At 32.3% G+C, this 263257-nt stretch overlaps 6 protein-coding genes and 1 long non-coding RNA gene across 22 annotated transcripts; 3 read left to right on the top strand and 4 right to left on the bottom strand.

Annotated features, from left to right (window-relative positions):
• Positions 1-21344: 21344 nt before the first annotated feature.
• LOC145328791 (UDP-galactopyranose mutase-like) lies at positions 21345-49260 on the bottom strand. Its single transcript, XM_080172655.1, has 19 exons — positions 48410-49260; positions 43271-43343; positions 39594-39669; positions 39314-39392; positions 38663-38707; positions 38046-38115; positions 36787-36876; positions 36435-36470; positions 34962-35075; positions 34604-34641; positions 33011-33061; positions 29567-29622; positions 28641-28700; positions 27586-27646; positions 26643-26731; positions 26095-26177; positions 25253-25302; positions 23448-23512; positions 21345-22218 (listed from the first exon to the last, which is right to left on the bottom strand). Exons 1-19 carry the CDS (start codon positions 48514-48516, stop codon positions 22109-22111), a joined length of 1353 nt encoding a protein of 450 aa, XP_080028781.1. The 5' UTR covers positions 48517-49260; the 3' UTR covers positions 21345-22108.
• Positions 49261-62461: 13201 nt separating this feature from the next.
• Positions 62462-110272, top strand: LOC145328790 (uncharacterized). Its single transcript, XM_080172654.1, has 22 exons — positions 62462-62481; positions 63580-63626; positions 74394-74510; positions 75662-75766; positions 80527-80574; positions 82107-82166; positions 86624-86692; positions 87831-87878; positions 89506-89559; positions 90235-90291; positions 90721-90780; positions 92085-92132; positions 97898-97945; positions 98649-98696; positions 99196-99240; positions 100327-100383; positions 102446-102648; positions 104000-104052; positions 104398-104453; positions 106658-106691; positions 107480-107548; positions 109625-110272. Exons 3-22 carry the CDS (start codon positions 74426-74428, stop codon positions 109665-109667), a joined length of 1290 nt encoding a protein of 429 aa, XP_080028780.1. The 5' UTR covers positions 62462-62481; positions 63580-63626; positions 74394-74425; the 3' UTR covers positions 109668-110272.
• Positions 110273-112626: 2354 nt separating this feature from the next.
• LOC145328789 (uncharacterized) lies at positions 112627-113845 on the bottom strand. Its single transcript, XR_013882642.1, has 2 exons — positions 113213-113845; positions 112627-112861 (listed from the first exon to the last, which is right to left on the bottom strand). It is a non-coding gene; the product is annotated as an uncharacterized LOC145328789 (long non-coding RNA).
• Positions 113846-114467: 622 nt separating this feature from the next.
• LOC145328785 (uncharacterized) lies at positions 114468-177446 on the bottom strand. Of its 4 annotated transcripts, none has more exons than XR_013882634.1 (44): positions 177341-177446; positions 176767-176813; positions 176065-176150; positions 175200-175267; positions 174758-174860; positions 174113-174333; positions 170799-170910; positions 170399-170515; positions 169324-169380; positions 168759-168857; positions 168108-168214; positions 167670-167778; positions 166072-166685; positions 165626-165788; positions 165277-165393; positions 164481-164616; positions 164030-164086; positions 163637-163741; positions 163040-163147; positions 162531-162610; positions 161836-161880; positions 161398-161588; positions 160194-161111; positions 158939-159068; positions 157752-157993; positions 157369-157459; positions 156270-156378; positions 155523-155604; positions 153967-154054; positions 152731-152785; positions 152276-152388; positions 149613-149702; positions 148312-148414; positions 147621-147643; positions 134064-134125; positions 132511-132539; positions 130898-130983; positions 129137-129171; positions 127621-127680; positions 117622-117664; positions 116640-116715; positions 115840-115904; positions 114734-114942; positions 114468-114546 (listed from the first exon to the last, which is right to left on the bottom strand). XR_013882634.1 is itself a non-coding variant. In XM_080172641.1 (44 exons), exons 1-44 carry the CDS (start codon positions 177393-177395, stop codon positions 114894-114896), a joined length of 5346 nt encoding a protein of 1781 aa, XP_080028767.1. In that variant the 5' UTR covers positions 177396-177426; the 3' UTR covers positions 114692-114893. The 4 variants fall into 4 exon arrangements, 2 of the variants coding, with proteins under 2 accessions (XP_080028767.1, XP_080028766.1); XR_013882635.1 differs by having other exon boundaries at positions 114474-114569; XM_080172641.1 differs by lacking the exon at positions 114468-114546 and adding an exon at positions 177099-177113 and having other exon boundaries at positions 114692-114942; positions 176767-176815; positions 177358-177426.
• Positions 177434-217692, bottom strand: LOC145328786 (uncharacterized). Of its 10 annotated transcripts, XR_013882637.1 has the most exons (45): positions 217579-217692; positions 216323-216780; positions 215199-215238; positions 214585-214726; positions 214100-214168; positions 213294-213391; positions 211345-211423; positions 209750-209820; positions 209505-209555; positions 209036-209117; positions 208225-208301; positions 203166-203222; positions 201644-201696; positions 200946-201167; positions 200351-200681; positions 200017-200110; positions 199443-199541; positions 198935-199094; positions 198567-198665; positions 198331-198390; positions 197904-197990; positions 197652-197708; positions 196934-196996; positions 196335-196418; positions 195871-195918; positions 194468-194548; positions 193381-193470; positions 191636-191712; positions 190322-190387; positions 189219-189581; positions 188259-188413; positions 187189-187257; positions 186678-186809; positions 186044-186115; positions 185301-185378; positions 184767-184922; positions 182915-183030; positions 182122-182248; positions 181491-181610; positions 180811-180990; positions 180312-180462; positions 179671-179870; positions 178913-179001; positions 178124-178413; positions 177434-177687 (listed from the first exon to the last, which is right to left on the bottom strand). XR_013882637.1 is itself a non-coding variant. In XM_080172642.1 (44 exons), the coding sequence occupies exons 2-44, from the start codon at positions 216682-216684 to the stop codon at positions 178338-178340; spliced, it is 4983 nt and encodes a 1660-aa protein (XP_080028768.1). In that variant the 5' UTR covers positions 216685-216780; positions 217579-217692; the 3' UTR covers positions 177434-178337. The 10 variants fall into 10 exon arrangements, 9 of the variants coding, with proteins under 9 accessions (XP_080028768.1, XP_080028769.1, XP_080028772.1 ...); XM_080172642.1 differs by having other exon boundaries at positions 177434-178413; XM_080172643.1 differs by having other exon boundaries at positions 177434-178413; positions 194468-194545.
• Positions 217693-219166: 1474 nt separating this feature from the next.
• LOC145328787 (transforming growth factor-beta receptor-associated protein 1-like) lies at positions 219167-245783 on the top strand. The gene is made up of 28 exons (XM_080172651.1): positions 219167-219269; positions 219754-219863; positions 220290-220357; positions 220759-220882; positions 221990-222064; positions 222301-222375; positions 223304-223416; positions 224164-224274; positions 224567-224613; positions 228368-228478; positions 228655-228750; positions 229161-229281; positions 229636-229705; positions 230145-230223; positions 231308-231433; positions 231831-231899; positions 232521-232633; positions 233022-233095; positions 238618-238690; positions 238908-238968; positions 239435-239558; positions 241168-241262; positions 241673-241737; positions 242341-242422; positions 242620-242724; positions 243246-243308; positions 243502-243594; positions 245352-245783. The coding sequence occupies exons 1-28, from the start codon at positions 219180-219182 to the stop codon at positions 245466-245468; spliced, it is 2550 nt and encodes an 849-aa protein (XP_080028777.1). The 5' UTR covers positions 219167-219179; the 3' UTR covers positions 245469-245783.
• Positions 245501-259333, top strand: LOC145328788 (transmembrane protein 184B-like). 4 transcript variants are annotated; one of them, XR_013882640.1, is made up of 18 exons: positions 245501-246681; positions 247018-247161; positions 247508-247557; positions 248174-248234; positions 249557-249629; positions 250496-250594; positions 251029-251123; positions 251622-251730; positions 252379-252458; positions 253441-253510; positions 253770-253894; positions 254308-254403; positions 255178-255267; positions 255642-255705; positions 256174-256269; positions 256562-256748; positions 257484-257924; positions 258089-259333. XR_013882640.1 is itself a non-coding variant. In XM_080172653.1 (17 exons), the coding sequence occupies exons 1-17, from the start codon at positions 246567-246569 to the stop codon at positions 257559-257561; spliced, it is 1632 nt and encodes a 543-aa protein (XP_080028779.1). In that variant the 5' UTR covers positions 245501-246566; the 3' UTR covers positions 257562-259333. The 4 variants fall into 4 exon arrangements, 1 of the variants encoding a protein (XP_080028779.1); XR_013882641.1 differs by having other exon boundaries at positions 257484-258170; positions 258719-259333; XR_013882639.1 differs by having other exon boundaries at positions 257484-258565; positions 258761-259333.
• Positions 259334-263257: the final 3924 nt, after the last annotated feature.

The raw sequence follows: 263257 nt of genomic DNA, 5'->3' as shown, positions 1-263257 counted from the left end.
TGCAATATCTTAATAGATATAATATATACTTTATATCTTGGTGTTTTTACTATTTTGCTGTGAGTAGGGTTAACTTTTAGCATTTGCACGTAAATTATTTAATATTTTATCGTCCTTCAAAATAGTTACAAAGCTCCCCTGCATATATAAAAATCTTCACTGTAAAGGAGAACCATATCGGTCCTGTGGTTGGCGAGATCTTCAGCTACATACAGTTAGATATCTTGTTACTTTTATATAAGGATAATATTCCAGTATATGGATTAGAAACCGATTAATATACGGTGGATTAGCACCGGTTCTCAGCCAAACTGAAAAATCATAAATAGCATATAGTTACAGACACTTTTCCACGAATATTAAAATAAAAATCATAAAATTAACAACATTTTTGTTAACTCAGGCCTCTCGGGTCTAACAAAACTGGTTCTAATCTTAAAATTTTTTGATTTCAATATCCGCGTATAAATAACTATTATCACATCTTCCTTCTGTGGCATAATTCATGTCAACTAAATGCTTTAAACATTGACACACACACACACACGCCCACACACACGCGCACACACACTACGTAATTGGAGTGTGTCCCCACTTCCGCTAAATTTATCAAAATTGTCTGTGTGTCTGTTTATTGCGAAGAATATCTCTCACCGACATGGTTCTCCTTTAAAATGAAGCTTCTTATAAGTCCAAGGAAAATTTATAACTAATTTTGGGGGGAGGGTGCCGCTATCATACCAAGATATAAATCGCCCTAGAAAAAAATAACCTCTCAAAATTCTTTTTCAACCTAAATTGAAAGTAGAGACTCAACCCCTCCCCTTTCCTCAAGTGAACCTAGGAGATTCATGTAGCCGCTAGTTATTAACATAGCACAAACTGTGTCTTTCCTTTGCTATACCCCTATAATTTATTTGCTATGTGTCTTTTTGCGAATAAAAAAAACAAATTTCGGAAATGGAAAAACATAACAAAAATAATGATACATGTAAGTATTCTGCAAATTATCCAAACATTCACACACACAAAAAACAGTCGTCTATCTCCTATTGCAGCCGAATAATTCAAATTGCTCTAGAGGACAGAAAGGCGGAATGACAATATAAGTTATAGAGTTGACTGACCATAAAAAAAAAAACTAAGGAAAATTAAAACGCTTTTTTAATTAAAATGTTATTTTGTATTCACATATAAGTATGAGTGTTTAATAAAAGAGAAGAGAGTGTATTTTCTAAATTATTGATAGTAATGTTACGTCAAATACGCTAAATTATTAGTTAGCAAAATCAAATAAAATACTAAATCTGAGCTAAAAAAGTTTCTTACTTTAAAAAAAACGGCTTTTATTTGAGATATTTTGATTATTTTGATAATTTTCCTGACCAATGTTCATATATTCTATAGCTAAGACTAAAGTAAGTGCCCCCTAGAGGCCTCTAGAGGCACTTGCGGGAATGGGGGGGGGGGGGGAAAGTCGACCCTACTTTTAATTTTGGGTAAAAAAGAGAATTAAAGAAAAAGGTTTTGGGGAGGGGTCAGGGACGTTCAAGCTTTTATCTTAAGTGGAGTAAAGTTTCAAAGGTTTTTAAGGGATAATGTATGTTATGTATTTTTTAAAATAAATTTTTAGGGGGTGTAAAATCAGATGTTTTAAGGTTAGATATGGGTAAACACCCCTTTAACTCCCACCCATGGAGTCTATGGAATGGATGAGAATGAGAACCAAATACCGAATACTAAGTTCATTTGTTACACAAAGAGACAGACACATAGACATCCTGTTACTGTTAATTAAAATTAGTATTATTAAAATATAATTTTGCTCTTATGAACTATTTATAAAAATGAATTATGAATATTAAATTAACACCTTTTTATGTCGTGTAAAACATCTGTAGATTATTCCAGGGATCTAAAGGTATAAGACAATAGCTGATAAATTGATGTACATTCCCAATGATAATACACAAAATTACCCCTTATGTAGAATAAAATTTGTGGTTGAAACGTTTGGACACTCAAGTTAGTAAACCAACCAACCAAAATAAAATAAAAGTTCCCAAAGTTATTTAGCCATCGAATAAGAAAACGTTATTATATAACTTTGGGGACTGGTGTAATAAACTGCCCAATGTCCCCCCACCCCTGAGATTATTCAATGTTTATTTACTATCTTTTACAAACAAGGATATTAACATCCTTACAAGCCAAGGAGATATAAATTATCAGGAATCTTAAGGTATAAGACAAATGGCAATAAATTAATGACCATCCTCAATGATAATTAACAAAATAACTCCATCTGTAGATTAAACTTATTGGTTGAAATGTTTGGAGCTAACCAAATTCAAAAAAAGTTTTAGATCCAACGAATAAGATAATTGAATTATAAAACTTTGGGTACCAGTGTTATTTACAGTTCAATGTCCACTTCCCCCCTCCTGGTAAATTATACAAGTCCCCAATATCTTATAAAACTTTCAAATTCGATCCGATGAATGAAAAATTTAGAAGAATTTGATTAAATTAATTAGGGCTAGAAATATCCTTATACTAAAGTAACAGGATGTCTATGTGTCTGTGTGTGTGTCTGTGTGTCTGTACCGAAGGATCTCGCTAACCGCTGAACCGATCGGGTTCTCCTTAACAGGGTAGATTCTCATATGTCCCAGGAAGGTTTATAACTATTTTGGGGGAGGGTACCACCACCCTCCCTAGAGAAATTAATTTTTTTTTTTTAATTTCCCAATTTTAGAAAGAGAGTTCAACGAAAAATAAGCGTCAAACGTAAAATATTTTTTAACTTATTCTTTTAAAATCTAAAATAAGAAATTGAATTATTAAATTCGACTCTCTCCTCCTCAAGTGCCCCTAGAGGCCTCTAGGGGCGTAGCCGCTAGTAACTATTATAACAAAAGTAATCATCCATTAAGATCCTGATATAAGCGGAGCTTAGTAAAAGAAACTGTCGACAAACGAACATGTACAAATGTAGAGTTACATTGCTTTATTATTATGAACATAATTAAACCTATAACTTAATGAATCGTCTTTGAAATCATTATTGTAAAAATAAAGCTAAGTATAACTAAATCATTAATAGCTATAACATCAAAATCGACATTCAAGTTTTGATATTGCTAGTGCAATTTTAACATGCTTAAAGTAGTAACCGACCTTATATTGAGGAAAGCAAATTTTCAAAATCTTACATCTTGAAGTTGAGCTAAGAAAATCATCCACTCAGCCTACTGCCATCTCAAGGGTGAGGGGTAGGGGGTATTCAATATCAAAAAATGAAAAAAAATGCAAGAAATTTATTATGGCTTATTTAAATTATCAAATTGTTGAAAGTAACTTATAAGTTATTTACATTTAAGCATGTTTTAAGAATGTTTTAGTGCTCTTATGTAGACAAATAATGCATTTTTCATCAAGTAATTTTGATATATCAAGTCATTTGTTTATCTCACACATAGGAGAGGAAAAGGAAGCTACTCTTTAATTGGCGTGTCTGTCCTTATCTTCTTCCTATTTAGGATTTTATCATCCATCGAGAAACAAATCAATTATAGCTATATTAATGAAGTTTTAAGATGTGAGGTTAGTTAAAGCTCAAAGTTCCTATCGAGCACTGAACCCCGTCCCACTTTTTAAAATACATTGAAATTAATGATTTTGTGGGGGGGGGGGTTCAGTGCCCAATATAACCAACCCTATGAAAATTAGTAACTATCCCTCCTCTCTTTATCTTTATATTTTAAGGGGGGGGGGGGGATAAGGGACAAGATACTTTCAGAGATATTGTCAAAACATTTACATATATAATTTAACTATACTAGTAGTTGGCTTTGAGTGGAGCCAATTTGAGCAGCTGTCTAAGTTTAAGTTAATATTAAGTAATTGATTCTAATTAAAGATTTACAAACAGAAAGACAGACATACATCTGAATACTTATTATGTAGGATATGTAACTAAAAATCAATATTTTTTTAATATTTTAATAAAATTTAAATAATCTTAAATCAATTAATTTTAGATTGTTGCTATCCTTAGATAAGATTTTAATAATTTATAAAAACATACCTTCTGAGTTTTTAGTACGTCATTTCATTTCATTTTATAAAAATTCTTATTACTAAATTTTCTATTTATTTAGGGTAGCTACGTACGTAAGTCCATATAACAGAATATATATAGAATGTTTTATACAGATTCATGAAACTACAAGGAATAATCCCAACAGCATAGCCAAACTAAAATTATCACCAATAAGTCTATCTATTAAATATGATTTTTTATATGGCGATTCCTGAAATCATTTGGCATAATGTAAATAATTACGACATCAAATGCAAATTCGTCCAGATTTTGCTTACAGCAATTTAGATAATTTCAACATCGAATTATTCTTCAAATGATAAAAACTCTATATTTGATTTTTAAGCTTCGCTTTAATGGATTTAGACGTGCTATTATATAAAAAAAAATGTCTGTTTAAATACACAACCGGAAGTAAAACGCCTATGAACTGAACATGCTTGTTCAAAAATGTGTACACAATTATTTTATTTTTTCACAGATTTTTAAAAAGAAATTAGCGGATTTTTTTGTGAAAAAAAATCATTGATTTTGATAATTGAATACAAAATGGAAATTGAATACAAAATGGAAATTGAATACAAAATGAAATTGAATTCCCAAATACAAGTCTTTAACAGATTTAAAACATAATCTAATAAACATTGCATTGTAGCGAATAATTTTAATGCTTTTCTATTTTTATTTGAAATGAAATTCGTATTAAACCTCTTCCACCATTGTAGCTTAAATGACATTATAATTATTTTTTTGTATTGCATTAGTCATACAAGGAGTCATTGTATACACAGTAAGAGGCGAATAAAGGGGTTGGGAGTTTAATTTACCCCGTCCCCCTTTAAAGTTTTGTATTTAAATTCTTAAAAATAAGCACATTTCTAATTTAAAAGATTGTTTTATAGACCCTATGCCTTACTTTTCTTTTGAAAATATTAATAAATGCATTATTTTTTTATAACTGTAGATAAAAATTTTCACATGTTGTCTGGTGAAAGTTGAATGAAAGACTGAAAAAAAAGTAAGAATCCAATGTAAAAATGTTATGACCACTGGTATAGTTCGCGCACCAAAGGCGTATCATGCAATATTACTGTAGTTTTTTTTGTTTCAGTCAGGGATTTAAAGGGATAAGACAATGGACGATAAATTGATGTACATTTTCAATAATGATAACAAAGTTACTCGTTCTGTTGATTAAAATTATTGGTTGAAAATATTGGATACTGTATGTCTTTCAAACAAATTAGGATTAAGTACCCAAAGTATTTGATCCAACTAATGAAAATAACTGATTATAATTCTTTGGGTACCAGTATAATTTGAAGTCTAATGTCATCATAACCTCCTTGGTTTAATTAGGTTAGGTGATTAGAAAGTTTTCTTTTATTAGATTGGGCACTTTATTTGGCTTTATGGCCGTATTAATAAACTTAATAAGAAAACATGAAAACTTAAATATACTAATTATCTTAAATAGTTTTAAGTTTTGACCTTTTTATTTCTTTTCATGGGCTAAATAATTTTCTATCAAATTTAATATTTACGTAAATTACTTATAGATTGTTTTAACGTTAAATATTAGATAATATTCAGGAATCGTGAGGGACAAAGCCAGGGAAAATAATCTGATATAAATCTCCAATGATGCTCTTTAGGCTCTGCTAGTTTGGAACAAACTAATCAAAATTTGGTAAAAGTACACAATATACACTTCCAATTTTGGTTATAAAAAATATAGGGGATAGTCCCTTTCGTGGCAACGCCTCTTAAGGGGCGATTCGTCGTACTTTCAAAATGGCTTTTCATAGTTTATTTTAGGTTAGGTTAGGTTACATTGGGTAGTAACATTGCCCTGCAGGTTAGGTTAGGCAGTTAGCCCCGCAGGGTTAGAGCCCCCCTGCAGGGGCTAGAAATAGGAGAAAAGCCACTGTGAAAATACGAAGAAACGTCCCTTAAGGGGCGTTGCCACGAAAGGGACTATACCCAAAATATGTGATGTCATTTATTTCTTAGGGTGATTTCTCATTAAAGGGTGGAGGTACCCTCTCCAAAAATAGTTCTAAACCTTCCCTGGATTTAAATGAAGTTTCATTGGAGCTGAATCTCCTTAAATTTTAAGCGGGCATCTAGATCATCATCCGCTTGTAATGGGAGGCGACACTCTTAAGGAGAACCATATTGGTAAGACAAACAAACATCCTGTTACTTTTGTATAAGAATGATGCGTCTTTGCCTTCATGACGGGACGGGACAATAACATTTCATGGTCAAATAATAATACAAACAACACATTCTAGAAAGTAGTAAGTTGTTGGTGTGTGTGTATGTCTGGTAAGATCTCATAGACGGCTAGACCAACTTTAAGAAAGCATTTAAACATGGAATCTATCATTAACTCTACTGCTGTATAAGATAAAAGCTTTAAAATACGCATCTTTTCTATAACTCAAACTGTCCGTCTATCTGTTTATCTAGACTTCATATTTTATACTTATGGGTGTTGTCGTTCTTGTTAGGATCAAATCTTCTATATAAAAAATAGGCTGAATCCGTCCGTACGTTGGTTTCTATGTATGCCTCTATAAGTAAACAAAAATTTTATCTTCTCCAGAGACCTGAGTTTTATCCTTATACTAAAGTAACAGGATGTGTGTCTGTGTGTTTGTTTGTACCGAAGGATCTCGCTAACCGCTGAATTGATCGGGTTCTCCCTAACAGGTTAGCTTCTCATAGGTCCCGGGAAGGTTTATAACTATTTTCTTGGGGGGTGAGACACCCCAAACCTCCAGAAAATGAAAAATATCCCCCCCCCCAAAAAAAAAAAAAAAAAAAATTTCCCACCCCTCAAAATTTTTCTTTTTCTTTTAAAATCTAAAATAAGAAATTGGGTTATCACGACTCCCCCCTCCACAAGTGCCCCTAGAGGCCTCTAGGGGCGTAGCCGCTAGTAGTGTATATTCCACTATCTATTGGGCATGTAGTGTGAGCACTTGATATCATTAGCAGCCAGTCATAGTTTTATTACATACAATGCGTTATACTGTAATAGGGGTGAAGCGTTTCAACCCCTAAATGGCAAAGTCCGGCGACAGAGCCCCTAGCCTAGTGATTCTATCCAAAGAGGTACTTCAAGTGTTTACAGGGTGACAAAGAGCTTAGATAATTGCAATATAAAATGCAACAGATTCAATAAGAAATTATGCAAAATGAAAATTTAGCATGTAAAGAAATATATTTAACCTTTTTTTTGGTCTCTGGTTCATTTTGATTTATTGGCAATTGTGTTAAAATATAAATAATATTCCATGTCAAATTTGACAATTTGTAAGACTTTGCAGGAATTTTTGCTTGAAACAAAATGTAAATTACATAAACTATTTGTGTGTGAAGAGGGGGTGGGGGGGGGCGGGGGGGGGGGGTTAGAATTAAGAATTCTAGTGGCTGAGTAATTCTAAATTCCCATACATAGCGTTCGATATGGACTGACCATGAAAAGTTTGGACACCGCTATGAAAGTACCCAAAGTTTTTACGCCAACTTTAAACATGATAAAAGAAACTATTATTAACGAAGACTCGCCAAAATTACCCCCACCCCTACAAAAAAATGTTGATTCCAGTTAAGTTGCATTCCCCCAGCGTCTAGGCTTTTATTACGAGGGATGGAGAAGTGCAGTAATCAAAACACATCCCAAGCCTTAATTCTGAAAAATACAAAACCATCCAGGGATCTATTCCCTAAATTAGAGAACTCACTTGGTTCAGTGGTTATCGAAAGATGCAAACAAAAAACCTTAATATTTGATATTATAGGAAGTAAAGCAAGCTCAATAGCTTGCATTCTACAAGCGATTATGCCCCTAGAGATCTTTACGGGTACTTGAATCAAGGAGGGAGGGGAAAGTCTAGCCTCCACTTTCCTTTTTTGTTTTCAGAGGCGTTTTCCCTTAGATGTGTGGTGGAATTAAACAACCCCCCTAGTTCTCATATAATTTTGATATTCGACTTTTTGCCAGGAATGCAAGCAATACTTCGGATATTTAACACCAATAATCTATAATACAAAGTAGAACGATGTCTGTCTGTCTGTTTGTTTGTAGCGAAGGATCTCGCTAACCGCTGAACCGAACGGGTTCTCCTTTACAGGGTAGCTTCTCATAGGTCCCGGGAAGGTTTATAACTATTTTCTTGGGGGGGTGGGACACACCTAACCCACCAAAAAATGAAAAATACCCCACCCCCAAAAAAAAAAAATATTTCTTCTTAAAACTAAAATTAAGATAGTAGGGTCGACTACCCCTCCCCCCAAAATTTTTTTTAAAATTTTCTTTAAAATCTAGAACACGAAAAATTAGTTTTATCAAACCTCTTGGGGCAAAGCCGCTAGTAATAATAAAAAGTGAGAAAGACTAACAAACTAACAAATAGCATGACTTCTATTTGCATGACATTATTAAAACAAAGTGAGTTATAGAGCAAATCTTTAGGAATCATGAAGAATAGAGTGAGAAAAAGAAAGAAATAATATGTTTTTTGTAGTGTTAATTATTTTCACAAAAAAATAAGAAGTCCATCTTAATAAAAACCCAAGAAAATCACAATCAAAACTATATATATTACATAACTATAATATTTATATAAGTATAATCAAAAGCAGTCATTTATTGATCAACCTATTTTAGAAGAGAGTTATACCTAAACCTATTTTGGAAAATAATTTAGTTGATTATGACAATTTTTTGTTTATTAAATTTTTTAACTCGATTTCTTAAAACACCTGAAATATTTGAAGTAAAAAGTAAAACAGAAAATAGAAGGAGGGCTAAAATTTCTAGGCGGAGTTACGTCTATGGGATGGTTGACCCCCCCCTCCCCCACCCTCTTCTAAAATTTGTCTAAGAAACCAACCAACCCCCCAATTCTTTTTCTGAAAAGGATCTTAATTGGCCCCTTGGTGTAAACAGACATTAACACATACTAGTTGATTTATATTATGATATTATATCATGATTTGTACTTGCATGATATTTAGAAAATAACTCCAAGGCATTTTAAAATTTGCTTTCCAACGAAGTACTTTATCACTTCTTTAAAATTTTACCAGACATTTTGAACATTTTTACTAATGGCTGCCGCACTAGCCTCTAAGTGATTAATTCAGGCAAGGGTGAGATGATAAATACATTTCTAGTATGGCTTCAAAACCAATTAATATCCGCCTGATTAGAAGAGAGTATCCGCTATACTAAAAAATCATCTATAGCATCGTATTAGAGACAATGTTAAAAAAAACTTTATATTGAAACCAACTTTGTTCTTATATGTTTTCATTTTAATTTCCGCAGAAAGCTGTCTATGATACAATGCGATAAATGACAATTATAATCTTTAACTTAAAAGGGCTTAACTTATTTTTGTACTCCAAAAAAAAATAAAAACACATCAGTATGAAATAATAAGAAAGGAAAATATTTTTATCATTCTAACTGTAAAAAAAACTAATATAAAATGTTTTGTTTATATATAAAACCTAATAAACCACTAAACAAAGAATCAAAATAAACATGGGACTATTAGTATTACTCAATTTACATACAAATATTAACAGAGCTCGGCAGCTGCAGCCGTAGTCTTACACCCGCGCGACTTACAGAAGCCTTAACATAGGTCTCACTCAGCCTAAGTCATCTGCAGCCGCATCCACCCTAGGCCAACATTAACTGCGGCCACTCTAAATCAACTTCAGTCGCGTAAATTATCAGCCATACTTAGCTAGAACCACCTCTAGCATCTGACAAATTCGCACGGCTGAAAACACCGTTCTCGACCTTTTTATATTGCCTATAAAAATGTCTTACTGGCCTACCATAGGTAAATTAAAATGTATACTGGCCTGCCATTGGTAATTTAGTATGTGTATCATAGGTAATTTGTATTTATTCGTCATTTTTTGTAGGCACTATAAAAATGAAAACATCTAATCCGAAACATTGATTCCTTAATGTTCAAACAAGGATGACAAAGTTCATAAGCAGCGAAGCCCAAAAAACTATGAATAAGAATACAGACATGAAGTTTTAAAGAGCAATCAAGAATAGATTTATTGGAGAAAATAATCACGAAACTTTCTTTTTATATCTATATTTTGTATGCAGATCAGTGACAGATTGATGGTTTAACCTTGTCTTGTCATCACATAAAAAAATAAAACACCAAAGGGGAAATATGTGAAAAATATAAAAGTAGCTAAAAACCTGCCTTAAAGCAGTCCGACTGCCATGGATGTTTTATACTTAATTGGGCTCCATATTGATTTTTATGTTAACAAGAACTTTCAGCCGTCTATCTCTTAGATGAGCCGAGAAAATCATGTTTCCTTATAAACGTTTTAGACGGACATTTCGAAGTATAGAGTAGCCTCGCTACCAAAAATAAACAACTTGCATAATTTTGTTAAAAACAGATGAATAAAATTCTAAAGAACACAACCATCTAAAACATAAAACTGCTATATATATATAACTAGCGGCTACGCCCCTAGAGGCCTCTAGTGGCACTTTAAATGTTTTTGTTTGATAAAGTCTCTACTATAATTTTTTACGTACGATACCTCTTCATTTGACGTTGAAGTCTCCTAAACGTTTTTTAAAATTTCGATTTTTTTGTCATTTCTCTTGGGAGGGTGGTGGTACCCTCCCCCAAAATAGTTAAAAACCTTCCCGGGACTACCCTGTTAAGGAGAACCCGATCGGTTCAGCGGTTAGCGAGATCCTTCGGTACACACAGACAGACAGACAGACACACAGACATCCTGTTACTTTAGATAATATACTTCATGACAAACAATAATAGTGGTCAGCTGAATTTGAGTTTCCGATTGTGTACATAGTTTCCTCATCCTATCTCAATATTTACTACTAGCAAAAAAAGCTTCAAACTTCCAAAAAAAAATCAAAATTTGAAAAATTTAAATTTTGAATGTATAATGTATAAATCGTTTATACATTATATCGCTTTTACCTTTGACCGGAGTAGCTGAAAATAGGTTTTGCAATACTTGGGTTATCTGATGTACAAGTTCGGAAATTAGAGAAGAAATAGGCAATCAATTTTTAGTTGATCATAATAGGGAGGGAGAGGACATTGTACTTTAAATTACATTGGTATCCAACAAGGGCTGCAGCCTGCTATTCAGCTTATTAATTACATTTGAAATCGCCGAAAATATTAAATAGTTTGTTGGCGTAGAGTTGTCATAAAACTTGTTATTTTTATTCAACTGAAGGTAAGTGGGTAAAAATTTTCACTCAGTATTGTTTGTCAGAATCACATTCCCTTTTCCCTGGGTATCATATAAAATATTGAGTTCTTTTATTCCATTTTGATGGGTTAGTTCCAAACTGGAAGTGTCCAAACCTTTCAACCATTTATCTTAATATATAGTTAAAAAACACGTTTTTTGATATTGGGAATGTATATCAATTTATCGTCCAATGTCTTACTCTTAGTATCCCTGTCATATGCCGGACTTCACTAAGTGCGCCGTGGAACTAGACTTGACTGAACTCATTGATTTACAAAATTACATATTTGTACATATAAATATAGTTGTTTTTTCATTACAACAACTAACAAATCTATTAGCAAAGATAGATAAAGTGACTAACAATTCCTTAAAAAGTTATAAATATAAATTATATACAACTTTTTCTTTTTTCGTCAGCTTTACAAATTTTGAAACTTTTAATGAACTTTGATTGGATGGTTTATTAAGTTGAATGTCAAAACCTTTCGACAGCTTATTGTAATCAACAGAAAGGGGTAATTTTGTGTATCATCATCAATTTATTGGATTCCAGCTGGAATGATACTCCAGAATTTAAAAAAAACTTGGAATTAAATATTAAAAAGGGGTCGTAAAAATCAAAGACTTTTTAAAAAGAAGTTTTTCATCATAACTTGTAGATAGCAAACCTCTTATGATTATTTGAATTAAATAACATTTTTTTTTCAACACGCTTGTTTATGTAATTTTTTTGTTCCTTTAAGAAAACACCACATAAAGATGTTGTTGTCATTGAATTATTGTTGTTGGAACATGGATTTCTTATTTACTAAGTATATTTGCGATAACTTTTATTTAATAGATTCTTCCAATTTTTAACATTTACAAAACAGCCTGCTTTATTGCTTCAAGATCCATGTCAGATCTATATAGGAAATAAATGTCTATAAATGAGCTAAAGTTTCCAAGGAATAAATGTTCAAAACTCATAGTGCTCCAATAATCCTCATTAAACTCTCATTGACCAAAGCGATAAAACCTTTATTCTATTTGTTTATGGAATGAATAAAGTTTTTTGATCCATGTTGATATTTGAATTACATTGAAGTATTTAATCTTGATTTAATAAACAAAAAATATACGTTCATAATATAGAAAATCAAAGAAAACTCTGTTTTAAAAGAATTCGATTGTGGCGACACTTCCGTAGTGTTCAAATATTAAAACTAAAATCTTAATCATATTAACCCTTTGGTGATGGTAATATAAATAAAAAATATTATTGAAGAAATCTTTTTAAAATCATTTAAAATATTAAATATTTACTTCTTTCTTTTAGATAGTAATGGCGAGGGAGGAAAATTGGAATAGATAAATAGATATTTACTTATAGAAAACTAGCCAATAGTGAAATAGTTATATCGAGCCAACTCTAGTTAAACAATAAGGAAATTAGCGGCTGCGCCCCTAGAGGCCTCTAGGGAAACCAAAGGAATTTAGGGTGGTAGAGAAGACACATCACTTTCAATTCTAGTTTTAAAAAGGAAAATGCAGAACTTTTTTAGGAAGGGGTAATTTTTCTAGGGCGGGTAAAAATACTCTCCCCCAAAATGGGTATAAACCTTACCTGGACCTATATTTCAGACAGACGAACAGACAAATATTAGGCCAAACTTGTCTAAAATGTCCTTGGCTAGTTACCTAGGAACTGGGAAGGGATGGGGAGGTAAATGGAAGGAGATGGAAAAAGAGGGGGAAAGGGTATGAGAAATAAATATAAAAAAGGTTAAGCTATCATCATCGACAGATGGACAGAAGGGCACTTATTGTTATAGAGTAGCTTCGCTAATAAGAAAAATTTTCTGCAGAAATAAATTTATCTACGTACTACTCAATACAATTTTTTAAATATATATTTTTATTAAAATAACAATAAAAGATCAACAATATGCAATAAAAATAACAAAGAATTATATTTAAAAGTTATTTAAAATAACAACTAACAAAATTCGTTTAAATTGTATAATATATAAAACCTAAAATTGGAAGACATTTATAAACAATAGTAAAAAGTTTTCTCGTATTCATTTGAATCCGGTGGATAGGAACCGGTTCTCATCCATACGAAAAAACTATGTCTAGCATTGTATTATATCCAGCTTTCAACGAATATAAAAATGTACAATCATATATGTAATTGTATATTCTATAACCGCGGAAAGCTGTTTATAATACGATGCGAGAAATAACTATTTTAATTTTCTGAATTTATTAGTATGGAATTATTATTTTCAGTATGGCTTCAAAAACCGACTAATATCCACTGGATTAGATCCGGTTCTCAGCCACACTGAAAAATCATACATTGCAGACAATTTTCCACGAATATTAGAATAAAAATCATAAAATCAATACCAGTTTTGTTAGTTTATATTTACTTTTTACTCACACTGTAATATTTTTTTAAAATGTACTTAAGTGATCGAAAAAGCAATAAAGAATAAAAAAGTTGTGTATTGATAAAAATGCTTAAACGTCAAAATTTCCAAATACACACAAAAACAAGTATTTTTTATTATTTCTTTTCAATTCAAAATAAATTTAGTTTGAATAAGAAGCCTTACTTTAAGGAGCAAATATTTTATACATTTAAGTCCTAAAGTCAGTCAGTTTGGCTGAAATGATGGAAATTTTGCTTTTGGATTAAATAATCCTTTTGTTTTAAAACCTTAGAGTTGTAATCTGAAAAGTAATTTAGATAAGTTTAATGTTAATGTTTGACAATGTTACGTGGATGTTGCACTAGATTTTAATGTACTCTAATAAAGTGATACTTGCAGCTTGCTAAAATAAGGATACCCCCCCTCCTCCCATCCTTTCCCTCCTAATGACCCATAAATGAGGTCAATATTATCAACCTAAACTGACGACAAATTTTCACCTGTCAATGTATCCACGTATTCTATATCCATTTCGACAATATAAAAAAACTTAATTTAGTATTAAATATAAAAAAAATATATCACATTGACGTCATAGACGTCCAAGGGGGGGGGGTAATGGGGCGATTACCCCCCCCCCCATTTAAAATTTACCCCTACCCTGGGGGTGCCGTAGGCACCTCCAACCATTTAGGAGGGGGTATTTACCCCCCCCCCCAAACAATTTTGGGGGGGTAAATACCCCCCCAAAAATAAAAAATCTCTAATAAAAAAAAATTTTGCGCGCTTCGCGCGCATTTTTAATACTATATATTGGTTTCAACCCTTCTTGTCCAGTTGGTTTCAACCCTTCTTGTCGTCAAGACGTCATTAATAAGCTCCTGCTTTCAAAGTGTGAGATAGAGTTTGACCGCCAGAAAACCTGTTGTGATCAGCGTGAGTTGAGTGTTTCAACAAACCAACAATATCATCAAGTTTTCTAGATAAGTTTTTTTTTATTATTATAATATATTAAACTATCTAGTTACCCTTTATATTCATTTTTAGCATTTGTCCTTGTCTCTTTTTTCAATAAGTCATGGCACAGAACACCTTTGCTGAAATTGTTAATAATGGAACATTTAGGCCTAGGGCTAATTCAAAAAGGATTAGAGAGGGAAGTGATAGTGATTTTCAACCTCCTAGTGACATTGTTGAGAGGGCTATGATAAATTGGCAAAACGTCACGTCTACCATGGAAAGTTTAGAAAATAAAGCAGATAATATGGGGTCTGACCAAGAAACAGCTAAAAGTTTAGTCAGCAAACTGTCGCCTATTTTGAATGATACAGCAGAACTGCTTATGCTTCTAGCCAGAAAGGTTGGGGGGCTCGAAAAAGCAGCTGACTCTACTAAGGCAACCTTGACCAAAAACGTAGTATGTGGGAATTTAGTAAACTCTGTTGAAACTTCGGTTGCCTATAAAAAGTGCTGTGAAGACTTAAAGGCAACAGCCACTCAATGTAAGATTATTGATTTGGACTTTGGGGCAAGCCTAAAAGAGCACGGGGAAATTGTTAAAAAGGCTAAGGAATCTTTGGAAGAAATTGCTGAATTGAAGGATATTATCGCTAAAGCACAGATCATACCACTTGCTAAACAAACAACTTTGCGCAATGGTAAAAACACCATTCCGTTTATTATTAAGACTAAAAGTAAGGAAGATAGGGCAATGGTAGTTAAAGAAGTAAGCAAAAGTGGTCTAAAAACCCCTTTTCATTGGCCTAAATCAATTGTTGACGATATTACAAAAATACGTGTTCAACTATCTAACTTTAAGAATGAGAAAATTGACCTGACAGACAAACATATTCTTATTAGACCTAATACTGAAACTGGTAGATCTTTATTTATTTCCTATCGTGAAAAAGATTCTAATAAACCATGGATACATCTCCAAAATGTTAAAGTACCAGCAGATTCTAAACTTGTTTCACAATTTAAGCAACAGCCATGCTATTCTGAATACTTCAAGCTTTAAAAATACCGTTATTTCAATTGAATGTTTTTGTTTTTGCTATGGTTTGCATAGTTCTAGTTAGATTGAACAGAAGTTCTAATAAAATAAAGATTCCTGTTTTTCAAACAATTTATAACCTCTTTTTCTCTACCCCTCTACTAATTAATATGTATTCAAACCTCTATTTTGAAACATCTTCTAACAATTATACAAGGTTTAGTCTTATCTACAACATATTAAATTCAGTTAATTTTCATTTAGTTACTTGCTCATCTTTTATTAAGATTTATAAATTTATGTTTAATGAATAGTTTAAGTTTCGTTGAAAAGATTTATATTCAAAATGTTAATTCAACACAAGATGTTTCTTTACTTAAGGATATTAATTTTAGTTCTCTTAATTGCAATTCAATCAACATAAGCACTTACAATGTAGGTAAAGCATCATTAAACAAGTTTAAACTTAAAATTAACGCAATGTTAAAAACTAAACCTGATATACTGTTCATTCAGGATATTAGATTAAATAATAAAGAAAGTATCTTTAGTAAAGAAGCACGTTTTAATATGGCTGGCAGTTATATATCTTATTGCAATAGTTCAAAGGCAGATAGGGGTGTAGCGATTTTAATCAAACAAACACTAAAATATGAAATAATTAAAAGCTTTTGTTCCACTGATGAAAATATTTTGATTCTAGATTTAAAAATTAATGAATGTAGAATTTCATTGATATCGTGCTATGGGCCAATTCAAAATAACAACAAAAATTTCTTTAAACAATTAAGGGAGAAAATAATGAGCATTGGAAATACATTTTACATAATTGCAGGGGATTTAAATGCAATACCTACAACTATACAACCAGAACAAGGTCTCGAACACTTAGACTTGATAAATACAAATTCATTACCAAATTTTGAACATTGTAAAGAACTTTCTTTGTGGATAGAAGAAAATTTTTGTGTGGACTTATTTAGATTGCTTCATCCGACTAAATTAGAATTTAGTTATGTTCCTTTTTCAAATACTAAAACAAACAGAAGTAGAATTGATCAGGTTCTTATTAGTCCACAGCTTTCAACAATTTTTAACTCCTGCAAGTATGAGCCATTTAAAGCGTCTATATTTGACCTCAAGCAAGTTTTTTTCAACACATATCAAAATACTTCTAAACGTGAATGTACTATAAATTCTTCATTATTAGATATTGATGGTCTTACTGAGTGTGTCCGAATCGATGTTTACGAGCTGGTTCTACAACACTGTGATGTTCCTAACAAGCTACATCTACAAGACATCATTTCTCAGATAAGTTTAGCATTCAGATTAAAGAATGACCTAAGTTTGACAGAATTTAAAAATGATAGGCTAATATTGTTCTGGATTGAACAAAAAGATAAGGCTATTAATTATCTCCTTGATTTACTTCCTCCTTTAAATGACTTGTATGATATGCCTTTAAATATTAGTCATGATGCTTTCCTTGAAGTTTTGTTAAATTGTGTTAAAAATTCTATAATAAGCTTTCAATCAAACTTTCTTAAGAGCAGTAGAAAAATACAAAAAGATTTGTCAAAGTCATTAAACGCATTGAAGTGTGGAAATGTCACAGATAAAACTGTACTTAATAAAATCATTGATATTGAAAACAGTCTGAGTAAAATGGAAGATGAAGAAAATTATCGTAGGTTAGAGACTTCTGGGTATTTCCACATTTTAAATGCAGAAAAGGCCTCAAAAACATTTAGTAGTTTGCTAAAAAATTCAAAAAAAGCTGACTCTATCTCACAAATTAAGAATGACTTAGGTGAATCTTTTACATGTGAGAATGAAAGGAATGAGTTTTTAACAAACCACTTTAAAAATAAATTTGGCACAGCCTTTATTTCCAATTCTTCTCTCGTTGATTTTTTGGGCAATAATGTAAATCACCCAAAAATATTAGAACATAAATTAAATAACACAGATAGAGAAAAATTAGAGGCAGACATTTCTATTAATGAATTAAAAGAGTCAATTTGTTCAGCTAATTTAAATTCTAGTGTAGGACCAGATGGTATTCCTTATAGAATGTTGGTTAAGTTTTGGGACATTTTAAGCTTACCTTTACTGAGAGGCTTTAAAGAAATGATTAATAAAAAACAGTTAAGAGGCATGCTAAGATGTGGTAAAATTAGACTTATAGCCAAAAAAAATTCTGACCTTTCAAAAATTAAATCTTGGAGAACAATTTTTTGTTTGTCTACTGTGTACAAAATTTTCTCTGGGGTTATTGACAATAGGTTAAAAAAAGTAATTGATAAAATAAATATCAGATCTCAAAAAGCCTATTCTTCTAAATACACTATTCAGGAAAATTTGATTCAAATTTATGAACTAATTTCTAAAACTTTAGCTTCCAACTCGTCTCTAGCAATTGCTTTAATTGACTTTCACTCAGCCTTTGACTGTATTGGACATGGATATTTAAGAGATGTATTGGAATTTATGAATTTTGGCCCAAATATTATAAATATGATTTTAACATGCATGAATGATAGATTTGCCCACATTCTGACCGATACTGGAATAACACCTAACTTTCCCATGAAAGTTGGTTATATGCAAGGTGATAGGCCAAGTCCTAACATTTTTAAAATTGCCCTAACCCCTTTATTACTTATTATATCAATTAACAATGAAATTGTAATACCAAGAGCTATACCTTTTAAATTGACAGACACAGATACACAGCCAGACCCTGAATCAGCATTTGCCGATGATTGTAATGTTGCATTTACTCCAACTGCCATTGCTTTACAAACTATTTTTCAAATTCTTACCTACTTTGCACAAGTTTCTAATTTAAGAACTAATGTAAACAAAACCAAAATTTGTATTATAGGAAGGAAGCCATCAAATGATTTTTTTCTGGAATTGGATTTAATTGGTATTGAATTGGTTGATGATTTTGATATTTTAGGTTTACATTTTGATTCAAAACTGTCTAATATGCAAAATAATTGGAACAAAATTGTCGCTAAAATGTCAAAAGTTAGAAATTTTTGGGCACTTTTCTACCTTACTACACCTGGAAAAATTGCAATTATAAAGGGATTCATGTTACCTTTACTGAATTATGTAGGGGCAGTTGTCTTTCCATCTGAAGATATAATTTTGCAAATTGAAAATCTCATTATTTCCTTCTTATGTCAAAGTAGACCAATTGCAAAATCTAAAATCTTTTCAAGTGTTGAAAATGGAGGTTTAGGAATACCAAAAGTAATAGATTTTTTACGCTCTTTAGATATTTTAATGTATAAAAAATCCTTATCTATAGTAGATACTTGGGCTTTAGAAATAAAAAATACTAGATGTCAAGCAAATGATCCATTTTATTTCAATGAAAAATTAGATAAGAATATTAATCCTATTTTATCTAGAATTATTGAATCATATATAATATTTTCAAATTCATTTTGGCTAAACCATGATAACATAAAAGATATGAGAATTTTTAAAAATAATTTCTTTTGTAATAGTGAAAAACACATGTTGTAAGCAGGGCAATTTTTACAGAAACAACATGGGTACGCTATGAAAATGATATTAAGTCAATTTGTTTTGGAGACCTGTTAAATATTGATAATATATGTCTAGATTATAGAAACTTTAACATCAAATCAAAGGTCAACTTCAATTACATGGAATTTTTGAGACTTCGAGGATTTGTTCAGCACAATATTGCTTTATATAGGTGTAAACTTTCAAAACCCCAAACTAAAATCAGTTCACTTTTTTTAAAGCCAAAAGTAAAGTCAAAACATTTTCGTTACTTCTTATCAAATGATGATCAGAGGATAGAAAAGTGTAAGTCTTACTTAAATAGGTATAACTGGGCGAAAATAAGAGAATTTGACATAGAGAGAGAGCGTAAATGGCAAAAAGTATGGACTTTTTCCTTCTTACCAATAAATATCCGAGAATTCGCATTTAGGTCCATAAACAATTATAACTATTTTAACGCTAATATCTCAAATTTTAGGCTAGAATCTCCAGAATGTACACTTTGTAAGCTGGACCGGAATCTACCCGCACCGAGAGAAACAACACAACACTTTTTTCTGGACTGTCCCGTCACCACAAACTTTACAACAAACTACTTCACAGAATTTCTACAGAATATGGAATTTAATTTCGACTCAAGCTGGCTGTTAGTAGGAGTTCCAAAAACGCTCACCAGTAATATTATTAATGTAGTTAATATTGAAATTACACTTGTGTTATTTTTTATCTTTCATTCAAGACTGAAAAAAAAGCTTCCATTAAATTCAAATCTACTTGAATTCATTTCCTTTCAAAGAAAATTTTTGTTTAAAAACAAAAATTATAAATTAGGATATGAAAAATTAACAACATTTCAATTTGACCCGGGATAAATGTCATGTTTCGAGTATAGAAAGAAAACTACCTGCAAATGAGGGCATTTTTAAAAAGTGTTTGTTTATTTAAATTCGTATGTAATATATATATACAATACTCTACACTTACAACAAACACACCAAATCTTTAGACACACTTAAGTATTTCACCTCAACTTCATCTCACCTGTAAAATCTACAGGTGGGTATTGATAAATAAAGTGTAGTAAAAAAAGAATGATCCCGAGGATAATTAATTCTTGTGATTCTTAACTTTAACCATATGAATTTAAGCCTGTTTTTCATATGGTGACGTTTAGACCTACAAGAAAAATTACCTCATCCAATAGAGGGTCAGTATACAACCTTAACAATAATCTTGAGGTGGAGCTTTTGGTGATCTGCCCATTAAAGCATTCTGCAGTTTTCATTTAACAGGCCACACTTATTTATCCCTCCTTAACAATTTTAAGTTCAGCTGTGTATCCATTATACACATTTTTTATATTAAGGATTAATACCTATTGACCTAATATTTTTATCATTAACATTATATTTTACTTCTCGATGACGATTATTTTTCTTTCTGGAACTTACTGAAGTTTTATTTTTTTTGTATAAATTGGACATATTTTGAGAAGATATTATGTTGAATTAGTATTGACCTAATTTAAATGTACACTTTTTATGTTAAACGGCAAAATTTCTTTCTTTGTATTGCTTACTTCTGCTTTACAATGAACTTACACTTTTTATAAGAGAATATCTTGGATTAGTCCTTATTTAATATTGTTATAATAACTCTTATAATTCATATGTTAACTTTTTATGTATATAGTTAAGACAAATAAAGAATCAAATAATAATAATAATACTATATATTCAATAAAATTTAAATTACCCCCCCAAAAATTTTACCCCGGGGGTAAATTTGGGGGGGGGTAAACTAAATTTACCCCTGCCAACAGATTTCAGGGGGGGTAATTACCCCCCCCCCCCCCCAAGCAAATTTTACCCCCGGGGTAAAAATTTTTGGGGGGGGGAAGAAAAATTTGCGGCGCGCTTCGCGCGCCATTTTACCCCCCCCCCCCCAAAATAAAAAGCTTGGACGCCCCTGATTGACGTCATGTATTAAAATTAATAAATAATAATAATTCCAACTGGAACTAATAAAGCATGATATGTGACCATCACTGGCATATTTAGACAGCAAGGGAGGGGACATTCAGATGTTTAATACACTAGTCCCAAAGTTTTAAGATAATATTTTATAATTATTATTACTTAACAACTTTGGGGACTTATTTTATAATTTGTATTAGTTGTTTCATTAAGTTAAATGTTCAAACGTTTCAACCCCTGATTATAATCTACAAAAGGGGTAATTTTGTGTATCATTATTTGGGATGTAAGTCAATTCATCGGCTATTGTCTTATCCCTTTAGGTCTCTGATTTTTAGATCATGGTGAGGATTCAATTCCGTAAATTATCGTAATATCAAAATTACACTAATTGCATATATGTAAACGGGGGTTGTTTTGAATTTCTAAATTATTTATTTAGGTTAAGTTATATTGAGTACTGGTTAAGAAATAAAATGGTAGTTTTTACTGTTGTAATAATATGAGGTTCTGCTGATTTGAATATACAAATGCGGAAGTTAATGCACACTTTAATAAATATGTAAATTAACAGGGATCAAAGGGGATAAAACAAAGGATGGTATATTGATATACAATCCCAATTATGATCACCATCATTACCCTTTCTGTAGAATAAAATAGCAAATCCAAATTTTTGAGCAAGCAAGATTATAAAACATTTGGTACCAGTATAATTTACAGTCCAACGTCCTCTCCCTCTCTTGTAAAATTATCATTCTGACTTCTTTTCAATTTTTCCTTCTTGTACAAGTTTATCAAATAATTCCAGAGCATTTAGAATAGCTTGGTCCATGTTGAAGTATTTATAGCTGGCTAGGCGACCTATAATTAATAACAATAAATATAGAAAATCTAGATGGACACTCATCAAATTGGACTAAAATTAACATGGTCCGAACACTTTATTGGTTTATAAGTGTACACATTTGGGTACAAAGATCAGATTATTATTAAATTTATCCAAGTATTTATAGCTGGCCAGGTGACATATAAAATAACAATAAATATAGAAAGTCCGACCACTTTATTGGTTTGAAAGTGTACACATTTTGGGAGCAAAAGGTCAGATTTTTAATAAATTTATAGCTGGCTAGTCGACCAACAGTGAATAACATAAATACAGAAAGTGTAGATGAACAATTTCTGAATTGAACCATTAGAGACATGGTTCGATCACTTCATTGATTTTAAAGTGTACAAAAGGGCAGTTTTTATTTATTTTTTCCATAAAATAATTCAGCTATAAACAATTGAAATTTTATAGATAAATATTAAACTAAAAGAATAGAGGGAGCATGAGCATATGTGTTACTCTGTCCACCTGGCGGGGACCCTATCCCGATTTTGTATTGAGTCTTTGAAATCTGCTAATGGTGTCGGAATTATAAACCTAGCATAGACCCTACGAAAGAGCAGAAGTTAATTTGCTAGTAGACGAAAATGGCCCACACCTCTTGGGCCAGGTAGTTCTCTCGTATTTTGAGTAGGGTTGGGCCGGATACTTTTTTGGCCGGATACCGGATACCGGATATCCGGCTGATTTCAAACGCCGGATATCCGGTAACCGGCCGGATATCCGGCTAACGCCGGATACCCAGCAAATATCCGGTTATCCGGCCAAATTACCGGATATTCGGCCGGATAACCGGCCAAATTACCAGATACTAAAGTAGCAAAAAAAAATTTCTTCAGAAATCTTATATAAATTTACATAAAGTTTAACTTGTTCAGAAAATATGTTCTTCTAGCTACAATAATAAGAAAATTATAGCCATTTAAAATTTTAAAAAGCAGAGATTTTTGGTGTAAAGTATAAAAAATTATAGAGCCGGATATCCGGCCGGATAGTTTCAATATTCGGTATCCGGCCGGATATTGAAAATAGCCGGATATCCGGCCGGATATCCGGCCACACCGGATATCCGGCCCAACCCTAATTTTGAGATTGAATAATATGTGACTAAATAAAAAAAAAAGGTTCTTTTCTAAGTTTGACGGATTTTCGTGCCTTGTTGGGCACCTAGGGTAATAAATGTACATATTATCATTACCTACAAAAGTGACGCCAGGTTCTTCTGCTGCAAATCTCTGATATTTCGCGTACAATTCTCTATTCCTAAATATTTTAGAACAAATTTCATTCTGATGTTTTACATATTCCATTTTATGTAAGGCTTTTTATTCAGTTGAGATCTTTCTAACCACTGAACCTAATGAGTTTTTCAAGGTAGGTAAGCATCACAAAGGTCCCAGGAAAGTTTTAGGCTATTCCATTTTTAAACTTTTAAACTATTTTTAACGTCTTGTCATGTTTTAGGCTATTTTACTGCCATTTCGCTAAAACATGCAAGTCGATAATAAAAAAGAAGTATGTTTTTTGATTGTTTGTCTGTTAAGATCTAGGTAACCACTACTTCAGATTGAGTTCTCAAATTCAGGAATGCTTCACATAAAGGAAAATGGAAAGTTTAAGGCTATTTTACTACCCTCCCTCCCCAAGCTGCAAGGGGTTAACATTTTAGAATCTCAAGACCATTCTATCATTCAAATCTATTAAACTAAAAATGTTTTAAAAATAAAAATATTTTTAAGATTTTCTTTTTTGATGTAAATTTTCTTTTAATGTAATGCATTTTAAAATAATCTTCCCTTTTACAGCGAAGCGTTTCTATATTTATGGTGTGTTTAATTATATCCTATATATTATTTGAGAATATTTGATTTTTTTATTTGTTAAATTCTTAGAATTTTCAACTTTTGATTTTTATTATTTTCAAATATTTTATTGATGGTGATTACTACTAAATTTAAAAAAATAAAGCCAATAAATTGAGTTTTTAAAAAAAGTACAAACACATGAATAATCTTGCACTCAAGCAATTTTGTGACAGATTTGAATCAAATTGTGTTTCAAATTGTAATTAATCCGTTTGTATTGGAGATAGGAAAGGGGGGGGGGGTTAGGAAAGCCATTTATATTAGATCTTTCATTAAAAAGTACAACCAATTTGAACCAGCATTTTAGGATAAGTTTTTAGGATAATTTATTAATATTGTCATAGGCTCGTGCAATGTAATTTGACAGGGGTAAGGGGGGATTGGGGTAAGTGTTAACAAATAACACGCCATCTTAATTCGCATTTATGGATGTTAACATCCTTGTTTCTTATATAATTTCTAGAATGGAAAAATCATTAATTTCACATATAATATTTTCTTGAGAGATTTTTACATATTTTATAGATTGCCTAAATCATAATATATTTTTAGCAAAATATTTGAATTAAGAGAAAACTAGTTTTTAGCAGATTAAAATACAAACCTACGACCTATTTAGGAGTAAAAAATAAACCATGGACCTTGAGGGATAAGACAATGGACGATAAAATGATATACATCCACAAAGATGATATACAACATTGCCCTTCTGTAGAACAAAATAGAAAATATTTAGTGTTGGTTCCTATCCACCGGATTCAAATGAATACGAGAAATATTATTATTTATTCTTGGTAAGACCAAACCAATCAACATATGATATGAGTCCCCAAAGTTTTAAGCCAAAAATCAAGAACAGAACTATTAGGTCAGAAAATTTACGGGACGGAAAAAGCTAAAATTCATTTGGAAACAATTTATATAGTATTATAGAGAAGTTTCCATGGATAGTAAAATAAAATCATATCCATTTAGTTGGCCCGGGACTGCGGCCAATCGGGGTCAACAAAATTATTGTAATCTTTTGTATACATTTCTTAAATTTCAATAAAGTTTAGAATTAAATCTGTAACAACTCGCAGATGTGACATCTATCATCTAAAGGTGTTGCCAGTAATCAGTAAATATTAGCGCTTACCTGGGATTTGGAACAGGATAATAAGGCTCACCATCATCTGTAGAATATTCCTGACAATTAAATATTAACAATTACAATTTAGTCACATTTATATGTTTTCTTTTGTTTGTAAAAATATCTATAAAAACAAGGATGATAACATTCATAAATAGCAAAATACAACAAAATATCGATTAAAATAAGGACAAAGTGAATTAAAGATGTAAAGTGGTCATAAACCAACAATAAATTAATAAAACGTTGAGTACTAGTGTAATTAACAGTCCCATGTCCTATTACTACCTGTCCCCCCCCCCCCCAAAGAAAATTTTGTAAGAAGCTCAAATCAGGGGTTAAGGTGATGGCCATGGAGGCCTCCTCCCACTAACATAAATTGTGAACTTTAACTTTATATTCCATTTAAAACTAATACTCGTGTTTCTAGGCCAATCAATATTTAGATAATTGGCTAAAAGAATTTAAGATCCTTAATTATGTACGTACTATTTTATCGATCTTTATTATAGAAATTTCCCAAAGAGGTTCACATTCTCAAACAACTAATCATATCATAATTATTTAATCTAAATTACTTAATTCAATTTTAAAGAAGCAACGTCAAAATAATTATTAAGTCTTAAATCAAATAAGATTTATAGTCAGATCATTTATTTCTTTTGGTTGTTCTTTTATTTGCTTTTTTGTGCTCTTGCACAAATTGCTGGAAACACCTCACAAAGAGGTATTGTATTATTGCTGGAAATACCTCATTAAGAGTTATTGTATTATTGCTGGAAACACCTCACTAAGAGGTATTGTATTATTGCTGGAAATACCTCATTAAGAGTTATTGTATTGATTACCTTATAAATAACAGTACCAGGGAGATCATGGGCACCTTCAGGTTGATTTGGACTGTGCTTGTATTCAGATATACGAGTAAATGCTAGAAATAATAATTAGTAATTACACTATTAATATCAACTTTAATTTAAATTTGAATTAGATGCTACTCCCCTATGGTAAACCATCTTCTACTTTGAATTTAAAATTTAAAAAGAAAAAGTAAAAAAAATGAGGGGATCATTCTTTTCTAGGGGTGATTTCTCTTGGGAGGGTGGTGGTACAATCCCTCAATATAGATATAAATCTTTCAAGGATCTAATAAAAGCTGCATTGTAAATTAGAATCATATCGGTTCAAAGGTTAACGAGATCCTTTGGTACACACATACATCCTGTTACATTTAGCTACTTTATAATAGGATGTTCCGTTTCTCAGTCCGCTATTTAAAGGGAACTTGTTAAAATATTTTTAATTCCAAGTGAATGTACTTTTTTAAATAGGGTTTTGAAATGTTTTTCTAAAGTCTAAATATGTTTTTATTTGAATTGAATTATTAAAAACCTACCAACATGTGAACCCGGATGATTTACAACAAATCTAGGTTGATAATATCCACTCTCAGGCTCGTGATACTCCTTCTCAAATACAATGGATCTAAAAATATTGGATTTACAACAAATCTAGGTTGATAATATCCGCCCTCAGGCTCGTGATACTCCTTCTCAAATACAATGGATCTAAAAATATTGGATTTACAACAAATCTAGGTTGATAATATTCACTCTCAGGCTCGTGATACTCCTTCTCAAATACAATGGATCTAAAAATATTGGATTTAAAACAAATCTAGGTTGAAATATCCACTCTCAGGCTCGTGGTACTCCTTCTCAAATACAATGGATCTAAAAATATTGGATTTACAACAAATCTAGGTTGATAATATCCACTCTCAGGCTCGTGGTACTCCTTCTCAAATACAATGGATCTAAAAATATTGAATTTACAACAAATCTAGGTTGATAATATCCACTCTCAGGCTCGTGGTACTCCTTCTCAAATACAATGGATCTAAAAATATTGAATTTACAACAAATCTAGGTTGATAATATCCACTCTCAGGCTCGTGATACTCCTTCTCAAATACAATGGATCTAAAAATGGAATCTATTCACAGGAAGAAAAAATATTTAAAGAGTTTCTCCATCAATTTTAGGATACCCAGTTAAGTCTATACATAAACAACATTTGGAGTTTTCCTTTGTGGAACAAAGTCCCCGCCCCCCCCCCTCTATCTTCATTTTGAAAAAAAAAATATCGTGAAGGGGACAATCCTGCGAGGACTTTTTTGTGTTGTACTATAAAAGCATAAGCGTATGGAAGGATGGTATCAACACCCCCTTCCCTTAAAATTGAAATTGTGAAAGGCAGCATTTCTCTTTTTTCCACCCCCTTGAGAAATACACCCCCCTGACAAAACCCTGTGCACGCCACTATTTGTAAAGTTTTACCTGTATTCCAGCTTTGGTAGTCCCTGGCTGGCATAAAAAGCATCAATTGGTCCAGTGAACACTAAAATAGTTATTTATTGCATCAGTCAGCTTTCCGCGAATATCAAAATGAAAATTTATAAGTTTAAAATCAGTTTTCTTAGCCTTGTATCAATCCTCTATATCGTTAAATCATTTTTAAGAGGTTTAAGAGATTTTTAAGAGGTTTATTTAAAATATATCTTAATATATTGATTTTTTATTGACATTGAAACGAACATGTTTTTGTTTTCAGTGTTGTTTTCAGGGTGTAAAAGAATAGCTATTTATTTTTATTAATATCATAAGATTAAAACCAGTTTTGTTAGCCAGAGGGGCTAATTTTTTTTATTTATTTTAGTATTCGTGGAAAATTGTCTGTAATTCGGTGCTATACATGATTTTTCTGTATGGATGAGAACCGGTTTAGATGCCATGAATCGGTTTCGAAGCCTTACATGAAAGATTAGATATTTATCGGGAATACATGAAAAGGAGAATGAATATATATATCTTCATACAATTGTTATGTTTAGTATGTTATATATAAATCAAATGAAGATTTTTTTACTTATTGTCCTTTTATCTCATATTTAAATAAAATATTCAAAAAATCGTATTACTATTTTGAGAAAAAAGTTGAAATTTTAAATAGATAATGCTTAAAAGGCTTCATATTACCAATTACGTAATGAAAATAACAATGAAAAACGACAAATGCAACATATTTGATTTTTTAAAAACTAAAATATGTATAACAAAAATATGGATTTTTAAAATGTATTTTTTAGAAATAAGCTTCATTTATGTTTACAAAAATTAGGCACGATATATAGTCATTTATTTTACAGTTTTTTAAACAGTGTTCCGCGGATATTAAATTAAAAATTAACAAGATCCATTCCAGCTGTGTCATCACCTAGCAAACGAATTTTTTATATTTTATCTAATTTTGCGTGGATTTGGAACCGGTTTTAATCCAGCAGATAGGAATCGGATTTGGAACCATACTATAAAAGCTGTTGAAATAATTTTACCTAGTAATTTATGCTTTGGAAGATTATCTTTGATTTGGAAGTAGTCAACGTTCAATCTCACTAAAATATAACAGATATTTATCAGGGCTCGGCAGCCGCACGTAAGCCGCCGAATGTACGCCTCAGTTAAATCGTCATATTATAACTTTCAAAATGAGCTGGATCTTTAAATCATTTTAGTAGTGAGCCAGATCGGGGTGAGCCAACTTTACACCAATGAGAGCACAGCATTTACTGAAATGCCGCGCTGTGATTGGCTGAAATTCTGCGCGACCCGATCTGGCTCTGGATGTCTAAACCTGTTCCTATCAGATAATCCATCTTTTAGGAATTTTTGGGGAGGCTCTAAATTTGAGGCTCATGCGCGGATGAGGCGCAGCTGCCGAGCCTGGTATTATTTTTTTAAAATCATAAATAAAATTTTTTTTAAAATTATCAGGGAGCTCTTGGCAGTTGCCAGTTGCTCCTATTGTAAAAGATTGAAGTATTCAATCAATCTCAGGGAAGGATGGAACGTTGGGCTGTATATTACACTAGTCCCAAAAGTTTTATAATAACATTTTCATGTTCGCTGACTTAAGAACTTTGGTGACAATGAATTTTGATTTGTTGGTTCATTAACTTTTGTATCCAAACGTTTCAACGACTAATTCTAATCTACAGAAGGGGAAATTTGATGTTGCATCATTAGGGATGTACATCAATTTATGGGCCATGTCTTATCCCTTTAGATCCCTGATCAATCTTAGAACAATTTCAATTAAAAGTAACAATAAAGTAGCTGCATTTATGTCTTTATGTCTAGTAAGATCTTTATCATTCCACAATTTTCAGAAATGCTTAATATTGGTCTGGGTAAGGTTTAAGGCTATTACGGTAAAGGGTTATACCCCCCGCCCCCCCCCCCTAAAAAGAAAAATAATTACCTGTAATGTCGGGATTATTGAGCAGCATCCTCTCAAACATGGCCGTATATCCATCTACAGTTTAAAAACTCTTCAATTATTAAATACTAGCGGCTACGCCCCTAGAGGCTTCTCGGGGCACTTAAGGAGGGGGGAGTTGAATTCGATAACATATTTTTTTATTTTAGATCTAAAAAGAAAAAAAAATGGGGGGGGGAGGTTTTTTTATAAGGACGATTTTTCTTGGGAGGGTGGTGGTACCATCTTTTAGAATAGTTATAAACCTTCCTAGGACCTATTAGATTCTAACCTGTAAAGGAGAACCACATCTAGGGGCTCTCTATTCTAAGTGGTAGGAAAAAGTAGAAAAGAGGTTAAAACCATTCATATGATCTTAAAATAAATTAGCCCAAAACCCAATAAGACCTTTGTGAAGCTTCCCTGAATTAGAGAATCATAATCTGAAGCCAGAGGCAAAAAACTTTACTTCATTTTGAAAAGCATATTGCAAAAACAAGGAAGATAATATCCATACTACAAAAGTTACAAATAATTTTCCTTTGGGGGGAATGTATCAATTATAGCACAAATTTCATAAAACTTAAAGAATTTTCTCGTATTCATTCGAATCCGGTGGATAGGATCCGGTTCTCATCCATACGAAAAAACTATGTCTAGCATCGTATTATATCCAGCTTTCTACGAATATAAAACTGTACAATCATAAGATTAAAACCAGTTTTTTTAGCCCGTGCCTTCGGCATCTCGGGGCTAAAAAAACTAGTTTTAATCTTATAATTGTACATTTTATATCCGCGGAAAGCCGTTTATAATACGATGCGAGAAATAACTATTAAATTTATGAGGTCAGTTGGGTTATTATCAAAATTTGTAGAACTCAAGGATCTAAGGGGGTTAAGACGATGGTACACTCAAATGTATGAGAATAAAAATTACCCCTTCTGTAGATTAAAATAATTTGTGGAAAATAACTTTTAATAAAAGTTTTAATGAATGAGAAAATGTAACTATAAATCTTTGAGACAATCAAATATAATTTACAGTCCAACGTTCCCAAAATCCTTTAAATAACTGCTGATATTGAAAATTGAAAGTACTAAGTTTTTTAATGAATAAATCTTTAAGATAGGAAACAATAGATTATTATTGAATTTAAAGACAATAAATAAATCTAAACTTAAAAGTTTTATAAATTTTGTATTATAAGTTTTGTTTGTGTAAGATAGTTTTTTAGTCTGACAGTCCAACGTCAATTAGAAGCTCAACTCAAAGACATGATGGTAGTAACCCAGTTGTCCAAGAATGTATGCAAGTTAAAAAAAGTATAAGGAAAAAAGTGGTATTAATTTTATATTTTTTTATTTTAATATTTAGGAAAAATTGTATGTAATACGTTGTTATACATGATTTTTCACTTTGGCCGATAACCAGTTCTAAACCAGCGGATATTAATTGGTTTCGAAGCCATGCTGTAAAAAAAACTTTATTTTATAATATTCACTGTGAAAAATCGGACTTTGAATTAACTTGTTTTTCAGGGAAGATGAGAAATATCTATGTTTGTATATCCTATTGGCCTACCTCTACGTATTGCCGAATTTTAGGATTCGTTGTTGTTTTCTGATTTTCTGTGTAAAATGGTGAATGATATGGCTAGCAATCATGACCACAAAATATTTCGTTTTTACATAAAAACAAAGAATCAGTAAGAATAATCTATCGATATGTTTAAGTTTTTAGCCACCTCGCTTTGAGTAAGCTGCATCCGCAGCCACATTTACATGAGCGGCTATGGCAAAGGTGCACCTGCGGTCGCAGCTATTCGGCCGGTTTGAGGTAAAAAAAACTAGCAGATCATGGAAAGAATAAGCCATTTTAGCCGCAAAATTTAAATTCAGCTACCCTCAGCTAGCCATCCGAAGACCTGTAATTTGGTTTGTAATATTACTTCAAATAAGCTAATATTTCAAAATATATCACTAAGCAATCCTGTTAATCCTACAATATATTGACAACCCCTTACAATTTTTATTTATTAATTGTTTATTTATCATGATTTATAAAAAGCTTAAATTAAAAGTAGAGCCAGTTAGCAGTTCAGACATACAACTTGTAACTATTCTATAGGGGCTCTTTAGTAGTAGGGTCATGGAGGGGGCATACGCTAAAGCCAACCCAAGACTTTAATTTTTTTGGCAAAAAAATAACCGTAACCCTAGGACCTATAAATATTAAGCTTCAAACTGATTTATACAGTGTGTTTTTTTTATTTGAACTTTTTTGAATTTTACCTCACTTAAAGTTATCGAATTTAATTATTAATGGCTTATTTTCTTCATTTTTTAATATCATTAAAAGAACACACAAAAAAATATTAAAGTTTGGATTAAAAAAGTGAAGCAAAATCAAAAATTCCAAACTTAGTTGTCAACATCTTTTTTCTTATGTTAAAATCTTCTACCCTTTAAGAATGACTCCAAAACGCTTCAAAGTTGAGACATAGAGCTAAAATTTGATTCAGATACTATTTGGGACATTTTCTAGAACATTCTACAGTTTGAAGGCATTATCCCAACCAGGAAGGGAGAAGTGGGGTAAAATTACTTTCAAAAAAGTTCTCATAAAACAAACACACTGTATAATAGGATAAAGTTGATAAACTGCGTACTTGATAACCCACCAAAATTGATACATATATAGTTTATACATATAATATCTGTAATGAATTCCAGCCACTGCTGAACCTGATGAGTCATCATTCTAGAAATCTAGATAGTCACAATTATTGACTACCTAGCTTTTAAGAGGAAACAAGGATGATAACATCCATAAAATCAAGGCTCTTGGAGAAACAAAAAATACAAAAATCTTTTCCAGTATATCTTCGAAACCGATAAATATCCGCTGGATTAGAACCGAATCTTATCCATTCTGAAAAAAAATGTTTAGCTACATATTACTTACAATAAATAAATAATTGCATATATGAATAACCCAGACAACATATATTATTGGCTGATATTTAAAGATCCTATTGATAGTCGGCACAGGGTTTCTAACCCATGGGTAGAGTTGCATATAGCTCGTGTCCCCTTTTCTCTTTTACTTTTACATAATAAGTGATAATAAATAATAAATGCTATAATAGAGAAACCCCAAAACAAAACAAAAATGTAAGATAATTCAATAATTTAACCACCACAAAGATAAAACAAATAGAACATATGAATTAAACTTACCAACACTATGCTAAGAATTTTAAAATTAGACCTAATTGTTCTTTTCAATGCTTCAAATAAGTTGTACTTGTTAAACTTATAAATCCTGTTAAATGTAGAGGATTTTGTTTATGTCAACTTAATAATAATATGTTATTCTTCGTTCTGTCTGTTTCTGAGACCTTGAGCTTAAATTATTTTAGTTTAAATTAAAGAGTTTTTTCCTTTTGGTAGAGCCTGGAATTTATCATTGAAATATCTGTCATCAAAACTAGACCTAAATACAAATATTTGTTTATTAAATAAAAATTATAAATTAAATAAAATTATTTAATCAAAATTATTAGTAGCGAAGCTACTCTATAATTCACGTTGTCCGTCAGTCAGTCAGTCCGTCAGTCAGTCAGTCCGTAACGCTATGGGGGAAATAGGATTTACTCAGCTCCTATAAAAGATATAATGCTGAAATTTTTTACCAACATTCCTATTATTAAGGAGCACAATTAACTATATAACATCAATGGCGGTCGGACCGCTTTTTAGCAGGTATTAGGCTATTTTTGTATTTTTGACATTTTTCTCCATGTCTTTGGTGTTTATGGTCCGATTTCCAAAAATTTTTCAGTTATAAATTAAATTTTTTCATTTTAAGAGGCTATGCTATTATTCAACAATATTGTTCTTGTTCATCTATATTTGCGGTTAAAAAGGTTTATCTATCAAGTTGTAAGAAACCATAGAATCAAAGATTTTTCATTTGGAAAATTTTTGGCATTTCCACATCAATCGAAAGAAGACAACAGTCATACAAATTTCATTCTTTAAAAAAAGTTTTTTCTCCTCATATTTTTAGAGCGAAGCTAAACTTCAATTCGAAATATCCGTCGGCTGTCCGTCTGTAAGGTGAAATAGTGATATTTCTCAGCTTCTATTCAAGATAGACGGCTAAATTTTCTTTGAATAGTTCCTATTTGAGCATTGAGCATCCCATATATAGTTTACTTAGTCCTTCAGTATGTCGGTAATGCCCAGATGGTTATTTGATTTTAATTTAAAGACTAGAAAAAAGAAAACTAAAGGGAGGGGTTGTTGTTCAACTCTTTGGTTTGTGGAATCATACAAAATTGTCTCTAAGGAACTTTTATCTATTTTTGGAAAATAATTTTATTTTTCTTAGGTTTATTGTCTTTTCTTTCAAAGATTTATTTATTATTGGCATTCGAAGGGAGAAATTTGATAAGAACTGAAAAACTAACAAATAATTAATCAATTACTTTATTCTTGCATATTTTAAACCTTAAGAAAGAAGTGACAGAAAATAGCCAAAAAACATTAAAATATGATTTGCAGGTGTTCCCCTCGAAGCTCCTAGCGATCAAAAACACCACATTCTCCCTTTTTTTTAAATAACTAGAAAATTATGGGGTGGGGGAGCATTCATGTCTAACACTTAACTTTTCAAAGAAATAACGTCATTTAAGAATGTTCTAAAAAGGTCTATTAAAATGATTTTGTTTAAGAGCTTCTCTACTTAAGTTAACGTTGTCATCCTTGTTTAATAAAAAAATAATAATTTATCGCATCTTATTATAAACAGCTTTAAGTCGATATTAAAAAACTGCTTTTATTTTATGATTGTACTTTTTTATATTCGTAGAAAACTGTCTGTAATACAATGATATATACATGATTTTTCAGTATGGTTGAGAACCAGTTCTAAACCAGGGGATATTTATCGGTTTTAAATACAAACTGAAAAAATCTTATCATTTTCCTAATTCCAATCCTTGTTACTGCAAAAATTATGAAGGTTTGATACCTGACAGGTAATCTGGCCAGAACACTTGCGTCTAGGTCCTGCAACAAATAATAATAGGATTATAGTATCATGGAAAGAAGGAGAAGTAGCGGGTTTTCGTCGTATTTTCACAGTAGCTTTTAATTTTGGTTATTTTAGGTTAGGTAAATGTTGATGATTTCCCCGCAGGGCTAGGAAATAGGCCCCTCACTTCTCTCCCTCCCCCAAAATAGTTATGAAACATCTCTGGACTTATAAGAAGCTTTACTGTAAAGTTTACTGTAAGTTCTTAGTCCTTTGCAACACACTGAAAGACGGAAATCCTCTTTTTTATATAAGATTAATCTATCTTTTTATGTATCTATCTATCTAAACAAACCTTAGGCCATTTATCCCATTGCTTCTTTGTATATGGTTTGAATATTCTTTCATAAAGATCTTTTCCCACTCGTGAAATAGACATCTCCTCACCATCTAGCGGCTCTCTATCCAACTAAATTTAAAATTACATACTAAATTTATTATTAAATGGATCCTACACCAGATTATCACGTACTCTAATAAAGTGGGCATGTAGCTAGCTAAAATAACAATCCTTCATCCACCCCCTTCCATTTCTACTGGATAAAGAACTGACCAATAAGTCATGGCAATGTTGGCAAATAAAATGAACGATAATTTTTCCCCTGTTATGATATCCAAGTATATTCTTTTTACATTAATTACATTAAACATGATTCACAACATCCATAGAAGCTTAATAATTACAAACAATTATTTTAAATTGTAAAGAGTTAGAGCACTTTCAGTAATAAAAAAAATTCAATAAAATTGGACAATGGACGATAAATTAATGTACCCCCAGTTATAATGAACAAAATTACTCCGTATATAGATTAAATTGATATAAGAAAAGTTTGAACTTTTTTTTGTTTTCCATACAACAAGTTTAAACAATCCCATTTAGACACCAAAGTTTTTAAACAAACCAATGAAAGAACGTGTTAATGAATTTCTGGGGTAAGTATCGCCATTTTATTTATTGGGACGTTATTTTTGCCCGCGCTGCGAGTTTCACTTTAATAGAGAATATGAAAATCTGGTGTAACATCCAAGTAATAATATGTCCATTATAGTGAGAAATAACTAACATGCCCTAATGTAGAAATCTTTAATAACATGAAAATAATTAGAAAGGGAGGGACATTCGGCATTACATTACACTAGTTCCCAAAATTTTATAAGACCATTTTTTGGGGTCACTTTTAAAATTTTGATTGTTTGATTCATTATGTTGAGTGTCGAAACGTTTTAGCCACTTATTGTAATCAACAAAAAGGGTAATTATGTGTATCAACATTGGGCATGTACACCAATTTATCGGCCATTGTTTTATCCCTTCAGGTCCCTGAAAATAATCCTTCTTTAATTTCTATTTGATGCAATGAATGTTATTTAATCTTTCATTTAGTTATAAACCTTATTTCATGATAATCATTGATTTAAATAGATTTATTATACGATTAGCAGATTTATTTAGATTACCAGTGACATCTCAAGGAATAAGACAATGGACGAGAAATTGATATTCATCCCCAATGATGATAAATAAAATTTCTCTTTTGTTGAAAAGTTCAGACACTGAAGGTTTGAAATAAAATGAGCGATTGTATTTATAAAACTTCAAGCCTAATGTCCCCTCCCTCCCTGTAGATAAATTTTCAGAAGTTGGAATCAAAACACAAAGCAAAGATTGAAATGGATAGGACAATTCTAACATGCATTAATTATTCGTTACGGCCTGACGGACCGATCCTAATTATAGAAAAGCTTCGCTTTTAAAAATATTAACCTTTGGTCTTCTCTCATCCAACCATGCTACCATCTCCTAACAAGTATCTTATAGTTATTTATAGCATTGTTTATAAACATTTTAGATATTCTTTCAAACATTTTATAAGAATGAAAAAGCTTTTTAGTTTTTTTTAATGATTGAACTTAGATATGTGCATCAAGTTGCCTTCTATCTACCAATTCTATTGACTTTTTAACAAGGACATCAAATGGATGGGGGGCGTAGAATTACCCCCTAAACCCATTAAAAAATGAAATTTTAAAACCATAATAATGTGAGGTGGGGTCGGGGATTAAAAAGATAATAGCTTGGACGTGATCTGCCTTTTTATATATTTCTAAAAACTTACCTCAGCATTTTTAATGTTGGTTCCAAAAAGAGTATTTACAGAATCTATATTTGGTGGAATTGGAACTATTTTGATTGTCTCATTTATATCCTAAAATATTATATTGTAAATTTACAGGGTGGTACCAAAAAGAGTATTTACAGAATCTATATTTGGTGGAATTGGAACTATTTTGATTGTCTCATTTATATCCTGAAATATTAGATTTTATATGTACAGAGTGGTACTAAAAAGATTATTTACAGAATCTATTTTAGGTAGAATTGGTACTATATAGTCTCATTTATATCCTAAAATATTAGATTTTAATTTACAGGGTGGTACCAAAAAGAATATTTACAGAATCTATTTTTGGTGCAAATACTAATATTTTGATTGTCTCATTTATATCCTAAAATATTAGATTGTAAATTTACAGGGTGGTACCAAAAAGAGTATTTACAGAATCTATATTTGGGGGTATTGGAACTATTTTGATTGTCTCATTTAGATCCTGAAATATCATATGATATTTTTACACAGTGACACTAAAAAGAGTATTTACAGAATCTATATTTGGTGGAATTGGTACTTTTTTGATTGTCTCATGTATATCATAAAACTTTAGATTATATATGTTCAAAGTGGTACTAAGATATTAAATTATATATAAAAAATTATTAATTTATCAAAATCAATCTTTAAAGGAGGAGAAAAGTGCTAAAAAATCTTTTTTCATTGATTTGTTTTGGATTTGCATATCTTTTTGGTTCACTAGTATTTCCCCCAAATCCTGTTTTTGAGATCTTGTGCTGCTTAATAAAAAATTAACAGTTGAATTTTGTAACCAAAGGAGGCATCTACATTTCATATTTATTGTAAAATCATCCTAAATATTTAGAAAATTCAGTTTTGCCTACTATTTTGGTTCAGGGTTTATATACTAAAATACTAGATTATAAATTCACAGTGGTACTAAAAAGATTATTTACAGAATCTATTTTTGGTGGAATTGGTACTATTTAGTCTCATTTATATACTAATATAATGTATTATATTTTTACAATATGGTACTTAAAAGACTAATATAGCCTAAAACCTGCTCAAGACAGCTTTGTTAGTATATTTTAGAGGAAAAGGATGTCATGTGTTACATCTTTCTAATACATCTAAACAGGAAGGATGAGAGGAGAAGTGGGAAAGGAAACCCTAAAACAAAGATAGATTTAGAAGTATTTTATGATGTCACACATGAACTTTCCCTATCTCCAAAAGCTTACCCTAACTTCTCCGACACATCTATGCTCATAGGGTATCCATGTTGCAAATTGTTTCACATAATTTTCTACCCTACAAAAAAATATATTTACAGGATGTCTCGAAAAAATGTTTGATTTGTAGAAATAAATTCATTTAATCAATAAAGGTGTACCAATCTAAGAAATCTCACTGTAAGTAGTTAATGATCTGAATATTTTTTTTAATCCACAGGTTGTTTCATTACAATAATTTAATTTTCTAACAAATGAAAAATAAAGAAAATATTATTTGAATACTAAGTTTTGTTTGATTTTGGGGCTCAATTTCAATTTAATTTATTTTGAATTTAATTTTCAGTTTAAATTATAAAACAAATCACATCCTGAATCGTTTAAATCACATCAAATATTTTGATAAATTTGCAAATAAACATTATTAGAATAAATATATTAAAGTTTATTTTAAATTTTATTCAAATTAGAAATTATCTAAGTAGAATTTACCAAACTTTGATATGTTACATATGGTTATAGATTTTAATATTAGTTCTATTGAAAATGACAAATTCAAAGTCAATTACATTTTTTAATTTATAAAGAGAAAAAATGTAAAATTTTGTAAGAACATAATATTTAACCTTGGGTATATTGTGTGAAATAAATGAACTCCATAAACAGAAACCCTAAAAATACAAATTGGTTGAATAGTATGTATGAATGTATTTATACTTTATTTGGATCATGGAAAGAAAATGAAGTTGCCGGTTTCCTTGTTTTTTCACAGTAATCTTTCTCCTATTTCTAGCCCCTGTGGGGCATATTTTCTGACCCTGCGGGGCAATCATTAACATTTACTTAACCTAACCTAACCTAAAATAACCCTTCAAAAGCTACTGTAAAAATACGATGAAACCGGCAACTTCGTTTTCTTTCTATGATCCCTTTATTTTATATTGGTATATTTTCTGACATTTCCTTTTACAAATGTCTGTTGGTTGGTCAATGAGTTATTATTGCTTAATTGACCTTCAACCCTATTCTTATACAAATCTGTTCTTTATTTATATATTTATCCATTTGTTTACTCCTTTTGATTGCACATTCTTAAAAAATAATAAAGCCCTCAAATACACAGACACATTTTGCAAAAGTAAATCTAATTTCCAATGAGCTATTAGTAATTTTGTTTATTCCTAATTGTTCCTATTTTATACCCATTTAATGGTTGTGTATTGGATTTAGTTGGCCTTACTTTTAGTTTGCACAGCTACTTTTCAACTAGAATTTACCTAATGCCATGTTCATCAACTTCATCATAACAATTTCCTCCTATATGATCTCTCTTGTCTATTACAAGAGAACTTAAACCTAAATTATAAATATTTTAATTATCATTTAGATTCTAGAATTTGATTTTTTGATACACGTAACACAAATTAACATTTGCTGTTTTTGTTTCCTGATTTTTTTTTCTTCTAAAAAAATTAACAACTGCATGGCTGATGTTGGCTGTGGCTTTGTCTTTTTTTTGGGCTGCAGAGCCTCGCAAGAGTTTTGTTTAAAGTTTACCTAATTGAGAAGAAGCTTGTTCAGCTATGACTGCCCCAGATAACCCAGCTCCAACAACTATTAAATCATATTCTTCCTAAAATGCAAAACAATCATGAAACTGATGTAGTTGTTTCTAGGTCACCCTGTAAAGATTATTTAATAAATCTCTATATAGGAGCATATCAATAATAATGAGAAAAACATATTTCTACTAACTTTTAAAATCTAACAACTTAAAAACTAATGCGGAAAAAATTAAGAAAATACTTATTTTTTTTATTTTAGAGATATTTAAATTATTAGGCTAACAATAATTAACCTCCCCTACCTCATTGAGGTCTTTCTAAAACCCCCAATATTCAAGGGTTTACAACTTTAGTAAGTGTTACTTATTATTATATTATTGTGCTTAGTAAAATAAACAAATAGTAGATTTTCTTACAGTTATAAGTATGAAAATCCTCTACAAATATCTTTTCTTTTCCATTTATTGTGACACATAAAAAAAATTATTATTTGTACAACAAGGATGACAACATTTAGAGAATCTTGGCAAATCAGTTAAACTGTTTTTGAAGCATTATCGAAAAGGGTATCAGAAATACAGTATACGTTACGAAAAATGACCGGTCTTTAAAATGGTCTAGCCCCCCGTAAAATGAAGTTGTAACCCTATTTTTTTGTATGTGTGATCTTAATATACATGTATAATGGTGTTTGTATCAGTCAATTAGATCAAACAACATTTTTCGACATTCAGCCGGCTATAAAAGAAAATATTCAAAATGAAAAAATTCAGACCCTTTTGTATTTTAAGTGAATTTTGGTTAAGCCGAAAAATCATAGATTTTGAGGTCTTGATACATACTTTTTGGGCTCAAATGACTTGTATGGTGTCTATGGAAGCATACCACAACCCCTATGCTTAATTTTACTATGTGATTTTTCGGCTTAAGTAAAATTTATATTAAAAAATAAGGGTCTGAATTTTTTCATTTTTCATTTCTTCTTTTATAGCCTGCTGAATGTCGGAAAATGTTCTTTGATCTAATTGACCGCAACAAACACCATAATACATGTGTATTAAGATCACTCATACAAAAAATAGGGTTACAACTTCATTATGGCTAGACCATTTTAAAGACTGGTCATTTTTCGTAACGTATACTGTATACTCTGACACCTGAGGTGGATTCTTAAAAATAATTTGCCCCACTAATCGCTTAGTGGGGCAAAATTGTTTTCATGAAAAATCCACCAAAATCACATTAAAAATCTACAAACATTAAACAAAATCATAGAAGGGTTATTACCTAAGCGATTAGTGGGGCAAATTTTTTTAAAGAATCCACCTCTGTAGTATCATACTGTTAAAAATAAGAATAAAAATCCACATTAACATTAACATTTAGCCAAGTGGACCCATTAATAAAAGAAATAAAAAATTTAAAATCCTAATAAAAATTGATGTTGTTTTTTTGTCTCTGTAATATGATTCTACAGGTGCCAGAGTATATTTCTGATACCCCTTACAAAAATGCTTCAATTACAGTTAAAAATCTTCTATATATTAAACAATGCTGATTCTGAATAGCAGAAATCTAAAAATAATATGATGCTTATATTTAATTAAAAGTTTTAATTGCAGTATACTAAATATCTTGGACACTTTAAACGTTTTTATAAAGATGTTATACTTTGCTCCCAACCGTATATCAGGTTATACATGATTGCTACACATTACATAAATCAATATAGTTTGAAATTGCTAAGACGATTCTGCATTTTAAGGGACACACACTAAATGTAGAAGAGCTATGCTCTTAAAAAAATATACAGTGATCTGGAGGGATAAGACAATGAATGATAAATTGATACACATCCCCAAAGATGATAATAGTTATTTCTTTCATCGTATTATAAACCGCTTTCCGCGGATATAGAATGTACAATTATGAGATTAAAACTAGATTTTTTAGCCCCAAGGTGCCGAAGGCACGGGCTAAAAAAACTGGTTTTAACCTTATGATTGTACATTTTTATATTCGTAGAAAGCTGGATATAATACGATGCTAGACATAGTTTTTTCGTATGGATGAGAACCGGTTCCTATCTATTGGATTCGAATGAATACGAGAATAGTTATTTCTCGTATCGTATTATAAACGGCTTTCCTCGGGGCTAAAAAAACTAGTTTTAATCTTATGATTGTACATTTCTATATTCGTAGAAAACTGGATATAATACGATGCTAGACATAGTTTTTTCGTATGGATGAGAACCGGTTCCTATCCACCGGATTCGAATGAATACGAGAAACTAAATTACTCCTTTTGCAGACTAATTTTTTGGTTTAAAAGTTTGAATACTACTAGTTTGGAATTAACCAATTTATTAAAAGTCTCCAAAGTTTTTTGATAGCGTGGTCATAAAACTTTGGGTACCAGTGAAATCTACTGTCTAATGTTCCATCCCTTCCTGAAAATATTGGATTTACACTGAAGACAATTTTGATTAATTTTTCTGAAGAAATATATATCAGTGTGGGACATTTCTCAGAATAACATTGGTTTTACATTTCTTTGATTATTATCATAATCTTCATACATATATTTTTGTCAGAAATATGTCCATTCACACACCCCTCCTTAACCGAACTTTAGATTAAAAAAATTTCCCAAACATTCGGACAATTGGGCGTTCAATTAGGACCTAGTGGTAGTTAGAATCAGTTGAGAACAAAATCCTAGCCGTTCCTTCTTGCCGGATATCGCCATTTTAAGATTTTATGTAAAATTACACTAAATATCCAAATAAAAACTTAAGTCTTCTTTTAATTTTTTAGTATAATTTTAGTGAGACAGCCCCAAAACAGAGTATCTTTGCTCCTGTGGCCAAACTGACTGCCTGGAGTCCCTAACAGAGAGTGCCTTTATGTGTTAACACAAGTAAGGATTCGAACCCATTCCCAAAACTAACCAATGTGGAATAGCTGTGTATTACAGCATGAGGTCAGTATTTTCACCACTGACAGATAGAAGGCAAGGCCAATCCTAACCAGAAACCCGATCATTTACCCACAGGCCACAGTGGAGCACCTTGGAGGTCTTCACCACATGTTTTTTGGGGTGTTGTTCACCTGCACCCATGGATTGGGCAGGTTGAGACCCATTGTTGTCCTCAGGCTCCTATTAACCCTACCATTTGGGCCAAGCTCAGAGTAATGGCAAAGCTACTCTGAAATTTGAAATGTCCGCCTGTCAGTAAGACACATTACGGGGGAAACGTGATTTTCTTAGCTTCTATAAAAGATAGACGACTGAAACAACTTATTTTTTTTCATATATTTCCTCCTATCTTTATTTGCTCAGCTTTAAGTATAAAACATTTATGGCGATCGGACAACAGATTTTTTTCTATTTTTCTATTATTTACATATTTCCCCATACCTTTGGTGTTTTTGGTACGGTTTGCAAGTTTTTGTGAATAATAATATCAAAATTAAATTTCCCGTTGTTTTGACCGTCAGTCTGTCAGTCACATATAAATATTAAGAAATTAAAAATAAATGTTGAAAGGGATTCGAGATTTTTTCCTAATATTCTTGTTTTTGACAATTAATCTTTAAATTCTTATACATATTTTTTGTGCTTTGCTTCTTATGGATGTTGTCATCCTTGTTATTAAACATTTACCTCTAAACCATGCATGCCTCTATACAGTTCTGGAGATTTAGAATTTGCAAGCTCGTGCAGTTTTCCAGATTTACTAAAATAAGAACATAGATTAATACATTCATACAAAAATACATATAGAGTGAGGGAAACGTAGCCTTTTAAAAATTTTCTACGTGCTATTTATAAAAACCCAATGGCATTAATTATATATTCTGTAGTGGCTGTGTATTCAAAATGAAAGTAAGGGGTAATGAATAGCATCAAACCATCCCAATACTTTTAAAGGAGACATGTAAATCTTCCTTAAAATGTACACTTTATCGATTCAATGGTTATTGGGCGAGACCTAAACGAGTATTTAATTCGCTAGTATATAAAAATGAATTTTTCTCAAATCGAGAAAACTGAGATCTAAAAATTTGAGTACAATTTGAGAAACGACATTTTCTTACCGTCACTCAATCAGTTTTATGAAAAGAGGAACGAACAAAGACAGGGTATATGGTTGATGCTTATTGGTCAGGGGATTCTTTACATTGAATTTGAGAAGTCGATATAATATAACAAAGGAGTAAATCAATTTTACTTCATTGAAAATTGCAAACAGTATTATAGACTGAGGATTAATTAACAGGGAATACAGGGTAGCTTCAAATGGCTAGTAGAATCTTTAAAAGAAATTTCAGAAGTCTATCTATAATAGCAGCAAAGTTTAAATATTTTTACTCCATTAAAATCAAATTAAGTTTATTTAGGGGAATCCTCAAAATAAATATCAGAAATCTATCTAATAAACCAGTTGAGTAAACTCAAATGGTCCATAGCCGTACGGATAAAACAAATTAGAGAGGATGATCAATTTAAAATGAAACTCAAGTTAAAGTTATCAAATGTTTTCTATTTCTTTACATGATATGAGAAAATAACAAAATGCAGGGATCTAAAGGGATAAGACAATGGCTAATAAAATGTACATTCCCGATGATAATAAACAAAATTCCCTCTTCTGTAGATTAGAATTAGTAGTTGAAACGTTTGGACACTCAACCTAATAAGACAACTAATCAAAATTCATAAAAAAAAGTCCCCAAAGTTTTAAACCAACGAATAAGAAAACGTTATTAAATACATTTTTGGACTAGTATAATAAACTGCCCATTGTCCCCTTTCTTTCTGAACACAATGACAATTAATTTTAATTTTCCATCTTGTCTCACATAACAACTATATGCAACCCTGTCTGTTAGCTACTTAAGATCTCAATCTCGTTCTCGTTATGGAAAGTTTGTATTTGTTATGAAAAGTTCCCACTTCCCACTTAAAAAAATAATATTCTTTTTAAAAAAGGATTCCAACATCCATAAGTAACGAAGAACTAAAAATTCAGGGAAGGACAAACAGACAAAATCATAAGTCATAAGGGGGAATGGGGATATCGTTATATTAACCAACTGGGAGAAATATTTTATCAGAATAAGCAACAATCTCTCCAAATATTCTATATCCATTTAAAGTAATTGTGTTGGTCTAGTCATCATCATATTATTCAGCAATTTTAAAAATAATTTTAAAAGATTTATATAAAATAAGATGCCTTACTATATATTTTTTAAAAGGAAAACTACCACAAAATACCTATCAAGCATTGACCCCCCCCCCCCTCCCCTCTCCCCCTTATTTTTGAAAAAAAATGTAACTTAAGGGAGAGAGCAGTTTTTTTCAAATGCCAAATCCATTGCGGGGTCCTAATCCTGCAGTGACTTTACACTACGGGACTGCCATTTAGTACCAAATGAAACCTAACCCAACATGGTCTAAAGTAATAAATAAAGACATTATGAGAGAAACCGCCTAACTTTCGTAAGGGTCAGACCGTACGTCCGTAACTCTTGGCTATAAAGACAATAATCAAATCTCCTTTTGATTTGATATTTGAAAAAGTGATTCATACGCCTATAAAGTACAATGTTTGTATAAGGTGATCTTATCTAAGGGTTAAGTACAATTCTTCTATTTTTTAATAAAGAAATTTAATTAATTCTGCTTAAGACTTACATATCTTATTTACAATCATATTTCACAAGTATGAAATCTATACGTAAAATTTATCACAATTTAAAAATAATAAATATTACAATTTTTGGATCAATTCAAAAATATCATGAAAGTCCTTTTTATAAGCTACTAACGACCAAACAGCTGAACGAGCGTATTTCTATGAATCTATATAGCCTAAAAATGAACAAAAAAAATTACGTGTGCGCGTTTAGAGAAAACGCACATAAAATCTAGCTTCTCAGCACTTTTGGGTTTGTATTTTGTATGACAATTGACCAAAAATTACATACCCAATTAATATCTACAAAATTACCTCTACTGTAGAATAAAATTATAGTTGGAAAGTTTTTAACACTGCTAACTTGAGTACCTACTGAATAAAGACCTCAAAGTTTTAAAGTCAACCAATAAGAGAATATATTAATATTTAAAGACAACTGTAATTTACAGTCCCCTCCTTCCTAAACTTTGTAAACCAGACTTGATCCAAAAATTATAAAATTTGCAAATATACTTTTTCTGCAGAAGAAAATAAATTGAATCTTAGAGTCAATTTTTAAAAGCGAAGCTTTTCTATAATTAGGGTCAGCCCGTCCGTCTGTCACACACGGATAGCTTTTTTCCGTTAATTTGGGCATGTTAGAATAGTCCTATCGATTTCAAACTTTGTATGGTGATTACTTTAGTAGTTAGGTACAATTTAGAAAGCGTAGCAACTCTATAATAATTTCAAGAATTTCCGTGCGTCCATTTAAAACATGTTGATTTTTTTTACTTTTTTAATAACAAATTTTTATGTGATCTAATCATCCGATTGATCTGATTTTTGGTATATTGATTCCAGGGACAACTAAGTAAAATGTTATAATCGAAGCAACTCTATAATCAAGTCCTAAAAATGTAAGTATGTCCATAAACATTATCCTGTATCAAGCAGTTTTTCAACAAATTTACTTACAATTTTGCTTCGACTCTTACACATTTATATTCTGATTATTCAGTTCTGACACTATACAAGTATTAATGTCCGTTTGTCCTACCATTTCAGTGCTATGCTTTGTCATCTTTGTTTAATGGCGTTTAAATGGAGGTTTTAGGGAATCTTAAAGGATATAAAAATGGACGAGAAATTGTTGTACTTTCTCAATTATGTTTAACGTAATTACGCCATCCTCAGGTTAAAATTATTGGTGGAAAAGTTTGGACACTGTTTATTTGTGATTGAAGTACCCAAAGTTTTTCAAGCCATCGAATCCGATAAAGTAGAAGATATTGTATCAGATTTTTTACAATCTTATTTCCCCTCCCTCCTAGGTAGTGGGGGTTATCCACGCCCTTTCTTTGGACAAAGCCTCTAGAGCCAAGGGTTTAAGCTACTAAAATAGTATATTGATAGAATTCATCACAAAACATATCCCCTTATAGGATAGGTGTTTTGAAAATGGATATATTATTACTTGAATGTTGCACCAGATTTATATGTACTCTGATATAGTGATGCTCGCAGCTGGCTAAAAAAAGAAAAACCCACATCCACCTCAATTCCCCATCTCCTCCCCTTCTATTGTATGAACGAACTGACCACTAAATGAGGTCCATAATAGCAAGCTTAATTAACGACAATTTTTTCCCTGTCAATATATCCACGAATACATACATCCATTGCTTTAAAAGTATTGATAATAGTTATTTCTCGTATCGTATTATAAACAGCTTTCCGCGGATATAGAATGTACAATTATAAGATTAAAACTAGTTTTTTTTAGCCCCGTGGTGCCGAAGGCACCGGCTAAAAAAACTAGTTTTTTTAGCCCGTGCCTACGGCACCTAGGGGCTAAAAAACTGGTTTTAATCTTATAATTGTACATTCTATATCCGCATAAAGCCGTTTATAATAGGATGCGAGAAATAACTATTCCAAAATTTGTTTGAAATTTAATATTTTATTATCAATTTTGAAAATATATATGATTAATTCTGAGATTGTAAAAATATTTAAACCATTAAACAAACATAGTAAATATTTTAAATTATCATGATGACAATCATCCTACATCATTAATTGTTATCAAACTAACGTAATATTAAAGTCATTGTTTAATTAATATAAAACAAGGATGACAACATCCATAAAAGTGAAGCCCTGAAACGGTAGGACAAACGGACATTAACACTTGTATAGTATCAGACATGAATAATCAGAATATAAATGTATAAGAGTCATAGCAAAATTGTAATTAAATTTGTTGAAAAACTTCTTGATACAGAATAATGTTTATGGACATACTTACATTTTTTACTACTTGGTTATAGAGTTGCTTCGCATACATATTGTACTTTGATATCCCAGGAAGCAGTATAATAAAAATTAGATCAATCGGATAAATATATCACATAGAAATTTGTTGTAAAACAGTAAAAAATCAACATGTTTAAAATGGACGTACGGACATTCTGGTAATGATTATAGAGTTGCTACGCTTTATAAATTGTACCTCACTGCTACAGAATTCACCATGCAAAGTTTGAAATCGATAGGACAATTCTAACATGCCTAAATTAACGAAAAAAACTATCCGTTCAGGACGGACGGGCGGACCGACCCTAATAATAGAAAAGCTTCGCTTTTAATATAAATAAATAGATGAATTACTCATAAAAGCGTGTAAAGTAGTAAGGATTTTTTAATCTATCCGTTATATAACATCCACTAATAACTTAAACAATTGAGTTATTTCTCCATTTTAGGGAAATTTCACATGAGCGATGGTTTAAGTATGCTTTTTGGTCTTGGTTTTAGACTGTTTAGTCCTTTTTCAACCCCTCAAAATACAGAGGGCCTAATTATTTCGGGCGTCCCCGCTAAATCCTATTATATAAAGTATTAAGCTTTTTTGAAGGATATCTCTAACCTCTGAACCGATAAGGTTCTCTTTTATAGTGAAAATTCTTATAGGTCTTATAGGTCTTATAGATGGTTTTAGGCTATTCTTTTAAATGAGTAATGGTATGGTTTTAAGCTCTTTTTCTGCACTTCCATATCCCCTGGAAACCTAGATGCTAGGGGCACAGCCGGTAGTAAAAATATAATTTGCTTACCTAACAAAATAATTGACAGCAACGGCCAAAAGGCAGCCAAATAACAAACTAGGAACATTTAATAAACTGGAACTCTGACTGACTGTTTTATCATTTTTTTCTTTCATTTTTTTCTAATTTTCAAACAATTAAAGATTACGGCAGTTTACCCATATTGTAGTTGGACCACAAAATGACTTTTATTATAGATGGAAAAAGTCTATTTGATGATTCTTTTAGGTTAGGTTAGGTTGAAGAATCCCAAATGGATAGTACCCCGTAGGGAAAAAGCCCTGCGGGATTCGCGCAAGAAAAACAAATAAAGATATTTGTGATCTAAACAATTTTGAGTAAAATCATCAAGATTTGTATTCTTTAGAAGCGCAACTTCTATATATTTAGAACATAAATCTGTACGTCCGTCCAACTACCCCAAAGCTATATACATATTCACTAAAAAAGAAAAATTTTAAAAATTAAGGGGTCATTTTTTCTGGGGGCATTATCTCTCTTGAGGGTGGTGCCCTCTCCCAAATTAGTTATAAAGCTTTCTAGGAAGCTACATTGTAAAGAAGAACCATATCGGTTCAGCGGTTAACGAGATCCTTCGCTACACAGAGACAGACTGACATCCTGTTACTTTTATATAAGGATAAAATATACATGTGTACAAAATTGTAAATTAAACATTACATTAACTGAATGAATATATATCATTTTACTGTGCTATAGTTTACTGTTTTTTTTATTTTATCCGCGTTACTTATATAAATATTTGTCCTTTTCCATATATTAAATCACTTTTATCACGATAATTTATAAAATAATCAAAATATTCTGTTATCATAATGTGTACACACTCATATGCCTTAGATCAGACTTAACACATCTTCAAACAAAAAACAAAATTTCATAAGGATAATATTCGTAACAGTAAAAAATATTTTCTTCTAAAATTCCTAAATTTAAATAAAATTTAGATAAGTTCCTCTAATATTTTTATATTTTTATTTCTTATATTTATATTTTACTATATATAACCCTGATTCAGGCAGTATAAGGCATGGTTTTACTTTTTTAACCTGTTGAATCAGGGAGAAAGGATTGGGTAACGGAGGTAAGATTATAATAAATTCATATTTGTCAATAACATTACAGCTATCAAAGACAGAATTTTGCACTAAAATATTGTTGCAATATATTTATTATCAGCCAATGTCATATCCCTGTGTTCCGTGGTAAAACGTAGAACAGAGAGAAAATACCGGGGGAAGGGGGAAAGTAAAGTCGGGGGGGGGGGGGGAAGAAACCATGCACACACACGCACACACACATGCGCGCACACACACACACACGCACGCTCAGGCAGTGCGGTGAAAGCAGGTGGTTTTGTTATAAAGGGGGAGTGGGGGAAATGAAAAGTGGAATTAAGGATAAAAAGAGAGAATAGAATTCTTTATAAAAGAGAGAGTATAATGAGGAATTAAGGATATGTGTTACTGGAACTGGTTAGCCATCTCTTCCACAAAATGATTCAATTTATTAAATCATCATAATTACAGATTGTTACTACAGCACAAATTTCCACCGACAAATTACCTTCACTAAAATCATTGTTCTATGATCTTTTATAACCAATCTTTTAGCGAATAATAAGCACTTTTATATATAAACACTAAGCGAATGTGATGACACACCATTGGAATTTAAGGCAGAAAATTCATATGGTCAAAACAAAATAATAAATATGTACATGCTTTATAAGGGAAAATAATTATTTGAGAATTATTTTGAAACAAGGATAACAACATCCATAAGTAGCATCTAGCACCCCAATTAATAGACAAATCTTCATGAAACTTGACGAAAATATGTATAATATAGGCATATCTAATCCCTAATAACTTCAGCCGTCAATCCTGAATAGGAATCGAGAAAATTAAGAAAACCTAAAAATCTAGGAATCGATCTAGCAACCCAATTAATAGACAAATCTTATCAGATCAAAACTTTGTGAAAATAAGTGGAATCTAAAATTGATTAATCCCTGACAATTACAGCCCTTACCTTGAAAGGGAGTTGAGAAAATCACGAAAACTTGAAAATATAGTATCGATCGAGCACCCCCCAAATAACAGACAGATGGACAAAACAGTGTATAGATTAGATTGGCATATGTCATAGGAATCTTCACTAAAAATTTTAGCAGTCTATCTTGTAGAGGAGCCGAGAAAATCACGTTTCCCCTATAGCGTTACTGACTAACTGACGGACTACTAAAAAGGAAAAGGATGACAACATCCATTTCATATAGTAGCCAAGAAATTAACGTTTTTTCGAACTCGTCTAAGAAGGACAGACGGACAGATGTACATTTGATAGTTGCCCCGCTAATTATTATCTTTTTAATTAAAAAAGCAACATTTTAAAGTTTTCTTTAAGTAGGTTTATCCGTAATACATCAAGGACAGATCTTTTTGACAAAACTAGCAGTTTGATTAGGTTTAATGTGGATTTGCATATCAATTAGAATTTAAAATTAAAATATCTATTACAAGTGATTATGTTAAAGTACTTAGGCTCATATTTGAAGATGAAAAAAATAGAAATTAAACATCTTTAACCATTCTAAGATCTATGTGAAGCTTCTATAAAAAGGAGAACTCAATCAGCTCCGCAGTTGTTGAAATCTTAATCTTTATGCTATAGAATTTAAAATATTTTTGCTCTATAGCCGGAAAACTTTTTGTCCGGGGTCAACAAAGTCTTACTTAGCGATCGTCATCCATAGCCGCTCGGCTTTAAGACAGCCAAAGTAGCTGTTGCAGCTAAGCCAACAAAGGTTTAATAATCTTCTTGATGATAGTTTTTGCCCCTAGAGGCATTCAGTGACATTTCAAAAAGGGAAGGCCATGGACGTGGTCGATCAACCATCATAGGATTTAGGATGGGAAAGTTTTTTGGTGGGAGGGGGGGGGGAATGTTTTTTAGAGCGGATTTATCTATGATAGAACGAGGTACCCTCCCCAAAAATAGATTAAAACCTGCTCTGGGTCTAAAGGAAGCTTCACTGTAAAGGAGAGCCTAAAATTAACGTTTTCGGTACTAATCAACATCCAACCACTTATACATAAGCATGTAATCTAAAAAATGTAGTATGGTCCCTTTCGTGGCAACGCTCCTTAAGGGGCGAAACTTCGTTTTTATTTTTTTTCACTGTAGCTTTTCTCATATTTCTAGGCTTTAACCTTTCGGGGCCAATTGCCTAACCCTGTTGGGCAATCACCTAACCCAATATAACCTAACCTGACCTAAAATAACCTATCAAAAGCAATTTTAAAAATACGACAAATCGCCCCTTAAGGAGCGTTGCAACGAAATGGACTATTCCCAAATGTTTACTTAATAACAAAAAGCATTATTAATTAGCATCCCTCCTACTATAAGGTGCAGCTTTGTAGCTAATGTGGCGGCTGAAATGCCCTGCTATTTACCCTATCATTTCAATCATGAATGACCGAATTCCAGAACATTATTCTAAATGAACCACGTAATGAATTCCTAAACTGATGACATCATGCATATAGCTAGAAAAAAATCCTCGAAAAAAAAATATCGAAATCCACCAACGGAGGCACGGCGCGCTGATGACGGTTCCTCGGAGCAAAAAAATGTCCGGAAATTTGCAAGCAACGGAGAAATTATTTTGTGGATGGTATAAATGGGATAATAACCTCGCTGAGTATATCATTTCTCCACAGACGCGAGGCAGACAACAATATACTGTTATTTTAGATCTTTTTTCTTGTTTGTTAAAATAGTTATTCTTTTTTTGAGTGACTTAAATGCAAGAAATTATGTTAAAACATTATTGAATATTAAATATAAAGGGGTTTCACTCATGAAAGCGTCCGTTGACTATTGAAAGTAAAAGGAACATTTTTGAATTGGTATATTAAGTTAGGCCAGGACTACGCCACAAGTTTAGAACTACGCTTGATTTTTTTTAAAAAACGTAGTTTTAAAAGCAAAAGTTTTCTATTATTAGGATAGGTCATCACGTTCGTCTGTTTATAAGTTACTGATAGCTCTTATTTAAATTTTGGCATGTTAAAATTGTCATATCTTCGTTAGTTGTTTTTTTTACTTATTAGATTTAAAGAAATATTTCTAATTTTCGCCCTTAGTCTCTAGAAGAGGGATAAGAAAGTCGTAGAAATATCCCAAAGCCACCCAATGATATTTATAAAGCATAACTGAAAAGTACAAACAAAATCAACATAAAAACAAATACCAACTTTATGAAATACTAGCGGCTACGGCCCTAAATGCCTCTAAGGAAACTTGTGGAAACTTTATCTATAACTCTGCCAATTTTTAATTTTAGTTTTAAAAATAAAAAGTAAAGAAAATTTTCAACGGTTAGCTAGATCTTTTGGCAGAGACAGGCAGAAAGACAGACACAGAACCACACATAGACATCCGAGTACTTTTATATAAGGATGATATAAAGCCCAATCAAAAACTATTTTGTATCCTTTTCTTGATGATTTGCCTTTATTTTTATAGTTTAAATATTATATCAACCTATTTTATATTTTGTAAAGAGGCAGGATAGGGTAAACATTTTTAACTTTTTTGTTTAGGTTAGTTTATATCGGGTACAGAATTATATAAAAGCATATACCTTATAATATGCTTTTTAATATTGATGTAAAAATTTGCAAATTGTACTTCGTGTTGGAATTCACATTATAATCCCACAGGAAAATAAGTAAGACCATTGTCATGGACATTTAATAAAGAATCATATAAGATAAAAATGCATTTAAGTGGAGAAGCCACTCTACAACTCTTTATGCATTACTTTATATTATTTTCTCGTATTCACTCGAATCTGGTGGATTTGAACCGGTTATCATCCTTCGGCACCTCGGGGCTTAAAAAACTAGTTTTAATCTTATAATTGTACATTCTATATCCGCGGAAAGCGGTTTATAATACGATGAAAGAAATAACTATTATTAGCTGCACCCATAGAGGCACCTCAAGAATGGGAGGGGAAAATCGACCCTTCCACGTTCAATGTTAATTTTGAAAAGTAAAAAGAAATTTTTTGTAGGCACTAGTCGCCGGAAGGGAAAAGCAGTTTTTTGAAAGGGGCTATCTGAGATTATTACAGATTCTGATATATACATATATAGACTAATAAAAAATGCAAAAAACGAAATCAAAAGCGTTCCTTCTTGGGAGAAAATCCGGGAAAAAGATTTTTAGCTATTTTTAACCTAAAATTCACATTGGCAAGCCTGCAAAAAATATAAAGACATTTTAAACATGTCCTTGCTCAGCACCTAAAAGTGGTAGAAAAATGCTACGCATACCATTGGAAAGCTCATAACTTCTAGTTTTCAGAAAGGTATATAACTTTTTTGTACTATTATTAGTTTTTGAGCTATCCTCTAAAGTATACACAAGTTTTAAAAATGCAGTTTTTTCTTGAATTTTAAGTTTGATACTAGTTAAAACTTTATTGCTTAGCACCTAGGAGTTATATAATTATTTTATATATAGTCCACATAGAATGAATAAAAGTTTATTTGGTATATAGGTATATTTGTATTTGTATATTTTAGGTACTTTCAATTTAAGCTTTGAAATTTATATAGTTTTTAGTAAGAACCAAGGAGGGAGGGGGGAGTTTATACACTAGTAAATGAAATGCAGTATAAAATTTTGCCTTGAGCTGGATCTTTAAATCGTTTAGTGGTGTGCTGAATTGGGGTGATCCAGTTCACCCCGGTTTGGCGCGGAAATGACACTCGTTGAGTGCCATTGCCGCACCAGTACCGCGCCACTGGGCGCGCTGATTCGCCCATTCCATTTTGATTTAAAGATTGAAATATGATAATATCTAGGTGCGCCGAACTGGATCGCCCCGATTCAGCGCACCACTAAACAATTTAAAGATCCAGCTCTGGTTGTTTTTGTTATAGTTATTGATTGGATTCTTTTGTAAAATCTTTTATATGATTAAATTCACCAGTAAAACTCTGAAAATTGAATTTTGGCACTTTCCTTCTAGGGGCTAGTGGGGTAAAACAGCCCCCAAAACACTAAAATTATAAGATGTTAGATTATTTTTAAAGACATTAAATTAATTTTTAATGTAAATTTTTTTGACATATTTTAGCAAAGTAGTCACTAAAGATTTCATTTTGGCACTTTCATTCTTGGGGCTAGTGGGGTATTTCACCCTCCAAAACACTAAAATTTAAAGTTATGAGCCTATTTTTAAAGATATGAAGATAATTTTATAACTTAAAATTTATTCTCATAATCTAGATATGTAGCCATATGTAGCACTTTCCTTCTTGGGACTTCCTAAAACATATTAGAATTATAAGTCAGTATCAGATTTTGCCCTGGCTGTTTTGGACTTGTTGTTATAGTTATTTTTTTAAAGTTGGTTCTACGATGTGATTTGTTATAAGATACGAGATTATTTTTATAGACATTAAGCTAATTTTTTTAATGTAAACATTTTTTACATAATTGAACTAATGCGTTATTACAGATTTCATTTTAGCACTTTCCTTCTAGAGTCTATTGGGGTAAAACACCCTTAAAATACAAAAATTATGAGTTCTGAGCTTATTTTCAAAGATTTCATGATGAACTTTAATGAAAACTTATTTCACATCATAAAAAAAAAGTAATTTAGTCCTTGAAAGAGGTGCCTAATTGAAATCTAAAGTGATTATTTAGTTAAGTTATTTTAAAAAATTTTTTCATTAACAAAATCAGCCCAATATCTTTAAAAATAAGCCCAGTTTTAGTAGTTTTGGGGGAAGTTTTACCCCACTAGCCACTAGAAGGAAAGTGTCAAACTTTCAAAAATAACTATCCTAAACATCCAGAGCAAAATTTTATACTAAATTTCATTTCCTATAAGTGTATAAACTCCCTCCTTCCTTGTATTTTATAACTTAACAAAAGGGGGTTGTTTCACCCCACTAGCCCTCAGAAAGAAAATGTTAAAATGAAATCTTTAGTTGCTACATAGCTTAATTTTGTGATAAAGTTTACATTAAAAAATCAGCTTAATATCTCTAAAAAAGTCTTAAATTTTAGTGTTTTGGAGGGTGAAATACCCCACTAGCCCCAAGAAGGAAAGTGCCAAAATGAAATCTTTAGTTGCTCCCTAGCAGAAGCGTCCAAGCTTTTTATTTTGGGGGGGGTAAAATGGCGCGCGAAGCGCGCCGCAAATTTTTTGTACCCCCCCCAAAATTTTTACCCCGGGGGTAAAATTTGCTTGGGGGGGGGGGGGGTAATTACCCCCCCTGAAATCTGTTGTTTTTTTTACTTATTAGATTTAAAGAAATATTTCTAATTTTCGCCCTTAGTCTCTAGAAGAGGGATAAGAAAGTCGTAGAAATATCCCAAAGCCACCCAATGATATTTATAAAGCATAACTGAAAAGTACAAACAAAATCAACATAAAAACAAATACCAACTTTATGAAATACTAGCGGCTACGGCCCTAAATGCCTCTAAGGAAACTTGTGGAAACTTTATCTATAACTCTGCCAATTTTTAATTTTAGTTTTAAAAATAAAAAGTAAAGAAAATTTTCAACGGTTAGCTAGATCTTTTGGCAGAGACAGGCAGAAAGACAGACACAGAACCACACATAGACATCCGAGTACTTTTATATAAGGATGATATAAAGCCCAATCAAAAACTATTTTGTATCCTTTTCTTGATGATTTGCCTTTATTTTTATAGTTTAAATATTATATCAACCTATTTTATATTTTGTAAAGAGGCAGGATAGGGTAAACATTTTTAACTTTTTTGTTTAGGTTAGTTTATATCGGGTACAGAATTATATAAAAGCATATACCTTATAATATGCTTTTTAATATTGATGTAAAAATTTGCAAATTGTACTTCGTGTTGGAATTCACATTATAATCCCACAGGAAAATAAGTAAGACCATTGTCATGGACATTTAATAAAGAATCATATAAGATAAAAATGCATTTAAGTGGAGAAGCCACTCTACAACTCTTTATGCATTACTTTATATTATTTTCTCGTATTCACTCGAATCTGGTGGATTTGAACCGGTTATCATCCTTCGGCACCTCGGGGCTTAAAAAACTAGTTTTAATCTTATAATTGTACATTCTATATCCGCGGAAAGCGGTTTATAATACGATGAAAGAAATAACTATTATTAGCTGCACCCATAGAGGCACCTCAAGAATGGGAGGGGAAAATCGACCCTTCCACGTTCAATGTTAATTTTGAAAAGTAAAAAGAAATTTTTTGTAGGCACTAGTCGCCGGAAGGGAAAAGCAGTTTTTTGAAAGGGGCTATCTGAGATTATTACAGATTCTGATATATACATATATAGACTAATAAAAAATGCAAAAAACGAAATCAAAAGCGTTCCTTCTTGGGAGAAAATCCGGGAAAAAGATTTTTAGCTATTTTTAACCTAAAATTCACATTGGCAAGCCTGCAAAAAATATAAAGACATTTTAAACATGTCATTGCTCAGCACCTAAAAGTGGTAGAAAAATGCTACGCATACCATTGGAAAGCTCATAACTTCTAGTTTTCAGAAAGGTATATAACTTTTTTGTACTATTATTAGTTTTTGAGCTATCCTCTAAAGTATACACAAGTTTTAAAAATGCAGTTTTTTCTTGAATTTTAAGTTTGATACTAGTTAAAACTTTATTGCTTAGCACCTAGGAGTTATATAATTATTTTATATATAGTCCACATAGAATGAATAAAAGTTTATTTGGTATATAGGTATATTTGTATTTGTATATTTTAGGTACTTTCAATTTAAGCTTTGAAATTTATATAGTTTTTAGTAAGAACCAAGGAGGGAGGGGGGAGTTTATACACTAGTAAATGAAATGCAGTATAAAATTTTGCCTTGAGCTGGATCTTTAAATCGTTTAGTGGTGTGCTGAATTGGGGTGATCCAGTTCACCCCGGTTTGGCGCGGAAATGACACTCGTTGAGTGCCATTGCCGCACCAGTACCGCGCCACTGGGCGCGCTGATTCGCCCATTCCATTTTGATTTAAAGATTGAAATATGATAATATCTAGGTGCGCCGAACTGGATCGCCCCGATTCAGCGCACCACTAAACAATTTAAAGATCCAGCTCTGGTTGTTTTTGTTATAGTTATTGATTGGATTCTTTTGTAAAATCTTTTATATGATTAAATTCACCAGTAAAACTCTGAAAATTGAATTTTGGCACTTTCCTTCTAGGGGCTAGTGGGGTAAAACAGCCCCCAAAACACTAAAATTATAAGATGTTAGATTATTTTTAAAGACATTAAATTAATTTTTAATGTAAATTTTTTTGACATATTTTAGCAAAGTAGTCACTAAAGATTTCATTTTGGCACTTTCATTCTTGGGGCTAGTGGGGTATTTCACCCTCCAAAACACTAAAATTTAAAGTTATGAGCCTATTTTTAAAGATATGAAGATAATTTTATAACTTAAAATTTATTCTCATAATCTAGATATGTAGCCATATGTAGCACTTTCCTTCTTGGGACTTCCTAAAACATATTAGAATTATAAGTCAGTATCAGATTTTGCCCTGGCTGTTTTGGACTTGTTGTTATAGTTATTTTTTTAAAGTTGGTTCTACGATGTGATTTGTTATAAGATACGAGATTATTTTTATAGACATTAAGCTAATTTTTTTAATGTAAACATTTTTTACATAATTGAACTAATGCGTTATTACAGATTTCATTTTAGCACTTTCCTTCTAGAGTCTATTGGGGTAAAACACCCTTAAAATACAAAAATTATGAGTTCTGAGCTTATTTTCAAAGATTTCATGATGAACTTTAATGAAAACTTATTTCACATCATAAAAAAAAAGTAATTTAGTCCTTGAAAGAGGTGCCTAATTGAAATCTAAAGTGATTATTTAGTTAAGTTATTTTAAAAAATTTTTTCATTAACAAAATCAGCCCAATATCTTTAAAAATAAGCCCAGTTTTAGTAGTTTTGGGGGAAGTTTTACCCCACTAGCCACTAGAAGGAAAGTGTCAAACTTTCAAAAATAACTATCCTAAACATCCAGAGCAAAATTTTATACTAAATTTCATTTCCTATAAGTGTATAAACTCCCTCCTTCCTTGTATTTTATAACTTAACAAAAGGGGGTTGTTTCACCCCACTAGCCCTCAGAAAGAAAATGTTAAAATGAAATCTTTAGTTGCTACATAGCTTAATTTTGTGATAAAGTTTACATTAAAAAATCAGCTTAATATCTCTAAAAAAGTCTTAAATTTTAGTGTTTTGGAGGGTGAAATACCCCACTAGCCCCAAGAAGGAAAGTGCCAAAATGAAATCTTTAGTTGCTCCCTAGCAGAAGCGTCCAAGCTTTTTATTTTGGGGGGGGTAAAATGGCGCGCGAAGCGCGCCGCAAATTTTTTGTACCCCCCCCAAAATTTTTACCCCGGGGGTAAAATTTGCTTGGGGGGGGGGGGGGTAATTACCCCCCCTGAAATCTGTTGGCAGGGGTAAAATTTGTTTCCCCCCCCCAAAATTTTTACCCCGGGGGTAAAATTTGCTTGGGGGGGGGGGGGGTAATTACCCCCCCTGAAATCTGTTGGCAGGGGTAAAATTTGTTTCCCCCCCCCAAAATTTACCCCCGGGGTAAAATTTTTGGGGGGGGTAATTTAAATTTTATAAAAAATTTAGTATTAAAAATGCGCACGAAGCGCGCAAAAATTTTTTTTGTTAGAGATTTTTTATTTTGGGGGGGGGTATTTACCCCCCCAAAATTGCTTGGGGGGGTAAATACCCCCTCCTAATTGGTTGGGGGTGCCTACGGCACCCCCAGGGTAGGGGTAATTTTTAAATGGGGGGGGGTAAAATTCGTTTGGGGGGGGGTAATCGCCCCATTACCCCCCCCCCTTGGACGCCTACGCTAAAATTGAAATTACCCAAAATATACAAATGTACCTATATAAAATAATTATATAACTCCTAAGTGCTAAGAAATATAATTTTAAAAAGGTTTGTGTAACTAGTATCAAACTTAAAATTAATGGAAATCTGCATTTTTAAAACTTGAGTATACTTTAGAGGATAGCTCAAAAACTAATAATAGTACAAAAACGTTATATACCTTTATGAAAACTAGAGGTTATGAGCTTTCCAATGGTATGCGTAGCATTTTTCTACCACTTTTAGGTGCTGAGCAATGACATGTTTAAAATGTCTTCATATTTTTTGCAGGCTTGCCAATGTGAATTTTAGGTTAAAAATAGCTAAAAATCTTTTTCCCGGATTTTCTCCCAAGAAGGAACGCTTTTGATTTCGTTTTTTGCATTTTTCATTAGTCTATATATGTATAAATCAGAATCTGTAATAATCTCAGATAGCCCCTTTCAAAAAACTGCTTTTCCCTTCCGGCGACTAGTGTAGGGTTCATTTTTTCTAGATTTGTCTTGGAAGAATGGAGCTAAATAGGTATATAAACTTTTGATGGACCTATAAAAACCAATTTAAGGAGAACCCTATCGGTTCATGGGTTAGCGAAATTCTAAGCAGACATACCAAAGATATCCTGTTTCTTTCATATTAGAACTAGATGATTCGGCCTTTGGGGCCTTTAGGTGCACTTTAAAAGATAGCTGGTTTTTCCTAAATTGATTTTTCCTGGGATGTTAGAGGTGCCCTTCCTTCAAATAGATAAAAACATTCCCAAAGCCTATAAGAAGCTTCACCGTAAAGTCATTTCGTCTAATGGTTAGTGAGATCTTTTTACAGAGACATAGATGCAGACAGACATAAAAACATACAAAAATAGATTTCAAAATAAATACAAAAATAAGGGGAGAGTAGTAATTTCTAGTGAGGCTCTAACCCTGTGGGGCTACCAAATATAACCTAACCTAAGGTAAAACACAAACACACAAAAACTCCCCCATTCCCTAATTATTTTCAATTTATTTTATCATGAAGGAATGGGGGGGGGGTCTGTGACTGCTAGGAAATTTTAAGGAAATCTCTGATGGATTTTGTAATAGCTGTTGAGTGTTGTTAAGTGTTGGCTGTGCCCTTTTTAAAAGCGAAGTTTTTCTATAATTAGGATCGGTCCGTCCGTTCGTACGTACGTCCGTCCGTACGTACGTCCGTCCGTCCGTCTGTAACGGATAGCTTTTTTTCGTTAATTTAGGCATGTTAGAATTGTCCTATCGATTTCAAACTTTGTATCGTGATTTCTTTAGTAGTTAGGTACGATTTAGAAAACGTAGCAACTCTATAATCACTACCAGAATGTCCGTACGTCCATTTTAAACATGTTGATTTTTTTACTTTTTTAACAACAAATTTGTATCTGATCTAATTATCCGATTGATCTGGTTTTTTGAATACTAATTCATGGGACAACAAAGTATTATATTATAAGAAAAGCAACTCTATAATCAAGTCATAAAAATGTAAGTATGTCCATACATTATCCTGTATTAAGCAGTTTTTTTAACATATAAACTTGCAATTTTGCTTCGACTCTTATACATTTTTATATTATGATTATTCAGTTCTGACACTATACAAGTGTTTATGTCCGTTTGTCCTATAGTTTCAGAGCTTCGCTTTTATGGATGTTGTCATCCTTGTTTTATTACATTTGAAGTTTGTTTAATGGTAATCAATAGTTTTAATTGTCAACATTAATGTTCATTAATTTTTACTGTTAAATTACGTTTTTTTAGTTTTTAGTTCAAATAATATGTAAAATACAAATATCCCAAATTTTGATCATAGAAATTTTTGGGGCAATAGACGATAAATTTATGTACATCCCCAATTATGATACACAATATTACCCCTTCTGAAGTTTACAAATAGTGGTTGAAACGTTTAGACACTCAACTTTTAAACCAACCAAACAAATTTCAATAAAAGTCCTCATAGTTGTTAAGCCAACAAATAAGAAAACTTTATTATAAAACTTTGGGGACTATGTAATAAGCCCAATGTCCCCTCCCTCCCTGACTGAATACTATCAATGCTGACAAACATCTTCAGGAATAAGACAATGGTAAAAAAATTTACATACATCCCCAGTTATGATAAGCAAAATTACCACACCTCCTTAGAATTGAAATTATTGTAGGAAAAGTTGAATCAATGCTAGCTTATCTTTCCAATCAAGATTTAAAAAGATGCCACCTTTACCAGGTCAATTACAAACTAAACAAAAAAATATCTTACTTTTAGAAAAGTTTAAAAGTATTTTTTGTTTTTATTGAATATTGTTGTCAAAAATAACTGTTCAGTGATGATTTGTAATGTCTACTATTTACTCTCGTTACTTGTGTCCGCCCTAGCAGTACTTTCAGATATACACCCCAGGTAACACTTGTGTCCACCCTAGCAGTAATTTCAGATATACACCCCAGGTAACACTTGTGTCCACCCTAGCAGTACTTTCAGATATACACCCCAGGTAACAATTGTGTCCACCCTAGCAGTACTTTCAGATATATACCCCAGGTAACACTTGTGTCCACCCTAGCAGTACTTTCAGATATACACCCCAGGTAACACTTGTGTCCACCATAGCAGTACTTTCAGATATACACCCCAGGTAACACTTGTGTCCACCATAGCAGTACTTTCAGATATACACCCCAGGTAACACTTGTGTCCACCCTAGCAGTACTTTCAGATATACACCCCAGGTAACACTTGTGTCCAACCAAGCAGTACTTTCAGATATACACCCCAGGTAACACTTGTGTCCACCCTAGCAGTACTTTCAGATATACACCCCAGTTAACACTTGTGTCCACCCTAGCAGTACTTTCAGATATACACCCCAGGTAACACTTGTGTCCACCCTAGCAGTACTTTCAGATATACACCCCAGGTAACACTTGTGTCCACCCTAGCAGTACTTTCAGATATACACCCCAGGTAACACTTGTGTCCGCCCTAGCAGTACTTTCAGATATAATTATACACCCTAGGTAACATGTGTGTCCACCCTTGCAGTACTTTCAGATATACACCCCAGGTAACACTTGTGTCCACCCTAGCAGTACTTTCGGATATACACCCCAGTTAACACTTGTGTCCACCCTAGCAGTACTTTCGGATATACACCCCAGGTAACACTTGTGTCCACCCCAGGTAATTTTTATTTCAATTTTTATTTTGTCCTGAATATTCGAAAAATATATATTAGAAGTATATGAATTACTATTCATACTTTTTAAAATAGTATTATGAATTATATCCTTATACTAAAGTAACAGGATGTCTGTGTGTGTATCTGTGTGTCTGTGTGTCTGTACCGAAGGATCTCGCTAACCGCTGAACCGATCGGGTTCTCCTTAACAGGGTAGCTTCTCATAAGTCCCGGGAAGGTTTATAACTATTTTGGGGGAGGGTACCACCACCCTCCCAAGAGAAATGACAAAAAAATCGAAATTTTTAAAAAAAATTTGGAGACTTCAACGTCAAATAAGGTGGTATTGTACATAAAAAATTAACTTTAACAAACAAAAACATTTAAAGTGCCACTAGAGGCCTCTAGGGGCGTAGCCGCTAGTAGAATATATCCTATTAAGAATTCATAATCAAACTTTCTGAATGGATCTCACATAGTAGACAAATAAACCATATAAAGATTTATTTTCCTTTAGTACAGTTGGACCGTGGCTCAACACGTAGCGCATCCGCTCGTCGTCAGGAAGGTAATAGGTTCGAATCTCTGTCCGACACCGCGTCATAACTAAAGACGTTAAATATGGTTCCCACTGCTACTAAGTCAGATGCGAGACGTAAATAATTAGAGTGGGACAATGCCTTGGCCCAAAAGAGGCGCATTTTGCTACCCTGCACAGTTGGGACTTCTCAGACAAAGGTCGTGCATCTCAGAGAGTTGGTTGTCTGATGGGTGAATGGACGCTTTACACCGCAATCATAAGTATTGTATGTATGTTCCACGGTGCGTGGAGAGAGGTCTAGTACCCGAAGCGACACCTTGCCCCCTAAAATCTTAACTCTTAAGTCTTAACAGTTGGAAAAAATAGTGATTTATTTGTTAAAACTCTAAATATATTTCAATTCGTCTTTATGTTCAAACTACCATTAATGTCTTTAATTTTAGGTCATTACAGTTTGATGTAGAATACCCATACATAAACACATATGGAGGTAGGTGAAAGAAGATGAGTAAAGTCCCTCCACAAATTATGACGTCATACGATAGAATAGCAAATGAGAGGCCAGTATACACTGTAATTGACCAATGGTAAAATTTATGCTGGCCTCTCATTGTTCAAATAATCAATCAATCAAATTATTAACCTTAGATCTAACAAAATCCTGATCTTGGACAATTATCCTCCATCAGGACATAAATAATAATAGTATTTCTAAATAATATAGCACAATTAGATAATGTTATATGAAATAGTTATCAAGATTCTATTGTATGACGTCATAATCTGTGGAGGGACTCTAATCATCTTAAAAATGAAATTATTCAAAAAGCTTTGATAATATGTGGCATAATTGTCCTTGGATAAAAGAAGTAGTGCTAGATACAAGCCCAGTAATTTAGTCAACAGGAAAAACTAGTGTTAATTATAGAATGTAAAATTTTCTTTTCCCATACAATGTAAAGAATATGACAAAACAAATATAAAAGTCAGCTCTACTAAATAGATGAATCACATAAGATAATACTTATTTTTGAGAAGTTATATTATTAAAAATTTTGCTGCCAACTAATAATAAACAAACGGGCTAGCCTACCAGGAAGTTGGACAAATTTTTATGTCCGATTCTCCTTGTCTCTTGCACAATTATCTGGTTTATATTAAGAATTGATTTGGAAGGAAAATTAATTGTTTTTTATTAATATTATTTATAGATTCATTTCAGCCAAATAAATTAAAGTTTAAGATAAATTGAATTCTATTTTTATAAAAATAAACAGCATTTAATTAAGATTTTTGTTTACTTTCTTAAGTTAAACAATAAAATGTAGTTTAGTTAAAATGCATTATAATAAATTAATAATTTTAAAAACGTACTGTAATTTAAAATTTAGATATCTATAATACAAAGTAGAACGATGTCTGTCTGTTTGTGTGTTTGTCTGTTTGTTTGTAGCGAAGGATCTCGCTAACTGCTGAACCGATCGGGTTCTCCTTTACAGGGTAGCTTCTCATAGGTCCCGGGAAGGTTTATAACTATTTTCTTTTTTCTTTTAAATCTAAAATACGAAAAATTGGTTTGATCAAACCTCTTGGGGCAAAGCCCCTAGAGGCTAGGGGCGAAGCCGCTAGTGTAGCAATAAAGCATAATAATAATATAAAATTTCAATAGTTTATTAATAAGAAATTATTTTAAGTGACAAATTATCAAACCCTGTCAGCCTATTCTGAAATTATTATATCGAAATGTTTGTCATTGTCGATAAAATGTCATCTATAACCACTGTTTTGTATTGTCCTATAGTAGAAATTTAGAAGCTAGTAAAAGTGGCGGCACAGATTATGACGTCAAAAAATAACCAATAAGAGGCCAGTATACACTGTAATTTACCAATGATAAAATTTTTAGTGGCCTCTCATTGGTTATTTTTTTCATAATCTATGCCGCCACTTTTACTAGTTTCAGAAATTCACATTGACTAAAGTTAATCACTACAAGTTAAAATTCTAATAGTATTCTAAACGACATTCTAATAATGCATTTTAGTTTTATGTTGATACAATAAAAGAACAGATCTATGGTATAGATGTATATACAGACAACAACCTCCCTTCCTTTTTCAAAGACCTCTTTCAGCTGGTTCTGAATTATTTTCTGCTAGTTAGCTGTGTTAATATAAGCGACACCATTGGTTGATTTTAATGACCCAATAGAAAGGTAGCACAAGGTGGTTGCGATGGGGGGATACATTTATTTAACCCTTTCTCACTCTTGTGTTTTACTCTAATAATAACAGCACCAAAGTTTAGCATAGAGTGTATTAGCTACTTACTATGCAACCAAGACATCCTTGTTTTTGTCCAGCTGTAAAGTTTTCGGCTGTGTTTTCAGAATAGTTGAGATTTTTAGTAGCGAAGCTACTATATAATTCACCTAATCTGTCCGTCCGTCAGTTACTATGAGGAAAATTTAATTTTCTTAGTTAATTTTTTTTAAAGATTATCTGTTCCAATGAGTATACAGTATAAAAGTTTCTTGGTTCGTCGGTCTGTCATTCATCCTATAAAAAGATCTTTAAATACCTTTTAAATGAATGAGGTTTCTTGGTTTTCATAATATATATTTTTAATTGCCACTACAATCTGTTATATAACACAATCTGTCCGTTTGTGCAACCATTATATTTTTGTGCTTTGCCTCTTCTGAATTTTGTCATCCTTGTATTCTTTTTATAGGATAGGGGAAGGGGACAATCAACTGAAAATTATACCTGCCAAAAAAAGATGAAAATTGTGTTCTGTTATTAATTAGCTTAAAAACTTCAAGTAGTGGGAGGGGGTTATTATTGAATCTTTAATGAAATCTACAAATTATGAACAAAAAAGTAATGTACATCCTCTAATTAAAAACAAAATTACCCCTTCGTTAATTTGAAATTATTGGTTGAAAAGTTTTGACACTGCTGGTTTATACAACCTTATCAAGATTTACTAAAATTCTCCAAAGTTTTTAAGGAGACCAGTATAATCTAAAGAGCAATGTCCCCTTCTCAGATTATTTAGAATTTGGCAGTTCATGATCTCTTTAATGTCTGATATATTTATGATTATTATCGGCACCCCCCCCCCCATTCCTTAATCTTTAAAATCCTGTATACGCCTATGTTAGTAATGTTGCAAAACAAATAAACATTGTAGAATTGCATATTATTGCATTTATAATGTTGTATGAAAGTAATGCATACTTAATAACCAGGAATCTAGTGGGATAAGACAATGGCTGATAAATTGATAATACACAAAGTTATCCCTTCTGTAGATTACAATTAGTAGTTGAAAGTTTGGACATTAAACTTAATAAACCAACCATTAAAAAGTCCCCAAAGTTGTTCAGCCAGCGAATAATGCAACGTTATTATAAAACATTGGGGATTAGTGTAAAAATTATTATAAACGAAATGAAAATTTTAAGCACTTGTTAAACAAGGATGACAACATCCATAAGTAAGCTGAAAAATTATAAATGGATATCAGAAAAAAATTTCTAATAGAGCAGTGTCATTCAATAATCATTAAACTTTAAACTTTAAAATCACGCAATCTTTGAATCACGGAAACTTAAAAATCTAGGAATCGATCTAGCACCGCAATTAATAGACAAATCTTAATGAAACTTGATAGAAATATGTAGAAGCATATTCAATCTCTGAAAAATTCAGCCCTAAATCCAGAATATGAATAGAGAAAATCACGAAAACCTAAAAATCTAGGAATCGATCTAGCACCCCAATTGATAAACAGATCTTAATAAAACTTGGTGAAAATATTTTGAATGTAAAATAAATTAATCTCTGAAAGTTTCAGCCTTCCATCTTATATAGGAATTGAGAAAATCACAAAAACTTGAAAATCTAAGAATCGATCTAGCACCCCATTTAACAGACAGATAGACAAAACAATGTATAGATTAGATGGGCATATGTCAAAGGAATCTTCACTAAAAATTTTAGCTGTTTATCTTGAATAGGAGCCGAGTAGATCACGTTTCTCCAAAAATGTTTCAGACATACATACAGACGGACATTTCAAATTATAGAGTAGCTTCGCTACCAAAATATAAAGATTTAAGATGAAAACCAGTTATCTTAGCCCCAAAAGACACGGGCTAACAAAATAAGTATTTTTTATTTTATTATTCGTGGCAAATTGTCTGTAATACAATGGTATACTTGATTTATCCGTATGGCTGAGAACCGGTTTTAATCCAGCGGATATTAATCGGTTTGGAAGACATACTGGAAATCAAAATATTAAACCTTAATGTTAGAGCCTATGAATATTTAGAATTATTTTCATTAATATACGTGTGTAAAAAATAGAAAAAGTTTGATATTCTAATTAAAGCTGTTATCAATTTTTAAAACTTTGTGTTCTTTTAATGGTAAAAGAAAATAGATATAGACATTTCTCTAGAATTTTACAATGAATATATTATTACTTGGATCTTACACCAGATTTTCATGTTCTATGATAAAGTGAAAAACACGCAGCGGGCTAAAATAACGCTTCCCCCCTTCCACCGCCTTTATCCAATCCCCTCCCCTCCGACTGGATGAACAAACTGACCAAAAAATTATTTCCAGGTTAGCAAGCTAAATTGACGACACTTTTTTCCCTGTCATAACATCCACATTTATTCTACATCCATTAATTTAACACTGAAATTAATTTCATGTTTTATTTTTAACACGTACAGCGTGTTCTACAAAGATTAGAAACATAAATACAGCTAAGTCCTTACAAAAGAAACAAGGATGACAACATCCATAAAAGCGAAGCTCTGAAACGGTAGGACAAACGGACATCAACACTTGTATAATGTCAGAACTGAATAATCAGAATGCGAATGTATAAGAGTCAAAGCAAAATTGTAAGTAAATTTGTTAAAAAACTGCTTGATACAGGATAATGATTATGGACATACTTACATTTTAAGACTTGATTTAAGAGTTGCTTCGCTTATAATATTGTACTTTTTTGTCCCAGGAATCAGTATACCAAAAATCAGACCAATCGGATAATTAGGTCACATACAAATTTGTTGTTAAAAATGTTAAAAAAAATCAACATGTTTAAAATGGACGTACGGACATTCTGGTAATGATTATAGAGTTGCTACGCTTTCTAACTCGTACCTAACTATTACAGAAATCACCATGCAAAATTTGAAATCGATAGGACAATTCTAACATGCCTAAATTAACGAAAATAACTATTTAAAAAAGTAAAAAAATCAGCATGTTTAAAATAGACGTGCGGACATTTTAGTCATGATTATAGAGTTGCTACTCTTTCTAAATCGTACCTAACTACTAAAGGAATCACCATGCAAAATTTGAAATCGATAGGACAATTCTAACTTGCTAAATTAACGAAAAAAGCTATCCGTGACGGACGGACGGACGGACGGACGTACGGACGGACCGACCCTAATTATAGAAAAGCTTCGCTTTTAAAAAGGTAATTAGAATCTATATTAGGTAATTAGACATCTATAGCTGTATATTTATTATCACGGCCCCTATTTTATAGCCTAATCTTAGCATTCTATAGAATTTTATAATTCTATGGCTACTTTATAACTAGGATTGGTCCGTCCGTCCGTCCGAGTAACTTACCAAAAGGTATATTTTCTCAAAGTATATGAAAGAAAGAGGTTTAATTATTCTAGTGTAAATTTTCCTACCTAAAGTGAATGTTTAACCATTTAAAGGAAGCCTGCAAGAAATACAACGCTTTAGCTGCTAAAAGACTGCCACAATTAGACTTTGATCGACTTGTGGCAGGCTTTTAGCAGTTAAATCGGTGTATTTCTTGCAGGGTTCCTTAAATAACGTAAAAAGCACTACGGCGGCCCCTTGACTGTTATTTATCCGCTTTTACTTTTTGCATTTTTTGCTCTAAATTTCCAATTATTGGATATTTTCATCCTTGTTATTATCCAATATATTGTTTCTGTAATTTTAAATTGACTAAAAGTAAAATTAGATTTTGATATTTGATACCAAAACTCACTTTAATTCTTTCATCAAATTATATTTTGTTATGAATGGTATAGCTGAAGCAAAGATGCTCTATAATTAGAGTATGTTAGTATGTCCATCCATCCATCATGTCCTACTAATTTTTTTGCTCCATCGCATCGGTTGCGCCCTTGCAATCTAAAGTAGAACAAGGATGACAACATCCATAAAAGCGAAGCACTTAAACGGTAGGACAAACGGACATTAACACTTTTATAGTGTCAGAACTGAATAATCAGAATATAAATGTATAAGAGTAAAATTGTAAGTAAATTTGTTGAAAAACTGCTACAGGATAATGTTATGGACAAACTTACATTTTTAGGACTTGATTATAGAGTTGCTTCGCTTATAACATTATACTTTGTTGTCCCAGGAATCAACATACTAAAAATCAGATCAATCGGATGATTAGATCACATAGAAATTTGTTGTTAAAAAAGTAAAAAAATAAACATGTTTAAAATGGACGTACGGACATTCTTGTAATGATTATAGAGTTGCTACGCTTTCTAAATCGTACCTAACTACTAAAGGAATCACTATGCAAAGTTTGAAATCGATATGACAATTATAACATGCCTAAATTAACGAAAAAAGCTATCTCTCTGAGACGGACGGACGTACGGACGGACGGACCGGCCCTAATTATAGAAAAGCTTCGCTTTTAAATATATCCCAAATAATCCTAATACTTAAATTTTAATAGTAATAAGTCTAATACCATACTTAAACCTATGTGACGCTTTCATCAAAAGGATAACTCAATAGATTAAGTATTTAGCTACAGATAAAAAAACTCACTACTTAAACAATAGAATTACACAAACAAGATGTTCTAAATTTCTTTGAGATTTTCTTATTTACCAAATTTTGTCCTTTCTCCATGAAATGTACTAATGGAAATAATTGTGCTTGTTTAAACAATAAAAAAAAATCTTCATTTTATTAAACTTTGTATGATGTTACTTTAGATCAACCTAATAAGAGAGCTAGTAATTCTAAATATAAAATTTAATTAATCAACAAAAATTTATACTAAAACAAACTAATAAGAAAATCATTTAGTTTTTATTGAGATTTCTAGCAATAATAGATAAGGAGATAAAATTTCTTTTTTTTGTTGAAGTGACAATTCCTTGTTTTTGCTGAATCACAACATAAATCGTTTTGCAGTATGGCTTCGAAACCTATCAATATCCGCATGATTAGATCCAGTTCTTACTGAAAAATCATGTATATCATCGTACTACAGAAAATTTTAAAATCCGCGGAAAGATGTCTATAATACAACTTTATTTGGACTTACCCTAAAAAAATATGGTACTTCTTTGATTAAAAACAAAATAAATTTTACAATGTAAAAACTTCATTCCTGCATCTCAAGATTTTATCACACATTTTCATAAATAAGGACTGTTTCATCTGACTGGATCAAAATACAAATTAAAATTGATTTTTTTACAGTGAAAATGGATTTAATTATCTTAAGTAGGTGAATAATAAAACTGTGTTAAAACTGCAAGTGACATTAATCATTATATCTACATATAGTAGAGGGTTCGAAAAAGAATGCTGTTTTGAAAAACTGCAAATTGCAGCTAGCATATCAAAAGGGGTATTTCATAATATACTTTTTTAATCAAATGCTTTGCTGATATCTAATAATAAATGATTTCAGAAAACTTCTGAACAAAAGCTAAATTGGTCTAAGCTAATAAAGGATTATTTTCTTCCAATCCATTTAAATAATTTAAAATTTCAACATCTCCATCCAAGACACATTATCAAAAAGTTTTGACATCTTTTACGTCTGATTTTTTTTCATGATATTCAAATTCAAATATTTATTGGGACAAAACAACATATACATTTAATATTCAACATTCATAAATGGTAATTACATTGCATTAAGAATTTATTAATAAACTATTTTTATAAACAATGAATACTATAGGTTTAACACAATATAATACAAGTATCCAAGGACTGAAAAACGCCTGAGGGCGGTGTTGACAGCCTTTTAATTTTAGACTTCGATTTAAATGTTTTTTTTTTAAGCGGTATTCTTATATAAGTAATATATGTACACTATATACAGCAATATGCAAGGAAGGATGTTTCGGAAAAGTAGGGGGGGGGGGGGGGATAGGAAAGTGGAGAAAAAATAGGGTCTCTGTGCGATTATAAAAGAATGTATATATTTTAGGCAATCAAAAGGTAAACTACAGGTTGACTTGTACAATCATAGATTAATGTTAAGGTCACAGGAGGGACACAATAGCCTGTCACAGGCAACTACAATACTGTCTAAAAGCTTTCTTTTCAATTTTTTATAAAATTTAAATCTAGAAGTTGCCTGTTCCACTATAAAGCTATTGTTAATGAAAAACGCATTCCAGGTGGCTGGAAGAGTACAAAGTGGAAGATTGTTAACCAAGTTTAATCTGGCAAATGGGATGCTATAATCTTCTTGGTTTCTAAGTCTAATATTACCCTGGGACATATGTCCTCGTGTTTTCCACATGTTAAAAAATGAGCAAGGGGCTATGTTAAGTTTAAATTCATACATGAATTTAATTCTAAAGTATTGCACTAACAATTCAAATGGTAGAATTTTCATTGTTTTAAATAGTGGACCAGTATGGGCTATATAATGAGAGTCTGTAATTGCTCTGATTGCCATCTTTTGCTTGATTTCAATAGATTTTAAGTTACTTTCATACGAGCTTGAATAAATCAAAATTCCATAGATTAAATGACAATGAAATATAGAATAGTATAAGGTTTTAAGTGCGCTCCTAGTTAGAATTTTTTTACATTGTCTCAATATAAAGAGAGCTCTTGATAGCTTTTCATTTAATTTCTGTATATGATACTTAAAATTAAGGTTAGGGTCAAAGTAAACACCTAGAAATTTTATGGCTGGAATTTCAGATGCATTGTTGACATAAGCAATGGGTTTGATAAGGTCAGGATTAGGATTCCTTGCACTAGAATTATTCTCATTGATATATAAATGAATATCATCCCATTGTATTGATCCTAAGTTAGAATAGAACACTGTAAATTTAGTTTTATCAGGATGTAGAGAGAGCTGATTTGATCTAAACCATGTAGAAATTTTTTGCAATTCATCATTTACAAAATTAGCAAGTTGATTCAAATTAGACCCTGAAGCTAGTAATGTGGTGTCATCACAAAACAGCAGACTTTTAAGTAAAGTACAGTTTGGAAGATCATTAAAAAATATCAAAAATAAAATCGGGCCAAGTACTGATCCCTGGGGGACGCCCCAGGTTATATCCAATTTAGAGGATTCAGCATTTCCTACCTTAACAAACTGTTTGTGCTCTGATAGATAAGATTCGAACCATTGCAACAAATTTCCATGAATACCTATCTTTTTCAGTTTCATTAGGAGAATATGTTTAGGAACACAATCAAATGCCTTTTTAATGTCCAAAAATATACCAATAGTGTATTCATTTCTGTTTATTGCCTTGGCCACATGATCAAGTAAATGAATCATAGGGTGAAAAGTTGAGTTAAGGTTTTGAAAGCCAAATTGAAGACTATCAATGATATTGTTTGAAGCTAAATATTGTTTCAGAGCTGTGGCTATAATCTTTTCAAGAATTTTGGAGAAGATACATAGCAATGAAATGGGTCTGTAGTCATTCACACAATGCATGTCACCCCCTGTCTTGAAGACTGGCGTTATTTTGGCTATTTTCAGTTGTATTGGCACTTTCCCTGTTTTTATGGAAAGATTAAATATATGACAGAGAGGATTTTTTACAGAATCAATAATCTTTTTAAGTAAAAAGGGGGACAGACCATTAAAATCAGAGCTTCTTTTATTTTGCCATTCTAAGACCACCTCAACTATTTGAGCAGGGGTAATTTCAGGTATTGAAAAGATGTGTTCTGATTCTTCAAGGTAAGAATCAGGTGGTCTATCAGATGGTTCGATCCTTTCATTTATTTTGCTTGCTATTGAGGTAAAATGTTGATTAAAGGTATTACAGATATCTATTCCACCTGTGACCTCATTATCATTAATAAGTAATTTATCTGTGACAGACTTATCCTTAGTATTAGAAAGCCCAGCAGCCTCTTTAGTAATTTCCCAACATTTTTTAGTATCACCATGATTTGATGTTAAAAGTTCAGAATAATATTCTTTTTTTCTATTTCTAATAAGTCTATTGTAATGATTTTTAAAAGCATTAAAACGCTGCCTGTTATATGCTGTTGGATTCCTAGACAACACTTCATAGAGTTCCATTTTTTTATTTCTTGCCACTAAAATTTCAGGAGTCATCCATTTTTGGATACTATGCTTACTCCTGTCAAATCTAACCTCTACTTCACTAAAGTAACGGTTAAAATAGCTATAAAATATTGAATTAAAATAATCAAAGCTTTCCTGTACATTTTCCATTTCATACATTCTACTAAAATCAACATTTTCTAAATCATTTCTAAAAGAGTTTATATTATTTTCTGAGAAATTTCTAATTTTAATATACTTAGAACTTACTGGTGGTTTTTTGTCATTTATTATGTAAAAAGTGGAGAAATGATCACTGAAGTAAGTAGTTATAATCCCACTTGTGAAAGATTCTTTAATTTCATTTACCCAAATATGATCTATTAATGAATATGTAAAATATCTTTTCAATAAGGGAGAGCATGTGAACAAGGTCGTCATAAAAAGTAATTTATTACATTAGTGTGTCAATGGTAAATTATTTTCTTTGGTGAACCTAAATCTGTCCTTATTATAACTTTTAAACCCTCTACTTACATATATACATAGTTTCCTCATAGTAACCCTATCTGTTTGAGCAAACATGTCTAACATAAAATGTGTACTTTTCTTTCCTTTTTTCAATTTTACACAGCTAGCTGTTTACACAAAATGTGTTTGTTAAAACTTAAATTCCCTCACTCTGTCTGTTTATTATTTTTATGGTGGGCAAAAAAATCAGCTGAGTACATGTTGCCAGATGATCTATCTATGTTTGTATTTTGTCATTTCTATCTATTTTAGATGTTGGGCGGCACATAAGATCAGCTGAGTATATGTTGCCAGATAAAGACATGATCTATCTACCTATTTTGTATCTATTCATCTCTATATTCATCCGTGTCATTTCTCTCCATTATAGATGTTGGGCGACATAAAAGATCAGTTGAGTACATGTTGCCAGATGACCCGCTGAGCCAGGATACAATCCAGATTCCAGATGAAGACCAAAATCTGGAGGAAGAAGATTCAAATGAAGGTAGATAATTATGGAAAGCCAATTTGGCATGCAAATCATTTGTTGTTCTTCTTACAGGAAAGAATCTATCCACCGATTCCGACCATGCTTAATTTTTCAGGCGTTTTTTTAAATATATAATATATTTTTATTGTGAACTTAACCATAATTCTTTGATTCTATTACACCACGACTTGGTAATTCTTGAAAGTATTCTATTTTAAACTTTATTGTAAATTTTATTTAACATTCAAATATTGATGATATTAGATGTTTTACGTTAGGGAATATATTTTTCACTGTGTACAATTCTATTACACCCTATGGATGTAATTCTCAAAAACAATAAAGTTCAACAAAATTTATACGATTTTAAATGAAAATCTTTTAACAAATAACCTATTATGTTGAAATTTTATGTTTCAAATAATTCTCAAAATTTAATTTACTATCAACTATTTGACCGATTTGATTATGTAATGAGTTAATATTTTATCAATTTCAGCAAATGTAAAACTTACTGTTGATTAATGTAGAGTTGATATGTTTTGAAGATTATGCCCTCTTGTCACAGGAATCCGTGAAGAATAGTTGAAATGTGAAGAAAATTTTAACAATGTTGCTCCAATTAAATATAACAATTACTTTTGAAAATCAAATTTTTATTATGATAGATCATTAATTACAGAAAAAGGCTGAAAAACACTTTTAATGACGGACCCACGTTTGAAAAGCTTAGCTAATAATCCAGAAAGAGAGGGGACAATCGGCTGTTTATTACACTAGTCCTATAATAACGTTTTCTTATTCGTAAGTTTAACAACTTTGGAAACTTTAGTAAATTTTGATTGTTTAGTTAATTAAGTTGGCGAAGCCCAAAATACATAACTTGTGGACCACGTAGTCTTCCTGTGACGTCATAAAATGAGGGAGATGAGAGGAGAAGTGGGAAAGAAAATCCCTAAAAAAGATATGGAGAATATGACGTCACAGAAAGACGACGTGGTGCAAAAGTTATGTATTTTGGGCTTCGTCAATTAAGTTGAGAGTTCAAACGTTTCAACTAATAATTTTAATCTACAGAAGGGGTAAGTTTGTATATCATCATCGGAGATGTACATCATTGTCGTATCTCCTTGGAAGCCTGCTAATAATTCCTTGTTTATTTTTAGACACCCTTCTGGATCTTGATTCTGACGCGGGAATACACAAATCTAAAAGATCTTTAGTGGATACCACTCCCATCAGAGATAGGAGATACAGCATTTCTAATTCAGGTACAGAGATAGATTGATAGATGGATAGATAGATAGATAGATAGATAGATAGATAGATAGAAAGATAGATAGATAGATAGATAGATAGATAGATAGATAGATAGATAGATAGATAGATAGATAGATAGATAGATAGATAGATAGATAGATACAACTCCCATCAGAGATAGGAGATACAGCATTTCTAATTCAGGTACAGAGATAGATAGATAGATTGATTGATTAAATGATAGATACAAATCTTCCATAGATGTTCATGCTTATGAGTTACACCAGAGGTGGATTCTTAAAAAAAAATTGGGTCGCTGCCTCACCAAGAATGTTTTTGTCAAAAATCCTCCAAAAGCCCATAAATAATCTACAAAAATTAAATAAAATCTTAAGTTACCCATCTATGATTTTATTACATTTTTGTAGATTTTTAAAGTGATTTGGAGGATTTTTCAAAAAAAACAATTTTAGTGAGGCAGCCAACCTGTCTTATTGTTAAGAATCCACCTTTGGTTTTAAAGTTAAAATTTGTCCTACTTTTTATATCAAATTTAAAAATACATAACATAAAAAATTACATAATTATAGTGTAATAAATTTATAAAAGGTTAACTTAATATGTTTTATTGGCATTAACCCATTAATTTTCATCTGATTGTAAAAAACCCTCTGAAAAAAAGTAAGTTAGGACTGTATCAAAGTATTATGTTAACTAGCTAATTGTTAAGAAAATAATACAAAATTTATTAAATTGGAGACAAAATAGAATATCTCAATGTAAATTACTATTCTTTCTAGTCAAAATCTAATTTTTAATGGGAGGGCGGGGGGGATTGATATTTATTTAACAATACAAGGATATTGCTATTTTATTTTTGTATTTGACGTGTGATAGGGTTGTGTAAATAGAATTAGCAACACTTTTACAGCCACATTTATTTACATTTTATGGCAATACACAGGGCGACAATATTGCCTAATATTTTATGGCAATACACAGGGCGACAATATTGCCTAATATTGCTCATTGCCTCATCATAAACAAGAATAGTCATACTCATTGAAGGTAAAGACAAACTAATTGACTAAAATCTCACATTCATAGCGTATGCAATCCAAAAATTATTAAGGCATTTTCTCATAAATACCTTGTTGGGCATTAATACCCCCTTCCCTTCCTATTTTTAAATCAATTGAAAATTTGGAGGGGGAAGTAGTTTTATGTTTCTTACTGTAAACTAGGATAGGTTAAGTTTGGTACTACATAGTCCCGCAAGGTTAGGGCCCTCCGATGGGGTTATGCATGCATATTAAATTTTGATTGGTTAGTTTATGAATTGAGTGTCCAAACATTTCAACCAAAGATTGTAATCTAAAGAGGGGTAATTTTGAATATCATAATTGGGGATGTAAATCAATTTATCGGCCTTTGTCTTATCCCTTTAGATCCCTGAGTTATTACATACCAGTATTTAAATCAAGCAATCTATGATTCTATAATATTCTACTAGCTTATAACCAAAATAGGTTATAGACTAGCTTTAATCCAATAAACAAATAGCAATTTATTTAAATAGTCTTTTATTTGGTTTATCCAATAAACATTCAAAATTAACACAGCTAAATTGAAAAGAATGATATTTTTGTGTATGTTTAAATCTCAAAAAACAAAATATTATATTTACAAAAATAAAAGAAGCAAAAAATATGAGTTGATGTTTATTAGTGATTCTATCGTTTCTAACTAAGTGAAATATAGATTAAATTATAGATTAGTTTTGCTGCTATACTATAGATGTAAAGAATCCAAACCATTATGACTTTCTTTTCACATTGTACATAATAAGGTTATTGTTCATTTGAACCAATTAGATTTTCTATAGATTTTATGCATAATTATACAATTAAATGTAAGTATTTTTCTCGCATTCATTCGAATCCGGTGGATAGGAACCGGTTATCATCCATACGAAAAAACTATGTCTAGCATCGTATTGTATCCAGCTTTCTACGCATATAAAATGTACAATCATAAGATTAAAACCAGTTCGGCACCTCGGGGCTAAAAAACTGGTTTTAATCTTATAATTGTACATTCTATATCCGCGGAAAGCTGTTTATATATAATACGATGAAAGAAATAACTATTCTGAAGGACCTAAAGAGGCCTCAGTAAAAAATGTCACAAAGGAGTCTTTTCTATAGATTTATGTTGATAGATAGGTTGAGTTATGGAATAGTTTTGCTATTAAATGTAATGCAAAATTAATAAGTAAAAGTACTTTTCAATAGATTCTTTTAAACAAAAGGCCAAATGTAATGAAACTATACAAAAAGAATTGATAATCATTAATTTAAAAGTTTCATAAAAGTTCAATATATTCTTACTATTTTATTATGGTTATGGTTTGAAAATAGATGTTCTAGATTAGTCTAGGGAATCGTCATAAGAAATAACAGAGTCCTATCTCATAAACAATTAAACTATTTTTCCTTCTTAATTAATAAATGAACAGAAAGTCGGACGGACTACCTGTAAGTTACCTCATACGGGTTAAGGCTGCTGGCAACAACCAAGAATTATTAAGGGGAGCAATTACACTCTTCTGTCCAAACACCTAGGGTATTAAGACCACGCAGTAAACCAACTTTTGATTGTTCGACCCTTGTCTGGAAGTCTTAACTGTGCATGGCATTGATTTGCGCCTCTATTAGAGTATGACTATAACTATTAATGTCAAACATCAATTAGGGACGTCAAAGCTTTTTTTCAAGGTTCAAAGCAATCTAATGTATTTTTTCAAATTTTGAGTGGGATACAGAGAGAGGTTTTAAAGTTAAAGGGGGGTAAACACCCTTAACTCCCACCCTTGTATTAATATATTCACATTTTAACGTGTTTCTGAATGAAGGGAGTTATAGAGAATATTCACTGCAAAAAAAGATAGATAGGTCCGTCTTTGTGAAATTAATTCAGAGGCAACGAGGTCCCGTGGGGATAGAAAATACTTTCAATAAGATTACCATAGGAATATTAAATATCTTCAGCTAAAGTAGTTTATATTTGTATATGTGTAAAAATACATTTAACTTTTTAAACATTTTTTATGAATTATTATACAATATTTAATTTAGAAAAAAGGGTATAGTCCCTTTCGTGAAAATGCCTCTTAAGGGGAGTTTCGTCGTGTTTTCACAGAAGATTTTCTCCTTTTCTTAGCCCCTGCAGGGGCTCTAACACTGTGAGGCCAATTGCCTAACCCTGCGGGGCAATCACCTAAATTAAAATATCCTATCAGAAGCTACTGTGAAAATAAGATAAAACGCCCCTTAAAAGGCGTTGTCACGAAAGGGACTATACCCGAAAAAATTATACAAACTTATACACCTAATGTAGATTCAGTTTATAAAGTTTTATTATTTTCTTAATATCTCTTCAGTATGGCCTCGAAACCGATCCTCGAGGCTAACAAAACTGGTTTTAATCTCAACTGCTATCATTTTAAAATCCGTGGAAATCTAAATACTATGCGATAAATTATTATTCTCTATAAATTTGACTTACTTAATTCTACTAACATTGACGCTAAAAAATCGCCAAACACTTCAGAGATTTATTACATATTATTTTTTAGGAGATTTTTTTATACAATTTAATGGGATTTATGTGCAAATTTTTTCTGGATAAATTTCAGACGGATTTTTAACTTGGAATTTTAATGATTTTTTGTTTGAATTTTGTATAGTATTTTTAATGAAGCATCATTGAATGTTTTTACATGCAAAACTCTAAAGTTACATGTATGAAATTTTTTTTAAAGATTCCAATGACAATTAAGAATCTACTCAATAACTTACTTGTCCATCCGTCAATAAATTATGTCGTTCTTTTTGTGAAAATTAGTTACTAATAGTTACTATAGTTTACCTCAACTGCCATTTAAGATAGAACTCTGAAAAATCACATGAAGATTCTCTTTAGCAATGAGCAGTCACACTACAACTTACATTGTCGGTTTGTTGGTTTATTACGCCAAGGTGGCAAAAAAATAAAATATGCTTTTAATGCTTCAATTTTATTACCCTTAAGCATCTATTTTTTATATCTATAATACAAAGTAGAACGATGTCTGTCTGTCTGTCTGTCTGTTTGTTTGTCTGTTTGTTTGTAGCGAAGGATCTCGCTAACCGCTGAACCGATCGGATTCTCCTTAACAGGGTAGCTTCTCATAGTTCCCGGGAAGGTTTATAACTATTTTCTTGGGGAGTGGGACACCCCCAACCCCCCCAAAAATGAAAAATACCCCCCCCCCAAAAAAAAAAAAAAAAAAATTTCTTTTTAAAACTAAAATTAAAATAGTGGGGTCGACTACCCCCCCCCCCCAAACAAAAAAAAATTACCCCCCCCCCAAAAAAAAGAAATTTAAAAAATTTGCTTTTATATCTAAAATACGAAAAATTGGTTTGGGTTAAGCCACTAGTACTTTATAAGTCAATATTTTTGGCTTTACTTTTAAATTTATCAATCAGTTTAACTTGTAATGAATATTGTGTCCTTATTTTAATTTTGATGCAGAAATAAGGTATAGCCAACAAGCGAAATAAATCTAAAATGATATTTGGAGGGCAGATGAAAAGGTCAACACTTTTACTATGTGTTGCCCCCCCCCCCCCCAAGGAGAGCTGAAAATCACGTTTAGGTTTTGTGATTTTTAAAAAAATTAATTTCAATGTTGGCATAAGCTGATTTTGATTTATTTTTTTCTTAGGTATGGTTATGGGACTTGGTAAGAGACGGCAGAGCATCGCTGATTATGGTAAGTTATTCAAAATTTTATATTATACATTTAAATAGATAGAATACGCGAATATATTGAAAAGGGGAAAATTTGTCGTCAATCTTGGTTGTTGATATGAACCTCATTTATTGGTCATTTCATTCATCCAGTAGGAGGGAAGGGGATGTGTTATAGGAGATTGATGGAAAGTATCATTATTTTATCATGCTGTGTTTACTGTTTTTCACTTTATTAGAGAACATGAAAATCTGATGTAAGATCCAAGTAATAATCTATTGAATTAAAGTAGTTTTGACTTAAACAAAGCTGTATTTCGCTATTGTATATCTAGAAGATGGTTGTTTAGACTATGTCAAAAAATTATTATGTCAACATAAGTACGTAGTTTTAATGACTTAATGACGATACTACAGACAGACAAAAGTAAATGTATATTTATTGAGTAGCTTCGCTTGTAAAAAAGCTTATTAATCTTAATAACAATAATAATATGATAATGTTATTTTGATTATATTATAATGAATGACACATAAAGTAACTTATCATTACATATAGAAAATAAGTTAATACAATCAGAATTTTCTGATTTGTCCCATAATCGATATGTTATTGCATGAATGTTGCACCAGATTTTTATGTACTCTAATAAAATGATGCTCGCAGCTGTCTAAAATAACGATACCCCCCATTTACGTTGTTAATCGTTGTAATAGGAATCAGTATTCCAAAAATCAGATGAATAAATCACATAAAAAAATCGAAATTAAAATGTTTTAAATGGACGCACGGACATTCTGGTAACGATTATAGAATTGCTACGTTTCCTAAATCGTACCAACCTGTTAGAGGAATCCATACAAAGTTTTAAATAGGACGATTTTAACATTTCTAAAAAGAAAAAAGCTAACCGTTCCGGACAGACGGACCTACCCTAATTATAGAAAGCTTCGCTGTAAAAAAAATCAAAATAAAAAATAATCTAGTAAAGTATGACAATATTCACATTATTATGCCTATAAAAATTAATTAATTAGCTTATAATGATTATTAATTATAACTTATAGTATACTTGTAGTGAAAAACAAAAAATATTGTAGATTAGTGGTAAAGCTACTCTATAATTTTAAATATATGTCCGCCGTCTGTCCGTCAGATAAATGGAATGATTTTCTTGGATATTTCCAATTTACTTTAATTTTGTTAATGTAGATCGCTTGATCAAAAAGCATCTTGTCTATAACTAGCTTTGTCTGTCCACACGAAAAGAACAACAACTATATTTGTGAATTTAGCTGTTAAGAATCTAAGCAAATAGGAAAAGAGATTTAATATATTTGACCAATCAGAGATCAAGTAGTATAGAATAGAATCAATAAGAAAAGAGGATTTGTGTAACTATAGCAAGAGAAAGTTTTATCCAATGGTAAAGTTTACCTTCAACCAATTAGAACAATAATTTTAATGTTTCAACTAATGAGAAACTTCTATTCTATACTATAGACTAAATAATTATTTGTGTTATAAAAAGTTACTACAAATCCATATTTTAGGTATAATGCTGGGTATGGGAAAGAGAGGAAGGCCAAAATACTCAAGCATATCTAATGCAGGTAGGTTTTAGTCCATTTTATGTGGATAGTTTATCTAAGCTTAGTTTCAAGAAAACTTACTGTCATAAGTTATAAGGTTACTTATAAGGTCCATAAGTAACTAAACAACATTTTTTTTTTTAAAAAGAGATAACTAGGTATATACATAAATATGATAATAAAATTTAAGTAAAGTTTTTGGGAATAGAAAAGAAAAGTTGGAATCAATGTCTAAAAGACAAAAGACTTATTAATTCTTTCCTAAAAGGAAAACTATCGCTTTCCCTCAGAGTGCCTTGTTGAGCACAGAACTCAACCAACCATATCCATAGATGTAAAAACCATAACAATATTTTCGTCTACTAGCAAATTCCTTTCTGCTCTTTTGTAGTTAATCAAAGACCCAATAGAAGTCGGCACTATTTAATAAATAAGGGCTTGAACTATTCTGTCTAGCCGTTACAGAAATCTTATTTATCAGACAAGAAAGCTTACTGCTTAACATTATAAAGAAAATAAGTAATAAAACTAATGCTTAAACTTTTAAAATTCTTACGAATTCTAATTATCTTTTTCCTTCATAGATTTTATTCAGAAATTTTTTATTTTATTTATTGGGATTTTTTCAGGAATTTGTTAATTAAATCTTTTATTTTGATTATTTAAAAAATATGTTCTTAAATTAAATAATTTTTCTTTCATCTGTATATCTAGAACTAAAGAGTGTTTATCATTAGCTTTTAATTCTTTAAGTGAACATTTATCAAGAAAATGTAGATTAAAACTTTTTTATGGGTTTCTTTATCTGTTATGTGCTTGAAAAGTAGAACAAAATAGAAATAATAGGGCAATAATCATAAGGCCTATATTTTTCAATCGAGATTTTGGTGCTGTCACTCAACCATAGACGTCCAAGGGGGGGGGGGGGGGGGGGTAATGGGGCGATTCCCCCCCCCCCCCCATTTTAATTACCCCCCCCCCCCCCCAAACAATACCCCCTCCAAAATAAAAATCTCTAACAAAAATATTTTTAATAGAAATATTTAATAAAATTCATTCAGCCATTTTACCCCCCCCCCCAATAGCCAATTACCCCCCCCTTCAAAAAATTTTAACCCCCCCCCCAAAAAAAAGCTTGGACGTCTATGCACTCAACCCTTATTTTAGACCACCAAGAATATACAATTTTGCTATTTCTGAACAGTTATTTTTTTGCCATCATTATCAGGAGGAAGAGAACATTGAACTGAAAAAATTTACTAATCATAAACACGGTTTCTCATATTTTTATGTAAAAAAACTTTGGGGACATTTATCAATTCCTGAATGGGTTGTAAAAACAAACAGTATCCAAACTTACCCACCTATGACTCTTATCTTTAGAAGAAATGATGTTAATCATTATAATTGGGGGTGAACATCAATTTATCCTCCAAGATCTTATCCCTTAAGATCCCTGACAAAAAAAAACATAAGGAAAGATTTATTGACTGGTTGGTACATACAGTGTACACATAATATTTCATCCATATCAGGGGTTCACAGATTGGCCAATGAAGAAATTAGAATTTCTTTTATCTTTAGTGCATTAGAGTAAAACATTAGAGGGGAAAGAGGTTAAATAACTGTATCTCCCCATCACAGTGTCCCTGTGCCGACTCTCAATTTGATCATTGAAAATCAACCAGTGGTGTCGGTTATATTAATACAGCCAAGTAGCATAAAACAATTTGGTAGAAGTCGAAAAAGGTCATTGAAAAGGGAGGGAAGTAGTTATCTGTATATACACTATACTATAGATCTGTTTTTAGTGCAGATATAATAACAACTTAATAACATAGTCACTTGGTCATTATCCCCATTATGGCAGATATAGATCTTTAGTATCAATACTTGCTGTTGGACATAAGGTCTATGTAAATAGCTTTTCTTACAGTTTCTAGAAATAAGGTAAAATTTTTAAAAATCTTCATATAATATACCTAATACACTTTCATATATTGTTATTTCAGTCTTTTATTTGTTGATGAGAAAAAAAAGATCTATAGGAACCTAATATCATTAAAACTACTCCTTATTGAACAGAACGGTTGATTCAGCCTCCATTGAGCTATCCCTATATCCCTGATACCTAGAACTAGTAGAAGAGTTTTATCATTAATCTAGAACTACTACAATATCTTAAAGCTACACAGTTTTTATTTACAATATTACCTCGTCAGGGCGGGATTCTCCTAAGATTTTGAAGTGATCATCTAGAGAATCCAGAGTATTAATCATCCGCGTATTTATCTGAGAAGTCCTAACTGTTCATTGTAATAAGTTGCACCTACTATAACTATTTATATCGCGCACATGACATAGCAGCAGTAGGAACCATTTTTAACATCTTTAGTTATGACGTAGTGTCGGATGCGCTACGTGTTGAGCCACGGTTGTGGGTTTTGTTTTAAAACTTGCAAACAAGAACAATTATTATATTATGTTAATAAACTATGATGACAACATCCAAAAGCAGCGATGCACAGAAGATGATTTGAAGAGCATATTATAATCAAGAATCATGAAACTTTTCATCAAGAAACCTTTCTCATATAATTTCATGTTAATATTTTGTGTCATGGTTGACAGAACGACGGACAAAGTAAATTACCTACTGGATGATCATTCAAATTGGGAATTCTTAAAAAAACAGCCGTCTATCTTAAATAACAGCTGAGAAAATCACATTTTCCCATAGCGTTACAGATTGACTCATTAACTGACGGACATACAACGTTTGTATAATAGAGTAGCCTGCTACTCAAAAATTAGTTTCTTTTAATGTAAACTTTTATAAAAACAAAGACAAACGAATTCAACTACATTTACAATTAACATAATTTTTAGTGAATTCATTTATTTAAAAACAAGGATGATAAAATTTATTTCTTTAGCTGTAGTGACTGTACCTTTTGACTTTATATGAAGAAAAGGATGAAAACATCAATGAAAGCCAAATTCTGATATCATACCATAGAACAATCGAACATGATCACTTGAAGAGTGTCAAAACTTAATAAGCCGAATATTGATTTAAAAGTATAATAAAAATTGTATATAAACCTGTTTGATAATTCTATTAATAAGGACACATATACATTTGGTTATTGGTCTTCACTTAGAATATAATACTTTTTTGTCCTAGGAATAATTGCTCCAAAAATCAGGTGAATAGAAAAAAGTTAAAATCAGTATTTTTTAATGTACGTACAGACTTTCTGGTAAAGATTATAGAGATGCTACGCTTTCTAAATTCTGCTTATTGTTTTAGGAATAATCAACTAAAGTTTGAAATCGATAGTTAAATTCTACAATGCCCAAATTGACAGAAGGACAGACTAACAGACCTTAATTACATGGAAGCCTTTAAAAGGTTTAATTGAAATATGAAATATGTAAAGATTAACTTTAAAAAAACAATTACATATATTAAAGTGTGTATTTATTGAATTTTTTTAAAAACAAAGATGACAGAATTCATAATTATACTTACAGTTTGTTGCCTTGTTTTTTAAAGATTTAATGTTTACAGAATAGATATATAATTATGAAGCCCAGATGAATAATCCATTTATTGGGCTAATAGGAACAATCCGACTACTTAATTTGATAGAAAGTGTACATATTATGATATTTTTAACATTGTTAAAGTTGTACGGACTGGGTAAACATGGAAAGAGACCCTCGAGTGTAATAACTCTTTTGTTTCCAGGAATGTTGTACGGACTTGGTAAACGTCGGAAGAGACACTCTAGTGTAATAACTCTATTGTTTGCAGGAATGTTGTACGGGCTGGGTAAACATAAGAAGAGACCCTCTAGTGTAATAACTCTTTTGTTTCCAGGAATGTTGTACGGACTTGGTAAACGTCGGAAGAGACCCTCTAGTGTAATAACTCTATTGTTTGCAGGAATGTTGTACAGACTAGGTAAACGTGGGAAGTGACCACCTAGAGTAATAACTCTATTTTTCTAGGAAAGTTGTACGGGCTAGGTAAACGTGAGAAGAGACCCTCTAGTGTAATAACTCTATTGTTTGCAGGAATTTTGTACAGACTGGGTAAACGTGAGAAGATACCCTCTAGTGTAATAACTCTATTGTTTGCAGGAATGTTGTACAGACTGGGCAAACGTGGGAAGAGACCACCTAGAGTAATAACTCTATTATTTGCAGGAATGTTGTACGGACTGGGTAAACGGCTAAGAGACCATCTAGAGTAATAACTCTATTATTTTCAGGAATGTTGTATGGACTAGGTAAACATGGAAAGAGACCCTCTAGTGTAATAACTCTATTGTTTGCAGAAATGTTGTATGGACTAGATAAACATGGGAAGATACTCTTTAGTGTAATAACTCTATTGTTTGCAGGAATGTTGTACGGACTGGGTAAACGTGGGAAGAGACACTCTAGTGTAATAACTCTATTGTTTGCAGGAATGTTGTACGGACTGGGTAAACGCGGGAAGAGAAGTTCCGGGAGCCGATATAAAATTTCCGATGAAGGTTTGAAAACGCATCGTATTTTAAACAGCTTTCCGCGGGTATTAGAATTAAAAACTTTAAGATTCAAACCTGTTTTGTTTTCCCCGAACTGCCAAAGGCCCGGCATAACAAAACTAATATTACGTTTATGATATTTCTTTTAATATTTGTGGAAAATTGTCTGTAATACGATGCTAAGCATGATTTTTCAGCATGGATGAGTAATGATTGTAATCCAGCGGATATTAAATCGGTTTAGAAGCCATACTGGAATAATAATAGTACCTTGATTTGCTAGCGTAACTACTTTATGATTATGTATATCTGTATTGCCGTATAATTCTACGTTCGGCCTTACAAATCAATAGAATCTTTTTGTTTTTTCTGTTTTTCTAAGTTGCCTACTCTTTGCCAAAAATATGACGAAATAATATATTTTTATATCAATACACAAATTATATAGAATAGAGGATATTCTAATGTAAATTATTTAAAGCTTTAATCTTATTACAACTTCTAATGATTTAGACTTGAAACTTAATGTAAGTTTGAACTCAACAAAACATGCGTTAGCTAAATGCAACGTGTTTTTTTAAAAATGTCATGACTCATAAATTTAACTGGTATTTTTCAATAGAAATTAAGTTTTTAAACAGTTTTTTTTTAATTTTCCGCGGATAGTAAATTATTTGATGTATTCCGATGTTATTGGCCCCCACAAACCAGGGATTAATCTTACAAATTTTATTTTATTTTACGTGGAAAATTCTCTTTAATAAGAAACAATACATAATTCTTCAGTAGGGCTCAGAACAAGTTTTAATCATTCAAGGATCACTTAAAATACAGATTCTGTGCAGTTTAAGTAGATTTTCTCTTTTATGTTTGGCGCTTGACACTAGTAAGCAGGAACGTCTTGGCCCATAAAAAGGCGCAACTAATTTCTAATGACTGTTAAGACTTTCAGACAAAGGTCATGCAAGTAAAGGATTGGTTATCTGTTTGATGTTACTTTACCTATAATTATTCTTTATTTAGAGTCTACAATCTGCTAATTATGCATACAATTATCCTTGTAAAGTTAATAATCTACTCCATACCACGTCAATGAATTAATTATGTTATCAGTAATTTCAATAATTTTATGATTTTTTTAAAGGTATGATCTCAGGATTTGGTAAGCGGGGATATGGTATTTCTAATCAAGGTAATTACAATAAATGTATTAAGTATAGATGTATAACCCAGACAACTATCTGGATCAAGTGTTGGGGATCTTTTTCGTCGGCTAGCAAATTGCTTTCTGCTTTTTTGTAGCGACTTGGATGTGTTAATGTTTACGACGTTATTGGCTAAGACCTAATTGAAAGTCGGCACAGGGTCGACGGGGTGGAGACATACTTAACCCCTTTCCCACTCTATTATTTTACTTTAATTTAATTACAACAGGGATAAAGGGATAAAATCCTGGAAGATATATTGTGCTTTACCTCAAATTGCTTATTGAGCACACGGAAACCCATTCTTTAGTTTGGAACAAAAACAGAATAAAGGGGGGGATATTTTTTCCATGCCTTACACTTGCGGAGATACCCAGTGTCCTATATATTACCTAACCTAAGTAATAAACAAACAACTGTAAAAACTACAATGAATGCAATAGATAAAATGAACAGGGAAAATAAGGGGATGAAGGGTTATTGTTTTTCCTTACGGGGCTTCCCAGTACCCGGCATATCCTAACTCAACTTAACCTAAAAATATATAAAAAAAAAACGTAAAAAATAAAATTATTGCGATACATTACATGAAAATATAATGTAAACATTCAAAATAAAAAAATGTTCGGGAATAGTCCCTTTCGTGGCAACGCCCCTTAAGGGGCGATTCGTCGTATTTTTAAAATGCCTTTTGATAGGTTATTTTAGGTTAGGTTAGGTTATATTGGGTTAGGTGATTGCCCCACAGGGTTAGGCAATTGGCCCTGCAGGGTTAGAGCCCCCTAGAGGTGCTAGAAATAGGAGAAAAGCTACTGTGAATAAAAAAACGAAGAATAGCCTCTTAAGGAGCGTTGCTACGAAAGGGACTATACCCTAATGTTCCAATGAAAAAATGCTCTTAATTAGCTACATGATATTTTATGTTTTTCAATTAAAGCAATTTAAAAATCAATATTATATGGTAATCATTTCTTTAAAGATTAAAAAATTAATTTTTTCAACTTTTATCTGGATATTAAAGTCTAATAATGAATAAATTCAACAAAAATGGTTAATTGAGGAGAATTTTTTTCTTCAAGAAGATACTAATATTAAAATATCATATATTTTTTTACTTCCTCCATTTTATTAATTGATTTTTTAAAATTGGGTTTGGGGGAGGGGGGTTAAAATACCACATACATAAATGCTTTATATTTCTCTTTTTCACTCGAATCATTTCAATAGATAAAGTTTTTATATATGGCCTTTAAACAGCAGGCGCCCTTGCGGTGTCCTTACTTTGCAGGGCTATCCTGTAGTCAATATTACCTAACCTGAGGTGAATTCTTAAAAAACTTTTTTGGCTCACTGTCTCACTAAAATCAGTGAGGATCGCAGTGAGGTAAAATTATCCCCACCAAATTTATGGCGCGCCTCACTGAGGCAGTGAGCCAAAAAGAATCCACCTCTGTATTAGTACACTAAAACTTATTACCCTATCCCCCTTTTATTTCAAGTTTTTCAAAATAAGAGGGGTAGAGGATTTATTAACGGACAAAACGACAAACACACAGAGATCCTACACCATTTTCTGTAGAAATATTGCTTAACTAATTAAATTTTAATTCCTAGGTATGATTTCTGGTTATGGTAAGCGGGCAGGATACTATGGAATTTCAGATCAAGGTACAAAGTTTCAAGAAAATTAGCAATTTCTTCAATTATGAATGATAGTTGTAGAAGTTCTAATTATGAATGATAGTTGTAGAAGTTCTAATTATGAATGGCGTCGCACAAAGTATAACATCCTTTAAATTTTAGTTGAAAGGTCGACGACTAATATAAGAAAAAAGCTTTAAACCATAGTATGACCACAAATATCAAAGCCAAAATAAATTTAGCAGTTAACGAGATTTTAGGCTTTATCATCAGACAAACGGACGGACTGAAATATTTTTACTCAATATTATTAATTTATTAAATTATAGTTATTTTTCTTTTTTGGTATAATCCAACAAAAATCTTGAATTAATCTTTAGCAAAGTTTAAACTATATTTTTGTGACATAGTTTTGAGTTTCAAATTTGCCGCTATATAAAAATGTCAAAATACCAACAACAAATTATTAGATAAGTTTGCCAAGGTTGCACGAAGCGCACCCGAAAAATTTGACACCCCAAAAACCAAAATTGATGCACAAAAATTACACTTTCTGAACATCATATGATATACTTTCAGACAGACTTACAGTTGTGGGGGAAATAACTTGATAAATGTCAAAATTAGGGTTAAAATTGCGCAACTTCTTTCATATACCACCCTTCTGCATGCCTCTCCTTGAAATGATAAATTTTTCATTAGGAATGATCTCTGGATATGGTAAACGAGGTGGTTATGGAAAGGGGATATCAGATCAAGGTCAGTTTTAAATATTGGCATGATGATTCTTGCAACAGTTAGGTACAATTAAGACAGTGTAGAAACTCTATAATCATTACCATAAAGTCAGTATATCCATATGAAGTATATTGATTTTTTGCTTTTTTATCAACTATTTCTTTGACTTTTCAAGAGGAAGGTACGTGGAGTGATTGCTTTCTGCGCTGGGGGAGGGGGTTGGGCTGTACCACTACCAGAAAATAGCTTAAACAAAGGGCACTGCAGCCGCGCGTCAGACACCTAAATGTCTAAACTGCTTCCTAATATAGCAATCCTTCTTTACAGTAATTTTTAAAGAATCCAAAGTGGTGAAAAATAAGTCTAATGTGCGGCTTCCGAATTCTGAAAAAGTAGGACTAAAACAGCTTTTTGAGACATATTTTTTCATGTTGATATTTTTTTTGTCAGGTATGATTTCTGGGTATGGTAAACGTGGTGGCGGTTATGGACGAGGCATTTCAGAACAAGGTTTGTTTTACCATTTTAAATTTAGAGCGCAGCAACTCTTTATATCTTCTTATACCAGTCCGTCTGTCATTTTTAAAAAGCATTTTAGGTTCATTCTTATTTATTGAAAATATTTTGAAAAGGGTTTATTTATAAAAAAGGTTTCTATTTTTACTATTACTTTTGATAATTTGTTTTTTTTCTGCGATTTCTATAATACAAAGTAGCTTGATGTCTGTCCGTCTGCCCGTCCCTTAAGATCTTGGTAACCACTTAACCGATTGGATTCTACTCTTCAGGGAATATACCTACTGATCCTGTGGTGGTTTTAAGCTATTTTCTTGGGGTTTGGGACACCCACACCCCCCCCCCCCCCAAAAAAAAAAAAAATATTCCTCCATCTTTTTGTTTATGGGTAAGTTAGTAAAAACATAAAACTACTGGCAGCACCAGTATTACTTAATTTTATTATTTTTTTTAATTACCCCTTTTGGCAAAGCCCCTAGAGGCTACGGGCGAAGCCGCTAGTACAAAATTAAATGGCCATAATTGTCCTGGTTCTAAATTTCAAACCAATTTCAATGAACAAAATTTGTTCAAATTTCTAAAAAACTCAAAACGATGATTTTTCACATGATTAATATTAACAGTTAAAGCAAATATGTTTGTCAATTCAGTTTTTATCAGAAATTTCTACTAGAATTAAAATTCATTATGTACTTGAATATGACTAATAAAGGATATTTTAATACATAGAATAAAGTAAAAGTTTTTGTGTTTGTGTGTTACTAAACAAGTGCTACTTTAGATCTACTAAACACCTAAAGATTAATCATTCAAAGGGCGAAGTTTTCTGCTTATTTTTATTTCTGAAATGATTAATATTAACAGTTATAAAAAATATGTACTTAAATATGACGGTGTACCAATATGACTAATTCTTATCCTTTAATATAAAGTAACAAGGATCTCGCTAACTACTGAACCAATATGGTTCTTCTTTACAGTAAAGACTCTTATAGGCTCTGAGATGATTTTAGGCTATTTATTTTATTCAAAATAAGTCTTGGTATGGTTTTAGGCTTTTTTTCTGCCCTTCGAATATAGAGCCCCTAGATTCTAGGGGCGCAGCCGCTAGTAATAAAGTAACAGCATGTCTGTCTTTCTGTACCGAAAGATCTCGCTAGCCGCTGAACCGATATGGTTCTCCTTTACAGGGTTGCTTCTAATAGGTCCTGGGAAGGTTTATTACTTTTTTTTGGTCCATGGCAGGTTTGAGGCTATTACCTATTGACTTAAATTGATTTAAATTAATTTTGTTTTAGGTATGATATCTGGATATGGAAAAAGGGGCTATGGCATCTCTGATCAAGGTGAAAAAAATAGAATTACAACTTTTTTGCGCGTTTTCTTGAGCACTACGCATTTTCGAATCTTGGCTTTTTTAGATTAATTTTAGTACAGACCGGTCCTAATGATGCGTGAAGGCTATGCGAACAGCCGTTTTGACGAAAGCAACCGAAAAAAATTCTTGTTGTACTTCAGACCTTAACTAAAGTTTATTAACTTCAATGAATAGTGAAGTATTAAATAATCATCAGTCTCTAGACAAGAATCACATCCTTCAAATTTACAGATGACATAAGAAAATGTTTTATGAAGGAGATCAACATCATTCTTTTCTATTCAAGTGTAAAATAACACACTTTCAAAATAAATTTTAATGCAACCATAATTCAAAATTAATGGTTTCAAATGTACAGTAAAAATTACTAAATGTGCTTTTGAATAATGAATGAGATTATCTCATCATTTATTAAGAATTTTCATATTTGCTGAAAAAAGATTTTCTTATTGAAAATTTCATTGATAATCATATGATCTATGAAAAGATAATAGTTTTAATTTTGGATCAGGCCATTGTCCTGAAATACCTACCTTGGCAATCAAAATGATTTTATGGATGTTTTTATTTTTCAAATTTCTTATTAAGGTAGGTATAAATCAAATGTTCTACAAGCATCCACTTTTTTTATATCTATGATTCACCATATGTAAAAATTATAAAACTGCAGTAAATATGTGTAAAGTTAAAGTACTTTTAATTATTTCATAATATTATTGTAAAATCACAATTGCATAAAATATGTAAAAATTTTGAAACTGCAGTATAAATGTATTATGATGTTGTAATTTCATGTTATCTTTTAATAATTATGTAATTTTATATCTTGTAATAATTGGTAATATAATTTTTTTAGAGTGAATCATAGATACATATATATATATTTTAAAAGCAAAAATATTTTTTTTTAATAATAAACTTATAAAGTTTAAAGCCCAGAAACATCAAAAAATAACAGAAAATATATAAATACATTTAGATATGACAAAGCTGTACTTTTTTGAGAGTCAGAGAAATATTGAGGTATTTCTTTGGTTTTCAAATTAGACCTATTTAGTAAAGAAAATTTTAGTATTATATTTGTTTAAAATTTTACTTTTTTGACTTTTTGAGAGTCAGAGAAATATTAAGGTATTTCTTTGGTTTTCAAATCAGTCCTAGTTAGTAAGGTATATATTAGTATTTAAAGTAGTATAAAAATGTTTAGTGAAAAGAAAGAACACAAAGAAAGACAATTTCATTCAAAGCAGACTTAGGCATTGGCTTTTACTCACAGGTATGATTGAATTGAAAGGACATAATTATCTAAGCATTTTACCTAACAGAGATATATGCAAGAAGTTCAACCCAACTGACAAACTGGTTCCAAACGCAAGACCTACCCCACCCAAAGCAGAAACTGAAGGAGACGTACAAAAACGGTCATACCTGACCCTTCTTGTGGATTTAAATCTGTATAACAGCTACCACAATTTTCTTAACTGGATTCTTCTTATACAAGAACAGGTTAAAGAGTACTGCAAGTGATCTGATTGCAGAAACTGAAGAAAACATACATCTCTGGTCACACATGGCTCTTCTTCTGGATTTAAATCTGTAAAATATCTACCTGATTTCAGTTATCTGGATTCTTATTGTACAAGAACAGGTAGAGGAGCACTGCAAGTGGACTTATTTTGCCCACTGATTGCAGATACTTAAGAAAAGTACATCTCTGGTCATACCTGGCTTTTTTCTGGATTTAAATCTGTTTAACAACTACCTGGATTCCTTGAACCAGATTCTAATTGTACAGAACAGGTGGAAGTGGTCTGATAATATTCATGTAAGGTTGGAGTTTTCTGTTTTAGATGCAAAGCTTCTTATCTTCCTTGGGTTCCTGTTTATCCTGACACTATTTGTCAAACTTGCTTAGGTTTTTTAGTCCTGATTTTTAATCTTTACCTTCTAATTAAAGCTGAATTGCCTTCATTTTAAATAAAAAAACATCTGCTACACAAAGTAAACTCCTACATAAATAAACAATTACATGTGAAAAAGAAGAATTCTTATACTTAAATTGTATTAATGTTTCTAAAAATTATTTTTGCGGTATAATTTAGTCCTTATCTTAAATAAAAAATAACACTAATGTAGAATCAATAAAAGATTTGTTTGTAAAAGATCACATTTCTTTTTATACTTAGTAAAACAGTGCAAATTCAAAAGATTTGGTAGTAAAGTTTTGCAAAATTCTCTTACAATTTTAAAAAAAAAAAAAAAAATTTTATCATATATCCTAATATGATAAAAGGTATTGTGTATCAAATGTATCAATAGATATATAATGTATAAAAAATTGAAGAAAAAATAAACAAACAAAAAAAAAAGGTGATGGGTTTATATTTAATCAACAAATAATAACAATTTTTCACCAATGTGTACAGAATTCCTCCCAGGAATTGTCTATTACATTTTTGGGGGAAATTTTATGTTACACATTATTTTCTATTATGCAAAAAAGTTTTTTTTTACCAATGTGTACAGAATTCCTCCCAGGAATTGTCTATTACATTTTTGGGGGAAATTTTATGTTACACATTATTTTCTATGTAGTGTGCAAAAAAGTTTTAACATGTTATTTTGTATAACCACCTCTTACCTTGCTAAAATATCATGCTGTATGTGAGGGGTAAATATGATAAATATTTTCATGCTAATATATTCTAGATAAAGTAAATCTTTAAATATTTAGTAGTAATAGAATAATTCTATGCAAAAATATTTTTTATATATTTTTGCAAAGTTTATCCTTTATTATGCAGTCTGGCTAAACTTGTGTGCAAGACAAAAGAGAGAGTGGGGGGGGGGTAAGTAGAGTGGGTTGGAGAGAGAACCAGGATCTTGCCATGAAAAGAATGCCACTACACAGTCTAGGCCTGACTTTTAAAAAGATCAGACATGCCTAGCTCTAGGCCTAACTTTCATAAAGATCAGACATGCCTAGCACTGTCTACATACTGCATAATTTAGACTAAACTTTTAAGTTTAAATATGTTGCTGTATGTAATTGTTATATTCTTATATCAATACTTTTAAATAAATGTTGAAATTATCATACATTGAAGCTTAATCTTCCACAGAATTGAAAATAATAAATAAGGTCTTAGTCTTTCCATTGTGGATAGGATAACAAATAGTTGACTTTATTAAATATTGTCATTGCCCTCTATTCAACAAAAGAGTTGATTAGATATTTAGTTATTACTGTCATTGCCATCTATTCAACAATAGAGTTGATTAGATATCCACCTGTTATTATTGTCATTGCCATCTATTCAACAAAATAGTTGATTAGATATCCACCTGTTATTATTGTCATTGCCATCTATTCAACAAAATAGTTGATTAGATATCCACCTGTTATTATTGTCATTGCCATCTATTCAACAAAAGAGTTGATTAGATATCCACCTGTTATTATTTTCATTGCCATCTATTCAACAAAATAGTTGATTAGATATCCACCTGTTATTATTGTCATTGCCATCTATTCAACAAAAGAGTTGATTAGATATTTACCTGTTATTATTGTCTTTGCCATCTATTCAGCATAAGAGTTGATTAGATAATTATTGCTATATTTAGACATATCATTGCCCCCTAAGATTTTATTTAGTATTAGCTATAATTCTAAGCAACTCATTGCACATAGAGTTGCCCCCATGACTTCTGGTTGTGTTGACCTGTACAGAGTACAGGGAGGGCTGTATAGAAGAAATTAGCCCTTATAGCAATTAGAATTATAGCTAATACTAAATAAAATCTTAGGGGGCAATGATATGTCTAAATATAAATTTTTGCATAGAATTATTCTATTACTACTAAATATTTAAAGATTTACTTTATCTAGAATATATTAGCATGAAAATATTTATCATATTTACCCCTCACATACAGCATGATATTTTAGCAAGGTAAGAGGTGGTTATACAAAATAACATTTAATACTAAATAAAATCTTAGGGGGCAATGATATGTCTAATATAAATTTTTGCATAGAATTATTCTATTACTACTAAATATTTAAAGATTTACTTTATCTAGAATATATTAGCATGAAAATATTTATCATATTTACCCCTCACATACAGCATGATATTTTAGCAAGGTAAGAGGTGGTTATACAAAATAACATGTTAAAACTTTTTTGCACACTACATAGAAAATAATGTGTAACATATCTCTTCTGTAGATCAAATTATTGGTTGAAAAGTACGGAAACAACTAGTTTGGAAGCAACTAATCAAAATTAAGTATAAGTACCCAAAGTTTTTGATAATATGAATAAGTTTTCATGGTTTTAAGACTTTGGGTACCAGAGAAATTAACATCCCAACGTCCCCTTCCTCCCTGGTATTCAATACCTGTTTAATAAAAGAATTGTTTTATTTATACGTAAAATCAGAAAGAAAGGTATAGTCCAATGGTGTATTTTACTTTCAATTAACAAAGGATAACAAAGCTTTTTGATGTAAAAATTGAAAATAGAGCATAAGTTTAATGTTAGTGATTTTCCTTTCATCTCATTAATAATATTAAAACCAATAACTTCCAATACAATCAAATGAAAATATGATAAGAAGATTAATTAATCCTCTAATTCCCTATCCCTATCTCCTTGACACAAAATTGTAAGTTGTAAAGACAAGGAATTAGGGGAAATCCTTAGAATCCTTCTGAATCCCACCTTTCCAAATAAATTCTATTTATATTTACAACAGATCTATAGTATAGATGTATATACAGACAACTACCTCGCTTCATTTTTCAAAGCCCCTTTTCTTCTGCTTCTAAATTATTTTTTGCTACATGGCTGTGTTAATATAAGCGATACCATTAGTTGATTTTCAATGACCCAATAGTATGGTTGCACAAAACGGTTGCAATGGGGAGATTCAATTATTAACCCTCTCTCCCTCTAGTGTTTTACTCTCATATATTTACTATACTATTTCTATTTGTTGGTAGGGCAGCTGTTCTATAAGTATTCGTGTCTGTCTGTCTGTCTGTAATAATATGTGCTCTAATATTATATCCTCTTCCTTTTTCTTTTTTTTCCTTTACTGTTTCATATGTCTTGATTAACTTTTTGTTTTCTCTATTTAACCCTTTTCCATAGTTGGCCGAACAGATCTTTGGTATTGATGTATTTACAGATAACTACCTTCCTCTCTTTTTCAATGACATTTTTCGTCTGCTACCAAATTGTTTTCTGCTACTTAGCTGTGTTAATATAATGGACACCATTGGTTGATTTTCCTTGACCCAGTTGAGAGTCGGCACAAGGATGGGAAGATACAGATTTAACACCTTCCCCCTCTAGTCTTTTACTCTAATGTTCGCCGTATATTATGCTCATGTTTACAAACAACTCTGCTACTATAGAATGTAATCATCCTTGTTTCTTAAAGTTTATTAAATTTTTATTACATTAGGGAGGATGTCATTATACCTGTAACCGCAACCGACTTTGCCATAGCTTTAAGCTATTTTCAGCGCCTCCTCCCCCCCCCCCCCCCTCCATTCAAGAAATAAGGAGGGGGATCTTCCCACCAATCCTACAGGCTAGGAGCGAAGTCACTTGTGCACATAAAAATAATTTCAGTTTAATAAATAACCTAACCCCCCGCCCCCCCCCCCCCCTCCCCCTCTCTTTTTGATCCAATTATAATTATGATAAATAATGTTCAGGTATGATTTCTGGTTATGGTAAAAGAGGATACAGAATTTCAGACCAAGGTAAATAAATCTTTTTTTACAAGAATGTTAGTTTCTTTTCGCTAGATATCCTCATAATATAGTATAAGTATCTCTATCTGTATGTCTGTACCGAAGGATCTCGCTAACCGCTGAGCCGATATGGTTCTCCTTTACAATTTAGCATCTCTAAGGTCCCGGAAAACCATTGCCAAAACCCATCCAAAGACTTTAATCTAGAAATAAATTGTCTGTAACCACCCTGAGATCAAAGTGAAGCTTCTTTAAAATGGAGATCGCAATCTGAACAGTAGTTATTAAAATCCTTAGCAAAAGAAAAAATTACTTATCTATCGCATCAAATTATAGACAGCTTTCTGCGGATAATAAAATAAAAAAAGTATATGATTAAAACCAGTTTTAGTAGACCATAGGGGCTAAAGGCCGGACTAACAAAACTAGTAAAACCAAAACTACTTACTGTACTGAGCTGGATCTTTAGATAATTTTAGTGGTGAGCCTGATCGGACTGAGCCGAATTTAAGCCAATCACAGCGCCGCATTTCATAAAATGTTGTGCTCTCATTGGTGGAAAGTTGGCTCACCCCGATCTGGCTCACCACTACTAAAATGATTTAAAGATCTAGCTCTGGAAAAACCTTACCTTGTTATTGCTGCGCAAGTATATTGTGTTTTTATTTGGAAGCAATTTTTATCTGTTGAATTAAACTAATATTTGTTGCAGGAATGATATCTGGGTTTGGAAAAAGAAGCTTTGGAATTTCAGACAGAGGTATTTATTATTATTTTCAAAGAAGTTGGGGGGGGGGGGGGGGGGTAACGGGTAACAGATTAAACTACCAATCCACTCAATATAATATGCTTGGTGGCTAGGACAAAACTTTCCTAAAAAGCTTATTTATATATGTCAAGTAATTATAAAACTTGTTATCATTATTTATAGTTTTATGCAATAATGTATATTGGATAAACGTGGATATATTCACAGGGGAAAATTTGTCGTCAATTTATCTTCATAATACGAGCCTCATTTATTGATCAGTTCGTTTATCCTTCTTGGGGTAAAGGAAGTGAATTAAGGTATCGTTATTTTAGCCAGCTTCGAGTATCATTTATCAGAGTAAATGGAAATCTGGTGCAACGTCCCAAGTAATAATATATATCGATTTATGCAATCCTGTAAAAAAAAAACAATTTGAATTTTTTTCGCTTTAAAAGTTAAAAATCAACGTAAAGACGCAAGCGATATTTTGAATTATGTTATAATTTAGGAATGATATCAGGATTCGGAAAGAGATACGGTATTTCTGATATAGGTGAGATTTTTTTTACAAGTATACAATATACAATACAGGTATATTACTTATTTAGTACAAAACGCAAGAAGGGAGGGAACATTGGGCTGTTTATTATACTAGTCTCCATAATTTTACATTAACTTATTCTTATCGTTGGCCTAACAACTTTGGGGACGTTGGATAAATTTTGATTGGTTGGTTCTTTAAAAGTTTGGGCGAAATACGTAAAAGAACCAAGGAAATCCCTTACAAAAAAAATGAATGGGGGATTTTTTGTTTTTGGGGGGGATTTCCTTGGTCTTTTTACGTATTTCGCCCAAACAGACGGACAGACAGACAGACATCGTTCTACTTTGTATTATAGATATGTTTATTTCTAAAATAATGACATCAATAACTTAATTAAAGGCTCCACAGCAACTCAATATTATAAACAGAGATATGCAGATTTTAAGTTAAAATCATTTGCGGATTTTATATTACAGTTATCAACAAATTTTTATTTATAATTATTAATAGCTGTAGAGCTTTTTTTTAAATGGCAGTTGTAGTTGCTGCTGTGTATGAAATCCAGTCGATATTTTGCATTTGACGCGGCAAATTATCCAAAAATGAGCTGCATATTTTTTTCTGTTTTTGCGGCGAAATTAGGTTGCAGCTGCTGAAACCTACTTATTATTTTCTCTTATTATAAGCTTATTAATTATATGCTAAAATAGAAATATGTACATACATTGTCACTCGCACCTTTTATTTAAATGGCATTTTTTCATTGCTTTTGTTGATGGTTGAAAAAATATTCCATTTTCAAGTATGCCTTTCAAACCGATTAATATCCGCTGGATTAGAACCGATTCTCTGCCATACTGAAAATTCATGTATAACATCGTAATACAGATATTTTTCCACGAATATTAAAATAAAAATGAAAGAATCAATATCACTTTTCTCAGCCCGGGGTTTAGGAGCTAACAAAACTTATAATTTTTCATTTCATTATCCGCGGAAACCTGTCTATAATACGATGCGATGACTAACTGTTAGACCATTTAAATGTACAATCTAAAATGTAAAATCATTATAAAAATTTGATTTATTTTCTAGGCATGATTTCCGGTTATGGTAAACGATCCGGAAAAAATTCCGATATCTCAAATAAAGGTTGGTAAAAGGGTTTTCATTGGTAAAATTGGACACTTTTCTCGCTTGTAAATGTATCAAAATACAAAGTTGATTTGTCTGGTCTTGATCTTGGTTATATACGTTACATACATACAGGTCCTTTGTTGGTTTTAAGCTATTTTCTTCCTTACTGTGACATACAGAAAAGAATTGTAGGGGGGTTGGGGGGGGGGGGGGGGGGGAGGACGCCCCATTAAAACAAGGAATTTGGAAGAACTGCCTTTTCAACTTTATACCCAAAAATCTATAAAAAAAAATTTTGTTGTCCAAATTGAATGTGAGAAAATAACCAAATAATTCCCGAAAAAAAGTAAAAGTAAAATAATATAATACACTAGCGGCTGCGCCCTCAGTATCTAGGAGCTCTAAAATACGAAGGGATATGGAAGGGCAGAAAAATAGCTTAAAACCATACAAAAACTTAGTTATAAAAATTAAAAAATAGCCTAAAACCATCTCAGGGCCTATACGAAACTTCCCAATAAAGGAAAACCATACCGGTTCAGTGGTTAGCGAGATCCTTCGCAACAGACAAAAAAAAGCTTAGTACTTTAAATATATAACTAGCGGCTACGCCCCTAGAGGCCTCTAGGGGCACTTCAGGCGGAGAGAGTCGAATTTAATAACCCAATTTTTTATTTTAGATTTTGAAAGAAAAAGTTAAAAAAAATTTTTTGGGGGAAATTTTTTTTTGGGGGGGGGGGGATTTTTCATTTTTTGGGGGGGTGTGGGGTGTCCCACCCCCCAAGAAAATAGTTATAAACCTTCCCGGGACCTATGAGAAGCTACCCTGTTAAGGAGAACCCGATCGGTTCAGCGGTTAGCGAAATCCTTCGGTACAAACAAACACACAGACAGACACACAAACATCCTGTTACTTTAGTATAAGGATAGGATAATATGATCTCATTCAAGGAAGTGAGGGAACATTGGACTGAAAATAAGTTTTATAATCTCATTCATCACTGGCTGAAAACTTTGAATACTTTTTTGAAGCTTGAATGGTTGTTGTTCAACTAACAGTGTCCAAACTTTTCAATAATCTTCATCTACAACAGAAGAAGGAGTAATTTTGTTCGGCATCATTGGGGATGTCCATCAATTTAGCGTTGATTGTCTTATCCCTGGAGATCCCTGTATCCTAGCTTACTTGTCAACACTTGAAGTTGTTATATAGGCTAGAGATAAGATTTGTCAATGTCAGCAAATATTTCCTGTTAAATCAGACACATATCTATAATACAAAGTAGAACGATGTTTGTTTGTCTGTCTGTTTGTTTGCTAAGGATCTCGCTAACCGCTGAACCGATCGGATTCTCCTTTACAGGGTAGCTTTTCATAGGTCCCGGGAAGGTTTATAATGAAAAATCCCCCCCCCCCAAAAAAAAAGTTTTTTTTCTTTTTAAAACTAAAATTAAAATAGTGGGGTCGACTACCCCCCCTCCCCACAAAAAATTCCTCCCCCCCAAAGAAAATTTTTTTTTATATTTTTCTTATAAATCTAAAATACGAAAAATTGGTTTGATGAAACCTATTGGGGCAAAGCCCCTAGAGGCTAGGGGCGAAGCCGTTAGTAAGAAATAAAGGATATTTCCATTATATTATTACAATTAAGCCTTTTGTATTTTTAACGCAATTGTTATTAGATCAATAAGATAAATCGACCCTTTAATTTTTGTACTTTTCTTTTCAAAACTAAAATTTTATGTGTAAGATTGACCCCCCCACCCCCCCACTTCATTTCCTTTCAAGAGACCTCTAGGGACGTATATGATATTAAGTTAGACAATGTCTGTCCGTCTGTTAGTTTTAAGCTTTTTTCTTCTCTGGCTTTACAAGCTACAAATGTCGACAAAAATTTTAGCTGATGCTCTTTCTAGTGCCTAAAAAATTGACATCATACAATACAAATGACCAATGCACAAGACTAAATTACCAATGGCTGGCCAGTATACATTTTAATTGACCAATGGTAGTCCAATATGGTGTCATTTTTATAGGCACTATAAAAAGCTTCATTTTAAACCCCATATTTTTACAGGAATGATTATGGGAATGGGAAAACGTGGACAATTGTTACTATCCGAGTTCAAACATTTGACACCAACTACATCCGACAATGGCAGAGATATACTTGACGAAGAAGAGAAAACTGATAGCGAGATAGAGGAAGAGTTTGAGAGCCTGGTTAATGAGATTGATGAGCTGAATTCGGACAAATTTTCTGATCCTCAAGAACATAAGGTCAGTGGCAATTCTTGCAATGATGGAGCTATTTATAGTGCCTATAAAAAAGGGGGATAAATAAAAAAAACTTTAGGCCAAATTATCCCGAATGACGTCATATTAGAATATTCCATAATTCTAATATATCTATAATACAAAGTAGCTTGATGTCTGTCTGTCCGTCCGGCTGTCCCATAAGATCTCGGTAACCACTAAACCGATCGGATTTTATTCTTCAGTGAATATATCTACTGGTCCTGTGGTGGTTTTAAGCTATTTTCTTGTGGGGACACCCCAACCCCCCCCCCCAAAAAAAAAAAAAAAAAATAAAAAATTACCCCTAATTTTTTTTGATGATTCAGATAATAAAGATGAAGATGCACCACATTTACTAAAGAGCTACTGTATTGATTGTCGTTTGATAAAAGTTGTTATTGTTGACATACTAACGAATATTTAATATAGTTATGCCGACATAATGAACAATAGAAATAAAGACTACTAAAAAGTAAACCTGTGTAAACTACCATAAAATTTAAAGGCTAGCCAGGAGTTAGGGTTACCTTAGCCATCTATAGAAATAAAGCCTTAGATAACCCTAATTTTTTGGGCAGATTAAATGACTTCAAAAGATTCAAACACTCTTTAATTTCCAATTAATAACAGAAAATAACAAATAAAAAAAATAACATCAAATAACTACAAGATGATTTTACCATTTTAACTGGCTACAAACTACAGGCAACCAACCCTTTAATTGAATGACCTTTCCTAGAAAATCTTGCCATAACATTTTTCTTCACACTGTTATTATCTAAGTCATGCGCTTTACACAACAGCAATCGTTTTCTGTTATTGCTAGGTTGGTTGTATAATCACTTGATTAATTTATTATGTGGAAAAAAATTTACTGTGCAATTAATCAAAGGATTTGCCAAAGTCAAACTGCTAATTAATTAGTTCATTTAAAATATCTTATTAGGTTATTTAATTGTATGCTCTAATAATGAATAAATGTGCATCCATTCTGTAACATTATTTTAACAAAACAATAAAAAATTTTATAAAGCAATTTTTCTCTCGAATTTTTCGCATAAATTTTGGAATTTTTACTGTATAACATTGGGAGAAGCCTAAAATTTATCGCAGGCTAGATACCCTGAAAAGCAGTGACTTTCCTACGGAGCATGGAAACCGCCATAAGGAATATAAGAGTCTTCTCTAAATAGCATAACTCATTACGACCAGCCATTCTTGAGATATTTTTAGTAAAACCAAACCTTACTTATTATTTGAAGTTAAAAATACTGCCTATTAATAATCTATCGAACATATATGTATAGAATTTTTTTAAAATAATTTTCTTCAGATAATCAATACAGTACCCTCAATGGAGATTCATAGACCTTTTTTAATGTACAGGTAAAATATCATTTAAGAATAGCGTAGCTATCTATTAACTATTTATTTTGTCCACTTTGACGTCCGGTTACTATTATTTAATTATATGAATATGATTAAAATATATTCTAATATAATAGTAAATTGTTTTTCATGGGAGCATTAAAAAATTAAACCATTTTGCAGATTCTCTCAAAGTGCTTTATCGAGCACCAAACCCCCGGCACCCCTTTTTAATTAAATAGCAGGGGTTAGGCACAAATAAAACCTAAAACACTTTTACTTTCAATTTAGTTTTAAAATAAGACGAGTGTGATTTTTTTGCCCGATATGCAGTTTGAGGTAAAGTCCCCTTATATTGTTTAGGAAACCATATTTTCACCAGTCAAGTTCCAGACCTGAGCGAGTTGTCAGAAATGCAGGTATAGTCATTTTAAGTAAGATTCACGGATCTAAAGGGATAGGACAATGGCCGATAAATTGATGTACATTCTCAATGATGATACACAATGATTACCCCTTCAGTGGTTGAAACGTTTGGACGCTCAACAAAATGAATCAACTTATTAAAATTCAATAAAAGTCCCCAAGGTTGTTAAGTTAACGAATTAGAAAACGTTGGTTACTAGTGTAATAAACAGCCAATTGTCCCCTCCCTCCATGTTAAGAAGACAGACAAACAAACATTAAATTAACTAGTTTTCATAAAACAAGTGCATTTTTGTAATTGTAAGATTAATTCCCCTTTTTGTGTAAAGACATACAATTCTTAATCATATAGAAATTGTATTCTGAAACTTAGAGGCTAACAATGTTTTAAATTACCCCAAAACTAACCGTTACCATGTTTGATATTGTCTCTGACGACCGGAAGGACCATTCTTTTAGTCAGTCTATAGCCCAACGTTAATTTTTTTTAACGGACGGACATATTAACATACAGGAGGCGGACGTACGTAAAGTGACAGCTGATAAGGCTTGCGCTTAGGCAATTAAGAAACTGTAAGAACTATGCTCATATTATTCCAATAAATTTTATTATCATGAATATAACATTGAAATTTAAGCAAACAAAATGTTAACTTTAAGTAATTAGTATTTTCAATGTTTGTAATATTCAATATTCATAAAAACAAGGATAACAACAGTCATAAACAATGCACTTAATACTCAAATTTATTATATCGTCAAACGAAATTTTTGTTTAATACTATCACAAATTTACTTAAATAAAAATATGATTACATTTAAGAATTGATTAGATAAATGCTTCGCTTATAACATTAATCTAGGAATTAATATTCCAAAAATTATGTGAATAGAACAATTCTATTATGAGTTTTTTCTTCACTTAGCTTACTGAAGGACCTACTATAAATGTAGAAAAGTTTCAGCTTTAACAAGAACAAAGGAGTTCATAATTAATAAACCTTTAATAAATAAAACTAATATGACTAATATAAGAACCTAGTAAAAGTGTCTGACTCTGATTATGACGTAAAAAATTAATCAATGAGAGGCCAGTATACACTGTAATGGACCAATGGTAAAATTTATAGTGGCCTCTCATTGGCTAATTTTTTTATGTCATTATCAGAGCAAGGCACGTTTACTAGGTTCCTAATATAATATTTATTTATAAGATGGCTCAATGCATATTCTATAAATTATTAGAGGTTAACTCACAAACAAAATATTAATTTTACATATTCATTCAAACATTAAATATTGCTTCGAGCATGCCTGCTTCAATAAACTATCAATAATTTATTAAAGAAATATTCAAATACTTATGGAGATGCACCACAATATTTTTCCATTGTTTGTATATATAGAATGAAACTCAATACTCATATCCTCCCATAAGTCAAACATAAGGTTTGTAATTCATGTTGTTTAATTAGGTTTATTAAAAGCAGGGCTCTGCAACTTTTTATAAAAAATAACGTCATACTGGCCAACCATTGGTAAATTGAAATATATACTGTAATTTGGTCTTTGTTTAAGCCTATCATTGGTCATTTGTATTGTATGCCGTCATATAAAGAGCTTCTAGGGTTCTGCAACTGCAGCCATACCTTAACTTTTTGACTGGTGACATGCAAATCCAGGGCCCCTATTGTACAGTACATATGATTTTCTTGAGTTTCTCTAAAATATACATAACAGAGTTATTTAAAATTCCAAACATTGAAATAATTTTTAGAAGCAATATGTAGTGGATATTTGCCAATGTTTTTTTTTAAAAACATAATCTTTTTTTTGCTCTACTTTCAATTGGAGGAGAACTGCCATAGTTATAAAATAAAAGTCGGTTTCCATTAAAGTGTCTAGTTAAGCACAGAATCTCCCTGCCCCCTTTTTTTGAAATAAGTTGAAAATATGGGTAATTTTTACCTTAGGTTATGTTTGGTACAGGGATAACCTCAGGGGAAAGGCAGAAATAAAAAAATTACCTCATCCTCTTCTTTAAAAAAATATCTTAAAATAAAGGAGGGTTGATTGGGGGGGGGGGGGGTGTTCTGGCTCACAAAGCACAATGAAGGAAAGCTTCAAATGAGTAATTAAATATTACTTTATTGCCCCCCAAAACTTTTTCACCAAATAATTGTTATAAATATTTTAGAAGTAAGAGAAGAGGATAAACAAGTGAAGGACTGGTAAGATTTTATCATTAAACATTCAGTATTTCTAAGGAAATTAAGGGTTAAGACAATTTGAAAAAATTAATAAACATACCCAATTAAAAAAAATTTGGGTATATTCCCTTTCGCGACAACGACACTTAAGAGGCGATTCGTCGTATTTTTAAAATGGCTTTTGATAAGTTATTTTAGGTTAGGTTATATTGGGTTAGGTGATTGTCCCGCAGGGTTAGAGACCCCCGAAGGGGCTAGAAATAGGAGAAAAGCTACCGTGAAAATACGAAGAAACGTCCCTCAAGGGGCGTTATCACGAAAGGGACCAAACCAAAAAATTATTCTTATGTTCATTACTCGATTGTAATAAACCAATAAAATTCAACAGGAGTACCGAAAGTTTTTAAGAGGAACAGTGCACAAATTGTCATAAATCGCCAAGTTTAATAACAACAAGACAATTATTTCATAACATCCTTTCAAATGGTGAAAAGGCCTAGCTTTCTTTTTTGTACTGACTTACAGAAGCAGCCTTAATATAAAAAAGCTTCGCTTTTAATAGTTATTTCTCTCGTATTATAAACGGCTTTACGCGGATATAGAATGTACAATTATAAGATTAAAACTAGTTTTTTTAGCCCCGAGGTGCCGGCTAAAAAAACTGGTTTTAATCTTATGATTGTACATTTTTATATTCGTAGAAAGCTGGATATAATACGATGCTAGACATAGTTTTTTCGTATGGATGATAACCGGTTCCTATCCACCGGATTCGAATGAATACGAGAAAATGTATTATTTTTATCTAGGAATTTATATGGACTGTATCCGAATCTTTACTCAAATTTGATGTCGTTTGAAGGGGACCAAGGTCATAGGTAAGAAGAAATATTTCTCCATCAAATTATCAGAACCGCGAATTAATACAACAGCACAAATTGCACCTTCCCCATACCAACTTGTAATTAAATACCCACTTTCATTTGTTTAAATACTAAATATAATGTTTTCGATTTTGCGAATTTGAACCAATTTGTGGGTAGGAAATGTTGCGGAAATGATGACACACCATTTAGTATAAAATTTATATGGTTAAAATATAATCCTCAACTGTGGCGTACATCGCTAATTGTCAGGAAGGTGATCTCGGCCCAACACAACATTTGAACTAAAGATGTTAAAATTGACTTCAACTACTGCTATTGCAAAATGAGAAGGGAATGGCTCGGACCAAACGGGCGCAACTCATTCCATACAAAAATTATGCAATCAAAGGGTACTTCATTAATCAAGATTTAGTTCCGAGATACACAAAAATTATATCTTGTAGTGTTTACTGTTCTTAATAGGCAACCCAAGGCTATGCCTAACTATTATGCAAGTCAACTGTAAATATAAATTAATTTGGTATCGTCCCACAAACTGAAGTGGACCACCCTCTCATATGTTATAAGTTTAGGAAAATGTTTCTAGACACTGAGATGGGTTTTTGAATAATAAATGCAGCGTTTTTTCAATTCGCGAAATTTAAACAGAGTATACAACTATTTATTTAATTATTTCGCTTTTGTTAGTACGGCCTTCATAGAAGAAAAACAAATGATCGTCAATCCATTTTTGCTGCATATTTATTAATGCATCTTATTAGAGCTGTAATAGACATTATACTAATGGCTAAAATAATAATTTTAAAAGAAGGTGTATCAACTATTTTTTTTTATAGCTAGCCGGTTCTTTTAGTAAGTAGTAGATGTAAAATTTTTCATAGAATTCAGATATGCAATCGGTTTTTTTGTAGACCTCTTATTTTTTAAGTAATCTAAGTTTAAAAAAAAAAAATTAAGTCGATTTTAAGGTACTAAAATGCAACAAAAAAAAGAAAGAAAATGGTCATTATGAACAAAAATAGTAAGATCTTTAATTTGACACCTTACTTTTTCAATTCTGTCAGGTAATTATTGAAAAAATCGATTTTTTTTAACCCACGAGAATAAAAACTTTGAACTTAATTTTATTATTTCACAAATAAAAAAATATGGGTTCATATATACCTTCAGAATCAGAAAAATATTACGAATCCATTGTAAGCAAAATTGAAAAAAAAAGTTTACAATATAGTATATAAACTACAATAAAAGGAATTATATGAAAATATCATATTATATTGTACAGGCAACGTCTTAATTCTTCAATTGAGTATAAAAATGGGAAGGGGGTAAAGAGGGGGTAAAGAGGGGGTAAAAAAGGGAAGACACTAGTGTTGTCTGAACAAAAAAAATAATTGGCCATTTCTTTAATTTTTTAATTTTTTTCAATTTTGCTTACAATGGATTCGTAATATTTTTCTGATTCTGAAGGTATATATGAACCCATGTTTTTTATGTCTGTTTGAGAAAATATTTAGGTCTAAAGTTTTTGTTATACCGAGGTTAAAAAAATAGATTTTTTCAATAATTACTCAACAGAATTTTAAAAGTAAGGTGTCAAATTAAAGATCTTACTATTTTTGTTCTTACTGGCCATTTTCTTCTTTTATTTTGTTGCGTTTTAGTACCTTAAAACCGACTTAATTATTTTTTTAAAAAACTTAAATTACTTAAAAAATAAGAGGTCTACAAAAAAACCGATTGCATATCTGAATTCTATGAAAAATTTTACATCTACTACTTACTAAAAGAACCGGCTAGCTATAAAAAAAAAAGTTGATACAACTTCTTTTGAATTCTTAAGTTATATACTCTGTTGAAATCCTAACGTCTTCGTTCAATCAATCAATATCGAAAAAATGTCGAAAAAAACGCGGCATTCATCTTTCAAAAACCCATCTCTGCAGGTTTATTTTCTTCATATTGATACTAACCTAACTGAAATTAAATCAATCACCAAATTTATTAAAACGAAGCTATGGGCAGCGCTTTAACTAATATTTTCATCCTTGTTTATTTTTTATTTAGATATGTTTCACGGCTACCAATCAAGAAAATCCTAGGAAATTAAAACACAACAAAAAATTGCAGCATACCTTTTCCAAACGATAAAGTCCACATTATGATATATTATAAGATAAAAACTGTGACAATGTTAAGACATTTTTTAAGTTGAGTGGTAAAAGGAAAATTAATCTACGTTCATATTTAACAAAAAAACGAGCAAAAATAATGAATTAGAATAGATTTTTTTTATAAAATAGGGCAATTGTATAAAAAAATCAACCAAAATTATTTTATTAGGATATTGTTTCAGCCATTATAAACTTATATGTTTTTATCAAAGAAAAACTTTTGTTTGTTCTCCTTTTCCAAGAAAAAGAAAAGCTGTTTAATTGCATTAACAAGATGAAAAATAGCTCTTTTAGTTATCAATAGAAATCAAATATTTTTACAATGTGCCAAAGTTTATTTTCTAAAAATGGCAGGCCATAGAAAAAGGAAATTTTGAAATTTTAAATATTTTCATTATCTCCTAGTATAAAATATATTATTAAATGAATTACTTGTAAATGAAATAAAATTGAACATGTCTATTTGAAAATTAAATAAACTTAATGCTTGTATTGTAAAAGTTAATAGTTATTATATGTAATAAAATATGCATAAAATAAATTGAAAACAATAGCACCAGGGGCGCTAAGGAAGTTAGTGTCGGTGCCGCCCTCCCCCCTTAATTATATTTTAAGGAGTGTAAAAATATCTAACGTCTGTTTCAACTTTATTGCTTTTTAAGAAATGTAACATTTTTAGACATATGAATCTCTTACGTTTTTCGACCAATTTTATCAATTTTCGAAATATCAACGAAAAAATATTAATTTAGTCTAAGCTCTTAGTTGCTATTTTAAATCACCTATGTTATTAACAGTAATGTATAAACATAATTATATTAATCCGCACTTATATGGTTAATTCAAATTTTGTTTTATTTTGAGAAATACATAATATATATTTTTAAGTATTTAAATATTAATGTTTATTATAAAGCTTAACTAAGGGGGGGGGGGGGTTTAATGCAACCATCTCGTAATCAGTAAGCAAATGGCACTTAGAATTCGAATTTCGATCTAATCTTTTGCATGAGTAATCCTTGATAGGTCTATTTTCCCTAAATCGAACAAAAGTTTAGCCGTTTTTTGCCTATTTTCAGAGTAAATCCATCATCAATTACGTAGGAATCAACTTTTTAAAACATATTTTTGGTTGAATTCATGTTAAATGATAGCAATAACCATTTTTGAAACTTCTAGTACCAACAGCTACCGTCTAGAACCGTTTATTAGAGTTTTGGAATGGAAACAAGTATTATGTGGAGATAGGTTTCGTGACTAATTTGTTCTATAGATATCCAAAAAATGGCAAAACAGCTAAGCTGCCAGCCGTTACTTTTCCAACTTTTTGTTCGATTTAGGGAAAATAGACCTACCAAGGATTACTCATGCAAAATTTCAGATGGAAATTCGAATTCTAAGTGCCATTTGCTCACTGATTACGAGATGGTTGCATTAACCCCCCCCCCCCTTATTATCTGCTAATCTTTGTTTGTATAAATTTTTACTAAAATAGATATAAATATATGTTCAAATTCTTTTTTTTTCCTGTTAAATAATGTATATTTGGAACACAGCTACTCTATAACTTATTCTTATTCTGGTACTTTTTACCAGTATCCAAACTCTTCAACCACTAACTTTTATATGCAGAAAGTGTAATTTTATTTATTACCATTCAGGATGTTCAATAATTTTTAACTTCCATTGTCTTATCCCTTAATATCCATGCTAAAAAGGGAAAGAGAAAATTATGTTAAGAAAACAAAGATAAACACATCCATAAAAACAAAGCTCTGAATATGTAGCTGTAGGGCAACAAACATGAACACTTGTAGAGTTTTAGAACTGAATAAGCAGAACAGAAATGTCAGTCACATAATTTTCAGTAAATTTGTTAAAATCTTTTTAAATACAGGATACTGTTTAAGGACATTTTACAGGGCTTGATCATAGAGATGCTTCGCTTATAACAGTAAACCTCGTTGTAATAAGAATCAGTATTCCAAAAATCACATTGATAGGATAATTATAACATACAGAAATTTGTTGTCAAAAAAGAAAATAATCAGCATTTTTTAATAACCGTACAGACTTTCTGGTAACGATTTTATATATGCTGCGCTTCCTAAACCGTACCTAATTGTTATAGGAATCATCATGCAAAGTTTGAAATCGATAGTACAATTCTAACCTGTTTAAATAAATGAATAGAGCTGTGAAGGACGTTTGAACCGACCCTAATTATAGAACAGCTTCGCTATTTAAAAGAATACATTTAAAAAGATCTGACAAGTAATACTTGTAAAGTAACAATATCACAAATCCTTATACTAAAGTAACAGGATGTTTCTCTGTGTGTCTGTACCGAAGGATCTCGCTAACCGCTGAACCGATCGGGTTCTCCTTAACAGGGTAGATTCTTATAGGTCCTGGGAAGGTGTATAACTATTTTGAGGTAGGGTACCAACAGAACACCCTCCCAAGAGAAATCACAATAAAATCGAAAAAAATTGAAATATACCTGCCGCATAGTAGCGCTGCGTAGAGACATGAATTTAACAGCTGATTGACCATAAACAGATTATTTCTCAATTTAGATATTTAAAATAAAAAAAAACATTTAAATGCCACTAGAGGCTAGTAATCATTAATAGTAACTAGCTGCTAAGCCCTTAGATACACTTGAGGGGAAACCAACCTTCTAAAAGTTTTAAAATAAAATAAAAATTTCTTCTTTTTTTAGGGAGGGGGGGGGGGTTAATGGGGCGTTTTCTCTTAGCAGGATGAATGAACCCTTCCCAAAAATAGTCATGAACTATCCTAGAACCCATAAGAAGCTACACTATAAAGGATAATTACATTGGTTCATCATTTAATCCTTCGGTGAATGAGGATATTCTAACAAATATGTTCTTCAAGATGTATGATTTTGTATTTCAAAATTTGTAAGCTTTTTATATTAATTCCTTTTTAAACAGAAATTATCAACAACAAAAATTTACAATTAACATAATTAAACAAATTAATATGATTTATTAATTGAAAAAAAATTTAGAAAAAAAGTATTTTGACAAGAATTTGATTGTAAATGGTGTGCGCCCAGCTGGTTGGCAGCTGGCAGCTTATAAAGTAGTGGCAAGAAAACAAACTTATGTATTAAAATAAATCCAAAAATTGAAAGGGGTAGTTTCACGAAAGGCATTTGAACTTAATTTAAAGAACCGCATATTTTTTCCTGGTTATTTGGTTAAACTACATTTATATGGCATACATTTGAAAGAATTATAATTTTCTACCACGTAGTTTGTAAACTATCAAGACTTGAAAATTGTCTTTTAAAATTCATATATCACAAAAAGACGATTTGATATTTTCAAAACTACGTGGTAGAAAATTGAAATTCTTTCAAATATATGCCATATAAATGTAGTTTAACCAATTAACCAGGAAAAAATATGCGGATCACTAAATTAAGTTCAAATGCCTTTCGTGAAACTACCCCTTTAACTGAAATATCCACCCCTGCATCTGTATGTAAAATTGATAGGTATTTTTAAGCATATTTAACAAAAAAAGTAAGTAACTGGGTATGAAATGAGCAATTTTACAACAACAAAAAAACAAATGAATTTTTCAAAGTTAAAAATAATCCACCATGGTTTTAAGATTCAAAATTAATTCAAATTCTTAAAAACTATTAGACAACTTGTATAAATTGTTAGAAAAAAAATCAATTGTATCATTTTTGTTAAATTATTTTTGAAAATAATAAAATACAGAAAGAAATAGAAATCATGAATTGCTTATGTACGGGTAAAAAATTTGATTGAAAATTGCAAAAATGCCAAAAAAAGTGCTATTGTTTCTGTGTAGAAAATGTAGAACAAATGAATTATCAGTAAAATTTAGATAATATTTTCACATAGGTAAAATACATAATATGATAAGAATTGAAAAACTTAACATATAACGAAAATATTTATTTAGAAATGTTTTATAGGCGTTGCTACAAAAGACCAACTCTACAAAAGACCAACGCCTACAAAAGACCAACTAGTCGGTTCTACAAAAGACCAACGCCTACAAAAGACCAACCCTACAAAAGACCAACGCCTACAAAACACCAACGACTACAAAAAATCGTAGAGCTGGAAGGTCTATAGCTGCAACTGGTGTAGCATCATATTTGTATTTATCAAATTAATAAATATAATGAATATAATGTATGCTTTAAATAGATTTTAAGCGACACAATTACAAGAAAAAAATTGTAATTACTTTTTTGGATCAATGTAATCAAATAATGGCTTGAAAATCTTCTAAATTTTAAAGAAAAAATCTTCCAATTTTAATGATATCCAATATGGCGATTAAAACACAAGGACAAAATTCAAAACCGAAATTTCTTTCTTGAATAACTTTGTCCACAGGCTGAATTTTAAAATTCCGTCCGACAGTTTGTCCAAAGTCTGTGTTTGCTACGTAACGGAATAGTTTCGAACCCGATACAACCTTGCTTTTAAAAAATTGACCCTTTTGTAGTTGTTGGTCTTATGTAGGTGTTGGTCTTTTGTAGGCGTTGGTCTTTTGTAGGCGTTGGTCTTTTGTAGAGTTGGTCTTTTGTAGGCGTTGGTCTTTTGTAGAGTTGGTCTTTTGTAGGCGTTGGTCTTTTGTAGAGTTGGTCTTTTGTAGCAACGCCGTTTTATAAACCAAAAAGTGATTATACTATAATACTAAAGAACTGAAAATTTTCAAAATAAAAATTATTCCACACAGAAAAATATTCGAAATTATGAATACACAAAAAATATTCATAATGTATTTTGATGGTAACTTTGAAAAAATAATATTAAGGGCTCGGCAGCCGCGTATAAGCATAAGTGAAATCATCATAGTAAAACTTTAAAATTCAGCTGGATGTCTAAACCTGATCCTAAAAAAGACAATCCATCTTTTCGAAATTTCATTTTTTTTCACACGAGTTGGTTTAAATCTTAGGCTTATGCGCAGCTGCCGAGACCTGATAATATTTAACAAAAATGCTTTGAAAATGTACGAAGTAATGAAAACAAATTCAAATTACTGTGAAAAAATTAAAATTACTTTATTGCAAATGTTGAGGATTGATTGGTGAACTCTTTGTATCTTTATCAGGAGTTGGATAAGCTCTTTGCAACTATTTATGGTGAGATGAGCTTGTTGTTACAAATCTCCCACAACATACGTTGTCTAAAAAAAAAAATATGTTACTTAATAAATGGCAGATTCACTAACTTGTTCCAATGTAATTGCAAGCTTTCAAAGAAATATTAAATTTTCCCCCATTGTCCTTCCCTGTATCGATAACAATAAACATACGTTTTTATTGGTCATATCAGAAATGTATAATATAATCTACTAGGTTGATAAATTGAATAAAACTTTTTTTATTAAAGGAATAGTTGCATGAGGTACATTTCACAAGTATGATTGCAAGCATAAGTAACAAGAATACCATCTAACATATATAATTTTGTATTGCAATAAATAGCAATCAATTAGGCACCTTCAAAATAGTCTTCATGCAGTTTTTGTGAAAACAGGACAGGCATTTATGTTGAAGTTATCAAAAAATATGATTTTTAAGTCTTGGTATTTTGAAAACCACCTGGTAGAAAATTGAAATTCTTTTAAATATACCAGATACCTTTGTCCTATAGATGTATTTTAAACTATTAAACTGAAAAAAATATGCAGTTCACTAAATTCAAGTTTAAATGCACTTTCACTACCCTTTCATCAGTCATTTGTCACATTAGAAAAACTTTTTTTAATAGATGGACAGGACATATATGATCATTATGGGACAAAATGTATTACCAACTATTTAGTTTGGATATATAACTTATCTTAATTTGTTAGTCTAAGTAACATTATGACCAATTGAAATATTGTTCTTTTATCAATTAGCATTAGGTTAATTATCACACAACAATCAACCAATTCTTTGATTACATGACCTTTGTCTGCAGGAAAATAAAAAAAGATGCGCCTGTTTATAGGCCACAGCATACCCCCCCCCCCCCACTTCTTACTATTCATCTCACGATAATATCGAGGATAAGTCACTACATGATCGTGGCTTACCTGAAATATGGCAAGTCCTGCTGCTCAAAGGTTGGCTGCACATCTCTGGACAGACACTCAACAACCTTGAAATAATAGTTTTACCTATATTGTTTTGAATATACACCTTTAAGTCATTAGATAAGCAAGTCATCTATAGGGATAGGACAATGGCCGATATATTAATGTACATCCCCAATAATTATACACAAAATTACCCCTTGATCACTCAACATAATGAACCAACCCAAAGAGTCCCCCAATGGTGTTGAGCCAACATATTAAATAATAAAACGTTATCACAATACTTTGGGGACTAGCCTATTGTCCTCCTCAATTATCACCCAGAATGGTTGTACTATTCCATCCTCCCCCCCATCCATCCCCTGCAAGCTGTTTCAAGGGCGGTTAGGTCTTTACCAAATTTATATCCCTCTGAAAATTCACCCTTAAGAAATTGTGTGCAGTTACTGGTCATAAATACACATATGATACTTACATTAAAGGATTTTTAAAATGGACATCATTTAATGATCAGTTCATCCAATAGAAGCAAGGAGGATAGGGTAAAGAAGGGGGTTATGAGAGGTACCGTTATTTTAGCCAGCTACATATTTCACTTTATTAGAGCACACGATAATCTGGTGTAAGATCCAAGTAATAATAAATCCAATGTTACCTTAAAGACAAACATACCACAGAACATGATATTCTGGTGTAAGATCCAAGTAATGATAAATCCAATGTTACCTTACAGACAAACATACCACAGAACATGATATTCTGGTGTAAGATCCAAGTAATAATAAATCTAATGTTACCTTACAGACAAACATACCACAGTCTGACCCGTTCTCCTGTTCTGGACAATGGTCTATCACATCTTTTACATAATCCCTAAAATAAATTAACTATGAGATATTACTAAGTTCAAGAAAAGACGAATTCTTCTGACTTGGCTGAGGTGTGAAGGAGGAATGAAAAAGTTTACTTTTTTGTAGCAGAATAGTTATTATTCGTATAGTTTTACAGACAGCTTTACGAAGATATTAAAAAAATATAAGATTAAAACCAGTTTTGTTAAACTCCGAGGGGCCAAAGGCTAACAAAGTTGGTATTAATTTTTTTATTCTTATTTTAATATTCGTGGAAAATTGTCTGTAATACAATGCTATATATGATTGTACAATGTATAGTATGGTTGAGAACCGGTTTAAATCTGAAAAATACTGAAATAAAATATATACATGTAATTTTTGGCTGAAAACTTATTTTCAGAAATAAGACTGTTTGTTGTCTGTTAGTAGGTATACTGTTGTTTGGAAAAGTTTTGGAAAAGCAAGTTTTACCATATTAGTCTGTTTTTTAAGACAAAAAAGTTTTCTTCTTGTCTAATTTATTCTGAATCTAAGGTCAGGGTAAGAAAATTGAATCAGGGGAAAAATTACAAAAATTGGTTTTGTTTTCTTGGTGTTTTTACTAAAATAATTTTTTTTTGGACACAAGTGATAAAAAAGAAGGGGGAAATGCCTTGGCTCAATGCACGTGGAATTTCATAACGATGAACATTTAGGATTTCCAAACAAAGACGTTGTAATCAACCGTCTTCAGAGGTATTAACCAGGTAAAAATCTAACTTTTCTTTTTTAATTAAACAAATTGATTAAATGTAGTGACAAACGCCGGAGTGGACAAACTACCGTGGCCTGTATAGAAATACTTAATTAACGAGATATTTTAGACACTCCGAGGTTTGTCACTCCTGCGTTTGAGTAGCTACTCTATAGCCAACACGTGACTTACTTGAGACTAATATCTTTCTTCCGCTTGTTCTTATGCTCCATCTAACACCGTTTATACATTCATTTCAATTTTTGTTCTTAGTAATTTCTATATAGTGGCGTCCACAGGATTTTACATGGGGGTATGGGGATTGATGTACATGCCGAATGATGCAACACAAAAATACCCATTCTGAAGATTACAATTAGTGGCTGATACGTTTCGACACTAAACTAAATGAACCAACAATCAAATTTCAATAAAAAATTCAAAAGTTGTTTAGCATACGAATAAGAAAACGTTATTTTAAACTTTGGGGACTAGGGTAATAAACAGCCCAATGTCCCCTCCCTCCCTGATGATTTCAATATTTTTATTATAGTTTCACAAAAAAAATGAAAAACGACGAAAAATGAAAAACATCCAAAAGTAACAAAGATTATTGGTCACAGATACACATGAAATTTTAGACATCTATCAATCTTCTATCAAAATATTCTTTTTCAAAGAATTCCAAGCTACACCAGAGTATTTTGAAATTTAATTGACTTAGTTTCAAGTTCCTTGGTTTAGGGAATCTTCATACGACATTTAAAACCACTACATTATTATCAGATATTAGAGAAATTGAAAACCCTCGAAACCAACAAATATCCTAAAAAACATATTGGTGTTTCCGTGGAAAATTATCAATATGAAAAATTTTGTGAAATTTTTTTTCTTTCTCCATTGACAATCTAATTTTAGATAGAAGTGATAAAATGTTATTTATAACATACCAATATTTGATTTATATCTTTCATGAAAATATTTAATTCACATAAATCTTGTAGATTGTATTGAAAAGATATCGCAGCGTATTATAGACAGCTTTCCGCGGATAACAAAATTGTAAGATTAAAACCTTCAGTCCCTCAGGGCTAACAAAACTGGTTCTAATTCAGGTTTCGAATGGATGTATTTACATACAGCGCTTCAATAAGAAACTTAAAAAGACTAAATTAATTGTCCCAGTCAAAATTAAAATACCGCAAATAAACAAAAAAATAAGCTTTATTTACTTAATTAAAGCAGCCTATAGCAACAACGATATTAATTCGAAAACAAATCACAAAACCTATACGTGATTTCAGCTAATGTTGAGGGGCAACACATTGTAGAATTGACTACCTTTACATCTGCCAACCCCCTCTAAATATTATTTTAGATTTATTTTGATTGTTGGCTATACCATACTCCTGTCTCTAACACTAGCGGCTACGCCCCCAGAGGCCTCTAGTGGAACTTTAAATGTTTGTTTCTTTTTTAAAAATAATACGCTACACATCTATGTTGCTTTTAAGTTTCTATGATACCTTGCAATGTTGCGTAGGAGTCTCTATCAAGTTTCTACGATACCTTGCAATGTTACGTAGGAGTCTATTTGAAAAATAAATTTCTTTTTTGTGACTTCTCTTGGGAGCGTGGTGGTACCCTACCCCAAAATAGTTATAAACGTTCCGGGATCTATGAGAAGCTACCCTGTTAAGGAGAGCCCTATCAGTTCAGCGGTTAGCGAGATCCTTCGGTACACACAAACAGACACACAGAAAGACATCCTGTTACTTTATTATAAGGATAGATGTTTAGACATAACCCTAGATTTAGAAAAGCTGCGCCAGTCCTTAATGCAATAAAATTGTAGAAATTCAAATCTTTTATATTCATACAAAGAGCTGCACTTAAAGTATTTATGTATATCATTTTCAAATCTGTCACTTCAGATACATACAAATATTTTGTAAAATCAATTGACACCCCATCATACCCTCTTAAAAGCGCCCTGCAGCCGCGGGGCTGAGCCGCCTGAAAGCCTCAGGGAAATCACTCTTTTAAAATTTTAAAAATAAGCTGGAAGTCTGAACCTTTCAAATATTTCTTTTAAAGCTTCCAAACGGGTTTTAAATTGAGGCTTAGTAGACTGTCCAGCCCTGACTCATTACAGGGAGGTCTAACCCTGCATGTCCAAAAGCTATGCAGGTTTCCTCTAACCTTTATAAAGCATCGAATATATGTAATATGCATGTCCTTTTTTTCAAAAAGATTGTTTATGTTTCACATTAATTAAAATGGAAAATGTCAAGTAGATATCTGTGTCAATACTAACTATATTTCTATAGAAATATAAAAGTTTACTTTATTTTTCTGGGAAACAAAATATGAAGTGTCTAAAACTAGCACAAGTCATGTACTAACAGGGATAGGACAATGTCCTATAGATGTGCAGCCCCAATGATGTCAACAAAATTCCCTTTTGTAGATTGAATTAATTAGTTGAAAAGTTTGGATACTTTTAGTAACTGGACCAACAAATAAAAAAAAGTGCCTACCAGTTGTTTAGCAAACAAATATGACAACGACAAGTGTTTAAAACTTTGGGTACCAGACTAATTTACAGTTTATCATCCCATCCTTCCCTGTCTTAAAAAACATTTTGAACAACATAAATTCAATAAAAAGTACCCAAACTTTTTGAGCCAACGAAAAAGAGTTCCAAAACTTTGGGTACAGGTATAGTCCCCAAGCAACCTCCATAAAAATGTGCGAAATTGAATGCACACTCAATGGAAATTTTCCAGAAATGCCTGGAACTGCTTTAAATTTGCATTGTCAACATATTAAGCGGGCAATTAGGCAAGAAAACAAGAAAATAATGAGTATCATTAATTTTGTGAAATGGCATTCTTTTGTTTCATGTAAAGCTTTTATTATATTTTGTATTTGTATGTCTGCCCAGTGCCTGTAGCAGAAAAACATTTGTTGTGGTGAAAATTTTCATGTTAGTCTTGTTTGTTGTCTGTCGGTAACCACTGAACCTTTGTATCTACAATTTTTAGAAAATTTTTAGCTTGGTGTTTTCAGGTTTGAAATTATGTAGTTAAAGGGGGAAATGTAAATAGTCCCCCCCCCCCCCCCGCCTTATGGTCTCTGAATTAAATTTTCTACAGCAAATAAGGTTGTGCTGGTGTTACAACCCCCCCCCCCCCACAATAGGGGTAGAGTTGTTAGTATTAACATAATAATAAAGAACAAAGGTTCTAAGAAATAATCAAAGGTTCCAAGAAAGCAGGAACAAAAAATATGTGTATTTGTGTTATTTATAATTTAGTACAAAATATTCAGGGATAAAGTATAAATGATGAAATAAAAAAATATCGGGTATAATCCCTTTTGTGACAACGCCTCTTGAGGGGTGTTTCCTCGTATTTACTCAGTAGGTTATTCTAAATTATGTAAGGTAATTGAAAGAGGAGAAATTCTTCTGTAAAAATAAGACGAAAGGCCCCTTAATAGGCGTTCTTACGAAAGGGACTCTACCTAAAAAATTTGTTTTATATTTTACTGATTACAAATGCATGTTTTAAGGTGATTATTTTAGACCAAACAGGCAAAAAGAGTGCCTCAACTAGTATTATTAAATTTTCGGCTGGGAAAAATGTGTTACAGACCCAGGCGCAAAAAAAAACAGACAAACAGTCAAGTTTTCATGTAAAAAACATATCTAATCTGAATATACAAAAATAAACAATTGAAATATAAATGACAAAAAATATGTATTATCTTTCATAAAAGCTATCCCTGAGTGACAAACCATTACGGATGTATGGTGATAATTCCCTTGAGAAGATTTAATACATATAAATATATTTGTTTTCAAGTGTGCTATTCTTATTAATAGTAACTCAGCTTCTCTATAACTATAGTTACCTAGGAGCTCTAACCATCAAGCTAAAACGACCAAGCTAAATTTGCTTGATTTACATAATTAAGTAATGGGATTGCTAATGAAGATTTTTGTCTTTGAAATATATTTCGTTTTTGAAGCAGCTGTAATTACTAATTTTGAATGTTATGGTTAAGATAGATTTATAACTTTTAGAATGTCTAATCATTACTAAGCTAGTTATATAGTTACTATAGTTATAATATTTATATTTTAATTGTCAACTCGAATTTAAACTATTTAGACATGATGATTTCCAAAAACATTTAGGTACAATATAGTAATCATAGCAACTCTATTATTCCTAATGAAAGTCCATTTGCCAAATTAAAACATGTTGATATTTTTAGATATTTATACATAAAAAAATCAAGTATTATTTTTTTATAGATTTGCTGTTATATGGATATCAACAAACTTGTAAGGCTACTATTACAATTCTCTATGGTTTATTTTCAGGGAGCGAGGAGACATTAAATTCGATACTTGTATAACATATAGATTGGTTGTTTCAAACTAACAGTATCTGAACCTTTTCAATAATTAAAATCTACCAAAACAATATTTTTGTTTATAATCATCTGGATTTTATCAACCATTGTCTTATCCCTTTATATCCCAGGGTTTATGTGAAACAATGTCATGCAATGGATATAGAATATGTGGATATATTGACAGGGGAAAATTATTAGTCAATTAAGGTTGATAATTAAATAGACCTCATTTATTGGTCAATTTGTTCATCCGGTAGGAAGTAAGGGGGTGGATGGGTTTAGCGTTTATTTAGCCAGCTGGGAATATCACTTTATTAGAGTACATGAAAATCTGGTGCAACATCCAAGTATTTATATATCGATTTGTAAAGCTAAATTGTTTTATATTATAAGAACATTTACATATGAAGTACATACAATATTTATGTAGAAAACAAGAAAAAATAAATCCATCGGAAAAATCTTACTTATTTGAACGGCTTTAAGTCTTATTCATGCAAAGGCATTGTTATATGAACTAAGGGGTTTTGAATCATTGAGTCTAATATTCAAATGTTCCTTTTAATTAAGTTTGAACTTGAAACAATCACAGGACCAAAAAAGATCTCAGTAGCTTATGAAGAAATTTTTTTTTTACAAATTCATATAATCCTATTATCCTTATACTAAAGTAACAGGATGTCTTCTGTTTGTGTGTTTGTACTAATTAAAGGATCTCGCTAACCGCTGAACCTATCGGGTTCTCCATAACAGGGTAGTTTCTCATAGGTCCCGGGAAGGTTTATAATGATTTTGGGGGAGGGTACCATCACCCTCCAAATTCGACTCTCCCTCCTCAAGTGCTCCTAGAGTTCTTTAGGGGCTTAACCGCTAGTATAAAGTAATAAGGTATTTTGTCAGAATCTTAAGTTTCAAAAACTAATATATTCTATATTTTTAGTATGCTTCACATAGGTGATGGTTTTAGGATATTTCCTTGAACATTTTAAGATTTCGCATGGTTTTAAGCTATTATTCAGCCGCTTTCCAATACAGTTCTCCTCGATGCTAGAGGCGTAAAATAGAAATAATAAATCAATTCATTAAAACTTAATTTTAATTTAAGCAATACTTTCATTGATCATTTGGTCCCTAGAGCAAAATTTTAATTGTACATGTTTTAGGAGTTGCTGTACCATTGCAGAACATTTGAAGTGTTTGAATTAAAATTCAACAGAAAAATTAAATGATATTTCCATATCAAATAATTTATAAAGAATTGATAATTTTCTCTGTAATCCTTTGCAACTATAAAAGAAATATAGATAAAGAGGAACATTAAAACATTATGCTCTAAGAATCCTCTTTTAGAATAATGGATATATAAAACGTGGATATTATGATTATCTGTCACATTACATCATGAATATATGATATATGAGTGTTTTGAAAGTCATCGGATATTCTAACACAGGGTCAATGCTAAAAGAGATTTTTTAGTCACGTAATAAATGTCCCTCTATTCTTTACTTCTATTGCAGCTGTATGAATGCATGAACGAACATTTTTAAGAACTTTAACTGATCAATCAAACATACAGTTTAACTTTCGAAATCAATATCTTTTTATATTTTTTTTCTTTGAAATCACTTTAAACACACTTTATAATGATTTAAAATTTATGGTTGTTTAATTATTCTAATTATTAGAGTGCTTTTTGTAAGGTATTACTATCAAATGGGTTGTTTTTCCAAATGGAATAAAAAGTTTAGACCAACCAATCAAGATTAAATAATCCTTATACTAAAGTAACAGGATGTCTGATTGTGTGTCTGTACCGAAGGATCTCGCTAACTGCTGAACCGATCGGGTTCTTCTTAACAGGGTAGCTTCTCATAGGTCCCGGGAAGGTTTATAACTATTTTCTTGGGGGGTTTCTAACACCCCAAACCCCCCCCCAAAAAAAGGAAAAATCCCCCCCCCCCGAAAATTTTTACTTTTTAAATTTTTTTTAACTAAAATTAAAAATAAGGGGGGGGGGGCAACCCCCCTCCAAAAAAAAAAAAATTTCGCCCCCCCTTAATTTTTTTTTACTTTTTCTTTTAAAATCTAAAATAAGAAATTGGATTAATAAATTCGACTCTCTCCTCCTCAAGTGCTCCTCTCTAGGGGCGTAGCCGCTAGTAGTACCAAAAGCTATAAAGCTAACTGAAAAAAAACAACTTGTCTATAAATTTTTGGGTACGTTCAAATGTCCCCTCCATCCTTGAAAAGCAGAGAATGGTTTTAGAAAATTTGTTCTCTGAATTTCTATCTCTAGAGGTTTCATATGACTCAGAATTCTGGGAAAATACAGGGAGGGAGGGAGGGGACATTGGACTGAAAATTACACTCATAACCAAAAATTTAAAACCACATTATCTTATTTGTTGGCTCAATACCTTTGGGTACTTCATTAAAATCAAATTGATTGGTTCTAAGTTGCCAAACTTTTTCAACAAAGAATTTTAATTAATTTAATGCTTTTGTGTATCATCATTTAAAATATATATCAATTTATTCAAGTTATTGTGTTATCCCTTAAGATCCATGAGAAAAATAACAAGAAAACTTGATAGATATGTGGGTAGCGGCTGTTATAAATATTCACAACACAAGGGGATAGGACAATTGGCTGCAAATAAAACTTCTCCAATTCCAATACTAGAAAATTCATATTTTTGAATTGAGGAAAGATCCTATCCAAGAAGTTATTATTTAAAGCTACCAAATGCAACAATAAGTAATTAAAAATTTTGGGGAGGGGGGGGGGTGGGTGGTATTTAATAAAGTCTTTATTAGGATATTTTAAAGTATCTTTTATTATGAAAGTGCTTTTACTTACATTACTAACTAAAAAACTAGATTAAACTTAATAAAAAATTTTGATATGCTCAAAATTCTCAGATCAATATAAAACTTTATGTCTGTACTTTTTTATTTCAGAGGAGGTTTGTCCACCCCCTAACAAAATTTAGGTTTAAAATTATTTGTTTTTAACGACATTTTAAATCTTTAAGTTTCAAGTCTCCTTTATGTTGGGTTTACAATCCGTGTATGTGTCACATAATTAAATAATCAAAAACGAATATTATCAAAACTGATCTTATACCAGATTTTCATGTACTCTAATAAAGTGAAACTTGCAGTTGGCTAAAATAACGATTTTCCCATCATCCCCCTTTACTTAATCCCCTCCCCTCTTACTGGATGAACTAACGAACCCTTCATCGAGTATCATATAAGCAACCTAGATTGACGACAAGTTTTAAACCTGACTTTCAAGTATATTCTACATTCATTGCTCTCCATCGTTTCACTCTCACCAATAAACCAACTACAATTTTAAATTGCTATGGTGTCTTTTTGCGGACAGGATGTACAGGGTGCGCCACATAAATCCGGACTTTTTTTAAACGGCCATAGCGACAAAACTACTTGACCAATCAGGACGTTTGACCCCACTATAAAAAGCTTAGGTAATGACCTTTTTGCCCATGAAAATCTTTGGACATGAAGGACATGTACTCCGAGCTGGCCGCGCATATGTTCAACAAGGCAGATTCGAATTGCGCAGATAAATTACCGTGGATTTATGACTTAGACTTACTAAATCTGACCTCAGCCCATCTGTAGGTGAGATGGACTAATGAAACTTTCTGGAGATACTATCAGATACCTAGTGAAAACACTAGAAAAGACTAGAGCTCTCTATCCCAGCTGACTTGGATGTAGAACTCCGACAAAGTGGATCGTGGTAGATTTTAAGATGTCAAAAACGTCAAAAATCTTGAAAATTTCTCGGTTCTTGAATTCAGGGGCCCATATGGAACCTTGAAACTCGTTCTAGACTATGTATTGCGCTGATAACCCTATATTAATCTTCGTGCCATGTTTAAAAAGGTATAAAACGTTGTTCTAGCTTAATTGTGGTATAAATGAGAGCCACCGTGTCAAAGGGTAGCATTAAAGATGGGTTAATTGGATCCTACTGTTACTCACTCCTTAAGGAGATGTGGCCTCCCAGCAGCCCCGATCTTAATCCAATGGACTTTTGGGCCTGGAGCGCCATTAAAGCATGAACCATTAGACGCGCCCATACCAAAAAGACCTCTCTCATTGCACCTATCATGGAGAACTTCGCCTGCTTGAACAGGGACATGGTGACCAGGGTCGGCGGGCGGTTCAAGGGGCGGGTAGAGGCGGTGATTGAGGCTGGCGGCGATTTTATTAAATAATCTAATAGTCATATACCTAGGTTGCTTCCCAGTTTTTAAAATTCAATAAAATATTTAAAATTGACGATTTTATGTTTATTTGTTTAAAAATAAGAAAAAGTCCGGATTTATGTGGTGCACCCTGTACATCTCTTTGTATGTATGTTACACCCTTGACACGTTTTAGCCTAATTATAATTAGCTAGAAAAATAATATTGAAAAAACAAAAATAGATTTTATGACCTCGTAGCTTATATAAGAGGAAAAAAGATCGGATGTTTGTTTGTCTGTCCGTGACAAACAATATTGCCTGACAGAAAAAAAAATATTTTTTAACATCTTTAAATGATGCTTGCAAGGGAGGAAGGTGGTTGGGGGGGGGGGGGGGAATAAAACAACTCTCATGAAAAGACATGAAGAAATCTTGTTATGGGGAAGCCGCTTTAGATTAGGATGGGTAGCCATTATTAAGACAAAAAACAGATCATTTTCATCTTTATCCAAAGAAACAATTTCTTGGTTGTACACTTAAATTTAATATTTTAAAATATAAATTTCAGAGCCATTAAAAGTTTTTTCACCCTGCGGCTAAAGAGCACTTAATCTTAATTGCTACAAAAATATAAATAATTTTAAGAGGATTAAAAAAGTTTACGTGTCCTATACTTCATCATCTATGCACTAAGTATGGTAAATAATAGAGGGAGGGAAGGGACACTGGGCTGTAAATTAAACTGATACCAAAAGGTTTTAAACTTTGTTATCATATTAGTTGGCTTACAATCTTTGTGTACTATTATTGAATTTTGATTGGTTGTTTCTTACCTAGTAGTGTCAAAACTTTTTAACCATAATTTTAATCTATGAATAATCCATGGTCTTATCCAAGTAGATCCCTTAATAGTTATTTCTCGTATCGTATTATAAACGGCTTTCCGCGGATACAGAATGTACAATTATAAGATTAAAACTAGTTTTAATCTTATGATTGTACATTTCTATATTCGTAGAAAACTGGATATAATACGATGCTAGATATAGTTTTTTTCGTATGGATGAGAACCGGTTCGGGTAAAGTCCTTTCCACGACATCCCTCCATAAGGAGCGATTCTTCGTATTTTTCACAGAAGCTTTTAGCCTATTTCTAGCCCCTGCGGGGGGCTCTAACCCTGCGGGACCAATTACCTAACCCTGTGGGGCAATCACCTAACACAATATAACCTAAATAACCTATAAAAAGCCATTTTAAAAATACGACTAATCGCTCCTTATGGAGGGATGTCGTGGAAAGGACTATACCCAAAATGTCTTATCAATTAACAAGAAAACTTTTGTTTATACAATGGTTTAGGTAAAAAAATTTTAATTTGTAAAAATCAATAAACGACAAAGCTTATCATATTATGTCTAATTAACCTGTTAATTACAGGTAATACAAATTCCAGAGTAATTTCAAAGAGCACAAAGGGACCTCCAGACAAAGGTCCTGCAATATTGTATATGATGCCAAATGAATGTATATTCCTTGAGATAGTTCATGATTTGAGAACAGAAGGATTTGCACATTATCAGGTCAGTACCTTCAGCTAAAATATAATTTAGGATGACATTAAGAAAAAGAGGTATAGTCCCTTTCATGAAAACGCCTCTTAAGTGGCGTTTCTTTGTATTTTATTTTTCACAGTACCTTTTCTCTTATTTCTAGCCCCTGTGGGGGGACCTAACCCTGCGGGGCCAATTGCCTAGCCCTGCGTGCGTGGCAATCACCTAACCTAAAATAACCGATCAAAGCCATTGTGAAAACACGACGTAACGCCCCTTAAGAGGCATTGCCTCGAAATGGACTATCCCACCAAAATGTTATGAAACAGAGCATACTAATATTCAAGGGCGATCTTCCTCAAAGTGCCTGATCGAGCACAGAAACCCCCCTTATTGTGCAATAAGAAAAAAGGTGGATGGGGTAGATTTTTGTTTTTTTACTTATTTCTTTAGGTCGATTCATTATTGTTACTGGAAAAACAATATCCACTTCTCATTTATTTTCAAAACTAAGGAGGGAGGATCTCAGTGCTCTAAAGGTACCTTGAGGGAAAGCATGAAATTAAGAAGCCACATCACCTTAAATATTTGATATTAGATAAATGCGAAGGGTCATAGAAATATTTTGATTAACACTTCCCTCATAATTTTCAATATTTAAAGATTATTTAAAGTAGTTTTTTAAAAATATTGTTTACAAAACATAATAAAAATATCTACAGCGTACGGATTACTTTCATTAGGAAATCAGACTTTATACATATATCATCATTGATCAACAAAAAACAGAGATTGTACATTACTTATTATTAATAATAACAAAGATAACAACATCCATAAGTAGCAAAAATAAAAATAAAAATATAATAGACAAAGGACAAATTAAGTTATGTTGACAAAAAAAAATCGGAGGTCTAGCTTAAAGGGTCATCTCCAAAACTTGATAATAGAAGTTGGGTGTTTATTTTTTTAGACTTGTATTGTTTTCTTTAATTTGTAGAATAGATAGCTGCTGCTCTTACTTTTTACCTTTACTAGCGGCTTCGCCCCTAGCCTCTAGGGGCGAAGCCACATGAGGTAATTAAAAAAAAAGAATTCTGGTGCTGCCCATTATTTATGTGAAGTAGTTGCCCTAGAAATTTTTTTTTTGGAGGGGGGGATTTTAATTGTCAAGAAAATAGCTTAAAACCAATACAGGACCAATAGGTATATACCCTAAAGAGTAGAATCCGATCGGTTCAGTGGTTACCGAGATCTTAAGGGACGGACAGACATCATTTTACTTTGTATTATAGATTACCTACTGATATTTAGATATGTAAAATCCGTCAATTTATTATATATTTGATTACGATTTGGCAATAACTCTGACAAAAATGCTTACAATACAGACATCTTACGACCCAGGATACTCATATAGTTTCTTTATAAGCCCAAGTAATCAAATACATAATCTAATATGTACAAATTGACGGACTTTAAAAGTAATCAATCTTTTACCTTTCATACTGTCCCAATAGAAAACGCCAGGTACCCTAAAACAAAAAACATTTGAAATTACAAGTTTAATTTGATCATTGATTTGTGAGAAACACAACCACCTCTTTGGAAAAAACAGGGAGGAGTCTAAGCATGTATCTAGAAACTGTGTCCATTGTTTCCCCCTTGAAATAAAACTAATACAGTAAAAATAGTAAGAGTTTTGTGTCTTTGTGTTGCGCAAAAGATTTCTAAAATAAGGGTGTACTTTTCGGGAAAACTATGTGTATGAATACAAAAAAACGCCCCTAGAGACTAGGGGCGTATTTGCTATTTATTAGAAAGACATAAAACTTTCTTATTTTCATGTTCTTTTTATATAAATGCAGACTTTTTGAAAGTTATTTATTAGTTTTACCAGATATTGTTAATAAGGTGTGCATTGATTTCCGCATATCATAACATCATAAAGGGATAAGACAATGGCCCATAAATTTGTATACATCCCCAATGATCCTTATAGATTACAATAAGTGGTTGAAACGTCTGGACACTTAACTTAACGAAATAAGATAATGACTAATCAAAACATGAAAGTCCCCAAAGTTCTTAAGCCAACAAATAAGAAAACGTTATTATGAAACTTTGGGGACTAGTGTAAGAAACAGCCCATTGTCCTTTGATCACACTCGCTGTGTTTCATATTAACAAAATGATATTACAAATAACGCAAATGACGAGAGTCAAGCCAAGGAAAGAAAAAATATGCGGTTTTAATGATTTAATACAAATGCACCTGTGAAGGCACAACTATGACTATATTAATATTCAATATGTTGTGTCGATGAATCTTGTAGTCATACATTTCGAGTCTACTCTACAAATAAGATATATCTGTCAGTCCGCGTATGAAAGCAAACAATTCCTCCTAGCATATCCTTATCTATAATACAAAGTAGAACGATGTCTGTCTGTCCGTCTGTCTGTCCGTCTGAAGCTTAAGATCTCGGTAACCACTGAACCGATTGGGCTCTACTCTTCAGGGATTATACCTACTGGTCCTGTGGTGGTTTTAAGATATTTTCTTGAGGGGTGGGACACCCCTAACCCCCCCCAAAAACAAAAAAAAATCCCCTCCTTAGGGGAGACTTCAACGTCAAATAAGGTGGTATCGTACATAAAAAATTAAATTTAACAAACAAAAACATTTAAAGTCCCACTAGAGGCCTCTAGGGGCGTAGCCGCTAGTACTAAAATAACAGAATGTTTGTCTTTGTGTCTGTCTGTGTGTCTGTACCGAAGGATCTCGCTAACCGCTGAACCGATCGGGTTCTCCTTAACAAAGTAGCTTCTCATAGGTCCCGGGAAGGTTTATAACTATTCTTGGGTCCAAATTTATAAAAAAATTTCCACCCCCCAAATTTTTTTACTTTTTCTTATAAAATCTAAAATAAGAAATTGGGTTATCAAATTCGACTCCCCCCTCCTCAAGTGCCCCTAGAGGTCTCTAGAGGCGTAGCCGCTAGTTTACACATATATAAATTGTAAATCTCAGGGATCTAAAGGAATAAGACAATGAAAGATAGATATATGTACAATCATCATCATATTTACCCCATTTATAGACTAAAATTATTGGTTGAAAGGTTTGGACATTGGTAGTTAAAACAAACCAATTTAATCAGCTTTTAAGCCAACAAATGAGATATTGTGTTTATAAAACTTTGGATACTAGGTAATTTACAGTCCAATGTCCCCTCCTACCTCCCTGATAAATCTTACCTGAAGTCAACTATGACAACAGACCAATGGATGGCCTGAAGATGGATAGGGATGATTATCAGGTCATAATCAAAGATGTCCACTTTCTAAATAAAAAAAAACAATTTCGTGTAAAACAGCCAATTAATTCAATTTGAAATTGATGAAAATCAAATATTTTGTTGGCATAAAACTTGTTTTTGATGTAACTGAAGGGAAGTGGATAAGAAGGGTGAGAAATAAGGAAATAAGGATGAGAAACAGTGTTGTAGATCCGCATTGATTGTATGCGGATCCGGATCCTCCAAATTTAGTCAGTGCGGATCCGGATCCGACTCCGGATCCTTGACAATAAAAATAAAATCACCAAATTTTTCAAAAAATATTTCCTTAAAGGAACCATGCAAGAAATAAACCGCTTCAACTGCTGAAAGACTGCCACGAGTAGAACCAATACTCAAAATTTGAGGCCTCCAGCATCAAAAACAAAAAAGTTATAGACATTTCAAAATCAAATTTTTAGTACTATGAAACTTTTGAAAGTTTTCATTGCTAATAATAGAATTTTCATTATTAAAATACGTCGCCTAGAAAGAAAATTATAATCTTATTTTTGGCAGAAACTTAGCATACCAGTAACTGATAACGTTTATACAATAAAAACATTCATCTTTATAGTCAAAATCATTAAAAAAACTTCAGCTTATATTGCGTTTTATTAAGAGTACTGTAGCGTGAGAATGCCATCCTCTAGGATTTCCAGCCAATCAGAAGCCTGAGTCCACGCTAAGTCCACTGAACAACAAATCACAGCTGAGCATCTGTATTACTTACATTAGTTTAATTATTCCCCGCTATGATTTTACGCTTTCAAACGCAATTTAAACCGAATTTTAAAAAGACATTTTGACTATAAAAAGGGGCGTTTTTATTGCAATAATGTTATCAGTTACTGGCAGTCTAAAATTCTGACAAAGATAAGCTTTTAATTTTGCTTCCAGACGACGTAATTTAATGTTGAAATTTTCTTTTAGTACAATGAAAATCTTTCAAAATTTCCATTGTACTAAAAGAATCGTTTTAAAATGTCTGTAACTTTTTTGCTATTGGAGCTGGAGGCTTAAAATTTTGGGTATTGGGTCTACTCGTGGCAGGCTTTAAGCAGTTAAAGCGCGATAATTCTTGCAGGGTTCCTTTAATCTCGAAGTCAAAGATATTTTTAATTTTTAAGTCTGAACCTAAACCTTAAAGATTGGCTCTCATCACGAGAATTTCATTGTAAGTGAATATTTTATATAAATTTAGGTAGATTTTCCATAAATTTATACCCCAGGATCCGGATCCTTGGACTCAAAAAGATGCGGATCCTTGCGGATCCGGATCCACAACTCTGGTGAGAAATAAGGAAAGAAGGTTGTGGGGAAATTTCCACTTAGAATTGTTTGTCGGAATAGCATTCCCTAGTCCCTAATGTAGAATAAATTTAATTCCTAAAATATAAAGTTTATGGTCCGTCTATTAAGATAACAAAGATGTTTTATATACTTTCTTGGCAGATTTTTAGCTATTTATTTTTCTAAAACTTAAGAAAACCCAAGGCAACATAAAAGAAATGTTACAAAAAATGTATTTACCTTTGTCCAGTTCTTCACTTTCTCGTACCCTAACAAATATGACATTTTAATCGGGATATAAAGACATCACTGTGGGCTACAATTGAATCAAGACAAAAGTAATTGCCGAGCCCTGGGACCTATGTAGGGTGAAAATAGACATAAATCCTTGATGATTCCAGGTGGAGACAAAATATTTTAGCGGGGTCTTTTGGTTTTTTTTCAATTCTAAGTTCTGAAAAAAAAAATTTTAAAAATATGAAAATCTTTAATAAAAAACAAACAAAAAATAATTTTTAAAATTTTTTTTTATTTAAAGATACAAACAACTTGTATAAATACTATAAGCTTTAAAAAAAATCACAATTTTCAAATTTAGACTTTCAATAAAAAGATTTGTAGAAAAAACCTAACAACAAATTCTAACATATTTCTGATCAATATAGCAATAAAACGTCTTTTGCAAAATCTTTATCATCAAAAATAAATAGCACTTACTAAAGACTTTTTTTCATTTAAACTTATACTTTTCACATTAATTAACTTTAAAGATTGAATTTTTTTAAAAAGAAAGGTTGCGTGATTTTTTTATTCATAATTAATTGCCTAATTTTGAGATTCAGATAAAAAACTTTACTACTTTATATTAATTGATAATCTAATAGCAGCGGCTACGCCTCTAGAGGCATATGAGGCCGTTGGGTTGGGGGGGGGGAAGTCAAACCCCCCTTACAATTACAGTTTTTTTTAATGAAAAAGTTAAAAACATTTATTTTTCAGAGTTAATTCTCTTGGGATAGTGATGGTACCCTTCCCCAAAATAGTAATAAACCTTACCAGGACATATAAGAAGCTACCATGTAAAGGAGAACCATATTGGTTCAGTGGTTAGTGAGATCCCTTGGTGCACAAAGACTCACATAGAACCTGTTACTTTATTATAAAGATACATATATACACTTTTGTTGTTTGTATCTTTTTGTGAAAAAAAATATTGAAAATTATTTTTTGTTTGTTTTTTATTAAAGATTTTCATATTTTTTTCAATTTTTTTTCAGAACTTAAAATTGAAAAAAAACCAAAAGACCCCGCTGAAATATTTTGTCTCCACCTGGAATCATCAAGGATTTATGTCTATTTTTACCCTACATAGGTCCCAGGGCTCGGCACTTACTTTTGTCTTGATTCAATTGTAGCCCACAGTGACATTCAAATTAATAAAACAAAATTTAATTAAAGTCTCCAAAGCTGTTAATCCAACGAATTCAAAAACATTATTATAAACTTTGGAGACTAGTGTAATCAACACCCCATTGTCCCCTCCCTCCCTGCATTTTAATGGGTACATTATAAATTCCAATTAGTTTTATTTACAGACCAAAAAGCCCATAAAATTATTATCTTTTGTCAAATATAAAAGATAAAAATACCAACTTGCTTTGTTGATACAACATTGATATTAAAAACATTATTTTCTTTATATCCATTCATTATAATAAAAATCTTTATCTTAAGAAAACTTGTGATAATAAAAATGTTGAAAAATATGTTATAAATGAAAAAAGTCACATTACCTTGTTGCAGTCTTGTAAAGAAGTAAGTACTCATTGGGTAGATTCTTGGAAATCCCAGCTTCCTTAACATAGAAAATAAAAATTTTCATCAGCACTTTAAAAATATGATATATATCAAAATTCAACCAATCTTTAACCTAAAATACAAAAATATTAAACCTAAAAAATAGAAAACTTACATATATATAATCACATTATTCAAATTTTTAGGTTATTTTGTTATTTGAGGGGGGGGAAGTTTGAGAGATACTATGTATACAATGGGCTACTTATGATTTTAATTACTCTTAATTTAGTAAATTCTCCTTTTTTTAAGACCCATTATTATCAACTAAACTGATTATTTTTAACATCATTCAACAATGAATAACTTGAAAATTTTTAAAACATGAAATGCAAATGCTTATATTGGAGTTTCAAACAAGATTTTCTCTGTATTTCAAGCTCAAATAAACCTCAATTCATTTCAAGCAAAATTATAATTAGTTTAGTGAATTCAAAATTGAATCTAAAATATTAATCATTTAGTACTTGTTCTACTCAAGTATGGTTACAAAGGGAGCCATCTGTGATGATGACGTTTCAGGCTTTGGCTCCAACCTAGCGAGATCCTTTGGTACAAACAAACTAATAGACAGACATCATGCTACTTTGTATTATAGATCATAGGTTTAAGAGATATACAATCATATTGATATAAATAGCTATGTCTTATTCTCTACTTTCAAGAAATGATATTTAATAATTTATGTTTCTTAAATTGCTTTATATGGTTCTAAAAGAGGGGGGGGGGGGGGGGGTAATTCAACCATCTCATAATCAATGTGGAAATGGCTCTTACGAGTTTTGTTATGAAATGATAAATTCACTGAGTAAAAAAGTCTCTGATACTTCTTAGTTATTTATTGAAATATATTTTGATGAACATGGCAAAATCTTCAGTTTTGTTTAGCTGGATGTTAAAGAAACTTGGCATGAGTAATCCTTGGTAGGTTTATTTCATCAAATTAAAACAAAAAGTTAAAAAAGTAATGCCTAACACCTGGTCATTTAGCAGTTAAGCCATTTTTGGGCTATTTCTAGGGCAATTCCATCACAAGTCCTATCTACACATGATACTGTTTGCCACTACCAGACGTTTCCAACCAGTTCTAGCCAGTAGTCTTATTTTTGTTTCGTTTCACATGAGTTAAAGCAAAAATATGTTTCAAAAGTTGATTCCTATCAATTAATGATAGATTTGCCCTAAGAAGAGCAAAAAAACTCGACTAAACAGCTTAGCAGTTAGCCATTACTTTTCCCCCTTTTTGTTTGATTTTTAGGAAAATAGACCTATCAAGGAATACTCATACCCAAGTTTCATAACAAATTTGAATTCTAAGTGCTATGTGTGCATCAATTACAAGATGGTTGAATTAAACCTTCCCCCCCCTCCCTTTATATTATCATATAGAAATAAAGGTGGTAATTAGTACAGTTACTGAAAATACCTACTAATATTTGTCTATGAAAATTAAAATTTAAAAAAAGAAATTTTTATTCACAGTTTTTAAGGAGCTATTAACAATTTGAAACAGAAAGAAAAAACAATGGGAGCTTTAGGCTTATACCAGACTAAGCAGGGTGAGCTAACAAGAGGACAAACACAGAAGTTTGATTTACTATTATTAATATAAAAAAAATCATTATTAAATAGATAAACTTCATTATTAAATATAAGTTTACTTAACAATCCTAAGTAAATGACCTACTAGGATATACAGAAAAATGAGACACTTATCACAACTTTAGTAGATATTAAATATGAACTTCAAGGAATAGGTAAAATCTAAAGCAGTCTATATTTGCCAAAATTACAATAGTTTATTTAATCATTTTGTAAAAGAGGTAGTTTCACAAAATGCATTTGAACTTAATTTAGTGAACCGCATATTCTATCCTGGTTAAATGGTTAAACTACATTTATATGGCATATATTTGAAAAAATTTCAATTTTCTACCACGTAGTTTTTAAAATATCAAGACTTGAAAATCGTCTTTTTAAATTGCATATATCACAAAAAGACAATTTTTAAGTCATGATAATTTAAAAACTACGTGGTAGAAAATTGAATTTATTTCAAATATATGCTATATAAATGTAGTTTAACTCATTAACTAGGAAAAAATATGCAATTCACTAAATTAAGTTCAAATGCATTTCATGGAACTATCCCTTTAATTAGTTTGCTCTTCTACCTTAATTAAACATTTTCTAATTGATATTAAACTGTACTTAAACATAGTAAAAGTGTAGCTATCAAAGAAAATAATAATAAGAAAATTTATGAAGAAATGGCTGAAAGCCACCACTCATGCTAATAAAATTTTATTCCCTACCAAATGTATTTTGCTTTTTCTTACCAAATTAGATGAATTTAAATCATTTTAGAAAAACCTGTATTGAATTCCCTATTTGAACTATGGAGTTTTTTTTAGTTGAAATGTTCATTAAATTTTATAAGTCAAGTGAAAATATAAGGGAAGGTTTTATGAAAAAATCATGTTTGGCTTAAATAATAAAATTGTCTAATTTGGAGTGAAAAAGGCAATAAAAATTTCTGCATTTCTGCAGTAAACTCCTAATAATGGTGGTAGCCTTAGTACTTCTTTTTTGATATTTTAGGGGTGGTCACAAAAAGTGTCTCATCCATTGCCCCTCAATATAGAACACTTAATACTTTTGACATGTATAGTATATCAAACCCTAGTTACGTCAATTTTGCGACAAATGGTAGAATTTCTGAATGCACCAAACACTAGAAGTGACATACGCTAGAAATGTAAGAAATATCCATATTTTTTCCATTCTTAGATAGTTTGCTAACCACCTGCAACTGTCCACCTATTGTGGCTGTGTTGACTGTGGCAGCACTGGGGGCAATTTAGGACCCTAAGCCACTTAACCAAACAATGAGATTTTTTTTATATTTCAATCCTACCTTTGATTCATTTAGTTGTAAATCATATTCCATTCCATACAAAACCATTGTAAAAATTAACTTCTGCATTCTGTATATTCTGTTCAACAAGGTCAATGTCACCACTTTTCACTCAAATGTTCTCTATTTAATCAAATACTGTTTTCTGAAACTGACAGTAATTTGTCTATTTAATTTTTGGAATTTAACATTTTCTTCTGAAAATGAAAGGAAAATAAGTGAGTGATAAATGCAAGGATTTGGAATGTACATTACCTCTTAACTCAATATCATCACAAACTATAGTCAAGAAGAACTCAAACTTACAACAATTCTTTCCTAGCACTTATTATGCCAATGCCACTATCAGTAATCATCACATCCTAAAACTCCCTACCAATGAGGGAAAGAAAACATACTCAAGGTGTCAATTAGATGAATGAACAACAGTGTTGTCAAAATAAGTCACACATTGATAAATAAGATGTCATTTTTAGACCAGAATTATATTATCAAAAAAAAACAAAATACAACCTGACATTAAATTTTCTTCCTTCAGCTACTACACATATTGTTCAATGCTCAGACACACCATCATAGAACAAAAACACAAAAAAACATTGTTTGTAATATTGAATTTTTGCCATTATTGCGGTTGTACTATTAACCTTCTACTGCTCTAAAAGTAGTTGAGCTGATAGTGGATTTGTTTATTTCTTGTGTTAGGAGATAAGTCTTCTTGAGAACTTAAAACTTTCATTTCAACACCTAGATTTTATTTTTCTTAACCAGAAAACAGAAAAGAAATATCTTCTTGACAGGAGTTGCAAACATTCAAGTTCTAAAATCAAAACATATAAATATAAGTAAACATCAAAGTTAAAGGACGCCTGCAAGAAATAACACGCTTTAACTGCTAAAAGACTGCCACAAGAAGACCCAATACCCCAAATTATAAGCCTTCAGCTTCAATAACAAAAAAGTTCTAGGCATTTCAAAATAGTAATTTATGTACAATGGAATTATGAAAGATTTCCAATGCTCATAAAAGAAAAAACAATATTAAATTACGTTAACTAGACATAAAATTATAACCTTATCTTTGTTAGAAACTTAGATTGCCTGTAACTGATTACATTTTTACAATAAAAACACCACATTTCATAGTCAAAATCTATGAAAAAAATTCGATTTAAATTGCATTTTTAAATGAAAATCATAGCAGAAACAAAGGGGTAAACTAATACAAGCTTAGCTGTGATTGGTTGTTAAGCTGATTCAGCCTTCTGATTGGCTACAGTACATTCGGTACAACGCAAGTAAAACTTAATTTTTTTTAATGATTTTGACTATAAAAACGGTATTTTTATTGTAAAAATATAATTAGTTACTGGAAACCTAAATTTATGACAAAAAAAAGCTTATAATTTTGTTTCTAGGCCACGTAGTTTAATTTTAAAGTTTTCAACATGAGCATTGCAATTCTTTCAAAATTTTCATTGTACATAAAATGTCATTTTTAAATGCCTAGAACTTTTTTGTTATAGAAGCTGAAGGCTTTAAATTTTGGGTATTTGGTCTACTTGTGGCAGTCTTTCAGCAGTTAAAGCGTGGTATTTCTTGCAGGCTTCCTTTAATGATATGTCATAACACACAAAATGAGTCCATATTAGAATTACCCCCAATTTTTTAGAGGTGATAGTATCACTAACAGCTATCACTAACAGCTATTAAAAGTTTTTATATTTTTGGAGATAATAGGAACATTTTACTGTGAACTGCAACAGATCTTAGTAAAAAACATTAAAATCAAAATTTTGACAATCAAAATACACCAATCCGATGTTATTTGTTTCTTATTTAGTATCTAATGCAGTTTCTCATTTAAACAATCCTGGTAACAATTACCTCCAAAAATCTTAAAACTGAATTGTGCTTGTACAATGTTATTAGCAGCATACGAAAGCCAATAAATAATCTGGATTGTCTACATGCTAGGAAAATCTGAAGAAAACCTGTAAAATAAGTCTTGCATGGATAGACATGATTCAGATATGACTAAAGCTACCTTATTCAAACTTGATCTTCTGTGAGCTAAAATTCCTATTTGTTGTTGCAGATTCTTGAAGTTGTTTATCTCAGACCACACATACTGCCATATGTTAAAAGAATTAGAAATATGATAAAGATTTGTTTACTTCACTTCAAAATGTTATCAAGACCTAATAATGAAGAGATGCACTAGTCTTGATCTTTAGAGGAAACTTGCAAGAAATACACTGAACTAACTGTTGAAAGACTGTCACAAGTAGATCCTATAACCTGAATTTGAAGCCTTCAGCTTTAATAACAAAAACGTTGTAGACATTTAAAATGAAATTTTATGTACAATGAAAATTTTGAAAGACTTTCATTGCTTATATTAACAATTTAGAAATTAAACTATGTAGCCTAGACACAAAATTATAAGCTTATTTTTGTCATAAAGGGAACTATCCACGAATGAGAGCAAGTGATTCTAAGCAACTTTCAGCATTGATCGAGAGAATATACTAGGTTTATGTACAATATTTGGTTTAAGGACTAAAAAGTTAGGGTTCACCATGATTTTATATGAAAAAATCTTTCAAATGTTAATAATTTTTGGTGCAATATCATCAAATGTTTTGATGAGTTCACACTGTTATTTTAAAGCTTTTACACTAAAGTATATTATTTGAAAACAAAATGTATATTAAAACAAGAGTTAGTAACTTGTAAACAGTTTAATTAACGTACTTTTGCCATTAGCAAAATTTGATGCTTTACTGCCGTGTTATTCTGGTTAGTCCTTTGAACTCAACAAAGCATTTGACCAAAAAATATTTTATATTTCAAAGTTTTTTTCATATAAAACCATGGTGAAACCTAACTTTTAAGTCAATAAACCAAATATTATACATAAACCTAGTATATTTACTAAAAAAATACTATGGATCAATGCTGGAAAGTGCTTTGAATCACTTGCTCTTATTCGTAGATAGTTCCCTTTAGGTTGCCAGTAACTAATTATATTTTTACAATAAAAATACCCATTTTTATAGTCAAAACCATTAAAAAAACTTAGTTTAACTTACATTGTACCAAGAGTTCTCTAGTATTTCTAATCAATCAGAAGGCTGAATCAGCTCAACAACCAATCACAGATGAGCTTTTATTAGTTTCATTTATTTTCGCTATAATTTTACGCTTACACAAGCAAATTAAACTAAATTTATTTAAAAGATTTTGTCTATGAAAAGTGGTGTTTTAATTATAAAAAAGTAATCAGTTACCTGCAACCTAAGTTTCTGATGAAGATAAGGTTATAATTTTGTGTCTGGACGAAGTAATTTAATATTGTAATTACTATTAAGAGCAATGGAAATCTTTAAAAATTTTCATTGTACATAAAATGTGATGTTGAAATGCCTTAAACTTTTTTGTTATTGAAGCTAAAGGCTTCAATTTAGGAGTATTGGATCTTCTTGTGGCAGTCTTCAGCAGTTAAAGCGCTGTATTTCTTCCAGGGTTCCTTTAATTTACATTTCAGAGTGTGGTATAAGATAATTACTCAATGTTTCTTCTCATAAATGTTTTATCACTTGTAAATAGAAGGAGATTTCTGAATTTGAACTTGAGAACGAGGGAACCACAGAGCAGTGAATCACCATTTGATACAAATATAAAACATTGCTGATAACTTTTCACATTTCATTGTTTTCACTACAATCTTTGAGAATAATGTTTGAATTTTCAACAAATTTTACATCTTCTTGACCAGTTTCAATTCTAATATATTCTCATCCTAGAAAAACTTTGTTATAAGTGTTTCTTCTCATAATTTTTTTATAACATGTAAATAGCAAGTGTCTTCTGAATTTGTACTTGAGAACAATGAAAACACTGTGCAGTGAGTTGCCATCTGTAACTAATCTTTGGAACATTGCTGCTAACTTTCCACATTTCTTTATTTTATCCACAATCTGCAAGTGTATCTTTGGGAATTAAAGTTTGAATTTTCAACAAATATTACATCTTCTTGACCAGTTTCATATTCTAATAAATTCTCATGAAAAACTTTGTTAGGTATAGTGTGATCAGGACCACTAGAAAATTTAAATACATTAGTTTTTTTTATATCAAAATACATATACAGCATGACCCTCGAAAAAGTATTTTTAAGCATCTGCAGCCTCTATTTTTCAATAAAATTTTAAAAGATTCATATGTACTTGTTCTCTATAATTTTCTACATCAAAGGATGTCAAAATATTTTTTTTACATCAATTAACAGCCGAGATTTTTAAAGCTAAAGTTTGGAAAAAGTGCTTGAGAAACTGGATATTGCTAAATATTTCTTAGTTTTTTATTAGTATATTACTTTTTATCAACCAGTTAAAAAACAAATAAGAAAGAAGAGCAAGTTTACAATTGATACATTTTTATTGCATTAAAAAACGTTACTTTTACATATAAAAAACTACTTTTCAAATTTTACTGAATACATTTTTCTTATAACCATTTTCCCTCAAATCTTATAATATCTCCCACTTATTAATATGACCTTAAATAAACCCCTCCCCAATTTATGCTCATTATCGGAAGGATTAGCGCTACCTTTACCAATAAATTCACGCCCACTCATCAAATTAATCTAAGACACATAAAAATCATTTAAATTGTTAAATGTTTAATAAAAGTTTGTAGCTGTAACTTTTTGTTTTTTTTAACTTATTTTGATAAAATAAAAAGTGTTTGATTTCTGTTTATGTAAACTTTCAATTTGCTACAATTTTTTATAGGATTTCTTTCTGGAAGGGTGTTTTTGCAATTTACACTAATCTAAAAATGCCTTTTAGAGCAAGTGAAAAAAGTGCTTTCAGCATGAAATAAATTTCTTGGAAACATCTTTATATAAGTTTTATAAAAAGTATTGAAATTATGAGGAAAACACGCCATTTCACTTTAAAAAAACATTTTTCTTGAAAAGTTACTTTTTCCTCAGCCACTTTTTCAAAACTTTGGCTCTAAAAATCTCAGCTGTTAATTGATGTAAAAAAAATATTTTTATATCTACTTATGTGGAAATCTACAGAGAACAAGGACATATACATTTTTTGATAATTCATTGAGAAATATGGGCTGCAGAAGCTTAAAAATACTTTTTCGAGGGTCATGCTGTATATATATATATAATAATTAATGTTTTATTTTATACTAGCAGCTACTCCCCTAGAGGCCTCTGGTGGCACTTGAAATGTGTTTTTTTTTATTTCAAGTATGTCTATGTTGTGTTAAAGTATAAAAGTAAAATCAAGAATATTTTGAAAAATTTAGATTTTCTTGTGATTTCTCCTGGGAAGATGGTGGTACCCTTCCCCCAAAACATTCATAAACCTTCCCAGCCCTATGAGAAACTACCCTGTTAAAAGAACCCAATCAGTTCTGCAGTTAGCAAGAGCCTTTAGTAAATACATAGAGACAAACAAACATCCTGTTACTTTATTATAAGGATACTAATTAATGTTTTATTTCATAAATTTCAAAATTAATAAAAGTACCTGTTTTAAATATGTTGCTATTAAAACTTCTGTTATCTTTGACACATGATCATAAAATAGGTTTAGTCTAATTTTGAAAGATAGTAGATCTTTTTGTTGCCTATAAAATGACATGGTCCAGTCAGTAGCCGGACAATTTTTTGTGAGATGGATATTTCTTATTAGATCGGTGAATTTTTTTTCTTCTCACTTTTTTTAATAGGTCGAAAAAATATTGAATTTTACAAAAACTGGTAAGATTTAAGAGACTTACAGTCTTCAGGGGCCTTAATAAGCATGTTAAAATAATAAAAAAAAATTATTTGGTTTTGTCAAAAAATAAAATTTTCAGTTATGAGGAAATGTCAGTTTTTGATTTTTATACTCATTTTTTAAATGTTTAATTTTCAATAAAAAAAAGAGAAATTTCATGTAATAGACATAGAATAGACATATACCTATAACATTTTATGGCATGCTGTAATTCAAATGTTTACAGAAGCTTAAGTATTACTTAATGGAAGCCTGCAAGTAATACCATGCTTTAACTGCTGAAAGCCTGCCACTAGACCCAATAACCCAAATTTGAAGCCTTCAGCTTTAATAACAAAAAAGTTCTATGCATTTCAAAATGACATTTTAAGTTCAATGAAACTTTTGAAAGATTTCCACTGCTTTTAATAGAAAAAAACAATTTTAAATTACATTGCCTTGACACAAAATTAGAACCTTCTCTTTGTCAGAAACTTAAGATTGCCGATAACTGATTATATTTTTAAAATAAAAACACCACATTCCATAGTCAATATCTCCCAAAAACATTCGGTTTAAATTGTGTTTCCAAACAAAAAATCATAGCAGAAACAAATGAAACTAATGCAAGCTCAGCTATAATTGGCTGTTCAGCTGATTCAGCCTTCTGATTGGCTGGAAATACTACAGTACTCTCAGTACAATACAAGTTAAACTTGATTTATATTTAGTTACTGGCAACTTAAATTTATGACAAAAATAATCTTAAAATTTTTTTTCTAGGACAAGTAGTTTAATTTCAAAATTTCTAACATGAGTAATGAAAATCTTTCAAAATTTTCCATGTACATAAAATGTCATTTTAAAATGCCTAGAACTTTTTTGTTATTGAAGCTGAAGGCTTCTAATTTGGGGTATTGGGTCTACTTGTTGCAGTCTTTCAGCCGTTAAAGCATGGTATTTCTTGTAGACTTCCTTTAACTGACTTCGCTCCAATTTTTGCAAACCTCCCAAGTTCCTAGGATAATGTCCTATTAGGATTGGAGAGATTCTTTCATAACTTTCTGGTGGTATTGGTTTCATTTGGAAATAATAGTTATTTAACCCTCTTTTTCTTCATTAAAAATGCAAAAATTAACTACTCATCCCTGACTTACCCTCGTTTGTAAATCAGTACATGTTTATTGAAGTGTTTCTGTTTATCTTTAACTTTTAAACTAAGTAAAAAATATCTTTGAATTATATGTACTCTTAGATTGGAACAATTTGTTGATAAAATATTCTCCAGGTACTTTTAAGCTTATTTATTTTTAGATTAAAATTCAAACAAACATTTGAATAATTCTAAATTAATTTTTACTCATATATAAAAATACATTCAACACATCTTAAAATCTATCTAACAATAATCCTATCTAAAAATATTAAATTTTACAGTTACCATTGCAATTGATCAAAAGATCTTACTGGACATACAAACATACACTATACATACATATGTATATTAGGGTTGGCAATCCCCCAAATTTTGGGTCAGATTCAGATTTTAAAAAAAATCCACCCCCCAAAACAGCAGATTAATTTGTGGATTGTGGATTCTATCAATATTTTTAAAAGTCTTTTCAAAAATAAAAAAATTTAGCCCATAATTACCTAAACTAAGCATGAAAAGCTACTGTGAAAATAAAATACAAAATTTTTTAGATGCTACCCATCATTTAACTTGTAGTAAGAAACAATAAAATACTTTACTGGTTTTGCTTGCCACAATATAAATAGAATTGAGTGCTACAAAAGTCATAAAAATTTACATTTAGAATCCGAAATTTCAATTGTGGATTGCAGATTCGGATTCTGGTTCCAAAAATAGTCGAAAATTTGGACGGATTTCGATTGCCAACCCTAAAATAAATATATATATATTTACTTTACCCCTAAAGACATCTAGGAGCACTTATAGGTGGGGTGGAAGTCATTCATTAAGTTTAATGTATTTTTTTCTCAAGAGAATGGGGAACTATAATTGTTTTCTGTGTATTCCTTGTGGTTGTGTCAGAAAATTTGAAAACGCAGTTTTAATTGAATAATCCCAGGGATAAGGGATGGGAAACGTAGGAAAATATTATTTCAGGCCTATTTCAAGCCTAGGCCTATTTCTAGCCTAATAAACCAGTTTTGGGATGGCACATTGGTTCGTATAAAACGCTAATAAAAAAGCTGTGTGTGTGTGTGTGTAGATAAAGTATAGAATCAAATTCAGGTAGCTAGTTTAAAGTAAAAAACATAACTTTTTATAAACCTATATATTAATGGCTTTTGTTAAAATGAAGTTTTTTTCTCTCCCAAAATTTTTTTATCTTTTACTTTGGTAATTTGAACTGTCAGAAAGCTATTGTTGGGTTTCCCTCAGACAGATTTTAGTTTGTATTATTTGCATTTTTATTAATGAGTAAAAATTTTATTTGAAAATTTCATTGCTAATTAAAATTTAAAACAAATAAATTAATATGCACTTGGGTAACATTCTATCAAGTTCTTTGGATACTATTAATTAGTGATAGATTTGTACTGTGTTGTATTGTACATATATTAGGGTTTAGGTGTTGTATCAATTCCGTATTAAATTTTTAAAATTCAAAATACAACATCTAATTTATAAACTACCAATGAAATGAAAATTCGTAGCTACCTTCTTTCCAAAAAATAATCCCGTTATTTTTGTTTTTTCTGTATGGCCCTTTTTTAATGTTCAACTCTAAGCAGATTTAATAATTAAGCTAATGTGATCTAACACCATTTATATTTATTTTTTAGTAGCAGACGAAATCATTATTTTTCTAGAATTGTCTGCTTCTAAAATTTTCGCCAACTGGTGATTGGTTGTTAAAAACAGGCCGATTCTTATTGGTTTAGAGCGATAGCTACTTGGGAGCGTCCGCCAGTTTGATAGTAATTTGTAATAGTTGCAATATCCCTTTAGAATCTAGGCCGGGACCTAATTAATGGCCAGGTTTCCTATCCCTTATCCCTGAATAACCCTTTATTAGAAGATACACCACTGTAAAGGAAGACCCAGTTCAGTGGGTAGGTACAAAATACAGACAACAGACATCCTGTTACTTTTATATAGTCCTTACAAAAGAAAAGAAAAACAATTAGCAAGCAGACGATAAGGGTCTCCAATACTTGGGTCGGGTTGCTGCATCTAATGCCGAATGTTATCATTTATATCTTATTGCGACATCTTGACTAAATTTCCCATCCCCTGCTATTTTCCCAACTGGTGTATAGACATTATACATAACAACCCAATATGAGTAGCCAATTAAAGTTTTCGTATTTATATATATCGACAGATTTTATTTTGAAATATAAATTACTGCATAATATTAAAAATAGCCATAACTCATAACTCCACATTTTCATAGAAACATATTAATTTTAAACAATTTTATATTTTAATAAATAAACACGTCACTTTTAAAGTTATTTTCATTTTTATAAAACCGAAGCCGCATCGCAATTTTAGAAACGTTTCATAATAATAAGCGACCAACACGAAAAAACCAAATAATTTAAGATTTTCTATTAAGTTATAGATATTTCTCGCATCGTATTATAAACAGCTTTCCACGGATATAGAATGTACTATAAGTTTAAAACTGGTTTGTATGATTGTACACTTTATATTCGTAGAAAGCTGGATATAATACGATGCTAGACATAGTTTTTTCGTATGGATGAGAACTGGATCCTATCCACCGGATTCGAATGAATACGAGAATAGAAATACTTACCTTCAAGAAACGCTTTGCATTTTAAACGCTAATAATATTGCGCATAAGAAACGATTACCCTATTTGGTTCATATAACGAATTATTACAATAAAGGGGGGGGGGGGGCGAGAGTGACACTTTTTGAAACCAAAACTAAAAGTCAAAGGAAATCAACTGATAAAAGAGTTACAGGTCTGACATTTTGCGCTGTGAAGAAACGGCGTCGCAACTGCTGAAAACCGCCGAGAAAAGGCAAAAAAAAATTCGGCGGGAAACGGCGGTTGCGCCGCCGTTTCTTCACAGTTCCATATTTTACCCCTATAAAGCAACTGCCATGCAAAATCTCAGACCTGTAACTCTTTTTTTAGTTGAGTTCCTTTGTTGACTTTTAGTTTTGGTTTCAAAAAGTGTCACTTTCGCCCCCCCCCCCCCCCCCCCTTTAGTATACGTGGATATTATTACAGGGGAAATTTTGTCACTATTATATTCATCACTTATTGATTGTAGCCTTCCTGCTGAAGGAGGTGAGGGGATGGGTTAAAAGGAGTGTATAAGGGGGGAGGGGTATCGTTATATTAGTCAGCTGTAAACACGATTCTTTATTAGAAAAGTCGAAAGTCTGGTGCAATATCCAAGTCATTATATATCGATTCAAATTCCCAATTAGAGCTTTACCCCAAAGTGCCTATCGAGCACTGAAAAAAAGTGCCTATCGAGCATTGAAAAAAATATATGAGGTGTTTTTTTTTATAATGGAAAGAAAACGAAGTAGCGGGTTTCGTCGTATTTTGATTTTCTCAGTAACTGTTCTCCTATTTCTAGCGCCTGCGTACGGGGGCCAATTTCCTAACCCTGCCGGATAATTAAATGGGAAAAATACAACGAAACCCACTACTTTGTTTTCTTTCCATGGTCCGTTTTTTTCCCATATGCCTAACCCCTGTTGGTGGCTTAATGTTTTCTTGACATTCAAAATAAAATACTTATCCACTTGTAGAAAAACTTACTTGGCCTCTTCAGAGTTATTCCTATAACGACAAAAAACACTTTCAATTTAAAATCTTTCTACCTATGAGTATACTAAGCTAAGAAGATTTTTAAATATCAGCTGGGTATCTAAAGCTTTATTTCTTCCCAAGGTGAGAGGAAGAAACGAGGATATTTCAATTAAATTACGAACCCTTCTCTCCCCAAAAATAGATATCAAATGATGATAAACTAATAAACCCGCCAGTAGATTATAATCACATTGGTTGAAAAGATTTAAATAACTAATCAAAATTCAATAAAAGTACCAAAAGTTTGAGAGTCAGCTAATAAGATAACGTGGTTATAAAACTTTGGATGCCAGTGTAAGTTACAATTTAATGTCCCCTCCATCCCATGCCTCTCAGCAAGTTATCACACTATGTTGTACTAGCAGCTATGGCCCTAGAGGCCTCTGGTGGCACTTTAAATGCTTGTTTCATTATTTCAAATATCTAATTTGAGAAATAGTTTGTCTATTTTGCGTTCAAGTATCTACGCAAAAGCGAGATTATGATTTAAAAATTTCCCGGGACCTAAGAGAAGCTACCCTGTTAAGGAGAACCCTATCGGTTCAGCGGTTAGCGAGATCCTTTGGTATAAACAATAACATACAAACAAACATCCTGTTACTTTATTTTCAGAATTGAATTAAGAAAGTGTAGTTTTCCTGGCAGCGATCATCTGAATGTAGAACTCTATGCAGTGATCATTGACCCATCTCAGCCCAGTCAGTGTCAGGATGTCGTGCTGGTGGATTGGGATGTTAAAAGACCTAAATAGATAAATAATTTTTATTTTTGTAAGTTTTATACAGAATATTTTGAATCGCAACAAATCAAATATAATATTTTAATGTTTAAATATAATCTTATTTTTAATAATAATTTCTCAGCTTTTAATAAGTATAAAAATTACCTTAAACAAAATTCTGAAAATGAAATAAAACAACACAAAAATATAATTTAATTTTTTATAAATGGATGAATATAAAATATGTGGCTATTTTTCGTCAATTTAGGTTGCTATTTCCCCTCCTCTTATTGGTCAGTTAGTTCAAACAGTAGGAGGGGAGGGGATGAGATAAAAGGGGATGGAAGGGTAAAATCGTTATTTTAGCGAGCTGCGTGTTATTGGAAAATATGAAAAAAGTAAGATAATAGTTGAACATTTTTATAAAGATTGTAGAATTTCTTAGGTACAAAGAATTGATGCAAAGTTTTAGGATTAAATGATTTTAAAAAATTACTGACAACTCTGACTCAAGGGATCTAAAGGGATAAGACAATGGCCGATAAATTGATGTACATCCAAATAATGATACACAAAATTACCCCCTCTGTAAATTACAATTAACTAAACAAACCAACCAATCAAAATTCAATAAAAGTCCCCAAGGTTGTGAACGTGAAGCCAATGAATAATAAAACGTTATTATAATACTTTGGTGACTTTTGCAATTAACAACCCAATGTCACCTTCCACCCTCGGGCCTCTAGACTCCTTGTTTGACATACAAGACATATAAACTTCTTCTGTAGAGAATTTAGTGTAAAAACCCAAAAATTACCAGCGATCAAGATGTTTCTTTGACACCAAATTACAATTTCCCCAAATGATTAAGCGGACTGGATAATGATTATTCAACTATTATTCTATCTCAGCGTTTTCCTCTTAGAATTTTGTTTGTAAAATTTTAAAAATTTGAGTACCCCCCCCCCCCCTACGACAACGACGAACAACTATTTTTGGTTAGGTTAGGTTTTAGGCTAGGGAGCCGAGCGCTGCGGCTAGGCAGGCAAAGGGGCCGAGCGCTGCGGCTAGGCAGGCTAGGGAGCCGAGCGCTGCGGCCAGAGTTCATAGTTCGCTGTCGAGGGGTGGGGGGGAAGGATACTCAAATTTTCAAATTGAAAAAAAAATTCTAAGAGGATAATACCCCTATCTCTGAACAATAACATAAGAAAATGACTTACTTTGTAATCTCTTCGCTTTCATTCTTTCTGAGTTGTTCAATATTGAAATGATGCATCTCCTCTGTTAGCTTGTCATAACCATTACTCCATCTGGTAATAAATTGTTATTAAGACAGTTACCTATTCAAATGGATGTAGAATATACGGGGATAATATGACAGGGGAAAAATTGTCGCCAATTTAGCTTGCTATTATGGAACTTATCTATTGATCAGTTCGTTCATCAGGGGGGGGGGGGAAGGCGGAGTGTTTCACTTAATAAAAGAACATGTTCATTAAGGTATGTTCGTCCACTAGTACAAACATATGATATATTTTCGCTGGATTGTAATCGATTCTGATTCGATTGCATACTAACAAGGATGACAACATCCATAAAAGCGAAGCTCTGAAACGGTAGGACAAACGGACATTAACGCTTGTTTAATGTCAGAACTGAATAATCAGAATGCGAATGTATAAGAGTCAAAGCAAAATTGTAAGTAAATTTGTTGAAAAACTGCTTGATACAGGATAATGATTATGGACATACTTACATTTTTAGGACTTGATTATAGAGTTGCTTCGCTTATAATATTGTACTTTGTTGTCCCAGGAATCAGTATACCAAAAATCAGACCAATCGGATAATTAGGTCACATACAAATTTGTTGTTAAAAATGTAAAAAAAATCAACATGTTTAAAATGGACGTACGGACATTCTGGTAATGATTATAGAGTTGCTACGCTTTCTAACTCGTACCTAACTATTACAGGAATCACCATGCAAAATTTGAGATCAATAGGACAATTCTAACATGCCTAAATTAACGAAAAAAGCTATTTAAAAAAGTTAAAAAATCAACAAGTTTAAAATGGACGTACGGACATTTTGGTAGTGATTATAGAGTTGCTACGCTTTCTAAATCGTACCTAACTACTAAAGGAATCACCATGCAAAATTTGAAATCGATAGGACAATTCTAACATGTCTAAATTAACGAAAAAAGCTATCCGTGACGGACGGACGGACGTACGGACGGACGTACGGACGGACGGACGTACGGACGGACCGACCCTAATTATAGAAAAGCTTCGCTTTTAAAAACATGTATTATTGTATTTTCCACGAAATTAAAAAAAAATCATAAACTTAATTCCTTTTGTTAAAAAAAATCACTCACAACCCTACCATTTCCCAACTCTTCTGGGCCAACAAAATGGAAATTAATTTTATAATTTTACATTTTACCATTCGCAGAAAACTGTTTATGATACGATTCGATAACTAAAAACTACAATAATATTTAATTGTCATTAATCATAAAATTATAAAACAAGTTAGGTAACATTCTAAAAGTAAGCAAAAATAAGCTGCTTGATATTTTTATCTGAATAAAACCTTCCATTTTCCTTAGAATGTTTTACTTGTTTGCTTTTTGGCCTTGTTAGGCAAACTATTTATCCTGTTAATTAATAAAGGATAATGTGCAGAAAATAACAATTTTATTCATATTGAAATTAAACAAAATTAGTTACCAAATGCTGCGTCCAATATTAAGAAATCAAGAATATAATTCAAGGTTATTAATAAAGGGGGCATTAATCTTGCTAGCGTGTAATATCACAATATACTTCATTTCAAGATTTGTAGGGTGGGGGGGGGGGGGGGATGAAATGAGACCCAGGTTAGAGTGGGGGGAGCGCGAATGCAGTTCCCCCCGCTCCCTTCCTGTTCGCAACTTCTATCCTCCCTATCCCCCCTCAAAAATTATTAAAATGAAAATGATGATATAAGACTGGGACCAACATTAAAATATTTGATGAAACTTCAGACAAGATTCTTTTTTTAAATGAAAATCTTGCTAAAAAACATTTGATTAAAAAGGTCAGGTTAGATTTAATAGGAAATTTCTTTTTAATATTGGTCAGTCAGCTAGCATTTATTTAGTATCGCATGTAAGTACACAAATGACAATTCATCCTGGCGCAAAAAGAACTAAATGTCTGAAAACTGTCTGAGAAATTTTGACAAATAATCTTGGGCTTGCAAAAAGAGAAGGGGGGGGGGGGTGTAATTATATGGAGGTATCAAGGTCACCTAAAATGAGAAATTGAAAAGGATTTCCTTTCCCATAGGGATCACAACCCACTGTCAAATCAGTGTCCAGTCCAAGCCCTTAAACTGTTTAAACTTGTCGTACTAAAATTTGAACCTTTTTGGACAAGTATTTCGATCGGTAAAATCACTTTTTATGCCCATTTTAAACAGTGAAAAATTTGTTGTATCATGATGCTTTCAGAAAAATATGGTAGATATTTTAAAAAGATCTTTGGTTTCCGATTCTATTACTCAAAACTGTTTCTTAAAATACCATGTAGCCATCTTCTTAAGCAAGGAATTTAACACTTAAAAATTAAAAGTAGAAATTACCAGGCAAAATACCAGACTAAAGTTTTTTTTAAATTTTTAAACAAGGTGAGCTTGGGGCAGAGAACGGCAAGAAAAGTATCTTAAAAGCATCCCAAGACTTAAATCTGAAAATTCTTTTATTTAAAAACCACCACAGGGCCTACAAAAGCTTACACAAAGCAAAGGACCCAATCGGTTCAGTAATTATCGATATCTTAAGCTTCAGACAAAGAAAACTTACTTCATTACATAAAAGGATGTAGTATATACCTGATATCATCTTGAATATAAAGCCACTGTTTTTCACCCTGTCCCCCGCTACAGGTATTAAGATCCTCATTGTCCATCTTGTAGTTCCGCTCCAGGTCTTGCACATTCGGAATCTTAAAAATATTAAATCCGTATACAACGGTAACAGGATTTCTGTCTGACTGTAAGTGTGTCATCTGTACCAAAGGATCTCGCTAACTGCTGAAGCGATATGGTTCTCCTTGCAATGGTAAGGTACAAAACTATTTTGGGGGAGGGTACCACCACCAACCTAAGAAAAAATGTCCCTAGTAAAAATTACCCCACATTCCATTTTTTTTTACTTTTGCTTTTTAATACAAAAATTTAAATACGGGGGTCGACCTTAGTATTTATCAGAACCTTAAGCTACATGCAATAAAACCTTACTACTTTATATAATAAGATTATACGCGGATAAAGAAAATTTGAATTACCTTTACACCAACAAGCTTTCCATTATTGCTCAATCTTATCTGTTTCACCACGGCCCTAAAATGAGGGAACGTGATTAGCTCGGCTGCTTTTAAAAATAAATAAATAATAAAATTTATAAGCATCTACACTATAGATAGCTTTGTACGTATGACGGTCCATTGCGCTATGATGATAATATCCATCCAAGAATGCACTCCCTTAAAATGCATAGCGAACACTAAAAACCCCCTACTCACTTATTTTGAAATAAATTAAAAATTAGAAAAGAGAGGGTACTTGACTTCTTATTTCGTTATGCATAACCCCTGGGCCTGTAGGGCCACCTTAAACACAATTTAACTTAACCTAAGGTAAAATAATTAATTCAAAATAAAGGAATGGGGATTTTCAATATATCGCTAATTAGGCACTGAGCTGTTCTTAACACATAAGTTTTTTTTATCCAGGATTTTCGCTATTATTTGTTGGATGTTGCCAACCTCATTTTCTAAATAACGTAATGATCTCAAAATATTGATTACTAAAATATTTGTTTTTAAGAAAATTAGCAAATTAATTTTTTATTATCTAGACTATTTAGAGGTATGAGCTAAACTTTAAAAGATCAATAAATATTGATTAAAAATCACTTAACAATCTTTCTACTTTTTGTAGCAAAGGTACTCTATAACTCAATTTGTCCGTCAGTCCATTCAAAAAGTAAATATAATTTTCTCGACCGCTATTTAAGACTGTCATTTTAGTGTATGAAGATAACCCTTTCCAAAGAGCATTAAGCATACAACTTACTTGGCCCGTCAATCAAGCTAAACAAATGTTTGAAGTTGTAAGGATTCTTGATTTTTCTATCTTTTCTCCCTCTCTTTCTATGAACACTGAATATCTATTCTAAACCCCTCTTTGTTTGTCTCTCATAGTTTGTTGTTGTAGTTTAGATATTAAACAACATAAAACATAGAATTTCTGTAAGTAACAGATTGTTTTTTAGTTATTTTTCGCATCGTATTATAGACAGCTTTCTGCGGTTAGAAATTATAAGATCTTGTTAGCCCCGAGGGACCAAAGGCCAAGGCTAACAAATGAGGTATTAATTTTATGATTTTTAGTTAATATTTGTGGAAAATTGTATGTAATTCGATGCTGTACAAGATTTTTCAATATGACTTGACTAAAAAAACAGTTCTAATCCATCGGTTTCGAAGTCATACTGCAAAAAAATAAAAATGTCTACTTACATTTGCTCTGGATCTGTGGATAGCTTTTTAATCAACTTTGTATTGAGTTGTGATACAGGTATATCCTGATTCTCTGTGGCCATGTAGTCTAAAATGTAATAGTTAATTATAGCATCATATTATAGACAACGTTCAGCGGATTTTTAAAGTTTAAGGTTTTTATTGTAGTTGCAACCAAACTTTAAAAGCAGCAAACGTCAACAAATTGAATTGAATTGAATTGTAGTACAATGGAGAATTTATTCATGAGAATATCTCAAGTAAAAGTTTGCATTGTCATATTTTATTTAGAAACTAGCCTTCGCCCCTAGCCTCTAGGGGCTTTGACCCAAGAGGTATAATTTAATTAAATCTTTTATTATCTGGAGAGCCCCCACTCCACCACTATTTTTAAAAAAAATTGGTGGGGGGATTTTTTGTTTTTAGGGGGGTTGGGGGTGTCCCCCTACCCCCAAGAAAATAGCCTAAAACCACCACAGGACCAGTAGGTATTAGGGTGGGTCGATTTTAGACATTTTTTTTCTGAGGCCAAAGCGGGGATCTGCAAATGATTTGTATGAGTATAAAACACCTCTGGATGATTTAAAATTTATCTTAAGTCTTAAAACCGCTGACGACCAGACATTTAATTGTATAGCTATTTGTAAATTGGAGTAAAAAATTTATTGAATTAGAACTATGGCTTCATGGTGCTCCCAGGAAAGGCATTGGGGAGTAAAATCAGGAACTTTTGACCGTTTCAAAAAATCTCGTTCCTAGCCTGAGAAAATCTAAAAAACCTCTACAAATTGGACAATTCTCAACAAACCTTTAAAAAATGTGTTTTTTTTAGTGATTTTTAAGGCTAGGATCGAGATATTTTGAAACGGACAAAAGTTCCTGATTCAGCTCCTCAAGGCCTTTCCAGGGAGCACCATGAAGCCATAGTTCTGATTCTAAAAAAAATTGAATGTCGTCTTTGTATATTAATAAGTAATCAAATCTTTTTTTTAGTGGTCGCGTTCTAAAACTCAATTTTTTAAAATTCTTTTCGGTAAGAAATGTTTTAAAGGTTAATTCTATCTGTTGCATATCCCCTCTTTGTCTAATTCCGATATGAACCCGCCCTAGTAGGTATATTCCCTGAAGAGTAGAATCCGATCGGTTCAGTGGTTACCAAGATCTTAAGGGACAGACGGACGGACAGACATCATTCTACTTTGTATTATAGATATGTTTTGGAGGGTTTCATTTTTATATTATCCAATGCAGAAAAATATTTAATGTTTAGCTAGAATTGTTTAGATTTCGTTAAGGTTTTTAATATTCATAAACTAAACTTAATTAAGTAAAGTTTAAACAATTTGTTTTAAAACTTACATATGTCTAATTATGTTAACTGTTTTTGTCGAGTTTGTTCTGCTGGAAAAGTAACAAATTTGGCGGTATTCTGTGCGCCATAGCCCAAATTTTTACAATCTTTGCATTAGTCGTAGTGACCAATGTCTAAGACATCCAAGAAAATGAATTTTAGATCGATTGTCCTATCCGTATATCCCTGCTAAAGATACACCTACCTCCTGTTTTGATGTCCCAAATGCCGCGTCCATGGTCCCAATCATTTTTATTCTCGGTCAGTTTGGGTCGATTCTCTTCAGCCTAATCATATCAAATTATGATATACTAGTGGCTTCGCCCCTAGCCTCTAGGGGCTTTGCCCTAAGAGGTGATAAAAATTTTTTTTTTGGCGAAATACGTAAAAGGACCCCTACAAAAAAATGGGGGGGATTTTTTGTTTTTGGAGGGGGGTTGGGGGTGTCCCAACCCCCCAAAAAATAGCCTTAAACAACCACAGGACCAGTAGGTATATTCCTTGAAGAGTAGAATCCGATCGGTTCGGTTCAGTGGTTACCGAGATCTTAAGGGACGGACGGACAGACAGACAGACATCGTTCTACTTTGTATTATAGATGGAAGCAAAGGGAATGTATCCTTGACTAATAACCAACATCCATGCTTCTTAAGAGAAGAACTATACAATAGGTACCTATACAAATTTTAATCTACTTATAATTAATTTTCTAGTATATTATAAAGAATGACAGCAGATATAGAAATGACCACTAGATTCTTGTTTTGCTTGGACCCAAAGGGTCAAAGGCCCTTCAACAACAACAAAAAGGTTTAATCTTTTTTCAGTTCAAACCCTACTATCTTTATTATGAATAAAACCATAATTACTAAATGTATTTTATTTTTATAAATGGTTCAATACCGGTCTGCATCCAGCGTAAATTAATTTTAAATCGTGGAGTAAATCATACCTGTTCTTGCAATCTTAGTATTCCTTGCTCCTTTCTTCTTAAAATTTCAAGTTTATGATCATCATCGTCTCTATCTTCATTAGATACATTCCTCTTGTAGGGAAGACTTCTGAAATTACAAATTACATTAGAGTAAAACAATATAGGGGTAAGGGGTTAAATACAGGGAGTAAGGGAGGGGACAATGGGCAATTAATTCAATTCAAGAGTTTTCGCTAAAAAGCAATGAAAACCAGATTTATCAAGAAAATTTGACCAAAATTGTAAAGGGATCATGGTTATATAATTTAGAACAAAAAAATCATTTACTTGAAAATTAAATTACCAGTACAACACAATGTAGTAATATTCTGTAATTAATCACTAGAAAAATCGTGTTTAGAACTTCATCAACCCTTCTCATATATTTTTTAATGCCACCTAAATCAAGGGGTTCTTGGATTGTTTAACACATATATATACATGAAATGACATTTTCTTGGAAAATATTTTTTAAAAACCACCCATGCAATAACAAATTTTTCTGTCTGCTATATTCAAAACTAACTCAGCCTGTTAGCGGGGCATTGATGCGCTAGTACCCAAAGTCTGACAGAACCTGCTGAATTCTTGCACATTTCCTTTAAGTCAGTACCCAAAGTCTGAGACTCTTAGAAATTGAATATTGGATCCATTGTCCCCTCCCTTACTCCCTGGGTTAAATAACCCCGATGACCCTGTGTCGACTATCAATTGGGTCTTTAAAAAATCAACCAATAGCGTCGGTAATATTACAATAGCTAAGTCGCTACAAAAGATCAGGCAATTTGATAACAGACAAAAAAGGTCCCAAAAAGAGGAATCCAGGTAGTTGTCTGGTTATACATCTATATTTATAGATTATTTAAATTACCTCAATTATATCAATCATGACAACATTAGATAAAAGCTTAGCACACCAAATAAAACACAAATATAGTGACAGCACTTTTAAAAAATATAATTCAACACAAAAATTTATGAAATATGTTGTAAAATTGCTCTATTCAGGAAAGGATAGAAAATAGTTCTTACATTTAAAGTCGCTTTCAAAAAAATAGTTTAACACAAATAAATTTACCTTCTGCGGTCATTATTAGGTGAATTACGCTGGCTTCTATCATCAAAACGGCCTCCATAGTCGGACCTTCTTCGCACATCAACATCCCTGTTTAAGGATCATTATTTAAATAGTGAAATTACTCTGCAAATCTGCAAGCCTTTAAGGGACCTTAAATAATATGACCTATTTTATTATATTCCCTTTGAATATCCCCTCCCCCCTACCATTTTTACTACCTACTTTATTTGGTACTTTATTTGGATAATCTATAAGATTTAAAATGCAAAGACACCTAAACTGGAACTAACTAATTATCTATTTCATTAATGAAAAATTGTATTCCAAGAATAAAATTTAAAAATATAGGTTGTTTTTTTCATTAAATAATGAATCTTTCCTGTCACTGCTATTACGATTTTCTTCAAGGCTTTGGCTTACTCTTAACAGCTTAATGATATTACCAACACCCCCAAGACCCAACGAGCCTTCAGCTACTACTGCTGGGTCTTGTGAATCCTCTGGGTTGTTGTCATAACCCCGTATATCACAATCAGGACCTTTCCTGAATGCGCCAGCCTTTCCTTCATCCTGGTGACCATTGGCCGGTTCTGCAGGTTCACTATTCTGGCCATTGCCAGTAAAACTAAATCACGAATAAGGTATAGCCAACAAGCTAAACCAAAATAATATTTGGGAAGCAAAAAAAAGTCCGTCAATTCTACTACGTGTTTCACATAAAGGTTTCGAAATTTTATTCGAATTATTTTGGTTATTGGTATAAGCTGAAATACAATCTTTTTATGAAAGCAATAAGTTAGATGTCTGTGTCTGTCTGTGACGAAGGATCTTGCTAACCGCTGAACTGGTTTGATTCTCCTTTGCAAAGAAGCCTTCCTGAAGGTTAGGAAAAGGTTTATCTTTTATTTTGGTTATTGGTATAAGCTGAAATACAATCTTTTTATGAAAGCAATAAGTTAGATGTCTGTGTCTGTCTGTGACGAAGGATCTTGCTAACTGCTGAACTGATTTGGTTCTCCTATATAGCGAAGCCTTCCATTAGGTCCAGAAAAGGTTTATAACAATTTTGGGGAGGGTACCTTCAGCCTATCAAATGTTTCCTTTATAAACTAGATTTAAAGTAGAGGGTCGAATAATATTCCACCCCCACCCCCCCCGCCCCCCCCCCCTCCCTACAGCCAACGATCTTGTGATCCAAGTACATTTAATAACAGTAGCTATAAATTCACATAAGGGCATGCTAAAAAAGATATTAGAGCCTATGTTGTTATTTGGCAATATATGATGAATCCAAATATACTACTTTTTGGAAGTAGGGGTTATTTTTTTCTAGGGACGATTTCTCTTGGGAGGGTGTTCGTACTCTGTCCCAAAAAAGGTTATGAACTTTCTCTGGACGTAGCGTCACTGTAAAGGAGAACCGTATCAGTTAAACGGTTTCCAGATCCTTGACTACAGACAAAAAAGCTTACTACTTTATGTAATAGGATGTATATCTTGTTACGTTACAATTTAATCTTTAGTTTAAGATCAAACTAAATAGTTTTATAGAAATGTTAAAATTGTCAACCTGTTATCTGTATTTTGAAACTGTTGTGTCTCCTCCGTGAACTCTCTGCGCTCCATGACAACATTACCGTCCTTGTTGAACTCTCTGGTGGTTGTCGTCACCTCTGTACGATGAACATATGTTCCTGGACCTACAAAAATAACAAATAAATTTGTGATATTTGTCAGATACTAGGTAAAAGCGAAGTTTTTCTACATTAGGGCCGTCCGTACGTATTGTAACGGTTATCTCTTTTCGTTAACTTAGACATCTAAGAATTGTCCTATCGATTTCAACTTTGTATGTTTTATTTCTATTCTATTTTATAGCAATTTAGAAAGCGAAGCAGCTCTATAATCATTACGAGGTGTCTTTTTTCCCATCCCCCGTACGTCCATTTAAAACATGCTGATTTATTACTTTTTTGACAACAATTTTTCATGTGATATATTCAATTCATCCTTATAATCAGCGTTTCGGAGCCGGAGCCGGGAGCAGCAACATTTTTGGTGGAGCCGGAGCAGTATTTTTCGTTAAAAACGGCTCCAGCTCCAGATAAGCTAAAAATGATTTTTTAAAGTAATATTATAATTTGGCAACGGTCTAGGTATTTCCATATAATAAACTGAAAAAAACTTTTATTACTTAACAAATAAACACACATCCTTCTACTTTTATATAGCTTTAATCAAATAAAAGCAAAATATTTTATATTATTTATTTTATTTTCTCGTATTCATTCGAATCCGGTGGATAGGAACCGGTTCTCATCTTACGAAAAAACTATGTCTAGCATCGTATTATATCCAGTTTTCTACGAATATAGAAATGTACAATCATAAGATTAAAACTAGTTTTTTTAGTCCGTGCCTTCGGCATCTCGGGGCTAAAAAAACTAGTTTTAATTTTATAATTGTACATTCTATATCCACGGAAAACCGTTTATAATACGATGAAAGAAATAACTATTATCAAATTCAATAATGAACAAAAATTGATATATTAATTTTAAGGTAGGAGCCGGAGCCGCATCAAAATTAAACGGCTCCGAAACGCTGCTTATAATCTGATTTTTGGAATTATGATTCCTAGGACAACATACAATATTATAAGCGAGCTTCTCTATAAGTCCTAAAAATGTGAGTATGTCCAGTATCCTGTATTTAAGCAGTTTTGCAACCAATATACTTATAATTTTGTTTAAACTTCACAAAAGTGTCTGTTTATTGCTGCGCTACTTAGGGTATAAAGTAAACAAATTAATAATCAAACAAACCTGATCCAAGAATGGAGCCACGTTGATTCCGTTCATATCCACCAAAACTTTGACGCTTATTGTAATAGGGATCACTTTTATGATCCCATCTGGACTTCCTGTCTTGTTGCGACGACTCTCTGCTATGATGGTTGTACTGCTGACTTGCTGTCTCACTGTATTTGTTCTCATAATTGTATCCCTTGTTGTTGTATTCACCTTCTTGGGAGTGTCTTGATGAGGAGCAGCTTCTGGACTTGACAGTATTGGCTGGTAGTGGCAATTTCCTTGGACTTTCATTAATAAATTCAACTGAACTGTCATGAGGTTTGTTTAAAATATTAGCAGGATTATCATTTTGTTTTGGATTACCTTCCAAATCAGCTGATCGTCTGTTACTAAATTCAGGTGTTTGTTCATAACGTTGTCTTTGTTCAGGATCTAATTCTGTCAACTTGACATAGGTTCCTCTTTTACTATCCCACACCATTCTTTGATTTTCTTCAATTTCAGTTGACTTCTCAAATGATTTTCGGGGTATTTCGTCATAATTGCCTGACTTGTTACGCTTTCGCGTATTTTTATCAAAATTATCAGATTTTTCACTAGATCTTCTGCGACTTTTATGGCTGCTATCTGATGCATTGATATCTCGATTGCGCCCAAATCTATCTGTATTCTCTTTTGACGATTCTTTGTATCTGTCATACTTATCACGAGACCTGTGTCTATGTCTGTCTTTAGAAGAACGGTGTTTGCGATCTGAATAATCTGAACCATCAGATTCCGAAGAGTCTCTGCCTCTTTTCCTCCTGCTGTACATGTTATTGTCATCATCAACGTAGCGCTGTTCTTCTTTTCTCCTGTCGTTGCTCTCTCTTCTGCGGAACATATCGTCGCCCAAGTCAAGTGTCTTAACCAATGTTGGTTTTTGAGCATCTAAAATATCATTTCTAAATTAAGATTGTTAAAATAGTCAATTTAAATCATGCATTTAAATGTATAGAACGGCATTAATGTTTTAAAAGTTCCAAATACATGTTTATCAAGAGCTTAATATATGAATCTTTTAGCGGTCTAGCATTTAAAGCTTGTTTATTGGTTTAACGTTTCAACCAATAATTTAAATCTACAGAAGGGGTAAATTTGTTTCTCATCATTGTGGATGTTTATCAATTTATCCCTTTAAAGCCCTGGTCACTATAGAATTTTAATAATACATTACCTTGTTGTGCTAGCCATTCGGCACCTTCTTCCCAGGAAGTTTTCTTTATTCCTGCTCCCCCATAACCTCCATGCTGTCCAGGTTCTGGACCTGTTTGCCAGGCACCCAGTCCAGGTTCCCCAACTGCCTTCCAGGAGTCTAGTACAGGTGATTGGATGGTCTTAACTACACGGGTCTCCTCTTCTTCAAAACTAAATATAATATAACCAAATTTCAAACAAGAACGACAAACTAAATTAGTTGAGCTAAACTTTCCTTTAATTCTATTAATTAGTGGTTCAAATGAAGGATTATTGCCATTTCAAAGACTATTTCAATTTTGTTATCTCATCCCCTATTCACCCTATTGGAATTTTTTCGTCTGTAGCTTAAGATTTCTTGAACGTGTTTTCCATTCGTTGGCCAAAAAAAAACTTTGAGAAAATAAAGATGATTAACCTGTTTCCTTCTGCATCCTTAATAGTAACTTTTCTGGTTTCCTGTACAAATTGAAATTTTTTTTTCATATTAAACATAGCATGTTTTATGAACTAAATTAAACTTAGGTTTACTTAAGTATTTTTTGGGTTATATTTCATATGGAATCAATTAGTTTAATTTATTAGGTAGTCAGCTTTTAAATTAGGTAATCTGAAAAAAAATTGTACCTTCAAGTTAAAGGTTCAAACGCATGCAAAATGAGATGAGTATTTTTAATCTGGGATCTTAAGGGATAGGACAATGGAAGATAAATTGATGTACATCACCAATTAAGATACACAAAATTATTCTTTCTAAAGATTACAATTAGTGGTTGAAACTTAACTTAATGAACCAACCAATCAAGATTTAAAAGTCCCCAAAGTTGTAACGGCAACGAATAAGAAAGCGCTGTTATAAAACTTTGGAGACTAGTGTAATAAAAAGCCCAATGTCCCCTCCCTCCATGCTTTTAGTGACAAGAAACCCAAGTTTTGATAGCATAACCTTTATAAGCCAAGGCATTCCACTAACTCTTCCTATTACATAGAAAAGATACAACTTTCAACGACTTTCTTATGATGCGATGTAGTCTGAATTTCGATCCCATCAAATTCCCGACAACAAGCAGTCCGGATTTTTGCCACAAGTGATTAAAATATCAATTTTCCTGTTGTTCAAATTCGGCATTAGGGATTACGTTGCCATTTTCGGCCAACATAAATTTTCTTGTCACAGCAGGCTTTTGTTTCGACTAAAAATAAATATATGAGTGTTTGCATTTCTAGGACACAGTAGAGAGAAAGAGAGAGAGAGCAGTGGGAGGGGGAAATAACTGTAAAATAAATAAGTATTCCCTCTCCAAACGTTATAAACCATGTAGGGCTACCCTGTACCTAATAAAACCTAACCCGACCTTGAAACAAAACACTAATAAACAAAAACTGACACCCTCCCTTATTTTCAATGTGTTTTAAATTAAGTAACTGTAATTTTTTTTTATGGTAACCCTTCTTCATTATCTTAAGTTTTCCTCTGGTGATTTTTTGGGGGAAGAGGACGCATTTAGTATCTTCGTTGTCCTTTCCCTGTATCCCAATTCTTAAAGTTATAAATTCACAAAGATAAAGTTTTATTGACATAGTTTTCACTCCCCATAATTTCTATGATTAAAATAATCTACCTCAACTTTTTCAAATGAAGCATTGAACAAGTCTTTGAGATACTTTGGTGAATCTGCATGATCTTTCTCCATTAATTCTTCATTCTTCTTTTTCTTCTTTACAGATTCCTTTACACAAAATATGGAATAGTAATCGATATAGAATATATATATGGATTATTGTCAATTTAGATTTCTAACATGGACACCATCCAGAAGGAGGGGAGGGAATGGGGTAAAGGGGGTGTATAGGGCAATCGTTATTTTAGCCAGCTACAGGTTTCATTTTATTAGAGTACATGATAATCTGGTGTAAGATATCCAAGTATTATTAAATTGGGATTATTCAATAAATTACATTTGATACCTAAGTGCAAAAAAAATGTTTACAAAGAAAAAAATTCTTTACATTTAACATAAAAGAGACATACTTTGAAAAAAAAGGTTTATACCAGATTCTCATCAGTAAAGTAACCTTACAACACAATTAAAATAATTTAAGTATTTTTATTGACAGACGGAAGGAAGAAAGAAGAAATTTATTGTCAAGGAAATTACGATGCATTCTCTTTCATATCTGTGAAACTAGACACATACTACAAGAGACAATTGCCTTACCTTCAATTTGTTGATATCATTGGAAAAATCTTCATCTAGTGGAGTTTCAACAAATGCCCCGACTGAGGTTTCATAAGTGTTTACATTTGAATCATCCAAACCTGGTTTGACAAACACTTTTTCATAAATATAATCATTTTATAGCTTTAATTTTTATTATTGATTACTTTTATACAAGGATTTCTCGTGATGTAATTGAGGTATTTTAAAGCGACTTTCAAATTACTGTTTAAGATTCAAAATTACTATAATTTTCAGTAATATTATTCTAATGAATAAAGTATGAACGTATATCATTGTTATCAGCAAAAAAAGAAGATACTCGATTCCAGGATTATTTTACTGTGAACTGCCCCTAATCCCAAGAATGAATGTTTAAGTATTGGTCCCTGGCAAAGGAATATCTAGTTCATCTCTGGGCTCGTCTGGGAGATGTATAGCTGATGGATCCTAAATTCAAGAAAACATTTAAAAGGGTTACAAATAGAGGATATATAACCCTCCCCCCCTCTCCCGTGTACTGTAATTAAAACTTTAAACACAAGTGCCTACACCCAGTGAGAGAGGGGGCATTGAATTTTAAATACACTAGTATCCAAAGTATTACAAACATACTTTTTTAAAAGTTGGTTAAAAAAACATTGGGTTTTTCATTTGGTTGGTTCAAAAGTAGTTATGTCCAAACATCAATTATTTTAATCTATAAAAGGAATGGGTATAGGGGAAGAACATCTATCTATCGTCCATTGTTTTATCCCTTATGAGACCCTAAAATTGTTTGTATAAAAGAATTTGATACAATCCTTTTTAATTCTAATACTAATATTTTGTGCAAATAACTTACCAGGCATTCAACGGAGGCATTTAACGTCCTTGACATGGAATAATTTCTGGAATTATCGGCAGATTCAAAAACTTCTTCATACTCTTCGACTACTATTTCTTCAACAATGCTAACATTTCCTTTCTCGTCTGTGTCTGCAGTTTCATAAATATAAGTTTTCATGTTTCTTAATAAGGGAAAAGACCAGAGAGAGAGAGAGGGTACAATCGGCTGTTTATGACACTAGTCCCCAAAGTTTTATAATAACGTTTTCTAATTCGTTAGCTTAACAACTTTGGGGACTTGAGGGAATTTTGATTTGTTGATTTATTAAGATGAATGTTCAAACGTTTCAACTACTAATTTTAATCTACAGAAGGGGTAATTTTGTGTATCATCATTGATGATGTACATAAATTTATCGGCCAATGTCTTATCCTTTTAGATCTCTGGAAAAGACAAGCACATATAAAAACTAAGATTAATTTAATAACGCTACCCAATTACGTGTTAACCTATTGTGATTACTTCGACCTTACATATAATTTCTTTTAACTGCTAAAAAAAGACGTTCTGACATTTGACCTTAACTCAAAAGGTCAGTACTGCAATTTAGTGACCTTTAAGCACAGCAGGGAAATTAAAGACGAAATGTGAGGCCAAACATACCTTCCAAGGACTAGATAGTAAATGTTAACCATATCATTTAAGCGGTTAGCGAGATCCTTCGGTACAGACACACATACAAATACGCAGAGTTCATGTTACTTTATTATAAGGATAAATCAGTGTTAAAACATGACAACTATAATTTCCTTCAAGATTAAAACTGATCACAGATTTCAGATTCCCATCTTTCTTCTTTTCATGTTTGTATGTGCTAGACCTGCCTCTGTCCCTGTCCTCACTTTTGACAGATTTCTCAACCTTTGACCTGAAAATTAGTGTTTTAAATTTTTCTTATCGTCTTCAAAGTTAAAATTTTTTTCTGTTTACTTATTTTAACTTTAAGTATTGGTTGAAGTGCTTAAAAATGTTAAGCAGGGTTGTATTGTATATTCTGCACAAGAAGAGAAATAGCTTTTTGCTCATCAATGCTATCAATAAACAGCACAATGTCCCCTTTCAACCTGCAAAAAACGTCATTAATTTGATATACTAATTACCTCACTTTCTCAGTTAATGGATGGTCCTTCTTGGGTCTTTTAGCTTCTTGTTCTATTTTAATGCTTTCTTTCTTGAAGAGTCTGTCGGCTAGTGAAGAATTTGGTACAGTTTTATCTCCGCGTAATAGGTTGCGTTTGGTTGGGGATCTTTTTCTCTCCTTATCTAAACAAAAAAAAGGTAGGTAAGTAGGTACATTTAAAAAGAAAGAAAAATTAATTTCCAGAGGATATAAAACGGTTATCAGCCAAACTGAAAAATCATTACATTATGATTATCGTATTGCAGACAATTTTCCACGCATAATAAAATCAATACCAATTTTGTTAGCCTGAGCCTTCGGTCCCTCAGGACTAACAAACCTAGTTTTAAACTTATAATCTTTTTATTTTAATATCAGCGGAAAGCTGTCTATAATACCTACGATGTGATAAATAACTATTCCTACCTGAATCACTTCCCGCAGAATTTCTTCTAGAATTACCATCCGGAAAAACAAGGTTACTCGCGGATATTTTCTTAGAACTGGACGAAATTCTTCTGGGACTCGCGGATTTTCTTGGACTTCTGACTAATTTGAAGACAGGACTCTTAGTTCTAGAATCTCTTGCATGTCTGCTTCTATTCAATCTTTCATCATTATTTCTTCTATTACTTTTACATATTTCTAGCTCGTATCTTAAATCATCTTTAGAATTGCTGCCCCTGTCGTCAGATTTACGTTCATTCGACCGACGTTTTCCAGATTGTTTAGAATCAAAACGATCAGAGGGTCTTCGGTGGTCTTGAGATCTTGATGAACGCCTGTTGCCTTTGCTAGCAGATCTGGATTTTCGTCTAGAAGAATGATCTTTGCTTCTGACATGTTTATCCTTGTCATGAGAAATATCTCTAGATTTTCTTTCATCATTTTTGTGGTCTTTGCTTGCTGATCTGTGATCATTACTCAATGATCTATCTTTATCTTTATTCTCGTGTCCATATTTGTTTGAAGTTTCAGTTTCTTTGTTTTTCACATATTCATTGAGCTTTAGCTCTAGTTCTTTAATTTCTTTCCCGAGCCTAAAATGTAAATAACGGTTCGTCATTGTTATGGAAAAAAATATTCAAAGGGAACTATCCACGAATGGAAGCAAGTGATTCTAAGCACCTTCCAGCATTGATCCATAGTATTTTTTTAGTGAATATACTAGGGTTATGTTTAATATTTGTTTTATCAACTAAAAAGTTGGGTTTCACCATGGTTAAATAGTTTTTTGCTTTAATATCATCAAATGCTTTGTTGATTTCAAAGGACAAAATAAAATAACACGGCAGAAAAAAAAAGAAAAGCATCAAATGCTGTAAATTGCAAAAGTACTTTAATTAAACTGTTAACAATATTACAAGTTACCAACCCTTTAGTGTCAAAGCTTTTAAAAACAGTTTGAACTCATCAAACATTTTATGATATTGCACCAAAAAATGCTTTAATTTTCAAAGTTTTTTTTCATATAAAACCATGGTGAAACCTAACTCTTTAGTCGATAAACCAAATATTAAACATAAACATTAAACATTAAACATAAACCTAGTATATTTACTAAAATAATACTATTGGTCAATCTTGGAAGGTGCTTAGAATCACTTGCTCTCGTTCGTGGATAGTTCCCTTTCTCACAGACATACAAACCTTGTACAACATTAGGAAGTTAATTTATGGTACTTTAGGTAAAAAAACAAGAATGACAACATCCATAAAAGGACGCTCTAAAATCAGAAGGAAGAACAAACAAACAATAACTATTGATGTCAGAAGTTAAAAAGCAGAACATTAATTTGTAATCTACACAAAACTGTCATAAAAACTAAAATTGATGCAAAATACTTTAATTTTTAAGATTTTATTACAGAGATAACTCATACAATGCATACTGCATAGGGAAAATATAACTAAAAAAATCCGCAAAAAATATAGATTACAAGATAATTCTTAGTAGAAAACACACATACACCCTACTATTTTGGAATAGAATAACATTGAAATATTATAATGTAAATACTTACTTTTTCTGTTTCTTGGCGCTCAACTCATTTTTCTTAAGACTATCTTTCTTAAGTTGTATTTTAGCAATCAGTGTCATTAATTCTCTTTTATCTGGTAAGTTAGATTCTGTGTATTTTAGAGACAATGAAAAACAAGGGTAACAAGTTTATAATAAAGCAGTGCAGCTTAAAAAAGCGACTATAATGTGATCAATCATCATATTTCACTAGCGCGGCGGCTGCGCCAAAAGCATCTAACGGTTCTGTTTTTTACCTGTAAGGAGGGGTTGAACAGTAGCCTTAAACCATCCCTAAAATAAGACTTAAATCTAAAAATATATGAGAGCCCAAAAAATATCCCAGGACTAATGTACCTTCCCTAAATGAAAAACTTAATGGCTTTAGTGGTAAGCAAGATCTTAATAGACAATCATTTGTAATTATTTCTTGTCTTTCCTGCATCTGAATCATCTGAAGAGTAATGCTTTTTCTTATGTTTCTTTTTCTTGTGCTTCGACTTCTTACCATGTTTAGATTTCTTCTTTTCCCTCTCCTCACTTTCGGATCTTAAAAAAAACCACGTCTATAAAATCAAGGGAAAGATGGGCCATTGGACTGTAAATTACACTGGTACCCAAAGTTTTATAACCACTAATTTTTTTTTATCGTAGACTAAAAACCTTTGGTTATTTGTGTTGAATTTTAATTACTTAGAAAAGTTTCAAACAACTTTTCACAACCAATAATTTTACTCTATAGAAAAAGTATCTATTTTAACATCATTTTCTGAAAGAATCATACTAGAAAAAAATATTCAGCATTTAACATTGACCAAATAATCTATTTATTAGGCGGTGATTTCCCTTAAAACCACTCCCATTTATTTTGAAAACAATTAAAAATAGGAAAGGGTTGTTTTTAAGTTTGTTTTTTACTTTAGTTCAGGTTAGGGAATGCTAGATACAGCCTAACGGTAGCACCACAGGGATAAGATCCTATTTTCAATTAATTTCCAAAATAAGGGAAAGTGGCTAGCTTCTCGATGGGAACTTTGAGTAAACGCACCTATGTGTCCGTCCATTCGTGATAATATGAAATAGAAAGGTTTACCTGGAATCACTTGATGATGATCTAGACCTCTTGGATTTCTTCTTCTTGCTTTTCTTTCCCTTCTTCTTTGACCTCTTTGTCTCTTTCTCTTCATCAGAACTACAAATAGAGGCGTTAGGAATTGATATAGGACATACGTGGATATATCGACATATTTAGATCGCTAATATTGACCTCATTTATTAGTCAGTTCGTTCAACCATTAGGAGGGGTTGAGGTAAGGAGCGTGTATGAATAGGAGGGAATCGTTATTTTAGCCAGCTGCGAGCATCACTTTATCAAAGTACATAAAAAGCTGGTGCAAAACCCAAGTAATAATATTAATATCAATTGCGATAATAATCTGGGTTTTGATATTTAGTCTATTTGAACTTACTAATATCTGTCCATAGGAAGCTATATTTACATTGATAGCTTTCAAGAAAGTTTCTAAATATTTCTAATGTTGTAGAACAAACATAATCTTTAGGTAGTATACAATGTCTAATTAAGACTTATAAAATTGCTCCTTGGGTGGCTATTTTATGCCAAAACCGACAGCTGTGCTATTCTAAAAAATTAATACCTTGTTCCGTCTGATGAATCTGTAGAAAGAGATCTCTTATTACGTTCATTATTTTGCCTAGAAAATAATTATATATGATTAACCTTTTCAAATATTTTAGATTCATTATGGACATAGAAAAATCTTCTAAAGGCTTATAGAAAACTAGCGGCTTCGCCCCTAGCCTCTAGGGGCTTTGCCCCAAGAGGTGATAAAAAAAAATATAGCGAAAATCGTAAAGGACCATGGAAATCTCCTTAAAAAAAAAAAAAAAAAAATTGGGGGTGAATTTTTTGGTTTTTGGGGGGGTTGGGGGTGTCCCACCCCCCAAGAAAATAGCTTAAAACCACCACAGGACCAATAGGTAGATACCCTGAAGAGTAGAATCCGATCGGTTCAGTGGTTACCGAGATCTTAAGGGACAGACAGACAGACGGACAGACAGACAGACAGACATCGTTCTACTTTGTATTATAGATAAAAACTTTCTTCGTTATAAGTCGTGTACATTTTATAAAAGATAATGTGAATCATTCTCTTTTCTGTTTGTTATAATCTGTTTATTGGGGGCATTTCTTAAACATGACTATAGCCTATTTAAAATTGTAGTTTATTAATTGCAATATGGCTGTTTTAGATAAGTTTTTACTTGAGAATAAATATCTGTATCTCTTGATATATTGATGTTTTTCTTAGGTCCTGATATGAATTAATCACCAAAATTTCCTTATTTAGATTTTGTGAATTTATAGATTTTATAGTTGATATTTGATTTAAAGTTTCCTTTCCTAATGTATTTGTATGTTTGTCTGTCATTTACAGCTATTAACATTTTTACAATTTGTGAGGCACATAAACACATAACATACTACTTATCATTCATATTAAATGTTCATGGCATTGATTTTACTCTGTTAATGAGCCAAGACATTCCTCTTTCAAACTTTCATATGCAGTGTAGAACAAACTCGAACCCGATACTTCCCTAAACCTAAAGACGCTTTATGCAATACAGAAACAGGCCGTTAATAAAAATTCTTTCTTAAACTTGTTAGGCTGCAATTGTACTTTGCTAGTGTACGAAATAATAACCTACCTTTCCAAAGAAGATTCAGAGAGTTCCCCCTCCTCAACGCTAGAAGCAGCATCAAGAACTTGTTTAACAAGGTGACCCATGCTTCCCTTAGGACTAGCCTTCACTTTATCACCAAGCCTAGAAAAGAAATAATAATAATCAAAGAGTCAAATACAAAAGTTTAAAACTAAAAGACGTAGGTAAGCATTTAATTGTATAAATAAACAGAACAAAATGTAATAAAAAATGCCTCATGCCCATTTTTGAATAATAAATTGCTTATTCCTGTAATTCCTGTAACTCTGGGAAAAAAATCCATCTTAGGTTGTAGGTCAATCTACCTAAATATAATATATTCTCTACCTAAATATAATTCGTAAAATATTGTAACAAAAGTTTAGAATACATTTAGAAGATATACCTTGCAAAAGCGCTCTTATCAGCTCTTTCAGCATTGGCCGCTTTCTCAGCAAAGATTTCTTCACCAGTTTTAGTATTTATTTCTGACTTCCCTTCTGTTTCAGAAGCAGTATCTATAAAAGATTTCATTAGTATTTACCTTAAAAAGAAGGTAATTTTTTCTGCGTATTTTCCGTAAAGTTGTGTGTAACCGTTTTGTCAACTGCGCTTATTAAGTCAAATTGTTCTTAATTATGACCATTTTATATAAATACTAGCGGCTTCGCCCCTAGCCTCTAGGGGCTTCGCCACTAGCCTCTAGGGGCTTCGCCCTATAAAGTTATGGGAAGTCAATCCTCCTTAATAGAAATATTCAAAAAAATATTCTTTGTTTAATTACTCTGTGTTAAAATTAAACCCAGGTTGTGCGTTTTATGCACAAAAATTTTCATTTGTACAAAAAAATTTCAATTCGTAAAAATTAAACCTAGGTTGTTCGCATACACAAAAATTAAAATTAAAATAATTAATTTTTTTTTTTTGGGGGGGGGGATTCATGGGGGCTTCGCCCCATGTTGCAGTGGGGTTCCCCCACCCCAATTACTGGTTTTTGTTTACAAAAATGTTAAAAAATAAAAAAATTTTGGAAGTGGGGATTTTTTTATTTTTGGGGGGGTTGGGGTGTCCCACCCCCCAAGAAAATAGCTTAAAACCACCAGAGGACCAGTAGGTATATTCCCAGAAGAGTAGAATCCGATCGGTTCAGTGGTTACCGAGATCAATTTGATCAGCAGTTACTGAGATTTTACAAAAAATGTAAAAAAAAATTTTGGGAGGTGGTTTTTTTTATTTTTTGGGGGGGGGTTGGGGGTGTCCCACCCCCCAAGAAAATAGCCTAAAACCACCACAGGACCAGTAGGTATATTCCCTGAAGAGTAGAATCCGATCGGTTCAGTGGTTACCGAGATCTTATGGGACAGACAGACAGACAGACGGACAGACATCAAGCTACTTTGTATTATAGACTAGCGGCTACGTCCCTAGAAGCCTCTAGGGGCACTTGAGGTAGGAGGAGGAAAATTCGACCTCATCCCACTTTAAATTTGAGTTTCAAAAGAGTAAAAAAAAATTTTTTTGGGGGGGAGGGGGTGAAAGCACCCTACCCAAAAATAGTTTAAAACCTTCCCAGGACCTATAAGAAGCTTCACTGTAAAGGAGAACAATATCGGTTCAGCGGTTAGCGAGATCCTTCGGGACAGACAAAAACGCTTACTACTTTATATAATAGGATAACATTTGGTCATAATTAATAAAGTTTGAGGTAATAAGCACAAAGGTTACACACAACTTCACAGAAAATACGCGAAAAAATTACCTTTGTTAAGTGAGATGAAAAACAAACCGACCACAAACTTAAATTTTGCCTCTGTTAACTTCTAATGTGCATTTGGTAAGTATGTCTGGCGGTTTTGGAGAAGCGAAGCTACCCTATTTTAAAAAATCTATAAACCTTCATAACTTTAGTTACGATTTGAATATTTTACCAAAATAAACGTCTATGTAAATATTTCTTCAATGCAAACAATGTTTGTGAACATGAATATAGCGTCAGGTGCACCCAGTTCGAGTCCCGGCATTTTTAGGTAGGTCCAGTATAAGTAAAATAGGACTCTTATAAGGCATGTTTTCAAATGTTTTTTTTACAGATATAAACAACAATAACATAATTTTCAAAACACTTTTGAATTGATTTTATGTTAATACCTTTATTCTAAGTCTAGCTATCTTCATTTAAAGTTTGTATAAGAATATAAACAAACATAATTACTTATATTATATTCTCTCTAAAACGTATATTTCTCTCTCTCTCTCTGACGCATATACATAAATGTTTTTTGCAATATTATAATTAAACCTTAAATTTAAATTTCTGCTGGACCAAAACCAGTTAGAAATACAAATTTTTTTAGAACACATGAAATTTAGAAAATTTAATTGCTAAAATAAAAGTATTCTTAAGTCATCTTTATTTAACGACTCCTTTTCCCCTTAAATGTCCATTAAAACCGCGAGAACGGCAAAAATCGTTAGAAATCACGCCAACGGCGGAAAATAACGGCGAAACGGTTCACCAGAGGCAAATGATGCATAAGTCAAGAGAGATCCGCCTTAAAAAGTTTGAAAATATTGCAGATATGACTTTGGGCTCTAAAATGACTCCTTCCCCCTATAACGAAGAAAAATTTGAAATTAACAAGAACGAAATTGTTCAAACCATGCAATGTAAAATGCTCAATTACTCAAAAACGGCCAGGAGGCCCCAGGTTGTAAAAACTGTTTTATACATACACAATACATGTTGCATATTAATATTATTATTGCAAAACCCGGGGCCTCCTGGCCGTTTTTGGGTAAAAATAGAGAAAACTGCAATTTTCTCACAAAATGTCAATTTACACAACCAAAAAAATATTTTTTTAAAAATTTTTCTTTAATTAGACATTGGTACAGGTATCTGAAAAGTACCTCAATCAAAAATTATTTGCATAAGCTGAACATAAATGTATTTTTTGTTGCTTTGAAAAAATTGTGTAAAAAAATATGGAAAATCATCAAAACTGTAAAGAAATTTTTCACTACCTTTTTTAAAAATGGCATAAATCTGCCAAAAATTAATATTTTTAAAAAATTTCTTTTCTAGCTGTCTACTTACAGCCATTTTTAATTCCTAGGATAGATAAAAGTCGATTTTAAATTTTTTGGATGTCCCGATTTTTTTAAAAAGATCCCACTGTGGCAGACACACACAGAAAACACTTTTTAGAGGCTATAGTTTTAGAGATCATTTTGGAAATACAAAATGACATAAATATAAACTATTAATATCCAAATTTTATAAGGTAAAAAGCACAAAATGGAACAAATACAAATCAGTTTAAACATTGTAGGTACATGCTAGAATGCTTTCCAAATATTTCTAGCTACACTAGGACCTCAATTGACCTTTTATTGTACATTAAGAAACAGAAAAAGAAAAACTATAAGGATATCATATTATTTAAAACATAAAAGAAAATAATGAGAGATATTATAATGTGTCAAATACAAAATTGGATTTCTCTCCAAAAGGTAATTTGGTTTGTAATGATATTTTGAAAAATCTATCATTGATTTTCAGTACCTAACATAGATACTTTATGATTTTCATTTATTCAATAAAACTTCATCAAAGTACCCAAAGTTTTCAAACCAACCAATAGGTAACTTATTTTTAAAACCAAGTACCAGTGTGATTTAAGGTCCAATGTCCCGTATCTCACCGTGAAGAAAACTTACCGTCAGATTGGCTGAAAGTATAATCAACAAGCGACTTAGGAAAAACATTTGAATCCACTTTTCTTCCCGCCAAATTTTGGTTCAAATTATTGCCACCAGGTGTCTCTTTGGCGTTTGACGTAATTTTGTTTGTATTTGTGTCACTGGGTTGCACTACAGGCTCTACCATCTTCTTTATTAAATCAAGTATAGAAGTACCAATTGTAGGCTGTTCTGTTCCTATATAAATGAATTAAATAAATAATTATCCATGATTACCTAGTTAGTTTAATTCCTAAATATACAGCAAGACCCGTAAAAAAGTATTTTTTAGCGTCTGCAGCCCATATTTCTCAGTGAAATATTAAAAGATGCATAGGTATGTGTCCTTGTTCTCTGTACTAAATTTTCACATCAGAGGATATAAAAATATCTTTTTTACATCAATTAACGAAATTTTTAAAGCCAAAGTTTGGAAAAAGTGCTCGAGAAACTGGATATTGCTAAATGTTTCTTATGTATAATAGTATATTACACTTTTTAAAAACCAATTCAAAACAAATAGGTCAGAAAGAAGAGCAAGTTTACAATTGATACATTTCTAATTGCATTAAAAAATGTTGGTTTTACATAAATTAAATCTTTGATTTTTAATATTCATTTCCTGAAGGTTTTTTCTCTACGGCAGAATGTTTGACTGGTTGTTTGTTGGGAGGTACAGCATGAGCTTTAGGCACTGGAGTTGGCACCATAGTTGGGGGCAAGGTTTCTAAAAAAACAAGATAATTAACTTAAGGGGTAGGTTTACGAAGTGCATTCAAACTTGGATTTAGTAAACTGCATATTGCTTTCTGTTCAATAGTTTAAACTACATAGGCATATACATAGGACATATATTTGAAAGAATTCTAATTTGAAAATCATACTTTTTTGATATAGATATTAAACATAAAAAAATGGCTGTCCAGTTAAAAAAATATAGCATGATGACTATTTTGAATGTGACTTTTTACTATCCGCAGAAAGATGTCAATAATACAATGCAATAAATAACTATTCTTAATTCTATCAAGAAAAAGTCAACAAATACAATTTAAAATTAACTAACCTTTCTGAATAATGTCAGGAATTTCAGTCGACAAGCTTCCAAAATTCTGCCTTTGCAGCCTTTTCTTTCTGAAAAAAAGAGATTAAGACGCATTTTAGTAGCCTTTCTGCTGTGTAACTTGGGATAACCGTCAGTCCGACCGTCCTATCACCCTTCAGTTTACTATTGAGCTTTCTAGTAATTTCTATATATGCTTAAAATCAGTACATATGTAACTTCCACACAACAAAGGTAATACAATCAAAGGGTTTGTTGTCTAGCATGTTACCATATTATATAATCAAGCACAACAATTCAGCAAGCTTTTGTTAGGAGATGCATCGAAGATTCGTGGTGTATCCCGTCCCCATAGGCTATCTCCAGAGCTGGATCTTTAAATCATTTTAGTGGTGAGCCAGATCGGGGCAGGGGTGTATATTCTGCACAAGATTTATTTTTTTTTCCCCTGCTACAAAATTTTTTATTTTTTTCCCCCCCTAGATTTTTCTTAAAAAGTAGGGGGGTAAATAGAAAAATATTTAAAGAATTCTATATTTTATTTATTTTATCCCTCCTACCACACATTTTTTAGTTTTTTTAATTTTTACATTTTTTTTCCCTCCAACCACTTATTTTTTATTTCCCCCCCCCCCCCCTGAGCCGGGGATCCCATGCAGAATATACACCCCTGGATCGGGGTGAACCGAATTTCAGCCAATCACAGCGCGGCATTTCATAAAATGCTGTGCTCTCATTGGTGGAAAGAAACTTGCTAACCCCGATCTGGCTCACCACTAAAATGATTTAAAGATCCAGCTAAGGCTAATTATAAAGTAACATATTTAGTAATTGATACTACCTAATACAAAAAAAAAATCCTGCATACCTCGGGTCATTATTTGAATCATTGATTGAAGAGACGCTTCCTCTACTTTGTTTTAGCAACACTGTTTCACTCAGTTTTCTAGGATTCTAAATTTAAGAATGTTTTTTAACTTATACCTAACTAGCGGCTCCGCCCCTAGCCTCTAGGGTCTTTGCCCCAAGAGGTAATTAAAAAAAGAAAATAGCCTAAAACCACCAGAGGACCAGTAGGTATATTCCCTGAAAAGTAGAACCCAATCGGTTCAGTGGTTACCGATATCTTAAGGGACGGACAGACATTATTCTACTGTGTATTATAGATTGAAAGAGATAATATTTTGCTAGATAGATACAATATGAGGAGAGAAAAAAAACATTCTTAATAGCGAATCTAATTAAATCCAAAAATTGAGTGCTCCCCCCTTTAAAAATCAAAATGTAAGTATTCTAACCGCTAAGTTGGACGCTAACCCTGCGGAGCTATACACAGTACCCAATATAACCTAACTAGACATAACATAATAAACCAAAAACGTAAAACTACCCCTCCCCCTAAATTTCAATTCATTCCACAAAATAAGAGTATTTTCAGAGTTGCTACGAACTGTCTAAAGGGTCCTAGGGACTAAACAAACACAGAAAAATAAAAACATCTTTTCTTTCATTAAATAGATAATAGGTATTTAAGAAACATTTTAAAAACATAAAAAGATATATTTCTTACCTTTACCGGGTCTAAAGATTCTTTACTGGCAGTACCAATTTTAGCATCTAAATATATTAGGATGATAAATTTGTGTAGAAATTTTTTTAAAGACCAATGTTAACCTAGTCTTTAACCCAATGGCCTGTGAATGAAATTTTTAATCGATACCAATACTATTTTCAGGAATGGAGTGTATAAAAATCATTTATTGATTAAGGTTGTGTCTTTATTTTGAAAAGCTCACTAGTTATCAAAATTACTAATTGTAGTCACAATATCTCAGATATCAAAATGCATTTTAAACCTGGATCATTTCGCAGGAAGTTCATTCTTTTATGACAATTTAATCTGTATCCTCTGTCCACCTGCTTTTAGGCAGGGATATTCCTTCTTTTTCTGCCATTTTTACCTGTATCCTCTGTTCACCTGCTTTTAGGCAGGGATATTCCTTCCTTTCCTACTATTTTTACCTGTATCCTCTGTTCACCTGCTTTTAGGCAGGGATATTCCTTCCTTTCCTACTATTTTTACCTATATCCTCTGTTCACCTGCTTTTAGCCTGGGATATTCCTTCCTTTACTGCCATTTTTACCTGTATCCTCTGACCACCTGCTTTTGGGCAGGGATATTCCTTCTTTTCCTGCCATTTTACAAATTTTTATTGATCATTTTTATATACAATCTATTCTGAAATTAAATGAATCAGTACAGAAAATACTAAACCAAAAATAAGAAAAAAAACAAAATAATAATTTTTAATACAATAATTAACATGTTTTATATCATTCCACGAAATTAATATTAATGTGACAATTATAGAAAACTTTGTTTGATATATTGCAAACATTAATAAAAATTTTTGTATTTATTTTTAGTATTAAAATAGAATTATCATTTGACAGTAAGATACATTTTACATTATTTATATATACATGTAAACTAATGTGCAAATTAATATATTTTGGGAAATTAATTCAAAAGTGAGGTTATTCTGACACTTTTTGAAGTTAAAATACAAAAGAACCTGACTGTAAACAAAATATACCCCTCAATTTACGTGCCTCTTACAAGCAAAATCATAGAAACAAAACCTAACTAAACAGAAAATGACATACAAAATATATTAACAAAAACCAGCTAAACCAGTTTTAGAAAAAAATTGAATGGTATCATGCAAAAAATGATGAACAAATGTGAAAATTTACAAAAAGGTAGAACAAACCGTAATAGAACAATCACTGAATATTATTTCGAAATTACAAAACGTAGTTGCTACTATGACGTATGGAAGGTCTGTTAGATCCCAGACATAATCTAGTTATAAAGTAGCATTGCTTAGGATTTAGTTTGATTAATTTCACATTAGTTTACTAACAAGATGTAAAAAATAAAATGCTCAATTTAATGTTAAATTAAACTTTAATTTATTTTTAAACTCAAATTTGTTCCCAGATTTTTAAACTGGATTTTAACAGATTTTTTTGCATGCTATAAATATTTGAAAAATTCAGAAAACCGGCTGCTCTAACAGCATAACTTGAATTTGGGTAAAAAAAACAAGGATAAGAGAAAATCCAAGGAGTTGAAGTTTATCTTCTATTTCGTCTGTAGCGCTCCTGTGAGTCCCTATTTCTGTCTCTACTACGACTTCTACTCCTTCTGTCTCTGAAAAGAAGAGAATTAATAATATGGTTCCTAATACTTAGCGCATTTACTCAAAAACAACTACTTTTATTACTCTCCCATTTAAATTCTAAAAATTGTTACCCCCTGCTCCAAACAAAAGCTTGTCGATCGTTGAAAGATTTGGAAAAGTTTAAACATTTAAAACAAACAAGGTTACTGCTAAAATACTGAATTTGATGCTTTATTTGCTTCCAAATTTGGTTTTTAATACCATTATAATAGTTATTAGCACTTACTAGTTACATTATACACGAGATCTTAAGCTTCAGACGAACAGACAGACAGACTTCGTTCTACTTAGATTTCTGTATTTTAGATCAATTTCGATTGAGACACTTCAAATTGAAGAAAAAATTTAAATTTAAAATGAATTAATGTTTTCCCAACATTTCTTTGAATATGCAAATTTAAATCGGTAATATGACAATTTATCTTAGATTAACCTAACCTTATATCCCTGTAATATGTGAACACTTACTTTTTCTTGTCAATGCGTTTTTGCACAACTGAAGCAAGTTTTCCCTTTCTGTCGTCTTTTACTGGCCCAGTTCTGTTTTCAACGTGCACCTAAAAATGATTCATCCTTATACTAAAAAAACAGATGCCTATTTGTCTGTGTGTTTGTACCGAAGGTTCTCGCTAACTGCTGAACCGATCGGGTTCTCCTAAACAGGGTAGCTTCTCATATGTCCCGGGAAGGTTTTTAACTATTTTTTGGGAGGGTACCACCACCCTCCCAAGAAATATCGCCCCAAGAAAAAAATTCCTCCTACTAAAAATTTTGTTTAACTAAAATAAAAAATGGGGTAGGAGGGCACCCCCCCCCCCCAAAAAAAAAAATTCCCCCACCCCAATTTTTTTTACTTTGTCTTAATAAATCTAAAATAAAATTGGGTTATATAATTCGACTCTCCTCTCCTCAAGTGCCCCTAGAGGCGTATCTGCTTGTATGATATTATACTAACAAACATAACAATAATTAATTACTTCCAAAAGTATGCAAATTCGAATACATAATAGTATGTATAATGTTGTATATGGACTAGAAGTTTTAAGTACCTAATCAAGCACAGAACCCACCTCCATTATTTGAAATAAATTGAAAATAACGTTAATACTATAGCGTTGGAGAGTCCCCCTCCTGTATTTTATATTTATGTCAAAAATAAAGGGAGGGGATTAACTTTCAGTACTCCACAGACACTTTGAGTGAAAGCACCATTTTGAGATACATACCGTAAATTTAGCCCCTTCCACTTTCACCAATCTCTCATCATCTTCCCTGTCTGCCGCCATTTTCCGGCGGCGGCTACCGCCTCTTTCACCGTCGCCTTCTGTTATCACACGCCGTTTTCCCAGCCGATCTTTAACACTCTTTTTGGGTTCTAAAACCTCAATACTTTCGTGGGTACGGGAACGACTTCTGATTTTATAACCTGAAAATATTAAACTTGTTATTCTGTGCCTTGTTAAAAGTAAATCAGGTAGTCTTTAATTAGGGTATACCCATACATTCGTCCGTCTGTATTTCTGTTATTACTCTGCTTCTTATGAAGTATTGGAGATAAACCATGTGTAAAGGAGTTTTTATATGTCGGTATGTCAGTTTGTACAAAAGAAGCTGGCTTACCGCTGGACTGATATGGTTCTCCTTTATATGTAGCTTCTCATACGTCCTGGAAAGGAACTTTTTTTGGGAGAGAGTACCACCAACCTCCCAAGAGAAATCGCCTCTAGAACGCCCCCACCCCCATTTTTTTACTTTTTAAAAAACTAAAATTATTTTAAAAAGGGTGGTCGAATTACCCCCACGGACCCCAAAGTCGACTCTGGGGCGTAGCCGCTTGTCGTTATCATAATTTATATTTTAAGCATACCTCTTGATTTGTATTGCTCGACGGGAGGACTAGGTGATAATGATTGTGTAGTGGCTCTGCTCCGAGAATCTTTACGCGGCATTGAGCTTGTACTCGAGCGTTTCCGCGGTCTTGTGTCTGCGGATTCCATACTGCGGCTTCGCTTTCTCTTCTTAAAACATAAAGATAACTATTGTACCATCGAAATAAAGATAAATTCGTCATTTAACAATAATCAGTATTTTTTTCTAGCAAAACTACCTACTGTATTTGTTTACTATCGTTCGTTTTCCTTATTACCACTCATCCATTTTAGTCTTGTATTGTCCTTTAAACCCAGGCTAACAAACCTGGTATTAATTAGATGATTCTTAAATTAATATTCGTGGAAATTGTCAGTTATACGATGCTATAACTACATGATTTTTCATTATGGCTGCGAAACTGTTACAAACCACAGGATATTAATCAGTTTCGAAACCATACTGGAAAATAAATGAATGAATCAAAGATTGCCTACCTTTTCCTTTGACACTGATCTCTCCACTTGATTATCCTCCTCTCCTGAACTTGAATCCTCCTTCTTCTTCTTCTTTTTCTTTTTCTTCTTTTTGACCAATTTTTTAAGATCCTCCGGTTCAAGATGTTGCAGGATTTCTTTCATTTTCCTTATTTCACTTTTCTTCTTCTTCTTTTTACTCTAAAAAAAGGAATCTTAGGAGATCAAAGACAAATTGATTAAGATTCCCAATGATGATAAATAAAATTATCCCTACTGTAGGTCAGGAATTAATTCAGCATGGTATCCCCTGCTAAGGGGGGACGGAGTTGATAAAAAAAGTATGTGGGCGGGGGAAAAAATGAAAAAATAAAAAGTACCTAACAAAAAAGAATTATTTCTTGGAGAGAAAAAATTAAAAAATATGTGGGAGATGTAAATGAAACCAATTTTCCAACCCCCCCCCCCCTCCTTGGGGGGTGGGGGAAATGAAATGTTTTGCAGCCGGGGAAAAAAATGATTCTTGTGCAGAATATTCACCCCCTGATAACTTGATTAAGATCCCAAATAATGATTTATAAAATACCCCTATTGTAGGTTAAGATTATTTGTTGAAATGATTTTACACCCCTTGTTTGTGAGAAAAAAAGTTAAAATTAAATAAAAAAAAAACAAAGTCAATACAATTATTATTAACCAACCTTTTTCTTCTTTTTCTTTTTCTTATCCTCACTCTCAGAGTCAGAGTCATTATCGGAGCCTTTTTCATCTCCACTATCCTCTTTATTGGAACCTTTCGCGGATTTCTTATCTTCATCGTCCTAAAGAAAAGATATTTCATATAAAAATTAATTTTAAATATCATAATTAGCTGCGCTTGGAGATGGGAAAATTGATCTTAAATTCTTTATTATTTTTGATAATATAAATCTAGAATCTGGTTTACAAGAAATTTAAAACTGATGTTTCAATTACCTACTAACAAAAACTAACGTTTCTAATTTTAGCAAACTCATGAAGATTAGGTTTTTAATGTTATAAATGTTTTGACATTTCAATGTTTATACGTTTTTGAAAGTTTTTGAATGTATTTCAAAGTTTTTAAATTTTTAAAAAAGTTTTTCAATATTTTCTAAAACATTGAGAAAAAAATGATCGAACTGAAAAACATTAAGAGAAAAAATCATACAATAAAAACATCAAATAATGTTAACGATAATCTTTCTATTTAGTCGTTTAAAATGTCCATTGTCCTATCTCTTATAATATCTGAGATAATTTGATAAACACAAAAATGGTAGGTAAATGATCTCATTACAAAAAAAATCTAACCTCAGAATCACTGTTTGATTCTTCTGAATCTGCTTTCTTGGCACCTTTCTTCTTCTTTTTCTTGGCCTTCTTATCCTCAGACTTGTCATGAACAGACTCTTCTACAAGGTTAGACTCAGATTTTTTCCTAAAAATATTAAGAAATGATTTGCCCTAGGAAAATGGAAAATCTAAAATGTCAATTCTAATAAACTTAGAGGAGTGAAAATTCCCTTGATCCAGGGGCGTCCAAGCTTTATATTTTTGGGAGGGTAAAATTTTTTTAAGGGGGGGTTAATTTGCTTTAGGGGGGGGGGTAATTTAATAATGTAAAAAAAAGTACCTACCTAATAATGAAATACTATTAAATATTTAGGAGTAAAAATGCGCGCGAAGCTCGCCAATTTTTTTTTTTGTTAGGGATTTTTTTTTTTTTGAGGGGGGGGGTAATCACCCCTTTACCCCCTCCCCTGGACGTCCTTGCCTTGATCCATAGGCATTTACTCGGTACGTCCGTTTGTTCTTGGCATTTTGATATAATATTAAAGGCATTCCATAAGTATCAGAAATACAGTAGATATTGGTTTCGTAAAAATCTTTGTATTGAATTTTGGATGTATGCAATAAGTAGGTATTAAGTATCTAAATATTTTTCATGTTTAGTGCCAAATATACCACTAACATTATCAAAAATAACATCTATTTATGGCAGGTACTTTAAGTATTAATATATTTTTGGAAGAAGTTTTTACAGTTTGAAATAAAAAGATTTCAACCTGTTGTTAAAAAGGCAGCGTCCCTTTCATCCACTTACTTTTTAGAATGTTTATGATCATTATCCTTGATGTTGTCCAGGGCTTTCTTCAGAATGTTCGGACTGTTGGCTGTTTTAACCTCGGAGTGGAAGGATGGAAGCTCTTGTTCTTGGGCCTAGATGGGTAATTTATTTATTTAGAAAGATCGGCGGCGGCAGCAGCAGTCGTTCAGAGCCGTTCCCTTTGAGGAAGCAAATTTGAGAACCAAATTTTCAGTTTGACTTCGAAACCGATTAATATCCGCTAGATTACATCCTGTTATCAGCCATACTGAAAAGTTATGTAAAGCATCGTATTATAAACAGCTTTCCGCGGATATTACATAAAAATCATAAAAGGGATAGTTCTACGAAGTGTATTTAAAGAGTTAAGGTACTTAGAGTAGTGAACTTTTATGTGTCTTAGTAGAATATATTAGGCATTGGATAGATATGATTATATGTTAAAGAATTTTTCAGGGGTGTATATTCTGCACAAGATTTATTTTTTTTCCCCTGCTACAAAATTTTTTATTTTTTTCCCCCCTAGATTTTTCTTAAAAAGTAGGGGGGAAAATAGAAAAATATTTAAAGAACTCTATATTTTATTTATTTTTTTGCAAATGCCTAATATATTTTACTAAGACATATAAAAATATCACTACTCTAAGTACTATACTAAATATTTTATTGGTCATTCTTTGTTGTTATGTGTATTTTGTTGTATAAAAAGTTTGAAGTTCTATTAACTAGTAAATGCTATCTAAAGTTGTATTTATGACAAAAAAGTTTTTCATGCAATGAAGTTGAAAATAAAAATGAAAAACTCATTTTTTAAGGAAAATCCCTGGTCAAATCTTTTAATTTTAATCAATAACTTTATGTTATGCACTACTACCTACGTTATTTAAAATAGAAAAAACTTACAGTTCACTATTTTTTTTTAAATGCACTTCATGAAACTATCCCTTTAGATCAGTTTTGTTAACTAAATTGTTTTTATTCTACTAATTTTTCAATATAATATCCATAGAAAGCTTTCTATAATACGATACGATAAATAACTTTTCTCTCCCTCATTTGGTTTTAAAACTTTGGCGACTTTAATTAAATCTTGATTGGGTTGTACAAATTTGTAGTGTTCAAACTTTTAAACAAATAATTTCATCTACATGAGGAGTACTTTTTTTTATCAAAACTTCGGATTGTACAATATATTAATTATCTTATTGTCTTTTCTTTTAGGGTCCCTCATAAGGAAAAAGGATAAGAGGATGAATACTCACCCCTTTTACATGGTAAAATACTACTTCCCCATCACTAAATTTAGAAGCAGACGAAAATCAAAAACCGCCCAGTGCTTTTTGTAAGTCAATCATAAATAATAATGAGAATAAAAAGAAAAGCGATATTTAGCAAACAGCCGTGGGCGGTCAGAATCAGCTGAATGTTCATTATGAAAAAAATTTCCCCCTTTTTAGAAATAGAAGGATTCATCTTTCATGAACAAATTTTTTTAAATAAAAATAAAATTCTATGTAATTTTTAATTAAAACATTAAAACGAAAATATCTAATCTAATATTCTTGCCCTAAATATGGAAATAGTAAAAAGTAAAAAAATATTTTTTAAAATAATTTTTAATCCTCCCATTTGAAAAGTAGTGGAATAGCAATAAATTTTAGCGCGGCAACAGCGCTGAGTAGGCCTCTAGGCCCACTGCCTATTTTCGTCTTCTAGTTGCTTCGATTCCTCTCTTTTATTTTTTTCTCTATGGGGTCCCTTTATATTCAAATAATTTTTTCAATTTTGTTTAAATCTTTATCGCATCACAGATGAAATTCCAAAAGCCCTGCGTGGCCGCTTAACTAACCTGTTGGGCTAGGAGGGCAGTGTCAATAGTGGAGTCAGGTTCAGCAACTTTCAGCTTGGTACAGTCCTCGTCTCTCTTCAACAAGGAGGCCTTGTTGCTTTGTAGCTGACTCTTCAGTTCCAGAAGGTCATTTTTGAACTCGGGACTCATATCATTCTAACAAAATAAATAAATTTAAAAATTTTCGGATTAACATGATGGTAGTCCCCAGTTAAGATCTTGTAAAAGGCAGAGAAAATTCTCCAAAAATACCATTATCAAATCAAACAAACTAAAAGGATTCTAAGTTCATGAGTATTTTATCACTTTTATTAATCCTATTATTTAAAGCAGTAAGTTTTTTTGTGTAAAGCTTAAGATTTCAATAACTACAGAACTGATTGAGTTCTACCTTTTCAATAAGCCTCACACAGGTATCAGGGTGGTTTTAAGCTATTTTTTACATTTAAGCCTTGGGATGGTTTTCGGCTATTTTTTCATCATTCTTACCCAGTTAGTATTAGCCGCTAGTATTAATAAAAACTCCTAAATTACCTTTACGAGTGGATTATCTGGTTCAAATATTTCTCTGTTCACTTGCGTCTCTGGAACTAGAGGGCTCAAACTCAAATCCTAAAAATAATAAAAATAGGTTTAACTGTTAAAATATGCTAATTTTTACCTATATGGTATAATTTACTGTGATATTTTTCTGCCACCTTCTTCCGTTTTTTACTTTGATCTTCTTGGAGGGACGCCCCACAACCCTTAGGAAATGAATATTCTGCACAAGATTCATATTTTTGACCAGGGGTGTATATTCTGCACAAGATTTATTTTTTTTCCCCTGCTACAAATTTTTTTATTTTTTTTCCCCCCTAGATTTTTCTTAAAAAGTAGGGGGGAAAATAGAAAAATTTTTAAAGAACTCGATATTTTATTTATTTTATCCCTCTTACCACACATTTTTTTAGTTTTTTTAACCAAGGAGGGGGGCGAAATGGAAAAAATGTTTTCAGTTTTCTTAATTTTTACATTTTTTTTCCCTCCAACCACTTATTTTTTATTCCCCCCCCCCCCCTGAGCCGGGGATCCCATGCAGAATATACACCCCTGTATTTTTCTCTTTATATTTTACTTTTTTCCTACTTACCGTAACCACATATCTATATCAAGCCCCCCCCCCGGGCGGCTCCCCCCCCCCCTCATGCAGAATATACACCCTAGCCCAGACCCCTTCCCCTCCCTCAAGTGCCACTAGGGGCGTATCCGCTAGTATATTATTCATGAAAACGTACCAAATCTTTTCCAGAATCTAGCATCAAATCTGAGGGACTGAGATCAGTTCTTAATGTAACATCCATTCCATCCTAAAAAATAGGTCATTTTTTCTGCTTATTTTCCGTAAAGTTGTGTTCGATGGCAGGAGTAGAATGCTAAAATTTGGCATGACAGACGTAGATTTGTGGAAAAAACGGAGGCCAAAACCGCCGAAATTTTATTTTTGCTTTTTCTCGCCAAATTAAACAATTTTGAATCATTTGATGCAATCACAAAAAAAATCCCTTGCAATTTCACATGAAACTTGATTTATGTTCGAGTTGGGACATGTTTTAAACATAAAAAAAACAAATTGTGTCAAGGTCAAATATAAAATTAACTTTAATACAAAATAATAATTTGGTCTTAAATGTTTCAAAATTGTGTAATTTAGCGAGGAAAAGCCCCCCCCCCCAAAAAAAAAATTGACGGGATATGGGTTACCACGGTTTTTGGTGGTTTGGATTTAAAATAAAGAGAGGAGGGGACTCGGGGAGGGTGGGAAGTCCTCCCCCAACTTAAGTGCCACTTGCTGCTAGTGATAATATAAAGTACTTAAAGCTTACTGTCATGCCTCCTTTTTGTAGAACAGCTTCGCTACTAAAATATTACCTGGGCAGATTTGCGTCCATTTGATTCTACCACAGTTCCAGTGGGCGGAGTAACTATTTTGTTCTTGGAACCAGACTTGGATTTGGATTTGACCGATCGTCCATCCGGTTCCACAGCCTTATCTACAGTTTCCTGAACATCATAATAGTTAATAATATTCAGAAATGATCTAACTTGTACCTATTGTAATAATAAGTACCCAAGCTTTAGTGTTTATCTATTAGGTATCATTTAATACCTAATCTTAATTTATTTAATGTTAAAATTTTGTGTAACTGATGGTCAAATTCTCTTTAAAAAAAAAGAAAATCTACACATTTGTATAAATATATCTCTCCTTCCGATCTTACAGATTTTTCTTATTAGTGTCACCCCAAAAAAAAACTCTAAATCATATTTACAGCTGAGATATGAAACATAAGAAAAATAAAAACTCTTTCTTATAAAAATAAAACCTTTAAAGAAGCAAATATTTCAAAATAAGAAAATAAAATCTATGAATGGTGAATACCTTAGCTGTGAGTTGTGAGGTAGTCGAGTCAAAAATAAGGGTTGGTAAAACAACTCCAGTAGGCTTTTCCTAAAAGATAATTCATTATATATTTTTCCAATAGGAAAAAACTTCAACAAGGATGATAACATCAAAAAGTGGAGATTAACATATCAGAAAAGAAAAATATTATTTATAACTTCAACTTCAATATCATCATGGAAATGACTATTTAACAAGGATGACAGCATCCATAAGTAGCGAAGCTCAGAAATTATGAATGTATATTATGAATATATTTACCATATACCAGTGTCATCCTATATATTTGATGAAATAGGGAAATGACGAAAACTTCAAAATCACGCAACCTTTAAATCACGAAAAATTAAAAAACCAGGAATCGATCTAGCACCACAATATATAAACAAATCTTAATAAAACTTGATGGAAATATGTAGACTATTAGCATATACAATCCCTGATAATTTCAGCCGTAAATTTTGAATAGGAATTGAGAAAACAATAGAAAACCTAAAAATCTAGGAATCGATCTAGCACCCCTATTAATAAAAAAATCGTAATAAAACTTATGGAAAATATATAAAATGTAAATTTAAGCAATCCCTGAAAATTTCAGCCCATTATCTTAAAAAGGAGTTGAGAAAATCAGAAAAACATGAAAATGTAGGAATCGATCTAGCACCCCAAATGACAGACGGTTGGACAAAACAATGTATAGATTAGATGGGCATATGTTATAAGAATCTTCACTAAAAATTTCAGCTGTCTATCTTTTATAGGAGCCAAGAAAATCACGTTTCCCCAACTTTGTCTCAGACGGACGGACGGACAGACGGACGGACGGACATTTCGAATTATAGAGTAGCTTCGCTACTAAAAATTATTTCATCCTAAATAGCAAAGTCATTATGCTTAACATTAACGAAAAGACTTATGGGCAATGATTTTAGGTTATTTTACAATGGTTCAAGAGCAGTTAACTTGATACGTTTAAATATGTTATGGTGTTATTTATGCCTAATTTTTTTTACAGGATTCTTCATGAAAGGTTTTTTTATGTTATTTACCTCAACAACTTCACTGAATGAATTCTTAAATCTTGAGGGTTGATTATCAGCTGCGTTAGGTTGATCAGACATATCCTTGGTAACACTGGGGAGATCCTCACCACCTCCAACAGTTTCATCCGAAGGTTTGTCTTCGCAGGTAACTTTATTTTCATCTAAAAATAGAAGCTCTTTCAAAATGATATCTTATTTAAAAAACAGTTCATAATAAAAACAGTGAATTATTGAAAGATCCGTTAAAAAAAAGGCTTCGCCTACTCAATAGGAAAGTATTATGGGAATTTGAAAAATTAACTAACATTAGATTTTATAGGTAAAAACTCTTCTACAAAAAGTAATAAAATCTACCGCTGAAACAAAACTATTTAAGCCAACATTTGTACTTCAGCAACAGTCAGCCAATTTACTATTTAACAATCTGATGTCGCATTGCATTGCATATCACTTGGAAAGTATGCAGCGGCAGCCCACCACGCCCCCTGATTAACACCCCTTAACTCAAGGATCTAATGGGATAAGACAATAACTAATAAATTGATATACATCCCTAATGATGATACATAAAATTACCCCTTCTATAGATTAAAATTAGTGGTTGAAACATTTAAGACACTCAACTAAAAAAACGAACCTATACAAAAGCAATAAAAGTCCCTAAAATTGTTAAGCCAACGAATAAGAAAAAGTTATTACAAAACTTTGGAGACTAGTGTAATAAACAGCCCAATGTTTCCTCCCTCCTTGCTTTACCTTGAGAATCATAGGCAACAAGGCCAGGAGTAGGAGTGGGTGTTGCAACTGAATCTTTACTCTGATCCAATGATTCTTTACAATCAGAACTCTTATTTCTCTTACCTTGAGAATCATAAGCTACAAGGCCAGGAGTAGTAGTGGGTGTTGCAACAGAATCTTTACTCTGATCCAATGATTCTTTACCATCAGAACTCTTATCTCTCTTACCTTGAGAATCATAGGCTACAAGGCCAGGAGTAGGAGTGGGTGTTGCAACAGAATCTTTACTCTGATCCAATGATTCTTTACCATCAGAACTCTTATCTCTCTTACCTTGAGAATCATAGGCTACAAGGCCAGGAGTAGGAGTGGGTGTTGCAACAGAATCTTTACTCTGATCCAATGATTTTTTACCATCAGAACTCTTATCTCTCTTACCTTGAGAATCATAGGCTACAAGGCCAGGAGTAGGAGTGGGTGTTGCAACAGAATCTTTACTCTGATCCAATGATTCTTTACCATCAGAACTTTCATCTCTCTTCTTCTTTTTCTTCTTGTGCTTCTTTTTCTTTTTACCCTCGTCTTCGGAATCTAAACAACAAGGATGGTTGTGGAAATGTCACAGAGGGCTGTTTATTTAACTAGTCCCCAAAGTTTTATAATAACACTTTAAGATTCGTTATCAACTTTGAGGACTTCTAAATGATTAGTCAGTTCATTGAGTTGAATGTCCATAGTTTCAACTAATCATCATTGGGGATGTACATCAATTCATTGGCCATTGTCTTATCCCTTTAGAACTCTGGTAAATGGAAAGTAGCGCAACAATAACAAGATTACACACAGTTTAGAAGGATAAAGAATTATTACATCGATACTGTGTACAGTAACAATAAGATTTTTTAAGTTTTTAAAATGATTTGTTGTCTGTGTGTGCAAATGAGTAAACAAAAGATCAAAATCAAGTAAACAAAAAAACATGGAGAAAAAAATAGAATATATTGGATGAAAAATAAATACATATTCAACTGACTTAAACAATTATGGATTGACAAACGGACGTTAATTAAACTTGAAGAAAAAGAAAGGGATAAAAGGACATAAAAATAGAAGATTCTGATTGATAGAAAATCACATAACCTCATCAGACAGACAAAGTAAGTTTTAAACTGAATGTTCTTTGGAAAGGTTTTTTTTTCACAAAAAAAGTCAGCAATCTATCGTTAGTAGCAGCTAAGAAAACAACAGTTCCCCCATAATGTTATGAACTGAGGGACGGATGAACTAATTGAATTATAGAGGATCTACAATATTTTTAAAATGATTCAAACCTGCGTCTTCATCTTTATTCTTTTTCTTCTTCTTTTGCTTTCTCTCTTTTTTCTCATCTCCTTCTCCTTAAAAGTACAGCATTTTCATTTCAAAGGCATTTAAAATTGAATAAAATGAACTGCATATTTTTTATTCAATAGTTAAAACTACACATATTTGAAAAAAAAATGAATTTTCCATCAGGTAGTTATAAAAATATCAAGACAATATCAATCATATTTTTTGGATATATGCAACCTATATGGCTGTCCTGTTTACACAAACACAGCATGATGACTATTTTGATGTTACCTATTTGATTGCTTTTTATTGTAATACAAAATTATGTATGTTAGATAGTATTTTTGTAACTTTTGCTTGCAATCAACCTCTTTAAGTGCACTTCATGCAACTATCCCATTAAGCTTTGGAATTGCACTATAAATAAGAAATTTGAGATGCTTAAGATGTTAAAGCATGAAGGATTACCTAGCTTTTTATAAAACAAGGATGACAACATCCATAAAAGCGAAGCACTGAAACGGTAGGACAAACGGACAATAACACTTGTATAGTGTCAGAACTGAATAATCATAATATAAAGCAAATAATATATATAAGCAAAATTGTAAGTAAATTTGTTGAGAAAAACTGCTTGATTCAGGATAATGGAAATACTTACATTTTTAGGACTTGATTATAGAGTTGCTTCGCTTATTACATTATATTTTGTTGTCCCAGGAATCAATATACAAAAAATTAGATCAATCGGATGATTAGATCACATAAAAATTTGTTGTTAAAAAAGTAAAAAAAATCAACATGTTTAAATTGGACGTACGGACATTTTGGTGATGATTATAGAGTTGCTACGCTTTCTAAGTCGTACCTAACTATTAAAAGAATCACCATGCAAAATTTGAAATCGATAGGACAATTCTAACAGGCCTAAATTAACGAAAAAAGCTATCCGTTACGGACGGACGTACAGACGTACGGACGGACCGACCCTAATTATAGAAAAGCTTCGCTTATAATAATTATAGAAAAGCTTCGCTTTTAAAAAAATATGCCTTTACACTTGTCTCAAAATTTTTATAATAACGTTAGCCTAAAAACTTTGGGAACTTACTAAATTTTGATTGGTTGGTTTATTACGTTGAGCGTTCAAAAGTTTCAACTACTAATTTTCATCAACAGAAGGGGTAATTTTGTCATCATTGGGGGTGTACATTAATTTACCGGCCAATGTCTTATCCCTTTGGATCATTGGTGAATTCTAATTATAGAAGTGTTGCATCAATGTATAAAAGGAGTATTTGTGCTGAACGTACCTTTATCTAGGGAAAGACGTTCCCTTTCCTTTTGCACATCATCTTCATACAGCACTCCTCCTAGTCGAGATCCAGACCTAAGAAAAATAGTAAAATTTAAACAAGGTTGACAACATTCATGGGTGTGATGAAGCATAAAAAAAACAAAATGCTTTATAGAGCAGATATTAAGTGTCATAAAAAAAAACAATTAAATACATAGAAAGAAAAGAATCGCAAAACCTTTTAAAAAAAAAAATATGTAATAGTCTTTTAACATATTGGACAGACCGTAATAGAAAATGTTAAAGAAAATACAAAAATTAACAAATCCATCTTGAAAAGCAGCCGAGAAATTGACGTTTTCCCCTTATTCAGTTTCTTACGGACAGGAGGACATTTCGAATTATAGAGTAGATTCGCTATTTAAAAAGGGTAATGTTAGTTAATTTCGGACTAGGCCATTATTAAAATAAAACTGAAACATGATAAAAAAAAGTAATTTCCAACACATCAAGTGCAAAAATTAATTCAAGGGATAGGTCAACGAAAACATTATTTAATCATCAAAAGACAGTTTTATGTTTAAGTGTCCGTTAAAAATTAAAGGTGAAGATTTATATATAACTTTCATCAAGTTATCCCTCTATTGTTTACTTCTAAAAGATATGTAAATTAATGTATAGTACATGACATTACAAAACAAACCCCGAAAATAATAAATAAAAAGTAGGTATAGACCAAGATAAACAAGGATGACAACATCCATAAAAGCGAAGCACTGAAACGGTAGGACAAACGGACATTAACACTTGTATATTGTCAGAACTGAATTAGTAGAATATTAATGCATCAGTACAAACAATATTGTAAGTAAATTTGTTGCAAAACTGCATAAATAGATGATACTGTTTAATGACATACTAACATTTTTGGGACTTGTTTAGAGATGCTTCGCTTTTAACATTTTACCTTGTTGTAATAGGAATCAGTTTTCAAAAAATCAGAAAAATCGGAAAATTTTAACGTACAAAAATTGTTGTCAAAAAAGTTTAATATCGACATGTTTAAAATGGACGTACGGACATTCTGGTATTCATTATAGAGTTGCTACGCTTTCTTAATTGTACCCAACTACTACAGGAATCACCATGCAACGTTTGGAATAGATAGGACAATTCTAACATGCCTAAATTAACGAATAAAAGCTATCTATCTCGGACGGACGTACGGACGGACCCTAATTATAGAAAATCTTCGCTTTTAAAAATACTTAGGTAGTATTCCTGCAATCTTAAAAATAATGTACGATTTTTGTCCAAGCCTCGACAACAAAATATACGAGAATAAATATAGGAAAGTTGTTATCAAAGAAAAACAAATGGTTTTCATAATCAAGCATAACACTAAGATTTGCTTAATAACAATAGCTAAGCCCTTAGCCTCTGGGGGTTCTGTATGCAAAAGGGTAGAGATGGACTAAGCTTAAATAGCTTAAAACCTTCCCTAAACATCTAAAAATAGAATGGCCTAAAACCATTACAGGAGGTATGTAAAGCTTTCCTAAAAAAATAATTTAATCGGTTCATTAGTTATTGAGATCTTTAGCTTCAAACAAAAGACCCTTCCTATTTTATTTAAAAGTATATGGGAAAAATATGATAAAAGTGGATAAAGCTAACATCCTTTACTTATATATCCTCCTAACACAGATCTTTTACACCCCCTCAATTACACATGTACACATATCTGTTTGAAAGACCTACCCTGGACTGGGACTAAGACTGGGGGTACCGTGGGCTCGTCCGCCTCGGGACCTCACACCTTCGCCGCCGTCACGCTCGTATTCGTTCTCCCTACATCACAGTTGGAATATACATATGGACTTGCATAATTATATAGTAGCTGCGCTAATAAAAATGCAGGGAATCAGCTTCAAGAATAATGCAGAAAGCTGACTTAATGGATATAGAATATACGTGGATATTAAGACAGGGGAAAAATTATCATCAACTTAGGTTGCTAACATGGACATCATTAATTAAACAGTTCGTTCATCCATTAGGAGGGGAGGGGATTGGGTAAAGGGCATGGATCGTTATTTTAGCCAGCTACAAGTTCCACTTTATTAGAGTACATGATAATCTGGTGTAAGGTCCAGGTTAATAATAAATCCATTGCTGACTTGGTTAAAAGTGTTAGTTTTATTTTCTAACCCGTTACTATTATTATTCTTAGCTAATTAAAACACACAAACTAATCTACAACCAAATAAAAATTTCACAAAGTAAATAAATAGAAAGAGATAAACGAAAACAAAACAATAAAATAATTTTTATTCCAAGGAAATTTAAAATATTTTGTGCATTTTTTAAAGTAAAAAAACTTGGCATTAAACAAAAAACAGAACAGTGGATGATAAATTAATGTTTCCAACAATTACGAATAAAAAGCAGAATTCCTCCTGTGGTAAAAAATAATTGGAAGAGAGAGGGAAGGGGTGAAACATTAATTTACAGTCCATTGTACCTTCTCTCACACGAGATTTTTTCAAATAAAAAAGAAAATCCCACTACTAAAACAAATTACAAGAAATAAAAGATATGATGATGTTTCCCTCAAACCAAAAAGTGGACCAGAGAAACCTCCTTATTAATTTAATCTACTTTATAGGGAACTCTTGCCCTTTAAGACCCTGAAGCCCACTAACTCATTTCATACTATCCTACAAATTAGTTACTTAACCTAACCTAAACAAGTATCAAGAATATATGCTTTCCAAGAGGTTTATTTGTGGTCCACTTACTGTTGTAGGGCAACTACTAGTTAAAACTGGCTGGAAATACATCCTACCTGGTTTTCTGCGCTGGATATCTTGATTCTGCGAGCTTGTCGTAGTCCACCCGCGGATCCCGCGTGGCAAATCCAAACCTGCTTCAGTTCAGAGGGTGAATAATTAAGTTGCTTGCGTACTGTTAGGGCAGGGGATAAGCGGTTCGAAGGTCTATCCTTGAAATCACCAGGGAAAATGGAATGTGATTCTGACAAACAATTCTTAGTGAAAATTTCCCTTCAATAACCCTCCCTTTTTTATCCCCCTTCTTACCCACTTTCCTTTCAGTTACACCAAAAATTAATTTTAGGCAATTTCAAATGAAATTATTGGCCGAATAGCAGCCCCTGAGAATCACAAAGATTCAGGGGTGTATATTCTGCATAGGATTCCTTGCTAAAGGGGGGGGGGGAATGAAAAGTATTTGGGAGTAGGAAAAAAACTAGAAAAATATGTGGTAGTGGTAAAAAAAGAAGAAAAAAATAGGGGAAAAAAGTGAAATATTTTGCAGCGGAGTTAGGTTAAAGACAACAACTATACACAGTTATGGATATTGCACACATAGACAACAAAAAAAGAATATATCTTTGATGCTTATTTAAAAGGACTCTCCACAGAAAAATCAACTTTGGATTTTTGAAAATCTAACCTGAAACTATTATTCTCTGTTCAATTTTAGGCATTTTTTGTTTTTGTGGCATCGCGATCGAAGGCCTTTGAAAATTTTGTCCGCCGCCTATTTGTACTGCCGCTATAAAAATATATACTACACTTTCCTCCACTCAATATGTGTTCGCCGCTAAAGAACATTTGCTCCATTGCAACCGGCCGCTCTACTATTTATCCTCTTCCTTGACTGGACAATCCTGCCGCCTCCATTTTGTGTTCGCCTCCGCCAAATATAACCATCTTTTGCCGCAGTTGCCGCATTCATCGCCCTTCTCCGCCGCTACTCCGCTATACATTGCGTACGTAGCTATACACAACACCCCCAGCCTCCATTTAATTTCTGAACAAGGGAGAGGGAGCATGTATTAAAAAGCGACGTACAGCGGAGTAGCGGCGGAGAAGGGCGATGAATGCGGCAACGGCGGCAAAAATAGAAGCTAAAAATCACTAAAGCAGCACAAATTAAATGGCGGGAGGATTCACTTAAAGGAGGTAAAAAATTTCAAAGGGCTTCGATCGCGATGCCACAAAAACAAAAAATGCCTAAAATTGAACAGAGAATAATAATTTCAGGTTAGATTTTCAAAAATCTAAAGTTGATTTTTCTGTGGAGAGTCCTTTTAAGGTTAGGTGAAACAGCCTAGTTGAGCCTAGAAACAAGTTTGTTAGTAGGGAAGGTTTTCAATGGTATCCTGTATTTCTTCCCTGTACAATACTTGAGAAACCTAGCCAATACAGCAACAACAATACATACCTGTCAACTTTCCCGTCAGCAACTATAAATTTCTCGCTCTTCTTTGACCTAAATAATAGATATTATTTGAAGGTATATATTGAATAGATTTTTGTATAAAGAGATCGATACATTAATACCTCTCCCCCTTTATAAAATATTTCAAAATAATCTTAATATCAAAAGCACTAATCATATATTTTTTTGAGTACTGAGGAATGCCTCAGCTCATGACGAGGTGCATCTCTTCCTTAACATACAAAATTGGGACTTGTATTACGAAAAGTATCTAATGAAAATTTTGACCATTTAAGTAGATGTTATACAAACATTTTTAATTACCTACTAGAAATTACAAATTAATCATTTATGCAAAAGAGTTTTTTGTTGTTTATAGTGCTATATATAATATCCTAATTTTCAAACTTTTAACACGCTAACAAAAAAGAACTCAAAAATCTAATAAAAAATCCGCCATTTCAAACCTGGATGAATATCTGTCATCAGTGCCCCTCCGCTTATCATCTTCCCTCCTTCGCTCATGATCGTCCCTGCGTTTATCCTGTTCCCTAAAAATTAATTACGTCCTGTCAAAAAGGATTTGAAACATAGCTTTGATAGTGCAACTGACATATCTAGTATTTTAAGGAAGGGAGATAAAATTGAACTGTGAAATATACTTGTCCCCAAAGTTTTAGGAACATAATCTCTCCTTTACTGTCTTAAAAACTTTGTTGACCTCAATTATCTTGATTGGGTTATACAAATGTCTTTTCAATCTTCTGAAGGGTTAATTTTGTTTCTCTTAATTGGAGATATAAAATAAACAACAATTTTTTGTCCTATGCAGGGAAAAGGGAGTGATATTCTGACAAACAATTCTAAAGGAGAATTTTTTCACAACCCCTTTCCCCACAACCCCCTTCCCCTTTTCCTCCCCTTCTTACCCATCCCTCTTCAGTTACATAAAAAAGATATACCCCCAGCTCACTTCCAAAGATTTCGTGATTTTTTGTAGAATTTATTGTTAAAATAACTAGGCCTGGTCCTATGTATAAAGATGTCTGAAATTAAATTTATATACCTTGGATCATCTCTTCTGCGTTTTTCATCTTCATACTTCGCTCTTCGATCCTTTTCCTCATATCTAGAATAAGAATAGTTATTTCTCGCATCGTATTATAAACAGCTTTTCGTGGATATAGAATGTGCAATTATAAGATTAAGACCAGTTTTTTTTAGCCCCGAGGTGCCGAAGTAACTGGCTAAAAAAACTGGTTTTAATGTTATGATTGTACATTTTTATATTCGTAGAAAGCTGGATATAATGCGATGCTAGACATAGTTTTTTCGTATGGATGAGAACCGGTTCCTATCCACCGGATTCGAATGAATACGAGAAAGGTTATTCCATAAATAGAGTAGTAACGTAATTAGACATCTTAATTGTCTATTAAAGCAATCTTATTATCAAATCTAGATTGTCCACTTAACTTTTGATTAAACTTCAAATAAACAGTGAAGTTTTATAAATAAATCATAAGATACTTTCTATCAAAGTGCTTTGAAACCCCCCCCCCCCCCTCCCTTTGTTTTTGAGATAAACTAACAGTAATTTTTTCCCTTGCAATTTCCTTCAACTTTTTAAAAAATAAGAGGAAAGGCGGGTTTCAGTGCTCGAATTTGCACTTTGAGGGAAACCGCCAATATTTAAAGAATCAATACGCAATGGACAAATTAAATCATTATCAAAATGCATTGCTATAAATATTGAAAGATTTTTCATTAATGTTTTTCTTTACCTCGTTCTCCTATCATCTCTTGAATAAGCCACAGTTTCAGTCTCTTTCTGTCTATACCTTTAAAAAATCATGTTTACAGAGAATAAATCACACATGATAAAGATTAATATATTTTAATAAGGATACTTGTTTAGGTTTAAAACTTAAAGTAACAAATAGAGGCCCTAAAATTTCAGATCACGACAAAAAAAAACATTTATATCTACGCTACTTATGGAGGTGATCAGCCTTATACCAGCACTGTACCAGTACCTAGTATGTTCGTCATACTGCTGTACGTCCCTGCTACTAGAAGAATATTTTGCCCTTTGCTCCTGTTCGTCATATTCCTCTCTATACCTGAAAAACGCGCGAGTTAAGTGGGACACCTTTCATATACTAAGTAAAGTAAGACATATGTCACATGACACTAAGTTAAGTGGGACACCTGTCTCAAGCAAGGCTAATTTTTGTGTGACACCTGCCATACACAAAGCTAACTTAAGTGAGACATTTGTAAAACAAAAATCTCAATGAGACTTATCATACAAAAAGCTTAGTTAGATATTTTGGCATCCTTCATATTTAAATAATCTTTTTCTTCTAATTAATATCAAATATATGATGTAATGGCAGAGTATCTCTTCATTGGTTAAAATCAACATCTTAGCACAACAAAAAGACGTGAAAGTATCCAAACCTGGGTTCTGATTCAACAGGCGTGTTCTCTTTGTCCTTCCAGCCGGTAGCACCAGGACTTCTAAAACAGGATTTAAATTTTACATACGTTTGTTTAGCACAGTAAAACATACAATTTGCATGTCAGGCACGAGATTATTTTTTCTAAATTGAGGAGGTGGGGGGTTAAATGCTTAACAAGTAACTTTGAGGGAATACGCTGAGGTTTTTATTAAAAATGGTAATAAAATTAGATACCTGCTTCTAGCAGCATGTTCTGGCCTGGTATGCCTAGTTGGAGAGGCCTCATGCTTATATCTGGCATACCGTTCTGGTGTTCTTCGTCTTTCTTTCTCTCTAAATAGTAAAAGGTAAATATCTAGCGAAGTCAGGGATGGAGGGGACATTGATGTGAAAATTACACTGTTACCCAAAGTTTTTATCGTGGCCTAAAAACATTTCAACCCACAATTTTTATTACACAAGTTATAATCTTATTATGTTTATCATCATTGGAGATAAACAGGACTTTGTACCATTCTAAAACTTCCTATGGTTTTATATCATCCTCTTAAATCAGAACACATAGGTAATAAACAACAAAAATAAAGAAAACTTTGTCTTACCTTACATAATACCTATCCTTCTCTCTTGACCTGGGTCTGGGTCTGTAGGCTCTAGGTGGTGACCTTCTTCTAGTTGGACTCCTTGGCCCTCCTCTGGGAGGGGATTTTTTCTCCTTCAAGTATTTGTTGAATTCTGCCAAGGGGTCGAATTCGGCGCGGCCTAAAAACAGGAAGTAAATTTGTCCATTAGTAGGAATAATAGGAATAAATTGGCAAAAGGCAGTTAGAGCACTTTGTTTGTTATTATTTAAAAGGTAAAATAAAGAGGTATGTCATAAAATAATTGTAGAGCTAAAAAAATAATAGTTAAAATATACGTAGGTATTAACTTTTGGTCTTGATTATTTCGTTGCGACTCTTGCTCAATTGTACCTAACTGTCACTTGAGTCATCTTGCAAAGATTGAACACAATAGGACGATTCTACTAGATCTAATTTAATGATAAGAGACATCCGTTACTGATTGAATCTTAGTATAGGAAAGCTTCGCTTTTAAAAATATACTTACTGGAAGGAGGTAAATAGCCGGCCATAGCATCCCCAATATAAACACCACTGGGGTGGGCATAGCTGCCAGGGGCTATAGGATAACCAGGGGGTGGCTGACCTGATTACAACAATAACCATCAAATATGCAGTTTTATTAAAGTTTAGCTAGCTATTGGAAAATTAAAAGGATTTATTAATAAAAGAATGTGCACTTAGAGATAATCATAGTTATTTGAAGAAAAAAAATATGATTAGAAATAATAATATATAACAACTAGAGTCCTCTAGTTCTAGAGGAATATTTAAAATGTTTTCTCGTATTCATTCGAATCCGGTGGATAGGAACCGGTTCTCATCCATACGAAAAAACTATGTCTAGCATCGTATTATATCCAGCATTCTACGAATATAAGAATGTACAATTTTAAGATAAAAACTAGTTTTTTTTAGCCCCGAGGTGCCAAAGGCCGTTTATAATACGATGCGAGAAATAAATATTCTAGTTAAAGAAAAAGCCTCTCGAGTCACTTTAAAATATAAAATGTTTTCTACGCCAGTTGCGTTCTTTAGCGCCGCTTTGATGGTTGTTTTGCCTGCAACAGAGTAGATGGCCGGATGCATAGCTCCTGGATAAGGATGACCAGGGGGTGGCTGGCTTACCATGGCATGGGAGTGAGGGGGTAAACCCTGAAATATAGAAAACAACGTAATTTACAATAACATGTTTTGTAAGTGGGTCGCTCGTTAACAGTTAGTGAAGTATTATAAAGGTCTAAGAACAGCATTACAAAGATACTTTTGCTTACTTTAAGGTTATCATCATTAAAGTGTATTTAAGAAGGGCAACTTCCAGGATTAGGTAATAGTGAGCAAGGAATTCCTGTTCATATAATAATAACAGGTATTTTAATGTTAACATGATAATACCTGTCTAGGGTAGGTAGGTGTCAACGGTCGGCGTGAATCATGTTGATTTGTCGGCGATACAACATCGTTACGGCGGGCGCTCGGCGACACAACCCTGCGGGGCGAGTATTGGCGAGTTGGGGTCCTTCTTCCGCCCCCCGGAGATGGCGATCTTTTATCCATAAATGGCGAGGGCCGGTCCTCGGACCGGCGGCTGCTGTATATATGACTGGGCGGGGAACGGGATCGCGCCGTTTCTTGGCGGAACCGCTCCTTCTCCTGGCGGATGCGCTGCTGGATGTGAAGGAGGGAGGAGGTATCGGTTGGCGATGATATGGGGTCATCTTGTGATCTATAAGAGAGATGTCGTGTTAATATAAATGCTTGGGTAGTATTGCATTGTTTGGATAAGAAACAAAAAAATAGGAAGACAATGTATATATTTAACTAGAGGCCTCTTGGGGCACTTTAGGAGGGGGGGGGGGGTTGAATTAGACAACCCAATTTCATATTTTAGGTTAAGTGCGATTTTTTTTGGAGGGTGCTAGTACCCTCCCCAAAAATTGTTATATTATTCCTCCTTTTACTTTATAATATAAGGATGAAGAACACTAACCTATCCAGCGGAGTGGGGGTGACGGAGCTACGTGACCGTATGGATGGATCAGGTGACGGGGGAATTGTAACCGTTACTGGGGAAGATCTAGCCTCTACTTCCTGTCGTGGGCTGGGGGAAGGTTGTCTAAGCTCTCTTTGTTGGTGTGTTGGAGAGGGAGGAGGTTGGTGGTGTAGGTTGGAGGGGGCTTCTAATGCTCCATGGGGTGGTGGGACATTCTGAATGTTTTTAATTAGTTGAAACTTCAATAGAATAATAGTATTTTAACTCCCCCAGCCATATTTTCAAAAAAAAACCTAACCTAATCAAGCCTTAAGGTAAAAAGATACCCAGAAAAACTACTCCGCCTACTCTTTACTTTTAATTTTTAAAAAGATAAAGGGGTGGGTGGTTCCATGCAAGACTAGACACTTTAATGGAAACCGCCAAAAACAAGACAAATTTTTTGATCCTCTGTAAAACGGACCTTCACTAAATCAAACATGCAATTATTTTGAGTGTAAATAAAGAAATAGAAAACTACTTTTCGTCAAAAGAGCATCTGTTATTTTTTTTTTTCAAAAAAAGCCTGCGAGATTGGAAATAGCCTAAAGCACGACTATATATGACTAGGGAAGATCCTCCAATCGCCGGCATCTCCATATATGATAACTAGCGAAAAACGCTCATTACTTAAAATGTTGCAACTACTTTCCTGAGTGAATAACTGTTGTGTTGAAAATAATTCTGGTAGTATAACATCACTTTGAGGCTAAACATACAAAAAAAAATTAACATTTCAGAAAATAGTTTAATTTTCTAAAAAAATTTTTAGGGATATGCCGGGATCGGAATCAGACAATAGACGATAAATTAATTTGAGTCACCAATGATGATATGCAAAATTACCCCTTCCATAATAATAGTTGAAAAGTTTGGACGCTTCTTGCAACAACCGAGCAGCAAGATTTCATAAAAGTACCCAAGGTTTTTGAGACGACAAGATAACGACGTGGATATAAAACTTTAGATGCTAGTGTAATTTGCAGTCCACTGTCCCCTTGCTCCGTGGGGATATGAAAATTAATTCTTGCGTAAAATTCTGCTTTTGGTAGCTTATTCATATTGAAGAAAGATGGGATTTAGGGGAAGCACATAAGTAATCTAATTTAAAAAACAGAATTTGCCAATGATCAAATATTTGGATTTTAGTTTATTTGGAGGGAGGGGGCATTGTAGTTTAAATGAATCTTCCCTGAAAAGAAAAGATCTACTTTTCTACCTATGTAGCCGCAGGGGGAATGATTCTGGTAATCTAAAAACTTTCCCTAAAATTATCCATGGTGGAATTGGGAGAAAGATTAATTTATCGTCCATTGTCTTACAACCTAATCTAGATTTAATAAAAGTCGGCAAAGTTTTGAAGCCAACGAATGAGATAGTTTTTTTTTATAAAACTTTGGGGAAAAATATAAATTACTGTCCCAATATTTCCTCCCTCCCTGCTTATTTATGAACAAGGGGGGGGGGGAGTTTTGACACATTTGCGTAAACCTGGTACCTAGGAATTATCTTTGGACTGAGAGGATAGGTTATTAAAAATAAAATCATTCTTATATGATGAATTTCACGAAGTTCTAAGATTTTTTTTTGATAGACCCCTAGGTTCCGGAGCTGCAGGCCTCCAGGTGGTCTGTGTACACGTAAAAATGAAAATATTTTTTTTTAAAGTTACAAATCAACTTCTAAAACAAAAAATGCATCTTTTTTCTTCAAATATGTGAACAATATTAAAAAAGATGAATGTTTTGTTTTATGAGTTGACCTGTAACTTAAAAAAAAAATTTCTTTTTTACATTTCTACCTGTAGAGACCACCTGGAGGCCTGCAGCTCCGGAACCTGGAGGTCTATGCAAAAAATCTTAAAACTTCGTGAAATTCATCATTTAAGAATGTTTTATCTTTAATAACCTATCCTCTCAGCACAAAGGTAAAGCCTAGGTACCAGGTTTACGCAAATGCGTCAAACCCCCCCCCCCCCCCATGAAAAAAATTATTTTAAATTTTACAAAAGAAATTGAACAAATAAAACGTCAAAGTCCCTAGAACCAAAGAGCAGACTACAAATAAATATTTTTAAAGCTAGCCCATGGCGAAGCTTTGACCAAGCAACTCACTGCCAACCCATACTTAACCTAACCTAATAAAAAATTTATTTTTCAAATTACAAATAAATCTTACCTTTGATGAAGTAAATGTAAAATCCAGATTCGGAGCTTTAATATCTTCTGTGTTTCCCTAATTTTTCAGAAACAACCAAATTATTGCCCCCACCCTTTATACTGGTAAACCTACCTATTAACACTTAATTTTTCTATATTTATTCTCGAAGCTTTTCTATATTTGAGGTCGATAGGTACGCTCGTTCGACCTTGATTTCTTAACGGACAGCTCTGATCGTTAATATAAAGATGTTACAATCGTTCTATTGATTTTAAACTTTTTAAAAATCTTTACAAAGTGATTTAATATAGCAGATATTCGGAGGTCAATAGGTAATAAAATATAAAATAATTTTTTTAGTAGCGAAGCTATTCTATCATTCACTTTGTCTGTCCGTCCGTCCGTAACGCTATGGGGGGAAACGTGATTTTCTCGGCTCCTATTAAAGATAGACAGCTGAAATTTTTAGTGAAAACTCCTATGACATAAGCTCATCTAATCTATACTTTGTTTTGTCCGTCTGTCTGTAAATTGGGGTGCTAGATCGATTCCTAGATTTTTACGTTTTTGTAATTTCCTCGATTTCTGTTTAAGATAAACGGCTGGAATTTTCAGGGATTAAATAAATTTACATTTTACATATTTCCATCAAGTTTTATTTAAATGCCTTTATTAGTTAGGGTGCTAGATCGATTCCTAGATTTTCAAGTTTTCATGATTTTTTCGATCCCTAGGTATACAAGATAGACAGTTGAAATTTTTAAGGATTAAATGAGTTTACACTCTACATATTTCCATTAAGTTTTATAAGATTTTTATAAGTTTTTTGGTTTGGGTGCTAGATCGATTCCTAGTTTTCAAGTTTTTGTGATTTTCTCAAATCTTGTTCAAGATAAACAGTTGGATTTATTAGTTTTTAATTAAGTCAACATTCTAAATATTTTGACCAAGTTTGATTAAAACTTACTATTGGTTGGGGTGCTAAATCGAATTTTAGATTTTAACGTTTTTCTTATTAGCTTAATGCTTGAAATGACCATTATACAATAGACATTTTTAAAAGTTTTGTGATTTTTATTATTGAATTTTTTTATGACATACTCTATAGATTATTTTACAGATGTCTATTTATAATTTTTGAGCTTCGCTACTTATGGATTTTGTCATGCTTGTTTCATCACGAAACTTTCCATATATAATATTTATATAATGACTGACAGACTAACGGAACAAGTAAAATATATACTGGATGCTCATTGGTAAAAGGTATTTTCAAATTAAAGAACAGAAGTCTATTCTAAAAAGCAGCCTAAAATATCACATTTTAGCCATAGCGTTACGCACTAAATGTTAGACATAGTAAATTATATTAAAAATTCATTATGTCATTATAAAGTAAAATTGATAGAATTAAATTTCCAGTATAGCTTTAAAACCGATAAGTATCTGCAAGATTAGAACCGGTTCTAAGCAATACTGAAAAATCTTGTATTGCATCGTATCGCAGACAATTTTCCACGAATATTTAACAATATATATATCAGTTTTGTCAGCCAGCGCCTTCAGCCACTCGGGGGTAAAAATATTGGTTTTAATCTTATAATTTTTCATTTAATATCCTCAAAAAGCTGCCTATTGTACGATGCGATAAGTAACTAGTCTTGATGAGATGATCTTAATTTAGAAAATGAGCTTCTATTAATTTTTTAATTTAAATGAGGTTCTATTCGAACAAACTTTAATGTGTGTCAATCCTCAGCAAGCTACGTAGATTATTCTAGGAAGGTAATATGATTCACTCGACTGTTGTATCATATTATATCTATAATACAAAGTAGAACGATGTCTGTCTGTCCGTCCGTCTGTCCGTCCGTCCCTTAAGATCTCGGAAACCACTGAACCGATCGGATTCTACTCTTCAGGGAATATACCTACTGGTCCTGTGGTGGTTTTAAGCTATTATCTTGGGGGGTAGGGGCGAAGCCGCTAGTACGATATGTAATAACTAGCGGCTTCGCCCCTACCCTCTAGGGACTTTGCCCCAATAGATGGTAAAAAAGTGTAAGGTGAAATTTGTAAAAAAAAAATAATAAGAAGGAACAAGGAAATCTTCTACAAAGGAAATATTCCACAAAGGAAATCTTCTACAAAGGACCAAGGATATTTCTTACAAAAAAAAAATGGGGGGGATTTTTTTTGTTTTTGGAGGGGTTGGGGGTGTCCCACCCCCCAAGAAAATAGCTTAAAACCACCACAGGACCAATAGGTATATTATAATATACCCTGAAGAGTAGAATCCAATCGGTTCAGTGGTTACCGAGATCTTAAGCTTCAGACGGACGGACGGACAGACGGACGGACAGACATAATTCTACTTTGTATTATAGATAAAACTTTAATTAACATCTGCTCTAGTGACAGGTTTGAATTCATATTTCTATGCTTCGCTTCTTATGGATGGATGCTGACATCCTTGTTTTGGTTTGATGAAAGAAAGAAATTTCCATAGAACTAATTATGACGAAGTGACTGACGAATATGAATATAGTAACTGCGCTCATATAAGTCCAGGGGTGTATATTCTATAAAATTGACCCCGCTAAAAAATTTAAAAATACCTATGTTGTTGGGGGAAAAAAATTAAAGAATTAAGAGAAACAAAAACATTTTTTCCATTTTTATCCCCTCCTTAGTGAAAAAAAACTAAAATGATGTGTGAAAGGGGGGATAATATAAATAAAATAGAGTTTTCCTTGCTTGAAAAAAAAACAAGGAGGGGAAAAAAATAAAAAAATTGCAGCATCAGAAAGAAATTAATCTAGTGCAAAATATACAACCCTGTATAAGTCTTAATTTAATACTAGTTTTTATTGAAGTAATAGGTATAAATATCTAGGTAGGTACTTAAAATGGGGGAGGCGGATAAGCCATTTTTTAAAACTAAACCAAAAATTCAAAGAAACTCAACCCAAAAAAGGATTTACAACACTAAAATTTGACTTGGCAGTTAAACAAACATGGGTTACAACCGCCCCACCCCCCAAAAAAAAAAATAGTTATTAACCTTCCTGGGACCTATGAGAAGCTACCCTGTAAAGGAAGAACATATTGGTTCAGCGGTTAGCTTGATCCTACGGTACAGACAAACATTCTGTTACTTTATTACAAGGAAAAGGATAAGGTGGGGGGAGGGTTAACAGTGATGGTTCACTAAAACGTTAATTCAAAAACTTTTAAAGTTGCAATGACGACCATACAAATCAATCAACAGAGTAAAAATAAATGTACACAAGACATAAAGGCTAGTGGCTTCGCAAGAGTGAGGTGGTGATGCCATTAATATTGTTATATCCACCCAAAAATTAGCCTATAACATTCACTGGACTAATGTAAAACTTCTCCGAGATACGGATAGATCAGTCCAGTCGTTTACAAGATCTTGGCGGACATGCAATGAATACAGACAAACAACTACCGTTCCCTGAAAAGCCCAACCTATATCGGTTTAGCGTAAACGAGATCTAAAGGAACAAGCGAATCGACAATCAAACATCTTTTTACGGATAAGTAATAATATTATCTAGTGATTAAAAATGTATATAAAATGACCGTTTGACTACACCTGAACCTTGGCTCGTGGAAATGGAAGATCTCGGAAACTTCATCTCGTCATTTTAACCATTTTTATTCACAAAAATGTTACGTTCGATTCGTTTGCAGGGGTGTATATGTTACACTATCAAGCAAACTTGCTATTCATTCCCTTTTTTACCTAGCACACAACACCATAACACCCCCCCCCCCCTTCCATTATTGGAAAATATTGATGGGGAGGGGAATTGTATTTTTTTCTTTATGTCTAACCCCTGCGAGAATACCCAATATAACCTAACCTAACATGACTATAAGTAAAACAAAAATACAAGAAAAGATAATCCCTTCCCCCCCCCCCCCCCCCACAATTAGACATTTATTTTTTTTCTATCAAACTTAACTAATTTAGTATTTTAGTGTAACAAATACATCCCTGTTTTACTACTTTCGTTACTGGATATTGCTGAAGGAAACTTTTGATTTAGAGGATTTTTATGTTCAATTTTAGTGGATTTTCCATTGAAAAAATAGTAAACTTAGGAGTAGCCGCCAGTACAAAGAAAAGAAAATTGACCTATAAATAATAAATAAACATTTTCTTGTGGTTAAAAAAGTACAGGAGACTATTCACTAACAGGAACAAGTAATCTTGCATTGTGATTTCAAGGTAGGCTGAGACTCTTTTTGAAACCATTCTAAAACAAAGGAACTCTACCAAAAAAAAAGTTATAAAGCAAACGATTCAAAATTGTTTTATTTGGTGAAGAAAAAACAGCCGTTACTTAAAAGTTCCACATTATAAAGCAACTGCCATTCAAAATTTCAGTGCTGTAACTCTTATTTTTAGTCGAGTTCTTCGAGTTTTAGGTCTGGTTATTTCTTTCTTTTTGAGCGATGTACTTTATTTCTATTATTTCTTTATTTCAATACCTAAACCTGTAGGTAGAAAATGGTAGACCTAAAATATTTACGATCATTTATCTATTTTCAGAGGAATCCAGCTTCAAACATTTAAAAAACCTTATAACTGGAGTAATTGGTTCTATATAAATCTTGTTCTCGTTAGTGTACAGTCTCCTTTAAGCAAATAGTTTTATCCACTTTAATCAATATAATAAGTTCAAAAGCTTCCTTCTAGAGTTAAACCTCGAAAAAAACCATGGTCAAAAAGCTTTATTTTAAGAAAGAGACAAAGTATTAAACTTGTTGAAATAATATACAATACTGACTGTATATAATCATTTGACAAATATTTATAATAACATAAATATGATGTATTTAAATAATTTAAAAGTACACCATTTTTAATTTTATACTTAATATCATTTACATGAAAGTTAAAAAAATCATGATACTTATTTATAAAAGGTAAAAAATTAAAAGTTACTATTATTTTAGATTGAATATCTAGATAGACATCGAGTTGGATATCTAAATGGATATCTAGATGGGCATGTAGTAGAGGGATAGATTTGGTTGATGCCTTCTGGTTGATTAAAGTATTGAATTTTGCATCGTTGATATCTGGAAGGACAATGTCTGGTAAAGTTGGCCGCATTTCTGAAAAAAAAATCAAATAAAAAATCTTGGAAAATATTTTGGACAAAAATCCACGGATCCTTAGGGATTAGACAATGGACGATACATTGATGTACATTTTACGAGGCATTGCATAATTACCCTTTCTGTAGATTAAAATCAATGGTGGGAAAGTTTTGACACAGCTTGTTTAAACCAACTAATCAAGATTTAACAAATTTAATTTAAAAGTTTTTCAACCAACGAATAAAAGAACGTGTTTCTAAGTTTGGGTACATGCCAGTATAATTTAAAGTTAAATGTCCCCTTCCTTGATTAATCTATTTTTACGAATCTAACTTTAGCCTAAAGAATAAAATGCTTCATTTGCAAGAAGAGAATAATTTGTGTTTTACTTTTTGACATAATACCAAAACAAGGACAATTAGAACAGCAACAACAAGGGTACAATAGTTTTGATTATAATAGAAGAGCTATGATCCTAACATGGAAGTAACATTATTTTTGTCTATCTATAACTTGAGACCTCGCTAACTAATAGACCGATATGGTTCTCCTTTCCAGTCCCGTATTATTTTTTTTCTTTTCAAGGCTAAAATTAAAAGTGGATGCTTGACTTACAGCACCCCCCCCCCCCCCCCTCCACTCCAGAGGTTTCCCTAGAGTCCTCTAGTGACAGAGGAATGATCTTGGTCGTACGGACATCTCTAATCGAAGAGTACAGTCACTATAACGTATAAAATTTAGATACTAACCCATCAAATTATTATGCTTTTCTGGAGAAGGAACAGGTTTCTTTTGTTTGGAGTATCCTGTTTGATTTCGGAATTTGTCCACCTACAAATAAAAATTTACTCAGTAACATTCAATATGTAAATAATAATGGATGTAGAATATACGTGGATATTATGACAGAGGAAAATTGTCGTCAATTAGATGCTAACATGGAAATCACTTATTGGTCGTTCGTTATTCCAAAAGATGGGGAGCATATGGGGTAAAGGGGTTGGATGGGAGGGGGGGGGGGGGTTATTTAAGCATAATACAAGTTTATCTTTATTTAAGTATATAATAATCTGGTGTAAGATCCGTGTAAGATCCAAGTAAGATTTAAGAATTTTCGGCAGTTGGCACCCCCCCCCCCCCCACACACACATTTATGTGTACATACTTTTTGGCCATTAAATTACATTATATGCATTTAAATAAAAATGATTGTGTTACCTTTTCTCTGAAAAGTCTGTAGGGAATGACATCTTCAGGACTACATTGCTCCTAGAAATACAAAAACTATTAGTTTTCATTAAAGCTTACGTATTTATTGTGTACTAGCAAAATATATGCGGTTCACTAAATAGTTCAAATGCATTTTGTGAAACTATCCCTGGAAAAATATGGAGCGTTTTCGAAGTTTGTGAATGTTTTTTTTTGTCTATTTTCATTTCAAAGAAATAAGTAAATGTATTTACCTGGCAAAGTGGACATTTTGAATTATCCGAACTTATGATTCCTTCTCGAGCACAATCGTCACAGGTGGCTTCTACAATAATAATGGAATAATGTATCAATCTTTTTAAAAGCGAAGCTTTTCTTTTGATTAGGGTTGGTCCGTCTGTACGTCCGCACTCCGCAGTGCAGTGTTTAGCTCTTTTAGTTAATTTATATATGTTGTTGTTGTTGTAGCCCTGATTCTCTGAAGTTAGGACTCAGATGCACACGGAGACTGTAAGTGAGAATCATTTGGCCAATCTTAGATTGGTAAGCTTCGCGCACAGCTGATTGTATTCTATGTTACATTACAAGCTGGCCCGCAATTCTCGTGGAAGCTACTCAATTATTACATCACCCTGGCCTAGAGTTTTGGCAGGGGTTCCATATTAAGCCACCCTAATTAATGGCACTCTCATACGAGGAGCATGGACATGGCAAGGGAAAGCATGATTTAAGCTGCTTGATTGGTAGAATCCTAACTTCCTACAAATCTCCCTCCTTACAATCTAAGGGGATATCAGGGAAGGTTGCGTGATCATAATCTGACAAATAGAATTGTCCTATTTATTTTAAACTTTGGATGATGATTCCTTTTTGTTTGACCTTCTATCTGATTTTAGAGCTTCGCTTTTAAAGATGTTTTCGTCCATATTAAATTTATGTAAATTCTACAACCCAAAGTATTTTCCTGCTGTTGTTCATTTTCTACGGAAATGTAAACAAAGCAGACAGGGAGCCAAAAGTCATACGACTCCATATCTATTTTGTGATTTAGTGATTATTAAAATTATTGCAGAAATAAAAGTAGAGGGAACAATTTATGTAAGGTACGAATCAGAGCATGAATTGGCAATGATTGTTTAAACAGTGTTTGCTTTGATTTGGAAATTTCTCTGTAATACGATATGATCCATAATTTTTCCAGTATTGCTTAGAACAATCGGACTATGGTGTAACACATAGCCAAAAAAAACGTAAAAAGTGGTTCTTACTAATGCTATGTGAGGTGAACGATATAAATTGTAATAGTAGGGGGAACGACTTATCCCAAAACAAGCGCAAATCTTTAACATGCATGCACAGTAAGCACTTGCAACCAAAGGTCGTTTAATCTAAGGGTTGGTTGTCAAAAGGATGTGAGACCATTTTCATCATTCAATTAAGCAATATTTGGTTCTGTTATGCACTAACATAAGATCTCGAGGTGCATTTCGTCCTAATAAGCTAGCTTCACTTCAGGCTTTAGAAAATTAATCGAATTCGAAGCAAACTGAACCCGTTCTAATCCAGCGGATATTAATCGGTTTCGAAGCATTCCTGGAATCTATTTTCTCGTATTTATTCGAATCCGGTGGATAGGAACCGGTTCTCATCCATACGAAAAAACTATGTCTAGCATCGTATTTTATCCAACTTTTACAAATATAAAAATGTACAATCATAAGATTAAAACAAGTTTTTTTAGCCGGTGCCTTCGGCACCTCGGGTCTAAAAAAATGGTTTTAATCTTATAATTGTACATTCTATATCCGCGGAAAGCTGTTTGTAATACGATGCGAGAAACAACTATTACCTGCACAACAAGGAAGCATGACTGCGTCTGTGAGTATCTCTTTACACATCTTACAAACAAGCTCTTCTGGGATCTCAATCTGTCATAAAACATTTATTCAGAAAAAATCCTCAAATATTTATGAAAACTTTTATCTTTTTGAAATAATAAAAAAGATAGGTAAGAACAGGAAAAAAAATAATAAAGATTGTCGTAAACATATGTTAGGTAAGCTTATACCAAAAATTCTTTTAGTCCCCGGATTCTCCTTTCATTACTTGAATTTATTTTGCAAAAAATGAAAATATCAACATACACATTTTATCAGGGGGGGGGGGGGGGGTTAATGCAACCATCTCGTAATCAATGATTAAATGGCACTTAGAATTCGAATTTCGATCTGATTTTTTTCATGAGTTATCCATTGTAGGTCTATTTTCCCTAGATCGAACAAAAAGTTGGAAAATTAACGGCTGGCGGCTCAGCCGTTTAGCCGCTTTTTGCCTATATTCAGGGTAAATCCATCATCAATTACGTCGGAATCAACTTTTTAAAACATAATTTTGGTTTAATTCATGTTAAATGATAGCAATGAGTTATTTAAGCAAACAAAATTTAGCATAAATGGATATTTAAATCCCAAGGTATTAAATGATCGAGCGTTAGCTCATCATTTAATACCAAGGGATTTAAATATCCATTTATGCTAAATTTTGTTTGCTTAAATAACATTCTATTGCAACAAAAAGGTGATGATAGCAAATAATTTCTTGAATAAAATCATAAAACGTTTTTTCATTTAATTTTCATTTTTTTCACTGTTGTGTTTTTATTTGACATTAAAAATAAAAATCATAAAAAATCTTCCAAATCAAAGAGAAAAAATCTTTGAATTATTGGTCAATTTAAGTTCAAAGATTTTTTTATTGTAAAAAGTTAATTTTTTTAAAATATTTTAGAAAAAAAATCTTCTAACAAAAAAAAATTATCATAATCCAAGATGGCGTCAATACATGAAAATAATGTTTTCAAAACAAAAAATTAAAACTTGAATATCTTTTTTCACAGATTGAATTTCAAAAATCGGTCTGACAGTTTTTCCAAAGTCAGTATGATCTATCGAATGAAAAAGGTTTGAAACTGATAGAACATTTCTTTATACTAAAACATATTTTTTCTCACGTTTTTTCCCACACTTCCAAAAAATGAAATTCAATGAAAATTAAATGGTTCTCACGTTAAAAAAATTTTCTCACGGGTCCTAAAAATGAAATTAAATGAAAAACATATGTACCATTTAAATGAAAATTAAATGGTTCCCACATTCTAAAAATTTTCCCACGCTTGACATTCTTGAAAAAACCTAATTAATTGAATATTTAAACAAACTGAATGGAATGACCATTTTTAAAACTTCTAGCATCAACAGCTACCATCTAGAACCGTTTGATAGCGTTTTGGAGTGACAAAGAGTATCATGTGGAGATAGGTTTCGTGACTAATTTGCACTATAGATAACCGAAAAATGGCAAAACGGCTGAGCCGCCAGTCGTTACTTTTTTAACTTTTTGTTCGATTTAGGGAAAATAGACCTACCAAGGATTACTCATGAAAAATTTCAGATGGAAATTCGAATTCGGAAATTCGAATTCTAAGTGCCGTTTGCTCACTGATTACGAGATGGTTACATTAACCCCCCTCTCCCCCCCCCCCCCCCTTTAATCAGTGACTTTCTCCTAACAAATTGTTTTGCTTTCAAAAAACCTAGGATCATGGGGTCAATTTTTCCAAACTAGTTGGATTACACACAATGCTCTCTAATTCTTTCCCAAATTTATTTGGTAACAAGAATGATAACATCCATAAAAGCGAAGCTCTAAAAGAAAGACGAACAAATGAGTCTTGTCGAGTGTCAGGGGGGTTTATCATGCTAGGATCTTAATATTATATGGGTTTCGACGAAAACGTACCTTTGGAGCGGAGGGACGGTCGTCCACGACCCAGGGACTTTTCTCAATCTTTTTCTCATTGTATGCTTGCAACTCCATCTCATTCACGACTATTTGGCCTGAAATTAGTATTCTACATCAGTCATATTTAAATAAAAGTAACGGGGATGGGAAGAAAGAATATAATACACATCTTAAATTCAGATAGTATCTAACTTCATTTTCCCCTTATTTCAATGGGGTATTCCTGTCCAGTTTTTTGTTTAGGAATGAATATTTCTTACCCGAGGGAATAAATGATGGACCGATAGGTCATCATTTATTCACGAGGGTAAGAAATATTCATTCCTAAACAAAAAACTGGACAGGAATATCATTCTCATTTAAACAAAAAACTTACATACGGACATACAGACAGACGGACATTTCAAATTATAGAGTAGCTTCGCTACTAAAAAAGGAGATTATTTTCTTTCTTTTAGTAATTAATAAAAATTATAAAATCTTCCAAAAAAAATTAAAAATCTTCTAAAATCATACCAGGGATATAAATGAGATACCAGGGAAATAAATGAATATTTACATCCACTATTTAAGGGGTTGTTTATATGGGAATGATAATTCAAATATTGGAAGGAAAATATGAAGACAACAAAAATCAAAATGTAGATCATTTAGATTTCTTCCTCATTGAATAGGCAGATATTAGGTAGGTATTACTGATTGAAGTGAAAAACAGATATATTTTCTAACATTTATTGATATTTGAAAAGATGTACATTTTAGTTTCAAAATATAAAAAATTATAACTTTGTCTTTTTTGTTACCTTGAGGATCTATTTTGGCGCCGAGAACTTTTTCTTGCGATGGCATTAAAAAAGTTCGAGGAATTCCTGATTCAAAGTTGCATTTATTATTTGGTTTTGATAGTTAGTATCAATTTTTTAGAGGATCTCATAGTATACTGCGGTTACTTGGTAACATCTTAGAAAGCATATGTTGCTTCCTTAAACGGATATTAGTAATTGAGTATAACCCAAATTAAAAATATCTCACATTGTTGACAACTATTTATTTTTTTATTTATTTATCTAATGATATGCGTTGCTTATTCAAACGCTACACTTTTTATGACAAAAACTGATTTTTAAGTTCAAATCATGGACATATTGTTTCTAGGTAGAAATGTAAGATTTTTTGTTTTTAAAATGTCTAAATATGAATCTATAAAAATCCCCTTAATTAGTATTGCAACGTAACGATGTTTTTAAAAGAATTCTAGAATTAAGTTTTTTTAAATGCAACTTTCCTGTGGTTCTCTTCAGGTCCGAATTTGCGAACGGACACTCTGAAGCCCAATGATTTTGAAAGCAGGTTCTGCATTTCCAAACTGCCGGGGGCTTGGAGCCCTCGGGAAATGCTTTTTGTCCTTTGTATTTTTGCCAGTTTTTCTCTGTTATTTTAAGATATCATTGACTAGCTATTCTAATTAACAGGGTTTAATCCCACAAGAAGAATACTAAACAACACCAAAACTTCTAGCATTACTGGAAGGAAGGGGAGGGACAATGGGCTGTTATAATAAAGTTGGCTCAACAACTTTGGGGTGGGGACTTTAATTGAATTTTGATTGGTTGGTGAATTAAGTTGAGTGTCAAAACGTTTCAACAACTTATCATAATCTACAGAAGGGGTAATTTTGTGTATCGTCTTTGTATAGGTATATTCATTAATTTATCGGCCATTTAGATCACTGTATTATTGACTGAAATCTATATTATATATCCCCCATGGGAACCGCTCTTTAAAGCTTAAACTGAATAGAAATCTCCTTTTCTTATCAACTAATCCTAACCTAAACTAAGCATGATAATATGATTTTTACAGTTGGGGGATATTGCTAGAGAATGTAAATGAAATCTTTCCATTGTAAAGTTCTGTTGATGACTGCATCATACTCGAAATCCTAGATTTTTATTTATTTTGCATTATTCATATTATATCGTTAATTGAAGATTTGAAGCTTTCATGTATGAGTTTATAACGTTTCAAATAGAAATAACTAATCAATAGGTATTCTGTATTTTTTAAAAATATGTTCATATTATGAAATTTGGTATAAAGAGTAAGTGTCAAGAAGTAGATTTAAATGAGTTTAACTGATTTTAGAATATAATCAAATGCTCCATTAAGTTTATCAAAATACAACAGGGTTGTCGAATTGGGTACTTTTTTTATATTGGGCGGCCCAATTGCCCAAAAGGGTTTTGGGCGGGTTTTTGGCGCACCCTTTTTGGGCAAATATCGTAAAAAGCATATAAAAAGGATATAAAATAGCCTATAACCATACCAAGGCTTATTATTAGAAATAAAATTGCCTAAGACCATCTCAGGACCTATAAAAGCTCCACTGGAAAGGAGAACCATATCGGTTCAGCAGTTAGCAAATTTAAATCCTTCTCTAGATACAAAAAAAAACTGACTAGAACTTTTTTTGGAGGGAGGGGGGGTGGGTTACCTCCCACCATTTATATTTTTTGTTAAATTTTTTTTTTTTTTAATTTTTGGGTGTGTGATTTTTTTCTAGGGGCGATTTCTCTTAGGAGGGTGGTGGCACTCTCCCCCAAAATTGTTATAATCCTTCCCAAAACCTATGAGAAGCTAGGAGAACCCGATCGGTTCAGCAGTTAGCGAGATCCTTTGGTACAAACACACAGACACATATCCTGTTACTTTAGTATAAGGATATCACCCAAACAATAGGCCCGCCACCCCCTCTTTATTCACCCACTCCCCTTTTTCTCTCCCCCCAAAAGGGGGGTGCCCAATACTGCCCAAAAGGACCTTATATTGGGCGGCCCAAAAGCGCCCGCCCAAAATGACAACCCTGAAAGACAATCAAAAGAAAATGACGAGTTTACTCCGTTTTTGAAGATCAAATAAGGGATGTTTGATTGCTTAGGCTATGAACTTTTTATTCAATTAATTTATGCGAATTTCTCTTATGTTTTTATTTATGAATATTGAATAATACTATTAGAATATCCTGCCTGTCATCCTCCGTAAGTCCAGAACTGGTGGACACATTGATAATGGACGCCACGCTCCCAGTAGGAACATTATTCATCGACTCAATCCCTATGCCCGCATCCTCTTCCCAAACCTTTTTCTGTCCATCCGCCAGCGGGGCCCGCTGCACACTAACAGTCGTGTTCTTGTTTATCAATTCATTCTCGTCCTCGTAGACGTGGCCCGTGGCTGTGTTTGTGATCACCAAATCAAAGTCTGTAATTTTCCCGAATTTTTTCTGACGTATGATGGAACGTTTCAGGTCTCGGGTTGATATGTTAAGACCGTCACAGGGTACAGAATGATGATCCAGGTCATTTTTGAACTTAAATCTGACCGACATTTTGATAAGATTGCCAGTCTGTTATAACTATGGTAACTGTTTTTTTATATTGAATTTCACATGATGAAGCAAGAATAGTATTGTTACTTTGTCTGCCTGAAAGAAATCTAAATGATCTACGATGCTTCTAGTGATTTATATCTATTTTATTTTATTGTATATTAAAATTGAAGTTCAGGTTTTTAACAATCAAAACTGTTGGGGCCAATTCAATTTATAGTGTTTGGTTTATAACTTTACAAATAACTAACACAAATAATAAAAGGTGGGGGGGTAATGCAACCATCTCGTAATCAGTGATTAAATGGCACTTAGAATTCGAATTTCGATCTGAAATTTTGCATGAATAATCCTTGGTAGGTCTATTTTCCCTAAATCGAACAAAAAGTTGGAAAAGTAACGGCTGGCGGCTCAGCCTTTTTTTTGCCTATTTTCAGGGAAAAATTACGGAGGAATCAACTTTTAGAAACATGTTTTTGGTTTAATTCATGTTAAATGATAGCAATATCTATTTTTTAAATTTCTAGTACCAACAGTTACCGGCTAAAACCGTTTGATAATGTTTTTGAGCGACAAAAAGTATTATGTGGAGATAGGTTCCGTGTCTAAAATAGTCCTACCATGGATTATCCATGCAAAATTTCAGATCAAAATTTTAATTCTAATACTATTTAATCATTGATTACGAGATGGTTGCTTTACCCCCCCCCCCCTTAATGCTCTTACTACTCAATAAATCAGCCAATTCGTCCCCATTGAAATGGCAATAACACAATTAAAAATTATTAACAAAAATTCGACTGAAGCGGTAGTTCGTTCACAGTTTCTACCCACTTATTTATGATTTATCTATTCATTATTGATATATAAAACCAAAATATTGTTCAAGCTTACCGTTTTCTATAAAGAGATGTTGTCTAAAACAAGTATTGTGTAAATTCAGTTATATATCATTGTTTAAATTTCTAAAATAAAATCATAAATTAAGTTAAATTAGTGAGTTTTTTCAAGATCTTAAATGCCGTTATGAACATGTATGCGACTTAAATTGATCTAAAAACCTTCAACATTTGTATTTTAAGTGAAATATGTTAAAGTGGTGCAATATTGATCAAACAAGCTAAAAATTATTAACAAAGATATAATCAATACACTGTATTTTCAATTTATCAGCTATTATAAGGTTAGCAATTATCTCTATCTGTAAAACGCAACAAACAACAGATAGTTCACTTTAAAGGGCATAAAAACTCCAAAAATGCGTTAAACAAATGTAAAATGATAATTCACTAAGAAATTAGAATCTAATCGGTAAAAGCAAGGAAGACGATTAGCGTAGAATGAAAGCAGCGGCATTTTTGTTTTGGTGCGCTTCAATGCTAATACGCATGCGTCAGTGGACAAAATAAACACTTACAAAACTTCCCCCATACAATTTGATCAATTCTAAAGCATTTAGAGGAAGAATACAGTAAACAGCAAAATTATGCACTAATTCTAAAGAAAAAAACCCAAAACAATCCGAAAGTCTATGTGAAGCTAAAATTAATTTGGTAACTCAATAATAACTTTTTATTCCTTTATTTCCCCACAATTATATATGGACCCTTATAGGCTTTCTGCCCTAAAAAATCTCGAGAAAGAACAAAACTGATTGAGTTCTCTGTTAAAGTGACCTTTAAATAGATTTCGAGTAGGTTTTTTACTATTTTTCTCAGAAATTAAATGCACTGGGGCTAAGGGCCTCTCAAGTTCTTGTTGGTGTCCTTAATTATGTAAAATGTCGTCTTTGGTTGAGAATGAAAGTAACAAGTGGATGGAATACGCGGCATTCAATCGCCAAAACAAAGTCTACCAAACTAAATTCTACAAGACCAAAATTTTTAAAAAGTAATGTATATTATATTTTCTATGTTTTTGTATCGTTAATATTAATTTGTTTAACATATTTGAATTTGTAACAAAATTAGGTGTGGTAATTTTTTAAAATTAAATCGTTAAAAATCTTTTTAAGACGTATGTTTCATTTTGGTATAATTAAGGACTTTAATTTGGCAACTTATTTCTGCCTTCGTCAACATTAAGAAAAGAGAGAGAGAAATTCCTCTTATAAATAATAATAAAAAATAAATAAAAATACTAATACGTAAAATTATTCTTTTTTCGTGTTCATAGTTTTGAATATTAGTCTGTATCTATTGTGTTCCATTTAAAATTTTGTTTTAATATTTTGTTATGTATTTTCCTAGGTACGTATATACTTTGGTTTAATTTGAAAATTATTTTAAATTAGATATTTTTTATTTCATAAAACTTAATGCTTATCTGGTTTTATCCATTACATATCATATTTGCAAACAGTAATTACATTTTAATTATAATTATGTTGAAAGGGATCTTGAACACTTAATGTTTTAAATTAGTTAAAGATAAAAATATACTATTTCTTAGTTTTATGACTCATTAGTTGTTTAAAATTTAATTCAGATGAAAAAATGAATGGAGCATTATATAATCTAAAGTACGTCATTCCGAAGGTTGACTTTGATAGCGCAGCTTCCAAGATAGAATCGGTAGAATTTAAGGTATGTTATTAAGACACAAGAACGTATTTCTACTGCTGAAGGTTTTCGTTTGTCCTCTTTAACCACTGAACCGATCTTCTATATAGGAATGCTATTCGTAGCTCTCATGAAGATTTTAGGGTATAATATTTCTTACTGAAGTACCTCCTTTCCCTATAAGAGAGAGCTCATGTAAAGATGAGGCGAAGGCGCCTCTTGTTTTGTAATTTGTCTAAGAAAAATCTGTCTAATTATTCCATTTGTATGTCAGACTTTAGATTCTTGTTAAAGAAGAAGTAATATGTACCATGGTTTGTTAGAATATTGCCTATCTAACGGGTTTAAATGTAGATTTTACTGAAGATCTTTACAGAACTTTATTAAATTTCTTAGATGAGGACTAAACATTCGAAGGTCATATACAAATGGTTGATACTCTTTGAAACCAAGACAATGGATCTCAGACAATGTTATAATTGTGGTGTTAATATTACAAGTTATTTAGGTTGGCATCCTTTATCTTGGAAGTACAGATGGATATTTGTTACAATATGGAGTCGAGGAAAGACAAAACGAAGAAGGAAATAGTGTTCTGCTATCCAATTTTATTCAAAAGTAAGAATTCTTGCTAGATTTTTTGTTAAAAATGATAACGTCACATTAAAGGCACTAATAAATTGCTTTTATTGTTCGGTGGTTACTTGATTTCCTAAAAGTAAGGTCGATGATCGAAATGCCTTGTCCTATAAAAAGGCACAGTTTATCATCACGTAAAAAGGTCTGTAGACAAAGATGATTAAATTGAAACTTGGGTTGGCTCCTTTTATGAATAATTCAAAAATACCTATTTTAAACGTCTCATGGTAGTTATCTATTTACCAGTACATAATGATGCTCTGCACCTTTTACAATTTACATGCTTGATCAGATAATGCTAATGCCTTTTTGTTTCATTTTGAAGCATCTATCATTTAAACATGCCTTTTTATTGTGTTCCTAATTTTTGTCATGTTTCATTTATTAATTGATTTTCAATGTTAGGAAATATGTCGGAGAAAAAAGCAAGATAAGCTTCCTTAGCGCGGTCCCTGCTTTAAATACAATCATTGGTAAGTTCAGCCAATCCTTATTTCTATTGACTAGGATATACACTGTTTCAGCATTTGTTTAAACTTATTTTTATACATTGTACAATTACATCCTATGAACTTAATCTTTGTGAATTATTAATTTCGACATTCAGAGAATGCCAAATGTTTTCCTTGCATGCATACAAGATATTATCGGTTATGTAACATTGAATTATATTATAAAAACAAACATACATAAAAAACCTTTGTATTCGTAGTTGTAAAGTGTAAATTGTGATTTATTGTCCCAGGAATTTTTATTTAAATTAATTCTAGAGTATTTTTTTAACAATTATTCGTTTAAAACTTTACTGTTTCAGTATAATTGTCCTACCAAATTTAAGGTATTGGCAATAATTAAAAATTATATATCTATCAAGTTGTATGTGGTGGAAACCTATCTTTACTGGACATGTCAACTTTGGAGCCCAAACCTGGATTCCACAACAAATTGAAGGGAATATCCTGCTGTGTTGTTGACTCAATGGCTGAAGATCATTTTAGGTAAAATTATTTAGTAGCTCAGCATTTCTTTAAGTAGTATGCTTAACTTAGTCTGACAGTTGATTAATCTGTCTCTTATTTTATTATTACCTAATTGTACTCAATCGCACCCAAATGCAAATCAACTTGTAGTAAATATTCTGGATCACGGAAAGAAAACTAAGTAGTGGGATCGTCGTATTTTCATAGTAGCTTTTGATAGTAGGTCGGGTCGATTTACATGCTTTTTGGGATTTTCACATTATTTGACAATGGCAAGGGTTACTGGGCCAATATAAAACCCTGTGAAACTTGAAAGGGGTTTTGTAATCCAAAAACAACGGGCGCGCGGGGGGTAAAAATGTGCCCGTCCCCTTGTAAAACCAAAAATTGAATTCACAGGCATGTTGCATATCAAAATGACGGCATTGAAATGCTGATTACGAATCTAAAAAATTATTTTTGTAAATATTTTCCTAGTTCGAATAAGATCTCAAAAACATCTGATTTAGTCAAAACTGTATATTTTGTTAGGTTATTTGAAAATCATTTCAGACTGAATCAATACTTTTCAAAACGGTTTTCAGATTCGTATTTAGCATTTCAATGCGGTCATTTTGATATGCAACATGCCTGTGTTTGAAGGAATTTCAATTTTTGGTTTTATAAGGGGGCGGGCAACTTTTATACCCCCGCGCGCCCTTTGTTTTGGGATTACAAAACCCCTTTGAAGTTTCACAGGGTTTAATATTGGCCCAGTAACCCTTGCCAATTTCTATTAATGTGAAATTGCAAAATCGACCCACCCTATTTGATAGTATCAAAGGTTAGGTTAGTTAAGGTAAATGCCAATGAATGTCATCCAGGGTTAGAGCCCTACGAAGGGACTAGAAATAGTAGTAAAGCTACTGTGAAAATACGAAGAAACCCACTACTTCGTTTTCTATTTATGATCCAACATTCTTTATATATGATCCTCTTATAAGTTTTTCTAGCTATGATATCAAATTGCCCAGTCGCATATTCTTTACATGTACTGTGTAATTGATTTTTATAGTTTTACTGTTTTATTATGATTACCATTATTGTTGTGCTGTTCTGTTCAAGGACAATGATTTATTATTTTAGTGTTCGAATCTGTGTTTCAAAGAAGAAACAAGTTGTTCTTTACAGTATTGACGAAGAGAAAATGTCGCTTGTTAGGTAAGATTCATTAGACTTTAGTTTGATAAAAGTTTAAATTCAGACCCAATAATTTATTTAAAAGAAAAGTTATCTAACCCAATAAACAAAAAAAATTGTGATGAGATTTACATAAGATAATTCAAATATTTGTCTTTAATTCTATATTAAAAACTATTAAAAGCAGAGTATTTATCTACAATCATCATTATTGCTTGTTATTATTTGTCAAACATAGTAAATCTATATTAATTTAGATCTCGTGAACTAAATGAGCCAATAGTAAACCTGTCAATATCTGGTGATACAGTTTGTGTAGCAACTCATTCCAGGTATAACTTTTTATGCCTTTTTGAAAAAAAAGCATTTTATAATTCATTGCTTTCTACTTAGTCTTTCTATGGGGACTAGGCCGACTCAAGATGCAAAATTTTTTGGCGCGCTATTTTAACCCATTCTATTCATAAATATAAGACTATTGATACCTTTAAAAGTGTTCTCAGACTATTTTTTCAGCAATATGTCAAATTCGAATTTCATAAAAAAAGGGGAAGGTTCCCCCCTGGGGGTGAAATTTTTTTTTCTTTCAAACCATGGCTTTATACACCTTCCTGAATTCGTCTTGAAGAGTACATTAAGAATCAAAAAACGTTTTTAAAAAATATTGATCCCAGAAAAAGTTATCCTCAAATAACCGTCAAAATCACCTGATTTTGCTAAAATGGCCAAAATTGTTAGTTTTTTGAGAATAGCTCTTGCTATGATCAAAATATTTTAAAATCGTTTTTTGATCCTTAATGTACTCTTCAAGACGAATTCAGGAAGGTGTATAAAGCCATGGTTTGAAAGAAAAAAAAATTTCACCCTCAGGGGGGAACCTTCCCCTTTTTTATGAAAATCGAATTTGACATATTGCTGAAAAAAAGCTACTAGAACACTTTTTTTAGTATCATTGGTCTTGATATCATAAAAGGAATGGGTTGAAATAGCGCGCCCATTGAATTTCAAAAAAAGTGGTAATTCTGAGTCGGTCTAATGGGGACTTCTGATTTGATAGTCCCCAAAATGTGTGTCAACACTATAATTAATATAGAGAAACACTCTCTAAATCAGTATGTCTTTACATAAATTGAAAGTCTTTTTCATTTTAAGAAGGCATCAGTTTTCTTGAAAACTGTTTTTTTTTATTTTTTTGTAGGTATTTAAGTTATATTTTAATTCCTGAAAATGTATTTGAGATTTATTCATGTTCTTGTTTAGGTATTTAATATTGAATGTTAAAACTGGCGGAGTGATAGATTTATTTCCCATTGAGGAGCACAGTACTTCCTACATGATCACACAGATTCAAAATCAAGAATTTCTTGTCGCAGGTAAGAAAATTCAAAAAAAGACAATCATGTTTCTAAATTAAACATAAAAATTGAAGATAAAAGCTAAAAAATTAAAAATTATAAATAAAGTTAGAATAGTTATTTCTCGTATCGTATTATAAACGGCTTTCCGCGGATATAGAATGTACAATTATAAGATTAAAACTAGTTTTTTTAGCCCCGTGGTGCCGAAGGCACCGGCTAAAAAAACTAGTTTTAATCTTATGATTGTACATTTCTATATTCGTAGAAAACTGTATATAATACGATGCTAGACATAGTTTTTTCGTATGGATGAGAACCGGTTCCTATCCACCGGATTCGAATGAATACGAGAAAATTTTATATGTTATTATGTTTTAGTTATTTTTAAATCAGTCAATAAAAAAGTCTTACTTAGCTGCACAAATAATGGACTTTCTGTCATTTTCTAATTTAAAGAAACATACAAGTCTTATTTTAGGGATCTGTAGGATATTGGACTGTACATTATACTGGTACACAAAGTTTTATAAATATACTCTCATTTATTGACTTAAAAACTTTTAGGACACGATTAGTTTGTTTTAAAACGGGCAATTCTATCATCATTGTTAAAGAACATAAACTTATCGTCCATTGTCTTGTACCTTAAGATTCCTTAGAATTTATTTCTTTCACAAATTTTTTGTAGTCAAACACATCTTTTTGTTTAGTTTCTGTCTTCTGAATTGTACATAATAAACCATGTTTCTGTCTTCCATTCAGGTCCAGGAAACCTTGGAATGTTTGTGACAGGTGAAGGTACCTCCCAGCGGCCACCTATCCAGCTGACGGCAAACCTTTACAGAATCATTTTTTCCAGTCCTTACATCATAGGTATTTTTTTAAGCAAAAGCTTTTCTATAATTATGGTTTGTTTGTACATCTGTCTGTTACAGATAGCTTTGATTGTTGATTTAGGTAGGTAGGTTCTAATTGTACTATTCATTTCAAAATTTGCATGGCGATTCCTGAATATTATGTACAAGCATAGTAAGCAACTTTATAAAAATCTGTATGTTTGATTTTCACATAGATTTTTAGATATTTTGTTCTTTTAATCTTGTTTCAATATTTTTTACTTAGGTAATCATTAAAAAATCATTCAGTATTAAAATCAATTGTTTAGGTTTATCTCCAGAAAGTGTTCTTGTGTACAGTCTGCAAGATGGAAAGGTATACTTCATTTTATTTAAACTAGTTGCTTAAATCATAGCCTTTTAGGGAGGTCCGAAGTTGTTAGGAAAATATCCTTTAACCACCCAGGGGCATTTATAAAGCTTCCATTAAAAGTATTCTCAAACACAATTTTTTTCGAGATCTTTAGCTTCAAAATTTACAGTATACTGTATAGAATGTACGTAATATGGGAAGTACTAAAAAAAGGCTAAACATTTGAAAATATATAACCGTAGTATTCAATATCAAATGAATTTTTTGTTTTGTTTTTTTGTAAGAAAAAGAAAGATTTTTTTGTAGGGGATTGGCTATACTAATTTAAAAAAAAAAAAATTGAAATGTAGGGTTTTTTAGACTTACCAGCCACACAAAAACCTTATTTTTGTCATTAATTTGCGGTTTAAAAGATCTTACTGCAATTCAAACACATTAGGTATAACATTATGCCTTAGTTATGTTTTTTTCAGGGCAGGAGGTACTTCTTGAAGTACTGGGGGATATTGACGTCCCTCCCCTTACCAGTCACCCTTCCTTCCAGGGATATGAAAGGTTTGCGTAGGACTAACTATCCTACCTGTAAAAATCATCACAGTTAGCGAAACCACCCACAAAACCTCAAACACTTATGGCTTTAACACAGCCAGAGGTGTGCATGAAACAAGAACTGTTGGAACTGATGCTCAGTTTACTGAGAATATGAAAGATGATGGTGAAACCCGAAAGGAAGCTATCAACTTGATGACAGGACCAATAAGTTCTAAGCAAAGCTGTAAGATAGGAACCTGGAATGTTAGAACAATGTATGAGTCAACTAAAACAGCCCAAGTAGTTAAAGAAATGACAAGTTACAATATCGGAATACTTGGAATTGCAGAATGTAGATGGACAGGACAAGGACAAACCACAACCAAAGATGGCCACCTAATACTTTATTCTGGTCATGAAAGTCAACATATGTATGGGGTTGCTATAATTATCCAAAAACGACATGTCAATTCACTAATAGACTGGAAACCTATATCAGACAGAATAATTAAGGCTAGATTCCAATCAAGGCACTGCAAGTTGACCCTTATCCAATGCTATGCCCCAACAAATGACAAAAGTGAAGAAGTAAAACAAGAGTTTTATGATCAACTGCAATCAATCAGAAACTCAGTACCCAAACATGACATGTGTCTAGTTCTTGGAGATATGAATGCTAAAGTAGGAACTGACAGGACTGGAGTGGAAAATGCAATGGGACACTTTGGCATAGGTACAAGAAATGAAAATGGAGAACTTTTACTTGAATTCTGTTTAAATAATGATATGGTCGTAGGAGGTACATTATTCCAACACAAAAACATTCACAAATATACCTGGACAACACCTGATGGACAAACAAGAAACATGATTGACCATATTATGATCAATAGAAAATGGGTCAAATCAATGCAAGACTGTAGGAGCTATAGAGGAGCCGACATATTCAGTGACCATGAACTAGTTGTCAGTAAGATTAAATTAAAGCTGAAGCGTACTGGCCATGATATAAAGAGTGAGATTGGCAGACAATATGATTCTTCAAGATTAAAGGACCCAGTGATAAAGAATGAATTTGTCTTAAAACTCAGAAATAGATTTCAAGTCTTAGAGGACCTAAATGACGAGACTGAGATCACATGGACTTCAATTAAAGAAAACTTTCAATCTACTGCTAAGGAAATCCTAGGACACAAGAAACCAGAGAAAAAGGACTGGATCTCTGAAGAAACATGGAACAAAATAGAAGAGAGAAAGAATCTTAAAAACAAAATTCATAATGCTCAACATTTGGCTGACATGGGCAATTTAAGAGCTGAATATACTGCTAAAGACAAAGAAGTCAAAAAGCGCACAAGGAAAGACAAGAGAGATTACATTGACAATCTGGCTGAAAAGGCCCAGAGAGCAGCTGACTTCGGTAACATGAAAACAGTATACAACATAACCAAGCAATTAAGTGGCAAATATAACAAAAAGAGTGGTGAAACTATCAAGGCTAAAGATGGTAAATTACTCACTACAGAAAAAGAAGTTGCTGAAAGGTGGAAATCGCATTTTGAAGAAGTGTTGAACAGACCTGAACCTGAAATTACTGCTGAACCAGAACCAGGACATGAAATAGACATAGACACAAGACCACCAACTATTCAAGAAGTTAAAGCTGCTATACATAGTCTAAAGAACGACAAAGCACCTGGACCTGACTTGATAACTGCTGAAATGCTTAAGGCAGACATAGATCTTTCTGCTAGGACTCTGACTGATCTCTTTGATAAAATTTGGAGACAAGAAAAGATACCAACTGACTGGTCTAAAGGTATAATCATAAAACTACCTAAGAAGGGAGATTTGAACAATTGTGATAATTGGAGAGGAATTATGCTGCTTTCTATCCCAAGCAAGGTCCTATGTAAAGTTATTTTAAACAGAATTGATGAGAAAATTGACAATAAACTAAGAGAAGAACAAGCTGGGTTCCGTGCTGGAAGAGGCTGTGTTGACCAAATTTTCACCCTTAGGACAGTTATTGAACAATGTGTTGAATTTAACAAGCCACTCCATGTAAATTTTGTTGATTTCTCTAAGGCCTTTGACTCCATACACAGACAAACACTCTGGAAAATACTAAGAAGTTATGGTATACCTGAAAAGATGATAATTATGATAACTAAATTTTATGACAACTTCCAAGCCTGTGTTTCAGTTGGAAACAATAAGACATCTGATTTCTTTAAAATAAGCACTGGAGTTAGACAGGGATGCATTTTATCACCTATTCTATTTATATTGGTCATTGACTGGGTGATGAAGAAAACCACAGAGGACAAAAAACGTGGTCTCCAGCTGGGCGTACTAGGACACCTAGAAGATCTGGACTTTGCTGATGATCTGGCACTGATTTCAGAAACAATTAAACATCTACAAGCTAAGACAGATAGACTAGTTAAATACGCAGGACAAGTCGGGCTCTTTGTTAATGTCAAGAAGACTGAAATTATGAATATACCTACAAACCCTGATCAAACTATAACAATAAATGGTGAACAATTGAAACAAAGCAACAAATTCACCTATTTGGGGAGTGTTATCAGCAGTGAAAATGGCTCAAAAGCTGATATTAAAACCAGGATTGATAAGGCTAGGGTTGCTTTCAACAGTCTACACAACGTTTGGAATTCAAAGAAACTTGCTCTGAAAACAAAAATCAGACTTTACAACAGTAATGTAAAATCAGTTCTTCTTTATGGAGCTGAATGCTGGAGAACTGTGAAAACTGAAACAAATCAACTTAATGCATTTCACAATAGCTGCCTAAGAAGAATTTGCAAAATATTCTGGCCAAACAAAATATCAAACATTGAGCTGTATGCTAAGACCAAGTGCAATAGTATTGAAGCAGAAGTGAAATTTAAAAGACTAAGATGGCTAGGACATGTGCTCAGAATGGAACAAAATAGGTTTCCAAAAAAGTGCTTAAAATGGAACCCCACCACTGGTAAACGTAAACGGGGACAACCAAAAATGACCTGGAGACGGAGCACTGAAAAGGACCTCTTTAATTTGAAATTAACATGGGGAGAAGCTGAAGCACTTGCCAAAAAAAGGAATTCATGGAGGAGCAGGGTGGCCGTATTCTCTGGACTCCACAGTCCAAAAGAGAGACGCGACTGAACTGAACTGATGTTTATTGTTTGCATTGTCCTACTTTATATTTTAAATGCAGGTAAAGCAAGGAATATCCTACCCTGGCGGACGAACCCTTGGAGTTTTCGACGGCACAATCCTAGTCTCTGGTTCTAGTCAAATATCTGCAATACTTCCAATTCCTTGGCAGGTTAGAATACAGCTTGTTTTATTTTATGTATAAGATTACAACATTAATATTTCCAGTTTTTTAATTCAGAAATTGGAGGTTCAGAAAATATTCAGACGTTCCATTAGGTTTCGCATCTGTATGCGAAAGAAGTCCCCAATTTTCTTGAAAATTAATCTTGTATTCTTATATTTTAGGCACAAGCAGAAAATTTACTACGCCAAGAAAATGTGTCAGATGTATTAGAATTATTAAAGTCTCTGCATATTTCTTCTGACGAAGCAAAGCTGAAGGTAAGTTTAGTGTAAAAGAGTAAATGCTCAAGGGCCTGGGGAATATTCACATGAAATTTTCCAAAATATGTTTTAAAAGTATCTAAACAAATTAAATAAATATCTTTTTTCGCCCATAGCGTTTAGAATTATCTAATAGACAAAAAATCTTAAATCTTATTTTAGTTTACATTAAAAGTTTTGGTGCTTTCCCTCAAATATATTTCTTGCAACTTTTTTTTTGGAGGGGGGGGGGACCCTGCAGTCTTCTAACCGTAACATAACCCAAAATTAACCTTAAAATATCATATTTGGTCCTCCATATGCATTATGTGGGAAACCGCCATATGCATTTCATTTTGCCTCTTCATGAAAGTACATCAGACGATTACAGACTGATTATTAGCTTCGCTACAAAATATTATTTATAGGAACGTTCAATCAGACAGAAAGTTGGCTTTATCTGTCTATCTAAAGGTGACCTAACACAGGCACGAAAATTGTTGACGGAGGGACATGTGGATCCTAGAGAAATTATAACATTATATCCAGGTACAGTTATGGATTTTTTAGCAATGATGTTTTTAAATGGCGGAAATGTTTAAGGCATAATTAGTCTTTTTTTCTTTATGAAAAACGTAGATTTTCAGTTGAAAGAAATGTGTAATCCTAATAAATTATTTCTGTCTGTGTGTGTGTTATGAATGATCTCGCCGCGCTAACCGCCATACTGTGAAGTCTCTTCTAGGTCCATGGAGGTTTACAACTATTTTTTGAGAAGAGGGGGGAAGGGTAATTTCACACTCCCTATAGAAATCAACACTAGCAAAAATACCCCCATTAAAAAAAAAATATGTAATTTGGTTTATTAATCCTCAATAAGAATATTAATAAAACAAATTTCAGATATAAGAAGTCCAAACAGCAGATATATACCAATTTCTCCCCCTCTACATAACATTCCCGACATCTCAAGGTAAAGAGAAATAATATTATACCTTTAAGATAAATATTAAGCAAACTTTAGCAAGGATTAAAAGATCTATAAGTAACGAAGATTATGTATATATGATATTTTGATAGTTTATCTTTGTTAACAGCGGAGAAAATAAATATTTCTTATGGGAATTGATTATATTCTAGAGCAGTACCGATAATCGATTTATACCAATTGTTATAAAAATCACCATTCTATTTTAAGTACAAAAGAAAAACACATTTCCCTTATAAAATTTGACGTCTATCAGATCATTTCTGATAGACAGACAAACTAAGTGAGTTTTAGAGTATAGGCTTATGTCAACTAACGTTTGGGGGGAAAAAGTGGTTTTAAATAATTCCTTTTCCAGTATGGCTTTGAAACCAATTATTCGAAAGCTGATTATAATACGTTGTGATAAATAACTTTTGTTCAGTGTCCGCCCCGAGGCCGGAGAGCCGGATGTTCACCAGTTTTTGTTACAGTACCTGCTGGATATCAGTCAACTTGACCAGGTAATGTCAAGGATCTAAGGAATAGGACAATGTGAGATAATTTGATGTACATCGGTCCCTGTTGAAGATATATAAAATTACTCTTCTGCAGATTAAAATTATTGGTTAAAAAGTTTAGACAACAAGTCGAGACAAAATAAAAGTCTCCAAAGCTATTAATCTTACAATTAAGAGAACAGAACATGTTTATTGTTTATAAAACTTTGGATATTCATAATTCATACCAGTTTAATTTTCTGTTTGATGTCCCCTTCCCCTCCTGGTTTATGGTAACCCTAAAGAAAAATCAAGGCCTAAAATTCTGTCTGATCAATCACGTATTATTACCACTTATTATTATGGTTTAAAGTGGTGTAGATTAAGGGGGGGGGGGTTAATGCAACCATCTCGTAATCAATGATTAAATGGCAATTAGAATTAGAATTTCCATCAGAAATTTTGCATGAATAATCCTTGGTAGGTCTATTTTCCCTAAATCGAACAAAAAGTTGGAAAAGTAACGGCTAACGGCTGGCGGCTCAGCTGTTTTGCCATTTTATTACTATCTTTAGAGCAAAAAAGTCACGAAACCTATCTTCACATAATACTTTTTCTCATTCAAAAACCTTATCAAACGGTTCTAGCCGGTAGCTGTTGGTACTAGAAATTTAAAATTTGGTTATTGTTATCATTTAACATGAATTAAACCAAAAATATGTTTTAAAAAGTTGATTCCTACGTAATTAATGATGAATTTGCCCTGAAAATAGGCAAAAAACGGCTATACGGCTGAGCCGCCAGCCGTTACTTTTCCAACTTTTTGTTCGATTTAGGGAAAATAGACCTACCAAGGATTACTCATGAAAAATTTTAGATCGAAATTCGAATTCTAAGTGCCATTTAATCACTGATTACGAGATGGTTGCATTAAACCCCCCCCCCCCTTTATGCATAGTCTTTTCCATCCCTAAAAATACAGTATTTATAAGAAGCTTTAATATTTAAATAGTGAAAAGTCCAATAGGTTTTCTTTTGTTGTCTGTCACATATCTCCTTTTCTTTCAACCATCTATTCTCAATTTAATTGAGTATTCCTTGTATCCAGGAATCTGTAACAGAGAGCGTAGCTGGTGTACAACTAGACCCTGACCATGAAGAAATTGTTCACACTTGTATTGCTAAACTTTATGCTTTGTACTATCCAGAGAAGTTAGACAATTTTCTAAAACAGGCAGGAAACTGATAAAGATTTAAGAGAAAAGAAGATAGCCAGGGATCTAAAGGGATAAGACAATGGCCGATAAATTGATGAACTGTACATCCCCAATGATGATACATAAAGTAACCTCTTCTATAGATCACAAATATTGGTTGAAACTTTTAGACCAATCAACCAATCAACTGTCATTAGAAATCCTCAAAGTTGTCAAGCCAACTAATAAGAAACCGTTATTAAATATTTAAGTACTAGACACTAGTGTAATAAACAGCTTACTATCCCCTTCTTTCCCGGAAAAAAAGTATATGGCAATTAGAAGGTACTATAACTATGATCAATCATTTACTTTATACGAACATCAAACTGTTCTAACAACTCAATCTTTATTCCCTGAACTGAAAAAAAACAGGACACTGTATTACTGAACACAGAAGATTTGGCGGATTTCTTCCAGAACAGAGATTTCATGCATTTTCAGGTATAAAGAACTTGCGGATCTAGTGAAATGTTCCTGATAACGATCATCTCCAAAAATCTAAAAGGCTGCTAATGCCAAAACGGTGGAACGTATAGATTATGCTCGCACAAAATAATCTCGAATAGTCTTTGACTCTTTACTCAAAAATGCATACAGTTATCTCGCAGTGCACATAAATGCGCGGAAAAGACTTTGTCTGTGGGCATGACATGTATGTTCAGCCGTTAGGCAGCTAGCAGCCTTTAAATCCATAGATTTTTGAAGTTACCAGGAACATTTTACCGTAAACTGCACTAGATCCAAAATTGCATACAAAAAATTAATGCACATTATTAGGATTTAATCACTGATTTTAAACTTGTTCCAAAATGGCATATCTATGTTTGTAAGTTTTTTTTGTTAGGCTAAAATATTGAAGTTAAAATTTCTTCTATTCGTTTTATAATGATTTAATTTTTTATCTAAATATTTTGTTCATTTAACAATCCTTATTTTTTAACAAGCTTTAAAAATTTTAAGGCTAAGAGTATCTTAAGTTTAATTTCTAACTGAGATTTACGTCAATTTACAAATGAGTACAAAGGCCTAAGTTTTAATTGAGACTAATCTTATTTTCCTCAGGCTTTGCTACACGAGAAGCTGAATGAAAGTAAGGAGGCCATCAGTATTTGGACCGGGCTAGTGAGCGGTCAATCTGTAGATCCTTTCTTTCCTGGTGTACAGTTTGTTATCAGGTACGCAATAATTTGGTTCTAGACCAAAGTGTAGATGCGTCGTCAGCTGATTGGCTGCCCAAGTCACGCTTTAAATGAATGCATGAAAACTTTTTTTTATAGTACGAGTAGGACATGAAGGGAGGGAAAATTAGACATTAGAAGTGTCATAAACTTCATAACCTTCCATTGATTTTAAACGATAAGACAATGGATGATAAATTGGTGTCCCAATGATAAGGAACTAAAAAACTGTAGATTAAACTTTTTGATGGAAAAGTTTGTTCAACTCTTATTAAGATTAAAGTCCAACATTTTTAAGTTAACAAAGATCATAAGATACTTTGGGCACCAGAAAGAATTTGCTGAAAATTATCCCATCTCTCTCTGATCAATATAACACTTTTAGACGTTTGTGTGTTTTGGATGCCCAACTGTGTTGGTCTCATTGTGACGTCATTCTGGAGGCTAATCAAGAGTTAGGTAAGAATTTATAGATATAAATTTGGTTGAATATGAATAAAATTAACTAAGAATCAATTTAAAGAAAAATGCATTGGCATGGTTGTTAAACACGTAAGCACCACTTTCTTTGACCGTATAACGCTAAATTAAAAATGGAATACATTTAATTTTCTCTGTTTCGGTACTTTGGGCCAAATATCTCGGTACTTAGGCCTACGTGGCCGTCTACAAGATCTTAAGTGCATGAAGCACAATCATCCTCACTACTTCCAATGAATAAGGCACTGATGCAGTTACAAATAGTGTATTTACACCATGAAACGGTGGGATCAGTCTTAATTCATATCAAGCCAGGAAGTATATAGAGGTAAAAAAAACACACAGCTAACCACTCATTCTATGCAGAACAGGATTTTTCGTCACATAACATGTGCCGTGCTGAGGGCATCAAACAATACAAAGGAAGAAAGCGCGTGGGGGCGCATACATATGGCTATGCCGCGCTTCATTGCTTAGATATGATTTCAAACTACAAAAGTCGTCTTCTGCTCATATTTCTAGTAAGGTTTAGGTGGGGTTCGATCCCGCAAGGAACACACTATATAAGTACCAAGACACACCCGCCTGTGAACTGAGGAATCGAACACATCATTAACATTCTTTGCAATTTTGTGTGCAGACAGTGTCCACAAAAGTCAAAACTCATGACCACATAAATCACAAGAGTTTGAAAAATGGCCCTATGGCCTCAAATTCGCTCGTAAAAAACATTCACGAATATCCACAACAACTCAAACTGCCTCACTTACACATTATAAGCAGGAATAAAGGAATAGGAGAAAGTGCATACATCATTGAAGACTTTCACATTTCCCATTCACACACAACATTGGTGCCACATAGCCTCACAACTAAAACAAAAGAATTCAATTTTGAATTTGCTTTTTGAATTAATTTGCTAGACCATAATTACGAAGGTACCCAAACATTCATCAGGTACCCAAAAGGGTTTTTTTAAAAATAATATTTTATACGATAGAATAAAATATCTTTAAATCTAAACATCAAAACTGTATCATAAAATCACCATAAGGTAAATCATCAAAATTAAATAGTTCAATCAGATCTTTTACTCAAAAGAAAGAAAGAAATAAATAAAATCAGAAAACTTCTTTTCAATCAAATCTTTTACTCAAAAAAGAAAGAAATAATAAAATCAGAAAAACTTCTTTTCAATCAAATCTTTTACTCAAAAAAGAAAGAAAGAAATAATAAAATTAGAAAAACTTCGTTTCAATCAAATCTTTTTACTCAAAAAAGAAAGAAAGAAATAATAAAATCAGAAAAACTTCGTTTCAATCAAATCTTTTTACTCAAAAAAGAAAGAAAGAAAGAAATATAAAAGAGTACCTAATCTTTCATTAGGAGCTCATAATCAATCATAATAATAAAACGAATCCTTAATGCTAAAAATGAAATGCATTAAAATCATCGAAATAAATAAAGCATCCTTAAATCTAAGAACACACAAAATGACTGTATCAAATCATCAAAATAAACTTCAAATAAAATTAAAAATGCATTTTTGCAATATGCAAATTTAAATTAAGCTCAGAAAAATGAAAAGGGCTTTAAAAATTGTTGACTTTACATTTTCTTATCAAAAAATTTGAACAAAACTTGCTCTTTGGTTACGTAGGTAATAAGCTTTTATCTACGAACTCTCTAAATCTTTGGCGTAATTGCTTTCCAACAGGATACAGTCAATACACACAAAATAATCATATTCAGTTCCGGCTGAATATTCAAACTACAAACATTTTAAAATAATTGCAAGAATCAATTATTTTATATGCCTGGCACAAGAATCCCTGCCTCCGGCTACCAAGTCGACAATTCTTTTCTTTGAGCTAGCTGTGGGCAGGGTTTCTGGCACCGGACTCAAACATCTTTAACATAAAAGTTAAAATTAATCAATAATAATTCATCAAATCAATTATCAAATTATTCATCAAATCTCTGCTTCAAGAAAATCAAAACAAATCAAAGTACATCTGCTGTGTTCATGAAAATTACTGCTTTTTTGTTTTTTAGGTAAATCTTCAGAACGAAATAAAATAATCTTAATATATAGTTAATATTAAATTATTTTGTAATGCATGTAAATATATGAAAAGAAAATAATTTTTCAAATGATTAAATGTTGTTTCATTCTTATTTCTTATCAATATATCATATTTCATGTTGTTCAACAAGGAACAAAAATGCTTCGCGTCTAAAAAAATAAGTACCTAAGATTTTTTACGCGAAAAAATCCCAGGTCCCGATCAAATGAAATCCGTAAAAAAAAACTTATGTATTCGATTAGAAAACTTTAGTTTTTTGCTTCAAAAATAAAATCTTGAACTCATTTATAAGTTAAAACAAAATTGTATGAAAATTTGCGTTACTTATAAATCTTAAGAAATGGGTAATTTCTTTTAAAAAAATACTGCTTCAATTTTAATATCTGCGATAAAAATGAAGGTAAAGTTAATTTAAAATATGCATAGTTTATCTTAAATTAATTCTGCGATATTCATATAAAATAATAATCAATATTTTAATAATATCATACATCGTGTTCATTATTATAAATGCTTATCTCATAGAAATAGAGTTTACACTTTTTAAACATGAACGAAAAAAATATATGTACCTAGGAAAATAATTGCTGTAAAATACTTTCTCAAGGTTTTAAATTGTCCGAAATTGCTAGGTACGTATATTACTACGAATCTCTGCTTTCGGAATGAAAAAAAAACTTTTATTTGCTTACGAATTTAAACAAATATCTGATTTTTTTGCGATAATCTTTTAAAATAATAATAAGGAATATTTTAAACATTATCATAATAATATTACATGTTGTGTTCTTTACTTTAATGCATTATTTCATATTAGAATCTGAGAAATAACATTTTTTAAGTAAACGTGAACCATGAAAAAAATACCTCGAAAAATAATTTGTAAAAAAAATCTATTTTTCTCAATTTAAAAATCTGCAAAATCATTTGGTATTTAATACACACGAACTTTTGCTTTTCAAAATCATACTTAAAGAAACAAAATCTTTTAAAATCTGCTTTAAAAGTATAACAGTTTTGTAGAATTTTTGTGCTTAAATATGAACAATAAAATTAGTTGAATAATGAATACTTATTCTTTACAGAACCCATTTTGGTTCCCTTCACAAGCCTAATATATAACTTGTAACATTTCTTCTCTTTAGGAGATCATTTTCACACATAAATGGTTTATGTCGTAGATTAGATGTGCAGGGATAGGTATTTCTGTCGGTACTTCCCTGGCCAGCTTGGCTACAAAAAATCCGCGGCTGGACTGCTTCAAAATGACCACCCTGTATCGAATACAAAGTGTCGGCGGCCATTATCACATGGCACTAATTTAATTGCACAAGAGAAATATTCTATAATTTTCTCTGTTGTGGAGACAGCATTCAAAGCTGCTCCGCTTCCTCCAACCATCTTCAGCAGTTGGAAGCCTCTTCGGCAGTGATTATCAACACTACCAACCTCAATGTTGTCTGCAACAGCAACAACTTCAGTATTAACTGCAATACTATCAGCATCAGCGTCAACTGCAACAACTTCAACACTAGAATTGGCTGCAACTCTGACGACAGCAGCAACGGCTGGAATGTGAACATCATCATCAGAAACGGCCGCGGCGCTGTCACCAACATCATGAGAATTAGATACAACACAACCAACATCAGCATTGTGAACGACTACGGCAACACCCGCCGTAGCAATGTTATCAACGGCTACAGCACTATCTTCAATATAATCAGGATTGACTGCAACACAAACAACATTATCATCAGTAACGGCTACGGCAACACCCGCCGTAGCAATGTTGTAAACGGCTGCAGCAGTATCTTCAACATCAGAATTGACTGCAACACAAACAACAGCATCAACAACAGCTTCACAAGCAGAACCAACAGGTTCATCATCAACAGCTACGGCAGTGCTCGCCCCAGCGGTGTTGTTAACGGCTGCATCTCTATCTATAACATCAGAATTGACTGCAACACAAACAACAGCATCAACAACAGCTTCACAAGCAGAACCAACAGGTTCATCATCAACAGCTACGGCAGTGCTCGCCCCAGCAGTGTTGTTAACGGCTGCATCTCTATCTATAACATCAGAATTGACTGCAACACAAACAACAGCATCAACAACAGCTACACAAGCAGAACCAACAGGTTCATCATCAACAGCTATGGCAGTGCTCGCCCCAGCAGTGTTGTTAACGGCTGCATCTCTATCTATAACATCAGAATTGACTGCAACACAAACAACAGCATCAACAACAGCTACGGCAGTGCTCGCCGTAGCAGTGTTTTTCTTCTTAGAAGGCAAACAAGGCTCAACATTGGCCTTGGCCAATAAGTAAAACATACTGGCGATATCATCAACTAAAGTGCCAGGCGGTTTTACAAAACCATTTTGAATTATTGCGGCAGCTTTAGCCCTTAGAAAAATGAACTCAACTCTACAGTTATATAGATCATCGCCTGCTATCTCCATCATGAATTTCAATGATTTAAGATCTTCGATAGCTTTGAGAGTCTTTTTCAGTTCACCATAATTTTTTTGCGCTGTAACAAGTTCGCTATATTGAGCCATAATGTCACTTTAACTTGCACTGATTACAATTATGGTTGGTAACGTCTAAAGTTCATCAAATAAATCATTTCAGATCACCATAACTTTTTTGCGCTTTGACAAGTTCGCTATATTGAGCCATAATGTCACTTTAACTAGCACTGATTACAATTATGGTTGGTAACGTCTAGAGTTCATCAAATAAATCATTTCAGATCACCATAACTTTTTTGCGCTTTGACAAGTTCGCTATATTGAGCCATAATGTCACTTTAACTAGCACTGATTACAGTTATAGTCTGGTCTGGAGATTATTCAATAATCCAGCACATTAACAGTAACATCATCCAGTACAGCTTCTTCTTCGGCTGACAGACTTGATTACCGTTTCATTGTTTCGGTACTTTGGGCCAAATATCTCGGTACTTAGGCCTACGTGGCCGTCTACAAGATCTTAAGTGCATGAAGCACAATCATCCTCACTACTTCCAATGAATAAGGCACTGATGCAGTTACAAATAGTGTATTTACACCATGAAACGGTGGGATCAGTCTTAATTCATATCAAGCCAGGAAGTATATAGAGGTAAAAAAACACACAGCTAACCACTCATTCTATGCAGAACAGGATTTTTCGTCACATAACATGTGCCGTGCTGAGGGCATCAAACAATACAAAGGAAGAAAGCGCGTGGGGGCGCATACATATGGCTATGCCGCGCTTCATTGCTTAGATAATATGATTTCAAACTACAAAAGTCGTCTTCTGCTCATATTTCTAGTAAGGTTTAGGTGGGGTTCGATCCCGCAAGGAACACACTATATAAGTACCAAGACATTCTCATATCTTGTCTTTTTCATTAGGAGTCGAGCTCTTCATAAAGCACCAGTTATCTGCCCAAGACGATTTCATTGATACAGCTCTCGACACTTTAAGGTGAAATTAATATTTTATACTATTTTGTTTCATTACTACTAGCTTCGCTACAAGAGGTGGTGTATTCCCCTCAAATGTTTTGGGGGGTTGGTATTTGGAATTCTTTGGCTAAAAACTGGCGCAAACAAAGGTCATACAATATGAGGACCGGTTAGACTCACTCGTAGTTGGACTGTTAGTGCCTTGAGACCTTCTTCAAAGTTTTCTTTGATTTTAGGAAATTTCCAAAAGCCAGAAGAATATATTTGGAACATTTAGTATTGAACAAGAAATCTCAGGTGATTATTAAATTCAATACAATCAGAAGATAGAAAAGCATTTCGTTATTAAAAGTTGATTTAGAAATTGTGATTTTAAATAGTAATGTAAGTGATATACTCAACACAAGCAATAGTGCATCCACGAACAACATTTTCTAATCTGCGCTATTTATTAACACAAGCGGCTGCGACCCTAGCATCTAGTGGCTCTTTATGCAAAAGGATATGAAAGTGGCAGAAAAATAGCTGTAGACAAAAAACCTTAATACTTTTTTATAAATAGATAACTTGAATGGTCAAGCAGGTGTGTTTGATGCAGGTTTGCCCGGGGACTTCTTCTCCATCCTCTTCAACGCCCCCCTCCAGAGCCCCCCCCCCCCCCCATAAGCCTCCTCTCCCCCCACCTACTGATGACGACCCTGGACACGAAAATGGACTATGAGCAGCCAATACAACAAATAGATAACTTTACTTATTTTTTCAGGTTGAACAGCACCACAACTTACTGGCTCTGATGTTGATTGAAGATTATAAGAATTCCGACTCAAGCAACAAGCTAAGAACATTAATACTCTCTTCTAACCATCTCAATATGCTTTTCTTGCTAGGTAAGATAATAGCAATAAAGTTAAAAAATAAACAGGGGTCCACTCCACAATGACGTCCAATTTTTTATTTTTTGGAATGGGGGGCAATTATAAAAGGGGGGTAATCAACCCTTTATCATGAAAGGAGACTGTTAGAAAACTGCATCCCAATTAAGCAATAACCCCGTAATGCAAGCACATTGGATCTAAGATTTGCCAGCTTGTACTTTTAAACAAAGATTGCAACATTCATAATTAGATTGGAATGCTCTTAATATTAAGCTAAACTTTAACAATGAAAATGAGTTTGATCCTGAGAAAATAAAAATCCTAAATTATGTCAATTCAAGTAGCAATATTCCTGCAATTAAATTCCTAGGTGTATTTATAGATCCTTCTTTAAATTTTAAATATCATGTAGAACATTTACGTAAAAAAATTTCTAGTTCCTTATTTCTTATAAATAGAGCTAAACATATACTGAATTTAGATAGCAAAAAAATGCTTTTTCATTCCCTTATAAATAGTCATTTACTTTACTGTTTACCTGCCTGGAGTTGTGGTCTTAAATCTACTATGGAACCATTAATTAAATTGCAAAAAAAGGCAATAAGAATTGTTTTTAGTAAGAAACACATCTCACACACAATGCCTTTATTTAAAAAAATGAATGTCCTTCCTTTACATGAATCAGCTAATTATTTGAAATTATTATTTATGTATGATTTTATAAACAGTAAGCTACCAAGTTCCTTTCAAGGTACATGGCTTCGCCGTAACCAATTACATACCAGAAATCTTAGAAACTCAAATATGTTTGATGTTAAAAAGCCGAAGTTTAAATCTATTGAAAGATTTCCTAAGTATCATTTTCAAGAATTATGGAATAACCATTGTAATAATGATTTATTAACCCACAATCAACCAAGAAAAAAATTTATTAAAAATCTAAAAGAATCTTTGTTATCAAGCTTAATTCTAGTGTGTAACAACCCATTATGTCAAGAATGTAGATAAATTTATATTTCTTTTCAATATTGTTTGAAATCTGATAAATTAATCAAAATTTATTTGTTTAAAATTTTTTAAATTTCTATTATTGCAATAATGGTGTGAGACTTGTATGCCCTAATCAATCCTTCCTATTATCATTCTTTCCTCTCCAATATGATTTCATTTATTGCTTATTATCTTTTTTTTGTCTTATTTATATGGCCTGTATGAAAACAATGTGTGAATACACATTACTGCATACTCCTATTTTTTAGGAAACTGCCATTTGGGAAGAAAATATTTTTATAAATTAACCATATCAATAAAATTTTTCTGTATATATAAATGTATATAATATTCATTTAATTCATTTATTATTGTAGTTTTTTTTTCTATGTATGTACACCCAAGAATAATAAATCTAATCTAATCTAATCTAATCTAGATAAGCACAGAAAATCACTAAATGGACATAGTTAAGTTATAGAAAAGATGTTTGGTTGTCATAAGATAGAAATGAAATAATATGCTCAAACTCATGAAACCTTTTAAGATTGTGGTTTATGACAAGGACAAAACAGTCAAGTATTTTTAGTTTTATTTTTGAAATTACGCGCAAAAAATCTCCTTTGTTTAGATAAGTTACGAGGAACTTCACTGCACTATGAGAGTGCTATCCTGTTGGGTCGAATGGCCAGATATTCAGAGGCCCTGCATCTACTTATAAACCAGGAATAGATAAAAATAAAAGTCTTTGTTACCATGGAGGGAGAAGACATTGAGCTGTTTATAACACAATTCTCTAAAGTTTTATGATAACATTGTCATATTCGTTGGCTCAACAACTTTGGGACTATTGTGAATTTTGATAGTTTGGTTCAATTAGTTGATTGTCTAATCATTGTAAATTGTAATCTACAGACGGGGTAATTTTGTGTATCATCATTGGGGATGTACATCAATTAATCGGTCATTGCCTATCCCTTTAGATCCCTGCTTTGTTGCAGAAGCAAAATATATCTCGAAGTTGACTTTCTTTAAAGAAACTATATTTAATGTCCTATATTTTAAACCTAACTTTGCTTAGAATAAATCTGGAATTAATCCTATATTTCATAATTTTATCCATATTTATTACTCAGTTAGGGGATCATGATCTTGCGCTGAGTTTCTGCGATGATATTGCCTCAAGACTTGAGAGAAAGGAACATAATAAAAAGATTAACAGCAAAGCTACTCTTTTAATTTTAATGATAGTTGGTTGTAATTTGTAAGACACATATTCCTACAATCTTTAAATTTTAGTATATCGAATGCCAATATGAGATATCATGGCACCGACGAAAAAAGGAACTATTAATAAAACTAGGTGTTCAGTACATTTAAAAACAAAAAAATCATTTCTTTCTGGAAACAAACAAAAATTAGTTGAAATAAACACGAAATTCGTTATTTTTTTACTTTGCATATGTTTGATGTTACTCTTACGATATAAAGTGATAAAGTGTTTATGTCTGTAGCTTAAGATTTTGATAACCACTGAACCGATGGAGTTCTTCATTTCAGGGAAGCTTCACATACATAGGTCCCAAGCTGGTTTAGGGCTATTAAACTTTAGATTTATGTCTTACTTAGGGTTGTTTAAGGCTAAATTTCTTTTCTTTCCTATCCATTCTGATAGATTACAGAGCCTCTAGGAGTCTAAATGCTAGGGGCGTAGCTGCTAGTATATTATATACTACAATTTAATTCTTAAAAAATGAATTTTAAAAAACAAACAATCACTATTATGATGTGAACCTGATCAGGAGAAAGAAGATTTGATGTACCAGTTATTATCAATTTATTTAAATCCTTCTGATCAAGCTAATAAACAACAATACCTGGTCAAGGTGAAACCTTTTTTTACGTTACATTTTTTTTCTGTAAAAAGTAAAATTTATATATTTTACCTACTGGCCCTTTTGTGCTGTCATAAACATGTAGTTGGCTAAAATAACGATGTCCATTGTCCATGTTATCAACTTAAATTAACAAAAAATATCATATACACATAATATACTAGATCCATTATTCCCTTATTTTTCAGGCGATTGATTTGATGAATTCTCGAGCAGGGGAATTTAATGGAAGTCAGGTGCTGAACAGTTTGCCTGCTAACTGGAATATTGCCTCCATTTTGCCAGCTATTAAGGTACACGTATGGTTTCCTATAAGGAAGTAATTTTTTCTCACGTTTTCCGTAAAGTTGTGTTTAACTGTCAAATGCGCTTATTAAGTTAAACTGTTCTTAATTATGACCATTTCATGTATTGTACATTTGGTAATACAAGTACAATTTTATAAAAAGTGCTGCAACTCTTTAACTAGGGTAAATCTGTACGTTGGACTGTTTGTCAACTAATGACTGCATGAAATTAAACTTAACATTCTTAGCCATCAACCTCAGTGAGAGGGGACAATAGGCTGTTAAGTTTTACAATATTGTTTTCTAATTCGTTGGCCTAACAACTTTTGGGACTGTTACTGAATTTTGATTGGTTGGTTTATTAAGTTGAATATTCAAATGTTTTAAGTATTAATTTTAATCTACAGTATGGATAATTTTGTGTGTCTTGATTGGGGATCTACATCAAATTATCGGCCATTGTCCCTTTGGATCCCTGCATCAACTTGCTATATAATGTAAAAAGTATATTTTTTATTATAATTCAGGTGTTTATTCGCCAGTCAAATCAAGAACATCGCAGTACGCAGATAAGCAAAGCTTTACATAAGGTATCCATTTTTTTTAAGATGCGAACATTTAATAGAAAATTATAGGTATTTTAGACGTGTTTTTTTTTATTTCAAGCAATGAAAGCGCTGAATTTTTGGTCCAATAGTTCATATGTTTTACCCGTCCTTATTATAAGAATACTTAAAAAACAAATAGATAATGTTCTTCATTACATGTTTTTGTCCTTTTCAGGGAAACAATGTGAATCTTAAATCTGAATATCTTGCCATAACCTCAGAACCAATCCATATTCTACCAAACCATTATTGTATCAGCTGCAAGAAGGTAGTTTTACTTTTAACGCTAATAAAATAACTGGATTTATGTCTGTCTGTATGTACTGACGGATCTTGCTAAACGCTGAACTGTAATGGTTCTTCTTTACAGTGTAGCTTCTCTTAGGTCCAGGGAAGAATTAAAACTATTTTTGGGAAGGTACCTCAGATAATACTCCCATCTAAAAAAAATTCTTTTATGGCTGGCTAAATATAAACAAAAATCTTCGTCTGCTAGATTTTTCTGTCTGATCAGGGATCTTAAGGGATAAGACAATGAACATCAATCCACTATTATTATAAATAAAATTTCCCCCTCTGTATATTAAAATTATTGGAATGTTTATACCTACACTACTAGTTTGAACCATATTAAAATTATTGGAATGTTTATACCTACACTACTAGTTTGAACCAACCATCTAAATTCAATAAAAGCACCCAAAGTCTTTGAGCCAACGAATATAATATTTTGGTTATAAAACTTTGGGAACCGATGTAATTTACAGTAAAATGTTGTTGTTGTTGTAGCCAAATGTATCTCCCGTCTATCCATGGTCATCGAAGGGTTGGCCTGTATCAAGGCCAAGGAATGTCGCAGCAGCCAGAGGGTCATTCCATAGTGATTCAGCAGTTAAGTTGGTTGGGTCAGCAGGACAATTGAAGAGATGGTTGGTTGTATGTGATGGTTGGTTACATTTAGGACATTTATCTTCTATCTGTATTGTTTTCTCTGTAACAGCTGACAGGTACGAGTTGAGCATAGAAGAATATCCTGATCTTAGCTGACTCAACATACTTCTTGTTCGTCGGGGGAAGTCTTTTTCAACCTCGTTAACAGGGGGGGGAGGAGCATCAAGAACTTTATTGTCAGTAAGGTTGATTATTGACTTTCTTACACACTCAGTATGGATTTGTTTAAGTAGTGGTTTGTAATTCTGATGGTTAACACCACTTTCTGGAATCATGTTTTTGATTTCATTACCAAACCTTGTTTGAAGGGTTTTTTTGGTAATACGGCGGGGTGGGGGGCCGTGAAGGTCAACATGATTAGGGTGGTCCGCTTTTTGAGTGGCAAGGAGAAATTGTCTTGAAAGCATTTCAGAGTGGTCCTTGACTTTCATGATTTTGCATTCTGTGTTGAGGTGATCGATGGGAGTTTTATTAACACAGCCAAGTGATACTCTTAGTGCTTCGCTCTGCGCTACTTGTAGGTGTGTCCAGTTTATGTCTGCCAGGTTGGGGGACCAGATAGGACTACAGTAATTAATTACTGATTGTCCTATGGCCTTGTATGTGGTAAGAAGGGTTTCTTTTTCCATACCCCAAGTGGTGCCAGAGAGTGATTTAAGGATGTTGTTGCGAGATTTAACTCTGGATTTAATATCAGTAGCATGGTGTTTGAAGGTCATCAGATTGTCGAAAGTTACACCAAGAAATTTAGGGTGTTTTACTGTAGGAACAGGGGTGCCGTTAATGGAGATGTTGAGTTGTTCACTACATTCATTAGACCATGTTGTGAAGACTGTGGCAGTTGACTTAGCCGGGGAGATAAACAAATTCCTTTCTTTGAACCAGTTGTCTAGCATGTCCAGGTAAACATTAATCTCTGAACAGACAGGATCCAAATGTGTTCCAGAATTTAAGACATTAGAATCATCTGCATATGTGATTAATTTAATGTTACCTGGTGGGTTGGGCATCTTGCCAATGTCCTCTCTTTCCCTGTGTCTGATTGATCATCTAGGGTAATAAATCTATTTTTAGGGATTTGCAGGTACGCGTGTGTCTAGATATCCTAATGGAGTAATGCTGCACGAACAGTGTGTCATCAATAAGAAAATTTGTCCACTTACTGGTCAGATATTTGAGCTTAGTGTTTAGTACAATGATATTTGCTGAGGGGTTACAAAAACTATCAAGAAAATCCCTTCAAGTTTTTTGGGGGGAGGGGAGAAGTCCCTGAAAACAATTCCAGTTAGGTATTTTGATTTTGTTTTGTTTTTTTCTGTGATATTTATTTTCTGTGATTTTACGTATTATTTATTTATTACTAGTAAGTCTGGTTTTTAGTTTAGCTAATATTTGATTTCAAATTGAATTAATACTCATTATGAAGACCTCTCAAGTCTTTTGAATTTGTTCGCTTAGTCAATAGTATTATAATTCTTCTATGACGAAATATGTAAGATTTTATTACTCATTTAAAATGTAGCTAATACATAGTGAAATATTTAACCTTAGGAGGGAGAAAAAGATACTAAAAAAGTATTTATATTAGGTATAAGATATTCTAAAACTTATATATTTTGGGGATGTGTAGAAAAAAATTTAAGGTTTTAAATAGTGTTGACTGTAATTGAGCTAAGTGCCGTTTTATAGATCTTATTGGAAACTCACAGACAACAACCAACCATAAGCTTGTTCCTTATTCTTTACATATTTGTTAAAAAAAAACTGATACTTTTTATGAATCCTTATCTTATATTTCTTATCTCTGTGTGATTATACATACTTATTACTTAGTATATATTTATACTTACTGATAGGAAAATATAATAATACATAGTAAGGTATAAGAAACTAGTGACATCGCCCCTAGCCTCTAGAGGCTTTTTTCATAAAGGTTCAGAGAAGACTTTCAAAAAAATATCATTCTTTTTTTTTATTTTTTTATTTTTCTTCAATATTTTAGAGGTTTCTTTTGCTTCGCCCCTACAGGGAAAGGGTGGTTCCCCAATCTTTTTTGAATTTTAAAAACACGATGCAGTAAATAACTATTCTTAAAAACAAACAGAATATCTTGCTCTATAAAATAATAGAAACAAATAGCTATTTGTCAAGAAAATAGAAGATAACATTGATGGATGATTTATTCTTAAATATTTCCTACCTATGAATGAATATGAATATTTCAGATAATAAAAACTATTATGCCTGGTCAGAGACAGATTCTAGGAGGTGTCCGACAGTAAGACAACCATGGCCAGTACAACAACACTTGCTTCAACAGTAGCAGATTTGTCAGAAGTATCCAGCAATGTACCAACCACGGCTAGGCCATTAGCGGTCAATTTGACAAATGCACTTGCGACAGGTTAGAATTTGTTGTTTTTAGCAGCGCAGCTACTCTACAACTAGTATAGTGCTTGTCTATCCAGGTTAGTGCAACAGAAGTAGTCAAAAATCCATATATTAAATCAATGTGTAGCAATACTTCCTCAAGTCGGTCCATTACGTTATGGGGAAAATAAGATTTTGTCAGCTTCGATGGCTGAAGATTCCCTGTACCAATGAGCATCCATAATTTTTATGCTTCGCTACTTATGAATGTTCTCAACCTTGTTTTACTTTCATTGTAAATGATTTTTATATTTAGTTTTAACTCAATTTTAAAATCTCCTTTTTTACATATATTATTTTCTTATTTTAGGATTATCAACAACATTATTGCCAATGATGAATGAAACTAGCAGCCAAGCCGCTTCAGCCGCCACTCTAGTAACATCAGCCGTGACAGAAGCAGCAAAAGCTGTTGTGAACACAACAGCTAAAGTTCTTGAGAATGCAGCTACAGGTCAGTAAATGCTAGGGATCTTAAAATGAAAATTATTATTTTCAAAATATGGACAATACCAGGGTTCGGAAGCCGCGCGTAAGCCGCGTGTAAGCCTCAGTGAAATCTTCATTCTATCACTATAAAATTCAGCTGGATGTATAAAACTGCTCTTTAGCAGACAATCCTTCTTTCTGAAATTTCTTTTTCTGCTCACAAGCAGGTTTAAAACTGAGGCTTTTGCGCGGCTGAGGCGCGGCTTCCGAATCCTGGACAATACCCATCAATTCAATTCAAGTACCTCCCCAGAGTCTTTGATCGAATAAAAACCTTGTTAAGTTATTATAAATCTTTGTTTTTGTTTCAGGTTCTCTGCTAATGACAGAGGACAATATGGCTATCAATGATTTAAATCAGGTGACCATTTTTACCAATTTAATCTTTTGTCAGGATTTTGAATTTATTTCATTACAGGTCTACCACGTCCACCACTTTTATGTTGTTAAAGACCTCAAATCGGTGGTTCTAAAAATGTGTTTGGAACTTTGGTTTGATAGAAACGGCTGAAAAAAGCAGATTTGATTGGAGATTACAATTAAAGTGAGCAATAGTTAAAGAGGAATGAAAGAGTTATTTGAAAATTGTCATATTAAAATTGAAACAGCAGAGACAGACTGTTGACTAATTCTTCAATGAAAACTTACCTAATTCAACTTACAAATCTCAGCCATACTGAAGAATCTTGTATAGCATCGTAAAACAGACAATTTACCACTAATCTTACAATAAAAATCATATAATTAATACCAATTTTGTTAGCCCGGGCCTTTGTCCCCTCGGGCTAACAACACTGGTTTAATCTCATATGTTTTTTTTCATTTTAATATCTGCGGAAAGCAATCTATAATACGATGCGATAAATAACTTTTCTATTTCTACTCAGAAATAGGGTCAGAAGGTCAGACGTTGTCATTAAAAAATTTAGTTTTTATGTCCTTAGGTTATTAAGATAATGTGAAATACTTTTTTTCAGACGCATCCAGGGAACTCGTCTTTTACAGTCATTCATTCCTCTTTCTTACAGACAGCTACAGGTAAAACAATGGATATACGTGGATATTATGACAGGGGAAAATTTGTCGTCCATTTAGCAGGGTTTCGGATCCGCATTGATTGTATGCGGATCCAGATCCTCAAAATTTGGTCAGTGCGGATTACCGGATCAGGTTCCGGATCCTTGACAATAAAAATAAAATCACCAAATTTTTCAAAAAAATTTATTCTTTAATTCGAAGTCAAAAATACTTTTAATTTTCAAGTCTGAACCTTAAAGATTGGCTCTCATCAAGAGAATGTCTGAGATTTTATTTAAATTTAGGTAGATTTTTCCATTTTTTCTGCATATTTTTGAGTCCAAGGATTCGGATCCGGATCCTTGGACTCAAAAATATGCGGATCCTTGCGGATCCGGATCCGAAACCCTGTCATTTAGGTTGCTTACATGTAACAGTTAGTTTATCCAGAAGAAGGGGAGGGGGTGGAAGGGGTAACCATTATTTTAGCCCGTGTTCACTTTATTTGGAGTATGAAAATCTGGTGTAAGATCCAAGTAATAATATATCCATTGGTAAAACATTTAATTTCATAATACTTGCCCTCTTCCAGTAAGGTGGTTCCTCTCATATTGCATCGGGATAGATCATAATTATATTAGCTCTGTTTAATACCTATAGATTAGATTATATGTTTTTAAAATCTTGATTCAAAATCAATAAAACAATTTAACCTAAATATACAACGTCGTGGAAGGATAAGTTAATTGTAAAAACGCTTATAATAGAGTTTTTAGAGTAGTTTAGATAATATCCCTCAAAAAAAAGTAAATTGCTGTCGCTGACAAGTATTAGAGTACAATATATAAAAACTACTACAAGAGGAAGGGTTAGATTGTTACTTAGTAAAACAAAAATGTATTTTTACTAGTGATGGCAATCCGTCGAATTTTTGGGCCGGATTCGGATTCCGGATTCTTAAAGAATCCGTCAAAAAAAGTGGCGGATTCCGGATTCTAGCAATATTTTAAAAGGATTTTTTTTATTCAAAATTAATTGCTACATTAGTACATATGTCCTAAAAATCAATGTTCTTGGTGTTCTCTATAATTCACTTCCGAGAATCGAACCAGATTTTAAAAGATATTATATATAATGATGAAATTATTTGCCTTCAAAGAGGAGGAGTTGAAAGAAAAAAATCAAGACGCCAATTTTAGCCTACCAAATAAGAATCCGGAATCCGCTATTAAAAAACGGATTCCGGATTCGGATTCCAAAATTGGTCAAAAAATGGGCGGATTCCGGATCCGGATTGCCAACCCTAATTTTTACATAGACACACATCCTATTATTTTATCTAGGAAAATCAATTGCGTCTGTGTGTGCCTGGGCAGCTATTGTTATTTCATGTCATCAAATCTACCAGTACCTCAGGTGAGAATACTTTTTCCAACCGGATATATATCCGATGGATTAAAACCGGTTCTCAGCCATACTGAACAATTATGTCTAGCATCGTATTTTATTCAGTTTTATACAAATATAAAAATGTACTACCTATCATAAGATTATACTAGTTTTTAGTTAGTCCGTTGCTAAAAATCTGGTTTTAATCTTTTAATCGTACATATTTTTGTCTGCACAAAGCAGTTAATAATACAATGCAATAAATAACTGTTAGTTGCACAGCTACTCTTTAACTTGTCTATCTGTTTAGATCAGTAAGGGAAAAACGTTATTTTCTGGGTAATATTGAACGATTAATGTGGTTCCTATTTTTTTTTAGTAAAGGTTTTCATTACCAATACGCAAACGCATATACTTTGTAACTAACTTGCGCTGTGATAGAAAATAGGATATTTTCAGGGATATTAAGAGATAAGACAATAGGCGATAGATTAATGTAACACACAAATGAGGATTACCCAAAATACATCATCTTTTCATAGATTAAAGGGAAAGGTAGGTTGCGGGTAAAATCCATAAAGGTTGTGTGTTTCAAGTTAAAAACAGCATGTAGTAGAACAAAAAAAAATTTATGTTAACTTAAAAAAAAATTTGTCTATAGTTCTTTTCAATAAGAAACATACATATTTAGTGAATATTATCGTTCTACTACTATTTTTAAGCCGTAAACTTTAACGGATTTTACCCACAACCTTTCTTTCCCTTTATTGGTTGAAAGGTTAGGATACTACTAGTTCGAATGACAATTTAATAAAAGTACTCGAAAGTTTTTGAGACAAATGTGTTTTTAAAACTTTGGGTACCAGCATAATTTAAAGTATTTTATTGTTCAGATATTACACTAATCCTGCAGAACAGAGGTGGATTGTAAGAATTTTGTTCATGGTTCCTGTGTATGCCTTCACTTCCTGGCTCAGCCTGCTCTTCTGGAGGTAGGCAGGGATCTAAAGGAGATAAGACAATGTCCGAAAATGGGAGGAGTAGTTTGTGTTTGTATTGTGTAAAATCTGTGAGTTAGCTTGCATAGTATAATTAAACGCATATTTAATAACACTTAGACTTAATAATCGCTTTCGATGAAGCTAACCTACGGATTTTACGCAATACAAGCACAAACTACTCCTCCCTTTATGATACACATAATTACCCCTTCTCTAGCGTATTATTAGTGGTTGAAACGTTTGAACTTAAAAAACAACAACCAATCAAAATTCACTAAAGCCCCTGAAGTTGTTATGCAAACGAATTAGAAAACAGTTTATAAAACTTTGGGGACTAGTTTATGAAACAGCCCATTCCCCCCCCCCCCCCTCTAGGAATTTTAACTGGTAGTAGCAGTTAAAGTTAGAATGATGTTATTATTCAGGTACGACAACTACTATGTATACTTCAACGCATTCCGTGACTGCTATGAAGCTTTTGTGATATACAACTTTCTTAGCCTCTGCTATGAATACTTAGGTAGGATTTTTTTGCGAAATTATAAGAAAACAAGGATGTCAACATCTATAAAATTAGACGGTAGGACAACCAAATAATGACACTTGTAAAGTGTCAGTCTTAATAAATTTATTAATTTTTAAGGTTATTCTAACGGCTACGCCCCTTAGAAGCCTATAGAGGCACTTAAATTGGGGGAGAGAAAAAATTGACGCCCCCCCCCATTCCACCCATTTTTAATTTAAGTTTTAAAAAATTTGGGAGCAGTTATTTTTTTCTTTGGAGTGTGGATGGAGATAAGATATTTACAAACCTTCCCTAGACATATAGGAAGCTTCACTATAAAGGAGAACCTTATTGGTTCATTGGTTAGAGAGATCCTTCCGTACAGACAAAAAAGCTTAGTACTTTATATAATAGGACAAAAATACAGTTTCTGATGAAGGACATATTGTACCTTGGTGTCCTAGGAATCATTGTTCAATAGATGAAAGTAAACTAATGGAAAATAACATTCAGGAGGAGAAGGAAATATTATGTCTGAAATCCGAGGGAAACCAATCAAGTCAAGCTATTTCTACTGTACATGTTGTCTTAATGGATACAGCTATAATATCAGCTTTCTAAGGTAATAGTTTTCCAGTGTGTATTTGAAACCGATTAATATCCGCTGGATTAGAACTGGTTCTTAGCAATATTGAAAATTCATGTATAGCATCGTATTACAGACAATTTTTCACGAATGTTAAAATAAAATTCATAAGCGTAATACCATTTTTAATCTTATATTTTTGTATCAACGGAAAGCCGTTTGTAAAACGATGTAATAAATAACTATTTTATGATATACGTAGAGTCAGATCGAATCTATATAGCTTAGCAAGTTCCAAGGCGCTAAAAAAAACTTTTGCATACAACCAATCCATTTATTGCAAGATCTTTGTCTGGGAGTTCTAACGATGCATAGAAATGATCTGACCTAGAAACACTATTTACAACTTTTTATTAATAACGCGATTTTGGCTGGGTAAAACCCCTCACCTCAACGGATGCAATACTTGTTACACTTACGTTGTGGGTTTACTATTATTATAACAATATAATAGCAGCTGGGCCTCTAGCATAAGGATAAGGAGTGGGACAGAAAAGTAGCATAAAACCATCCCGGGATCTACGTGTAGCTTTCTTAAAAGGGAGAACTCGTTCTGTAGTTAGAGAAATCTTAAGCTTTAGACGATAAAAACCTTACTACTTTATTTTGTTATATCTCTTTTAGATTCTGTAAGCAAGGGACCCTACAGTTTTGTATAGTGAAACCAGTCATGTCTATTATCACCATCTTTCTTCAAGCTAAAGGTAATTTTTAGCACATCTACTTTTTATTTGTTTCCAGCGGCTGCGCACCTTGCATCTAGGAGCTATGTATTCGAACGGGGTTAGGAAATTAGACTAAAACCAAACTAAGATATAAGAATTAAATCAGGAATAAGGTATAACCAACAAGCGAAATAAATCAAAAATAATATTTGGGGGGCAAATGGAGAGGTCGTCAAATTTACGATGTGTTGCCCCCCAACGACAGCTGAAAAACACGTATAGGTTTCGTGATTTTTATCCGAATTAATTTCGTTATTGGTAGAAGCTGGAATTAAATAGCCTTAAACCATCCATGGACCTATAAGCAGTATCCATAAACTCAAAACTCAAACTAAAACTCGATTGGTTTAGTAGTTATCGAAATCTTAAGATACAGATAAAAAACCTTACTACTTTATGTAATAGGACATGCCCATTCAACCGACACAACTCCAATTTCATTGTTTGATATCTATATATTAGATTTTACTTGTTTTATGCGGAATTCTAGTTTAAACTTACTCTTAAATCAATACAAAACTCAGTAGCTGCTAATTGGGCAATTAATTTAATTGAAATTGCTGAAATTAAATATGTTGTTGTAGAGTTGGCGTAAAACTTTTTTGTGTAACTGAAGGGAAGTGGGTAAATAGGGGGGGGGGGTAATGGAAGAGAGTTGTGGAGGATTTTTTTACTTAGAAATGTTAGTCAGAAAAACATTCCTTAGTCACTGACCAAACTATAAAATTTTTGTAAATGACCAAAATCAGTTCCTAGACTGAAGTAATTTAGCCATAGTGTTTATCATTAACTATCAACTATAGGAAAATAAACGGATTACTATGCACTTGCCACACAAAGCAAGCCATTCCACACTCAATAGAATAAACTTCATACGACAAAAATATAAGTGAAAGGTGGCTCTGATGTAAAAAGCAAATAAAGTTTTTATTTGCGTAACTGCTCTACAACTATTATTTAGGATGGTACGAGGATGGAAACTGGGCGCCAACTCTGGGATACCTTTACGTCACAATTATTTACAACACCAGGTAATTGTTTACAAAATTATGTAAAAAATATCTGATACCTCACAAAAAGGCAATGGAAATTACAAATATGTATTTACTTTACATACTAAACGGCTTATGTTAAATCCTGCCTATGGATAGAATTGTGCTTGTTACTGAACAATTTTACTAGTGGCTTCGCCCCTAACATCAAGAGGTTCTTTTTTTATGTGTTTAGTGAAAAGAAAGAAGGATAAGAAAGACAAAGAAAAAACATATCAATTTGTAATTTTCTTTTCAGTATCTCCATCGCGTTGTACGCCCTGTTCCTGTTCTACTTTGCTACTCGGGATCTACTGCGCCCCTATGATCCAGTCATCAAGTTTTTCACCATCAAGTCCGTCATTTTCTTGTCTTTCTGGCAGGGTAAGTTTTTTATGTTAAAATCCCTTTTTCCCTGAAAGAGCATCATTTTTTCGCAGAATTCCGTAAAGATGTGTGCAAGCTTAGCTTATTAGGTCAAGCTGTTCTTAAGTATTACCAAACTCATAGTATGATTAAACGCATAATTAAGAACAGTTTAACCTAATGAGTGCATTTGACTGGAAGCTTACACACAACTTGACGGAATTACGCAATAAAAAATGACCCTCTTTAACTTTAAATATTTATTTGAGTAGGAGGTATTGTCATATTTAAATAATTGAACATAAAACATAAATGTCAAGTGAGAAAGAGCAACAAAAAATCGACGGGAGATAAAAAATGAATCTTGTGCAGAATTTAGAATTCCCGAACGACTACTAAACAAATTAATGAATACTACTTGTTTATTTCAGGAGTTATACTTTCCATTCTTGAAGTTTTAACCATCGTGGAGGAAATCAACAATTCTAATGGAACTATTGAAACCCACTCTGGCACTGTAGCTGCAGGTACACACACACAGACTTGTAACAGACTAAAAGCGAGGGAATCTGAAGGATAAGATAAAGGCCGATAAAGGGAGGAGTAGGTTGCGCTAAAAATTAGTTAAGGTGTGAGTTTAAAGGCTTGAAATAGGAGTAGAACGGTAATATTCACTAAATATGTATAAGAGTCAACTTAAATTTTTATTGTTCTACTTCTGTTTTAACTTAAAACTCGCCACTTTTACGGATTCTTAGCACAACCTACTTATCCCTTTATGTAAATTCTCAATTATGACACACAACATTTCAAAATTACCAACCAATCAAAATTTAATAAAAATCACCAAAGTCAACAAGCCAAAGAACAAAAAACGTCATTTTAAGACTTTGGGTACGAGTGCAATAAACACCTCAATGTCTCCTCCCTTCCTGAATTTAATGGTAATAACTGTTACAAGTTGAATGGGGTATTCCTGTCCAGTTTTTTGTTTAGGAATGAATATTTCTTACCCGAGGGAATAAATGATGGACCGATAGGTCATCATTTATTTTTTTATGCTAAAATGTGGTTTAATTTTGGTTTTTAATTTTCATTTTCCCGGCTATGATCATTTTTATCCCTGATATCAAGTTTCTTTTAATAATTAATAAAAATTCAAAAATCTTCCAAAAAAATTTGAAAATCTTTTAAAAATGACTACTTCGGGGAAATAAATGGTTACCTCCGGGAAATAAATAAATATTTACATCCACTATTTAAGGGGTTGTTTATATGGGAATGAATATTTCTTTTTTTAGGTTTCCAGAATTTCTTGATTTGTGTGGAGATGTTTTTGGCCGCCATTGCTATGAAGTACGCCTTCCCTATTTCTGTTTATCAAGGAGAAGGTTAGTATCTAGTAGTTTTTTGACCAATATGTAGCTACCCATTCAATTAATAATAAAACAGAATTAGTTTCATGAAAACTGATGCCTTTTGGAAATGAATAAAGGATTGCTGTCCTTTCGTCTACAGGCATACAAACTTTTTAGAATTCTAGAAATTATTTACAGTATGGCTTCGAAACCGATTAATATCCGCTGGATTTGAACCGGTTTTTAGCCATACTGAAAAATCACGCGCCGTATAGTACTTAACAAAAAAAATTCCTCAAATATATGGGGTAGTATAGTTATATAGCCAGCTGCTAGCATTACTTGATCATGGTACATAAAATTCTGGTGAAACATCCAAGTAATAATATATCCATTATTATTCATAGGTTGTGGATCCCTGGAGGGAGGTGGCAGGAATGTGACCATGCAGAGCATCTCTTCGACTTTAAGGTAGTTTTTAAAATCTGATTTTTTAGAAAATAAAGTTTACAACATCAATATCCATCTAAAACCAGACTGTATGACAAACGAACATGAACACTTGTAGAAGCAGAATATTGTTTTTTGGTCATGAAAGTAAAGTCAACTTGCTTTAAATGGACATACGTACTTTCTGGTAATGATTATAGAGTTGCTACGCTTTCTAGATTCTACCTTTTCGTCTCAGGAAACATCTAGCTTTCCTAAATTAACAATAAGATCTATTCGTTGTGGACATTCAGACGGATATACTCAAATTATAGAAGAGCTTTAAATTAAAACAATAACCATAAAAATTATAATTTTTTTAAAAACTGCACATAATATCATTGATACTTTACTTGAATACCTATAACTTATACTTGACAGAAAGTCCAAACCAAAATAATAAAATTAACATAATTGAAAATGAAGATAGAGATTTTATTTTTATTCTAGGGAAACTATGAATCCGCGGGATATAATGACGGATGCCATCCATAATTTCCACCCACAATATCAGCAGTATACACAGTATAGCTCAGATAATAAGAGGTAAGGTTATTAACAATATTTTAGTCTTATTTTGATGTTTAATTTCGTGGATTTTAATTAATTTTTAAACCCACAAGCAAATGTGGCGTAACACTTAGTTCATCCACTCATGATAGGTTCGAATCTCTACCCAACACTGCGTCATAAAAATGGTTCCTATTTTTTTAGTGCTATTTAGAGTTAGGGGAACGCCCTGGCCCAAAATAGGTGCAACAAATATCATGCTTAGTTACAACTTCCTGACAAATATCGTACAATCAAGAGGTTGATCATGCACATCATTAATGTTCAGGTTTAAAGACAAGCAAGGTGGAGGGGGGCATGGAACCATGGATACAACCCACGGCGTCGTGTCTACCGTTGAAAACGGTGGTGTTGTACTATCGGCGTCCAGACATGCGGCGGACGGTGGTGTACAAAAGGCTGAGAATGGAAATGTAGGCGGTAATGTTGCTGCTATTGGAAGCCAAGGAAACCAGGTAATTAAATTAAGAGGGAGATATTGTTCATGATTTATTTATTACTTTTAAAAAGCGAAGCTTTTCAATAATTAGGGTCAGTTCGTTAGACAGGTTAGAATTGTCCTATTGATTTCAAACTTTCATTCTGTTTTCTATAATTGTCAGGTACGATTTAGGAAGCGTAGCAACTCTATTATTGTTACCAGAAAGTCCATACGTCCATCTAAAACATGCTGATTTTTAACTTTTTTTGATAACTTTTTGTATGATAAATTATCCTATTCATCTGACTTTTGGAAAAATGTTTCGTAGGACAACAGGGTACAATTTTGTAAGCGTTGCATCTCTATAGTTAAATCCTAAAAATTAAAGTATGTTCAGATAATATCAAAAACCTATATTTACGCAATTTCGCAACAAATTGGTGTAATTTTGTTTTAGACTTACACATTAATGTTGATGTGCTTCAGTTCTGACACTCGAAAATAGTTATTGTTGGTTTGTTCTTCCTTCTGATTTTAGGTGGGGTGGTAAATGTAATTTATTTTCTAGGGGCGATTTATTATGGGAGGGTGTTACTGTTAGTACCCTCTCCAAAATAGTTATAAAAATTCCCAGGACATATGTGAAGCTAATCCGTAAAGGAGTACCATGTTGGTTTAGCGGTTGGCGAGATCCTTTGGTACAAATAAACAGACAGACATATACATCCTATTTCATTATTAATAGAATAATTGTTATGTTTATTTACAGATTGGTGACCAGCCGATTGGAAAGATAGCTAAAGGCAAGAATCATGAGAAATCTCTACTTCTTTTGGATGATGACTAAATTATTTTTCAAATTTCATTTCGTGGATTTTTAAAATTAAATTATTTTCACTGATTATTTGACTCTTTTGATGAGAGCTGTTGAATATCATTCCTTGGTTGTTTTTAATAAAATTTTACATGTTTTTTAAATTAAAGTTTATTTAAGTTTGTTAATACTTAACTGAAACATCACTTTATTTGATTATTTAAAGATCTGATTATTTTATATTTTAATTTTTTTCGTATTTTAAGCCATTTAATATCTTAATGTTATCTAGTTGTATTTCTAGCATTTAGAGTTTAGACTTACATATCATGTATTTTAAAAAAAATATTTAAAATTAACGAAAATATTTGTAGTCGCTAGCTGTAAGGCTATGTTGTATGTAAAATATTTTTAGTGAAAATATTAGTCGAGAGAAAATAGATTTTTGCCATTTCTTAAAGAAATCAAAAGTTGAAGAAAAAATACCAATTTTTAAAAATCAAATAGTTATTTTTCTAGTATTTTCTCTCAATAAAATAGACTCACATATATTTTTTAAGCGGCCATATCTTACACAACTTTGATTATACTCACTCTTGTTAACAATTTGTAAAAAATAATGTATTACAGAATTATGAAAGGGTATTTTATTTCCTACTTATTTAAATAAATTTTGACAAATGAAACGAAAAAGGGAGACTGGATTTGCTTAGATAAGTTTGTTTCAAATGATTCAAAATTGTCTGAAAATCGCCGAGGGATAACGGATTCGACGGCACTGGCCGTCGCGTTTAACTGTCGTTTTTTAAGGGGATTTAAGCAAATGCCAAGTCACTCTTTTTTTAAAATGATATTAAGAAGATTTAAATAAAATATTTACCTACCTAAGTCCTCTAAAAATCCAGTTGCAATTTAATGTGCATTTGATCGACAATCAGTTCACTTTTACACTGTGATACATATTATTCCAGTTTGACTTCGAAACCGATTAATATCCGCGGGATTAGAACCGGTTTTAAGCCATACCTAAAAATCATGTATCGTATCGTATTTCATCAAGTTTTCTACGAATATAAAAATTTACAATCATAATATCTAAACCAGTTTTTGTTAGCCTGTGCCTTTAGCATCTTGGGTCTAACAAAACTGGTTTTAATCTTATAATTGAGCATTTTTATATCCGCGGGAAGCTGGTTATAATACGATGCGATAAATAACTATTAATCTATGAGACACTCCACAATTTTTATTCTAAAATGTTGTCAATGATAATCACGTAAATACCAGGTTTAAATCAGAGAGGGAGGGGACATAGGGCTGTTTATTACACTAGTCTCCAAAGTATTATAATAAGGTTTCCTTATTCATTGGCTTGACAACCATGGGGTCTTTTGAATATTGATTGGATGGTTCATTAAGTTGAGTGTTCAAACGTTTTTAACCACTAATTGTCATCTACAGAAAGGGTAATTTTGTGTATTAACATTGTGGATGTACATTTATTTACCGGCCACTGTCATATCCCTTTAGATCCCTGAGTTTAAATGTTGACAAAGATATTCTTATCTTTAATATACATACATATATGTGCCTATTTGATAGTAAAACAGAAGTCCGTCCTGAATTTTTCTATAAATATTATAACATTGAATCTTTTAAAACTAGAGTATAGACTTATTTTTAAGCACTTCTATAGAATATAATATAATGTATGTTATTTTAGTAATATAGTATTTTTATGTATAGTATGAAAATTATAGTATTTTACTGAAAACTATTAGAAATAGATGGTGATTGTAAATTAACCTGTGTTTTTTAATGGTAGCGAAAATACTCTTTAATTCAAAATGTCCGTTCGAAAGTTGACAAATTAGAATTGAAGTTCTAACTAATCTCGCTCTTGCTGTGCAACTATCAGACATAACGCAATGATCGGTTATTTTAACATTAACTTTTATGACAAAAATCACCCTTTTTTTTGGGGGGGGGGGGGTACAGTTTGTGTGTCACAAATCATCAGAAGGGGGTTTGTATTCGTACACCCACCTTGCAAAACTCTCTGCACGCCACCGCATAATATAATATATGTATTGTCAAAGTAAATTATATGTTAGTCAATATTTTAAATCGATATTATATAATGTGACACATTGCTTCTAATTTTGACAGGGAAACTAATCGAAAGCAAGGTGTTCGTACCTTGAAAAATCTAGTTTCAGAGTGATATCTTTAAAAGTTAAAATCAAAATATATTCACTATTTAACCTTATGTTTCATGATTTTAACTTTGCTTTATAAAATTGCTAGATTCTAGATACCTTATTAGTACAAGAATCCTATTGCAAGGCCATAAAATTTAATGATATATCATTGACAATTGACTAAAGCTTAACACATTAAACTCATCTGATCGTCGTCGGGCAAGTTATGCATGGGATATCCACTCAAACCGCGTCATAACAAAAAGTTGTACCTAGATTGGGGTAGATGTCTTGACCCATAACAGACTGACGGCCAGCCTTAAATTTAGAATAAAACTTTGCTTTTGGTAATTCTTATACTAAAGTAACAGAATATCTGTTTGTCTGTATGTGTGTTTGTACCAAAGGATCCTGCTAACCGCGGAACCGATCGGGTTCTCCTTAACAGTGTAGCTTCTTATAGGTCCCTGTAAGGTTTATAACTATTTTCTTTTAAAATCTAAAATAATAGATTGGGTTATCAAATTCGACTCTCCCCTCCTCAAGTACCCCTAGAGGCCTCTAGAGGCGTAGCCGCTAGTCATAAGTAAAATAAGTCTATTATAGAGATGCTATGTACCCGAAGCTTTTCTAGCTGAGAAAAATGTGTTTTTGCCTCCACAAAGTTTCATTAAATAGAAAGACAAAGTATGGCCTATCAATTACAACAAGGTAACAAGAACAATTATGCATATATACCGCGAAGCTATGAAGCCTTAACAAAGCTAAACAGCTTTAATAAAAAAGTGAAATCAAAGTATTATAGAAATATAAAATGTAAAAAACAGTTACCTTAGTGTTATCTATAGAACAAAGTAGCTTTATGTCTGTGTCCGTCCGTCTGTCTGTCCCTTATGATCTCGGTAACCACTGAACCGATCGGATTCTACTCTTCAGGGAATATACCTACTGGTCCTTATTTTCTTGGGGGGTAGAACGCCCCCAAACAAAGAAAAATGTTCCCCTCAATTAAAAAAAAAATTATTTGGTGGCAGCTCCAGAGGTACTTAATTTTTACTAGTGGCTAGGGGCGAAACCGCTAGTAATTTTCATAAAGTAGCATATTTTTTTAGCTATTTATCCCATCATATTATAGACAGCTTTCCACGGATATCAAAATGAAAAATAATATGATTAAAACCCGAGGGGCCGAAGGTCTGGAATAACGAAACTGGTTTTAATTTCATGATGTTTACTTTCATATTCGTAAAAATCGTCTGTAATAAGATGCTATACATGATTTTTTTCAGTAGAACCGGTTATAATCCAGGTAATATTTGTCGGTTTCGAAGCCATACTTGAAATAAAGTTTATAATCTTTAATACAAAGTAGCTTGATGTCTGTCCGTCTGTCCGTCAGTCTGTCCCTTAAGATCTCGGTAACCGCTGAACCGATTGGATTCTACTCTTCAGGGTACATACCTATTGGTCCTGTGGTGGTTTTAAGCTATTTTCTTCGGGGGTGGGACACCCCCAACCCCCCTAAAAACAAAAAAAATACCTCCCATTTTTTTTTTTTTTTTTTTTTGTAGAGGAATTCTTTTGTAGAAATATTCTTTTGTAGAAGAATTCTTTTGTAGAAGATTTCTTTTGTAGAAAATTTCTTTTGTAGAAGATTTCTTTAGTTCTTCTAATTTTTTTTTGAATTTTTTTGTTATCATATCTTGGGGCAAAGCCCCTAGAGGCTAGGGGCGAAGCCGCTTGTAATAAATAAAACTAAAGAAATAACTCACTTTCTCCGGATAGACGTAAAGACGTAACTTTACTAACCAAGGAGAGTCATCTAAAATATGCTGCGATAAATAACAATTATCATCGTTTTTATCGTTGATTGATTAAAAACAAAATTATAGCATGAATAACTTTTTGTAGCTTCTAAATAACTCGAATATATCCAATCTTTTATAAAATGTTATTTATTATTATATAATAAAACTAGCGGCTTCGCCCCTAGCCTCTAGGGGCTTTGCCCCAGGAGGTTTGATCAACCTAATTTTTTGTATTTTAGATCTAAAAAGAAAAAGTAAAAAAAATTTTTTTTTTTTTTTTTTTGGGGGGGGGTATTTTTCATTTTTTGGGGGGGTTGGGGGTGTCCCACCCCCCAAAAAAATAGCTTAAAACCATCACAGGACCAGTAGGTATATTCCCTGAAGAGTAGAGCCCAATCGGTTCAGTGGTTACTGAGATCTTAAGCTTCAGACGGACAGACAGACGGACAGACAGACGGACAGACATCGTACTACTTTGTATTATAGATTATCAGTGATATTGGAATATATTCGATATAGTTTCATTATCTGCTGTTTATTTAGAACAGCAAGATATATATAATTAAACAGAAATCCACATTTAACTCACTGTAACAGGATATGTCTTTGTGTCTGTAGCTTAAGATCTCAGTAATTTCTTGACCGGCTAGCGGTTAGCGAGATCCTTCGGTACACAAACCCAGATAGATATCCTGTTATTTTATTAAAACGGTTGTTTTGTTCTTTTGTTTTACTATAATTTTTTTCGGTTGTATTTTATAAAGCCTTAATTATCTAATAAAGGGGAAGATGTGCTGAATTTTAATTTCCAAATGTGTATGCAGTTTCCGCGATGTTTCCTCATCCTATCTCAATATTTACTACTAGCTAAAAAAGCATCAAACTTCCAAACAAAAATAATAATTTTGAAAATTAAAGTTTTGAATGTATAAATCGTTTATACGTTTAAATTTTTGAAAGTTTGGAAGTTTGAAGCTTTTTTAGCCAGTAGTAAATATTGAGATAGGATAAGGAAACACCGCGGAAACTGCGTACACATTAGGAAATTAAAATTCAGCACATCAAGGGGAAGTATGTGACGGATTTTTTAATCCTTAAATATATAAGTAACAGGATGTCTGTCTGTTTGTAGCAAAGTATCTTGCTAATGCAAAAACGATATGATTCTTCTACAGTGAAGATTCTTATATATTAGGGGAGGGTAATTACACCCTTCAAGAAAAATCATCCTGATAAAGAATTTTTCTTCGGCCATATATTGTTTTTTTTTTATTTAAAACAAAAAATTAATTTGGATGGTTGATTTCCCTCCATTCCCTTAATAAATCCTAGGGGCATAGCTGCTGGTAAAAATAAAGACCTTACCCCTGATATTTAACATTAAATTCACTATATCTGCCCGTCCGTCTGTAACGCTAGAGAGGAAATGTGAAATGCCCTGGCTGCTATTTAAGATAGAAAGCTAAAATTTTTGGCGAAGATTCCCTGAATTAAATTCACTTGGTCGGTCGATCTTTCATTAATGCTTCAAAAACATTAATACTTATTTATCATAAAGGTTTCTTCATTTTATTTTATTTATATATTTTTCTATCTCTATTTTTGGCAATTATGCATCTGTTCTATAAATTACTTTGACCTTTTGTCCATCCATGATTGGCTACGCTACTGATAGTTGTTGTCATTATTTTTTTTATAATTCTATTGTCTCAATGCAATA

Source organism: Acartia tonsa, chromosome 9 (genome assembly GCF_053477335.1).
Source record: "Acartia tonsa isolate MP-2025a chromosome 9, ASM5347733v1, whole genome shotgun sequence".
In the NCBI taxonomy this organism is placed as follows: domain Eukaryota; kingdom Metazoa; phylum Arthropoda; class Copepoda; order Calanoida; family Acartiidae; genus Acartia; species Acartia tonsa.
This window is presented reverse-complemented; position numbering and strand designations above follow the sequence as displayed.

Excerpts from the sequence above, each read along its gene's own strand:
- LOC145328790 (XM_080172654.1), top strand. The coding sequence starts at position 74,426 with ATGTTGCCAGATGACCCGCTGAGCCAGGATACAATCCAGATTCCAGAT. Across the intron at positions 80,575-82,106 it reads GCAGAGCATCGCTGATTATG|GTATAATGCTGGGTATGGGA; the intron begins GTAAGTTATTCA and ends TCCATATTTTAG. Across the intron at positions 82,167-86,623 it reads CTCAAGCATATCTAATGCAG|GAATGTTGTACGGACTGGGT; the intron begins GTAGGTTTTAGT and ends TATTGTTTGCAG.
- LOC145328788 (XM_080172653.1), top strand. The coding sequence starts at position 246,567 with ATGGCCAGTACAACAACACTTGCTTCAACAGTAGCAGATTTGTCAGAA. Across the intron at positions 247,162-247,507 it reads TCTTGAGAATGCAGCTACAG|GTTCTCTGCTAATGACAGAG; the intron begins GTCAGTAAATGC and ends TTTTTGTTTCAG. Across the intron at positions 255,706-256,173 it reads AGCATCTCTTCGACTTTAAG|GGAAACTATGAATCCGCGGG; the intron begins GTAGTTTTTAAA and ends TTTTTATTCTAG.
- LOC145328786 (XM_080172642.1), bottom strand. The coding sequence starts at position 216,684 with ATGTCGGTCAGATTTAAGTTCAAAAATGACCTGGATCATCATTCTGTA. Across the intron at positions 193,471-194,467 it reads TATCCAGCGCAGAAAACCAG|GGAGAACGAATACGAGCGTG; the intron begins GTAGGATGTATT and ends ACTGTGATGTAG. Across the intron at positions 187,258-188,258 it reads CATTCAGTGAAGTTGTTGAG|GAAAAGCCTACTGGAGTTGT; the intron begins GTAAATAACATA and ends ATTATCTTTTAG.
- LOC145328785 (XM_080172640.1), bottom strand. The coding sequence starts at position 177,395 with ATGGCAGGAAAAGAAGGAATATCCCTGCCCAAAAGCAGGTGGTCAGAG. Across the intron at positions 164,087-164,480 it reads ATGCCTCCGTTGAATGCCTG|GATCCATCAGCTATACATCT; the intron begins GTAAGTTATTTG and ends TCTTGAATTTAG. Across the intron at positions 127,681-129,136 it reads CTATTGGGACAGTATGAAAG|CTGAAGGTACTGACCTGATA; the intron begins GTAAAAGATTGA and ends ATTATATTTTAG.
- LOC145328791 (XM_080172655.1), bottom strand. The coding sequence starts at position 48,516 with ATGAAAGAAAAAAATGATAAAACAGTCAGTCAGAGTTCCAGTTTATTA. Across the intron at positions 39,670-43,270 it reads GAGGCATGCATGGTTTAGAG|GAAGAATATGATTTAATAGT; the intron begins GTAAATGTTTAA and ends TTTGCATTTTAG. Across the intron at positions 39,393-39,593 it reads ACAAGCTTCTTCTCAATTAG|GTTTAAGTTCTCTTGTAATA; the intron begins GTAAACTTTAAA and ends TTTATAATTTAG.
- LOC145328787 (XM_080172651.1), top strand. The coding sequence starts at position 219,180 with ATGAATGGAGCATTATATAATCTAAAGTACGTCATTCCGAAGGTTGAC. Across the intron at positions 230,224-231,307 it reads ATATCAGTCAACTTGACCAG|GAATCTGTAACAGAGAGCGT; the intron begins GTAATGTCAAGG and ends CCTTGTATCCAG. Across the intron at positions 232,634-233,021 it reads GGTGTACAGTTTGTTATCAG|ACGTTTGTGTGTTTTGGATG; the intron begins GTACGCAATAAT and ends TAACACTTTTAG.